The 288358-nt window shown below is 37.3% G+C and overlaps 2 protein-coding genes and 2 long non-coding RNA genes across 14 annotated transcripts; 3 read left to right on the top strand and 1 right to left on the bottom strand.

The window, feature by feature from the left end:
- The first annotated feature begins 70237 nt into the window (after window positions 1-70237).
- Window positions 70238-72100, top strand: LOC135295511 (uncharacterized). Its single transcript, XR_010357632.1, has 3 exons — window positions 70238-70341; window positions 70740-70848; window positions 71931-72100. It is a non-coding gene; the product is annotated as an uncharacterized LOC135295511 (long non-coding RNA).
- A 2120-nt stretch (window positions 72101-74220) lies between these two features.
- On the top strand, window positions 74221-76626 carry LOC135295510 (uncharacterized). The gene is made up of 3 exons (XR_010357631.1): window positions 74221-74313; window positions 74511-74641; window positions 76081-76626. It is a non-coding gene; the product is annotated as an uncharacterized LOC135295510 (long non-coding RNA).
- A 34700-nt stretch (window positions 76627-111326) lies between these two features.
- Window positions 111327-217459, top strand: SGCG (sarcoglycan gamma). Of its 9 annotated transcripts, XM_064409215.1 has the most exons (12): window positions 111327-111519; window positions 141907-141998; window positions 143798-143926; window positions 153863-153944; window positions 162918-163115; window positions 175413-175514; window positions 179148-179235; window positions 189456-189575; window positions 195367-195439; window positions 212352-212475; window positions 213938-213983; window positions 214887-217459. In XM_064409215.1, exons 5-12 carry the CDS (start codon window positions 162921-162923, stop codon window positions 215024-215026), a joined length of 888 nt encoding a protein of 295 aa, XP_064265285.1. In that variant the 5' UTR covers window positions 111327-111519; window positions 141907-141998; window positions 143798-143926; window positions 153863-153944; window positions 162918-162920; the 3' UTR covers window positions 215027-217459. The 9 variants fall into 9 exon arrangements, with proteins under 9 accessions (XP_064265285.1, XP_064265288.1, XP_064265286.1 ...); XM_064409218.1 differs by lacking the exon at window positions 143798-143926; XM_064409216.1 differs by lacking the exon at window positions 153863-153944 and having other exon boundaries at window positions 111328-111519; window positions 162921-163115.
- An 81-nt stretch (window positions 217460-217540) lies between these two features.
- On the bottom strand, window positions 217541-274306 carry SACS (sacsin molecular chaperone). 3 transcript variants are annotated; one of them, XM_064409209.1, is made up of 10 exons: window positions 274092-274306; window positions 257952-258492; window positions 251269-251419; window positions 248483-248570; window positions 245436-245521; window positions 243014-243125; window positions 241708-241854; window positions 239017-240499; window positions 236855-236946; window positions 217541-232894 (listed from the first exon to the last, which is right to left on the bottom strand). In XM_064409209.1, the coding sequence occupies exons 2-10, from the start codon at window positions 257972-257974 to the stop codon at window positions 221334-221336; spliced, it is 13743 nt and encodes a 4580-aa protein (XP_064265279.1). In that variant the 5' UTR covers window positions 257975-258492; window positions 274092-274306; the 3' UTR covers window positions 217541-221333. The 3 variants fall into 3 exon arrangements, with proteins under 3 accessions (XP_064265279.1, XP_064265282.1, XP_064265281.1); XM_064409212.1 differs by lacking the exon at window positions 257952-258492; XM_064409211.1 differs by lacking the exons at window positions 257952-258492; window positions 274092-274306 and adding an exon at window positions 251655-252103.
- Window positions 274307-288358: the final 14052 nt, after the last annotated feature.

Genomic DNA, 288358 nt, shown 5'->3' with positions numbered 1-288358 from the left:
TACAGAAACTTGTTTTATATGTCACACTGTTCTTTTATTTTCATACAAGATGGAAAGTGAATACCAGTAATTACACTTTCTTTGCTTCAAAGAGTGACTAGTTTTAATACCGACTTTACAGATTATATCATATCCCTGACAGGAACTTTGGCCTCTGATGATTATTTCTGTTAGTATATAATAACTGTGTTTTAACTGCAGATGGTGCTGGAGGATGCACACTGGCTCCAGCCAGCCACGAATCAGTGAAGCTGCAGGTGAGATAAACCAGCGAAGAAACACCCTCTATTTAATTGGTATTAAAATTTGGGCAGGGAAAAAAGTTCAAGAATGTTGTGTCCCACACTCTTTGCTCCTCACTGTGAGGTAAGTACTGTAGAAAATAATTGTTTCAATTGTATTTTAAATTTAATTTTCAAAGCCAAAGCTCAACATATAAATGTATTTTGATAGTTTCCTTTATTACAAAGCAAATCACTTTAACATACTGATAAAATGAAGCTGTCACTTTTGGCATTATTATAATGGCGAATCAAGTCACAAAGCCAAAGTACACCCTTAAACAGTTTTTCTTACAATCATACAACTATTTGAAACTTTATGTGATATGCGAGTGAGGCAGAAAAAAACCATTTATAGGAACACAATGTTGTGATGATGTGAGAGCAGATGGGAAAAACACATTACAGGGTTCCAACACTTATAACCCCATACTGTATTTGGAACTACATTATGGAGAAAACACAAAGCAACAAGGTTAAAATCTTGAACAAAATATGTCCACACTGAGAACCATAGCTAAAAGAAAGTATGGAGCAAGTCATTCTCAGGAATTATTAGTATACTTGGAATTTAATTCCTATACTCAGGGTTTTAATTCATCTGTACTCTTGTGAAATATCTAGGGTTCCTTGTGCAGTAAAAATTTGTGAGAAAATTGCCATTCATCTCCAGGTTTAGGAATGCAATTCCAAAATTATAAAAGGAATAGACTATTTCCCCAACAAAACAAAACAAAACAAAACAAAACAAAACAAAAACAAAAAAAAAAAAAAAAAAAAGAAAATCCAACTGGGTTTTCTTTTGAAGGATCTCACATTGTGTAGAAGGTTATCAATGTTGTTGTGTAATATTTTGTGGTTTATTAACAACACACCATAAAAGTGGCAGATTGCAAGTAAAGAGAGCCATTACAGCTTGATACAGCCTTGGAAAACTTCCTACCTGAACCACAGCCAGAGGGAAATGGTACCATTCATTGTGGCTGGAGTTTTGAAAACAATATCCCGTTGTATTGGAAATGATTTCCAATTATTTCGGAAACTCTGGTAATTACTAACCTGAGGAGGGAAATTTTGCAGACGACAAATGCTAATCATCTTGCAGTCCTGTAACGAGCAGTCCTAAGTGAGGCCCTTTGAGCTCTCCAGGACTGCAGTGGACTGCAGCAGCATCTCCTGCTGTAGGGATGACTCTCAGAGCTCCCAAACTCTTTGGGTTTGCAAAATTCAGAGATATCGGGACAGAGATAGCAAGACCTGGGCTGATGCCTTGAGACTCAGCTCTCACCCACTAAGAAACCCCAAGTCATTTGACATGAGTATTTCACTGACAATCAAGGGGAATTTTTAACAAGTACCCTGGTAAATACTTTGTGTCTGTATGTGTGAGCAATTGAATGGATTCAAATACTCTCTAGCAAGTGTAATAAGAGTGTTACTATCTCAAATCTATAATTAAGTCCTCTCATAATTGTAGTAAATCCTATTGAACCACTTTGTACATTAGACAAAGATTAAGTGCTGCTAAACCCTCTGCACCGCTTACGTCTGAAAATAATTCTTAATTGATTCTAATCTGGTTTTTTTGTATGTTTCATCCATGTACTAAGTATTGAACCTTGACATTGAACATGGTGGTGCTTTTACCGATTTGCATTAAAACTGCTTTTACTGATACACTTGATGGTGATTTGTTTAAGTGACCTAAGCCAGTCATTCATGCAAATTGGCATAGTCAACTTAAATCAGGATTCACAGCACACCTCCTTAACTTTGTTATCCCAGAGATGCTGCCACTATGGCTGATGGGCTCGTGGTGGATCTGTCTTGGAACCAGCCAGCAGTGACTGACACACACAGGAGAAGCTTCTGGCTTCTGGTAGAAATCTGCCTGTCTTGAATAGTTTTTAAACTTTTTCAATCACATCTTGCATTATAAAATAAAGCCATTTAAAGCATTGGTCACTTCCTAATGCTCTGGCCTGTCTGGATACTCAATACGGAAATAAAAAAGAAAGCAAAATACTAGTGGGTGAGTTACATTTTGTTACTATAGAGACTGATTTTGCTTCTAACACAAATAGAAAATAACACCTGAGGTAAAGCTGCCACTCGAACCATAATTCCCTATGCTTGGCATTGGGCAGCAGATAGAAGTTCCACTTCTGTGTTTTTTGTTGGACACCTGTGGATTTGCAGGGCCATCACACGCATCCATCCATGTGCACAACTCAGCCTTCCCTCTGGACAAACACCCTGCCATTAGACAGGCATAACTAGTTGGTTCCTGTTGTGCTTCAGCTTGAACTCTGAATTTAATTTCATGGCTTTCTCAGTCATTTGATGTTATTTGACCATCATTTTTTCTGTTTCTTAATTGACTTCACCTTTAATGACAAAATCTAAAAGAAAATGGACAAGATGGGTCTGTACTACTATCATACCACTCTATCAGAGGCCCTTTCAGGCACATTATCACATCAGCAGAGGTGCTGAGGTCTGGTGCTATCATTAAACACAAAATGTATGAAGCTCTACTATGAAATTATGAACCTGCATCTTATTTGATTAAACACATAAAACTGTAGCAATACCATTTTCCAGGCATGACAACACAACCACAGTAGAAATTAATTTACTTTTAAAACTTTTGTAGGTCTAGATCCTCAGCAAAATGGAGAAAGTAGAAAAACAGAAAGGTGTTTACATCCATTTACAGCCTAGTTATTTCTAGAAAGAGGTCTGGCTTTATCTGGACTTTTTGGCTTGTGAAAAGCCATTTGACATTTTCAGTTATCTCTTATTTTCTGTTTGACATTTTCAGGCATCTCTTATTTTTTTGTGATGGGCAACCAGAGATGAGAGTGAATACTTACTGCTGACCTGAAAGGGTAAGGTTGCACTCGTTTCTTGAGTAAGTCTCCTTGGCTGTGAATTAATAAACTTGTGTTCTTTCTTATGCACTTATTTCCAAACTCCAGAAGTTATTGCATCTTTACACAAAATATTTTTGCATTTAACAGTTTCCAGCACAAATACCAAAAGTCTTTGAAAACATGATGGATGCAGGCACTTCAATAAACTTCGTAAGAGTGTTTTGGGCAGCAAAACAGGTGAAGAATCTAGAGAAGAAGCATTATGAAGAGCAGGTGAGGGAACTGGGGTTGTTTAGCCCAGGAAAAGGGATGCTGAGGGAACACATTATCATTCTTTACAGATGAAGGGAGGCGGTAGTGAGGTGAGGTTTGAACTCTTCTCCCAGGTCAAAAGCAATGAGACAAGAGGAAAAGGCCTCAAGTTGTCACCAGAAAGGTTTAGATTGGATGTAGGAAAAGATTTCTTCACTGAAATGGTTCCAAGCACTGGAAGAGGCTGCCTGAGGAAGTGATGGAGGTCACTGTTTCTGGAGGAAGTCATGTAGATGTGGCACTTGTGGACATGGTTTAGTGGTGGACGTGGCAGTGCTGGGTTAATGGTTGGAGTCAATTATCTTAAAAGTCTTTTCCGTTGTAAATCATACTATAATACAGTTTTAGGTTAAACATTAGGAAAAGCTTCTAATAATAGGGAAAGGGAAGCAACAGATGAGATTGCCTGAGAAGTAGCCAGTATTAGTGGAGGTGTTTTGAGTGGCCTGATCAAATATATGCCAGGGATAGTTGATGTTTAACTGTCCTCCTTGGGTGAGATGCCTTTTCATGTCCTTTCTCTGAACTTTCTGTGATTATAAAGAGAAGACAGTAAGGTTTCTTTAGCAGGTGTGTACCATCAAGCTCAGTTTAACATCAGCAAGGTGAAACAGCCATGCAGTTGAACAAACTTTTTTATGTTCTTGATTCAGGCTACCTGTGTACTTATAATCAAGCTATTAATGATCCACAGTGTCTGTTCTTCTTGTTTTGATGCATTTTGGTTGGAACTGCATTAAGCTTTACACTTAACACTTGCTTCCCAGCACAAATGTGAAATATTCTTGCAGTCTTTTATTTTTCTGATATCCTGGTTCATTAATCGCCTTTTTATTCATTCATTTCCTGGCCCAAGTGCAATTTTAAAAGAGCATATATTTTTCATAGTACATCATTATTAGTGTCTCTTAGCAACACAACATCCTCTCAAACAGCTGCTGATCATCTCTACAAAATATATAATCTCTGGAGTTATAGTGCACACCTCAGAAAAAAAGCCCAAGGTTCTTCTCATTTTCTCCACTAACTCCACTCTTCTAGAAACACAAAGTATAAATGAAATCTTATATAAAAATGTAGACTATTGTTGTTTGACAAAAAGAATATTAAAGATGCTCTCATGAACAAATTTAAATTTTTACTTTATTAGTCTGTGTCTCAACCTAATACTGCATAATAATTATTTAATAATAATAAAATACTAAACAGGAATGTTCATAAACCATAGGAATCTGTGAAAAATGGAACTGAAATTAAGAAGAAGGACTGGAGTATGAGGATAAAAATCTCATAGTAAATCACACAGCATGATATATAGAACTTAGGAATATCAGGCTGATGTGAGGATGTACCAGACATCAGCCAAGATCCAGGACTGGCTCTTCAGCCAGAAGGACACAGGAACATTCATTATTATTCAGGGGTCTTTGTAGTCCAGAGATCCTCTCTAAGCTGTATTTTGGAGGTGCTCTCTCTTGAGGAATGAGTACAGATACAAAGTTGGGCCTGGTGATGCAGAGGTCTAAAGCAGAGTAAAGAGCTGGCCACCTAAAAGCTGGCAATATTTACTTCTGCATGTGTTAGTTTTTTTATAGCTTGTTACTAAAACAAACAAATGGTACTTACAATGTTACTAAATGATACAACAACAAAAAATACTGTTCTCTCCAAGGGATTTTTTCCTGTTTTTTTGGCAATTACAGCTTTTTGTACTCTTTATTTACTCCTGATGGGCTTTGACCCAGCACTATGGCAGTGGGAGACAGTGCCTGTTACTCAGTGATAGGAAAAGCAGCAGAGTAGCAAACCCCAGGCGTCAGAGGGCAGCTGTTACATGGCCAGGAAAGGGCAGCCTGCCTCTCCTCCTAACTTCCACTTCATGGAATCCTCAGGCTTTGCTCTGTAGTGAGTTACTGCTCATGGGGAGCTTCATTGGGAAGCTTGCCATGCTTCCCAAACAGTCATGATAACTTTCTGTAAGTGATGTAAGGCATGAACATGTATTTTTAATTCTTCACTTCTTCCCAAAGGATTGAAATAGAATGAGAAACTTCCTTCTAACACACCTGAGTGACAGTCCAGGCTCCTTGCCAGTTATAAGCCCTCGGTTCCAGGGATTAAAGATATTATTTAACCATTAATGTTGGCACTAGCCTGACACTTACCTTGCATCAGCCTTCCTAAATGCTGACACACTAATGACTTCCTTTTCCTTGCCCTGCTCCTGCCCAACACAAACACAAATGTTGTATCCGCAGATCTGTAATTCCAGACATCTCTTCAAGCAAACCTTCATTTTAATGCTTCTCAGTTCTGCATCTGCATCTGAATTTTCTGGTGGAGAGGCCTCCTAACACCACTTTTTTACGTCTTTTAACCTCATCCCAATCCTATGGAGGTGATGAAAGAGAACTCATGTGACCTTTTCTGCAACAATGGAGGCATGGAAAAAGGAAGAACTAGGATTTACATAAAGCAATCACATCCTTTAAATGCAGGTATAAGAACTATATTTGATTATATCTCCCACTGCTGTTATTTTTTATATCAATGGGTTAATGTCTGGCAAGGAAAGTGTGTGGTCATTAAAAAATTGCAGGTTCATGCTTGTGCGTCTAAAAGTTAGTGATCTCCTGCTCAAAGGTGACAAATTTACCCTTAGGTGAGGCAGGGCTGCTTTTGTCAAGCTTTCAAATACCTGTCTTGCCGTGTGCAGCCAGCTCACTTAGTATATGGATATTACTGTTCATTTTGCTCCAAGTTTCTTCCTTCAGCTTCCTTCCCTTCCTCTGCTTTTAACCTGAGCCAGCAGGCAGGATTTGGACCCACTGTCCTGGGGGAGGCACCGGACAGGGGCCATCATCCCAACACAAAATATATGTAGCAGGTGTGTGAATAACCAGAAGGTGCTGCAGGAGGGAAGTGCCACAGAATCTGTAGCACTATTTTTGGTCGTGTCACTGGATTAGCTTCCACTGCCTGGAACAGCTCTCATGCCCTTTGGCCAGGTTCTGCCTCTCTCACTCATTTTAAATAGTCTCTGGACCTGCAGTCCTGATAATTGAACAGGACTGCGGGAAACTGAGGTGCTACCATAGGAAGGAAAGACGCAAGACAACATAGACCAAAGCGTTGTCCTTGTTTTCTGACATTCTTGTAGGTAGCTTTCCCTCTTTATAGCTGTCTGATATCACTGGGGAAAAAAATCAAAGCCATACCAAAAAACTTCCAAAACAACAACCAAAAGCAAAACCAGAACAAAATAAACAGATAAACCATATCAAAATAAACCAGAACAAAAAAAAAAAGTCTACACCAAAAACCTCAATGCAAATTTAAAGTGAAAATCAGTATGGGCTTTCTCCTTCTAACCACAGAGCTCAACTATAAAGGGTTATTTTGGGCCAAGTAAAGCTTAGGAGCTTTATTTGTCTCTGCCCAGCAAAGTCAATAGGATCTGTGCTTTGCTGTGATCAAGCCTATTTACTTGACAGTTTAGAATAAACCTAAAATCAATATCTTTATTGTGTCATGTGGAAATGTATATATTTGCTAGATAAAGCCTTGCAGTTACAGCAATGTGAGAGACATAAATATAGGGCTTTGAACTTTTAGGGAATTGGTTTTAAGAATAGTATTTTTATACAGCAGAGGCGCTGCTGGTAACGGAGAAACTCAACTAATGGCCCATGCCCTAAGAAGGCAAAAGTGAACCTTCCTTAAATCATGAAAAAGTGGATATTGTGATTCTTCCAGATGAAGTTTTAATGAGACAGGCGCAATATTTGAGTATCATAGGTTATCTGACCTCTTGAAGTAATTATCTGACTCTCCACAATTATCACCTAATATTCCTGAAACTTCACTGTGATTGTGTCTGAACTTGCATTAATTCAGACTGTGATAAGACTACTCCATGATTATGGCATACTTTAGCCTCCTTTTGAACAGCTTCTAATTCTAGCACAACTTCGGGGAACAAAGTAACATTTTGACAGTGGTACATTTTCCCAAGGCTGAGAGCTATTCAAGGGTAACGAAACTTAAAGGTCAACTTTCTGTCTCGCTGTGAATTCAAATTTCAGCTGTAACCAATTAACATTTAGATTTTCTGGCTGATTCCAAGTCTTACAAGCCACTGCTACCTCAGCCAGGACTGTTTAGCCAAACAACAAAAGTGGAATCATTTTCAAAAAGCATGCAAGCTGTGGGAGGTTTTTTTTTTAGCAATTGTCTGTTAGATTCATCAGGAGAGAAAAGTGTAGCATCAAGTTCTCTGTATGTGCTGCACTCTGCAGTTTGATGCCCTCTCTAAAGCAGAAAGAAATCAATGCCTGGCTCACAGAGTGGTGGCTTGTGTGCACCTGCTCAAGCTGGGTTTGCTCTACAGTGAGGCGCTGATTATAAACCAATTTTCAAACCCTAATTTGTGGGTTTCATCTCATAGACCTTTATGTAAGATTGACATAGAAGGTGGAAAACCCCTATATGTCCTTTCTCCAAGAGCACCAGAGAAGAGAGGAGCCTCTAACAGGGGAGTGCCCAGGTCCCTTCTGGCAGAGAGAAAGGAAAATATATGGACATGCCTGCATCACAGATATTTAGCCTATCTTCAGGTCTGAACACAGTTGTTTAGCTTGTGGTATGCTTCCATATTTTCATGGTATCTCTGCCAAAAGGAAGCTATATCGTAAAGTAAGAGAAAGTTTGTAAAGAAAACGCTGTATGTTAACTATCTCCGTGTAACTTTGGCGTGCAAAGATTAGAGAAAGAGGAGCAGAAGGCTTTATGTATTTCAAGTTTCAAGCAAAGGTGTGGGAAGGAAAAAAGCTGCTTAAGAGTTTCCTACTAGCCAAATCAATGTCCCATGTTGCACACACTTGGTGCTGAAGGGACAAAAGCTGCTGGAAGAGCTGTGGTGCAGGCAGGGGTCAGGGGTCCTTGAGGACTCCTGCAAGGCACAGTCAGAAAGGTGAGGAGTAGCTAAGGCAGAAAGAGCAGACTTGCTGACCAGCTTGAATTAGGCCTTTCTATGTGATGAGATGTGAACCATCACTCAATAGCAGCTATTCTTTTGCCCATAAATAAATTATGGGACTCATTTTGCTGGCAAAGTGTATTAGCTGACTGTGAAAACAATAAGGAGCTTGGAAGCTTAGAGGTGATGAAAATTAACCAGTGGCAACTTCCATTATCACATTCTGTCAGTTATATGAGGGAAATAGCTAATTACTTAGCAAGTATCTTCAAAATAAAAGTGCGTGACCTGAAAATGGAAATTATAACCTTGCAAACTGTGATGGTACAATTAAAGGTAAGACTTGCTCAGCCAGACTATTGATCATTAGTAGCTGAAAATGGAAACACATTGTTTTTGACTACAGATGGATTTTCAGCAATGAAAAAAGTGAAATCAAATTTAAGGTCAAAATCTAGAGACAAAGATCAGGATTGCAGGGACATGTTGATGCTCTGGACCTGTCAAAAGCCTTTTAATGGGCTTTAAGAGACCCTGTGTAATATTTTCAATTTTCCACCTTTCTCAAATAGATTTGTTTTTCTTTCAGGAGTAGGGGGATGAGTAGTTGATGGAGGGGTTATAATGATGGCTATATCATGCAAAACTATTCATTACATGCCTTGGACTCCTGGTAAAAATAACTATAGCAAGCATGAATGATTCCATAGTGCATCAAGCATGTGTTTACTGCATTGAGCAAAACTCAATTCTCTCAAATTAACAAGCAAAACATCCCACCAAACAGCCAAAAACCCAAAACAAAGAGCAAGAAAAACATACAAACGCTAAACCTCAAGAATAAAGAAAATAGAGGTAAAAAATATGTTTTGCTTAGGACACATATCAATTTTAGGAACTCATAAGACCAAATATAAATAAGTATAATAAATATACAAATGATAAATAACACTTTTTAAAACTACAGAGCTAAAGCAGAATTCCCCTAAACTTAGAAATCTTTTCTGGAAGTTTGATGTATAGATAGTCCTTGAGGTCACACTTTTGCCTGGACAATACTCCTTTTCTATCTCTAGACCAGTCTCTTCTGCCAAAAATAGGAATGCCTAATCTGAGATCCCAGACTGGACAGGATTTTTGGAGGCCAAGATATCTTTGAAAGGTCCAAACCATATATTACGCACTGAGCCTCAGTTAGTCAGCAATTGCTCAAAGATCAAGGAAGACAGAATGAGGAAACAATCAATGAAATTTTAAGTCAATTGCTGGAAAGTATTTCTCTGCAAATGTTCTCTACTTAATAGAGATTAAGGACGTTTTGCAAACATGTAGAAGACAAAAAGAAGCTTCTTTATTAAAGATACAGATACCTATATTCTAGCATCATACTGGAAGTTGAAACTGACATTTTTTTAAACTGATTAGACTCAGATCTTTGTTTTGTGATATCCCCTGGGAAAGGCACTAGACTAAACATGCTTTTTATTTTCCTTTGACACCATTTTCATTCCATATAATTTCTTCCAGCTCCCAGTTAAGACTCAAGAGATCCCCTTGGTACTAGCAAGGATTTAAAACATGTAATGTCCCTAGAGACAATTTTTATTCATGTGGTTGCAAAACTACTGCCTCTCCATGGATTTCACATAGAATGCTTTCAATACAACTAATCTCCAGTATCTGACCTGAACAGCCTAAGCAATAGCAGGGTAAACTTCATTCTTTTCTTATCAACCTTCAAGAGCTTTTAGAGCTGACAGCAAATATGAAACTATGGCTCCTCTATCACTCTCAGAGATTTCAGGAAACAAACCAATTCAGTTTGTACTCATACATAAATACAAATCAGATCCCAAACCAACCATGATGTGAATTATCAGAGTGACCTGAGTACAGTTACTAAGACGCACTTGGAAAATAGGATGTGTTCTGGAAAGTGCCTGCTCTTTTACATCTGCTTTCTGAAACTCATCTTTGAAACTTTTTCAAAATATCATTAAATGTCACAGTCCTAGAAGCAAGATATATGATAGGGAAAGTTAGGTATAGACATTTTAAAAATCAAAGCAAATATTTTTCTCTGGAAGACAATATATATAGCTCATATTTGGTTATAGAAAGTTATATCTGTAATTTCTTCTTCTTCTTTCCAACAGATATTGGTCCCTTGTTCAGCCTGTGAGAATGGACAACAGGAAAATTGAAGTGGTTAAGAGAACAAAAAACTTCTATAAAGAGTAAAAAAACTGCAGTCATATGTTTCATTAAGCTGTGTGTTCATTTGCAGTCAATTTGCCTAAGAAAAGATGGTTTGGTGGGTCAAGGAAAAAAGTTTTTTATTAGAAATGGCTAAGTTAGTATAATTGTCATTTCAAAACAGTGAAGCATCTTTATCTGCACTATTCTATTAAATCTGTTCCATTGCAGTTTTATCACTTTAAAGCTTGCTGATTCAAGAAGATGCCACTGAAAGTGAAAAATTGCAAAGAAATTATTCAGAAAAAGGCAATTAATAAAGAGTATTTAGGCTTTCTAAAGGAGGCTGGAATGTTTTAAGAGATATTTTAGTAACAATTAACTTTATAATGATGTAAAACATTGTCTACATTTTTTCATCCGTAAATATTCTATAAAAGAAAAGTGAGCACTCAATATCATGTTTTGACTGAAGAGTTTCTGGTCTCCTTCTTTCCACATTTTTGCAGTGCCTAGCACCCCCATCAAGTATTAATCAGAGTTACCTCTACAAAGGGAGAAAAATTCTGCCATTTTGTATTCTGTAATATTTTGGTCCTTGGCAGGCTACTTAGGCCTTCTTTTCTCCCTTCAAATGTATTTATTTCTTTGGTGTGTTTCTTTTATTACATCATTGGTTCACATGGAGAGCTGTGAAGGTCCCCATATTTATCATTGTTTTCCAAACCAACTTGCTGTAACAGTGGAATAGTATCCTGGCTCAGTCAACCAGCATCTTTAATAACAAGGAAAAAAAGTCTAAAGTACCTAGCCTGAGATAAGAGACTAGTGGTGGGTGGACAGTATGTTAAGTTTTAGCACATATTATTAAAGAAATGTTAACCTCTATAGTTTAGCTTCATTACCGAAACTCCATTGCTATTAATGAGCTTTCAGTTCAAGTATAGAAAGCAAGCCTTTCTTAAAAATTATGGTTTTTATAAAATGTCCCTGTTTACTCTTTCCCCTTTGGGTTTTTTTTTTTTTGGGTGGTTTTTTTTTTTTTTTTTTTTTTTTTTTTTTTTTTTTTTTTTTTGTTGGAGTCAGAATAAAACTGAAATCTGAAACATTTTGTTGTGTCTGTCTCACAACTGTATATGCCAGTCAGGTAGCTCATGCAGGTAATCTCTTGTCTAAATCTTCCCAAAAACGTAGGAATGAATCATCTGAATACTTGTACATACAGCATCTGCCTCCTGTATCCTCTATTCCATTACCTAACCCTAAGGTCCCTGCAGTCCACAAGGCAGTTCACTGGCCTGCCTCAAAGCCACAGCAACAATTTCAGTGTCTGGGATAGAAAGCAGAAATGATGAAAGTCAAAGATTACTTTATTTGCATGAGGGAAAAAAAAGAGAATAATTCAGAGCTGCTAGAGAGGGTGTGTCTGTGCATTACACATCCAATACTGCTCTGAAAATGGAACTGAGAAACCTTGTAAAACTGGGAAGGTATCAGAAAAGAGTGAATGGGGATACAATTTCCAGGCTGTCAAACGCCTTGAACATGCAAAAAGACAGAACTGATTCATACTGATTCATATGTGAAGAAATTCAATGTAATCTTCCTGAGGTAAGGAAAATAATCTCAAACACTGACACTAGGAAAGAAGCATGCGAAGCTTCTCAAAAGACTAAAAAATGGAGAAAAAAAAAACTTCCATCATTACTAGACATTAGAAAAGGTTAAAATCAATGCTGAGTTATTTATAGACATCATGTCTCAGGTACAACTGTGAAAAGGAGACTTTTACCATGAAGCAACTGGGACAAAGCCCAGTGCTGCTTTAGACATTCAAAGCAGTGACAGACCTTTTCTGATGCAGAGTCAGCTATTGCACCTGTGAGGCACAGACACGGTGTCGTGTGGCCCTAAGAACACATTTTGTGTTTCCAGCTTCCACACCTGAGGCAGAAATAAGGAGGGCAGTGTTATGGTGGCATATGTCTGCCTACATGGATCTCCCATGAGGTCACAAGTTCTTACAGAGAACCTGCTCTAGCATGGGCTCCTCTTTCCACAAGTTTGCATGTCCTGCCAGAAGCCTGCTCCAGCATGGATTTGACATGGAATCATAACTTTATTTTACCATCCACCTGTTCTGGCACAGGAACCTCCAGGGACTGCAGGTATCTACTCCCCCCTGAACCTCTGTGGGCTGCAGTGGCACAGCTGCCTTACCATGGGTTGCAGGGGAATCTCAGCTCTGGTGTCTGGAGAACCTCCTGCTTTTCTTCCTTCTGTGGTATTGGTGTCTGAAGAACTGTTCCTCTCACATATACTCACTCCTCTCTCTGGCTGGAGTTGTGCAGTTTTTTCTCCCCTTTCTCCAAAATGATATCCCAGAGTCACTACCACCACCACTGGTGGGCTCAGCCTTGGGCAGCGGTGTGTCCATCTTGGAGCCTCTTCTCACTGGCTCTGTTGGACACAGGAAGAAGCTTCTAGCAGCTTCTCACAGAAGTCACCTCTGTAAAAACCTCCTCTCTGCCCCTACCAAGATGTTGCCATGAAAACCCAAAACACACTGAAGCAATATTTCCATGGATGTGTGTACCAGTCAGCATGGGCTGGCTTTCATCACCCTTGACAAGGACCCCAAGAGGATAGAGGCCTTGGGAGAGGCCTGTAATTAGCAGAAATGCATTGGAAATGAACTGTGCTTAACCACTGCTTCATCTAAATAAGTAGGTCCTTGTGGAGGGAGGATACAAGTCTCTTCTCAAAGGAGTTTTGCATTTTCAGTACAGTACCCACATTTTTTTGTCCACTTATTCCAAGAAAACTACAGCAAAGAAACAGAAGTTGCTTACACATGTCATGTACACACTAGATCAGCATCTGGTCCAGCTCTTTGGATGACTTACTTGCTCTTCTCCTTGTGCAGGGGGGCACAAGGTCAGCTTGGGACATGGCTGTTCTCCTGCATTCTGTGGGAGTCTCATGAACACAGGAGGTTTTTTGTCTGCAGTTCTTTCATTGGACTATTGAGAATGAGCCCAGTCCAGATTATTTTAAGCTCAATTGTACATTTTTGCATAAGGATGCAGGTGTGCCTTGAAGGGGACTACAGAGCAGTGTGTCCCCCAGAAATTCTAGGCACTGACATGGATGTGGGTTTTGGGTTTTTTCCACACAGATACTGATGCTACATCACTGCCAGCCCAAGGCAGGAGCTCACACTGAGGGGCAGGAGTATATGAGGTGGAAATGGACCTGAAAGTCATGCTATAGAGACGTGGAAATAAGTGGGTGCAACATGCAGTGGGATAGGAGCTGAGACAGAATTTGCTTCAAGCGTTGAGCACTGCAGTAGAGCCCCAGGCAGCACCCATGGGCCTGCACCACACAGAGAGCAGCCAGGGATGCCTCCCTGGGTCAAATACACACATTTCAGGAGAGCAGGCACAGCCATGGCTGTGGTAGAACCTGTTTACTTCTCCTCTCATCAGTGAATAAGTGACAACAAAAGTGCCTTATATAACTAAGATAATAATCCTACATTCACTTTTCCTAACAGGTTTATACTGCTTAAACCTCTCTTGCTCTTTTGTATTTCCTCCAGACCCTTCAATTTGTTATCATCCATTATGTAAGGCGCCTGCACCAGGCTGACTACCATCACCTGCATCCTCACCACAACCAAATAGAGCAGAATAATTACCTCCAATGTCTCGCATATGACACTGCTATTAATACTTCCCAGAATCTGATTTTCTTCCCTGGCAAGCATGTCTTATCATTGACTCCTATCGGGTCTGACTCATCATTTAGTCATGTTCAATTAGCTATTCTAATCAGAGTGATTTCAAGCAACCTAATCAAGAGACCAGAGTAGGTCCTTCCAGAAAAAGCCCATTCTAAAAAAAAAAAAAAAAAAGGAATTACCTAGTCAATTATTTCACAGTATTTCATTACTTTGCCATTCTATTATTAAAGAAAATAGAGTTATATTTATCCACTGAGTCTGAAGACATTGATTTTACGAAGGATTTTCAATCTGTAAACCATCCAGTCTTGGGAGCATGGATTACTTCTGAAAGGTCTGCAAATTGTAGCTAAAAGAAGAAGGCTTGTTTTCAGTAAGACTAACTTCACTGCATGGGTGTGCATCTTCTCAGGCAGCATATATTGACTGCCAATTAAAAATGGCTGAAACTGTTGCCTTGAGTGAATTTCTGGGTATGTTCACTAGATGATTCACATGTTCTAGCTAATCACTTTCACTTAAATCATCATGTTTTCTTCTTAAGACTATGAAATATAGATGGAAAAGAATTTCAAACGCAATTATCAGGTCTGATGAGCTGTAGTGAAAAGTGTGTCTACATATGCAATATATTTAAAGAAGAGCAGCATATCCACCAAGTTGCATGCACAGAGTTGCAGAGCTTTATGGGTACAGGAGGTACTGGTATACATTCAGAAGGACAACCCAAATTGTTTAAAGGCTGCTCTAGGTGAGTTGCTAACTATGGTAAATATGATAAACTTTATCATCTCCTTTACCACAGACTCACTTCTCATTTGCAGTAGTATTTATTATGAAAATAGACGAAGAAAATCATAGAATCATAGAATTTGGGTTGGAAGGGATCTTGTAATCATATTGTTCTAACACCCCTGCCATGGGTAGGGACGCCTTCCACTAGAACAGGTTGCTAAAAGTCCCATCCAGCCTGGCACTGAACACCTCCAGGGATGAGGCATTCACAACTTCTCTGAGCAGCCCATTCCAATACTTCACTACTGTCCAAATAAAGAATTTCTTCCTATCATCCAGTATGTTCCCCCTTGTCCTATCATTATCTGCCTGTGTAAAAATTTGCTCTCCCAAGTACTGGAAAGCTGAAATAAAGTCATCCAGGAGCCATCTCTTTTCTAGAGTGAACAACTCCATCTTTCTCAGGCTATTTTTGTAGGAGAGGGACCCCATCATTCTGCTTATCTTGGTGTAGATGATGAAGGAGAAGATTGTCTACAAATGAATAAACAACCCTGAAAGTGTAAAGGCTAAAATGAAGAATAGTGTCAGGACAATCAATATCTAATTAACACCTCTACAATACATATAGTGTTAGAGAAGCTTCTGACATGTATTCACTACCCATGCAATGTTAGCAGATGAGTTAGCAAAAACACTTCACCTAAGGAAGCTAGGCTAAATGCAAAGTGAATTGTGTGAAAATGAGGATAAAAAGAAGACTAAAGTGGGCTTAAATCTTGTGTTTCCAGCTCTAAAAATTCAGCCAGATTATTTACTTTTGAGAGAGACTGAGAAGAGAATAAAGCAAGAAAACTTGCAGGCAAAATCCGGGTTTTCTCCCATGTAAATTATACCTTCAAATTCTAGGTTTTCTCCTGAACATATTAATTTACAAAGTGGAACTTAAAAGGCAGCAAAAAATAGATATTTAATGAAGAAATGCTGTTTTGTCTATAAAGACTCTATGTCGTTGTCTCATGCTGTTTTCTGGGATGGTTGTGTTAGGATTATTCTTTTGAGTATCAGAAATCACTAGGTGTGAGTTTTTTAATTGTAAGTTTTACTATTATTCATTATATATCATTACTGGAAAGCTCTAGTTATGTAACCCCAGTGGGATGTGGCAAATTGAAAGGAAATCATGCAGTTTTGCACAATATACCACTACAGCAAATTGATGTACACAAAACACTCCTGCATTAATTGAAGTTAGCGGAAACATTCCTTCTTATTTTCTTGGCCAGTAGAGAAGTCACAAAATATGTGTGAGAAAAACAAGAAAATATAAATAATTATTCTCTTGCACCTACTTATGAGGGTTTGGGATGCTGTCACATGCAATGATTTGGTGACCAAAGTGCTTGAAAGCCTGCATGCACTTCCCAAAACCTAAAGTAAACTAGGGTTGTTTGCTTAGTGAAAGATCAGATTTGTACTCAGTATTGTCACACTAGTTTCTGTTTCAAGAACAGAAAATATAATTTTGCTTTAACTTTAGCTCTGAGTTAAGGCTTAATATAGACACACTCTTGGATGTTATTGGGGTTACTACTCTTACAATACTTAACTTGCACTTGTCTTCACTTTGCTTGCTCAGTTTTCCACCCAGCTCTCAAAGATGCAAGTGCTTTTTTATTCACACCAAGGAGGATCATTGCTCCATATCTTTTGCAATCTGTTCTCACAGGAAAAGGGTAAGAGGAGGCTACACAAACCAGACATATACAAAGAAAGGTAGTTTGAAAACACAAACAGAGGTGGAAAAAGTGCTTTTGGAAATTAGAGCCTCATTTTGAAATTTTTTTCTACAAGTTTTACATAATGCAGATGGTCTGGAAACCATGTGGTTTCTGTAAAACTTGTGGTAGCAAAAATTTCAAAATGAGGCTCTAATTATGTTGGGGAGATTATGTTGGTGAGAAGTTCTGTGCTATTGCAGGTTTAAGTTCAGTGCTAGGGTAATGTGACAACCCTCCAGAGTGTCAATGTCTTTAAACCAATAAACATTTTATATTGTCTTGCTTTCCTCTTCTCACATTGTGGATTTTTAATCAACTACTTTTGGGATGTTCCCGTGGCCAGATATTTTTTGTGGAATCTCTTATTTTTTGCTAACTGCAGTGAGTTTTATGTATCCTAACTGACCTCTGGCTGGTTTATTTTTTTGACCTTTATTATTCTATTGTTTGATACTTGCTTTCCTTGTAATCCAAAATCCTTATACTACTTTTTCCTCTGCAACAAGAAATTACCATATTGCATTCACATAGTTCCTGCTCTTGTTTAAATATCTTTCTTCCTCAATGAGAAAAAAATTTGGAGTGTTTGCTCCTTTAATTGGAATTTACTTTCTGATTATGCCATCACCTTCCTACTATGAGTCCATGTCTAAAGAAAATTACATAGAAAAATGTCAAGTCTATCAACATGAGAAACTTCAGCACTGAATCATTTAGCAATCAGTTCAGATATTCAGAAAATTCAGCCCCAAACATCCTCAGTTGATTTTTGCCACACTTTCAAAAGATGGTAAGAACTGGCATTTAAGAACATCCAGAAGAACAAGAAAAATATATCTGCATCCTCATCTGTACTTAGGGCAATATGTAAAGCAAAACGAACATGAAATTTCAAGAAGAATTTGTGACCAAGCAGATAACACAGAATAATTAATTGTATTAATTCAGCTCTTGCAGCACATTCAAAAGCACAAGCTGACTGTCACATTCTTCAGTTGTTCACATTTTGCAGACATAATATACATATAATTACACAGGTACACTTCAACAGCACTGCTTATTTCAAGATTGATCACACTGGTCACATAAAAGCACTTTTGTTCTACAAATGCATGAATGCTACAGGAATTCCAGCATGAATCCTTGCAGTTAAAAAAAATATTAGTAATTTCAGGTTAATTTATGTCTTTCATAAGAATTTTGTGCCTCATATAGTCTGTCACATCACACTTTCTGAACTTGAGAGTGTGGTGTTCCAGTGAAGTTGATGTTAAGTTTTGAACAAGTTGCTTTTTACAGCAGTTGTCTCCAGTCCTTACTATGCACCACTGATGATCACGATGTTTAGGACATTTTTTCATGCATGCAGATGAACTCACTGATGCAACACAAAAAGAACCCATTTAATACATGTGCTTTTCTGCCTTGAATGTATTGCAAACCTACTGGTAATGCACTAAAGAAGGTTCTGCAAACAAACCTGGGAGGCCTAAAACTATCAATTAGTAGCATCCCATTATCCCAAACTTTTGAAAGAAAATAGGCTTTTTAGTGACTTGCCTTAAACTGTGCTCCTTGCAAATTATTAGTATTATTTTAATTACATGAATGGCCTTTTTTTTAAAAATTTCCTCCACTTTTTAATAGCAAAGCTACAGGAAGATGCCGGTGTTGATTGATCAGAAATGTTTATAGTAGAGTCCAGCAGGAGCTGTTATTGCAGTAGTCACAGAACACAGCAGGCAATGCATTCGAGCAGTAAATACAACCCCAAAACCCTGCTGGGGAAATGAGCCTTTACCTGGAATGGCTCAGATTGTCCATTCTCAGTAGTGCACTATTAGTTTTTATCATCTCTTTACCTGTCTTACCAGCAAAGTTTTTAGTCTGTTGAAAAAACATGCATATATATATATGTACGTATGTATAACATTTCATTTTAAATCTTTTATGCTAAAACTTATCTAGAAGTTTTAGCTCCGATGTAAAGAATTCTGAATATAGTGAAAGAATTCTATAAACTGACTTACTCACTTAAGCTATTGACAGAAATTACGTCCTTTGGTATTACATTATGTGTCCTCAGATTACCTGTTTATAAACATAGTAACTCCCAGAGACCAAAAAGAAAGCCCCAGTGGTTGGAACATGGGAAATGCCACACCAATTTTTAGAAAGGGTAAAAAGGGGGCTTCTGGGAGCTAGCAACCAGTCAGCCTCACTGCCATGCCCAGTAAGATCATGGAAGAAATCCTCTTGGAAGATAGATGGAAAGACATTGAAGACAGCGAGGTAATTAGACTGCCAACAGGACTTTGCCAAGAGCAAATTGTTCCCCAGCAATATTATGGCCTCCTACGACAGAGTGGCTGCATCAGTGGACAGAGAAGAGCTGTAGATGTTATTTAATTGGGCTTGTGTAAGGCCTGTGATACTGTCCCTCCCAGCATTCTTGCCAATACATTGGACATATAAGGGTTTGATAGATGAACTGTTGATGGATAAAAAAATTGGCTGGATGGCCGAATCCAAAGTTTTACAGTTGATAGTTCAGAATCCAAATGGAAACCACTAACAAGCGATGCCCTTCAAAAGTCCCCACTGTGACAAATATTATTTAAAATATTATTATTTAATTAGTGACATAGAAGGATTGAGTGCTCCTTCAGCAAGGCTGCACATGACACCAAGCAAAGAGGTGCACTTGATCCACATGAAGAAAGGGAACCTACTCCAACACGTGTTTCCCACTGAGTTACAGCCTTCTTTGGGCACTCACCAGGCGTGGGATCCTTCAGAGACTGCAGCTGGATATCTGGTCCACCATGGATCTCCATGGGCTGTAAGGGGGCATCCTGCCTCACTATGGTCTTCACCATGTGCTGCAGAGGAATCTTTGCTCTGGCACCCAAAGCACATCCTCCAACTTCTTCACTGGCCTTGGTGTCTGCAAGTCTCATACATTCTCACTCTCCTCTCCATGTACATTCTCCCTCATCCCAGTCCTGTTCTTGAACCTGTGATTCCAGTGGTGCTACCAGCATCACTGATTGACTTGGCCTTGGCCAGGGGCTTGGTCTGTCCTGAAGCCATCTGGTGTTGGCTCTCTCTGACACAGAGGAAGCTCCTGGGAGCTTCTTTGGTCCCCTGCAACCAAAACCATGCCATGCAAACTGAATACACAACTGTCCAAACATCTTCAAATATGAAAGTGTTCTGTGCTGAGTCACTGGAATATGACACATTTTAACAAGCTTAAAATAAATATGCAGCATCCACAGAAAGAAATGCTTATTTTTTTAGAAAAAAACATATTTTTAAGCATTAGAAGATATTTTCAGTGTAAAAGTCTCATATCCTGGCTGAAAGCAAGACCTTGGACTGATGCATAAGTTAGGGAGAAATAATTTCTCAACAACGTTGCTATTGAACCTCTTCCTTAGGTTTCCCTGGGAACAAAACTTCAGACAAAACTTCACTATATGTATTCCAGGGAGACGTGCCCACCCAAGTCCCTGTAATTTTGCATGGGATAAATGGCATAGGACGTGATTTACTGGACTAGTGCACAAGGACTAGTGCTGCCAATAAACTTGATCGTATGAAGGTTACCTCATTTCATAGCTTTATCTTGGAAACAATTTAAGAAAGAAGTGAAACTGGTGGACTAGAGCAAGGGCCAGTGGAGAAAAGAGAGCTCTATTTGTCCTCTCAGTGGTGAGTTCAGGCTGCAGGCTGTAGTTGCTGGGGTCTCTAGACTAGAAAGCAATCTGATTATTTCACTGCTGAAGGCAAAAGAGGGAGTCAGTTCACTTCATGCCTGACGAACTCCTCAGATCCAACCTCTAGTCCAAAAAATTGTCTCTGTCAGTGCCAAAAAGTGAGGAAGCATGCTAACAGCAAAAGGTTTAAGAGATTTCTAAAGGTGATCTTTCTCTGCAAACACTTACGTGAATATCCATAGGTCCCTTGAATGACCACAGGTCCTGCAAAACCATATCCAAATGTATATTACCTTCAATAGGCCCTGAAACTAATATCACAAGCCCCTTTACAGAGTCTTCTGGCCTCTTGATATGGGTCCATAGTGTTTGGGGGACCTGCTGGCCCTAAAGCCAGTCAGTCTCGCTGGGGGAGAGGCTTTGACAGGTGGGAGCAGGAGAACAGGTTCAGCTGGAATTCCCTCTTAGTTGAGTGAATTCTCAAAAGGGGGCCATGGGGCACTGTCCAACCTGTTTGCCACCCCTGGCAGCCCAAGAGCAGAGTTCAGCCACACTTGGTGACCTCCTGCCTTCTCATGGTCTCACGTGGGCCAGGTTGTCCTTCAGGTGGGTTGCTTCCACACCTGCCTGACAAGACAAATGCGCACAGCTCGAGGAAGTGGCATTCAGTGCCTCTCAGTGCACTCCATAAGTGCACGATAAGGGTCATTCCACCAGGGAGAATGCTCTCAGCCTTGGTGAGCTGAGTTCTCCTCTATGCCCACAGTGTCACCCACTGTTTGTTTTCGAGTCAGGAGACTCTTCCCCCTGCTGGGTAGCGAGGTGTCTGTTGCATTCCCTCCAGGCCCTGGACCTGGAGCAGGTGTTTGATGGGATGGCTCATTGCTAACTCTGGTATAATGTTTCTGGTTTCAGCCCTCCTCTAAGAAATGCCTTTAGGCTCTTGTCCCTGATGCAGAAAGCCCAGTCAGGCTCAGTCAGGCCATGTCCAAACTTTTGTAGGGCATTAGACTTCTTAAGTCCTTCTACTGCTATCAGGTTCCTCTAGGCTTCACCCAAGCTTCTAACTACATCTTTCTTCTACCTTGCTTCTCTCTGCTCTCCATGTGGGGTTCAGAAATACTGATTCCTGTGTCTTTGGACCTCCTCAAGGTCATTCCAATAGTCTTTTATCTGTAAGTAGCTTCAGTGTGAAATAATCCTTTACAATTTCCTCATTTTCAATCTGTTCTTCCAATCTATTTCATTTTTTTATTGATTCATTTTAAGAATCATTTTGATTCATTATTTTATGCTATGTTCTAGGTCTGCTCCTCGGCTCCCAAAATCAAGGACAGCCTTTTTGTTCAACCTGTCATCTCTATGAGGAAATCAGGAATGGCAATGTCTAGCTTAGAGAGAAGAAATCTCTGACAGGTCTGTAGAGGACAAAGCTTGCATTAGAAACCCTTGTAGTTTTTGTCAATCAGAGCTCTAGAGTACTGCAGACAATTATTTCCTCTACCTGGTTGTGTTTCACACCCACTTACAAAACCATTCTCCAAAAATTTGTCTGCTCTCTTTGTGAATCTATTTAATTTTGGACTGGCCACTGTTCTTTGACAACAATCTCTGTAAGTTAGCAAAATGTTCTATGAAAACACTTTCAGTTTTAGCCTCATATTTCTGCTGTTCACGGAGTTCCTTTGCTGTGACATTACCTATTCACCTTTTCCATAACATTAAAGATTTTATAGACTTCCAAGCTGCAGTGGACTCACTGCTTTGCTATAGAAACCATTTAATATGTTTTTATTGAACTGGGCTGAATCCAACACTTCCTCTCTTATCACTTATGGACATTAGGATGCATGAAATGTGTATAAATTTAACACATAGGATGCAGGACCAGAAAGAATCTACCCCCTGGAACCAGATATTTCATGAATCTTCACTTACCCAGAAAGGGTGTCATTCTTCACTTCTTGTTACATTTGAGCAGTGCTTGTCTGCTGTCATTCATTTGGGTTCTATTTTTCCCTCTTGGTTTTTTCCAGTTAGGGATTTTCTTTAATTTTCTAATTGCCTTTGTACATCTTCTGAGTAACACATGCAAGATAAAATTTAAAAAATGTTTTTTCTGGTCAGTGGCTTAGGGAAGGGGTTATGCATAAATGGCCTGGCAACTCTAGTAATTATTACGAGACCATCTGCTGGTAAACAAATATATGGAATCATCCTAGACAGCTGGCCAGTAGTAAAGAGAAATGGATAGTCTTTCCAAGTAGTAGACAGGCTGACACCAAAATGATAACCAAGGGGAGTGGGGAGTGGACATTTAGCTACTTGTCAAGAGATGTGATTCCTCACCATCTTGTGTTTCATTACAATAATTCACAATCTGATTACCTGTTGGAAGCTCACAGTAAAGCTTATTATATTTATTACAGACTTTACTTTTCCAGGTTAGGATTGCTTTAGCCTACAATGATTATTTATGATAGCAATAATGATATTGCTCAGGTCTGGGGGAACTGTTTGGTTTCTTTAGACAAGAGGCCCAGAGTTTAAAATTTCCACTCTAAGGTTAGTATCATGTTCTAAAAATCATACAAAGGAGAACACTTCATAAATCAATTCTTACATATACGATAAAATAAGTTGTGCGGCAATTTTTTAAAGGCATCCTTTAGTCTCTGAACTCTTCTAAAATAGAAAGCTATTTTTTCAGAAATTAAAACTACAAATATGTTAGTGAAAGAGCAAAATGCTTGAATTCTCATACCAACTTTCCATTAGCATTCGATGTCCTATAGAAGTGCTTAATGGCCTCTTGAACACTGTACTAATTTGAGTCCATTAGCCTAATAGGCAGGGATTAAGAGCAGAAACAAAGAGATCATTAACCATGAAAGTTAAACACATCTGTTCGTATTCCATCATTAAAATGACAAATATTTAATCAGAAAGGAACATAGATCTTAGTATAGGAAGATTCAGTATAAAATCAACTCAACATAGTGTTCTGCCAAACTTGCATGTTGCTCCAAGGAGGACTTTTACAGATCTTAGATGCCAAGCAAAAGTCCTAGTACAGTTTCACCTAGTGGATACCACAAAGGAGCCACAGAAGTCTGCAGTGCTTTGGAAATGAAACCACGAGTTCAGAAGGGTCTGTTCAGCCAATGCATCTTCTTGCCGTGTTGACAAAGTAAGAAAAAATCTTTACAGTCCCTCAAGCTGCTGGTCTGCAATATAAGACATTGATGTGCTCCTGATGTGGAGAAGCCTATTGCACTGACCTAACCCCCGGGATCAGCAGCTCCTAAACTGATTCTTTCAGCTTGAGAGAAACAGCCCATCCCGGCCACTATGAAACACCAAAAAATACTCTTAATTTTGCTATTCCTCGAGGATGGTGTACTCCATGCTCATTCTTTCACCTTGGAACCATATGTAAATAGATGAGGTTATAGAAAACAATAAATGTAGGCTTCTGTAGAAAAACTGAAGGTTTGTGCAATCAATGCTACCAAATGGAAAAAATAATACAATACCTTATCAGGTCCTCTCTAAAGTTAGTGCAGGTTTGGTTTTTTTTTCGGCATATGCCACAACAAATTTACTGAGAGACCAAACAGCATCTTAGCATCACTTTCCAGAACCACTCCTTTTATGGTTTAGTTTCTCAGTCATTAGTCAGTTCTGTTTTAAGTGCTCCCTTTTTCCTTCAATCTTCTCCTTACAGCTATTTATAAAACTTTGTTAACACTCTTCCTCCATCCATATTTCCTGTTATCTAACAGGAATCTGTATTTATTAGAATAAATCACTTATTAATTAATTATGGATAGACTAATATATAGACAAATATTAATTATTATTTACTTATTATTTATTAATTAATTAGTATTTATTTTCCCTGTAAACTTTGGAGCTGAAATCCATAAATCTCCAACTCCTTGGTAGCTTTAGTGAATTTAATATTTTATTGTAAATAGAGAAGACCAGCAGGTTGGAAGGGTTGCATTAATCAAAAATACATTGTCAAGGCTGTAAAAATCATAGGTTAAGCAAACACTTAATGTAAATTTTAATCCATGACCATGTTAGCAGGACACCAGTCTTTGGACACAGACTTAAAAAAAGGTTCTTAAAGTCTGTAACTCTCTCATATTTCATTTCTTTACCTTTACATGCCAGCAATATTAGGGGACTCTATTACAGAATGGGAGAGTCATATTCATTAAAATTAGTCTGAACACTAAATTTTTTCATTCTAATTTAAATTCTGAAGGACTTTTCCCATTGCATCAAGTGCTTTGCAAATGTTAAAGAGTGCAATAGAATAAAAGCTGTTTATTGTACATGGCTTAATACAATCACTCCTTAATTCCTAACATGTGACTAGCTGTACCTTTCAAGCCTGAGTGCATGAAACACAGCTGGGCAACAAAGTTCAAAGCTGGAAACCTTCTGCCATTGTCCTCCTGGGTGAAGTGTCATCCACTGTATGGGAATTCATCTGTCCATAGTGGAGAGTAATCTTCACTTTTAAAGTGATGTCCCTCCCTTCATGAGGTAGGTATCTGAATAAGAGTCCTTTTGTCTTCACTGAATGCATAAGGAGCTTATAGTCTCTGACTGAGGTGTGGAAATCTTTTCATTAGATGTCTGAAGCTTCATTTCCAGCTGAGTGCTAAAGTTGTCCTGACCTCCCTTCCTTGGGCAGTATCCCTTTGGAAAGAAGTAATTGCCTGACATTAGTTTGCCTGTTGATTAAAGACGCTGGAAGAGAAGTACCATCCGTGTTAAACAGCGTCGTCATCCTGTTAGCTGATGGAATGAGTGATGAGGATTAACAAAATTCTGTTAAAAAGTTTGATGTACCTCCATTTTAAAACACATCGTGACTAAGAATTGTGTTAGATAAACAATGAGAATTTCAACTTTTACAAAGCTCACAAGGAATAGCAGTCCCCTGTTTACTTTTGTCACCACTCTTCTGGCTATCTCTGGTCACCCTTTCTCCCAGATAAATTTTCTACAAGGAATATCTTGTTTCTGGAAACAAAAAGCAGCTGAAATTGTATTAGATTATGTTTACATGAATTTTCCAGTCCAGTAATGCATATCCAAGTACCTTGGATAATTCAGATAAGTGTCCATACTAAAATCTAAATTAAAACAAAGGTGAAATTGCTTTGAAGGGTTATCTATCATTAGACAGATATGTAGCCAAAGGAAATAACATAGAAAGCCATAATAAATACAAATATCCACTGTTCTTTTTATTATATTTCTGTTCTTTTCAGCCAGAAAACTCTGGAGTAGTCTGATGTGCAACAACTGTATTATTTTCTATCATCTTTCCTTAAAGAATATCAATAACACAAAAAGGCTAACAGCTGAAACTGCAGAAGACAAACACCTTTTGGGAACAGGTTTATGAGTTTTTTTCCTTCTCTTTAAAATACAAATCCACCAGGCCCTCACCCAACATTGAGGAAGTCTTGATTTATGAAATTAAAAGACCTGTCCCTTTAGAAACAAAACTATACACTGATATGGAGGATAGGACCCAAAATAAACTTGTACAATCCCAGTTATCATAAAATCATAGAGTCATAGAAAGTGTTAATTTGGAAAGGACTTTTAAGTTCATCTAGATCCAGCTCCTTGGCCATGGGCAGGGACACCTTCCACTAGACCAGGCTACTCAGAGTCCCATCCAGCCTGGTCTTGAACAATTCCAGGGATGGGGCATCACAGCTTCTCTGGGAAACCTGTCCCAGTGTCTCATCACCCTCAATGAAGGATTTCTTCCTCATAGCTAAACCTGCCTTCCTTCAGTTTAAAGACATTCCCCTTGTCCTATCTCTCCATGCCCTTAGAAAGCCCTTCAGCTGTTTTGTAGGCCCCCTTCTGGGGGGAAAGCTGGAAAGCTGCTCTAAGGTCACTTTGAAGCCTTCTCTCCAGACTTAATAGCTCCAGCTCTCTCAGACTGTCTTCATAAGAAAGGCGTTCCAGCCCTCTGATCCTCTGGATTCAATCCAACAGGTCCATGTCCATTCTTTGCTGAGAGCTCCAGAACAGAACACCACCCAGACATCTCTCTAAAGAGCCTCTCCCAAGCTCCTCAAATGGTAACTTGAAAGTAACTCCACTTCTGACTAGAGATCTCCAATCTTTTCCACCCTGACCGTATTAATTTTTACACCAGTCCTGTTCTTTAACTTTAGGGGACACTTCTTTTCTACATGTATTTCCCAATGTATTTAAAGACCACATTCCAGTTTGCCTTGCTGCTTAATCCATGCTCTTTCTGTCTCCTGGCTTCCTAAAGTTATCCACTCCACCTTTTGTCACAGAATATCTTTTCTGTACTTATTCAGATGTGAATTCACCTTTTGGGAAGGAGCTGAGAATTTACTTAGGAGTCCAGGTGCAGTCTCATCAACAGCATCAAGCCTTCCACAGATTAACTTTACTCTCCAGATGGTGATTTGCAAATAGTATACCTTTTAGCCTTTGGCTTCCTCAGTCACTTCTAAATAAGGACCTAATTGTTAATTTTCTTGTTATTAATTCTCTGATACTTGTCCTTGAAACCATTTTTTTGGATCCCTCTTCTGGCATTCCTGCAAATACAGCAGTAGTCTATTCATATGACATCTCCATCTTCCTTTTGTGTTTATGATACTGCAGTTGTATGGATAAACTACTTGGTTTTAAGTCAAGGTCAATAAAAAATTCATTCAAAAATTAATCCTTGAGAAAGTCCCATAGCAGCTTCCCTTCAATCTGGGGTCTAATTTTCTGACACTGTCTACTGTGTCTCTTTAGTCATGGTGGTACATTTATATTTTTATTAGAAATAGAAGTGTACAGGGTACTTCATTGTAATCTAGATATTGAAATACAAAAAATATGGAACTTCCCAGTGCTTCTTCTCAAGACAAGTGGTTGCTTTTTCAAAGAAAGTTTATTGGTCTGGTCTCATCTATATTTGGTGGGTAATGCTCCCTTCAAGGGAGCTCAGATCTGGTAGTATGATTATGGTGGAAGCTTTGTCTCAAGAAAGTCAGAAAAACTTGTGCATGTGGGTAGATGTGCACCCACCATGATGATTAAGGGAATGGTACTTCTCTAGGTGTTTTTCTCACTCAATTCCAGCTGAATACATTCAGTGTTGACTCTGTTTATCTGCAGGGTCTGTTGAGCACTATCACATCTGAAGATTTTTAGAAGTGTTTCCATTCTTACTTCAATTGACACAAGAAAATCAAGGCAAGTTATGGAAAATTAAGATGTTAGTGATATGTATGAAGACTTCAGCAATCAAATTGAAACATTGTGGCATCTGTAATAATTCTGCTGCAGAAAAACCCCATTATTTGGGTTAACATTTAAGTCCTTTTAGTCATGTTGTTCTTCATCCCTTCTCAGACGGTGATTTGTTACTAAGGAGACATCCTTCAGAAAACAGTGTCTTCTTTTGCTGTAGAAATGGCATCTTCCCAGACCATTTGTTCCATCTTTGGCCCTCATTTGTCTAACTCAAGGATAGAGAAAATGTCTCCTTGGAAATCATTATTCTTTATACATTTATCATCATGCAAATACTTTTCAGAATAAAACAAAATGAACAATTTAAATGCAGTCTGCTTAAGTAGGACATTGTGTTTCTCTCCAAATGAACATTACATTGCAATAACATGAGCAATAAAACTGTAATTTCTAACTAATTCCTAAATGTCAACTATCCTTTGGAAAACTAATGAGAAATTTAATTTTCAAGGCCAACTTAGACAAAACTTGAGGGAAAAACTGTCTCTATGGGCTGTAAGTTGTGAATTTTATTGAAATCAATTATTTTATATACTGAAATATATTAAAATTCTTAGGCAGATGGCAAAACACCTGAGTTTTACTTAGAGTTTCAAATGGAGTAGTTTGCCTGCTTCTGAATCTTCTTAAAGGATCCAAAATTCAAGAAAGGAACTTAACCTTTTACAACGTTCATTTTAGATATCTTGCTCATTTACCTTTAGACTCAGTTTTCTGTCTTCCTCACATCCCTAGATTTCTCCCCAGCACTCCCACACTAAAGAATGGAGGGCTCTGTGGTTTTGCAATGCCAGCATGAATGAAATAATTCATGATATCACATGGTAATGTCTGCCTGGAGCTGGAACTCATTAGTGTCACTGGGACTCCTGCAATATAATTTTTCTTATAATCAATTAATTCTCTAAAAGACTAGCAAATACTATAAAGTAGGATATGCAGACCTGAACTAAAACTCAGACATGCTTGGCATGTGAGTTTTGCCCTTTATATCAGTTTGACTATAACCAATTCTTATTATAGTAAGAATATGCAGGTTTTTTTCTAATATCTCATATCTTTGCTAAAGTCCTCCAGCTTCTAATGAATATGCTCAGGTACTTGAAATTCTGTGGTGATAATAGAGAGTGCACCTTTTCCACTCAAGTACCCTTTTCCCTGTGACAAGATGCAAAAAAATCCTCTTGACCTATACAAAGAAAATTGAGCCACTAAATGTTAAATGGAAGTATATTGAAAGTTCATGAGGAAATAAGCATTCTTCAGCTGTTAGAAATTACTACTTTGAAATTTCTATGAAGTTTATAATGTATGAGATGGTTAAAAATAAGATAAATGATTGGCATATGCATTTATTACTTTTTCCTATTTCAGCCTTCTCCCTAAGCCCATGCAAATTCAGTATGGCACTGTTTTTTTGTACAAGCCATAAAAGAACACAGACATTATGTAAATAGTTTCAGTGGAGAAATGAAGTGGAAAAACTCATTTTGCCATAAAAAGAATAAGTGGTATTACTTATCATTCCATGGGGCTTAAAACTACTGAGCTTTAGAAATGTCTGATCATTTCCCTAGGCTTTTAGGTAAAATAAGGAGCAATGAATTTTAGCCAGTCCCTTTCTGGACACAGTATCTCACCCCAAAGGAAGAGAAAGCAAATGATGAGAGTTTGCTCCAGCTCCTGGTATACAGGAGTTGGCTCCAACATGTAAGACACCTGTAATACATAATGAAGAAAAAGAAAACAATCCTCTTCAACAAATCTTGTCTAGGTTTTCACCAGAGTGAATAGAATAGAATAGAATAGAATAGAATAGAATAGAATAGAATAGAATAGAATAGAATAGAATAGAATAGAATAGAATAGAATAGAATAGACCTACAACAATAATCAGTTCAATTGTCTGACCACTCAAGGGCTGAACAAAAATTAAAGCATGTTGCTAAGTGCATTGTCCGAATACTTCTTAAACATTGTCAGAGTTGGGACATCCACCACCTCTTTAGGAAGTCTGTTCCAGTATTTGACCCCCTTTCTTGGTAAAGAAATACTTGCTAATGTTCAATCTGAACCTATCCTGGTGCAGCTTTGAGCTATTCCCACGCATCCTGTCACTGGACACCAGGGAGAGAGCTCAGAACTTTTCTCTCCCTACCTCCTCCTCAGGAAGCTGTAATTGAGAACAAAGACCTGATTCTAGTACTATTTTAAGATTTTGTGTGCTAAATGTTGAATTTTTAAGGAAGTTTTTGTACAAATTTTACTAATTTGAAATAAGGTCTCTATTTCAATTTAGGAATTTAAGACCTCTTTTCTTTTTTGTCATTGGAATGTCAACATTCATAACATTATTATCCATAAACAATGAAGAATTTGCAAACATTTTGATTTTTTCAAGGTCTGGTAGTGTCCTCATAAGTAGTCTGGGGTGATTTTCTTTGACAATATTGGATGTTGGACTAAATTTGAGTGGAAATACTGGTGGAATTTATTACTGACAGTACAGTTATTGAAAAACTGTGTGAATGAGCAGCTGGTACCATGTGATAGAACTGTTCTGTTTCCATCAAAACTACAGGAAAGTTACAGAATCTTATCTAGGATGCAAAGCTGGTTTGAGGCGCTGACAGAGGTACCAGAACCAGTTATAACATCAGAGCCTCTTGGCCACTTCTGACTTCAGCTCAAAGAGGTTTCTGTCCACTGAGGATTTCTATTCTGTGAATATTTCCCTTTGATAAAAATTTGTTGTTATACCAGTGACATTTAATTGGATTTGTATGCAACATTAGAAAGGAAATACCTACATAAAAAAACATAATCTGAAAGATGTCTTCATGCAGAAGTTGTTACATCAATTTAACAAAATCTAGGATTGCAGTTACTATGATTCAATAATTTAGTCTCTATTCATTTTACTCATTGTACTGATATTTTTTTGACGTTTCTCAATTAGTGTTAAAAACACTCAGTAGGAAAATTCATTCCATACAAGTAAAAAAAAAATCATACAGCAGAGTGATTATTTTTATTATGTTTCCACTTCTAAGGTACGATGATGTTTCGTATTATTTTCCATGTACAGCTAATTTTAAAACCAAGTACTTAAAAATATTCCATAAACCAGTGTTAAAGTCACATCGATCAAAAAATCTGACATTAATAAAGCTAAGGAATACCAATGGAAGAGAGTATGAGAGGTAAAAAAAGATGGAAGGAAACAAAATTAGAGCACAAGCCATTTCTGCCATTTTAACTTGCAGTGAATAATTGCTAAAATAATTAAAAGCTCTGCCTGAAATAATTTCTACATTGAATTATACAAATAAAATCACTCTTCAGTTGAAAACTGAGGAAAATAAAGAATAACATAAGAAAAGTCACCTGACTTTTCACTGATAAGTTCCCAAAAAGCACTTAAATTTTATTTCATTTCAATGTCTCTTATTTTTCACACAAATATAATCATTTGCTCTCTGAGGACTGATTTTTTAGTGACAGAACTAAGGACCAACATGGTCAGTTGCTATTAGAAAGAAAAAGTGCCTATTTTTAATTTAAAATCAAAGGAACTTGCAAAATAGTTAACATATCATAAAAATTAATGTCAGAAAGACCTGCTCCACTAACCTTTCAGAGTCTCTTTAATTACACTGAAAATTTCCATATGTTCCATGCAAAGGACAGAGAATTTGGGTATAATTTCTCCTGACCTGTATTTGCACTTGCTTTGCTTATCAGAAAGGAGTAAAGGAGGTGGGACTCATAATAAGGAGCATTGCCAGGGTATGAATTGCTAAATAAAACACAAGATGTTCAGCTTCTCAAAAGACATTGAAAATTTTCTAGTTATCCAAGAAATTAGGAAATAATAATAGAAATGTTACCATCACTTGTAAGACACCCTAGACAATTTAAACAGTCCAGTGGTTGAAAATAGGATTTAGCAACAAAAAAATCTATGAAGGGGAAAGTACATGTCTGTAGTAGTTTCTCTTGTTTATCTACCACCCTAAGATTCTTTGCCTCTTAGAAGGAATAAAAATAGAGCTGATAAAACACAGCATAGCTTGAATCATTATGCCTCACAGTTGTGACCTACCAGGAAAAAAAAAGAATGTTCTAGGGATTTTTGAGTCTCCTGGGAGTATTCATGGTGTCAAATCAACAAATCACTTTTAGTAATCCAGCACTATTTTATACTTACATGGAAATGATACTTACCCAAACTAAATTTGAATGTGAAGATTCCAGATTCCCCCACACCACCTTGGCAGTGTAAAAGGGTTTAAAGCTGGTTTAATATGCTGCACATCCATGTCAAAACCCCTAAGTAATGCTAGCGACAGGTGGAATACCTCCAGTGCAAATGTCAGCCCCTGTGCTGGGAAGCTGCACTCTCTGTCCCATTCCCTGAGGAGTTAAGCATTTCCTCAGAGCAGTAGGAGTCAAACATACCCAATATTTTACAAGATCACACTTCACCTTGGGTGAATTCTAGAGGGTTTACATCAATTTTGCAGACAATTCAATAATGCAGGATTCAGTGATGCCCAAAGATAATCAGGTATGCGAAAATTAAAATACTCGGAGCTAACTTCCAATTCTGTTCCTTGGGGATGCTGTCTAATATATGTTCAATCCAATCAGTGCCTTTTAGCTTTCTTCCCTGTCACAGGGTTTCAGTTTACTAATTATAAATGTTCAGCTGCAATTCCTATACATCACTTTCTCACAGGGTAGAATTCAGCACCCTCTGAGAATCGAAAAAGGTTACACCACCATTTGTCAAGGTCACAGCAAGAAAGGTTTTTCATTAATTTTAGATTGGCAAAGAATAAGAAATACTGTAATTGCTGCATTTAAACCATTCATTGCACCGACTCTCTACTTCACAGCCAGCCAATTAGGACTTTATTTAAAATGTATGAATTGCACAACTGTCATTAAAGCTATGATTCTGAAGAGCTTATTTGCTTTCTTTGATGAAAGTATTACAGAAGTGCAATCATTTTTCAGGACAGTGACTCAATCATTCAACATTTGGTAAATAAAAATGTCTCTCAATAGATTTGACCACAGGTGGAGCCTCCATTAAAATGAGTGCTTTGAAGGTCCATTTCTGTAAGGCTCTGGCTGGCCACAGTGCCAACACTGACCATCTGCCTCCTCAGCTTGACCTGGAAAACTCCCCAGAATGTTATACTTTTCTGGAAGCAAAAAAAAACCAAAACCACAATCAAATGCCCTTTGTTTATGAAAACTGCATCTCCAAGGAATGTTGCTGGTTAGTGCAGCAAAACTGTGACTCACTTTCAACCAAGCCAGAGCCAGAGCATTGAGAAGACCACTGGGTTTCCCCAAACATGGTTTCAGCTGTCTCTAGTATCATGTATGATTTCTCAAATTGATGTCCTTCTCACAACAGCTACACTTCACATATTCTATCTTTCAGACATTTATTGAAAATTAGAGGCACTGTTTTATTTGCTGCATTCCTTTCCTTTTTGTGAACCTTTTCTCAAAAGCTGTGAAGTGTTAGAGTCTGGGTGGCATGATGCTGCCTTCTGTAGCATCTTTTTCATAGTTGCTCTTCATCAGTAAATGCGTCTCTCAGGTGGGAATACTGCTGTAGACTGTAAGAGAACAAGTTTATCTTGCTGAGGACTGTGGGACTTTGAAATGGAGACATAATTTTCTGTCCTGATTTTGTCAAAAAATATTTGCTTTCTTGTGTGATAATATGCTGATCCTCAAGCTTTCCTTAGAATGCACAAATTCATCCATTTTATTTCTTCATTGAAAATATTTTTGTTTATGTCTTTGGGGATTTTTTTGAGAACAAAAAAACCCCCTTGTTTTTCTTGTACTGATAGCCATATATTAATCACACCACATGGACACCTGCTCTCATAACATAGTAAATGTGTTTTTCCTGATTCCCAAAACCAGGTGTGTAAATGAGAAGCTTTTTTACCACCTCATCTCTCTCCTCTTCTCTGATCATTAGGACTACAGGATGAGATATTCAAAACAAAAAACACAACATGGGAAAGATAAGATATTTCTTTCTCCCTCCAGCTGTTTCAGAGGAGTTTTGTTTTCCAATGTAAGCATGTAGAAAATACAGATACTCAAAAACCTTGTGTGAACAAAAGAAGTTGTCGCAAATGCATGAATTGAAAATTTTTTATTGTAATTCACTATTATGCCCCTTCAGTTATAGGATATAGAAACAAGATTCGTTTCCAGGACGTTGTGGCATCTTTGGATTGGCATCAGATACGGCATACAAAGGAGCCATGTTAATCAGATTTCTAATTTTCCAGGTCCATGTTCATCAGTCCGTCTCCAAACTCCACACTGCTAGAAGTTCAGATGTAACAGAAGGTATCACTGTCTGCATTACCTCAGGTGTCACTTCTGAGGGATTTAAACTGGATAGACAGAGGACAAAGGGACCTGTGCAATCCAGTAACAGCCAGCAATAGCCATGAACAGAAGGGAACTTGTGCCCAAACAACCTGATAACCTTCTGTTGTGAATTGGCTGGCTTGGTGAATGGGGGCAGAGCAGTGGACATTGACTATCAGGACTTCAGAGTTTACTGAAAACAAGCCAGTAAAGACTATAGACCAGATAATGAACATTGCCTGCTGTAAGATCCTCATAGAGAGGCTGATAAAGAGGTTGGTGATCTGTGGCACAAAGTTTGGTTGGAGGTCAATAACTAGCAGTGCACCCAAAGGCTCATTACTGGGTCCAGTCCTGATTAATGTCTTCAAGATGCCAGGACAAGATAACCTCCAAAGGTCCTTTCCAATTTTTATCATTTTGTGAATAACATAGGATCCCAGTGAAACCCAGAATCCAGAAGGAAAGGGAATCCTACTGTGCTTTAAGGACGTGGGACAAAAATACCAATATAGAACTTTAATGTGAGTAGCAATTCATTAAACTCTTCATTCACTACTGTGTGGCCTGTCAAGAATTGCATATGCTCCTCAGAAGGCATGGTGAAGGAAAATTTAAACTCTCTTAGACTAAAAACCAAACTTCAGAACCATGAAATATAAAAATATTGCCTGAATTTGTTTGTTTGTTTGTTTGTTTGTTTGTTTTCATCTCATGGCTTTAGGCTGTGATGGAAGGACAGACTCAAGGTTTTGAACATTTGAGCTAACAAGACTGATACAGGAAGTCTTTTTCTGACAAGCTTCAGTGCACCTAACAAAATCACCCCTCAGTGTCCCCTGTCTGCACTATTATACAATTAAACTGATGATCGGTATTATAATTGTCAGATATCGTGAAACAAATGATCCATAAGTCAGTTAATGGAATGCATAGCATGAAAATTAAGACAATTTTAATAACTTTTGCCTTTCAGAGCCCTGGTGACTAAAACTTTGCTAAAAGAAGGTGAAAGTACAGGATGGTTGTCGTAGGTGTGACCTTGGGGAAGGCTGTCCTACTGCTTCCCACCAAGATCCTGCCAAGCCTGTCGTAACCAAGAGAAGACTGAATCATAGAGGCAGCAGTACTGAGAAAAGAAGCTGTGATACCTCCCGGGAGAGAGGCTCTGAGGAGGCAAGAGAAGGCAAAGGTGGTCATGGATGGAAAGCTCACACAGCTGTCCTGGGGCAGAGTGGTTTCATGCCCCCAGTTCTGAAGACAGCAGAAGGTAAAATAAGTACTTACAAGGAAGGAAGGATAGTTTACCCATTGCCCAAGATTAGGCTATGCTGATGATTATGAATGCTGATGACCATAGCACTGACTGCCAGGGACATCTATTTCTGAAGTAGGAGCAAAGAAATGTGTCTCAGAGATAGACTATGCTCCTTCTCAACACAGGAATTCCTATTTTTGATGATTGCTTTTGACGATGAAATCACACCCATACTACTCAGATTGCAACCCATTTAGAGTAGCTTTTAGAAACACCACTTGTCTCATTTTGGTTTTCCTAAACATAGTTACTCACTTGATTAGGCTATTCTTGCAAGACCAGTAGTGGCAAAGTAAATCATACATACATGCAAGATTTCTTCCAGGATGTGACTGACATCAGCAAAGTCAGGGTCAGATTGAAGGGGATTGCCAGAGGCTACTGGGTGTAGCCTCTCTGTGGAACATTGTACAAATTCAACTAGCTAAAATAATTTTCCCTTTTCTTAAACTGGAATCAACTGGATTTACAAATAGTCTTTTAGGCAGGAACAATAAGGTAGAAAAATAGAGAAAAATAGAGCAATCTCAATAGGTAATTTTAAAGAGAATAGAATAGAATAGAATAGAATAGAATAGAATAGAATAGAATAGAATAGAATAGAATAGAATAATTTCACCTGGAAGGGACCTACAGGGCTTTTGTAGACTACTTCAAGGCTGACCAAAAGTCAAAGCATGTTGTTAAGTGCATTGTCCAAATGCTTTTTAAACACTGATAGCCTTGGAGCATCGACCCCCTTTCTAGGACTCTCACAGTGTTTGGCCATCCTCTCAGTAAATAAGTACTTCCTAATGTCCAGGTACCTACTCTGATGCAGATTTAAACCAATCCCACATGTTCTGTCATGGAGTCCCAGGAGGAAAGCTCAGCACTTCCCTCTCCACTTCCCCTCAAGAAGCTGAACAACTAAGTTGCCCCTCAACCTCCTTTACTCCAAATAGGACAAGCTCAAAGTCACAGGACATTCCTTCTTCAGCTGCAGGGCCACTGGTGCTGCCCTCCAGGACAGGATTCAGGCTTGCTTCTTACTCACACTGAGTGACTCCCCATCTCCAGATTTCTCTGTGCAGGGCTGCTCTCTAGCCATTCCTCTCAAAGTGTATGTTTGTGCCTGGTGTTATTCCGCCCTAGGAGCAGAATCCAACACTTGGACTTGCTAAATTCCATTCCAGTAATCATCACCCAAGGCACAGCTGTAAGAACTACACGGTAGTGTTCTGTGCCCACAGACAAATGTCACTGCCAGCCATGTAGGAGGACTCATTTCTCCTTGCTTTGGTCCTGTGAGCCTTATTTTGGTACATCCTGCTCTGCTAGCTCCTGGGTTGACTGTTCCTGTGATTTCAGTGCTTGGCAAGCATGCTTATGTCACTGAGGGCTTGTGTGGGTCTTGCATAAAGAAGATTCTGAAACAACTTCATCTTTTTTGAAGATGATAGGTGACCCTTGGTTTTAGTTTCAGACTATAGTTCTTGGACCTAAGTGCTGGTGGCTGTGATCACCTATGGCAGATTCATTTAAGCAAAGGTAGCTGATGTGAATTTCCTTGTGCTGGTGCAATAAGTAACCTTTCTACACTTCTTTTATGTTTCCTTTAACAGAAATGTCTCTGAACACGCTTTGTGTCTAGCAGGATTCCCTTTCATTTGTTCCCCATTCTCTGACAATTTTTTGTGGGCTGCCCAGCCATCCATAAACAGAGTGGAAATGTTTCACTCTTGCTTTAGGCCAAGGCAACTACACTTAACACAAAGATCTGAAAAGCAGTAAAAAAATTTAGCAGCCCTGTAAGGAATCAAGGCTTCAGCTATTTCTGAGTAACAGCATTTTCTTAAGATGCCTGAATGACACAGGTTCCTTTGGTTTTTCAGCTAGCAAAGACACTGTGGGCTTTGAGCCAAATGCTGTGCTTTAGCTGGCCAAAGGTATCTATTCATTGCACCTGCAAAAGAAATAGGCAGAAAGAAGCAACTGTTTTGCCCTTTGGTCAAATTAAAGTACCAAATAGAAGCTTTTGGTTTCTATCTTCTATATTTTAAAAATAAATTTGACAAAGAAAAGAGACTAAAATATGGAATCTCAGTGAGGTGTATTTCTGCTCTAAGCTACTTTCTTGTGAATGATGAGTAACCATTTACACTACTTGAGTAAATGTCATTGTTTACATCAGAATCAGGTCTCAGTTATTTCTATACACTCCCAGTAATATATCTTTGAAGTTCAAATAAGTCCAGTGAACTGAATAATATTCTGTTCAACTTCTATAATAATGCATACTCTGCTTCTGCTTGCTATCAAATCTGAAGGATACAAGTATTTGACTTTAGAGGTTGTTGTTGTGAAAAATTGTGTAATGAATTTCTGAGTCTTCCAGGTGGAACACCTTATCTCCTCTACTGCTTATTTTAAAGGTTTGCTAAATACGGCAGATGGCTCTGGGTGTAACTAACAAATTCTTATGCTACCAACAATATTAGGGATTATTGCCTTGCATTATAAAATATTTCTATGGAACTTTTCTAACCGTCACTCCAAGGAAGTATTAAGAAATAATATATCTAATTAGTTAAGAGGATTTTAGTTTTGACAGATGCCTCCACTGACTTAGCCTTTGACATTGGTTACATTTTTTTAGAATTAAAAATATCTATGTAAACATTATATCTAGTACATATTATATATATATACACCAAAAAAACCCTTCAATTTTTCAATATATATTCACTTCTCATGCTCAATACACCAAAAATATACCTCTCAGTTTGCTTTCACACACTGTTTGTTGCTCAAGTAGAAAAGGGAGAGACAACAGTATGGATGACATAAATCCATATACATTACTCTTATTTTCAGGTAGGTTATTACTATGACTGCAGATTTTGAAATTTTGTTTTTCCTTATGAACATATGGCATTTCATTCATCCTATGAAGCACTGAGATACTCAGCTGAGTATTCTTAAATACTCCTAAGAAATGTTCTTTCACATGATGTTGCAAATTTTTAGGACATGAACATTTGGCTACCACTTCCCCATAGGCTCATTTTGAAAGATTTTTCATGTGGGAGGCTTAAAAGATGTTTTATTTTTGCTGGAATTCTGTGCAACCTTAAAACCCAAGATTTATAAATGTATGTGATACAAAAAGGTGTTTATGATGTCAAAACACTCATAAAAATGATTTCTGCTTTTATTTTTTCTGTGAGAAAAAAAGTACTTAAAATATCTCTTTCCTGTCTTTATAAAGGAAAAAATTAAAAAATACTCAAATACTTCAGTCTGAGCAGGATGAGCATACACTTCTAAAAATGCAGATCATACTTATCTCACCCATGACAGTACCATTTCTTCTAACCTGTATGTAATTTATGATCGTTGCTGCTTGTGCCCAGGAGCAATATGCTATTTAAAATAATAGTGTGTGATTCCATGACAACTGGCCTTACAAAGCCTTTCTTTGTTCAAAATGTGCAGGTGAGTTATTATACTTTAAAATAGGAGAAACAGAGCTCTGGTGGATTTTCCTCAGTGCATGCACAACCTGAAAATAAAGTCAAATATTATTTTTATACCTGCCTATAGGCTTCAAATTGCAACAGCTGCAATGGAAAGTCAAATAAAATACACTGCCCCACATGCTGCTGTATAAATATAACAAGCTCAAATTTTTAGCCAAACTGCTTTCTTCTTTTAGATGTTGCTGACTGCAGCAGAATCTTGAGTCTGTGTGCTGTCCTTTTCTCTTTGCTAACAAGTCAGGGAAACATTTTTTGAAAAACAAAAGAAAACTAACTTGCAGGCACTTTTCTCTCCTTTTCCATTTAGCTAGTTCGTTTGTTTTAAATTGTCTCATTTGATAAATAGTGAAGAATCACTTGGGGTTATTAGAGATTTGAATGCATATGGTATCTAATTTTCCAACTAGAAGGAAGAACTCAGAGACTGTCTTGTGTTTGTCCGACTCCTGGGATCACTGGTACAAACTGATGTCCCTGTTGCCTTTGCCCTCTCAGGAGCACAAAAACCAGTGGCAGTATCTTCAATTAGCATCTATTTCAGCTTCTGAAGCACAGCATCTGTTTCCACCCAAAGAGCTGAAAATGTAGCCCCCATCAAGACTGGATGCTACATATGAAGAAAGCCTAATTTCTGTAGATCTCAAAAATAAGTTGCAATCTTTTGCAACTGAAGTATCAGATCTGAGTATAGCACCATCATCCTTGGCTGTAAGAATTTAAAGCATGATTTAGTGTTCCCTGGAGCCAGTGGGAAGACTGTTACTGTCTTTGGCTTCCTTTGGATCACACCAGAAACTCACAGTCTGATTCTGCAAGCCACAAAATGTAAAGCACTCCAGTAGCACCTTTTGCTACCTGTGAAAGTCGGTCAAGCTTGCAAAGTAAGAGAGAAATGACAAATTGGCCAGATGATTACGGAAAAAAAAAAAAAGAAACAGCTCCTTTTAATCTCTCCATTTAAATTTTGCAGCACAAAATAAAGTTTATTTTTGTCATTGAAATGTTGATGTATTTTTACAAAGGCTTCACCTGTCTGGAGTTGAACAGACACCATGATTTTAAGTGAGCAGTTCAAAGTTTCTTGGCAAAAATCAGAACAATGGAAGAGCTTGATCTCTTCAGTATATTGATAAGGGCTGTCATAAATGGGAGCAGTTTCTTAGCTCCTGCTCATGCCTGATAAGGATAGTCTCATCACCTGCTAGCAATAACCTGAGTTTTCATAAGCTGTATTAGCACTGATTCTGTGTTTGTTCACTGTGTGACTCCACAAGGATGCCACTACCTTTGAAAATATGTGTTGACATTGGGAACATTTCTGTAATTGTGTTTTCAGATCTTTCTGTTAGTGTCTAACCTACATCCCGCTGAGAAGGGTTCAGCCATCTGGTATGAAGTAGCTTAAGTCATTACTGGATAGCAGTGTCTCTGTGCAGGAAAGCACACAGGTTAATCATGGGCAGAGACCCCTCTGCTTGGAATGAAAAATCCATAGCAGCTCCTCTTATATGAGCAGAGGTCATGGACTTCAGCTTGTCTATCATGAGACATGCAGGGATGTTTTGCCTCCTTGTAACAGCAAGAAGACATAGATTTAACTCAGATTGAGAAGGGAGGGCCTCAGCTTCAGTATCACTTTATAAGCACTGTGGTTCTTTCCGTGTTCTTCAGGGAAAACTTGCATGATCCTATTCTAGCTCTGCTTGTCTGCCTGTCCTCCCAAATAACTTATCTCCCCCAAAGCCAGTGGCCAGTGGCACCCAAACAAGTGCAAGTTTTCTGGTTTTTAATGCCATCTGCTTGTTACTAGTGCCAAGTGAAAAAAAGGCACCTGAGGCAGCCTGTTAAGGACCTGCACTGATGAATTTGGAGGTTTAACCTTGATTAGACATCAGAGGATCCACGTAGCGTGAGCCATTATTAACATTGTCAAGAAGTGAAAAGCTTCATTCATAGATCTTGCCTGCTTAGACATCAAAGTGAACCAACCTCAAAAGAAATCTGTGGGGAACCAGGCATCCTTAGTTCTTGTATTGATCATAATACTTGTTCTGAAAGTTTCACCCAGGCTCTGGCAGTGCTTGACCTTGCAGAGGGAACATCATGTACAAACAATGCAAAAGCCTGTGCCTGCTTTCTTGTTCTCAAAGTTAGCACCAGGTGAATAATTGATATCAAATCATATATTCTGTAAATCATTTAGTTTTCTGCAAATAACATCCCTAAACAATTACACTGGAGAAAATGTTATTAAGTTTTCTAATATAAATCACAAAATCTTGGCTTAATAATTTCTGTGTCTTGCAAAATATTTAGTGGTTGCTGTTCATATACCAGAATAAAAGCTTTTTAGCTGGGCACAAGGTATATATTTGTTCATTATAGAAAACAAAGACATGGATCCAACCAAGATATTTTTTTTTAATTCAAATTAATCTTCCAGGTAGTTTCTAGGCAATACATTCCCAGAATTTATCACAGCTTAAAAAAAGAGAGTGCCTTGTCTATACCACCTTTCTCTCCAAGGTACACTCTGTCTCAGAAGGCATCTATCAGACAAGGCATTTATTTTGTTTGTTTTAGGAATTCCTATGGCTATTACTAGGAATTCTTGCAAAGAGACGGAGAGCAAATCATACAATGAAATTTTCCACTGTCCTTAATTCCATTGTCCTTTAATTATATCAGATAATTAAAAAATTATATTATGCTTTCATAAAAGTTGAGATAGGGTCTTCCATCAACTTTTAGGGAGTTTTTAGGGAGATTAAGTATTTTCAAAGAACAAACTCTAGCTGGATGAAGGACAAAAAGCAGTCCAGGGAAATATTGTCTGAAATGTGCATTTCTATTTTTTAAAATTCTACCCAAAGTTTTGATCCTAAATGCAAAGCTGAGAACTACTGACAGCATGGGAAAAATAAATAGAAAATATATTGAAAATATTGTTGTGTATCCAGAAGTCTTTTATACAGGTAAAATTTTAGAAATTATCTAGAGAGAATCTTTACATTGTTTTAAAATACTGACACAAAAAAAATAAAGAAATAAAATAAATAAAGAAAATTACCTGCAATAACAATTATTTTCTTTTAAATTAGTCAGAAGAAAGTAAGTAGGGGAAATGACAAAGAAGCCTGCAGATGAGGAAAAATGGCTATGTAAAGAAGTAATCCAGAGGGTGGGAGGAGACACAGCTGGGACCCCAGCTGACCAAGGGGATATTCCATACCATACACAGTCATGCTCAGCATATAAAGCTGGGGGAAGAAAGAGGAAGGAGGGGGGACTTTTGGAATAATGGGTGTTTTTCTCTTCAAGTCCCCATTATGCATGGTGGAGCCCTGCTCTCCTGGGCATGGCTGAACACCTGCCTGGCCACGGGAGGGAGTGAACAAATTCCTTGTTTTGCTCATGTGTGTGGCTTTTGTTTTCCGTATCTTTATCTCAGCCTCTGAGTTTTCTCCCTTTTACCCTTCTTATTCTCTCCCCCTCCCACCATGGCTGGGTAAGTGAATGGCTGTGTGGGCCTTGATTGCCACTGGGCTTAAACCACAGCACCATTTCATTCAGTCTAAACCGGGAACACTTGAAGAAGAGATCAGGATTTGTATGATAAAATACAGAACAGTAATGGGATTTTATTCAGCAAATACACGTAATTTTCTAGAGCTTACAAAAGTGGGAAGTGAAGAACCAAGGTGAGTCCACCCAGCTCCCTCAGGCAGGGTGAAAAGAGCCGTTGCAGCTTTCCAGCCCCACGGGGCACCCACACCCAAAGGAAGCCACTGGAGACTCCAGCACCAGGGGTCTGGAGCTACAGTAGAGCATGGTGACACACCAAACTACAGAAGGCTTCTCCACCTGAGAAGGCAAGACAGCTGCTCCAGCCAGGAATCTTTTGACCATCAGATTTGTGTTTAGATGCTGGTCAGGCAGTGGCTCATTTCTTTCAGAGGACACTGACCTTTCTCAAACAGAGCACTGGGCAAGTCCTCCTGCTCCAGAACAGGAACAGTGCATTGTGCTTTTGGCTTTAAGTCACAAAAGATAGAGGTGGAAAATTTATAGAAGTGTAGGGCTGTGACCTTATCCATTTGTGCTTTTATGAGGCACCTAACTTGGTATTTACAAGATGGTAATTATATTATTTTAATGTTGATGGCTAACGTTTACAAGAATGCAGCTATTTGATTAATATAAAGTGAGAGATTAAATAGCCCGTTTACTGTAACCCAAATGCCTAATTAAATAGCAAGAGAATATTCTTTGGATATTATGACAACAAATATGTGAGCATTATATATTAATACTTTACACTATTGATGTTGTACCTCATTAGTTAAACAGTCCCTCTGTTAATATGGTTTAACAAATATGTGAGCATTATATATTAATACTTTAAAGTACACTATTGGTGTTGTACCTCATTAGTTAAACCATCCCTCTGTTAATAGCACTTTAGAAGTACTTACACTGTCAACAGTCCTGATTCCTAATTTATGTTACCTCACTGCTGGTTTATTTTACCCTGTTTACAGATCCCCAGACATTTACTCAAAAACCCAACAAAATACAGCATTCAGTTCCTTGGCTGTCTAGCTTTGTGGAAATAAAATGCAAAATCATTCATTTGGTCGGCTTTTGAAGTTACAGTCCAAGATAAAAAAGCCGATTTTGAAGTTATCTGAACATTTCCAATGAGAATAAATATGAAATTCCAGAATCTAATTGAAATCTAATAAAAACACTTCCTTGGAATAGACATTTTTCTAAAACAAGTTCTGCCTTACTAGTCGAGGTGCTGTAGTTAATTATATTTCCTCATTAAAACCCTTTTAAAATATATTTTGTTCTTTGTTTTCTAATATTACTGGAAAGAAAAGGGAGAAATTATTGATGCTTTCATTTTTATATAGGATGCCTTGACATGAGTTAGGCAATTACTTCATTCATATACTCAATACATTGGACTTACAACTTTGGAATAAATGACAGCCACAGATATGATCTGTCCTTACCTCCCTACATTATCACACTTTTAAGCAATACTTGAGGTCTTAAAAAAAAAACCCCTTTCTTAATACCTTGACTAATATATGTTAATAAACCTTTAGCATTTTTTGCTAAAGATGTTGTGAAAAAAGAAGGTAGTAGTTATAAATGTGAAATATGAGGTATTTAAGTATTTCAATAGTATTTTTTTCTTTCCCACTAACTGTAAGGTGTTTTTATGAGTTAAGATTTCCTCTTCTGCCCTGTTACAGAGTTCCGAGATGATGATTCCTGCACAGATTATTTTCATATGAGGACACCATTTTGCAGATTATCTTTTTCAGCAGAAGAAGAAAAGCAAAGAAGCTTTGTTGGTGACTTCATACAAGTCCACTTTGTCTGAGGCTTCTTGACCTTCTCTGATTCATGTTTTTTTTAAGAACTATGGTACTACGCCTTTACATCTTCTCATGTCCACCATACTTTTGCTCCTGACGAGTTTATGATCAGAATATTTACTCCTGAGGATCAGTTACTGATAATATAACAATGATAAGTATGTATATCTGGCAAAGTGTTCAGCCCATGTGCTGAAAATGGTACCATAGTTCTTTTGCTTTAATAAATATTCAATATTAAAATCCCTAAAGATATTATTGAAAGCATTGTCACTGTAAGGCATTTCTACCTTGTTTGCATTTGAACAAATCCTACCTCTCCAGATCTTTTCATGTTTAGTAAGTTCTAATACCACCAGGGAAAATTTCACTTCTGACTTCTTTTTCACATTCCCCTTTTTTCTTAATGCTACATCAAAGCATTTCCATCTTGTTGCTTGTGGTCTAAATTTCTTAGTATCAAGATTTCCCTCTGTTTTATCTTGTCTGCCTCAACAGCCAAGCTATGTAAATATTGCTGACATTCCTGCTTATTTCAATGCTGTTCAATTATCAGTATTGCACTGCCACAAGCCAGAGGTTGCAGAACTTTCCACCTGCCACTAATGCTGTGCTTACCAAACACTGTATTTCATACAGCATAATGTTGTTACCTCAACACCAGGTAATTGGCCTGATATTCCTCTTTTATCTTCGTTCTTTGTGGGAACCAATCATCCAGTTAATTGCAATTTCAGTCTTGTCATGAATTTTCACTCTGCTTTCCCTGGAGGATGTACCTGCTGTAGAGAGAAGTGCAAGTTCTGTCATCTCTTCCATCAGAAAAAACTCAAAACAACAAACCCGCAAAAAACCAACCCTGATCATTTAATCTATTCATAAGAAAATATATCCTGTCTGGTGAGTGACTAAGTTAATCATATACTAATATTTGCATTGTTAAAAGTTTCCCAGGGTCGTAAGTCACAATAACTTATGACATGAACAACTCATCAAATCCTTCTAGGAAAGCCATGAGAAAAGAGTGGGGTTGATAGAGCTTGAGATTTTTCATCACAATCATAAAGACCAATAAATCATGCAATAAACCAGAAATCCTTGGGTGGGGTGGGAGATTCCCACACTAATTTCACAAGATAATTTTCTTGACAGCTGATAGCACCTGGATCCCACACTTATCAGATGCCAGAAGAAACTATGGGGTGGCCATGTGTCACCTCCACTTCACAGAGGCAAGGTTTTCTCTTTCTCTACCCTCTGCTATAATCTTGAGTTTATACTTGAGATTTGGCCTTAATATCCGTGTTTACCCAATGCTATACTAAAAATAAAGCTTAATTGGGGTAATTAATTTACTCAGTGCTTGCTCATTTTTCTTGTCTAAGAAATAAACCAGCCACTTACCAAGTCCAAATCTACCCATCTGCTCAAAGTTACTCCCTATCAGAGGAGAACCTTCACAATAAGCAGTACAGCCATATGTTCCACGAGCATTCGTCCTTATTTGCCTGGTTAAGTCCAACAGGATAAGCTCCAGAGGAGTCTGCTGCCCTAGGCAAACTGCCCAGCCAACCTTGCCAGCTCATGGAAACAGTACCCGTGCAATTGTGCTGCCCCTGGAAACACTGCCCCAAGCAGCCCCCACTCCCTCCCTGAGGAGAATGCTTGCTCCCAGATCAAATGTAATTTGGCAGTATTGTGAAAGCCTCTGGGTGAAAAAATAATGCATCTTCTCAGGGCTTATTAACTATTTTGCAAATGGGAAATACAACAAGAAAAGACCAGCAAGCAATCACTGTATAACTTGTTTGTCCCAATGAATGTTTCCAGATAAAATTATTTCCTATCAGATTCTCAAAATGTCAATGCAGATGTGCACCAACACTAATTATATGACAGGCTGTGGAAAGGATTAGTCCTACAAAACATTATTTCATGCTGGGAAACCAAAGGACCACAAAGAACAGCAATTTTTATCTAACCACTGAAATTTATGTGGGCTAATGAGCCTCGTATCAAAAAACCAAAACAAATCAACAGACACAACAACTTTGAAAATTAACTTTTATATGAAGTTATAGAAGAACTTTCTGCACAGTCCACAATATTTTTAATTAGTTTTTGTTTTTCTTCTGTTACATAAACTGGTTTCATCATCCTGATGTTGCCATTTAAATTACATTTCTTATTCATTTAAAGTACTTTCATTGCTACAATTGTCAGTACTTAGTGCTACTTACCAGACTTCTGTGTCCAACATAATTAGATGCTGTTGTCCTACAAATTATTTCTAGATATGTTTCAAGCGCTCCAATTATGCTCTTGCACTGCACTGCAAGGAAAACCATTGCTTTAGTGTCTAGGATACTGTCCATGGATAAAATCACCTGCACTGAGGATGTTTAACTGCAGATTCAAGAAAGTGACTGCACAATAAACTCTCCTAAACTAAAACAGAGAAAACGGACTTTAAAAAAAAAAAAAAAATCAGTGTTATTTTTTAGCAAGATAAAGAATTCAAACAAATGTGTAGTGACTATCTAACTGACTGGCTAAATAAATCTGGCCATCTTCTTATGTGTGTTTTGTTCCATATATTTTCAGGAGTAATGCCAAATTAGACCATTGCTCCATAAAAGTTTATAAAGGTGATGTCACATCTCGGTGCCTCTCCTCTATTTGCACTGGAAAGGAGAAATATCACTTTAATATCAAACTGCTGAAAAATTGGTTGTGCATTTCCTGTCATTGGAAGTGTTCAAGGCTGGGTTGTGCAGACATTTGAGCAACCTGTTCTAGCTGAAGATGCCCCTGCCTGTGGCAGGAGGATGAAGTAGATGATCATAGAATTGCAGAGTGGCTTGGGTTGGAAGGGACCTTAAGGGAAGGGACCTATCTTGTTCCAATACCCCTGCCATGAGCAGGGGCACCTCACACTAGATCAGGTTGCTCAGAGCTTCATCTAACCTGGCCTTGAACATTTTAGGGATAGAATAACCACAGCTCTTCAGGGCAGCTTGTTCCTGTGCCTTGCTGCCATCATAGTAAAGAATTTCTTCCAAATATATAATCTAAACCTGCATTTTTTCAGTTTGAAGCCATTCCTATTTGTTCTATCACTACAATCTCTCTCTGTAAATAGTGTCCCTTCAACTTTTTTGTGGGCTCCTTCCAGGTACCTGAGGGATCAAACCCTAAACCCATTCTATGTTTGTATCAAATTCAAGCCTCACCAGTTTTTCTCCATTTATAAAAATGTTGCCCATAAATCAGTCAGGATCTCTGGTCCCATCTCCCCATATATCTCCCAAACTTCTCTGACTATTCTACAAGTGAACAGCTACATTTTTATCCCATCTCTGATGCTGGTTGTCATGAGTGGACAATAACAAAATTTCAGACACTTCAGATGTCCTCACTTAGTGACAAAGTAGTTGATACCAGCTATTTTAATTATTTTTACTCTTTCTGGGTGGGATTCTCATTTCTGTGTCCAAGGAGTAGCTGTCTGGATTCAAACTAATCATCCTTTTAGCCAGTCAAAAGAAGAGGTGCTTTCAGGGTAGCCTTTGTCTGACCTATTTTAAAGGCCTTTTTAAGGAAGAAGTGTTCCATGTCTTAGAACTGTCTATTTCTTGTTCAGGTAAACCGTACCTTGTGCATCTAATCAAGTTCTTACTGTCACCAGTGACCTTGTTTTTCTAATGCTTCTAACATTTATCTCCAAAGTAACAAGACTAGAAGTCCTGGAACAGATTGTTCAAATTTGTTCAAAGTAAATCTATGTAAAAGATCTTCAAAACTAGACCTGGGACTATCAGGTTGAGCTTTCCATCCTGCAAGGTTTTGAAAATTTTATCTCTAATGAAATAGAACAAAAAGTTGAAATGTTGACATTTTACCTGATTCAACTATATTAAAAGAACAGTAAAGCTCAGCTACAGTAAAGCTCAGCTACAAAAAAGTTGTTCTTAATATATCTGCAAAATTCTTTTTCATTTTCCCTCTACTTAAAAAGCCTTCAAATCTTCAGGAAATTATTATATAAAATTTGGAAATGTATTGAAATTTTTATTTTAAAAGTTGAAAGGCTTTTCAACCATGTCAGTGTGACATCAGAAGTCTTCAAAGCCCACTCCGCTCTCCTACTGAGTTTTGCTTTTGACAGATAATTATTTTCTGACCTCAGAGTCTCGCCTGAAAATTCCTGATGGATTGCAGGTAAAGCAAATTTAATTAAAAAAAAAGTCTTAACATAGATCAAGGTAGGTAAGGCCCACATTTCATATTAGTCCTAGCATGTCTATATTTATTTCATGTTCATTTTTACTTAATGTAGTAAAACTGAGCAACTCATCTTGGTTAGCAATTATCACAGATGTTTCCAGATTGAGGTGTTATGAGCTTGGTTCAAAGCCAAAACTCACTTCAAAGGCATGCTGGAGTAAAGCCATCTGTCTTTCTAAGGCCAGCACCTGTTCCAGGCAGCTTTCTAAACTTCACAAGATTGCCTAAATAAGTGTGCCTCTCAGAGGCCCCTAATGGCACAGGAACACTGGGCATTGCCTTTGTAGTGTCCTGGTGGCTGGACACTCACAGACATCACACAACTTGGAAGTGCCATGGCACATCTAGGAAAAACCTACGTAGTAGGTAATGTGATCTTGTTGCTGCAGCATTCAGCAATGCTGGGACCTAATCTGATTTTATTCTGCACTGTCTAAAATGAGTTTAGAAATATAAAAGTAATTACTTCCCATTTCAGTTAGGCAAGAGTTGAATTTTTGATAATTTCAACAGGACTCAGCTGGCCATCTCTATCTTCCTCAGCTTTCATTCTGGAGAAATGGCTGGCTCTGAGCACAGACCCTGCTAAATCTAATTCATACTAGACTGCAAAAGATATAACTGAGGCACTAGCGGGCCAACCTCTTCAGTTATTCTACAAATTACAGCTCTTAAATTGCTATGGAAAGACTTCACTACCAGAAAATTAGGTCATCTGCTTCCCACCATACCAGCATTTTTTTCACTGCTTTTAAATGCAAGAGTATATCTTAAGTGGTTCAAAAAAACCAATGTGGTCAATTTGGGTAAATGTCTTTGTTCAATCTGTGCTATAACTTTTCATTGTTGAATTAATTTCCTGATCCCATCAGCTACAGGGTGGCCTCGAGCTTCTGGAAATGCCTTTCTTGCAGTGCCACTATTTCACACTAAAAATTCCTTCCTGAATCAAAGTATCTTTAGGCTGAAGCTTCTCATGTTTTCACTTGGCTCAAATAATGGGTTTGGAAATATTAGTCAATTCCATTTGACTGCTTGAGATGGAGAAGTAAAAAAAAAAAAATAAATCCTTTTCGTGTTTTAAGAACTTTCAGATTCTATACTTATATGTGGATAATTGAAAGCTGGCATCTGCACAAGCACATACACAATTCTCTGTAACTGCTGGCTTAAACTTGTTACATTTGATTACAGTTCATTATTAAAAAGAAGAATAAAAGTATAACTGCCAAAATTGTAAAAGCTTTGGTGTACATATGCAACTACATATGTACATATGAAAAATATGAAAAATATTTGTTAATTGGATCCAAGAGTTCTGTGCTCTTTATGCTGCAGTAGAAGCAGCTATTGCCTTCTTGTACTGGTATTGTCATCCAAGAGTAAACAACTCTATCATTTCTAGAGTCAGAAGAGGTTCACCTGAGAACTCCTTATTGACATTTAGATCAAAACAAAGCCATAGTTGCTGGTAAAAGCTGGGATCTGCCTGCAGGATGCTCTGTCAGATAAACTGTAGGAGTTCCTTCTCCAGCCCAGGGATTTGGCAGCCCAGCACAGGGAGGAAAGCTGTGGGTGTGCTCGGGGTAACTGCCTTGTGCTCCTCAAATGCGTGGTAGTCTTCTGGTCAGGGTCACTACAACGGGGCAGGACAAAGCCTTGTTTTGTCACTTACCTGCAGATTCCGCAGATGTTTCTCTGTTTCAAAGGGCAGAGAAATGACAGAATAAATTCACGGTCCTTTAAGATAATATGTAAGAGAGTTGGGATGAATCACACTAAGGAGATATCTCCTGCAAACAGGATGGAGACAACCAGCTTATATTAAACACCCTGTGTCTAGACAGAGAGAGATAGGCATGATGAATGTCATGTCACATGTCAAACACTTGAACTAAAATTAGAGTAAAGCTGTGGAAAAACCTGTAGAAATTTTGATTTAATGACAGCATGGTAGCGCTGCAATAAGGCTGTTTGCTTCTCCCAAAACCTTACAGGTTTTGAGTGACTGTCAGGCACTTCCAATTGCATACTAACTGTGACTTCATACATTCCTACAGCTGTTTAAACAGGTCTCTGTGTGTTGCACCAGAGAAAAGGTAGGCTAAAAAGACCTCCAGTATGAGAGTAGAGAAAAAAAAAAAGAGGACAAAGCGCCCAGCAAAACTTGGAGGTACATTGTCCCTAACACAAGTGACACCATAGGTAGGAAATATACCTCTTCTATATTGCAAAAGAAATAGTTCACACATCCAGGCATAATGGCTAGGAAGTTATAGTTCTTAATCCATTTAGAGTTAATTTAGATATTTTCTTATTTTCTTTTTCCCTTTTTATTTTTTATTTTTTTTTACTAAAAGAGGCTGCAGAAGAGGCCAGGATTAGAACAAAGTGAGAAAAGAGTATTCTAATTTTACAGTCAAGACATATTAATGAGTACTCTTTATGTATGTACACAAAAAAATCCTCAATCCCTCTGCCAATAAGGGCTAATTGTATTAAAGATCCAAAGGCTTTCCAGGATTTTTGATAAACTGAGTGTATCTCCTTCTTTTAATGGAATTGCTTCTAATTAGCAATATTAAAGGGAAGAAAACACTGGAAACACTTAAATATCCTTACTTAAATTATTTAACTGTTTTTCAAGGGATGTGAAAGAGACTTTCCAGTGGATATTTATTGCTTTAGGAAAAAAAAAAAAAGAAATGCTTGTCAAATTTATATTTTTAAAAGCAATATGTTTGAGAAAAAGATATAATTGGTCTTATTAATAGGGACATTTTTCAGTTATTAGCAACAATAAATTCCACATTAAAAAGAAAGTCCTATATTAGGTGTTTCATTGAATTACTGCAATACTCTTGAAAAATCATGTCTATAGAAGGACTTCTGTTGTGAATTGTTTTATTTTTAAAAGACAGAAAATAAAAATATATAGATAATGAAGCATTTAGCATTTTTATTTTCATAGTTTGATCAATCATCCCTACTAGAGAAATAAGAATGTTTAATTTATTCACACTATACACTTATTCCATACTAGCTTCTGATTGTTTTATGAAGTGGTAAAGATTCCCCTATCTTAGCCTGCTTGGATCACATTGGAAGCGAGATCTCATATTTAAGAAGTTCCATCTTCTCCAGGATTGAGATTCACTTGCAAAAAACTAGAGGACATTGCTTCCAAATAAATCATAAGAATAGAAAGAAAAGAAGATCTTCTAAAGAATGTCATAAAACAAGCTTTGACAGTCAGCTGATAAACAGAGCTGAAGACAAGTGAAAACTAGGACAGAAGATAAAATGTCTAAGGGGTTCACAGGAATACTGATGCAAGAAAATATATTGAGAAGTCACTAAAACTGGAAGGAAACAGAATATGATGACAGAAACCATTAGAAAACCCCTTAGGCATACAAAACACTCTGAAAAAGGAAATTAAATTTGCAAGTTATTGATGTTAAAGTCTAAAACTACTCAGGAGCGATCTCTGATTTTATATACAAAACCAACTGCTAAGGGTTATTTACAATCTCTAACAGGGTATATGCTACTTTTGTAACTTTTTATGAAGAAAATTCTATATATCATTACTCTAAGAAAATGAGAAGAAAATTCTAGAAATAACAAACTTGCTAAAGTAATGTGAAACTTGGAAAGGACTAACACAAAAGAAGCTCTCCTGAGTAAGACTAAGTATTCCTCTAGCCCAGTTTCTTGTCCCTGGCAATGACTAATGGTGAATGCCTAGGAAAGAGCAAAAAAGAGGACAAGCAAATAGTGATATCTCCTGTATATATTCTTCTCACATCCAAAAATAATGGATTAGAGGTTTCCTGAGCCAAAGGTTTGATGTATTTTATTGCTGCTTTTATTTAATAGTCCTGTGTAACTTCTCCTTCTGTGCATTTGTCTCACTTTTTTTTCTTTACTCTGTGTAAGCCTCTGCAAGTTGTGTTCCACTCTTTCTTGCACCAGAGGAATTTCTCTACCACTGCTGTGTAAACAAACACTTCTCTTTTGCATTAATCACCCTCTGATTTCACTTAACTGTTCTTCAAAAATGCAGCAAATATTTTTTCTCTGTTTTTCTCATCTTTACCACTCATTATTTGAAAGAACCTAATGGTATTTTAACTTGGCCAAACCTTTTACAAGGGACAGAGTCTTTGTTGGTGTTGTTCCCTATGTAGAATCTTCCCTACAACTTTGATCATCTTTGTTTCATCCTCTATGCTTTCACTAACAGTGATTATTAACTTGAATCAAAGATGTCTTCACTATTGCTGAGCAATGAACTAACCAAGGAAACCTTGAAGGGAGGATTCAGTACTAAGCCTGGCAAAACTCCAGAAACCTGTTTGTTTTCCAAGTACATTTTAAAGTATTCTAAATAAAACTTAGTCCATAAATGGCTTTAATGGTATTATTATACAACTGAAAAAAAATTCTTATGAAAATCTACTGGTTTGGACCCCTCATGCTGCTGGGAAAAACCTGGGACACTCCTTGAAAAGATCCTTTAATTAATCTCTCTGTTCAAAGACAAGGTGACATATTTTGGGATAAGAGATTTTAGCATAATCAATCATACCAGGTGTACCAATTATACCAAGCCATCTCATCTGGTCCTACTGTGCTTTGACTGCAAAAGAAAAGTTCCTGTAAACCAATTGGTTAGTCTGGAATTTCTCTAACCTGATTTAAATCATATTCTCAGGCTGCAGAAACCATGACTGAATCAAAATCATGAGGAACAGAAAAGGTAAGATCATATTGAATGATTATTAGAAACTTGCAGAATGATAGACCAAACAGAAATAATATTTTGTTTAATAAATGAAGAAGCTATTTTGAAAAGAGAGTTTTCTCAAGGACATTTTTTGCATTTACAGTCTCTTCAAAATTATTCCAGATAAAGCAAAGGATGCCATTGGGCTACTTAAAGGAAGACTGACACTGACTGAATAGAGAAGAGGATTTAAATACTATCTGACATTATCAAATCCACCACTTTAAAGCAATAGTGAATTGAAAGTACTTTAATCCATCTCTTAAATTTACAAGAAGAGAAAGGTTATGTAAAACTTGTAACATGAATTTTATTTTTTAAAATGGATTCTTTGAATTTATCAACACATATTTAGACAAAAGTTATCTTTCCAATGTCAGCAAGAAATAGATAGAAGAGGTATTATTCCAAGTGATTTACCTCAAGCTATAATCCCAGTATTTAAAAATGAGAGCAGGCCATAGAATAGCATGGGTTTGTGAGCAGTTCCAGGAGGAATATTTGGAGCAAAACAATTAATTCTGTTGTAGTAGAGAGGAATAATTTTGCTATCATTAGACATTTTTTGCTATTCCCTATCCTCGTCTGAGTTTTTGAGGTCAGTCTCTGTAGTCTAAATTTTCTTGACATTGCCAAAGTAAGGAAAAGAGAACCATTTTCTTGCCCTCAATTGATGCAGGACACCCTTCAGTCTCACTCTGTATGATCAGGCAATTTTGCAATTAATGCAGCTGTACCTGAGTCTGTGCCTGGTCACAACATGTTCTCCTGGGGTGACAGAGGCCCAACAGTGTTTGCCAGGGCCATGGGGAACCTCTGCATTTCAGTTTACATCTGCTTCTTTTCAATGTGTCACTGTCACCCAGCTTGGGGCACGGGGTTTGACTGCACCAAGTCCGTACCTGGCTGCTCTTGGTGGCCTCCCCACACCAAGGTCATCATTTCCCTGCCTGCTTGGGCCTTCAGAAGCCTGTTTTGTGTAACACCAAAGAAACTAGTTCAGCAGGAAGAGAAACACGTCATAGAAATAATACAGTTGTTTCTCACCTGTTATGGGGCAAAATAATACAGCCCATTCATATAACTGAATCACTGTTCTTGAGGTTGAGGTCAACAATTTTCTGGGGCAGATAAGAACTTCATCAATGAAAGGAGACATACCCATCTGTGTCAGCAAAGTATTTTCCTCTCAGTCTAGGAAGACAAAAGTGGATCCAGCAAATAACTGATAAGAAATGAAGAAAAAAGCTATCTCTTACCAGAACAACCAAGAAATTAGTACAGAGGAGTTACATTACACTGCACCCTCTATTCAGCCTGATCCTTTATTATGCTGGGGTTCTCAATTACTATTCACTTCAATAAGAATCTTGTAGCACATTCACAGCTCACAAAATCAGGATTGTGATACTGTGACTGGTATGCAAATTGGTAATATGTGAGAATATTAAATATAAATTAAACTGTAAGGGGTTTAATCTCTGATTTGGAAGTGCAATGAGTGGGAGCACTTATTAATAGAGGTATAATTCTTATCAGATACATATGTGAATGCAAATAACTTCTTTATTTCTTGCCTTGAGCCAATATAAGATTAAAAAATTCTATTAACCATTTTGTTTCCCAGAAATGAGCTGGAGGAGCACAATCTTCTCATCATCAAGTTTCCAAAGTGCTTCAGTCAGATTACATATAGGACAATGGGTAATGCTTGTCTTGTAACAGAATGGTGTTGCTATTCCCCACATGCATTGTGAGGCTGTAATGCCCAGCCTTTTCAGTCAACGTTATTGCAACCTTTCCAAACAAGAAGAAAACCTATGAATAATACTTTGGAATTAAGACAGATTTCAGAAAGATTTTTTATGGTTAATGTGATTCAGAACATGAAGTGTTCACAAAATTAAAGTCTGCTGCTCTTGTGAGCTTCAGTGGACCTGGCATTTCAAGGTCTGAGATGAAGAACTTTCTTGCTAGTTTTCAGTTTATTGAGCGTAATGTGCTTTATTCCCTGTTATAGTCATGTGGGTAGACACCCAAGTGGGCTTCTTGTAACAAATTCTGATAGAATGGAAGTAACATTGATTCAGATTCCAGTGAGATCAGACTGAAAGTGTTACAGCTAATTCAGTCCTGATCTAGCTGAACATCTAAGAGTGTTCTTGTCCTTAAGGCTTACAACTGTGGACATAGGTGACTTTCTGGTCATGTGAGTGTCCTGGATTTGGAATTCTCTAAGAAAATCCTGGAGAACGACTTGTCTCAAGGCCAGACCACCTTTCTATTCTTTCTTAGCCACCTGGACTACTGATGTAAGTATCAGTGCTGTACTAAGATCACCTCACTTAATGGGTCTTCCATATTTAACTGCAATCACCCTCAGTTTTACATCTTTCTGCTGCACAAAACCCGACAACTTTGGCTGTTCATTTGTCTTGGTGTAAATGTGAAGTTTATAGCATTACGGTTGTGAATATGGAAATAAATACACACGTCACCCAGACCCTTAAATTTTCTAGACCTTCAGCCACCAGCCAGCAAGGCTGCTCCTTAGGTTTACAGTGAAATTATAGAGTAATACCAGCCTGTTCTACTGAGAAAGGGAAATACTGGGAAATATTTAAAACTAGCCATTTCTTTGAGTCATCTTAGCTGTGTTACTGGTTTGCCATAAATATATTCAGTATTTAATTTCTACTGTATATTGCATCAGTGTTTATACTATAACGCAAGTATTTGAGGAATTATGTTTATATTGCCTGTTTCCATATGTGCAAGAAGAATTATCTTGACTTAAAGTTCCTCCAGCATTCTGACAGGCAAAAAGCAGAGCTACAAGCACTACAAGTATATTTACAAGGTAATACCCATTTTTCTTCTGTTGTCTTTTGAAAGTCACTAACAACCAAATACCCTCATTTAATATTGAGAGAAAAATAACAAGGAAGTAGCAGCAGCATCAGGTGCACTTCTCTCTCTCCATACTCCCTCTCCTTTGGCTTTTAAAGCCAACATGCCTGAATCACCCCCACTGCCTTTGCAGAGAGGACTCCAAGCCAGGTCTGCCTACAGCCTCTGGCATCAGAGCCTGGGGTGGCATTTGGCCCTGTTTTGTACTCAAGCCTCTACACTGTGCACTCCCAGATTTTACAACACCTCCCACCACTGGGCACACAAAACTGCACAGAAACACGGCACAGGCCTGGCACTAGACAAAAATGCACCAAACCACTCTTCTTATAAAGAAAAAACATGTAGCTACTGTCCTGGTAATATGGCTGTGCTGAGATAAGAGATAAAAGGGAAATGCAAGACAAAACAAGTTTAATATGATGCCCTAAAAATAACACCTGTATCCTCCAAAGTGACACAAAAAAACCTGCCAGAGATGTTGTCAGAGGAAGCGGTTCCACCCACCTGGGAATGATTTTTCAATATTAAGAAGAGATGGAGACATAGAAATCAAAAGAGAAAATACAGAGATACGCAGAGGGACTTTGCTGAAAATCATTTAAAAGGGAAAAAAAAAAGCATCAGGAATTGGCTTAGCTTTATCTGAAGGCAATGTGGAGGCTGTAAATACATTGACTGGAAAAATACTCTGAATAAATCTACTTTTCCTGCTATTCTGGCTTGCTGAGAGTGACAAATCACTTGATATAACCCTTATTCAATTTAATACACCTTGAAGAACCTAATAAAGTCTTTTAAGCAGAGGAGAAGCTCTGAAACTTTTTCTGCAGTTAGAGGAGAGGATGTCCCTATTATGCTAAGAGATGAGCTGGACAAGTTTAATTTCCCTTTATTATTAGGGAAAATACATGGATATGTTGCTGCAATGAGAGACTTAAAGTCTATTGTATATCACAATGGCATATTTATGAGTAACACAATGTGATGCTCTCATTTGCTCACAAAGAGAATGACATAAGCAAGCCAACAGCAACCCCAAACCTCAGAGGAATCACACACTATTTCAGCTTCCAGTTTGGTGAAAATAAATTCTTTAATCTGTAACAAGTACTGCAAACATTTAAATAAGTGAACAATAAATTCATAATAGTAGGACTAATTATTCTTTTTCTCTGCCAAGATTCACAGTTATGATAAAACGCAATAAGGCTTTTAAAATAAAATTATACTACATACTTACTACCATAAATTTCCTGGAAAAATCTAAAAAATAAAGAGGAGTAAATTCCATAGTGAAAATAAACAGAACAGATACTATCTTCAATTCCAACCCTTTATACAATCCTGTCAGTGTGTAAGGTTTGCCACCTGTGGAGTCCTAGTTCCCACATGATTGACTCAATCTGCTCTAGAGGATTTCCTCAAACATCCCTTTCCTTAAACACCTCCACCCCCCGAGCTGTACATCCTGTTCTCTCACTCTCATGAGAAGCAGCAGAGAATTTCATTCAATGTTTCTTTGCTCCGTAGCTCCTGATGAGAATAGAATTGATGACCCAATCAGGATTTTCCCTGCTGTCCCCTACTACCAACAATTCAATAAGTTACACTCAGAATAAAGGCTGGAATCGGTGAAGTTCCCATCCTAGAGCTCAGCCCAGCTGAGACTTGACTGTCTGGCCTGCTGGGGCTTGTTGATGCGCAGCTCTTTAGGATTCTGTCACTGATGTTCTCTTGTCCTCAGACAAGTACAGCCCGTACGTTGGGTCATTTTACTGTGCTTTCAGCTCACATATCACAATTTAAATTTTTTCATATAACATACACCCTCAAAGTAGTAGATTTTACAATGGAAATGGCACTTCTTAACAGAATGCTCTATTTTTTGCTATGATTGCTTTGGAGGACACCAGTGGATATGGGAAATGGGATGTAACACAGCTCTTTAAAAAGCGGTGAACTTCTGAAATCTTTTACCTTCTCTTTGGGAATAAATTTCTTTGGAAAACTTGTCAAGGCCACAGCTTTTTAAAACTCATTTTCCACTTCTGTATCCTTGAAACACTTTAAAAATGTTTACTTGATTAAAAACTGACCACTCAAGCTTGTCAAATGCCTTTCCTGCATGTAAAGACAAAGGAATGCATTGAGCTAGTAAATTATAATAATCCCATAATCCTAAGAGCATGTTTACAGAGTTTTGATATTGCTAATTGCCAAGGGAGTTGGCATTTAATTACTTTCTACAATCTTCATGCAATATTTCTCTTTTGTGCTAGCTTTTTAGAATATGCAGTTACTCTTTTTCTCAAATTAACTGAATGACCCTAAATAACAAAAGAAATTTTTTTGTCCAGTGTGATGAAAGATTTTATCTGTCATATCTGAAATTTAAATACAGTTTTAATTTATTTTACATGTTGAGATTTCATGCGAGTTTGCTCTTTGACAATCTTGTTATTTATTTTGTATTTATTTTGTTTTCTTTCAAATTTATGCAAGATTAATAAATATATCTCTCACAGTATTGGCAGCTTTCCAGATAATTTTATTAATTTTCATTCTTAGACTCCATAATAGCAGAAAGTTCACCTTTTCTTTCCTCCTCCTTGGACCCTTGCCCAAATTTATATTCAAACAAAACTCACATTAAAGCTAAGAAAGAATTGCTGGAATATGATTTTAAAGATAAAGTCAAAATACTTCAAGGAATAAATAAGCTGCCTGCACCAATATTGCTTCTCTGTTTACACATTTATTTCAAAATTAATGCTATGAAATATCTTTTCACATACAATATGGGAAATATGAGAAACTGTTTAAATGACTGAAAGGGAAAATGAAGCCACAACACTACATGAAAAGGTATTCCCTGCACCATTTTGGAACATTTTATTCTGAAAAGCTGGAATTTAAAATAAACAAAGTAACTTTGCTGATGAAAAAGTATAGCATTTTATTTTTCAAATTAATGCTTGTGATATTTAATGAAAACAAACAAACAAACAAACAAAACCACCAAACCACCTTTCAGTGTAGGGTCATACCAAAGAAAAAAATCTGCTTTGGAACTAATTCCTTACAATCCTGTGCTCTGTGTAAAGATTTTTATGATTTTACAAAGTTCTCAACAGATCTCAGCACAATATTTGTTTGAAGTACACAACTAATAATTGTGTACAATTATATAAAGAGTAACCAAACCTGCTAATGCTACAAACAGTATTTGTTTAATATTTTCAGATTTAAAAAAAAAAAAAAGAAACATAGATACTTTAAAAATCTTAGCTATTTTGTTCTGTATAATGTTTCTAATTTTGACATCAACCTGTATAAGAAATTCTTTAAGGACAAGAATTTCAGGCTAAAGAATTTTTACTTCAACTCCTAACAAAAATTTTTTTTTATCTTATTTTTGTTGTCTGTTTCTTTGTTTGTTTCTTTGGAGGGGGTTGTTTTTTGTTGGTTTCTGTTTGGTCACAGAGCTGTAAATTCTGTGGTCTGCACAGCTCAACTGGCCACATGTTGCCTAAAGTAGTAGGGAAGCTGCAAGGAAAGCCAGCTTTGTCTCCAATCCAGAATACTTTTGGTTTGATCTGTAATGGATAGGGCATATCTTTGATTAAAAACCTTCATGGCAGCAGTTAGTAAGATTCAATCAGCAGTGAATATACATTATTCTCTTGAGAGTCTCCAAAAACTGTAGAAGGTAAATGAAAATGAAATATTACATGTTCCATAATTTAACCCTCAGTTTATTTCAATAACCTTTAATGGATTCATGGTTTGGGGGTGGATGTTAACAATTAGCTATTAATCCAGTTGTGGGGTGTACATATATAAACAGTTAACCCAAAATTTTTAATAGATTTTCTTTACAGTATTTTTTCCAAATGACACTGGACAAAAATTGGTAATGAAAATAGTATCCCCTTTTGCTATAATGTCATTTGAAAAAAAGAATTTTGCAAATGCCACTAAACCATCACTAAACACTACAATGAACAATTTTCAGACAAATTTGAATTAAAATTCCTTTTAAACTTTTCTCCCCTTCTTTAGTAACAGCCTTCTTAGCATGTGGAGCTTCAGCTGGCCAGTTCCTCACTCTGGTGCAGTTCCTGTCATCTTTACCTTGGAGCAAAGCAGAGCCATCGTGTACAGTGGCAGTACCTGTGCCACTGGTGTGACTTTGTCTCCAGACATCAGGGATGAGGGCCACCTTCATGAGCTAGTGATTTTTGAGTGAGACATACCATTTTCATAAAGAGGAGGTGAGGGCTCAAGGGCTTCTCCTCTTGTGTATCCCAGCAGGGATGAGGTGCTGCTGAGGCAGCCCTGGGTTCACAGCATCTCTCATCCTGTAAGGATGGAAGAGAGATGAAGCCATCATCTTCCAGTATTTCCTTAGAAGTATGATTTATTGATCTGTAATGATTTTCTGCTTCACAGGAACATGGAGCTGACAGCAATAACAGCTGTTGTTGTAGCAGATTACCAGAGATTTACAGAGTTCCTTATTTCCAAGGAGCATTGCTGCAGTGTGGAGGTCACGGGCCTGACAGAGAGCCAGCGCACAATGTTATATGACTTTCACTGCTGTAAAACTTCGAATCTAAACAAATAAATGTGTCCAATGCCATATAGCTCTCTTTTATGTCCTGGGCAAGTCTGCAGTTTCCATGGTTACCAAGGGGCAGCCTAGTAGAGAAGCAATCCACATTTTCTTTCAACAGATATTTTTGGGACTATCCTTTTGAAAAGTTGTACAGAATAAATCAGTTGTAGCCCTTATTCACATCTCTTGAATTTGCTGTTTATTTAGAAATTTATGCAAAAATCAATTGCACAATTTAAAACATATTATACAGGGCAACTTTGAGTATTCTTTATTCAAAACCAGCATGTCTTATAACGTGCATAGTCTTTATATTGTTTACTGTGTCGTTTCTTCTAGAACTTTTAAAAAATTACTGTTGGTTATTTCGTATGATTTTTAAATTATTTAAATAAATCAAAACTATACTTTTAGAAATATTTCTGTCCACCAGGATCCGCCTTCCTCTGGAAAACAAAAGTAATTAAAAAAAGTAATTAAAAGAGTCCCCAACTCCTTTCTTTTCTTAGCTTTTATTGCTGGGCAAATGCCATAAGTGGTGTAATGTACCTGAGTACTTTGAGTCCTAAGATTGGACTTTGGGCTTACTATCCCATGTCTGTTTAACAATCATGTTGAATGAGAATCTTACTAGACCAATACCAACAAGAATGGTAATAGTGATGATGCAGGGTGTTCATTTTACAAACACCAGGTATTGACATTGAATGTTGGTATCAAAGATTATCAACAGCATTCAAACATATGACTTCAAAGTAGCAACATTTTTACTGTTGCATTTGATCTCTCCAGATTGGAAATTTCAGACTGGGTTTTAGTCACATGTAGGTCCCAGTTTTGACTTCCCACCATGTATTTTCCTTTTCATATGTATTACTTTTCTTTTTTCTCAGATGCCCATTTGAAAAAGCCTTCTCCATCCTTAGAGAGTTCAGAGTGCTTCCCAGTGCTCAGAGGGTTGTTGAGAGGCTGCCAGAACCTCAGTCCCATCCTAGCTCTTGCAAATCAGTGCAGGAGAAGTGCCCCCCATCAGATGAGAGCTGGTCTCACTAAGCAGTTTGTAGCAAGGCATCCCAGACCTCTGGGCCAACCAATTAAATCTCACACAGTCTTTGACACCTTCTTTAACTCTCCCTAGTGCAAGAGATTGCCCTCTGCAACACCATGTGGCACATTCACCTTTCCAGCCTGGGGAAGCTACTAGCTATGTTAGGTACAGGGAACTGGAAAAGGAATTAATATTGTGCAGGAACCCAAAGGTATATTTTCCATACGCAGCTGTCTGGAGTCCCTAAAAAGCCGCATGCACAGATTCACGTGTCTCACAGTGACCGTGTGTGACTTTACTCTGCTGAGCCGTGACCCAACACAGCACTGCAGACCCTGCTTCAGTAAGCACCTGGCCAGGTGAGCAGGTAAGCTGCTCTTCCAGCAGCTCCTGTTGTAACAGTCCTTCCTCACAGCTGTTTCTGAATTCACTTTAATTTTTTTACTTTATTCGTTTAAAGAAAGCCTCTAAAATAAAGGTAGAACTTGAGGAACTGCTCTGATAGAGCTGTGTAGCATGAGGCCATCACCAGCTTACTGCAGGCTTAATGCACCTGCACAGTCGTCATCTATTTTCATGCTGTATTGTGTTACAAATTAACATATTATTTGAAGCCCTCTGCTTCCTCTGCTTTTCATGTTTCTCTCATATTAACTATCACAGACAATTTTCAAGCAGATCTGTTAGCTCTCATTTCTCTAATAAGCATTCTAGATTTTCATTTACAGAATATATTAATACTTCTGTATTCTCATGTCATTTTTGCTTTCTTCTCTAAAAGTAAGAAAAGCTCTGAGATTGGTATCATCTTCACACTTAATTAATGAGATTTCTATTCCCTGAATAAGCTTCCCTGGCATATCTGCAGTTGATGCAAATTATATTCACATTGAGTGGACATTATTGTTAATGTACTAAGTGATCATATAGTATTTTGATAATAATATATACTAATAATTATTACACTGTTTGCTGCCTAAACAAACATGGGTACACAGAAGAATATATTCAATGTTCCCAATTCTTTAATACTGCTCAAAATATGTCTTCTTTGCTTCTGAGAATTATTAGCTTTGTCTGTTTTATCTTCATTACAGTTGTCACTTTTAGCTCAGCCAAGAACGCCTTTACTCAAAATCTCTGATAGCTACTTTTGAACTGTGAATCCAATTAGGTGGAGAATATGAAGTTTGATTTTAAATAAATCAAACTACTATTAAGTATTTATTTGGAAGGACCTTACCGCCACTGTTTACTTCATGGAAGTAAAACATTGATTTTAAAATTATAATGAACACCTAATAACACAGTAACAAATAAAACCAACCAATATGCTCACAGATTTAAATGCCAACATTTCTATTATCTCATTATAAGTGCTCAGGTATGAGAAACTGCTCTGAATCTTTTTTTCAGCCACTTTGAAATATCACCATTCCTTTTTTCCTGCCAGGAAAGCAGCTGAATAAACTGCCAGGTAAACTCTCTAACCAAAGGGTAATTCCAGCCTGTCTGGCAACCTAACACATATGGCTTCATAGTTTCCTCAGGATGTTCACTTCTTTTTCTTTGTTGTGAAAACACAGAATGCACACAGCACTGAGATCTGCAGAATATCAGTTTCTTTCTGCTCACGGAAGAAGGCTACTCTACTTCCTTTTTTCCTGGAGTTTGTCAATTTTCAAATGAAGACTATTTTCAAGAGATAATGGACTTATTAAAACTTATTAAAAGGGCCCCAACTGGGTGTCATTTGTTGCTGTCCAAGGCACCCCCAAAATTATATAAGGGTTCAGGGATTTTGGGTCATCTTTTTGGACATGATCCCCACACAACATGTTGAAGTAGAGGACATTTGACTATACCTTTTTTATGAGTGGGGTCAGCTGCAGAGGGCATCCTAGGGGAGAGCTGCTGTTTGCCTGTGGACAGCCTCACCTCCTTCAGTTCTCCCATAAACTAGGAGCTGGCTTAGCTCAGGCATCCACTAGGGAAATGGCCACAGGATCCAAGACATCTGCAAGGCTTGAAATTAGCTGCACGTGTCACTTTCCAAGCAGTTATTTGAGGACATAAATGTTAGAGTTTAGATGTGGTACAACTCTCAGTCTGTGATCATAGAACAAAAGGTAAATTGAGGCTAAGTTGTACAGGACAGCATCTATTTTCTCCTGCCAACAATTAATATTTAATATTATTGGTGGGAATATAATTAAAGGCCAAACTAAGGCCCTTCTGGTATATTAGCTTATAAATTCATTTATGTATTTAGATCTGTGTAAGGATTTCAGGGTAAAATGTTTCTCTGCTGATAGACACAGCACTAAAAAGAGACACTATTTGGGATGCTCCCTTCAGCAAAAGAAACCAACCCTTTTGAAGCTAACTATGCTCGCAGATTTTCATTAGCAATTTATTACAATTAAAGAGCCAACAGCAGAGAGTCTCTCAAAGATTTCTCAAAATGCCCTGTAAAATCTGAGATGGGACAAACTTTGGCAATTCCACCTGGATTAAATATCTAGAGCAGATTAAATATCTTGGAGCGCACTTTCCAAGTATCTTAACTGTGGAAATTTTTGTGAGATTTACCCAATATCCTCCTGAAATTAAAAAAAAAATATATATATATTATTCTGCTGAGTTTAAAGGAAGCCTGGAGAAAGGAAGCCTAGAGATGATCTTATCAATGTTTACTGATACCTGTTGGAAGGGAATTAAGATACGGGAGCTGGAATCTGCTCAGTAGTGCCCAGTGCCATTTCCCTCTGTATTCAAAACCCAACAAGACACAGTCCTGGCAACCTAATTTAGCTGACTCTGCTTGAGCAGGTGGGAATGAGCTAGACAATCTCAGGAGGTCCCTTCCAACCTCTCACACTTTGTGATTTTTTGAAAACAATCTTTGGAATAAGCAACTTCTCTGAAGCAGCTTCTCCTTATTCTATTCTAAACATTGTGCAGGTTTTGAAGTAAACCCTAAAACCATAAAAGAAAAGCATGGGGGATTTAAATAATTTAAGGAATTTCTTTATCAGATTTTAAAACTTCATTTTTGGCAGCTTATGATAACATCTTTATATCCAAAATATTCTGTATCAGAGAGAACACTTTATTAGCCCAATACTAATTTCAGTATCTGCATCTGACTATCAAATATATCTTTGCTTTAATGTTTCTTTGATTTATGTCTTTTAATGATGAGTTTATTTGATCTGCAAGCTCACATTTCATTATACTTATAATGAAACTGTGAATTATAATTTTTTAAGATGATTCTACTGTTTTACAGGAAGACGGATTCCACAACTCTTTCTCATTTTATGACTAAGAGCTACTTATTCAATGAGAATATTTATTTGTAGCTCTTAGTCATTAACATACAGTGTATTTACATTTTCTCTGAACTAAGGTTTCATTTTTAAACCCCTAGCCCTACAAAAAGAGAAAAGTTCTTTAACCTTCAGCCTTACAAGCTTTGTGTAACTGTCCATTTCCCAGCTGTCCTGTTTACTTGTCCAGCTGATGCTGATGGATGTGCTGTCCTGGGTCAGGCTGTTGTTTCTGTTGCAATGATCTCTCTCTGTCTTTTCTACTGACAGTTGTAAAGTGCTTCCGTATTATAACTTACTATACTGCTAAAACAATTACTAATGTAACTTTAATGTTCCAAGATTTTGATTTATGGCTCCACATTGCCTTATCCTTGCCTTTTCTCATGACTGATATTTTTTGATCTTAAGATAACAGATGTTCATAGAGAAATATATTTCTTTATTTGATTGCTTTAGTAAGTATCATTTTTGCCAGCATATTTGATGATAATAGGATAAGCATGTACCAGAACTGGCCTTAGCCTGGCTGAAGTGTTATTAATCAGGTCCACATAAAACAACTGTTTTTAGAGACCAGTGATCTGAAGCTGCTCATAGTCTTGAATCAGTCCCTCAAGGATAAGTTCTTGAATTGTTGCTCCTTGGGGTCATATATTAGTGATGCCGATTTGATCTTTTTTAACTTAGGTCCCAAGTGTCATCTATCTGTACAAGAAACTGTTATTTATGGGTTCATGAATACCTTTAAATGACTTTGATCTTTTCCTCTCAGTATTGTTTTCAGAACCTTTAAGATTAGTTTAAAATTAATCTGGTAGCTATAATGTCACAAAAATACTGAGACTCAGTTTACCTCTGAAGAGCAATGTTTGGGTGCAGTAGCAGATAGCACTTGTTTTGAAGGGCCTTGCCTGAGGCTCCTTTGTATCCTGAGTGCTAAGAGCATGTGTCTAAATGAAATCAATCTTTGACACTTGAACTTCGGTCTTGTGCTCCATTATGGCAGTAGTGATCACACTTTGCCTGCAAAGAGCACTCTGTCCTCATTAGTACAAAGGCTTTCAAGTGTTTCCAAATGCCTCTGTGATTTGAGATAGAGATATCCTGACACTTGATATTTTCCAGATTTGAATGCCACTTGCTGATACCACATAAGAAAAAAATTGGTCAGTACTTTTTTTAATTAACCACGCAGATCAAATTCTCAATGTACTCATTTAATGGGAGATGTCCAGAGTTTGTTTAAAGCTGGTTACTGCAGTGGATAAAAATAAACAGAGAAAAAAAAAAAAACCTCTGCTGGTGAACTTGATACAATTTGCATTAAATTTTGAATTAATTATTTTCCAGGAATGCCTACAAGCAAACTGGCAGTTTGTCTGTAGTTGATTGATTGTTGATGGATTAATTGATAACAACAGCATGAATGATAATAGTCCAATGGCAGTTGCAGATTCTATTTTTTTATCATTTAGAAACATTATGTACATATTCACATTTCACATTTTTAAATGAGAAGCAGATCTAGCAGAAATTTATTGTGGTAGAGGAAAGAGGAGTTGAACTGTTTACACTGGAGTTTCAAATGTGCACAGAAACACATCCTCCCCCTTCAAACAGGCTTTGTCTGTGATTAGAAGTAAAATTCACATGCAGTTCTGTGATACTTGTTCCATGCAGGTACAGAGCCTGAAATAACCACCTAGAGATATGTCCAGGTAGACAGAGACAGACTCAGCTGAACTCAACTCAATTTTCAAGGTAGTGTGAACACTTGGAGGTAAATGAGTTGTGTTGACTTCAATGGACAGGCCCACAGCTAAAGCACCGTGCCGTACTTTGTAACCATGAAGTTTCAAATTGCTTTATCTTTCACTGCACAATTGTATCATTTTTCATTATATTTCTGTGCATTCCTTTCATGAGAATTATTACATTATCAAGCAGAGCAGAAAAATGAGACATAGGAGTTACAGTTTCCTGCAAAAGTGCCAGATATAATAGTTTTCTCTTTATCACATTCCCTTTCTTAGGCAGCCTGCCAGCTATTGTCTTTGAATGAAAAAAGCTCTGGAAAGGTTTCAGAACCTGAATGCATCTTTTCCAAGCAACTTTGTTCATTTAAACTCTTTCTGAACATTATCTATTGCATTAAAAATAATGCACTTTCAGATATTCTTCTGAGCATCTCATTAGGCTGTACCTAATAACTAGGTGCTTGGTAAATGGTCTAATTTTCCCCATATTCATAAGACTACTAGTCCTTTAAGCATGATGTAAGACCTATATCACAGCTCCCCAGTGAAAAATAACTAATTTAAAACAGACTTTTTCTTCCCATTGGCTGTTTTAATCTGCTTGGTTAGGGGAAATTATTGCATCCACACACAACAGGCTACTTTTGCTCCACTATGATACTTTTATAATAGGAGGTGAGGTTCTCATTGTTAAGTCTCTGCATGGACTTGTTCTTATTTATTAGATGTAGTAATGAATAAATTATCTGTACTTCCTTAATAGGATCAGTTTTTCATTTATCTATTTAATGGGAGGAAACAAAGGCTCTAATAACACAGAAAAGTATCCTGTTAGAGATTTAGATACCTGGCTGCAGCAAAGTACACAATGCACTAGGCAGGATGGTTTTTGGATCGTTTAGACTGCAGATGACTAGCAAAATATTCCCAAACAGAGTCAAAATCCTTGGTCTCCCCACTTGTTGCTTTTCTCTGAGGCATCTGACTCCGTTCTTTGTCCACACAAAGCAGTTTTGAACAAAGCAACACATTTGCTATGAGTTGAAAGCACCCCAGACCTTCAGCAGATGAAGCACTGATGTGAATGACAAGGGGAATGCATGGCTCTTCACACTAGGTGCAAAGATTTCCTGGTAAAGCAGCTCTATCTATTCTTCCCTTGGTTGTGGAGCTAGAGAGATCGCTGCAGTTCCTGTGCTGATAGGCAGCCCAAGAGGGAAAGGATTGTAAGGGGAAAAAAGGTATTTTTTATGGTTTTTTTTTCAGATAATTAAGTAGCTTTAGCTGAATCTGATAAAGCTGCATACATTCACAGCTGTATAGGAACACTCCACTGTGGAGTCTGAAAGATCTCTTAGATGAGGCTGGTCTGAAACTTATATAGGTTTTCCAGCCTGCATTATCAGATTCTTCTAAATTTTGGTTGGTCTACAGAGGACAATGCTTCTTCCAAACTGTGTCATGAATTGTGAAAATTGCTCTATGCAGAAGAATTCTTAAGAATATGTAACGCAGAATTCAGGAATAATTGAAAACAAGTCTTTACATAATAGCTTACATTGAATCATCTATTTCAAAGATGTGGTGTATTTTCATTTACAGCAACTGCTAGAGATCATTTACAGCAACAAGAAAATACTTATTTATTGTTTTGGAACATAAGAGATGTTACTTAAAACACTTGTTCTGAGAAAATATTTCTTGGTGAGTTGAATTTAAAACAAGAACACTGAGAAAAGAAATGCTCAGTATTAGTAAGGACTTACTTATCAGGCAGATGTTCAGAACCAGTCAGGCACAACCTGTTCCTTTGTGAATACTTTTTATGTGTCTATTGGGTTTGCATGGCAATGTTTTGGTAGTGGGTGGTTACAGGGGTGGCTTCTGCGAGAAGCTGCCAGAAGCTTGTCCCATGTCCTACAGAGCCAATGCCAGCTGGCTCCAAGACAGAACTGTCACAGACCAAGGCCAAAGCCATTGGTGATGGTTTCAGCACCTCTGGGATAACAGACTTAAGAAACAGGGGAGAAGTAGCAGTAGAAGCTGGAGAAGGGAGTGAGAATATATGAGAGGAAACAGCCCTGCAGACATCGAGATCATGACTAAAGAGGGGCAGGAGGTGCTGCAGGCACCAGAGCTGAGATTCCCCTGCAGCCCTTGGTGCAGAACCATGGTGAGGCAGTCGTGCCCCTGCAGCCCATGGAAGGCCGTGGTGGAGAAGAGATCCACCTGCAGCCCATGAAGGATCCTGTGCTGGAGCAAGTGGAAGTCTGAAGGAAGCAGTGTCCCCACAGAAAGCCCACAATGGAGCAGGGTCCTGGTGGGAGGAGTGGCCTGTGGAAGGACCCACACTTGGGCAGCCTGTTCTGAAGAACCCACATTGGAGCAGTTAGTGAAGATCTGCAGCCCTTGAGGGTAGGACTCAGGTGGGAGAAGTTCATGGAGTTCACAGTCTCTTATGGGAGGGACCCCAGGCTGGAGAAGAGGAGTGTGAGGAGTCCTTCCCTGAGGAGGAAGGAGCAGCAGAGACATGTGTTGAACTGACTGCAGCCACCACTCCCTGCACCCCCACTCCCCCTGCACCACTGCTGCAAGGAGGTGGAGAAGTCAGGAGTGAAGTCTGTGAATAAGGAAGGGGTGATGGAAAGATATTGCAAGATTTGGTTTTGTTTCTCATTATCCTACTCTGACTTGATTAATAATAATAAATCAAATTAATTTTCCCGAGTTCTGTCCATCATGGTAATTGGTGAGTGATCTCTTCCTGCCCTTATCTCAACCCATGAGATTTTTGTTTTATTTGCTCTTTCCTGTCCATTGAGGAGGGCAGTGACAGAGTGGATTTGGTTGGCACCAGGCAACCAGTCAGGGTCAATCCATCACACTGTGACTTCACAGTGCAGTCATTTGAACAAAACAGATGTTTTATAACCAGCATTGTGGAAGATCTTTAATTGAATTTGGGGCCCTAACACCCTATTTTGGTAATTTCAGAGATATATTAGTTTCTTGCATATTTGCATTTGAAAACATTGTTTTTAATAATGGGAAATAAAAATTAGATCATGTAGGTAAAAGTAATATTAATATTTAAACCCTTTAAGTAGAAACTTTATTCTATTCTTGAATCAAGTTTTTTTAACAAGGAGAAAGCTTTTTCTGTCAACATTTATTTTAATCTAAGCTATTTTGTTGTTATAAACCATATTAAGTTCTTTTTATTTTTGTGTTGTTCTTCTACTTTTGAGAGATCCTTTTATTTTCTCTACATCACCCCTGATTTTGGAACCTTAGGCTGATACTTACCTTCAAAGTATGCTGATGCTGCCACGAGCGACATAATAAAGCATTTCATAATTATTTTCTCTTAACTTGTTTACAGGCCTCACTACCCCATTTTTATCCTTTTAGCTGATGATTCTTAGCACAAAGAAGACTCAAGTGGCATGAAGTATTTCCAGAAATCGAGGCTAAAAAGAACTATACTTCAGGTATTCTGGTCTGAACAGTAAAAAGTGTAATTTTCCTCATATATCGACTTCATATGGAGCAAAACAACATGCCTGGGCAGCAGGAGATGAGGCATCATTAGGAAATAATTTCACTACAAGAAGCCCAGATAAAAGACAGTTGCTTTTCTAAACATTGTAATGTACACAGGGCAACTTTGACATTCATCTTTACCAAAGTAGATCAGGACTAAGAAGAACACAGGACTATGTTTTTAATCCTATACACTTACTAGTATTTTTAGAGTATTTTAGAGCGCATGCTAAAAGTGCATTGGACATGTTCAACTGGCCAGCAGAACAACGTGCCTGTGATCAGCACAGAATAAAACACCATCCAGTAATCCACCTGAAAGAACTGTGTTTGCTTTTGTGTAGTATTCACCTGAAAATTAGATCCATTAATGTGGAGGTCATTCAATGTTGTTACATTTCTCTTCAGTGGTTGGTATTTATATGGTCATTTCTAGTAATTTCTTATAGGTAGAGGCTGCCTCTATTTAGCAGGACTGCTAGTCAGCAAGATGCTGGACTGCAGTTTCAGGAAAAGCAATGTCTCAATGTGTGACCTTGGCAGGTTACTCAATTGCCACCCACTCAGCATCAATCAGTCCCCCTGGAAAATTGATTGAATAACAGTCTCATGGAAAATCACACTTTGTAAGCACTGAATTTTCATGGATGAAATTACAGTACTTTTAGGAAGTAGAAAAGGATGTAATTTCAATTTTGTTGATTGTTCCTGTGTATAATCAGTATTTTATTTTTGTACATATATAAATATATACAAGTGATGGCTCCTTCAAGAAGAGAGGAATTTAGCACTAAGACCCGGGGTATGTCTATGCAAGTACCTAATTTTGCACTAAAGGAGTGGATTAATAGACTAAAAGAGGTAGTGCTGAGCCCCCTAATCCCACATAACCCATGGCTCATGAATATTATCTGCTTAGATATAGTCTGGAATCCTGGATTGAACATAGCTATGAAACATGCAGCTTGAAGCTGTTTGAAGAGTTTGAAGCTTATTGGTTTCATATGCCTGTCTACGTTTGTGATTGCAGTGCATGTGGTGCACCCTGGATGGGAGATTCCCATTGAGTTTCCTCCAAAAGACATCCAGTTCCCACCCCCAGAACTTCTTTGTAAATTCTGAGCTGTGGGAAATGAGGATATTCAGGACTTCCCTCCAAGCTCACACTATTGTTCCAGCCTGAAGCCCTAATGGAGATGGAGCCACATCATCTGAGTGGGATGAACTATTCCTCACCCATGGCTTAAATCATATTCTTTTTGAACTAAGACTGAAAGGTTTGTTAAAAAGAATCAATTATTTTCTGCTTTTTAAACCAATTTTAACAGTTATATTAATGTTTATCACTGTTATGGTTCCCACATAAAACTGCCAGGACAGTCATTGTAACAAACAGTATGATATAATCTTAATGAAAATAGAGGTGCCAAAGGAAAAGGAGATTGGAGTTGAAGCTTCAGGGGCAGTTTTGTTCATGTGTTTACAGAGCAGGATTGACTGCATACCTTATTTTTTTCCCCCCAAGTCTACTATGCTTAAGGAAAATTACATATATTTGCATTGTAAATTACTATTCAGTGAGGTGAGACAGTATAGCATTTTCCAGTGCTTCCTATTAATTTTTCAGAGCAAAATACCAGAAGGAATTGAACACTTTATTGCTGGTTTTCTGTATTTTCATAGTTATTTCACTAAAAAAAAGAAGTGATAGACACATTCTTAAAGAGTAAAAAAATTAGTCTACAATTTTAGATCAAAAAATAAAGAATAAGACCAAGTTATATTAGTACTAAATTCTTGTTCCTGTGCAGACATAGGAAAAAGAGGGACACTACTTGAATTTAATGGTGTTCATGAGGCTACTTCTAGATGTCAGAATTTAAATTTTCAACCAGGATAAATCATCAGATCTTGCTTATTTCACAGACATTAGAGGTAATCTCAAATTTGTCACTCTTGAGTGTTTGAGTATCTTCTTTAAAGAGCTTTCTCTTGCTCTTAAAAATAGTTATTAATTACCATTAAGTACTGTTTTGTTGCAAAAGAAGATAAGTTACCTCTGAGGAGATTTTGTCCTCAATCCTGAAGTTCCTCCCTGGACTTGGACCATCTTTCTGTACTGTCAGTAGCCAAATGTGATTCAGTGACTGGACAGTAATATTGCCCAGGTTTATTGAGCATCCCAGCTACAAAGCCACTGAGACACAAGACATTGCACCCCATGTGCCTAAGGCAAATGATCAGGCCACCAGAAATAACTTTCCATTTAAAGCTGCTTTGCTATCAAGTTTCCCTGTCAAGGTATGTCGTGTCATTTGAAACTGCTGAGTCTAGAATTGTGCTTATTTGTGCAGATGACAAGTTACCAAACTTACCCTGTCTGTCAGACATTGGTGGCTTGGCATGTCTGGGCATTTGAAGGTCAGATGAACCACCCAGAGCTGACCTCTCTAGTACAGAAGATACATATGTCAGTGCTGTATTTTTATTGCCATCCCCCCCTTCCCTGTAATTGTTGCTACAGACAACTACACTCAGCATAACACAACAATTAATCTTAAGAGAGAGTTTTGGGGTTGTATTTTTGTTATATTCAAGCAAATGAGAGCTTTCCTCATCTTAATCTGAGGAAGTGAATCAATGAGAGTGGCTGTCCTGGGCAGGACCATAGTGACCTTCTTGACAAAGGAAGTGGGGCCTCAGAAGCTGTTCTGGTGCTGCTGGGCAGTTGCTGAATATTTGCATGGATCTGGGGATGTGGCTTCCGTACAGTGAAGAGGGTAGATTTTAATAAGAGGGTATATCCAGTTGCCCGATACCTGTGGAACTGTCCCTTGCAGTCCTCTGCCAAAGCTTCATCTATGTGTGGGTAAAATGGAGTAGGAACTCAGCCATGGCCTTGACTGATACCTGGGACTTTGGGGAGGATGAAGAGGAGCACACAGGTGGGACCCCCACACCTTGCTTCTGGGAGCAGGTTGAGATCCCTGACTCCAGGCTTGGGGCAGAAGCACAGTGCCTAGTTCTCCCACTTGCTGTGAGATGCAAAAGCTCCAAACAGCCCTGGTCCAAGCAAAGCCAGGCCCAGGTCTGCACCTTCAGGTGCAGCTGGAGGTAGAAGGACATCAGTGAGGGATGAGGGACTGATTGTGTGAGGCTCACTCAGCCATGCGTAGAGCATGTCAGTGCCCCAGCAGGGTGTGATACAGATCACTCAGGGAGGGTCTGTTAAAAGGAATCAGAGTTGTCATGGCACGAGCACTACAGGACACAAAGCAGAGACACCCACTCCTGTCATGTGTCACAGAAGCAGGCTGTGCCTTCACCAAGCAGACTGAGGGTGTCAGGAGTGCACACGGAGAACACATCCAATGGCTTGTGAATGACAGGACATCTCCCAAAGGCAGCACAGGGCAGTTTTCCCATATGTTGTATTTACACAATGTCAAAAAACCCCAGAACTACACATGAAACTTATATCTCTGCTTGTGCATAAATTATTAGCTTTTAATAAAATAACCATTTCAGTTCTGAGTTTGAGTCCCAGACAAGATGGAAGTTGCTGAACTAATGTCTTCTTTTCTGTGTCACTCTTATTCTATGCCAACAGATGCGGAATCTGTAACACAAACTGTAGAGATTTGCTCCTGCCGTAAGAGCTCTACTTTAGCATCTCCTACATGTGAGCTGGTACGGGCAGAATAGTAATCTGTGCTCTTCATCCCAATGTATGCAGAGACAGTAAGTTTTCCCTTTATATATACAGTCTTGGTAGTTAATCACTTTGTCTTTATATAACCTTGAGAGTATGTCAGATTCTCACTTTCCAATTTCTATACAGTTATTGCATTTTAGGAAAAGTCTATTTCATGCTTATCCAGCTGTCAGAACCATCAAGGTATATATATTCGATGAGAAATAATAAGAAACTTCTTAAAAAACATTTTAAATATTCAGTTTACTGCCATTGTTTGTATATGAAACAGAAGTAAAAAATATTACCAGTATTAAAAGAGACAGGACATTTGCAGCTGGTTCCCCAGGAATAATCCAGAACGTAGAATCATGAAGCCCTATCTCATTTTACAAGATGCCTCAAACTAGTTGGATGGAATAGTCCTATAATTTTTAGTACAAACCTCCAAAAGATTAAGTAGACAGCTTTGATCTTTTCATTTCTTGATCCTAAAATATGATAATTTTTACTGATTGTAATAAAAAAATTAACAAATTTTAGATAAACCAGCATGTGAAAAGGTTACAAGCTGATACACTGTAATTTTTGTATTAACAAAAAACAAAAGTGTGAAATAGTAAATAAGGAATATGTGCAGTGAACTTACACTGATCATAAGTACATATGGAAAGCTGCTTCTGAAAAAATTGACTTTTTTACACTTGAAAATGCAGAAGGTATAAATTAGTAGTTCTTCATTGTATACAAAATGAGCCAGCTACAAAAGATTTGTATTACGTGACTGACACTTTTTATACCCTTGAAAAGAATTACAAAAATATATAAATTACTTACATGAAGTCACTAGTAATTAACCTTTGTCATTTCTTGCATGCTTTTGAAAATACTTAAGGATTCAGACTAGAATTTTTATGAGCTTAGACCTCATTCCTTGAACTAGATTTTCTGAGGAGGTCACCATTCAACTCCCACTGAAATGCTAGAATAAACAACCATATATCAAGAGTTCAAGAGGACAGCAAGCCAAGCTCTGCTAGAGTTTTCAAAGGTTGTTTGAAACAGTGGCAAATATTTCTCAAACATTTTAATTAAAATAAAGCAAAGAAAAAGAAATTTGTTGAGAAGGTCAAGATGAAAGATAATCTTGAAAGGTCCTCAAAACTAAATGAACACTTGCTTCATTGTCAACACAATTAATGATGTTGAATTTGGGGGCAAAGTAGGACCATAATGGGAATGGAAATAATCTCAATCTAAGTGGAAATAAAACTCCAAGATACTAGTGAATTTTGTCCAAAGCTTTGTTAGAGCTGCCATAACAAATCGCAGATTCTGAAGTCAGGTTTTTCTAACATTGTATTGCTCACCTTGTTTAACAAACATTTACTATGTTTTAAAAAAACTGAAAACCCAGAACATTGATAGTTTCCTCTGATTTGTTTTGTTGCACTTGAAAAACACTAACTTTTTGCCTTTACTGTAGATCTTAACATCGTTATAGAGAATCACTCTAAGGAAGGGTGGTACAGATGGCATGGTCACATGTGGGACAACTGTTCTTCACCTCCTTCTGAAACAAACATCTCCCATGCTACTAACCAAAATCAGAAGTACTGATAGTGTTGATCATGTAGCCGAGTGTTTCATATCCATTGTCTGGAGAGTGATGTCCCAGATGTGTGGAGGGAAGTAAAGGTGCTACCCATACTTAAGAGAGAATTGCTCTCTGAACATGACCCTCTTTGTCTCCTTTTATTGGCTCTTGACAACAGACTTCCTCAGCAACTGAAGTGAGGTGCCTGAGCTAAAAATGTACAAATCTGTGTACATGGCACTCAGTTCATTCCCTGTAATCCTTATCACAGTATCACAGAATCAGTTAGGTTGGAAAAGATCTCTGAGGTCATTGAATCCAACCTGTGGGTGAACGCTGCCCTGTCAACCAGACCATGGCACTGAGTGCTACATTCAGCCTTCCCCAAAACACCTCCATGGATGATGACCACCACCACCCTGGGAAGTCATTCCAATGTCTAATGACCCTTTCTGTGAATAAATTCTTCCTGATGTCAAACCTAAACCTCCCCTGGTGCAGCGTGAGACTGTGTCCTTTCATCCTGTCACTTGCTACCTGGCAGAAGAGGCCAACCCTCACCTGGCTACACCCTCCTTTCAGGCAGCTGGAGAGAGCAGTGAGGTCCTCCCTGAGCCTCCTTTTTTCCAGGATAAACAGTTTGGAGAAGCTCTCTCAAGAGGAACTTATGCTCTTAGTTAGAAGGTAATAGATGAAAATGATCGTGAGGGGAGATAAAAATGGTTATTTTTTATTTGTGAAACAACAAAATACAGCACTAGGAAGCATTAGCTGCACAGGTAGCGAAGCATCACTCCTGTTGTACAAAGTGCTCATGACACTTCGTTTTTAATCTGACACAAAACTTATTACCAATGCTCAAGAAGAGTGACTTTGACTTGAAAAAACTAAATAGCATCATCCAGAGCATGAAAGGCTTTGTTTGGTTTGACAAAACACAGGCTAATAAAATATATGGCTGCTAATAAATATGTGTTGGGTTAAATGCTAAGAGGAAATAAAACTGTTTATGTTAAAGAATAACACTTGAACAAGAATGACTGGGGGTAATAAACTGAACACAAGTATCTTTTGAGTCTGACCCTACAGAAATAAACCTACCCACTGACCTGCCTGGAACAACTTTCCAGAAAGTGTAACAGGAACAAAACATTTTTTTCATGTTTAGAACTGAATTAAAGAACTTTATGAAGAGAATTTGTGTATCCTTTTTGCCTGCAAGGGCACAGAACTGTCTACAATGGCTACAATGACTAAGGAGATCATACTTTCGGTGCTAAGCTCTTCTGAATGTCAGTGAACACGGGAATGAGGGTTGCTTGTTACTGAAATATCTAGAAAATCTATTCCAGCTGAGTTGCTGAGCTGATTTTAAAAATCAGCCTGCAATTTAAAAATGAAAGTCTGTATGTCCTTTGACACTGAACTAAGATCAGACAAAAATGACAGTAAAAAGCATAAAACCTCCTGTGTACGAAGCTCAGGATTTCTGTCTGGATTTGCCATTTTAAGGACTGCCTCTCATTCAAACTTGGGAACAGAAACAGTTTATCATGCCACTGCTGTAATGTCACTATCAGATGGCTAACCCTGTGATCTGCTTTTGCAGAAGTGAGTATCAGGAGAAAACTTCAGATGCTTAGGTCTCTGGGAAATTAATCATATAATCTAGGGATAACAAAAAATCTTCATCATTATGGGCAGCCCCTCTCTGCTTCCATACCTATTGCCCTCCAAAAAATCCGTGGGTCCTTCATGGCATATGGCTACCACATGAAGAAGTGAGATTAATTTGAATTATTAGATAATAAAATATTTTCCATGTTCAGAACAAAAATTGGTGTTGTGGTCTCTCTCTTACAGCATTTTCTGGTTTTGCTTTTTTCATTCAGAAGCCAGGACAATGTAGGAAAGATGGGAGTTAAGAGTTGGAAAGCTGGGCATACATCTTGGAGAATAAGTCTGTGCTGGAAGTAGATGAGAGGTGCAGTCAAAATATTTAGGATACATAAAATAACCAGGAAGAACTGGGAATCTGCAGAAGACACCATCATTAAAGACATGAGTCATAGTGTTAATCACACAGAAACCTACATGCTTGAATCCTCTTTGTAGTGTTCTGCCTTTTAGACCACAAGCTCTTCAGGGCAGGACTTTGTCTTTCTAGTGCTGCAGTCAAATTTTTTCAATCAGAGTAATTGAATGTATACAAAATGGGGAAAAATAACGGGAAACTTCATACTTGCCAAATAAATAACACAGACAACAGTTCTTTTATTATGACTTCATGATGCATGAGATCTCTCAACACTATTAAGGGATATACACTAATAACCTGTTTCTTCTAACATAATTTTGTGTTCTATGAGTTCGACAACAAATTTTATTCTGACATTGATTTCATCTAGTAACTAGAGCATCAGACAATTGAGAGCCTTTGTTGCATGAGTGAACATTTTAAAAAGAGTAAACAAAATATTGTCCTGAGATTTATTTGAAATAAAATAAATATCTGTAATTTGTAAATTTGATAACTTTATAGCTAAAGTTTTGGCACTGAAGACTTTGTATTTATATTGTGTTGCTATTTCATATTAGCATCAAAACAAAAGCTCCTGTACTTATCTGGCCTTGTGAAAAACTTTGTGCTCTGCATGCTGATGTTTTTCTGTATGAAATCCTGCCTAGGTCTGGTAGCTGAAGTGCTAAGCTAATCTCCCTTTTTCTGCAGAGATAATAACACGCTAATAGAAACTCCTGACAAGTGACTTGTATTATTTAGCAATTAGCAACTGCCACTGTAATAGAATTGAAACATCAGCAAGGACAAAATGTGAAAAACAGTACTTTTTTTCTCCCTGGAACCGTTGTTATGTTGGAGCTTTGTGCTCCTGTGAAGTAAAACCTTTGCAGTGTTGATTTATTGAAGACATTTTGAAATATACAAATGCATTCATTTTATCTTTTCTCATCAGTAGCTTCAGATAGTCCAAGAACAAGACCAAATTTCTCCAAATTCTGTGTTGTTTAGGAAATACAACAAAGACCACAAATAAAACTTTGAGGCATACAAAGCACTGTTTAGTTGCAAAATGTCTTTGTTTTGCTCAGCATGGAAATTCAGCAGTTTTTTCCCTTTTTCAGGTATGTTATTTTAAATTATCTAGTACAAATGAATGGAGGCACAAGCACAGCACAAGAACCTAATCCAAATAATGAATTTCCCTCAAGTTCATCTCATTTCCCAAAGCATTTTGTTTGTGCTAAAAGAAACATGACACACCAGCAGGGACTTGACAAGAAGAACAGAGACATCATGGAGAAAGCTTCTACTTCAGCCAGTCACACAGAGAGGAGAAGATGCTGCCTCTCAGTAGATTTGTGCTGCTTTGGGACCGGGTGTGAAGCACCAGATGCAAATGGCACAGAGCAGCACCACTGCACCACAGTGCACCAAGCCCAGCAGGAACACTAGGTCAGCTCAACATAATGTGATAGAAGCCTTTCATCTCTTCTTTTTAAATTGTCCAGTTGAATACATACACCTTTTCTCAAGAAAATGCAGAATTTGGTCTCTTGCTTATGTCAGCCGGAGGATCAGAACAAATGGGATCTTTGTCCCTATGGCTACTTAAATAATGACAGGTCAGTTCAACACTTCCCTCAAAAAGATTTAGCCTTCTGATCAAGAAAAGAAAACATCCTGTTACACTCTTAATGTGCTTTTATCCTGACCCATCTGATCTACAAGTTTTTTGCAAACTCTGCCACTATTTATGTATCTCTATATCTCAGACCTTATTTTAAATATTTCGTAGTACCAGCAGATTAGCCCTTTGCGACCAATGTGTTTTAAACTGGCTGTAGACTTTTGCAAGTTGAACATCTTGCTTTCTCCTACCTGGAAGCAGCTCCATGTAAAAAGCCACAAAATCCACTCCTTTTTCTCCAACAAATCCTCACTTCGGTGCAATGTTTACCCATTGAAAACGCCTGACATGGGTTAGACTGCCAATGCACTTTGCTTCCTGCTAAGGCCTATGATGAAGCAAGAGAGCCTCAATGTTTCTGTACTATCCTTTTAATTGCACTCATCTGCTGCCTTTCCTCCTATTCTCATAGAAATATGGGGGTGGAGAAGAGATTTTTGTTTTAATTTGCATTTGTGTAGAGCCTAATATGTGCAGGTGTCTGCTTATGGATACAGATACTAAGTGATCTAGAAACAGAAGTAATTTATGGGATTAAAAAGAATACTTGATATCAAACCATTTATTTTATCATTAGTGAATAATTTCAATCTGTAATTGCCAGTTTCACAGGCTAAAAAGGGAGCTCTGCTGTGAGGAAGGTAGATCCTCTGTTCTCTCACTACATAATCTAAAAGTATTATCTTCAGAGGCACAGGTTTTCTGGTGCTTTCTGCACTGCCCTGGTTGGGAGCAAACACAGAGGTAACTGCTGAAATGAGGCAGGGCTTGAGTCACAGTCTCTCAAAGGATAGGGTTCATGTATGTACACACAAACGTATAAATAACTCCAAGAAGAGGCATTCTATCAGGTTTCACTAGCACCAGCTGGAACAAGCCTCTCCAAATAAAGCTTGTAAAAAGGAAAGATGATGACAAGACCTACGTGCACTGAGACATCACCACTGCTTATGGGAGTACTTATAAAGAAAACTTCCAAACAAATGGACACCAGGGAAAATAAATTAAGGCTCTTCTCCTTTTCTTATCCAAGCAGAGACATTAAAAAAGGAATCACTGTGTTCTAGTTTGTGAGAAAGATTTTTCTAGTTACCAATAATTTAGTGCTGCCAGAGTAATGGCAAAAATGGAGATAAATTATGTGATATAAACTGACATGATATTAAAAACAGTTGATTACAAGTAGGCAAAAAAGGACTAAGAGATCTTAAAACAATTACATGTAATAGTTTGCAAACAGATATTAAAGAAAAACAAATTTAACAGGTTTATTATGTTGGCTCTTTGATTTTAAAAACAGTAAAAATACTTCAATAATTATAACACATTTTGCTGTCACTCCCTAATAAGTTTAATATCAATAACTTTTCCCAGCGGTTGAAATTATATGACGGTAGGGACACTAAAAATTTTCTTTACTAATAAGATATAAAAAGATAATTGGAAAGACAACAAGAAAGGAAAATATGTTTAGTACAATGGTATATTTGGAATTTAAATTGCTCAGAATTAACTATGCCATAGACTACTCACTCGTAAATAGAAAATAAATTTTCTAAGGAGTACAAAACTTCTTCTGGCTTGTGGATAACCAAGGGGGAAATCTCAATAGTTTCTTGAAATATTATGTATCTATATTATTTCTCTGTTTGAAAACTATCAAATTAACAGTGGAGCTGCATCTAGAGGATTTGTAGAAGTGACCAAGAAGGAGACAAAACTGTATTGTATATAGAAGTTATTGGAGAAAAATATGGACAATCTGTTAATTAGAAAATGCCTCATCTATTCTGATGAACGTAGATTATTTTGATGACTAAGTTGTTTCAAAGAAAAGGCTGTTAATTCCCATATGACAACTATAAAAGGGAAGGATTTTGAGGGACTGTGCTGTCGCAGCAATGGCCATCAGCCCAGAAAGTCTCAGATGCCCAAGTTCGTGGTAAGCAGGCTTGAATTTAATGTAGGTGAGACCGAAGGAGTGACATTCACCTTGCCCAACTTTAAATTACTAAAACATACACGCTTATTTCTGAACTACTTGCTTTCAGAACATTTAAAGTCATGAGGAAGAACTAAGGTCATTTAAATCACCCCAGATCAGCCAGGTCCATGTTTCTTCTTTGACAGTGAAGAAGGACCTCTGTGGCCAGCTCAGCTAGAGCCATCTGCATTTTATCACAGGAATCTGTCCTGCTCCATGTCACTTTTACTTTGTTTTAAATCCATTTAAAACTCTGAGTCACATCTAAAAGTTCAAGTCACATCCTGTGGCAAGTAAACTTTCTTCAGCTTTGAGAATTCAGTGTAGTGCTCCATAGTTCCTTCCTAGGAAACCCATGCAGATGTTGATGTTAAGATTGCTAGGTCTACAACCAAAAGAGGAGCCCAAAGTTTTTGTCAGGTCAGACGGAATTCTGGATTTCTGTATCAACTGAAAAGGGCCCACTCAAGGGCTAGAAAGGATCTGGAGAAGGCAACTCCCCATTAGGAGAAAAGCTCTGTTCACCTATACAGCAGGGAAAGATGGCACAGATATCTCCTGGTGTATGAGTTTCCTTACTAACAAAATTCCTGCCTTTCTCCTACATCTCCAGTGAGTCAAGCAGAGCCACTGGGATGAATTAACAGTTTAGCTGCTGGTACAAACAGTAACTGCATAACTTTCAGGCAGAGATGTGAAAACAAGCACCAAACTGTGACATGAAGTCAGAATTCCTTATTTAGAGCTCTGACTCTGTCTCCCATGCAATGAGGTTAAAACCAGGCATTTGTCTCTATATCCCATTTTAGTATTTCATTATTATATCTGTATTTGCTGTTTTATTGTATACATTAGTGTCTAATGAGTAACATGACACATTGTTATCTTCTGAAAAGTTGTTTCTAGATTTCTGTCGCTTTTTTGTTATTTTTGAACAGAAATACTGAAGTAGCGCATGACATTTAACAGTCCAGTGAAATAAAGGAGTTGATTTGTCACTGATCCAATTTCCAGGAGCAGGCAGCAGCCTGCCCACGGCTCTTGAGTAACTAGACTAATCATAAAAGCAAATGAATGCAGAGATAACTCCACAGACCATTCCCCCACCCTATGCTGTCCATGAAAAACTGACTATCAGGGGAAAAAAACACAAAGAGGCATCCTTTAGCAGAAGCATCTTGTCTAGCAAGTAGATCACAATACATAAAACTATTCTCTGCCACAGAGGAAACAGCAAGCCTGGAAGAGTCCCTCTGCTCCTGACTGTAATGTAATGTCATTTGCAGCTGCAGAGGCATTTTCAGAGAATAGATGGGGAAATTAAAATATTGCCCAGGGCTACTCACGTTTAACACCTCACTATCTTATTTCCCTACTATAAATAAAGGATGGCAAACACACACTGCAGCAGGTTATCATGCGAACACACTCTCATATGTTTATAAAAATTTTAAGTTGTAGACAGATCCTAATTATCTGTTTCAAATTTCATTCAGTGTCACAGAAAGAGCACTGAGTCACAGGGCAGAGGACTCTGACACTCAGGTCACTTTCTTCCATTCAAGAAAATTTACACCGGCTGGCACAGGTTCTTCATCTCAGTAAAGCCAGAAAGAAACCAAGCAGTACAGGAGCAGCAGGGGAAAATGTCCCCTTGTAGAGGTAGAAATAATGCTATGTTTGCTAGGCATTTTTTAAAATTCCACATCAGTGTGAGAATATTATTTAGCAGAGATGAGCAATCCATGTTGAATATAATCAGTCCAACTTTCTCAGATGATTCTTCTCTTTTGGTCGACTTCTCTGATTCATTTTAGCCCCTCTTTACTTATCTTTGACAATTGCATTGATACTTTCTCTTTGATTTTCCATTAAAAAAAGAAATCTGCTTCACTTTGGACCCCATTGTAAGAATACAGAAGACATGAAAAACTTTGTGACATAGTAATAAAATAAGATGTTATTCATTCACTTAAACATCAGAGTCTTTGAAAATAGCAATGATATCAAAGCAGCATAGTGTGGAATTATAATTGAGAACAATTGATGACAATTTCAAACTTTCTTTTTTCTTTTAGAGGAAGATTTATATAGAGGCATTGATACCTTAAAATAATTCATTGTAAGAAATTTCATTCATAAAAGAATGATTGTGATAAGATAGATAAAGTATCTAATTTTTTGCCATTAAAACATATATGAAGCTTTTAATTTTATTTCTGATACCTGTAAATTTTTCTTGGCTTGCCAATTTGTCTACTTGTAATGCAAAATAATTTTCAGGTCTTCAGCTTTTCTCAATCTCTACGAGAAAGAAGGGGTTTTATAACTGAGGTTTTGTGGTGGTTGCTGTTGCCAGTTAAACTGCCTGATAAACTAATTTAGAGACCCATCCTGCAATTAATAATGTGTGAACAGACTGGTGCACCCTTACAGAGCTCCACAGATGTCTGCAGGACTTCTTGATGCTTTATCATTCTACAGCATGCTGTTAGATCAAGACCTTGAAAGGTCAAGCTGGAGTCCAACCCATGCTACTTTGATAATGTGGGCTACTTTAAAAACTGTGTTGAAAACCTGAAAGTTCTGAGTTTGGGTCAGTTGCTGTATTTAATTGTCATTTGGAAGGGATAGCGTATCAGTTTTGATTTCTTGGGGATTTGGTTTGCTTTGCTTTGCTTTGGTGGAGTGGTTGTTCTTGTTGTTTTTTATATTTTACTTTAAATATCAGAAGGAAAAAAGAAAGTGTAGTATGAATAACATCTTGAATATGAAAAAGACTAAAATAAGAATATGGAATGCTAAATGTTTATACCTTCGCAGAAATCTTCCAAAAATGGCAAGGCTGCTACTGGAGCATTACTGTATTGCAAGAGGTAAGATCAACAAATCCTTGAAGGTTACCAAGATTCTCTGGGTTTTGAAGTGGTGGGAAAAGCTACAGTGTATGAAAAAAGGAACAGCTTTTATTATTTCACTGAAGTTATTAGTCATTACTGAATTTGAAATCAACAGAAAACTTTTTTTTTTTTGGCTGGCAAAATTGACATATCTTTGATTTGTCTATGCTACAGATCTAGAAAGTTTATTGGTTCTTGTAGAGCTGTTAAAATTTTCCGTTTTCTTCAGTTTAATTAAGACAGTAAGTTTGGACTCATGTCTGTTGCAAAAGTTAGAACAGAAGATGACAGATTTTCTTTAGCAAAGGAAGAAAATTTAAAATCTATGATTAAAGAAATGTGTATAAAAGGGAGATGAGGTTAGCACTTTCTATTAGTATATTTTTTATAATTAATTAGTCCTATTTTTTTACAAATATTTGATATTTCTGGCAGTATTTTCCTTGTCCACCTGGCATTCTTCTCTTTATTACTGAGCAACCCACCAGCTCTTTAAAAAAAAACACTTTCTCACTTCATGAAACTCTCATCTGCTAACTGTAAATATAAATTCACATTATACATAGCTATGATATTACAAGCTGGCATTATTCTCTGGAGACGGTTTTCCCATATATTGAACTTTAGAACACGTTTCCAATTTCTGTAATCCTACAGAAAGCAGAAATTACCTGAAGTGCAGAAAAAATATCATTTTGACTTGCTTTGGGTTTCATTCATCATACATGACCAAAGCCTCAAATACTGACTGCAGACTTGCTTCCTATGTTATCAAACCTGAAGACATTTAACAAGTCTGAAAAGGTGTTTTCAGGGGTGGATCTCTATTACTTGAATTTTGGAGATTGAGGCTGGTGATCTCATTGGAAGGGATCTCTTTCCAATGAGAAATTATCAGTTTGAAGCAGGCCTTGAGGTACAGCATCAGAACTGCATGCTGTAGGTTGGGCAGTCAGATCAGTGGAAAACATTGTTTCATTTGCCATTGGAATTTGTGGGGGAAACCCCAAACTTTATTAAAAAATATTCTGAGTTGTATACTATCTACTTAGTTTACTAAACCAGACAATTTAAAATATTTGAAAATTCTCTATTAAACTATTATTAAATTTCTTACTATTTATACATCTCTTAATAATATATAAGTTGCTCTGCTTTCAGTGTGTGGTATTATCAATATCAGAATGTTTCGTCTGAATGACAAACTTAGACACACTGCTTTGTTTTGCAGTGGTACAGAATTAGCATTATTTTCACAACTGGCTCTGTGGAAGTCAGTTCTGACTCAGGTTATTTCATATGACATCAAGAAATTTAAGTCACAACTTCCTGCAAAAAGAATTATCACCTTCTCCTTGAGAACAAGGACATACAGTGTTTGATTTCTCCTCTCTTTATTCACGCTCTATTTCTTAAGGAGTAGCAAAAGCTATTTATTCTTGTAACCCCTATGTAAGCAGCGTGATGATTCAAATGGGGCTTCAACTCAAGAAAACCAGGGAGAAAGAGAGGTGACAGGTCAGGTCCAGGGAAATATGCTGTTCTCTTGTATTTGTATTCTACTGATCCATCAGCAGACAACAATACCACATCTCTTTGTGTGGACTTGAGACAGTACAGCTGGCATCAATAAATGCTGTACTTCTAACAACAAACAGAGCAGAAGATAAGTACAGGTGAGAAAACACATTTAATCTGCAGAAGCAGAGCCAGAGACCCTTGGGAGATGCTACATGGAACACAGTTTAAATTGTGAGGGATTCAAATAACTTCATATAACTTTGTCATGCTAAACCTGCAGTTTCTGTTCTGTCTTATTCTGAGCAAAATTCCTGGGCTCGCTCTTGGTCCATGGGAAGATACAGGGAGTAGAAGGGCCAATCCTTATATTCTAGCCATGACAGCTTCCTAAAATATGTAGAAGGGATTCCCACTGCAGCCTTTCTACTCTACAGAAAGAGGCAGGACAACGATTTTAGGGTAGAATTGAAGGGCTAAAGAACTGGTCTCAGAACTCCCTGCTCCTAAGCACAGCTACATCTCAGAACATAACTCTCTAGCTATGATTAATATAAACCTCACAGATGAAATGATAAAGAATCAGTAAAAACTGCAGTGAGAATAATTTAGCTATTTGAAAGCTTTGAAACAGTTTCACTTCATCTTTGAAGTCTAAAGAAGCAAGACTGTGTGAAGTCCTACTTTTTAATTTAATTTTCCTTTTGTTCAATGAGTCATCTTTTCATAAGCCTTTACCATCATTCTGTGGCAAAAATAATGTATCAGACATCAATGTATGAGGTCAAAGATGAGCTTTGATGACATTTGAAATTTGAAAGCAGTCTTTAGTAATTACAGTTTCCATTTGGATTAGCAGTTTATTATATAACCCTTCATATTTCAGAAAAAATTGCACTTGATAATTATTTATTATATTTAGCGACAGAAAATTTCAGAGAACTTTTAGCAAAATTTTCAAGCACATTTGTAACTTTCAAGTTTAAAGCCCACAGAACATTTATAGCTCCTATGCTACTAAATTAGAGATACTTAGTTTGAATTCCTTGTGTTTATTCCAATAGAAATTGAAAAACCCTACTGGTTTTAGGTGACCACAGATTTATTCATGTATAGGGTATTTTGGTAATTTATCATTGGGTAAGATACCCTTTCTAAATGCAAAGGTGTTTTCTGTTGAAGGCCGGCTAAGACCTATGCACCATGTTAAAAAACTCAAATTAGGATTGCTTTGGTAAAAGTATGACTTTCACCCAGAAATATTTTAACTTTTATTAGTTAGGATTTAGAATTAATACAAGCAGCATACAAAAATGCAGTAGATCTAATCAAAAAGGAAAAAAAATCCCAATTATAATCTATTGTTTCTCTACAGTTACATACATTAGGCAGTGTACAGACATACAGCATGAAAGAAAAAGGCCAGTTCTCTCAGAAATTTGTGTTGGTAATTTGATAAATCAGACCATAAAAGGGAGTAAAAGCAACTTCACTGAGATTATGCTAGAGGTAGCTTTGTTGGTGGGGGGCAAACCTTTCATTAGCTAAAACAAAAATCAACACTTAAGCTTCTAAATAGACTCCTCTAAATAAGTTTTCTAAGCAGATCTGTCAAGAATGAATGTCTGGAACGAGACTGGACGGGCCTCAGTTCAGTGGGTGTCTCCCAACTCCTAACTCAGCAATGTACTAACAATGATTTTTCCAGGTTTTTCTGTCAGGCCCTCAGAGTATCCCTACCAGCAACACAGCCCCTCACTGTAGTTTTTTTATAATGATGCTGTGGAATACTGCTCCTTTGCTGCTTGAGACTACAGCTCAGGCACTCAAACCACCTTTTCTGACATGCTAGAGAGGAAAATGCACAATTTTTACAATTGTTTAGGTAGACAATAATATCACAATTACCTTTTCTCCCCCTTCAACCTAATGCCTCCAAGCAACAGACCTATTAGAATGAATAAGTTCCTTTTTCATGTGTAACTAGCACACACATGTAGACACAACTTAGAATTTGCTCCTGAAGTTGGACTCAAAATGGAACCGAAGCTGCTTAATTGAGTTGATTTTCTCTTCAGAGAGTATTTTCAGAAAAAGGGGGTTTTTTTCATTTTAAATTATACAGACTACAGTGAAGTCATTATGTGCAATTTCAGTGCACTGTGCTAAGAAAAATAGTTCTTTTCAGGAAAGAAGAAAAGCCATGACATTGTTTTGATGATTTTGAATATTGCAGACAAAGTCTTAGTATAAATCTATCTACAGTCAGATAGTCGGAAAATTATTGAATAAAATAATAATAAACCACAAAACTAATTAAGTACTTTAACAAAGTTAATGATTAACATGTTTACAGGATTATCATGGTATTTGGAAATATTTGGGGCCTGAAGAACCTGACCAGCGCATGTAGACAAGGTCAACAAGAAAGAAGCAGTATTTTTTCTTGTTCAGTTCTTTGTACAGATTTGGGAACTGCTCCTCTGCATGAAAGAGAATTGCTTACCAATAGTGCTAAAGAGATCTGGATGACCACCTTATCTGACCTTCTGGCAGTAGAACCATGACTCTGGTGGGTATCATCAATAAAGTCAGAAATCATGCCCTGATTTCCCACCACACCTCTGCTCCCATGACACTCAGGGGCTGCAACAGTCTCTATTTATATGTGTTTCTTTTCCATTGCCAAATAAGCTGTTTGTACTCAAATATTTACATAATGTTACAATTAAATAATCATTTCTGAAGGAAAAAAGCATTTATTTGTAGTTTCCAAATTTCTGGTTTGAACTCTATCCACATAAAATCTTATTATAAATGAAAAAGCTGTGACTGCTTTCCTGGTGGAATGTTGGCCATTTAATAGCAGTGAACTAATTTTTAAACAAGATCTACCTTACCCTTTTTATCTGTTTGATAAAAGAGTCATATCTAAAGTATTAGAGTCAGAGTCAATGCTTTTTTACAACTAATGATAAACTACGCAGTTGTATTGGGTTTCCATGGCCAAGCTTTTATAGCAGGGGTGGGCCACAGGGGTGGCTTCTGTGAGAAGGTGCCAGAAGCTTCCCCCATGTCCAGAAGAGCCAATCCCTGTTAGTTCCAAAGACAGATCTATTGCTGGTCCAGGCTGGGCTGATTGGAAATGGTGGTAATGCCTCTGAGATAACATATTTAAGAAGAATTTTGTAAAAGTTACTGCACAGATGTAACTGCAGCCAGAGAAGAGCTGGGTGAGAACACCTGAGAGGAACAGCCCTGCAGACACAAGGTCAGGGCACAAGGAGGGGCAGGAGGGGCTCCAGGCATTGAGCTGAGATTCCCCTGCAGCCCCTGGTGCAGACTGTGGTGAGGCAGCTGTGCCCCTGCAGCCCATGGAGAACCATGGGATGCAGAGATCCACCTGGAGCCCATGGAGGAGCCCATGGAGGAACAGGTGATGCCTGAGAGGAGGCTGTGAGCCCGTGGGAGGCTCCCGGGGAGAGGAGCCCATGCTGGAGCAGCCTGTCCTGGAAGGGCTGCACTCCAGGGAAGAGTGACCCACGCTGCAGCAGTTTGAGGGGGACTGTTGCTCATGAGATGGACTCACATTGGACAAGTTCATGGAGAACTGTCTCCCATGGGAGGGACCCCACGGTCCAGCAGAGGAACAACTCCTCTCCCTGAGCAGTGGCAGAAAGAAGTGATGAACTGACAATAGCCCCATTCACTAAGCCACTGGGGGAGGAGGTAGAGCTCAGGAAGGAGGGAGGGGTGGAGGGAAGGTGTTTTGAAGGTTTTGTTTTACATCTTGTTATACTGCTCTGATTGTTTTAGCAATAAATTAAATTAATCACTCTAATTCAAGCCTGTTTTGCCCATGACAGAATTTGGTGAGTGATCTCTCCTGATCCTTAATTCATGAACCCTTTGTTATATTTTCTGCCCACTGTCCAGCTGTGGACAGGAGCTTTAGAAAGACTTTGGAGGGGTGCCTGGCATCCAGCCAGGGTCAAGTCACTACAGCAGTTTATAATTTCCTGTTACATATCCCTAGGACAATTAATAAATTGCTTGTGTTTGGACTTCTTCCAAAGTTCGGATATCCCTGCCTCCAAAATGGACATTGTCTTGTCCCAGAATCTTTTGTTCCCTTTTGTTCCCTTTCAAAACCAAGACAAAGTACAACCTAAGTTTCATAGAAATCTTGCAGATTTTCCAAGGATACCAATAAGAGAATTCTTAGCAATGATTAAATTTGAAGTATCGAAGAGACTTCTGTATTATAATACTTAAATAGCCTATTTAATCCTACTTAGAAGCATATTAAAAAAAAAAACTTATTTGCAAGTAGTTTTCCTGAAAAATATAAAGTAAGTATTTTATATATGTGTCTATATAAATACATATGTTATCTAAAAAGGCCATGAATTTTTGAAGGGTTTTTTCTGAACTCTCTGAGTTGGAAAACTGTACACTCTATAAGCACATATTTTGAAGTGTGAGGCACTTTCTTTTCCTTCCTGCTAAAAAACCATTCAAATTTGAAGCGTTGGTTGAAAAAAAAAAAGAAAATAACAATATTCTAAATAGTCAAGATATGATTGCAAAGTTTAGGAAGATATTATAAGCTAGTTTATATTTTTCTACCCTGTTTAGATCTGATCTCTTGCAAGAATAATATGAAACTTCATTTTTCACCCAGGGTTCGTCTTCCTTGTCTGAACTAATCAGAAGGTTTAAAACCTGGTCATCACACTGATTTTGAACACTTTGGTTTCAGACAAAAGGACACTGTCTACTGGGCCATTAATATCGTCCTATTTGGAAACAGAAGTTTTCTATGACAGATACATACATTCCTACGTCATGTACCAATCAAGTGTGAGTCCACCTGTCAAAATGATAGGCCAAGGCCAAACAGCCAAACAAACACACTCACAAACTACATGGAAAACATCATTATAATAAAAGAAAAGGTTTGCCAAGTTCATATATTCTTACTGGTGATTGGCTTTAATTATTTTTCTCCTTTAACTAGATAAAAACTGATGAAGAAAAAAGTGTTTCTTTGATTGGAGACTAAACAAAATTCATCAGAGACCTTTATTTTGAATTTCAGATTTGAACAGATTATATTTTACCTTCTCTTATACTAAGACAAGAGATTACTATAATTTATGGTTAAATAAAAAAAAAAAGAAAAATATTAAAATAATTTATTTTCTCTTCCTTAGCCTGCACCACTGATCTCATCTAGAATTGTGTTTCTTAGCCCTCCTGTGAGGTACCTGTGTGGTGGACAGGAGGAAAATTGGAGAATTCACTCCAGCTCTGGTGTGGGCAAATTTGACCATGTAGGCATACAAGTATTACATATATTCAGATAACTGCTGCTTTTTGTATTTGCTTTGCATTTATGACTCTTCAGCAGTAGTCAAGCTCCATCACCAGGTTGTAAATTACTTTATTACAATATTAGCAAAGGCTCTAGCATGTGGCAAACCCAGAGGTTTGTTTTCATTGTATGCTGTAATCAAATGAGAACTGCTTGCATACAGTTGAACAAAGCAGACAAGAAAATTCTGAGACCTTGAAGAACTATGTTAGGTGATTTTTATAATGCAGGTAGCAAACAATTTAAAACTCTTTGATTACAGTAAGGACTTAGGGATGGTTATTATTTCATTGTTTCAAATTGTAAAGATTTAACATCTTATTCAAAAGCAAGATAATGGGAGTGAAAACACTGAAAGGCAAAAAGCTATTTTTATCAATTACTTCTTCTCCTCTGAGTATGTAATCCTCATTTGAAAGAAACTCGTAAGTGGAAAATAAATCCTTCAAAACAATTTTCATAGCTACTCTCACTAGAATAATTTAGACTAAATACCTCATTATATTAATGCAAATTAATTTTTATTATACAATGGATACCTTTAAATAAATCCTTGTCATTTAAATAAATTCAGGAACTATCAGAACACTTCAGGAATGTATGAGTACCCTACAAACAGGAAAGAAAAAATGAGCTTCATAAATCATTGGAACTGAGCAAAAATACAAGTGTAGTTTGCAGTTTGAATGTAGGTTGCATGTAGGTATCAATGCAGATAAGAAGGAAATGGCTGTGGAGCTTCTGAGATTTTCCTCAGCTCATGCTTCAACGTGGATGTTTAATATTAATTACCAGTATAATTTTTTATTTCTATTTGACCATTTAAATATTCAAGGTCTGGTGCCACCTTAAATATACGTACAGTCCTGTTCTGAAGAGTTTGCTATAGAAGAGGTCTTGTTTGTCACACACGCATTTTACCCCTAAATGAAATGAATTTAAAATGTTGATTTTTGTTCCAAGGGATTCTCATTTGTCTTCTGTTAAGGACTGATATCCATAAGAAACAAAATAACCTTCTATGTCTTCCTTGAATCTCTCAGGAATTTTCTTCTTGTATTGCACATGGGGATAATATGAATAGCTTAAAGCCACTGCAATTAAAATGTTTAATTCCAACACCATATCTATTCCCCTAGTTTACTACTTTTTTCAGTATTCCTGCTATATATATAACTCAAGTCTTTCATTAATTAACCAAACTACAATATAAGTACTAAGTATACTGTATTTTCTGTCTTCAAGAATAGACATCTTCTAATGCAGTTAACATTCTTCAATACTTTACAAATAATAACAAGCATAATTGAACTTGAGGAGCCATATAATACAGTTCTTTAAAAACATACAAACAGGCAAAGGAACTTTTTTATTATTGCTTTAAGAGAGAGGATTCCTCCTGAGAAGAGGAAAATAGACAATTAAAAGACCACAGTCCTGGACTTCAGAAGATCAGATTTTAATCTGTTCAGAAATTTGCTTGGAAGGATTCCCATGTGAGGCCATTCTGGAGACATGAGGGGTCCTGACTGAATTTCAAGGATCACCTCTTTCATGGTCAGAAGTGTCCATCCTCATGCACAAGAACTCACACAACTGTGGCAGGAGCAACCTGATCTCTTTGAAGATGTCCCTGCTCACAGCAAGGGCATTGGGCTAAATGACCTTGAATGATTCCTTCCAACCCAAAGTGGTTCTAGAATTCTATGGTTCTTTGACTGCAAAGCCACTCATGATCTTTGAATTGTGTTTAGAGGAGACTCATGTGAGAAAGGAAAAGTCATTCCTGTCTTTGAGAGTGGCCTCAGGTCCCTAGAAAAGTGATAGAATCAAACTCCTGTAAGCCACTTCTTGACATGTGAAAGGCAAGATCACAACTGGGAGTAATCAGCATGAATTTGTGAAGGAAAAAGCTGGCTAACCAATGTGAGAGCATTCTATCATAAAATTTTATCATAAAACATAGCTAATATATTTTATATTGGCTTTAGCAAGCATTTTGTTGCTGTATGCTATAACATCCTCATGGATAATGAAGTACAGGATAGGGAAGTAGACCATGAGGTGAACTGAAATCAGGCTCAGCTGCCACTCTAAAAGCATTGTGATCAGTGACAAAAAATCCATCTGGGTGCCAGCCACTTACAGAGTACCCCAGGGGTCAGTGCTGAGCCAGTGTTGCTTAACAATTTCATTAATGAGCTGGAGAACAGGACAGACTGCACCCTCATTTTTTCATGGAGAAAATGTCGACACACCAGATGGCTGTGCTGCTTTTCAAAGGGACTTCAACAGGCAGGAGAAATGGGCCATTGATGCTTCCTTCCGTCAAAGAAGATGAGAAGTGTCCAGGCTGCCATGAGGGAGACTGCTGCCAGCAAGATGACCACTGGTGAGGCCACCTCTGGAGTGCTGTGTCCACCTCTGGGTTCTCCAGCACAAGGAAGGCATGGCCATAGCGGAGTGAGTCCCTTGATTCACCATGAAGACAGTTGAAGGGATTTTTAGAGGTTGAAGCATCTAACACACATGAGACTGAGAAAGGATGCTTAGCTTCTAGAAGAGGGTGTTCATAGAGAATCCTGTCCATGTTTATAAGGACTTGATAGAGAGTAGTAAAAAAGGCAAGAAGCAATAGGCATAAATTAAATTCAACAAAGTCCACTTGCACTTGTGAAGAAGCTTTTTAATTATGAAAGCGGTCAAGTACTGGCACAGGTTGTCCAGAAAGGTTTTGGAGTCTACATCCTTGGAGATACTAAAAACCTGACTGGAGATGGCCCTGTTCTTGCTGACCCCTGTTCGACTAGATGTTCTCCAGAGGTCCCTTGCAACCTCAGCTGTTTTGTGACTTGGTAACATTTACAAACACCGAGCCTCCTTTCAAAAGCAATCACAAGTGTGAAAGAAAGCCAACATACATGGTCTATCTGAATATTTCACAGACTAAAACAAAGGGGAGTATTCTCATTTGTGAAAAGGAATGAAATTCATCTGAAGTAAACTTGCAGACAAAAGTTCACATTTTCTCTATTCTTCTCAGCCTTGTTCTACCGTTAAAAGGCAACAAAGCTGCCTGTTCAGATTTAAAACATGATGTTCCTTTTGAAGGCTATTCAAGAGCAGCAGCTGGTAAGGGCAGTTTAGGGCTCAGTGAACATCAGGCAATATATATCACAGCTGTGAACCCTGGAAGACTATTGATCCAGTAGCCTCTTCTAATTGTTAATGGAGGTATGGATATCCTAACTGACATGACACTCAAAACTAATAGCTCCAGGCACCTGTAGAAACCTCAGAGATTTCCACTTTAACTGTAGACTGAAAAATTTTATCACAAGCATGGGAGCAAATCAAATCTGTCATAAAAGTACTTAAAAAACAGAAAGTGGCACTTGATTAACATACATATTATTATTTGTGGGACTTGCAGGTGCTTTGAGAATCTAAAGAGTGCTCTTCTTCAATAATAGTTTACATTTTCCCATAATACTTTACAATCATAGACAATGGGGATATTTATGGATTAAAGAAAAAACAATTAGAAACTCAGTGCTTGGTTCTCCAGCTTTTCTCCCAAGGTCTTCATGCTACAATGGTTACTATGAGGATTAAAGATCAAGATTTCAAACTAATTTGGTTTGGGTTTCTTTTTGATAGATGATTGATGGAAAACACTAAAATCTGGAGAGTTAATATATTGAGTCAACAGTGTAAAGTACCCATGTTTATTGGAATACTAAGCCATGATTTTCTCAAAAGTGATTTAAGGCCAGATTTGCAAAGACTTTTAGATAAAGACAGAGGCAGCCATAAGTGATTCATACATCAAATAATAAAATAATATTAAATCCTCATTTACCACCCATAAATATTTTAAGTAATTATACAACTATTAAAATACGTTTCTCGGTCATTTTGAAACAGAGATTTAGATATGATATCCAGACACAGGCAAGGGATTCAAGAGCCTTAACTGCAGCAACAGTCTCCAGGACTATGATTTTAAATCACTAAGTCACCTTGTAAAAATGGGACAGGCTTCAAAGTTACTTACATGCTTTTGAAAAGGCCACCCTTTTAGAAAATGAGTTAACATTTACCCAGCCTGGTCACAATAGCCTGAAGAACATTAGATTTCAGAACCACAAGGATAATAGGATCTTATCTTAAAAATCTATTTAGATATAAAAATTAATGGTTATATGTGGCACTCAATCTGAACTTGATCATGCAATTTAAAAACAATGCTAAAAAATTTAAAACATTAAGTCTACAAAATTAACTATGCAGATATTAGAAATTGTTGGATTTAAGATTTTGCTGTGTAACTTTACATTTGCTTTCAGGTGCTTGGATGCCTTATTTAACTGTATGGTCATAAAATACATTTCTCTGAGTATCTACTTCATTCAGGGAATGCCAGTGCCCACAAAACTAATCAAAGTTCTGTATTTAATGAGTCTATAACATAATTACATGCAAATTTATATGCAAATGGCCAGTTGTGCATCTAAGTGGCTACTTGTACATGTCATTATCTGATTTGCATGCATAATCACTGTAATTAGACACAGATTTAAAATGTGAAACCATAGTGTGTGCTGCTGAAAAATATGACTTAATTCATGTATTAGTCATGCCTATTAATCAATCATTTACTTACAACATGTTTACATTAATCAGCTGCTCTTTGCATAACTTACATTGCCTCCTTGCCTACAAGATTTATCCTGTTCCTTTTACCTAATCACTGTGTCTGTCATTCAGGAGGCAGACACTACAGGCACCTCTGCCAAATAGCAACCTGCCTCTCTTATGGCTGCAGTCTGTGATCTATGGACTCCATACTCAGTTACCCCACATGAACCGAGAACAATCTTAAACTAGGACAGATCTATGCATCAGAATTGGGTAATATCCCCCTTTCCAAGTAGTCTGAGGTTCTATTCCTCCCACTGATATCTAAGGAAATTTTCAAAAACTCAGTATCAGCTCTGTATTTGTATTCCTAACTGGCCCTTCACCAGTGCAATCCAAGATGGAAACCACAAATTCTATAGGCCAGAAGCAGAAGAGTGCAAGGAAAGCATGAAGACATGTTACACTTTATCAAGCAAACATGTTGCATTCAATTTGGATGACCTGCTAACCTCATCTTATATTTTCCATTCCCTACATACTAAATTCTCAATATAGGCTAATCTATCTTCACTTTTATGTGAAGTATTAATGGGAGGACCTCATGACCTCTATATTCTGCAGGAAACAGGCTGCTACTCTTTTGTGATCCATATGGCAGTCTGTTCTGCTATACTATGCACCATTACCTGTATAAACACCCACGGATGAAGGAGAATATATCAGCAAAACATACCATGCACATGATGTTCCTCAAGCCTAGGAAGCAGATAAAGTCTGTTACATGGAGATCTTTGCCATAAGATAGTTATTACACATGCATTAATCAGAGAAAAACTGAAATGGAATAAAGATGTCAGCAGCAATCGACACTATTTCAAGATCTCTGAAGGCACTGTGAAGCAGAAGAGTGTTGAGTGTTCCATTAGGAGTCTTAAAAAAGAAGAGCAGTGCATTAAAAGGGTTCCCTGAGGCCATGAAGCTCAGTAATCAGTCAGGTACTAGTTTTCATAATAAATTAAAGTTAATTTTTAAGTTAATCTAGTCTCGTATCAACAGTCAGGTGTCAGGACGCTTTTTTGATGACCTTTGGTGAGACACATCAGTGATACCACTGGACTGAAACTAACACTAGGAGAAAGACAAGGTGGTCTGGGAAAACAGGAGGCAACTGCACTGAGCACCACTGCTCCACAGTCCTCATAATTAACCTGAGCCAAGTCCAAAAAGAAACTATGGAGATGAGAGAGTTACTATGTGACCATTTGTCTGTGACTATGCTTTTAGTGCATGTGTTTAATTAGATTGTTACAATTAATGGCATGCAGCATCTGTCAGCACAATCCTCATGATAAGCCTCCTTCAGGATAACTGTATGAAGCTGAAACAGAGTACTCTCCCTGGTTTTCTTAACCATTACTCAGAATGCCCAAATTACCTGACAATGCATATGCGGAAAAAATTCATCTGACTGAGAATTTCCTGTTCAGTCATGGGAAAATAAAACTTGTGGGGTTGCAATAGGTCCCTTGAGTTAATACTGTCAGTACCACTAACATGATAATGCCAGCAATCCTAATCCCCACAAACTTTGTTTTGGGGAGAATGGGCGTGACAGAACAGCACAAAATACTGTAATTTGGCTTACATTTTTATGACATCTATTAGGCCTTACAACATCAATGTCTCACTGGCAGAAGCGCTGCAAGTAAACATATTGAGGATTTGTCAGGGATATCTTATGGAGCCATATGTTAACATACATGCAAGCTTCAGCCAGCATAAAAAGGTCTTGCTTGTTCAAATATTACCGGTCTAAACATTTTCCAAGAAAACTTGACACGTTGCTTAGAATTCACATTTCCTTGTTTTATCCCCATTTATTAATCTATCCCCACTAAAAACCTTTATATAATCCAGGCCCACTCTCTAATCAATGAAGAGAAATATTAATTTACAAAGCAGTAACTTATTCTGCCAGTTTAAGAAAAATAAACTATTTTGTATAATTCCACTTGTGCTGAGGTATAGTAAAATTTCAAACTGAAACCACAGTAAAAACCTGTTATTTCTGAATGATGGCTGTTTGCTGCTCACCCTGAAATGACTGACTACATTACACACATCTACAGATTCTCTTGTATGCTGCTTTCACCCCTTTTATTGTTATTTCCTTTCATCTGACTCATAAAGGAAACACAAACATTATCTTTCTTCTCCATTCAAATTAATTTCCATTCCCATTATTCTATCAGCAACCTGATAAAAACACTCTTTTAACTTGTGAAAAGATCTATGCAAAGCAGGAAGAAATAATAAATCTATTCTAAATTTAAAGATAAACTGAAATATGCACATCGAAACCTCCAGGACTGATTCATAAGGAACTGATGGACTGCCTAGCTCTTAACAGCTATTATTTGATTTTTTTTTCTTTACAAAGATAAATCCTGTAATGCAGAGAAACATCATGAACATACAGGTAAGCTGGGAGGCAGATAGACAGATCAATAATAGCTCTGTGTGTGTGTGTGTGTGATACAGGGCTGCTGCCACCATTGAAAGGAGATGGGAAGCAAGGTGCAAGCATTGAAAGCAAAGTGTCTTTGCCTGTCTGAACACTAACAAGAAGTGTGTTCCTCTAACCACTTTTTCTGTAATCCTCTATATTTGGATAAAGGCTTTAAAAAAATGTTTGCTAAACATTTCTTGAAAATGAGCATTTCTTTCTTCTCCCAAAGATTAGAAATTTCCCGAGGAATTTTGAAAACAAAGTTCTAAAATGCTACTGAATCCTGTTAACAAGTTTTCTTATATATCTTCCAAAAACAGCTTCCTCAAAAATTATTAATAAATCTAGCTGCTTTATTTTGCATAGATGTTTTATTAAGTTTACTATGTTTTTTAAGGATGTTTTTTATATTGTGAACACCTTGAGGTACCACTTGTATGTTTTACTTCTCCACCAAACCAGGTACCCTGGACAGACCCTTCTTACAGAAAGTTTGCATCTTCCATTTGAATATGCTCCTAAAATATTGATCATAAAGCAAAATTAAAGCACCTTTTTCACTCTTTTAGAACATCTTTATGGTTTGATTTTTGAATACCCCAGTGTTATTGAAGACATCACCAGCTGAATGTTTTGCACTGAATGTTTTATAATTGTAAGAATGTTTCCTCATGACAGTAAGAACTGTATTCATAATTAAGCAGACTGAGGTGTGGCAGATTCCATTCCTTGCTGAAATGAAGAAATAAACCTGTAAATGTTATCCACAGGCAATCAAGTTACAGTCAATCAACTAATGAACACTTTTCCTGTGAGCCTATTAAGTGCATCCCTGCATGAATGAGTATGAATAATACTGCATCTGAAGCAGATGACAGTTGAAGCAAGGGGGAAAAGTGAAGACAATTTCCAAAAAAAGGTATTTTCAGCTTCACAGTGCGTGCTTTTACAATAAACCAGGTGTGGTAGACCAGCCTTGGTGAATTAAAATACAAGGTTCTCTACTTTTCCACAAATCATGCAACAATGATAAGAATTTCACTTGGAGACCTTAAGGTGTGTTATGCGAGCTGAAGATTTTTTATTTTAAATGAAGAATAATTGAAGTGCTTGACAGGCATACACAAAAGGAAAGGTTTTCCTTTCTGGTTTAAGGTTCTATGTCTAAAGTCTGTGGCTCACATTCTGAGCAGTGTCACCTTCAATAAGGGGAAAAAATCCATTCTAGTTTACACCATGTGATTATCTACTTTCTGCTCCTCCTCCCAAAATGGTATTGGATATTCAGAAACATTCACTCCATTTGCTTCTCCAAATAAATGCATTGCACAACAATTTCTATGCAATTGTAATGGTTTTAAATATCTCAATGTATATATAAAAAAAATTAGTGAAGGTCAGACAAGGAATGTATAAGGTTACATCCCTTTACCTCATTGAAATACTATAAATTTATCTATAACTGTTGTGCCTAAAGATTCAGCTTACCTTCCTTTAATAGTTAATGTAAGTGACTATATCCTAGAACTCTATGTTTGGTTTGCTAAAATTAATTTATTCTGCCAGGCTTTGATAAGATTGTCAAAATGTAATTTTTGACTATACTTGCCATTACTCACATCACTCTCAGAGGTTTGCACTCTTACCCCACATACAGACCCCGATGAGAGGAGCATAAAACCTTAATGCTCAGTTAATAGGTTATTGCTAGTTGTAAACCACATTCTCAGATCAGGGAAAGGTCAAGAAGAGAGGCCTGCTTGCAGGACAAGCAAGAGAAAAACTAAGTTAGGCAGCACAAAGTACAAGTAGGTAAGATAATCTAAGCTCAGCCTTTCAGAAAGAATTAGGTGCCTCTAAGTCATCTGAAGGAAACTGGATGGGAAACAGCTTCGGATCAGCTCCTCTCTGATTTAAGTCACATATTTTATCCTCGTTCTACCACTAAAGAAAATACCTTATCCATAGTTAAATTACAAGTTAGTATCAAGAGCCATTAGTTCTTCAACTAAAAATATCAGAATTTTTATGTTCTCCTGGCATATGAGATGCAGGACTTTTCAATAACACTGTGTTGATAACAGCCACAGAAACTACAAAAATTTTAGCTACCCTTGAGAAATGGAAAACAGGAAGGTTCAATGAAAAATAAAATCCCAGTAATGAGCGTAATACAAGATCCCAACCTGGCAGTGAACCCCATGCAGACAGTACTGGTTTTACTTGTATTCCTCTTCTGCAATTATTCCCTTGCAAATTACTACATTTTGTGTGAAACCTCACATGCTCATTAGCACAGAAGCTGATAGGGAACACCACCAAACTCCAGGCAGTTGTGCATGCTGGAAGCACACTGTGTATAGATTTCAGCTGGAGCTTTCGCTGCAAACTCAGACAGCAGTAGAGGAAAAAGGATTATGTTAACACCAGTTTTCCCCAAGTGTTTAAAGACAGCACTAAGGGCCTCCTTATACATGTAGCTTTTGCCTTTTTGGTTTTTACACTGGAAATGCAGATTCAGTAATGGCTGCATTCTCTTGTTCAGCATGGTAGCTGTTTTCTCACATCACTGGAGATTGCGTGTGGAGTGCTTGAAGTGAGCAAGCTTAATATCCCTTCTGCCAACCTTTTTTTAAGTTCTCTATATTGTGGTTATTATACACTACATGCAAGTATGTATTGCTGCAAGCAAGTGGTTTGTTTTCATTGTCTGTTACTATGTTTTTATTGTTCATAATTGTCTTGCTAATTCATGATGCTATCTAATTGTTTTTATATAACTGGAATGATTATGTAAAATGTTCCAACATGCATGAAATTTCAGTGTTACAAAAATCTCAAATAAAAAGCAAAACCCAGATGTTAATTCACAACTCAGTATAGATTTCAGATATTTGGGTTGTTTTTACTCCCTGAGCATATGGCCAAAACTTATTTTAATATACTCTGTTTCTCATACAAATTTTAGCAACTGAAAAGCAGCTATGATTAATAAAAACAATTTTGAGTGAAATTATGATGCCTGCTGAATCTCTTCTTGGGAATGTAGGCAATGACAAATCAATTTTGAGTATGCTTTGTGACAGCTGAAAGTAACTGTGCAACCCTTAAGCTGAAGCAGTTTAATTAAACCTTGGCATTTTAACAGAATAAAAGAAAATTAGCTATCCTATTTCATTTCCCTATAGTGTAAACAGAGTGTATGACAGGCATCTGTGTGATATATAATTAATCCCACCAGTCAAAAAAATCTTTCAAGGATAGTTATGAAGACTTCAGCTCATGTTTACAATAAAGTTTATATCCCAAAGTTGTTCATTATGTATTCCTCAAATTACTTAATGAGATGATTTATTGTTATACACACTGTGAAAGAGAAAATTATGGTTATATATAAAAGTAGATGCATTATACATTCATATTTGTAACTCCAAAAAAAGATAACTAGAAGCAACTGCACCTAACAAAACTAGAGAGAAAGGTCTGCAAAGTACATTTCATGTGCTACAAAAACTGTGTGTAAGGAAGAAGTATTTTTCATTACATTTTAATAAAATATATAATAAAATATTTATTCATTGGTTTGAAATAAGCATCAATGAAGTATGAAAAAAGCATAGCATCTTTACTAATAACATTGAATGACATCAAAGTATATTATTGAACAGCAATTTATGTTTAAATTGATTTTAATAAGCATGTAATTCATAATCAAGCCAATTTTCAATTAAGTGATAATTGAACAGTGACAGCAGGGTGACATGTTGCTGCACAGTGGAGTAGAAGCAGCAGAAAGGGTAACAAAGTTTCCACCTATATCCTGAAGGGAAGAAGGAAATAAGCATATAACAAATTCTCAGCTGGCCAGTAAAGGTTTACTGCAATTTCAGATTCAGTAGGATGTTTTCACTGGCTTCCAGCTGCTGGCCCAGAAGGACAGTAGTCTCCTACAATCCCATCTCACACCGTTTTGATCCCATGGCTGCCTTGGATATGCCATATGCCAGAGCACAGCATGCCCACTTGGTCATGTAAGCAGGTGAGTCAAGGCCCAGGTCTCCCCTGACAATAATGGGAGTGTAAACTTTAGTTTACAGTTTGATATAGAGGGGCACTTGTGTGAAGGTTTCTAAATATCAAACTGAATTCTATCCTTAGAGCAGGAGCCAAAAAACACGCAATGGGAATAAGCATATATCCACATACAAGTGTCTAAGGCCGTTTGAGTTGTCTTACGTTGTCCAAGAAACCCGCATGGGACAAAGGTCAAGGAGGAAAGGTGCACACTGCGGGGTGCCAAGTAGGATTCCCCTAGGGCATATCAAAGAGCACTAGACCTCACAAATGACCAATTGACAAGTTTTATAACATTTTTATTGCTGTAAGACAAAACTGTGGCTCAGTGGTGCACCTAATCTTACAGGGTTCCTGACTGATGTAAAGCCCTCTACTTTTACAGGGTTCCTGACTGATGTAAAGCCCTCTACTCACAAGCAGTCCTGCACCTACACATAATCAGAACAACTTGGCTTCCACAGCTCAGTGCCACAATCCCATCTGACCTGGAGTGAGACAGATCAAACAGCCCAAAGGACCCAACATCCAAGCTCTGCACAGAGAACTACAAGCGCTGCTATTAGAGACACACAGCAAAATTGGTGGCTCTGTTTCTCCCAACAGACTGTAGAATAAATGGACTTCTGCCTCCCTCATCACTTAGGAATATATCCACTAATGTGTTTATGTAAGTCAAGTTGAATTCACCAGTAGATACCATAAAGAGGGAGACATGCTTTTCTTGGAGGTGAACTGGGGTGATAAGAGAGGAAACAGACACAGATTGGAACACAGAAAATTCTGAGCAAATATTAAAGGGATAAAATTACCTTGAGGGTTATCCAAATTTTGAACAGAGAGGTTGTCTACAGACTCCAAGATGTTTAAGGCTCAGCTTGACATGGCCCATACCAACCTGACCTAATTAGACCTGCTTTGAGCAAGAAATTAATGAAGATGACCTTCAGAACTCCTGTTAGAACAGAACTACTCTATGAAGAATCAATTAATTTAATTACTTCATTTAAAAATAATATATTAAGTAATTACTCTGTGAAGGTAATTTTAAGAATATGGCTTCAGATATACACATACTTCATTGGCACTAGAATGCATCAGATTTCAGTTAATCTTCATAGCTAAAGGAGACTACATCTTGGTCTGAAATACAGGAACTTGCTTTAGGTTCCACAAGGCATACACAATGTGCAATCAAAGATAGGATTCTCATAATGAAATCCAAAATTACACAGAGGTTAAGCAGAGAGCTAAGAAACACCACCTACACAAGGATATCTAGCCTTTCATTCCTTCACTCTTCAGAACTTCTAAAGAATTAAAACACCATGCTCAAAAACTCAGTAGTGGAAATACTGATCCTAGAAATAAGAAGTTATTCAGGAACTACATTTATGCCTATAATAACACTGAGGATTGAAAAATTGAACCAGAATTGGGAGTAGTGGGAATTTTTAGGAGATTTTAAAACAATTTTCCAACATTGTCTGTGTAAGCAACTCTCAGCTCTACTATATTTATCCTAAATGAATTTATATTTTGCAATGAAAATTTATATCCTACACTAGTTACACAGACTCAGGATCTATTAAGTAATCTTTTTCAAAGGCATAACTGTATTTTGTTTGAGAAAAAAAATATGTTTAATACTAAAATAAAGCCTGAGGTAATTTGGTATTTTTTTTTCTTTTTTTAACTAAGAAAATACACTAAAGAATTCTATGATGTCATAGTGCCTCTCTTCATGGCTATTTCCTCTCAATTACTGTTCCTGAAAAGTCTTGTATTTTCGTGGAACTGGACTTCTATTTTGCAAAGGTAGCCACAAATCTAAAGTAGCTATTTTATTCTGGTTGCCATTTACTATAACTCCCTCCTTTTCAGTGGGAAATTATCGGTGCCTCTTCACCATGTTTCAGAATGACAGAAACACAGGACTGAGGACTCTCAGAAAATCCTGTATTCCTTTACAAGTCCTACATAATCTGCCACTGGAATCTAACTTCAGAATCTTTCTGTACTTCTCTAAGAACGTAGATTAGAAATTCTTCTATAAGCAGCTAGGGGACAATTTAGGGTGCACTCTTTCACCAATATCTCATAGAAGAATAGAGTTTCAAATATCATTATAGCCTCAAGACTGAAGGGTGAAAGTTGCTTTAAATAGGAACAAGCAATTCTGAAAGACTCTAAATTGTTTGGGGATTTCATAACAGTCCAAAATTTTCTTTTTTGAGTTGGGACAGAAGCTATAGCACAGCAAACAGGGAACATTACTATTCCACCTGTGAGACTGTGGAATAAGACCTGAGCACTGATTCTCATGGATTATTCTAAATGGTTTTATCTATAGGTACTATTAAAGGATATCCCTATGCATTACTGTACACAAAGTAATGGTGCATGCTGTAAATACTTAGCCACATATATAACTGAATATACCCAGTACAACAGCTGAAGTGAGTAGTATACATTCCTAACAGCCTACAAATAGGATAGAATACACATAATAGTACTATTATGTATTAATTTGTCTCTATACAGATGGTTGTAATTAGCAATATTTTATTTCTTTATTGTTATTTAGTTTCCTTGTGCTCCTTATTGGGACGTGTGTTATCTATATTCTTAAAAGCAAAAAGTGAAACAAAGATACACATACTAATATGAACTACACTTAAAATTTTATGATAGATATAAGATGTGACAGCTGAGGTAATTCCAGTACAACTACTGCACAGTAAAAGAATGATGTAAAATAACTTTTCAGTGTAGTAACACAGCTGAAGCACCAGATTTATTACTACCATTACTTGGTATGCTTAAAAGGAGTACAGTGAGCATGCATTCATCTAGATGAGACAAGAACTAGTGGCTCAACAAAATTATTCCTCTTCAGGGCTGTATGACATTCCTGCTAAAATCTGAATAACTGCACAAAAGAAATTTCAAAAGTACTGATTACTATTACAAAGCCTCCAAGGAATTCACATTTCCATAGATAGTGTCATGAAAGGACATTATTCAGCTGACAGTAAAGATTTGAAAATCAAATTGTTATGCCGCATGCATGTGGATAGCAATTTGGCAAGAGATATATAGTATAATTTAGACAGAAGAAGTGAAACCAGAACCAAAGCAAAGCAGAAAACTCCTGTTAACAATACTCTAAACCCTTCTTTTCAGGAGGATATTGAAAGGCTTGTTCTCATTTACAATAAAGATCCATCTTTTCTGTATGACTACAGAAAGAGATACGAATAATTTCAAGAAATAATCCTATTTTTTTTAAAGAAAAAGACAAGTCTTAGTTGTCATATTTGACCAGTTTAAATATAATTCAATTCACTATTTTACCATACATTGCAAGACAATTATGCTTATGAATTATGCTTATGAAACAAACCTTCATGCTTATGAACCACCTTTACCACGACACTACCAAAACATTTATCCAATTACATTGTGTAAGTAGTGACTGATTTGGTTTAAGCTGGTAGAATTAAAAACAAATTTAAAAAAAAAAGTTAAAAATTTAACTTAGGGACAATGCATGGCCTACAAGACATTTGGTGACAAAATGGGTCCTAATAAAAGGTTATTTTTAATGAGTAATACCTTATTTAGTACTGCAATATGGCATTTAAAATCTAATTAGTTTATCCCTTTCTCCACAGACAGAGGGAAAAAAAGAGATAAACTAGCAACTGAGAAGAAAATAAAGCAATATAAATTGGTGCAGAACTGGTAGAAATGAGAACAGTGTTCATTCTGCTAAGAGTGCATTCATATTGGTCATATCTAAAGAGTACAAAAAGACAAGCAAAATGTGTAGTCTGAATTAATTACAGCAAAATTGCTTTGAAGCAAGAAATCTTTGGAAGTGTTCATCCAAATATAAGAGGAAAAAATATTAACAGGGGTGAAGGGGAAAAAAGGAGGCACAAAAAGAACACATGCAAAAAACTGCCTGCCAGGAATGACCAAGGAAACTATCCTGTCTGTGTTTCCTCTTGGTTGGATCTAGCAGGTTCACTTTGAAAGGAGCCTTGGACTGAACCAATACTAACACTCTGGGGCCCCTCAATGGAGAAGGTCCCAGAAAAGGCTTCAGATCCCAGTTTACAAATGAATCCTGATATTATTGCCTAAGTGGCTGTAGAGTTACTAGGAGTAGCCAGAAGTCTTCAGAAAGCTCAGGATTCTTTTTGTTGGCTATATAAAGAGCATAAACAACTTTGAGACACAATCATGGATTCCAGATGCAGTATGAGAAATAAAATGGGCAACAGAAAAGCTGAAGAGGAACATATATGAATTTCTCAGGAGCTCAGGGTTATAAGAGACACAGCTGAAGGTTGCCCATGGGCTCCAGTCCTCTGGAGCTTATAGTTAGGCTGGGGTCTTTTCATGAACACTGAGTTTGAATGTGAAGAAATGTCTTGTCATTCTGTCCTTGGATTTCAATAGGGAAGCTATTACTGATACCTGGCCATGGAACTCAGATAAAGCCCTGGATTTCTTGAAGGAACTAAAATGATGTCAAGTGCTTGCTATATATTATGTATAGGTGCTCACAAGAAAAAGCAGGTCATATGACACATAGCCACAGAAAAGCTGTTGGATCCTTTCGTCCTGAGACATACCACCTTCCATTTTTCAGACTTGAACTTACACAGTTGGATGGTGTCCAGGGAGATAGCCTCATAAAACAACTAAAGATTATTCTTTTTCTCAGAAAGAAGCTGATCACTCAGGCATAATCCCTGAAAATATTAAGAACTTGGGGGGGGGGGGGGGGGGGGGCAGGTGTTTGTTTTGTTATTAAGGTTTTTGGGTTTTGTTTTTTTTGGTTTGTGGTCGTTTTTTTTTGGGGGGGGGGTGTAATTTTTATTTTTTTAAGTGCTTAAACAACAGAATCAGACTTGCAGCATGAGCCACCGAGACTTCCCAGAGACAACTGGGCTATTTCACAATCCAGTATACAATTTTTGAAAGACAGAGCTATGCTGGCAGATTAACACTTACATGGCACATGACAGCACAGTGAGAAGTCACAGCGTAACCCAAAGGCTGCATCTTTGGAGAACAATGACTAAGCTGCTATGAGCCACCTGAGTGCAGATGGATCCATGACATCAGTATGAGCTATTCCCAACTCCAAGCTTGAGTTTCTTTGTTGGGAAAGCTATTTAGCTTGTCACAGCTGAGTAGGAATCCAAAAAAAGACATAAGCAACATGGCCAGTGAGGGGTGGGTGGGGGGTGGGGACAGGTGGGGGAGGAGAAGGTGAACTCAGCTGTTTACATGATGGTAGAGATGCCACAAACCTGAACTTATCAACATGTTATCCAGTTCATTACAAACCCAAATATCTTTACATTTATATATCACTCACTGCTTATTCCACTGTACAAGCAATCTGTCTTCAAAAAAGAAAATAGTCACTGAAAATAAATGTGTTTTCTTCAGGGAGTTTATTGCTGGCATCCATAATACAATATTTCATTTTCTATGGAACAGATTCTTATGCACAAGTTATTAATACCATTGAACCTAGGTGATCAACATATCCAATTCTAATGCTGTCCCAGTGATTAAAGCATACTCTTAGAATTTTACCCATACCAATATGGGTATATCATTTTAAATGATACTTTGGATTTACAAATCCATGTACATTATAGATTACGTTAACAAGTATAGAATTTGTTAACAAGTACATACTTTAAAGAAAATGACTGAGTTTTCCACTGATTTTGATTAAATTTGCTAATGTATCCAGAACAATAATTTGCAGTACATTGTCTCAACTTCAGACACATAACAGTTCAAGGAACTAGAAGAGATTTGTTACACAAAATACAAACTGGTTGCAAACAGTACCTCTGAGTGTGGCCTTTCACAAAAGATTTCCTGATTAGCTATAGATTTTCATAATGAACACCCCCCCCCAAAAAAAAACCAAACCAAAACAAAAAAAAAAACACCACCAAACCAAACAAACAAACAAAAAAAAACAAAAGCAAAACAACCCCCCCCCCAAAAAAAAAAACCAAAAAACAAACGAGGGAGGGAGGCATGAAAAAGCTCTGAAATAACTTTAAAATGCTGATCTCACCATGTTTCATATATTCAAGATTTTTACCAGTCCTGAGCAGCAGCTCCACAGGTAACTTCCAGAGAGCTTTCAACTCCTATGAACAACTGAACAACCAGCTAAACATTTATTTTTAACCATCATCATTCTCTCCAATGCTACAACAGCACCTGGAAGTCCAGACTGGCACACCATTTTTATGCAAGAGATGGCTACCAAAGTATCATTTTGCTAGATCTCTGGTAACAACTCCCATAAAAATTTCTACATACATAAAATATGTAAAATTAGTTTTAAACATTAGTACCGTGGTTGGATTGATGAACCACAAGAAGAAGGGCAGGAAGAAAATGAAGGGAGAAAACCAAAGGGAAAGATATAGATTACATAGTCCTATCCCAAAGCAGGCTAGGATATCTTTTTTTTTTTTTTTTTTTTTTTTTTTTTTTTTTTTTTTTTAAATCTATACCCTGACTAGCCTGATCTTACAATATTCTGCTTATCACTCATACAACATAAGCCTTGTCCTGGACACAAATTCACTACAGTTCACTACAGCTGTCTCACAATAGCTGAGATTCAAGGTGTTAAAATAGACCAGAGTAAAACTCTGATTTAAAAAAAAAAAAAAAAAAAAAAAATCCAAAACAAAACAACAACAACAACAACAAAAAAAAACCCAACCCACCAAAAAGCTGCTTCAGAGTGTGTAAAGGAATGCATTATTCCAACAACAAATTACCCTCTGAATGAAGAGATTAATTTGATATTCAACATTTTTTTCCTCTCATTTCTTCATTAAATACTTTTATTGCACATTTCAGTGTACACCCAGTAATTTCTACTCCAGTTTCATGTATCCCAGTTTGTATCCCATTGTATCTCAAGTCATTTTCCACATGAGAGGCAGTAGACATGCCAGACACTAAAAGCAATGAATCTGCATGCCCATACATTCTTCAGACTGGGTTGGCTAAAAGTTAAAGCTCAATTCAGTTCTCCAAGGACTAAGATGATATCAAGTCTGTGGGGAATACTGCTTTTACTGCTAGTCCTGGCTGGTCAGGGTCCACTTTGCTACACTGGTCGTAAAGGTGAGTTCAGTTTGGAGAGCTTGAAACCTACACTCCACTACCCATGTGGGATGGCATGATTTGCCAGAAAATGGTAACATATACTGCACAACTCTTACAGAAGAAGTTTCTGGACAGGGTGATTTCTATCCCATATAGAAGGAACACTCCCACTCCTTTCAACCAAGAACTTTGTGCATTCTGCTCCGATGCACTCGCTGTTTCAGGCTGGGAATTATTCTTTTGATCTCAGTTTCTTCTTACCCAGCAATTCCTGCAGGGCTTATCTATCTCCTACTTTTCCAATGCTTCCACTTGAGAATATTTCCTCCTCAGTGACTCATTTTCCTAACCTCTAGGATAAGGTCTAAACTTAGGCTAAGGCTAAACTTCTTCTCTGTACCCTTCATCTAAGTTTCCTGCCAAGCCCAGTAAAGGATTCCTCTGAATCCTTATCTCCCCAGTCTCTTCGTCTTCCCAAAACCTGCCTTTGATGACTTACAGGACACATTTTCTCCTTTGTTGCCCAACAATCCTTTCCTACTCCTTTCTCCTCTTCAGTTGGGATCATTGCCATTCACTCCTCCCTGCCTTTCTGAACACCCTTCCTGCAAAATTTATCAGGAAAAAGTGCATTTATCATTCATCTTCCCAATCCGCACGTCACCCTGCTTCTCTGTCTCGGTCAGTTTCCCTCTTTTCCTCGCCGATCCCTTTTTCTTCTCCTGAACTGCGCAAACCTGATTCTCACAATCTGCTCCGGCATCTGCCCCCCAGCTCCTTTTGTGCTCTCCACCGCATTTATCCTGCCCGGTTCCCACCACACATCCCGAAGCCTCCCATGCCCGCCATCCCACCCTGAGGCCGGCCCCAGACTCCATCCGCAGCAGTGAGCGAGGCGCGGCGGTGCCGTGCCAGCCCAGCCCAATCCTGCCCTGCCTTGCCCAGCCCAGCTGCCGAGCCTGGAGCCGTGTCTCCCCGATAAAGCGCAGAGCTTTGGGGTCGGGGCGCCCTCCAGAGGCACCGCCGAGCCCTGCCCTGCTCGCCAGAGCCGGGCACCCGGCAGGGACGCGGTGCAGTGAGGGCCGGGGAGCCCTGGCGCTTCCCACGGCCGGGGAGCGCGGCCCGTCCGCGGTCGCTCGGTGTCCGCTCGGCGGCCGGGGCGGAGAGAGGGAGGGCACAGCTCGTCTCCCGCCTCCTGCTCGCCTTCTCCTTCTTCTCCTCCTCCTCCTTCTGGCGCCCGCCCTCTGTTCCTCCTTCCCTCCCTGCAGCGCCGGCGAGACCGCGAGAGCGGCGCCCGCCCCGCCAGGGCGAGGGAAGCAGGCGCAGCCCGCGGGCGGGAAGCTGGATGAGGACGTGTGTGCGGGCAAGGCAGCCCCTCGGGCATGAAGGGGACCGCGGGGACGCTGCCCTGCCCTGCAGCCGAGCGGGGACATCAGGTAAGCGCCCCACACGCCTGCCCGGCCCGACCGGAGCTGACACACTTCCAGTGCCGGGAGAGGGCAAGCGTCCCCTGGAAAGTTGTCCTGCCGCCGCCGGCCGAGGGGCGAAGGGCAGGGGAGGCGGGCAGAGGCAGCCCGCGGTGCAGGGTGGCACATCGGGCTGTTCGGCGGGACCCGCCGGGTGCTGCGGTGCCCGGGGCTGTGCCGCCCCGCCGGGCGCGGCGCGCAGCGCGGGGAGCGCTGGTGTCAGCGGCCGTGCCGCGCCCCGCGGAAAGTTTCCAGCGGGGTGAGGGCAGGGAGAAGCGGGAGAGGATCACCGCGGGACGGGAGCGTGGCGAAGGAGAAGCAGCCTGTCTGTGTTGCCGTGGGCAGTGGGCGCCGCAGCTTTCCCGGGTGGCCGGAGCGGTGCCGCCAGCAGTTCGCGCAACTTGTTTCGTTGTTTTCGCTCTGGTTTGTTGCAGAGGAGTAGGATCAAGTACCCCTGCAAGTGTAATGTTGATATCTTTGATGGCTACATTTTACTCTTCTGTGAAATTTACCTACTTGTTTGTGTCAGTTTAGGTATGTTTAGGGAAAGCAAACTGCAAAGCCTTACCAGAAAGGGACGCACAGCAGTACGCCTGAGACTTCAGTAGGTTTGTTATGTTGTGTGACGTAACAGTAAATGCAACTGCTGCTCTTTTTGATTCACATTTCGTTGGGGCTTTTTAACTGAACATTTGTGGATTAAGCAGAAACTTTGAGTAAAATGTGTGAATCATCATAACGCTGTTGGAGATCAAATCCCAGTTTAAATGGTTTGCAATTATTTTCTTCCCCCTTTGCTCATAATTCATAAAAAGGACCGACTCAAGTAGTTTGCTTAGTTCTTCTGAAGTAATTTAAGGAATCAAAAGTGAGCAGAGTTCCACACAGAGATTGTAGGTACCTTTGCAGCAAAGCAGAAAAACAACATTGAACCACTTTAAAGAAAAGTAACTAATCAAAAAAAACTGTACCTTGGGAAGCCTGCTTTCCTCCCATCCTGAACAAAGATGTGTACATTGCAAACTGCACTGAGAGTGGAAGGATTCAGGCCATTTCAAATGAGGCAGTTTCCCCTTACAGACCATGTTCTGTACTAACTTGCTTGGTTAATCAGAGACAGTCTACTTTAACTATCAGCTGCAGTTCTGTTTTACTTACATGTTTTCAAACACCATCGTAATTCCACAATATTTATTGTAAAATCTAAAAGAAAAACTTAAGAGCAATGAACCTAATTTCATTAGATCAAAGAAGTATGAGTAGTTTTTTGGTTTGGTGGTTTATTTTCTTGGTTTTGAGGGGTTTTTTTTGGTTGGTTGATTTTTAATAGAACAAATTTGAAACCAGATTTAGGGGAGCATTCAAAAGTAGCCTAGATTTCACAACGTGCATCTGTTGCTGCAGGTAATGCCTGGTTGTTGAACATTGTTAAGGCACCATACTTCAGGTGATTTTCAGGTTGGGACTTTTCTTATTAGACACATGGATATGTCTCTTAAGAAGGTCTATCACAGTTAATGACCCAATGCAGCTCTAAGACTTTACATGTGCTCAGGCTTTTATTAATGGACTTCTATATTGCATTAAGCTGAGAGAGGGCTGAGGAAGTAGAAGCATAGACATGTATAAAACTTGAAATGCTTCCCACTTTTCTGCATTTTGTTCACTAGTTGTGGTTTTTTTGATTTTTTTTATTGTCAGCTTCAAATACAACAACTGTAGGCTTTCATGCAAGCAGCAGGTTTTATTAAACATATGATACAATTTTCTATTGTAAAATGTTCTGTAGTTCTTACTTCCTTGGAAAGATAAGATATGACTAGGGAATTATCATTTTTCTTGACAGCATGACAGTTAAAACTTGGTTTGCATAGGAGTGAGCATGTGTAATGTATTAAAAGAAGATGTCATTCTGAACTGTCTGACAAACTTTTCAACAGGTTTCTTTTTTTTATATGGAGGTGAATATATTGCTTGTAAAAATCACTGCTAGGATGTAACTAAGATGTAAGGATGAATTGATGTAGTGATGTTGGGTCAAACTTAGGATTTTTTGTATAGTTTTAATATTTAGAAGTCTATGAATTTAATGCTCAGCTCTGTAACCAGATATTTGAATTAATTTTATTCATATCAGCATCTTAGTTAAATTCAGTACAGAAGTCCTGCTACTTAAGCTCTGCAGAGGTAGAATATGGATAGAATATACTGAAGCAAAATGCTTTGTTTGCTGATAAGATACCTGTTCTAATGACAGGTCCAAGTTGTATATAGGGGTTGCTATCAAAAGCTGAGCTCATGTTAGAAGTCAGAAGCTTAAATGTGTTTGTGTGTCCAACAAACATTCTTTTACAGAGTGCAAAATCTTAAGCAATGAAAATGGCCAGGGAGCGTATGAAATGCCATTAAGGTATAGAAGCATGGGAAGTTAGGAAAAAAAGGGAGAAATTTAGGGTTTGGGGTTTTGTTTGATGTGATTTTTTGGTTTAGTTAGTTGGTTTTTTAATATGAACATTTGCTCTATAAAATAAAGTTACCTCTTTTGAAGGTAATACACACCTTGAGGATTTTGGGTAAAGGTGTACACAAAGAAACAGGTGAGGTACCTGAAAACTGTGGTTGCATATGCAGGTTTTTTTCTTATAGTTCTGCTTGCAGACCTTGTACTGCTGTATTTAAAGACAACTCTTGAGCTGTAATAGGAAACTTTTTACTTGGTTGTTAAACCCATCTGGTGTGGTTGGAGTAGATAATACCATTGTAAAACTAGTTAACTGTGTTTAGTGTTTTTACAGAAGCCAGAAACTGATAAAAAGTGGAATATACTGGCTAAAAAAAATTGAAGTTAGAAGTTGAATTCCCAGGCACTGAGAAGTACATATGATAAACCTGTAAAAAGAAAGGGCTAGATTTGGGGAAAGGATTCCTTCTGGTCACTACAAACAAGTAATATTCCTGCAGAATGAGCTTTCACTTTGCATGCACATTCTGAGTGTTGGTTTCCTCTCAACTGAAAGACTCCTGATTATTTAATTTCTGCTTTCTTTGTCACCTTTTTTAGACCTCTGGTAGTTAGTATTTTCTGCTGAATTCCTCTAATTTCTTCCTGTATTCCATAGGTAGAGAATGTTCTGTATGGAAATTACAGCTGTAGCCTTACCAACAAGTAAACTGTAAAGATTAGCTTCAGTTCAAGGCAGCATGTTGTCTTTTATGCAAGAATATGGTATTGCTCATCATTTTTACTCATGGTAACTCTAACCAGCAAAATACCAGAGCAGCTACACACTGTGCATCCTCATCCAGTATTTTCTCACTTGATTATTTTCAGTTAAGCCATTTACAATTCTTTAGTAGCATGTTAATTTTCTCCTGGATCATGTGTTCATTTTAATATCATTATTCTGAGTTTTAGTCCTGTATACCAAGATTTCTAGTCCTGGCTTCTAGATCTCCTTGGCCTATTGTCATGTTTAGATGTAAACACTATACTCTGTCACTTCTTATTAATAAAGTGATTCATAAGAATCAGGAAATCAGGAAAGACTAGGGGAGCCTTCTCTTAATATGGTAATGTAACCTGTTTCTTAATTAATCAATATAATGGGTTTCAGTCCATAGGTATTATAAGAGCGTATAAATATGGGTGTTATTGTCTTTTAGAAACTATTATGAAGTCCAATGCAGGAGTAGTATGTATTTGTTTAAGAAAGATTTTGTTGCAAAACATCACAGCTTTAAAGGAAAGAAAGTGTCTTTTTATTTAGAAAGTCTTTTAAATACAGTAGTTTTACTGAGCAACCAAATACCTTTTCTTGAATGTCAGGTCAAAACACTCCTGGGCAGTGTCCGTTGCAATCGTGTCATGTATCTTATTTGTCATTAAAATGCTGTACACAAACCTCATGAAAATTAACAAGGTAGCATAAGTGCTAGTTTTACTTTTTAGTTTTTCACTATTATATGTAGTGAGTAACTTTAGTTACCAAAAAATGGGGAATAATGTGTCAAATTATTGAGCTGCTTGATTAACTACTATGTTTTAGATAATTTCTAAGGGTCATTCAATTTTCATATTTATACATATTTATGAAAACATTAGAGGAAAACTAAAATAGTGTTATGAAAACTGATTTTCTTTTAGAGGCATATGGCATTGAAAACCTTAGTAGTCTTTCATGAAATTGCTATAATATGAAATTTGTTGCTATATTTTTGTGTTTTCTACAAATATGTAGAGTCTTAGGTTTAACAGAGTGATTCTGAACATCTAATTATTTTTTTTCCACTTCACTGAATTGACTCACTGTGATGTTCCAAATTAATATATTTGTCAATATTGCTGTCAAGTCACATTACATGTATCAACCTCTGAAACTGAAGAATTACTTTTGGAAACTTCAATATATGTGAGTCATACAAAAGTACCTAAATAAATTCCTTGCTTGTGGTTGTGCATTAAGCATTCTATACTTCTGAGAATGTGTTTATTATAAATAATTCTGAAAGCTTCATAATATCATGTCTGTATAAACCTGGAGAGATAACTTCTATTTGTTTTCTAAGAGTAGCTCTCTGGAACTTGGATTTTGTGTATTGAACACCCTTGCTGTTATCAAAGATACTGTAAAAACATGTTTTTCTATGTTGCAGAAAAGTAAATTGCTTTTTGAGTTTTAAGAAAAAAGTTCCAAGATTCAAGAAATTGCAAAATGAACAGCAAAAACCCTGTTCATTAATCTAAAAATGACATAATAACATATATATATTGATTCTAAACCAGAAATTTATTTTATTTCAGAAACAAGGAATTTTTGTCCATATCTGTCACTTTCCTCAAATTATTTATTTGCTAATGAGGAATTGTAAATTAATGTGCAACACTATTTGAGAAAAATAATAAAATTATACTGGTTCCCTGACTTGATTTTCTTGGACACAGCACTTTCTCAGGCTGTGAAGATTTTCGCTCAGAAATTTGAAGACAGGGATATTTTTTACATGTAGAGGTGCATATGCACATAAATAAAAAGGACTCAGACTTTTTCTGGTGCTGACGTCAAAATTTGGAAGCACTTGAACAACCAAGGAAGGAGAAACAAAATGGAACGATCTGGCTGATTAAATAAATTTCACTGGAATCTCTCCATCCCTTCTCAAAAACAAACTTCCCCGGATAATTTGAGAACAAAAAATTGTAACCTGTCTTAAAAGGACTGCAATAGCAGCCATTGTGGAAGTTCAGAGACATCCTGCCTCCTCCTTTTTATGGAAACCAACACTGGGTTCTGAAGCCTTCTATTATTTAGAAAGAAGGTTCAGTTCTCAGTAAACCATTTACTGTGTCTTGGCAATGGTCAAAGTTACTTTTATGTCTGAAGTGCAAGGTCAAATTACTTCTCTCAGGACATTTAGTTGTTGGATGAGCTGTGTTCTTCATGGATCTAGAAGGAAGTCAAGAGGTCTTCTCAGGATCTTTTAAGGAATGTGATGAGCTACCAAGCCTTTAGGCAATGGGATCTTTTTCTTCCCTTAGTTCACTCGCTGGCTAATACAAGATCATCCAGAAGTCATAGCATTGTAGAATAGCTTGGGTTGGAAGGGACCTTAAAGATCATCCAGTTCCAAACCCCCTGTCATGTGGAGGAACACCTCTTACTACACCAGATTGTAAAAAGCCCCATCCAAGTGGGCGCTAGAATGTCCCAGAAAGAGTTAGGGATCATACAGGAATCTCTATTATTGGAGGTAATTATACGCATAGTTAGGGATTGGGATCTGTGAAGAGGAATGTGTAGATATATGCAGGAATCTGAGTTCCAGCAATTAATGTGGAAATGACTGTGTCTGTGCTGCCAATATAATTATTAGATGCAGCAAGCATAGTGCTGTGGCAAGATGTGTGCACTCTACTTACTGTTAGTGAAATAGTTTTAGTGAGTGACACCAGGACAGAGCCTTCTATTGTAGTCTAATTAAATAATCTTGTCAATTATGGTGTTTTAATTCCAGAATGTTTAATAATTTCTTCTTGTTCAGTCTGTATAGAGAAAGCTGCAGTATGGCCTGAATCACTTATTACACCTTTGAACTTAAGCCATGTTAAGTTGTGATACTACTTGGTCTAAATACCACTTTAAAAGGAAAAAAAAATAGTTGTGCTTTGGGGGAAAAGTACACTCACTTATCATGGTTTTTCAAGGGCAGAATTATCATGAAATTTCAGTCAAGATTTGCAACAATTGACCCAAGGTATCACTAAGGACTTTCGCTGTTCCAAAAGATTATTTCAGGTTAAGCATTGCAGACGTGCTGCAGTTCTTGATGCACCTGAACATAGCTTTGAAAGCTGCAGCAATATTACAGTGTTGCACAGGTCTTTATTGATTCTATTGCAAGGGAATACATTAAGAAATTGCAAATGCAACTAAAAATAATGCATTTTAAGGAGTACAGTTGGTTTCATGTTACATTTGAGCATTGCATATTTAGGATACACTAGACTTTGAGGAGACTTAAAACTGAATTCTAACTTCTCAGTGGAGAGGCAGAGTCAACTTTACTTAGATCAGCAAAGAAAATTTGTGCCTGTCCTCCAATCAAATTAACAGAGCTTCAGGAAAACTGTATGCATTTATGGGAAAAGGTATTTTTTATCTTCTTTAATAATATCCTTTTGTTAGCATATGCTGTCTTCTTAACAGTACATTTGACTGATGGCTTAGAGCAATATAGCAGTCTCATCAGGCCTGGCTTTTTAGGGGAAATCATTATGCTACTTCTGAAGTGTCTGCAGTAACCCATCAACATGGGTTATTGGGTTCTTAATACTGTATAATTAGGATGTATGCATGATTCTTCTCTTTGTCCAGCTTGTATCTTGCCTTTCTAATCCCTATTTAGAGATTTGCCAAGAATAGTAATTGCTTGTATTCTTTTAAACACTAGTGCTTGAGCAATAAGGGAAGTAGGGAAGTTTGTAAGAAATTTTTCACTGTCATTGCTTTTTTATTCCCATAAGTGAAGGTTAATCTTAAATCTGAGACAAATGAAATATCTGTGCTAAAAGAAGCATCCCTCCCTTTTTAAGTATGGTGCTGTGTGTCTCTTTATCTACTAGTTAAACCTAATGATTGCCAAACCGTTCTCAGTTTTGGGAGTGTTTTGTGGTAATCTAAGACACATCTTAAGATTTTTTCTTGGGACTTGTACTGTCATACAATGTTTCATACACGACACATATTGAATTTCTGGGAATATTTTGAAATTTTTTGTTAATTATGGTAGGTTTTTTTTAGGAGCTGTATTCAGATATTTTTGTGGTTTTTTTGGTTGGGTTTTTGTTTTTGGTTTTTTTTGGTGTTTAAATAATAGGTTAACTTGCAGCCAGTTGCAGTAACCCAAACTAAGCATCCATTGTTATTGTTTGCTCAGCTGAGTCCAAAAATGTGCTAATAATAAAAACATTTAGTCCTCTGTTCCAACAAAAAAATGCAAGTGTGCCTAAGCATGCCAGTGAATTCTTGTCTCATGTTGCTTGTACAGTTGGCACCTATGTCTACATATATGTCTTTGAGCATGCCAAATGATGAATGCAACACTGATTGAAGACATTACACTGGCTGATAATAAATTTTGGACATTCATGATGATTCATGTATTTTTTTTAGTCCTATCATCAAGCTGGTGAGCAAGTGCAGAAAATTTTGCCATTTTCCCAGCAGACATTTGCTGCATCCACTCTTGGCTGACAGGCTTCCCTCAAGGTCCCTGTCTATGCAGAAATCAGCCCCTCATGCAAATATCCAAGAGTTGAGGCCTGTAAAATCTGCTTCTCATCTATGTATCATTAGGGTTTATTGATTGTGCTGTCATTTTCAAGTATAATCTCTGATCTGGGTCAGTCTCTTTCCCATGACTACTGCCGCTGTCAGCCCACGGTGTAAATGATGAGCATGGACTCAAGGAGTCTTTTTGCATAGTGTGCAGAAAATCATAATTAACAGCAGAAGTGACTAGACTAAAATAATTGTTATGGCTGGATGTAAAATCCTGTTTTTATTTTAATTGCAGCTCCATAAGGTTTTGGAAAACTTAGTTGAGCTATGGGAATACACTTTTGGTTGAGTTCACTACATGCTTACCTTACAGCTATGTCTACAATTAATTTTTTTTTCTAGGCAATTTTTTTCTTATTCATGTGGCAAAATATTCTTAAGAAGTTAGTATAGATTTGCTAGTTAGCACAAGATTACTTCTTGGCACTTGAATTTGTCTTGGCAGGTTGAACTACTATGTGATTTTTCCATCTCTTACTAATGAGTTGTGGCAGTATTCTGCAAATAAAATGCCTTCATGAAAATAGTAAGTTAACTAAAGCCATCAGCAATCATACTTTGTCTGCTTTATTGGGAATTGTGGAAAGAGAAGAAAATGCATATCTGACAATAGGTAGCTTGACTAAAGTTGGTTGTAGTAAGAAACTGTCTCTGCAATCAGCTGCAACAGACATCACCTGGAAGTAGCCCAATGCTGATACAAATCTCCTGATAGTTGACTTTGGAAAAGTCTGGAAAATGAATTACTTCTTTCTGTTCATCCTTTTGAATAGCTTATTATTGCAGACATTACTCTAAAGGAGATGCTGGCATGTCTTTTCTTCTTGTTAGTTTTAGATGTAAACGCATTTGGTATCAAGTACATGAATTACACTTTTTTACAATCTAGGTCTTTGATGGGAACAAAAAAATAAAATCATGAGATAAAATTGTCATGCTCCAGGCCTTTGTCACAAGAAACCAGTAGCTCCTGCAACTGGTGATATCTTCAATTGCCACAACAGACTGTGGAAACAGTGTGATCTGAATGGAAAGAAAATATTTTCTCTTTTTTTTTTTTTTTTTTTCCCTGTAAAACAGCCTTACACTAGATCATTATTCTTTAGGATCAGTTGGCAGGAACAAATGAGAATCTTTAACTGAAATTATATGTCAATGATAACATTAAAACAAACATAAAGATTTCTGAAAGGTACTCAAAGCAGTTTCATTTATCTACTTATAATGGGTATTAAAATCATAAAAATTTTGTGGTAACAGTTCTGGGAAATGGTACGCTCTTACACTATGTGAAGTGAGTCTCCTGCAACATGGAAGGAGGTCTTTATATCACAGAAGAGAATCACAAAATTGTTTGAGTTGGAAGGGATGTTAAAGATCATCCAGTTCCAACCCCCTGCCACAGGCAGGGACACCTTCCACTACACAGTGTTTCTCAAAGCCCATCCAGCCTGGCTTTGGACACCAGTACATCCCAAAAAGAGTTAGATCATACAGTAGCCAATTGTGGATGATCATGTTGATAGTTAGGGATTGCTTCTGCATAGGGGAATGTGCAGATATATGCTGGAGTCTGAGTTCCAGTAACTAATGTGGCAGTGGCTGTGACTGTGCTGCCAATATGATTGTTAGATGCAGCAAGCACTGTGCTGTGGGAAGATGTGTGCACTCTCTTTACTTACTGTTACCGAAAGTTTTAGTGAGTGACACCAGGGCACTAATACACATGACTTTGTTTGAAGAGAAATTTTCAAAGGGTTTATGAAATCACAAGAACTATTTAAACAACTGATACAAAAGTCTCTATTTCTAAGCATATGTATTTGCCAATATACTTCAAACTTTCATCTATATGTTTGCTATTCTGATAATTTCTATTCAAGAACTTCCTTGGGCTGAGAAATGCATGCATTGTTGTGAAAAGTTTGGTAAAGTAGAGGTTCTAAATTCTTGAATTTGAATTGTTAGTACAGCAGCTAAAAATGGAAAAGTTTAACTTCCTTTTTTCCTGCATTGTTTAGTATTTCATTGTAAGTAATGTTTAAAAATAATCTATGAGGATCAAATGTTTGAGTTATTATGGTTCTGTATGAAAATTGTATTTACAATACTTATGAACATTACAAAGTTCTCAGATGCTAATCCAACAGAAAATGTTGAAATACTTTTGTGTCCAGGGAATAGCAGGATTCCATTTCCTGTAGGTAGACACAAGTGAGTTTACAGCTACAAACTTAACAAAATATAAACTTTTGTTTCACAGTAGTTGAGTCTTACAATATGCACTATTCGGTTGAAAAATTAAATCATTTTAGTGATATTTCAGGTTAATACTTAAGTGCTGACTCTGACTTGTTATAAGCAAGACAGTTTTAATTACTTACCAGTTCTGAGGTAGCCCTATTGTGTTTTGATAAGCAGTATTGAAATTTCAGCAGTTGTTTCTATTCCTTATAAAATCACATAAATGAACTAGCTTCTATTCCCAACTCCTTCAGTTCCTAAGGAAAATGGGGAAGTTCTCTAACCTTACAACAATTGGTAGTAGCAAGTACTTTCCCTCTGTCCTATGAAATAGTGGACATCAGGCTATTTTTGGATGGGACACTCCTGTTACTCTCTGTTCTGTGCTTTACTGCTGCAGATTTTTTGTTGTTGTTGTCTCTACCCTTTCTCAGTCCCTTTTATTTTGTTTGCTTCTCTCGTCATATTTCTTGGTTTATTTTTTGTATGTCATTCCTAAGTCTTCATGTCTCTTACCTCCTATAAAGTCATCTTATCACTTCTCTTTAGTATAGATGACTCTTCCTTTCTTCCTAAGCATAAGTCAACTGAATTTTGGAAGTCCAGTGAAAAACTGTCTGATCTCATTGCATAGCAAAAGTCCATAGTGAGCTCTGGGAACTGGAAGGAAAAAGAAAAGAGGAAGTTTTGATTAACCTAGTGAAAGATTTATCTATAAGCAGGTCCAGGAGATCATGACAGATTAGTTTTAAGTGAAATACAGGGGAAAAAATATTGATATGAGTTTTCTTGAGCTTCAGCTTCGTGAGGAGTCATTAGTATTGTTAGTGTACATTGTCTTTCTCATCGCATTTGTCAGAAGAAGCCATGAGCTTTGTTTTAATGAGTTTGATAGTTCTAATTTTTATGTAAGTGTTCTCCATCATCATTATTGAATGATTGTCTGTCCCACTAAGAGATCTTTGGACTTTTACCATTAAAGAAGTGTCTAAACAGACAAAGAGAGCATTTTACTCACTTGTGCTTCTTCACAGAGATAAAGAAATATGATTAAAGCTATGGTAGTGGTGACTTACTGTTCTTGAATAGCTCAGTTTTGTCTCTGGAAGTAACAACACCATTTTGTGCCATTAGGACTGCCTCAGGGTATTTGCCTTACATTTTAATAACAAATATAATACATATTTTATGTAACTGGAGTAATGTGTTAGTGAGAAGTAGTACTCCGTTTATTTGTCTAATTTTATAATTAAATCATAATGTTCTAACTTATGTAAATAACAGACTTAATAGGGCTCAGCTTTCCAAGTGAATAAGGCGCATAGCTTATTTAGTGACAGGCAACACATCCCATGCCAGGTAACCTTTTGTTCAGTGGCAGAAGGTATAGCCTTACTTAGAGGTGTCAGACTATACTGCAATCATGTAAGAATCCAATTACCTTTTTTTAACTACTCCTACTTTCTTATTTTTTTTTATGACCAGCCATGCTGAAATTTTAATGAGAATTCTCAGGCTTACCTCAGCAGATAGATGGCAGAATGAACATTTTTATAACTGAAATAAAAGCTGTTATGTTTTATCACAAGGCCTTCCTATTGTCTTGTTTCCCTTTTGTAAGATAAGTAAACATTACCTCAGAAGAAACTTCAAGGAACACCCCTGATTTTGTTATGTATATACATAAAAAATCCATACACATACACTTTTTCAGTATTACATCTGCAGGTTTACTTCTCAGCTAGACTTACTGTTACGTTCTTATTATGTAATGTTTCCTAGCCACACAAATCCGTTTTTCACAATTTCATTAAGCCTGAGTTCATAGTAACATTGAGGTCATCATGTTTTTGTAACACAACCATGGGAGCACCTTATCAAAATTCCTTGTTGCTAAAGCAGCTTGACCTTGCATTTTATTTACTAATCAAAAGCAATTCTAGCAGGCAGTTCAAACAAAAAACCCCGTATCTTTGTTTTCCTTTGTAAGTAACAAACAAGGTCACAGTAACTGGACAAGAGGAGAGCATTTACCAAACTGCTTGGGCCTAAATTTCCCTCTTACACTGCTGAAAATAAAATTTTAAAAGTAATTTTTTAAAATTCTGTTTTCCCCAAGCTGGAAATATTAGGCTTACTGCATATTCACTGTAGACTTTCTGTGTGCTACTCCAAGTAGTTTGGAGTGAGTTGCTGCTGTCAAAAACAAGTGATTAGCCCTACTCCTCAACTCTTCCTAAAGTTCTTTGTGTGCCAGTAGGGAAAGGCTGTGGATCATTCTGTTATGGCTGTCCAGTGCCAGTCAATATTTTTTTCTGAAGATTTATGGATTCTGCTTTGGCATGAGATTGCATTTGCCACTGTGACAGGAAGTAGGCTGTTTGGTCCTTTGGAAATCAGCTCACTGGAAATGTGCCACCATCTGAAGGGCTTTTCCAGTATAGTCCTTGTTCTTTGGTTTTTGTCCCAAGGATCCTGAAAAATAAGGTACCAGTAGGGGATTGGCCTGCTATTGCTGTTACAGTTAGTTAGTCCAATAGCCTGGCACTGAAAATTCTCTGTAAAAGGGGGTAGTTGAGAGAAGGCTAAATCTGAAGTGAATTGTTGTCACGTGCTGCTAATGCACTCGACAAGAAATTGTAAAAGCAGATATGTAACACATGTTGCGTAGGCAGAAAGACAAATTTTGTTTTGGAGTTCATTGAAAGTCAATTTTACTACAGATCCTTGGATTTGTAAGTATTGGATGTTTGGAATATTGCTATTCTTAAAATGCATCCCACCTGTTTAAAGTACAATGAGTACAGGATACGTACATAGGTAATAATGGAGATCGTAAATATTAGCAGATGTCAAGGACAGGTTAAATGCTAAATCCGAAGAGGGGAATTTGTGATCTTTGCAAATACCTCACGCACCCAAGCTGTCATCCTGAAAAATTATAGGTCACAACCAAATGAATGTAAGTTTCTTCATACTGATATATTTTGACAGATTATGTTCAGGATTTTATGTTAAGAATTTACATTGTGTATGTGGGCTGTGTTTCTTAAAGTTCTTGAAAGATTTAAAAAGAATTGCAATTTACCTGCTCCACGCTGAGTAAAAACAAGCTAAATATAATCTAATTATTTTAGATTATATAAAAGGATATACTGTTTGTAACATTGAGCTTTTTGTATACAAACTTATAAAATGCACAAGACCAACTATAGCCTCGTAAAGAGAGCTTACCTTTTCCTAGCAAGGGTAGTTCTTATTGGGAATATTTTGGGAGGCATTTGCATATACTAATGCAATATGACCTACTATGCAGTAGGTCTTTAAAATAATTTATGATTTGGTGTATAGTACACATACAGTTAATGTAAAATAGTGCAGTGGCTATAAATTTTACAAGTCCAAAAGTCTGTTTCTGGAGCAGAAACAAAGGAGTTGTTTTACACAGGAGAGTCCTGAATTTTATTTCATGTAACTTGGAAAAAGCTATAGATGACCTAGCCACATTTTTTATTATAGACTAAAAAAAGGGACAGGGAAGTGGGAAACTAAATTCAGAAAGTTACTAGCTATGGAAGCATACTACTTCACCTTACAAGAGAATGCCTTAACAGCCAGACTGTAGATTAATATTAGATAGATTCAGTCTCAAGCCAGTCTATGCTGGATCATTGTGAAGCAAAGAATAATAGATTTGGATGTAAAGGGGAATAATAACAGGAGACATTGTAGTATAATCAGAAAAAGACTTCAGAGAGAAATCTGTCCACTGACTACATCTGTTCCCTGAGATCATTAGTGGCTCGTGTCTGTTCTTCCCAAGCCTGAGACTCTTCAGAAAGATAAGTTGCATCCCTGCTGCATATAAGCAGGAGTGTAGACAGTGTAAGCAGCTACTTCAGAAGACTTGGGATTTTCACAGTATAGGCTTCCTTGTTCTTGAGCTGCTTTATCTCTTGAATGTGTTGTGCTATTTATACAAGCCATTGGTTTATGATAATTGCCTAGATGTGATGTTGCTGTAACTTCACCATTGGTGAAGCTATGATCCCAGATTGCTTATATAGGGTTATTCTGGTTTATGGAATACAACTTCATGAGCTAACGTGAAATGTTGTAATTTGGCATCTGTGATCCTATTATACTATGAAGTTTGGAAGAAACTGCTGTCTTGTGAAGGATGATTCTTTGTCTGTTTGCTTTCATCAAGTGTCAATCCTCACTATACAGAATGTTGGTGGAGAAAATTGAACTCAGTTGTCCTATTGAGCCGAGACCAGGATTGGGTCTCGAATTTTGCTGTCTAGAGCCTGGGATATCTGACATCTTGTCTTTGTTTCCTGGGCACTTGTTCTTATTGAGTAGGAAAATTATACTTTTCTTTAAAGTGAACCAATCCCCAGCTCATACCTAAGGAATGACTTCAGCCTAAGAGAGTAAAATCTGAGTCTTTTCATAGTCAGTTGTAGAAAATATAGCTATAAATCATGCATATTGAGAACAGCCAGGTTTATAAGGGATATGTTCAAGGGGAGTTCCCATTTGTCTTGGGGTAGTCGATGGCGACTGTTTATGTGGCTGTGTCTACATAATGTTTATAACTGGCAGTTGCTTCACATGGGTGTCTACAGAGATTTGTGGATAACCAGGGAAGATTTGTGGATTCCTTGACTTGTTCTAACAGCTAAATGTACATTGTGTAGGTCAGACTTGTTCTAACAATGTGTATAGCATTCTTAACCTCTCCCAAGATGCCATCTGTATCAATCTCAGAGTATTAGTCTGCATTGTGATGGTGCCACTCAAGCCCTGCTCCCCTCTGCAAGTGACAACTGTTCTTTGATAATGGAAGCCAGTACAGAGACAACAGCTCAGTCTTGAGCTCTAGCAAGTACAAATGAATTACGCCTTTGCTCCCCTTAACATAAAAAAGACGACTTGAGAGGTGTTTGAGGTGCTGGTATCTCCAGTGCTGTATTTATGATAAATTTTGGAAATACCTCAGCTCCATCTTGCCCAAAAGTCTGTCTTTGGCAGTAGCTCACAATAAATGCCTAGGAAAGAATATAAGGACAGGAAACATCATCTTTTGGTGATATTTCCCAAAATATTCTCCTACTTTCTTTGATTATTTCAAGATTTATCAGTGCCTGTTGTCATGCCTTTGTATATGAGTTTTAGAAAGATTTCCAGGAATGTGTCTACCTTACCTTTTCAATCTGGTGAAGTTCTTAGCATGTGGGCTGTCTAGAGGCATCATTGCATTTGAACTGTTTACTCTTTGCCCTGAATTAATTCTGTATTGTGACATGTTTTCAGTAGTTTTGTATTCTAAGAAGTCCGTATGAAAACAGGAAAGAAAGTCCTTTTCTTCCTCCTTGCTCTGGACCTGAAGTTCAGCTAAATAATCCTTCTTAGGCCCAGTAGATTTCCTACCATCCCCTGGAAGTCAAACTGTAATTGAGTCTGAAGTCATTGGCCAAAATGTCTTCCCATTAGATGGACTAGCATATGGACATGGGATACTGGCCAGCCATTGTCTGAAATGTGATCGGAGTCGGTGGAGACAATAATAGCAAATATTTTGGTAGCTAGACTCTCTTTTCCAGGCTTGACATCTTGAAGCACACATAGTGAAAGAAAAATGCTGCAGTTTTCCTTGCGGATATTTAGGCTGGAGTCATTCCATCTCAGATCACACATGTAAATAAGATAACCTGCATACCAGCTGGTGGTAAATGACAATCTATATTCCTGATAGTGATGGCAGGAGCCATATTTCAGTGGTTATGAGGAGAGGGTTTGGGATTGGGTTTTTGTTTTCATTAGGGTTTTTTGTTGTTTTGGGGTTTTTTTCCTGAAACTCTGGGTGTGAAGGAGGAAAAGAGACAGAAAGAACTGATTTCTGTCTTCTGCCTAAGAGGTACTGGTCTAACAGCTGTCTGTGCTTTTGTAGTTTACCTTGAGTAAATCAAAAAGTTGTGTTGCTGTAGATGGTGGAACTAGAAGGTAACTAAAAGAAAGAAATGGAAAGAGCTCCTCTATATGCATGTATTCCCTAGTCTTTTCTTTACCTCTCCTAAAGAATTTCTTATAGAAGATGAGGGTTTAGAAGGAATTGAGAATACAATGAAAATCACTGCCCCCTTTTTCCCCCCCTTTTTTTATTGTGCCTAGATCACTGTGCATAGGTTGCCAAAACAGATTCACAATTCCTTGCACTGGTTCATTAAATAGGTGAATTAACCTTACCTCATTTAAGTAGAATGTTTCTTTACATTATAATTCCAATTACATTTTTTTTAATTTATGGAACTTCGTTTGTTATGACAGCCTTTTCTGCCTTTCTGTAAGATGCAAGCTGCTTTTTCTTAAAAACTTTCTCTTTGTAATTTAGTGTGCATCTATCCCATGTAAACCTGAACATTTAAGCTGTTAATGTGCTCTTATTTGGCTTAAAAATATCTGACTAGTTTCTAACACCTTAAAAGTAATCTTTCTATCAAAAATTGACAGTTTTCAACTTTCATTTTAATACTGCTACCCCTTTGATAGTTGTACTTTAATTTTCAGGAAATTGAATCCTAACTAAAAGCTTCTTTCCATTCTGTCAGTCTTCAGCATTGTCGCTTGTAATTTTGGTTCTTTGATGCATCTGAAAGCTTTAGATGCAGCTTTTTGACATTGATTTTGTTGTTCTTGTACCCTGAGAAGTTAAAAAAATTAGATTAATTTTTAAGCTTCTGAAGTATGTGTCATGAAGGCAAAGCAGCTATGAAAAGAATGAGGTAAAGCAAATTACTTTGACTTGGGATGTGGCTAGATATTTTTGCTTTCAAATTTTAGGTCAGCCTTTTGAGCAATTCCAGTTTTACATTCCATTCTACTGTATGACATCATGTGTCCCTGCACATGGAGAATAACATCTGTCAAAATTCTCTTGTTGATTCCTCATATTTCCTCAGGAAACTTTCAAGATATTCCCTAACCAGAAATTTAAGAACCTAAGCAGCTGTGGCACAAGTACTAGCGTTATGAAAGGATAAACAGATGACTAAAACTTGGAAAACAGGGAGGAAAAATGCATGCTAAATTTTTGCAGTGGAAAAACATTGTCTTTGTAGAGAGGCAACAGTTTATGCTGAGACCTGACCACGTAACCCAGATCTTGCACAATACACATCACATGTCTTTTCCATGATAGCACATATTAAAAAGGGCTGTGTTGGGGTTTAGAGCTGTGATGTTTGAAAATAAGTTAGAAATAGGATCAACTGAAAAAGTTCATAAGTACCTTCTGATTCTGAGTGGTGAGACAGTAGAATGGCAAATCCAGGTGATGGGAATGTAAGGTATGTAATGTAGTCTAGAGTAGACTAGAACAGAATACTTCATTGAGCAGGGGCCTTCCATCGGTCATCTATTCCAGCTGTCACGTTGTCCTTTTGAAAGACAGAAAATCCCTCAGTATGTTTCCTTCATGCTTTCCTTGCTGTATCAAAATACCATTAAAATTAATCTAGGGCGGGTCACCCCTTCAGTTATTCGTTGGCCTTAAGCTTCTGAAGCTAGCCCTGTATTGTTACGTGCTCAACGTAAAAAAGGATGTTCTTTCTTCACTTTCACACGTGTAAGCCTTACAGAAAGTGTTCTCGATTCTGGGAAGTGGGTTCTGTTGTTTCAGTGTAGCAATTTGTCCTCACATATGTGGTGTTGTGTTTGGAAAGAGTTCTGATACCAGCATACAGTACCAACCCATGGTGGGATCTAGATGATCTTTTTGGTCTTTTCCAACTCAAACCAACCCATTTAGGATTTTACTGGCACTTAGTGACCTTTGTAACTGTGTTCTTTAACATCTCACCAGACATCTTACTGTAAAGCCACTTATCTAGCACAGCATCATTTTCAAATCTACAGTTGAATTTTCAATTCACCATTGTTTAATTGGTGGAGGTTGGGTAGTACCAACTGTTGTTACAATACTTTTGTGAGCCCATCAAAGAAGTGGGGTACAAAAGGCAAGTTTTTTTGTGTATTCTCTGCATCTTAAGGAGCTGATCAAAGGTATCAGTGGTACAGAAATGGCAGTGGGTATGTTCTGTTTTGTGCAATGTTAGCGGGGCAGGGATTAGAGCATTCCATGGACACTGCAAGGGGAAACGTCATTCTTTTGTGATTAGGATAAATTTGCCTTTTGTTAAAATGCACTTGGGAATTATCCAAGGAAGGAACACCTCTACTGGTCAGGATAATTTCCCCCCTTGCTTTTGAAAGCTACATTCATGAGAAGAGGCTTCAAAATGCAGCTAAGCAGAACATCGGGATAAAAGGGGGATTGGAGATATAACAGCCCTTTCAGTTGAGAAGCTGTGGGAGGTATTGGATGGCGTTAACAAAACCATCAGAGGTTTTGTTTCTCTTCCTAGCTATGTCTGGTGTTTACGAATGCTGATAGGAAAATTCCCATATGTAATGCTGAATTAGAGTTTCACAGACAGGAGCTTGATGAAAAGAGAGTTTATTTTTGTGGCTTGAATTAAGTCCTGTGGCAAAAAGCTGTACAGTCATCCACTTTAGTGACAGGTGCAGGGTAGATAGTGAATATTTTGCTTTTATGCTACACTTTTTCAATTTTTTTTGTAAATTAGTTGAAGCAGCTGGAAAGTAAATATGATATGAGGAAATTTTATCTCAAATGGAGTTCAATAGCTATTCATAAAATCAAATTCTAACATGGAAAGTAAAGTATTTATAGACAGTGGAAGACAATTTCTTATTTACAATTTGGGAAATTTCAATGAAGTCACTCTTGGAAAAAAAGCTTTTCTAGGAAGTAAAATACCTTTCCAAAAGAACTGTTTGTTTTCTGGTTGCTAAAAAATTAATGTCATATTCTAATTATGTATGGTCCTGCTGTTTCTTTAATTATTCTTAAACTGGGACTTAGATTCTAGCCCCATGCTGAGTGGCTATTAAGATGGTAAGAGAACTCTGGCAGGGGGATTGATGTGGTACACCAGAACGTCATTTTTTTTCCCCTAAGCTTTTCTGTAGATACCTTCTTTTACATTATAGGCTGACTGCAGTTTCTTTGTCCAGGCACATTCAGAGTTTTTTCTCTTTGGCCCGTCTTTAAATCTGTTGGTGTGAGATTCTATGATTGTCTCACAGCCATAGAGTCCTTTTCTGCTTTCACCTTGATTGCATATTGCTGTAGAGAAAATAGGAAATGCAGTAAATGTTCTATAGCTGCTGAATTCTCTGCAATGTTATAGTTTGAGTCATTTATGAAAAATTTTAGTTTCTGAAAATGTTTCAAAGCATCTAATTTGTAAAACTTTCTTTTGGAGATTATTCTAGTGTACATTTTCCATGCCTCCATAAACACCCCTCTTTATAAAATCAATAGCCTCCTTTTAAATATTATTTACTTTATTAGGTGAGATTTTCTTGTAGTTAATTCAGAAAAGGCTATTGCTCCTGATCATTAGCCTGGATTAATGCATCAGGCAGACATTTGTTAATTTCATTCTCAAAATTATACTTTTCATTTTCATTATTAGAGTTATTCTTGATAAGAATACTCAAACTCAGCAGTTCTGTAGAAGTCAGGATTTTCTAATGACTGCAAGCATTGTTCCTTAAATTCTGTCTTTCCTCTTAAGATTGAATCTTTGTTTCACAGCCTAAAAAGAGTAAAGATGACAAAAGCATCCATCTTTAAGAAAAGTTACATATACCTCCAAAGGCACATCATTGAGTCTAGCTGAGATGGACTCAACTCCCCAAAAAAGTTACACTGTTCATACTCAGGAAGGTGTTAATTTGTGGAATATTTACATATATTTATGGTTCCTTCCTAAAGAAGGTGAAACCAAGAACTGCAATGAATTGCATGGGATTGGCTTAGGAAGCTTTTAGTGCTTTACATTCTTACAGATGCTGCATTACAATGTACAAAAAACTGGGAAGCATCCTTCAGAGATAGACAGTTATCAGTATTTTGGCTTCTGCACCAAGCACATTAAATATGTATCTCAAAGTTTGAAATTGTTGGTGATTCTGAGAAAGTGACACAGAACCTTCTCTGCATTGCTAATTATAATTACTCTTTCAACAGGGGAAAAAAAATTAAAACCCCAAAGCTCATTTATGCTTAGTTACCTTTTGGGAATGCAAAATAAGTATAAGGTCGCTTTAGTTCAGAAGAACTTGACACACAGTTAGTTACCATGTGTCCATCTGTTTGTCTTCCTATTTTTTACCTCGTCTTGCTAAACAGGGCCTTTGCCCTCTGCTGGATCTGTTCCGTGGGCCTACACAGAACAAGGAGTTGATTTTATGCGGCACTTCCAGTAAAAAAAAATTTTTAAGTATTTTAAGGTGGTTATAGTTTTCACAGAGGAATATAAGTAAGCATGTAAATTTTACTGTTTACTAAGCGTGGAAGCTAGACTATGAATCTCTTTTCTTGTCATATTTAATTTCGTAGTTTCTGCATATGCCATTTAAAAATTTATATAGCCCAAAATATTTTCTGTTATTTATGTTGTTGGTTTTTTTTAATTATAAATGAGTGTATAATACTCATATAAATATGAATTAGGTTGATATATTTTCTCCATTTTTTAACCATACAACCATTAACAAATGCAAATTACCTGATTATCTGTACTGCTATAAGAAGATTTTAAGTGGAGCTATTTCACAGTATACAGACCATGTTCAAATCATTGTTTCAAATGTTGATTGCTTGAAAAGAAAGCAAGCTACCTAAGGTATAGACTTCATATAAGAATATGCTGTATGTAGAAAGAATTATATAAAACAAAGCCCAATCTATTCTTTTGCAGTGAAAGACAAGTGAAGACTTCACCTGCAATGAAGACAAGATCCTTGCAATGTATGAAGATATAAAATGCTACTTGAGCAAAGAGATACAATTTAATGTAGAAGAATCTCTTTTTCATTTGACCCCCTTCTGTAGAGGTTACGTTGTACGGTTCAAAGGGTGTTCTAATTTCCTGTGTCATCTTAAGGAAGGTGCTGTTGGAAAATGTTCAGTGTGTACAGTTTTGTTGCTCACAAAGGTAGTCTTTTACATCTTAACGGCTGTTCTCCTTAACCTGTAACTTGCACATTAAGCATCAAGAGCAGAAGTAGTATCTTTCTCTTGCAGATTTGGTACTAAACCAGCAGCCTCAAAATGCTCCTTCTTCGTTCAGGGTCTGTCTTCTGTGGGATTTCCTCCATCAGTTTCTCTCAGAGTAAGGTCAAACTTCCTACAGTACTTTACCAGCTGCTCATTCTGGTCTCTCAATGCATGGCCTTTACATGAAGCATTGTCACAATCTGCTCCAAGGATTAAACAACTTCCCTAGCAACAGTGCAAACACATTTTCATTCAACTCCTTCCAGTTCCTGAATGTGTAACCTGAATGTGAGTCATTGTTTTCACTTTTTCTCAGTCACTTGGGTATCCATATCACTGCAGGAAGAGTATTCCTATGTGCTGTTGGATGCTAAATATCACAAATGCAACACTCAGTGTCTGTCTTCCCTGACTTTCCAGTCTTTAGCTAACAACATACCCAGGAAAGCTGTCATGAAAATCACTATGGCTGGAGGCAACTTCTCTTCTAGCCTCAGGTGTCAAAGTGCCAATCCCTCCTTGATTCAGTCTTAAAAATGTAAGGAGAACACAAATATCCAAAAATATTGCTTCTCTTCCTATGCCATTCTCAAAATCTGAATATAGTCTTGACCAGACCTTTTCTTCCCAAGCTATTTCAGCAGCAAACAAAACTGCTATCCTTTCCATTTGCTCAGTCCTGTGGCAAGCAGTAGAGAATTGTGGGGCAATTTGAGAGATACCTGTAAGTATTTTTACATGCACCCCTGAACGTATTAGCCTATATATCTGTTTTTAAAATGCATCTTCATTGATTTTTTTTATTCTTCTGGGGATATTATATAGAAGACCAACAAGGAGCACTAAATTGTATGAGCAATAAGAACTGCTAGGTATTGATAGTAAAGCAAGATGCCCTTGACTTAGAACAAGCTTAAAATCTAAGCACGTCAAGCGAAGTTAATGAGGAAAGAGAAGTACATCAAGTGTCTACTAGAACTTGCTTGAGAATATAAAAATAAAGTGCTCTGGTATTGATGGTTTTGCCAAACCCAGAATCAGATCCTAAGGTTCCTCTGAGGCAACTAAAATCAGTTAATTAAAAAGTCTAACCATGGCAATTAAAGAGAAAGAGCCCCAAAGATAATGTGCACATTCTGAAAATCTGAAAGGCTTGGCACTGACTTCTTGTATGTTGCTGGTTACCCTCTAAGACCTCTTCCTATGATAATCCTAGGAAATATCAAGGATACTTCTTTACAAAGTGCTTGAAAACGTAGAAATTACTCTTAAGTCATGATTAAACTGGATATGCAGCTAATTATACTGTGCATAATGGGGTCCATTCAGTTTTGTACAAGAGCTGACTTGAACAATGCAGTTTTAGACTGGTCTCGGTGCTTATCTGCTGGATTAATACACCATAACAGAGTAGGTGTGACAGCCTGCCCTTAAGGGGGTTTGTGGGTCATCACAGTAGGTTGGAGATGGTCAGACACCTTTATCTTAGGAAATGGACAGTGAATTTCTGGAAGCTGTTTTCTGCTGGAGGGGCTGATCTATGCCTTGGCTTTATGTCTAGCTGTGCAGCCATTTTCTAATAGTTGATGAACTGGGTATTTGACTGCACAGCTGAAAATGAAGCATCCTGTTTGTGTAGTTATCCAGACAGTAAATGAGATGATCATACCAACTAGGATGCAGCTGTTGTCACTTCAGCTGATGCAAAGCCAGTGAAGTGTGAGAAGTAAAGATGTGACATTAAATGTTTTGAGTAAATAACCGGGGAAAAGACTTCTAAGCATACATTCTGATTATGGCTGAAATGAATGTATTCCCTACTAGTCAATTACTTCCACTAGTAATTGTGAAAATGTTATGAATCACAGATTCACTAGAGGAGAAACTTGGGCGTTTGGTGATAATGTTTCTTACTAAAATCAAACAAATTGTCTCCTATTTTGCACAACTAGAGCAGCCGCATAGAGCTGCATTTTGTTGTCCATTTCTGTACTAGTTTTTTCTTTATTATTTATTATTTTTCAAAATAGCCTTTTAGAATGGAATGCCATATTGTAATAAACATTGCTCGAGATAGCACTACTATATTTCTTGTTTAAACTGATACAACACTTTATTTTGCAAGTATATTCAAACTCTGCTCAATAAGTTGGGATGTCATATTCTCAAAGACTGCCAAAATTTATCAGTTTACATCTGTGAGTTTTAAGTCAACACTTCCACTATGGTTACTCTGCATGCTGTGGTTGCCTACAGCTCAGCCTCAAGGATAACCCTTCAATATACTAGATAATTGCACTATTCCCATAGTTAATTTAAGCATTTCAGTCAAACAGGAAATAGCTTATAGTCTGTTCCCTGGTTGATTATAGTTTCTTCATATTAAAAGGGCGCCACTTAACATTTGCTTGCTTATGCCAGATGGCAAGTTCCTAATTAAATTCTCTTCTCATGTGCCTAATTTTTCTGCTTGTATTTTGGCAAAGCTAAAATCTCAGTAGGGCAAACAGATACTTGGGGTATACTAACAACATTATTATTGTTATTTTTACAGTCTTTCTTATGAATGGAACCTCAGAAAAGATCTTATGGATCAAGAGCTGCGACTTAACCTTTGGTACCAAGGCTCTGCTTCAATACAAGTTCAGAATGTCAAACCAGATTCTTAAAAATTATTTTCTCTACCCTTCTACTGTTGCTCTTTAAGGGCTGTTCAATTTTTTTTTGCCACAGAAAGCAGGAGCAGAAATTGCTATTTTGTTACGGTGGTTGGTAAGAAGAATTGCTTGTCCATTTTCTGCTTCCTTTGCGTTGGCTTTCTTTTTGTCTTCTTAGAAACATTAGAGGAGGTAAAAACTCCTGAGCTAAGTGCTGAGCTTCCTTTGTCCACCTGATGAGGACAATCATCTTGATCCAGAAAAGTGACTCTGAATTAAGTACTTCGGTCTTGCATTCTTAAATATGGTTCAGTAGCGATTCTTCATGGAGTGATCTTGGGAAATCATGAATTAAGTTTTATTTTATAATGTGTAGTGGGTTCACCCTGGCTGCATACTCTGAATCCAATAAAGCTCCTCTATCTCTTCTCTTCCCAGCTGGGTGGGGCGGAGAAAATATAATGAAGGTTTCATGGGTTGAGGTAAGGAACAGGAAAGATCACTCACCAAATACCATCATGGAGAAAACAGACTTGATTTGGGGATATTACTGAATTTATTACTAATAAAGTCAGAGCAGGATAATGAGAAGTAAAAACAAATTTTAAAAACACCTTCCCCTACCTCTCCCTGCTTCTCATCTCTACTTCCTCCTTCCTAGCAGTACAGGGAGATTGGGAATGGAGATTATAGTTAGTTCATCACATGTTGTTCCTGCCACTGCTCAGGGAGAAGTCTCCCTCGCTCCAGTGTGAGTCCCTCCCACCACAGGTGGCAGTTCTCCATGAACTTCTCCAGCATGAGTCCATTCCATGAGCAACAGTTCTTCACAAAAGTTTGCAGTGTGGGTCACTCTTCCACAAGGTGCATTCCTTCTGGCCCAGCCTGCTCCAACATGGGTCTCCCACAGGGTCACAAGTCCTACCAGGAAACCTGCTCCAGCATGGACACCTCTCTCCACGGGTCTGCAGGTCCCTGCCAGGAGCCTGCTCCAATATGGGCTTCCCATGGGATCACACAGCCTCCTCTAGGCATCCACCTCTTCCAGTGTGGGCTCCACCACAGGCTCCAGGTGGATCTCTGCATCCCATGGTTCTCCATGAGCTGCAGGGGCACAGCTGCCTCACCACAGTCTGCACCAAGGGCTGCAGGGGAATCTCAGCTCAATGCCTGGAGCCCCTCCTGCCCCTCCTTGTGCCCTGACCTTGTGTCTGCAGGGCTGTCCCTCTCACATGTTCTCACTACACTACTTTTTGGCCACAGTTACATCTGCCCAATAACTGTTTTTTCCTTCTTAAATCTGTTACGCCAGAGGTATTACTGTTGTTCCTGATCGACCCAGCCTTGGCCAGCAGCACGTCCATTTTGGAGCCAGCTGGCATTGGCTCTGTCGGACATGGGAGGAGCTTCTGGCAGCTTCTCACAGAAGCCACCCCTGTAGCCCCCGTGCTATCAAAACCTGTCCATGAAAACCCAATGTATAACTGTGTTTTGTTAACCAAAGATTGCCCAGGCCTTCAAGGTGTGAACTGTTTTTCTGGGTTGACTCTATACCTGTATGGTACATGTGTTAATTATTTCTTGGGAATTTAAAAGTGAGAGACTCAGTTTCACAGTGAAAAATGGAAATGCCGTAAAATACTGTATACTTCTGGTTTCCAGAATAATAGCTAATATATCTGGGGTTTAGGCTGTTTTACTCTGTAGCACAAAAAATGCTTTTTATTGTGCCTTTTCTTACCTTCCACCCCATTTTTGGCATTTTAAAATGCTAGGGCTTTTTTTTCTCTGGCATTCTTTTAGTGAGTCATAGGGTGTAGTATGATTTTGATTGCAAAATTAATAGTAATCTACTTCAGAACAGTTACAATGGGAACTTGTAAAAGGAAAAATCATTAATCATTCAGCATTTTATAGCATAGTTTTAAAGGGAAAGTAAAATACTTTGGGAACATTGCTTTTTCTTGGCTACCAAAAAAAACCCGCAGGAGATAATCAGTATTGGACAAAAGCTTTTGACTGCAAGACATTAATTCTTGGGGTTTTTTGGTTTTGGGTTTGTTGTTGTTTTTTGGGGTTTTTTTGGTTGGTTTTTTTTTGTTTGTTTGTTGTTTTTTTTTGCAAGTATTTTTGATATTTTGTAAGCTGAACTTGTGCAACAAAAGAATTTAAAGAAGCTCTCTTTAGGTCTTATAACAAATTGTTAAGAATGTGTTCATTTATTTATACTAAACAGCCAGTCTTACTTATTCTCTTTCTTTGGGCATACATGCTGGTCTGTAGTATGACCATCCTAAAATAACTTTTCCCTCTTTTTTAACAAGGTAGAACTATTTTAATACTGTATTTTTGCAGTATTAAATAGATTTCAATCGTTTTATCACTTTTATTGAAGACTGAAGTTTTAAGAAAATTAAACTAATGCTGATTCCTTCCATAATTTAATGGTCAGTTGCTCCAAATATAAAATTAGAATCCACTAAATTCTGAGCATTGGATCTGTCACGGCACAAGTTCTGGGACAATGGTTCATATTATAGAGTTCTGGCCAGAGCACTGTTATTTCCATGGTTTCACTTCTCTTCTTCTAAATCTTTTGAAACTGGAGACATTTTACTTGTGTGCCTTAACTTTCTTTTTTTTCTTTCTGGGAAGATGCATGGTGGTACTAAATGAGCATACTATTCTAACTAATGAAGTAGACACTGAATAACTGGATTTAAACAGTTTTATGTCCTTTATATGCTTTTGTTTCAAATGCAAATTAGATAAAAGCTTTCTTTCTCAGAGTTAAATATAGACTATGTTACTGAAATATAACATTTAATAATAAAATGGCAGACTTTTATATCTCTTGATCACCAGTACTTCTGCTCTGTCAGTGAGTAGGGAAGGAAGCGCTAAAAATTAAAGAAGGTTAAAGGAATAGGAAGAAAGTAAAAGAGAGTGCTAAAGTCATTGTATTCTTCAGGATTTGTATCTGTACAAGCCATTATGTGATATGAGAATATGGGTACAGAAGCAGGGCTTCAAAGATCTAACAAACTTGTTCTACCATGGAGGGACAGTCATTCCATTTTCTGTTTCATACAGCCACCTGTTCTGGGTGACAGCCATGTGTTTCGCTTGAATACCTCAGAATTCAATATCCCAAGGCAGACTAGACCATCCTGCTCTGGACATTTAGCACATCTGGGGTTTTGGTTTTGTTTTTAGTAAAGACCAGATGATGTAAGAGGAAATGTTATGACCAGAGAAAATGAAATGTGGTTCTCTGTAGCTTGTCGATGCTGTTGACATCTGTCGTAGAAGTGATTTGACATACTGTACAGAATAGAATTGTAAATACACTATTCTGCCTGTCACAGAGTGATCACTGATGGAGCTGTGAGTAGGTGCACAATGAATCATATCCTAAAATAAAAGTCCCAATGCACAAAATAGTACACCTATTAAAAAGTGCTTTGCTCCACCCTCCTGTCCAGAATATTAGAGAGTTTTATATTAACATAAGTATACGTTTCCATATGCTTTGGTAAGTATGCCAAAGGAAAAAACAGTTCTGGTTTCATTCCTGACAAAAAGCTAACAATTAACTTCCTCAAGCTAACAGTATTTGCACTTCATGCTTAGGAGAATGCTTGTATTATACCAACAATGCAGTGGGACAAAACCATTACAAATCTGCTTGGACATTTAGTGTTTGGTGGGGTTTTTCTTCCTTGATATTTAGGCAACTTTCTGCTTTTAAGGTAGTGCTACTGCAAGGTTACTCCTTTGTGTCTTCCAGTGTGCATAAGCTGCAGACTCCAAATTAATCTTTTCAGCTGGACTCTTTTGAAGGTTCTACAAACATGAGCTTTCTTGTTTGCTCTTAAAAGATAAATTTATCCCAACTCACCTATATTCTCCAGGGCAGCTGTCAGGCTCATCTTTGCACAGAATACAGTGGTGAGCACAGAGTAAAGTACAGCTTTTCACTTGTTGCTTCATTACTTAATCTATTTAAAAGTTTGTGCAAAATTATACTCACAGAAATTGTCTTTTCTAATCAGAGTGTGTGAAGATGCAATCCAAGAAGAAAATACCATTTAGCACATCCTTCCCCCCTAGAAAACATTAACTAGCCCTCTGTGACAATTTGAAACAGTTCTGTATAAATTAATTTTGTGTCTATGTGAATTTGAAAAGAGATTGAGTAGAGCTGGTGAACAACAAGCTAAAAAGATTCTTCGTCTGGACCCACTGAGTGTACTGGGGAGGAAAGGTGACAGAATGCATCCAAAAGTGGGATAGAGGAAAGCAGTGCGGCAGCAAGGAACAGAAACCTAACAGCTGAAGCATTAATTGAAACACTGTTAAGGTGACCAGGCAATAGACCCACAGCCGGCTGTTTGTGCTCACAGATGAAAAAAGTTCCTAGAAACCAGACCTGCCATGCACTGACACACAGGGTGGTTGGATACTTACAAGTTCTTTAATTTTTGTATTGTCTTGCATACTACTGTTCACATTTTTCTCTTTTATTTATTGTTGTTCATTCTCTAATGAAACATAGATATTACAAGTTTCAAAGCTGTTTTGAACCTCCTTATAGATGTCATGGAATGGAATGGTCTAAGCAGATCTCCCTTAAAGCCTTATATTTTTGGGTCATATGTTTATATTTTAAAGGGTTCCTATTGGAGTATTTTCCACTTTGTTAATCTTTAAAACAATTGCATTTTTGTAGCTGTAATTGGTGTAAGAAGTGTTTCTGTATATAAGAGAAAGATATAAATCTCTTTTGGCTCATTCTTTTGCTTGGGTTTAGAAGATTACATCCCATTTTAAATATTCACCATAGCCCTGTCCTTAGGAGGAGGCGAGGTCTCAATCTATCACTAAATGAACAGCTGTCTTATCCCTTAAAAATTCAAAAAACACATTAAACGTAGCCAATTCAAAATGCTTTGAAGGGAAACACTGGAAAAATTCTTTCCAACACTTCTTGCCTAGTATCTCAGGGGAGTCTCTAATTTAGTAAGAAGTCAGGAGAACAGGAAAACATCGTTTGTGAAAAGGTGCTTTTTCTGTGGTATCAATATTCAAGCTCATGAGTAAATAAAATGCCCAATAACAAGAATAGAGGATGCTTGGACATTTCCCCTCTGTTATTGGTAGTCCAGAGATTTCTGGTAAATAATTACTTTTTTATATTTCCTGGCCATTATTACAGTTACCCCCACTTAGCTGTTTTAGAATTTGGTTAATTTTTGGTTTTGCATTTGTACTTTTTTCCCCAAGGTTTCTGCCATTTTATCTTTAAATTTGCTTTTGCTATACTACTTGACCTTTCTGAACCTTCACCAAAGAATCTTTTAATATTTCATATGTCAAAACTCCTGTTTCATAAAATCTTTTAGGTTGAAAAAGATCTCTGCTATCATGGGGAGTTACACACCTGTACAATCTAATTTTAGTTATTTTTAGTGTTTTCGACATAATCATGGTATTCCACTTAAATTCCATTTCCTATACAGGTAGAATGTTCTTGTTTCCTGAATACCCTTTGCTTACCAAATCCTTATCACCACTTAAATACCCTTTGCTTTCCACTGCTTATCACAGTCTTTAAACATCTCACAGACTTGAAAAGTATGTGACAGGAACAAATGTCTTCTATGTCCTTTCTAGCTGGATGAATTAGTTAAACTGATGCCTGATAGTGTCTTCTCCACCACTGTGTTGTTTTGTACTTTGGGAAATAAAGAGGTGTTCTTGAAATCTTATAGGCATACATCAAACGTTTGTTAAAAAAAGAAAAAGAGAGGGGTAAAATATTTAGAATCTGTTAAAGTAGCAGAATATTGAAACCGTAGTTTCTGTTGGGTTTTTTTCCTGAGATGAGTTTGCAAGTGCTTCTATTTAGTCAGGTGCTGGTATGGGTGGACTCTGACAACGTGGAAGACAAATATGTCTGCTTAGTTACCTTCCCAGGACTAAGTCAATAGCCATAGACTTTCAAAATTGAAAAGAAGGTTTTCAGTTTTGGGGTGAGGAATGGGATATCAGCATTCTTGAACTTTGCAGAAAATTAGGGGGAAGGGGGAGAAAGATTTAGATTTTGTACAAGTGCAGTGTAACCCCATAACTGAATTTGTTGTTCATTATACTAATGGATTCCAATCTTCTAGTTGCAACAAAAATATTTTTTATTATTTTGCACATCGATTTTTGACTAATATTTATTTTGCATTACTGTAAACTCTGCTGTTATGAACATTTGCAGTCCAAACAGCTATTGGGTGTGCAGTGTTTCATTTATTTGTGCCACACTTTTAAGCTGAGTGAATTTTGGCCTATCACTTGTAAGATGTTGTCAGTTGAAGTAGTGAGGAGGGCAGCTCATGAATATATCTTATTTTTTCTCCACGCTCAAGCAAAATTTTTCTTTCTCTTTCCCTTCTGTGCATTTAAATAGGAGGACAGCTGCCTTCAGATGGTGCAGAACTCACTGACAGTTGCGCTTGCTTCAGTCCTACTTCATAAGAACTTCAGAAGTTACTAACTGAGGTATTTATTTGTTCTTTTCATTTTTTCAAGTTTTACCTTTGTAGAAATTAGTTATGTGGAAGATCAGGACAAGGGAGACATCTACACTAGAGAAGAGAAATCGTATGTGGAAAATAGCACAAATTTCTGTCATAAAGAGAGCTACTGGACAATAGGATCTAATCTTTCAATAGCTAGGCACTATGTTAGTCAATCTTTTTTATATGTTTAGAAACCAAATAATCACAAATATGTCAAAAGAAAAAATGTTATAAATGCAGTTAAAAACATTGAGGTTTTGAGGGTCATGTATCCAGTTTTATCTGATCCTCTGATTTTCTCCAAGAACAGGCAAAAGATTTTGCAGAAAATCCCTAGACATGAATACCCAATTACCTAAATAATGACTAAATAATGAACCTTTCAAAACACTCCCATCATTTACAGGTTTCTTCCTCTAATACTTAAAAGGAATTTCAATTAAAGAAAAGCTTTGGTATTAACACAACATATAAATGCTTTCCTCACACTTTCTTTCATACAACCTTGAGATTAAATACAAAATATGTTTTTAAAATATTGATAAATATTTTTGTTGGAAATATTTGTCATTTTTGGCAGATATCAGTGAATTAATTTCTTTGCAGAGAAATAACACCATTTGTGTATGTAAACAGAGTCTGATAGAGGATTTATGGCCTCAGAGCTCATGAAGGGAAAAAAGTTTCTTGTAGGCCTGCGATCAGGTGGATTTGTGTCAGTCCTAAATTTATGATCTGCAGCTGTTAAATGTGTGATAGGAGCTTTGTCTTCTAAAGTGTGATGACAGAGTGAGCACAAAGCTGAGAAGAAGGAAACATAGTGCTTTGAGAAATGAAACTGTCCAAACGTGGGTGATGATTGCAGTGCTTCACGTAGCACAAACCTTTTATCTGTAAATCTTACATATGTATATTTTAATGCTCTTTAAACTGTGGAAAGCTACCAGCACAGATTCTAACATATCTGAGGCTGAACAAGAAGTCTGCTGGTCAATGTTTGTGTAGGCAGAGTAATGTAAGCAGTGCCAGACAGGAATTCTTTTTCTGCATTTGAGAGCTCAAAGCTTTAATGATACTGAAAAAAAAGTCTTATAACTTCTATAATGTCTGAAATCTGAAAATATGTAATGTATCCGTAATATATGCAACCTTTTTTAATATAGCTCCTAGTATTTACATGTGTCTATGCATATATATGCGTCTGTGTTTTAAATACCAAGATAGGCTTAACTTCTTGGAAAGATTGGCAATTCTTAGTATGATTCTTGTATAAAATTTATATGTGCTATTATAGGTATATTACAGTATCTGTATTTCCTTTTTGAAAGAGACTTTTTATATGCCAGCCAGTATATATTATAGCTAGAATAATGTTAGCATTAAAATGAAAAGTTTTCAGAAAACAAACTCTTAAAATTCAGTCAGGATGTTACATACCGTTTCAGAAAAGAAAGCAGAAGTCTTTTTTGTTTCTAATTTTGCATTGAGTGCTGTAAGCAGCCAGCTCTGATAATGGTTTTTTTGTGCAAGTTCTATGGAGTGCTCACATTCTCAGTTTTTAATAAAGAAGTTGGCATTATGTGACAGGTTGAGCGATTTCAGTGCACATTATGGATTGGTTATGTCTTACCATAAGTTCATTTCTGGAGTCAGTACACAACTGTTTCAGCAGTAGAATTAACCGCTTATGTCACAGATTATAATTAGCTGTGTCTGTGTGCCAGAGCAACAGGATGGAATGCAAAACATAGCCAAACATGTGAACGAATTTTCTTCCAGTGATATTTGGCCAGACCTAAAATATCTTCCACTCCAGATCTGAAAGTAGTGGAAAAGTTAGACAATTCTCTCTTGGAAAGAGACCGGTTGTAGTTTTTTCACAAGTCCACATTGTTTCGAATCTCCAAGGTAAGTAAAAATTTTTAAAACTTGTTTTTATATCTGTATTAAAACATTAGCATGTTAACAAATTAGTTCTTTTTGTTTGTTCTTTACTTGTTACATGGTTGTGTTGAGATTCTCTCCGGTGTAAGTTTCTGTGTAACATTTCAGACTGATTTTGTCCTTATTTAAGGATCATTTTGATGCTTATGTGATTTATTTTAGTGCCTAAATTATGTGTTCATTTTTAACTACAATTATAATTTTCGACTCAGATGTTTATTTATGCAGTTAAATGTAGTATTAAGTTACATAGTTTAAACCTGCATTTCTGTAATATTAAGAAGCTAAATTAGAAATTTTAACTTTAGTAACTTTTAAATCTTTTACAGTATCATGTTACTGTACTTACATAAATATCTGATTTGCAGTAGTAAACCTCTGATCCTTGTAGCTGTAGATTTCTCTCAGTTTATTTATCACATACCAAAAGTTTAAATTTAGTCAAGAATGGATCCATGGTTCTGCTGAACACTTCTTTTTGGCTTGATTGTGTGATAAAAACCTCCACCTGAGGAATTGTTACCAAAATTGTTTCTACCTTGTATGAAGCACACTTGAATTAGTATAGGACATACAATTATGTGTGTACCAGACTCGTTTTGCAAGTTTGTAGTGTCTTTGAATTCAAGTACATTTTCTTGTGGATAATTTTTCTGCCTGAAAGAAAATTACCAGCTAGTTATCAGTAGATTACTGACTCATTATTAAATGATTTATTGGATGATACTTGGTGTCTTGCCACCAACAGGTGCTTGCACTGCATACTTAATCATGAATCTGAGTTCCTAAAACAGGACATTGCCAAAGTGTAGGAATGTGATTTTAGTGCATCAACACCAGTCAGCTAGGCTCCTTTTACCGAGATATGGGTGTTTTTACTGTATCTGTCTAAAATCTCCTCCTACTTGAGAAGGATGTGAATCATGTCCTAGAAGTGTCTATCTCCATTTTCTGTGGAGGTAATTGTGGCTGATCTTGTCTGTGTTTGGAGAGATGAATTTTGGTCTGCACAACCACTTCCATGAGTAGTTCATTTGAGTGAACTATAGGAATTCTGTACCATAAAGTTCTGGAAGTTTGCCATGAGTTAAGATTTTAAAAGTATGGTTTGTGATAGTCACAAATTATGCCACTTTGGCTGAAATGGATTTCTGTTTATCTTCTATACAAATGTTCTATTATGTACACCCCTCCTTTCTACTATGTAATGAAGAAAAAATGCTCCTAGAATACCACCAAAGGATAAGAACAACTGCATGGGGTTAAATTAAAAGTAAAAGAGTCTAAATTAAACCCAGCATTAGAAGGAACCAGTTAAAATCTCTTTTCCAAACCTTCATGCTTTTGCTAACAGCCTGCAGCTCTTTCCTGGTTGAAAACTCAGTGGTTTAAAGCATTTTATATTTCGAGTTTTATTCATAATCATAAGACAGATAAAGTTATGTGTACAAAGATCTTCTTGCTTGAATAGCCTCATGAGATTTTTTTCCTTCCTGTGGAAAGTAATGCCTTGCACATGAAATACAAATCCAAGGTCCTAACCTCTTACTGTTTTTAATTATTTTCATGACTTGGAATTAAGTAAGCTGGATTTCCAGTAGACTTATTTCTCAGAGTTGATTGTCTTACATGTTTAACAAGGAGTGATTGAAGGTTTTTTATAACAGAGACATTTACAAGGTCTTTTTCTCACATCAGTTTTCTGATATTTTCTAAGGTCTTCATGCCCATTGGAGTCCCTCAGTAAAGACATAAATGGGGGTTCTTATTTTCTCTGTTATCTCATTTTCAGAAAGTTTGCAGGAATGTAGTATTTGAGACATCTGCTTGTCTGTTGAATTTCGTTGAAATTGACCAAGAAACTCAAAGGCTATTGAAGGAGGTAGGGAAAATGAATGGGAGACAGATGGTTTAGACATTGACATAGGGTTTGGTTGCTTTTTTATTTATTAAACCAAGCTAAAAGCATCATGGCAGTTTGGATAACAGGTTAATTCAATATCCTGGTCAAATTTTCAGCTTGGGGAATAGTATTCTCACTATTTAATTCATCTTAGCTTTGGCTACCTGGGCCAGTCTTCTCATTAAACCTTTCTGTATATCTGCCAAAAGCTGTTAAACAGCTGCTGCATTTCATGCCATGGTTGGTTATGTTTCTGTGGTGGATGAAGTCTGTATAAGACTTTGAAGAGAAATATAAACTAAAATACATAAATACTTGTTTTAATGGAATGTGGTATGTACTGAAGTGTTGGATAATGCTGGTGGCAGCCCTAAAACACATGCTTTTCAATGAGATGTATGTTTGTGGATATATATATTCTGAAGGTTACCTGTAAGAATCAGGTATATATGCATTTACAATAAAAGGCTGTACGGTTGGAATCATCTTGTAGTATGACTGTTAAAACTCTTCAGTTCTTCCCCTTTTTTTTTTGCTGTGCTGTCAGTGCTCTGAGGAACAGAAATTTTAGTACCTCTGCTTCACCTTACCTTTTCCCAGTATTCCAAGTGCCAGATACTAAATTTTACACAGACATTTTGCATCCTTGCCTTATTAGTTGTGGATACTAGTGGCTTTCAGAAAAGTCTGACTGCATACAGTACAGCAGCCGGTTTCATGTTAAAGTTTCACATAGGTCCTACCTTGAATTTCCAAGCTATTAGACCTTCCTGAGAGAAGCATGCAGGCTGCTGATGGAAGTAGACATGTCTGCAAAGTTCCACTGCACCCAATTTCCTCAGTTTTGAGGAAAAAGATTTTAAGTGAGAGGCAGTAATAATTAAATAAAAAACATGTTCTGGTGACTCTAGATTTCTGAAAACAGAATAAAATGGAGGACTTTCTTAAAAAATAAATGCTCTAAAATGAAGCTGAGTCAGTAGAGCAAAGCTGTGGTAATGAACCCTGACCACAGATCAGGCTACATTAGCAATGCTACAGATATCAAGCTCCTTCCAAAGGCCTCTCCAGTCCATCTTTAAACTGGAATAGATAATCTCCAGAAGTCCATTGCAGCCCTGTTTTTTTCTAAGATTCTCAGAATTTGTTCAGATTTTCATGACTTTTCACTTCATTGTTATTATGAATTACCTACTGGTTTTGTTTAGTCACCTGGCTGTATTATTAGCTGGTCTAATTGGCAATGCTTCAGAGTTCATGGAAGAGGGCATCACAATTTAATAAATACGTGAGATTGGTAGCTAGCAGTATTCTCAAGCCATGTAAAGTTGCTGTCAATCAATGAGAATTAACTGTAATATTTGACTTTTACTTGGAAATACAAGGAAGGAAATAGGTGGATTCAGAACTTAAAGCCAAAAAACTGACAGTGAGTATTACTTTAATATAAGCGTTCCCTATGAGCTGAAAAGCCACAGGAGGATATTTGTACACCTGGCAGAAAAGGTTGCTGTTACTGATTGCCTGAGTGAAAGTTTTCACAGTAGGGATAATAAAATGATAAGAGATTTCAGTATGTGAAGGAAGAAGATTTGGGTTTGACCTGAGTGCCAAACAAGAAAGTGAGCATGGTGAACAATCCCAAAAGCCAGCATGGCTGGGGCCTAGAAGGCAGTGTCAGGTTTGTTCCCTGTGCATTCACGTGGCAATGTCTTGATACACGTTGTGCCTTTTCAGTACACCCCAAGACTTCCAGCATATATTCTGGTGCTGCAAAAAGTCATATTTGAAGGCTGAAGTGGTCCATGTTTACCCAGAGGGTACCCAGAGCCAAGTTTTATGTATTATGGATGTGTGTGGTATAGAATTTTATGAAGGACACTTGTAGGGTGGGCAGCAAGACCAAGAAAAGACCTGTTAGTCCTGTGCTGCCCATGCGACTTCTCAGGCTATTTTTCTAGTCTCAAATGTTCAAACAGACCTGATGTAGCCTGTACACCAAAAAATTTGCCTTATTTTCAGGCCTACTGTTTAGTATAAGAAAAGATTTTTTTTTTCTAGCCCCAAAACTTTTCTTCTTTGTGATATTCTACTTCTAGTTTTGTTCTGTTATGGCAGGTATTTCCTACTTAATGATAATACTGATGACATCTGCTGAAAACTGTTATCTTGCTTAAACATGGAACTGCATTACAAAATAGTTTATTTCATTTTGAGTGATTTCATGAGTCATTTGATAATTACGTTCAATACATGTGTGAAGATAGTGCTTCCAAAAATAGAAATGCAGTTCTTATATTGACAAAGTTGTATAAGACTATTAATATATAGTCATAACAGAGAAAAAAGCATTTCTAAGCTATATTTGATAAGACCACTGTATTTGAGTACCCTCCATTCTTTTTGAATTGAATATTTTGTTGAAATTCTGTTAGTAACAACTTTCACAATATATGAGAGTACTTACTTTTTAAATATATATTCTAATTTTATTGATTTTGCATTTAGTTAAACATATGTTGAACTGATAGTATTGTGATTCACACTTGGTGATTTATTTTAATTTATTTTAGTCACATTTATGGAAGAAAAAGCTGTGTCCCTTTAGTCATATTGAAAACATCTAAAACATTATTTAAATTGAGAACATTAATATGACTTTCTTCCTGTATCAGAAATCCTAAGGCACCTAATAACAAATGGCTTTAATTCAAGAAAAAATTCAAAGCTAGCATTCAAAAAATTACATAGAAATAAGCTTCGATTTAGGATTGTTTGGTAAGCAAAGTATATAAATGGCTAGAATGCAAAATAAGGTAAAGGCAGCAGAAAGCAAAATTAATCTATATTCCTTTACATTATCAAAAGATTCCATCTTTTGGTACCTTTTTCTTCTTTTCTTTTTTTGTTTTCTTCAGCATCCCTAGGAATTTCCTCATTCTTCCCATATTTTACAGCCTCCACTTATACATCTCATATTCATTTCCTGAGTGTGCTCACTACTTAACCTTTTTATTTTATCCTCAAGTGTCTACTCACAGTGTTTATTTTACTGTAATTAAAATGTGAGGACTTTTTTCCATATCTGATCTCATATTTTGTTAATTCACAGCTAAAAAGAAATAAAAACATTTTTAAGATAATTTTGCCCTGCCAAAAGAGATCTCTACCTTGTGGTAGGTGAGTTTAAATTTCAGCTGAATTTATCCAGCGTTTTCTTTAAATTGAAATGATAGATTCTAAAGCTTTGAGGTCACTCTGCTTATGTATACCAGGGGCTGACTAAAATCCCTCAGTTGTTCTTATGTTGAACTAAAGCTTTTCTGAAAAGTAATTACCTTTCAGAAATGTGTGCAACATTGTTCTCACACTGCCAAGTAGGAAATCAAGATCTATCCTAGGCAGAGCTTAGTTACCCAGTTGGTAGAGAACAGTCCAAATCACTGCAAACCTGGACTAGGCAAACCTTCAGGCACTAAGATATAGCATAGTTTATCTTTAACTTGCAATCAGAAACTTGCATATTTTTCCAGAATTTGAGTTTAGGGAAGCCTGATTTGCAGCTCTTGGTTCCCTGATAATATCTCAGACTACAAAAACTGATTGATGGGTCAAGCACTACTGTCCAAATCTGAGGAACAAACATTGTCTAACTGAAGTTTAAAAAGACAAGTTATACTTGTGCTCTATGAATGTCTTTTCCTATGTATGCCTAAAGAATAGTTTAGAAGTTTAGAAACTTCAAACATACTTTCTGGAGAAGGTAATGTGCTTGTTATTTGATCCAAATAGGAGTTGTTTTCCAATTACTCAAATTAGAATCTTTAAAATTAAAAAATCTTTAAAATGAAGAAAAATAAATCCTGCGTTTCAGATTATACCACTTGATTTACATCAGTAAATCATCTCTCAGGTAAAGGTAAGGATTTGAGTAATGCTTGCTGATTTCCGTTTTGGATTAAATACTTTGTATGGAAAATTCTGCTTCAAAATACAAGGAGCATATATTGTGTCAAATAAGAGATCTTCTAGTTTATCTTGGGATGCCTACATACTTAACAGGTAATTTGGGTTTTGCTGATGCTTCATTTATTTTTACAGTTAACTGAAATATCAGCTATGTCATTCTTATAGATTTTAATCCAAGAACTGGTATAATGATCAAAACCAGTATTCATACACTTCTGCCTGTTCTTCATTTTCTGTTTCTTGCATTGCATTATTGCTTTGTCACAGTTGCTTGGAAAGAAACTTAGAGATGGTTGCTGCCTAAACAGTTGGAGTCAACATCACCAAAAAAGGCTTCTGCAGTGCAAGTCTTTTGATGATATCCTTATGTGTCTAATACATGTTTAAAACAATTGGGTTTTCCCCTGTGTAAGTAAAAATGAGTAATAAAGTTGTTATGACCAGGACTTCAAAGCAACAGGAACACATCATTTTGTAGTCACTGACATTTAAAATTCCTCAGAAAAGAGCACAGGTTTAAAGTATTTAATGAGACACAGTATACATAGGAAAGCATTTTGCTTCTCTTGCTAATGAGAAATGAATTTTGAATTTTTAGTTTAGCTACATGTGACTTGTCAAAAAACATACAGTTGTTATTTTCCAGATCAAGGAAGGTCAAATTATTCTGTTGTATTTTTAAAGTATGTATGTGAAGAATCACTTGAACTAGGGAAGGAAGACTTGAAGATTAATTTTCATCTGTAGCCTCTACATCTAGTTTACATCTAGTTCTGTTCCTCCTTTTGTCTATTTCTATTTAAATTAAAAAAAAATTACCAAGCATCACAAAAGGGAGTGATTTTGTAATTATGCTGAAGTCTACTAAATGAACCAGAAGTATCCTTCTCAAGAGGTAACAGCATTCTACCTGGAAGTAATGCTTTCATAAAAGCAGCAGCAAGAGAAGGAAAAAGAGGGAAAAGTTATGCCAATGTGTATGTCTTTATGTACTTAAATAGACCTATTTGTTTTCACTCACCTCTTCCCAGCTCTGACAACATGAAATACTTTTCCTGCAAACAACATTGAGGATAGTGTTAAAGAGCTTTTTCTAAAAGCTCTCTAAAACAGGACTTGCTTTAGGAACACTGTTTCTATAAGATACATTTTGGTCTTGCTGCTGGTAATCATTGTGGTATGATAGGAAAGCTCTTCTATAACACACATTGAAAACAAATTTTTTAAAGTATTTTTAAGCAGAAAAATACACAACTGCTTTTTTAAAAAGTACCTAAATGTATTCTTTGTCTGGTAAATATGCACACAAGAATATGACACCAGAGATTCTTTCATGATTTGCCTCCATCAGAGGGATTACTTTAATTTTCTTCACATTTATTTGGAATTTCAGGTCTTTTGATGTGTTTTCAATGACCCCAATGAAGATTATTTTCCCATTCCTTCCCGAGTTAGCTTCGCAATTCTGGTCACTGTGTCACGCTTCTAAGTGCTACAAATAACCAGAAAAAGCGTGACAAATAACAATTTTTTTAAAAAAAATTATGCCTAGAAGTGCTTTGAGATTTCTGGTGTTGTCTCCAGTGAAAGAAAATTAAAAGCCACAAAACAATTATTTGCATTTAATGGTGCTTCAGAAATTAAATCTTGTATGCAGATTTTCCTATGTTTTGCTGTAACTCAAACTGACTAGCTACCAGATCCTGTCTGCAAAGTTTAACTTCAGTGTGTGAAAGTAAAACTTTGTGGTTCTCTCTTACGACACTGTACACTGATGATAAAGGAGGAATTAAAGGTAATTAGGAGCATTCAAGTCTAACAGTTACAATACAGAGAAAAGGAACCTGATTTAGAACAATTTAAATAGCAATACAAAGAGTATGGGATGTATCCATTTTGTCAGATACTCAAATAAACTTCTTCTCTTAATGTCCATGACACCCAGAGACATGAAAATCACTCTGAAGTAGCTAGAATGCTGATTAATCACCTAGGTTAATAGTAGTAGTGCTGACCTGATAGAATAAAAGTTTGAATTTGATGACTTAAGGGGAGTTCTTAGATGTAGTTTCCAAATAAGTAGTATGCTAAATAAGTACTCCTATTTATCACATGTTTCGCACTTGCAAGAAAATAAGTTTTATTTTTAAATGTAATCTGTTTGTGAAAGCTGTGTAAAGTATTACTCTACAAATTGTTGTTGTCTATTGATATTTGATTCTGGTTGAATTTTCTTCTTTGTTTTTTGTTTGGTTTTATTTTCATTAAACTGACAGAATTCAACTTACTGTTGACTGTTGTTTACCTCAAAGTTGCTGCCCATCCCACTGCCCCTGCTATCTTTTTTGACTTTGCAATCAAATTTGAGTATGATAAAATAAAGGCATAGAGGTTTTCCAGGTAATTTAATGTTTTTTCAAGTTTATTGAAAGTGTCTTGTGAGATAATGCTCTCATTAGAGGAAAACTCTGTCATGGTACATTCTGTTGGCATGTGAATAATATCAGAATACACAATTGAAGCTACCTAATACTAATGTGTTATATTTCACTCAGGAAATTTTTATAAAGCACATGGATAGAGTAAAAGTAACGAGATCACTGTGTTGATGTGGGTGCTTGACCAAACAAAAAAATCTGTACAGAATTAGGCCTGATCACTACTTCTGGTTATAGTACAAAGTGTTAATTAAGCTTTCACCGTTTCTTTGCTACTTTTAAAGGATTCTTTGACACAATTGAAAGCAACAGCAACACAAAAAGGTCTTGTACCCTAATCTCTTTTGATTCCTTCTGTACTTTGCTACTAACTTTAGTTTCATCTTTACTGCTAATTTAAGTGATGGGAACAAACTGGGCTTTGAGTTTTCCCTTTCTCAGCACTCTTCCCAGATGAAGCAGTTATCTCCCAACACAAATCCTGAATTTGTTTCAGAATATTATTGCTGTGTTCATAACAGATGTCCTGTATGTTCAAGTACCATGTGTGACCTGCTTCATGATCAGAGGTAGTGAGGACCAATTCCTCATGTCTTGTGGCTTTTTGTAATATATAACAATTGCTGTGTTGGGACACTGAGATATCACCAGTCAACTTTTGTAGGTGTTAAATTAGTATTTAGACCACCGAGACAGAAACCATGCTTTGTGGTACTTCCTGAAGGACTTTGTATATACCTAGACATATGTGAATCACTGTCTTGATAGTGGTTGGTTTTTTTCCTCCATGGATTTTAACAAAATGGCCAGAGAAGGTAGACTTGAATGCCTTCCTACAAAGAAGATGTGCAGAGTTGGATAACTTCTAACAATCATTTACCATTGGTGTTAAAAATTGTTAAATACAGTGAATAATATTTTTGGTGATTGATGCTGGAACTGTCTAACCTGACACTTTACAAAGAGTATTTGGAGGTGTGTTCATGCTGTCAGAAGTATTCATTCAGTTCCTTTGTGCGCTAGGGTTTTTTTTTAATTGACTTGTATTTGTTTTTGAATATCCATACTATACATTTGAGTACTGGATAGACACTGAAGATTTGTATTTTGAGTGCCTGAACAAAGTTATCAAAAAGAAAATCCTAAAGGAGTTAACATCAATGTTCCCCACTGAGGAGATCTGGGAAACTTCTCTATATAACTTTTCATTCTGGAGGATGGCTTTGAAGAAATGTCCCAATTGATAAAAAAATCATTAGAAGATATTTTGGGACAAATCAATACAATTGATAATAATTAGTTTTCTGTCATCAGGACCAGATGTTGCTCAGTCATGTTCAGAAGACAAAAAGTTTTACTTTTCTGGTAAAAGAAGCAAGATAGCACCAGACATGTCTTCATCTTAATTTTCAGCCCCATGAACTTCTAATATATTTAGGTATTGCTAACTGCATGGTTTTAGCTTTACTACTACAATACATCCCCACTGTCCATTCTTCCAAGAGCTTGAGTACAGAGTAGAATAGTGATGAGAAACAGACATAAATCTTCAAATATTATGCAATTCCTATTAATTTTCTGTTCAAACAGGAGGAATTTTGTCACTGTCAGAGAATACTCCCAGGCAGATTATCCCTATCTTCATCTTTTGAATAAACAAAAGAGCAATAATGTAAGTTCAAGCCAAAATGTAACCTTTGTTGTGTTTGGAAATGGTTATAAAGGGATTGTGAAGGAAAAGTCACTTATGAATAAGTAAAATGTAGAGTAAGCCAACAGAGACTATCAGATGTTTGCAAGCAATTGGGGAAGAATGTTTTAAGTCACAGCCATTGAACAGAATAATTTCCGATAAGCTTACAACTTCCAAAGGTGTTGTGGCCATCTCCATAGTCCATTGTAATGCAATGTAAAAAACAGTTTTTCTTAAAGAGCAAAGGCAATGTCTTAAAAACACATATTTTCTGTAGCTGTCTCTTAAATGCTGTGATTTTCTGCACTTGCCGATGATATTGTAAATCTAAGTGAAAGAGTTTTTCTCTGGAGGACAGTAGAGAGTTTAATATACAATTCAGAATACAAGAATGCTCCTGTAGAGCAGTCCTGGAAATGAACAACAGACTCACATGTCATTTTCTGTCCAGCACTTTCTAGCACGTCTGGATGTATTGCTTTTGCAGGCACAACAGCTTGTGGTATAAAAATATTGTATCAAGAGTAAAAATTTTAATTTCCTTAAGTGTCTTCATTTGCCAGTCTTCAAATTTCTAATACAAAACAGAAATTTATCTCTAAAGAGCACAATATGTTTTATCTTTGCTAAAAATTTAAAATAATTTACCATTTGGAGTTGTTATTGAAAAGGCTATAGCAGGGAATTAAGAAAAATTAATCTGTAAATATCAGTGCACATTCCAGATTTTTTTCAGCTATAATGACATCTTTTGTGCCCCACATGCAAATCTAAGTAAAAACATACATTTTAGTTATAAAGCCCTGTAGCACTGGTGCAAAACAGTTCACTTCTTCTGTATAATCTGATAAAACATTTTATATTTCAAATGAGGAATTATCCCCTTTTATAAAAGCAATAAGTTTTCTCTAAGAAGATTATTTGAAATTGTATAACACATGGCATTCTTGTTCTGCACAGAAGGATTTTATAATCTTTCTAATTTCCTCAAGTATGATTGACTTCCTTGGGTAGGTAGATACACAGGAAGATGTAGCTAAGTCTTGGTCTGAGTAAATATGTGGGTTTAATTGTGATGTTTAACTTCTGATGTCAACTGACTTTTGTCTTGCCTGACTTAATTAAATTTTTTTATTAATAATAAAATATTGGATGTCTGGGATAGATCACATAAGATAACACATTTTTTGTGCTGTATTCTGTAGCCGTCACGTCTTTGTTTGGTATTAGATTTTGTGTATATGAAGTTTTACAAAATTCTATAATTTGATGTTTTATTCAGAATTTAGTCACCAAGTTACTTGCTAATGACCTTCAGAATTCAATGGCAGACTTTTACAGTAATTAAATATAACAAGGACTAAATGGAAAGGCTTTATCTGCATACAGTGCACATCCCTTCTGAATAAGGAAATCATTTAGCTGTCACTGAACGAAAGAACTAAAATGGTAGTGAACAAAAACTACCTGTGGTAGATTATAGCAAAAGTTCTGTAAATTTGACAGCCACCTTCTCTTCATTTTCTTCTTGAAGTGTCAGATTATATGTGCATTGCTTTGTAAACCTTTATTACTTGCAAGGGATGACAACCCCAAGGGAAACATTCCACTTTCACCTGAAGAAAAGCCCTTTGACACCTGGAAGGATCAAATGATCAGAATAAGAGAGGATGCAGTGTTAAGTGATTTTATAATTCTTTCAAACTATCATTTTATAAATTAGAATTGGAAAATGTATTAAATGTTCAAGATGTGTTGAATTTTATTTTGTCCTTCTTAGTGACACAGCCCTTTATATACAGGAGACTAAATGCGCATCGTTCTTATTTTTCATAAAGACATGGTTTTTATTAAACTATAAGAAGACAAAGAAGGGTGATTCTCCTAGCCTTTCCATAAGAACAAGGTGGCTCTCAGCATTCCTTGCACATAAACATTTTCCTTTCTTCCACTAGTCTCAAGAGAAGTGCCACAGATTTAAAGACTTGCATACAAACACAGGCAGTTAAAGTTCATACCTAGCCTAGTTATAAACACCTTCTTACATGCACAATTAAAGAAAAAGAGGGGTCTAGGGGAAATGAATCTACTCTGGCTTGTGCTTCAGAGAAAGAAACCTCACAGCAAGAAGACTACAGTGACTTTGTTCTGACATTCATGGCAGTACGTTATGTATCTGGTGTACTTGTGGTCCTTCAAGGAAAAAATTAATCATGTTGAAGAGCACCTAATATGGGGGAAAAGTGTATTGGACTTTAGAGGGTAAAATTTATTTCACAATTACGTTCAGTAAAGCAAATTGTTCATTATTGCATTTTTATCCTCTAGTCAAGGCCCATGAGATACCTTCTTCTGAAAGGGGTTGGAGAATAAAAACTGTACTAGTAAGAGGAGATGAGTTACCTGTTGCAGATTTGTTGTTTTAAAATGTCTTTGTGATAATAAACTCTATTGAAAAACACTGAATGACATTCAACAGGACAAGACAAGGTTTTACACACTGAAACTATGAAAGTTCATTACGCAAAGAACAGTAAGTAAGGAAACACTTAAATGATCTTAACACCATTAATTGTTCTCAGTCTCTAATTGTTAAGTGAAAACAGTGTCTGTACATACTGTTCTTTTCTCTCTTCTTAAAGGATTATTTCTAAAATCTGTAATAGTAATGAGAGCTCCACAGTGTTTAAACAGTAGCCTCACCCGTGTCATCATTCAGTCATTTCTACGTCAGTTATTCCAAGTTCTTTGTGGTTTTATTTGGCTACGAAGACAGAGTAACAAATACGTTGAAAAACCTGAAAAGTAATAATTGTGAGATTTTTATTTTCCTTTCATATGATGATACTCAAGGTCACTTAGCTGTAATAGTGGCTGAATTTCAGAGAGAGAAGGTTCTTTATTTTTTTTAATTAAAACAATTTCAGGCATTTTACATAAGAGACAGGAGAGATATCACAAATTAGCTACTTCTTCAAATGTTCATAAAATATGTAAAAATTTAAAACTATTTACAAAAAAGTCTGTGTAATATTTTTGTGTGGTCTTCTAATTCTGGTGGGAGTAACATGATTTTTTTTTTCTTATCTGATTTATTTTTTTGGCATCTTCAAAGGAGGAAAACAAATATAATTGAAAGACAGAAAACAAGCCTTAAAAATAATTGCTGTAAATGAGATTCAAGAGTAGACATATTAGACAAAGAATATTTTATATAGAATATTATATTAGTAATTATAATATGTTCTAATAGCATTGTGCATATATTTATATAATATTAGTAATTATGTCATTAATATAATCTTGTGCTGTCAGAGACTGCCTTTCAGCTCTACTTAAAAATGTGCAAAGCTGTTAATTGTGACCATGTCATAGTTATTATGCAAATGTGCATTTGCAGTATGCAAACAGTTAACTAGGCCATATAAATTTCTTCACTGGTTTCCACAAATTACACTGCAGGCATCCAACTCTTTTCAGCTGATGACACTAGTTTACAATTCAATCTGTAATATGCTAGATAACACAAAAATTTCAACAAAACAAGGTTGGGCAAGATTAAATACAATATGATGGAAGGGCTGAAAGTAATTATAAAATTTTCATCTAATCACGAGAGATTGATTTTTCCCTGTCTTTCTGGGGTTTTTTTTCTGAAAGCTTTTCCACGTGGATTCTAAAGGTTTCTTCTCTTTTTCTCTGAACAACAGGATTGCCTAAACTGTCTTTCATCTTTCAGGAAGATGATACTCCAACAGCACCTCTTTGCTGTTGGTTAATCATTGACCTGCTTCTGTGTTCACAAAGACAAAAGTGTGCATGCCTGAATGCACTAAAGTGTGAAGCCTCGGTGTACTTCTGATGTTCATACTATAATAATACCCACTTAGGCCAATACAACATACACAAAAAAAGAATATAATATTCCATGAAGCTACTGTATGCAGATCGTAAAAGTAGTTCTCACTTTCTTCAGCTGACAGGTTGTTTCATTTCAGTTTTCAGTTTGTATACAATGGCACAAGAATTTAAAGATATTGAAATGGTCTTTTCACTGTAGTGTGTTTGTTTAGCACTGTCACCTCTTTCATGCCCACACCTACTGTGAATTTTCTGGTATGTAAATGAATATACTTCATGTAAAGTAGTGTCATGGTTTAGGGATGGTGGGTGTTCTCCAATTCAGTATTCCTATCAAAACCATGCTGCCACTTGCTCCCCTTCCCCTCCAAGTGGAAGCACAAAAGACAAGGATCATGGGTTGAGATAAGAACAGTTTGCTGGAAACAGCAATAAGATAAGAAAAAGAACAGTAAAAGCAACAACATTAACAAAAGAACGTATAGCACAAAGAAATTACTTGCATGGAAAGCCTGCGACAATAAAAAATACCAATCAGTTCTTCCTGAACGCGTGTTTTTCCACTGAAGGGAATGCCCTTTTCCTCAGAAGCCTGAGTCCCTTCTCCCCCACCCCTGGCAATGACCTACTGGGGTATATAAAAACATCAGGGTCCTGGACACACCACTTCAACAATGTCTCCTTCTAGATGCTGCAAAAAAGCTTTTTGCTGAAAATATAAAATGTGAATAATTAGATAATTATTAATGGAATTACCACTGGTTATGAGTGTTAATCAACTAAGTTGTTCTGTATTTAAATTGTTTTCTAATTGTATATTATCAGTTGCTTTATGACAACATGACAAAGTACATGAGTAACACAGTTCAGAGCTATGTGTAAAGGGGAATTTTATTTACATGACAATAACAGCCGTTTATGAACAAAAACAATGAAAATATATTTTTACAATTGAAATATACTGAGATTAGTTATTTTATTGTATTTTTTCAATACTGTCTTCAGTATTCCCTACAGATAAGTCATTCCTGAAAATAGTACAAATATCATGCTTTTACTCAGGCTTGCTTTTCTAAGCAGGCTAAAGGATAAGTTTTCAAATTACTTTTTAAAAACATAGCTGTCTTAAGTGAATATTTCAGAGCTGTCAGAATAGGTTTTTGAACTTGATGCCCAAACTAACCTCAGTCCAACAGTAACATTTGTAATAGTTTTTCAAAGTCTTTCATTAATCAATATTAATATAAAAATCTCCTAGACTTTAGAATCTCTCAAATGACAGAGACCAGTTTCTAAGTCTTGCATCAAAAAAGGTGCATTAGAGCCAGGGAAATGTTATGTTATGGTTATATATTTTTAGAGGACAATTTTAAGTGTGAAGAGCGTACAGGTCTTTCACGGGTAGCTCATATGTATTATTACAGGCATGAATGTCATGCCTTACATGCAACCCATAAAATGTCTAAACACATGGGAAATCTCATGAGGTCGAAAGTCTGCAGTGTTACTGGTTGTTCACAAGTTTGATCTATCATTTAAAATCTGTGAGAAGTCTTCTGGCAGCTAATTAGCATTCAGTATCTGGTTTAAAGCAGCAAATAGGCAAGAAGTAATTGGATTTAAATGGATCCCAGTAAAATAGATGTCAACAACTAGAAAATACTTCTAAATAACAAACTGTTGTGATAGAGCTTGATCCCATGAATTATGGCCAAATTACAAAAATCCATAGGGATTTTTGTGTTGGTTGTTGAATAGAAACACCAAAAAATTCCACTTCTGATTAAGTAGTTTATTTGTAGTAGCTTTTTTATTGTGGTACAGCTGACCTGATGAAAATAAGGTGTTTTCACATTCCATTTGAAAGATGTAAGAATTTTCATTCTGAAGCTCAATTGCCATTTTACCTGCCCTGTGGGTTGCCAGTATTTCTTACTCTTAGTCACTGTGTGCTGCTTCCTTGTAAAACAGTTAACAGAAAAAAGATAACGTTTACCCAAGTCATTGTGCATTCTTCAGGTTTCTTGCTTCTCCTAACACAACTAACTTGTGTACATCCGGATGTCTTAAGTCACCACTTCCTTTTTGGTGCCTGTTTAGAATGCTCCTGCACAACCAGTTTCATGGTTATCCCACTTAGAAATCACGTTTCTCATCATAGTACTAAATACCTGCTTTTGTTCTTCTATGAGTCTATCTTGAACCTTGGCTGACTTCACAACACAACTATGAGGTCTGCCTATCTAAGGCTTTCCTTTCAGCTCACCTTTATAAAACATCCCAGACCTACAAAAAGATTTCTTTCTGACTTCTCCAGTCAGGTTGGAGATTATTTTCCTGTGTGATTTCAGCTCATGAACATACAAGTCGGTAATATGGAAAGTTGATTTTCCCAAAAGAAACAGCCTAACAGTATCAGTTCTGAAAGGATTTCCGCTATACTTATATAATAGTAGGATACTAAATCTCTTAAAAATCATGAAATATTATGTTGAGGAGAAACACTTAATCCTTCTCAAAGCATTCAGTTGTTTAGGCAAGCACTGCCTATTTACTATGACCAAAGCAATTTTTGGCAGTATTAATAATGCTCGGAAACAATAGAACTGTTTTCTGTCGGGAAAAAATAATCCATGCAGGGAACAATGCTGTGCTAGGAGATGTCCCTTGTGGAATTTCTGAAGGGCTGAAAACAATCACAAAACTCCTAGGCTTTTTGCTGAAATGCATAATGGATTTTGACCTCACCTCATTAAACAGCAGTACATAATACATTATATATAAAACACTCAACTCACCAAATAAACATTTTACAACTGGCTAAAAATAGAACAGAAGAACAGGAATGAGAAAAGTCCTATCTTCTAGTTAAATTACATGCTTTTGGAAATCATTCTGGTAGAAATGTCTACAACATACAGGCACACACATATAAGAAAGTCATCACAGGCTCTCTCTCTTTTAATGGAGAGAAGTTAAGCAGTCCATTGGATGTCTGAAATTCACATCTAACATGAGTCAGCTAAATAATTCCCAGCAAGGAGACCTATCTCCATTAACCATAAAGGGAGTCCAGGTTGACTGGCTTAGATATTCAGGGCTAAATTGTTCGTATCTAACTTTGTGAGATGAATTTCAGCCTCAGAGACCACTGTAATGAGGCTGCATAAGACCATGAAGATGTTACAATTAATTAACTCTTTAACTGCCCAGCTTATTTGTCAAAGTTTGTCCCTGGTTGTTACCAGATACAAGTTCTGCATCCTGTTCTGTAAGTTATGTGTTGAGAAGAAATCTGTATGGAAGTAAGGGTGAAGGTTTTTCTAAGCATCTTATGGAATCCATTGTATGTATAAATGTCCCATTATCTTATGGCAGCACACAGTAACAGATATTTCAGATAAGGGGCAAACTCTGTATGGTTTACTATACAATAATTGAGTGGAAAATAGAAAAAAATAGTATCAACTTAAATAGCATTCTGTAATGAGTATATGTGCTTGAGTAATACACAAAACTAAAATACAACAATCTGATATCTTTAAACAAACATAGTTCATCTGGTGAATATTATGTAACATCTTGTAAATCTTGTAAATGTTTTGCACTAAGATCAAGCCAAGTTATTTCAGAATCTATAATTCCTCAGTAATAAATTGTTATACTATTTGCAGCAATGAAAATATTTATATACATAGTCTATGAGCAACTGAGACTGATAGCAGAAAAAAAATTTGTAATATTATACCATAATGTCTCTATGTAAAATTGCATTATGAACTGCCAATTATTTGGTGTCATTTTTTGAATATTAAAAAACAAGAAATTCTTTTGGTAGAAGTGCAGAAATAAGATGACTACTGCATATATACAAGGGACTAATGCATAGGCTTCTGTTCAGTTGTAAACTTATATGGCATTCTCTGTCCTGCTACGAAGAAAGGAAAGGAAGGATGACATAAAGAAAAAAAACAACATATTTCTAACAATGAGGGTTAGAACTGAGAGACACAAGCATGTTACAGACACAGGATGACTCTGCAGGAAACTTGAATAGAGGCAAGGATGTCTTTTGATCATGTTTTGACAGCTGTGTGAGCAGCATGGTGAGCATGGTGATCTCATTGATAGGAGGAAATTCAGAATTGAGAGTAGACCCTGTGTGAAACCTTTCTGAAGGCACTCTCATTTGGGAGCATTATATTATAAGAAAGTGGACCACTTTTTTGGATGTAAGATGCCTGTGGACATTACTGGTTCATGGGAAGGCCTTCAATTTACAACACCTATTTTGTTTCTGCCATCCTTGATTGTGTTGGGGATTTTTGCTTTATCTCAGTGTGAATGAGGCACATATTGCCCACTATTGTTCTTGATAAGCAGCTTCAGCTGCTGTGTTTTTTATTCTTTTGGCCAAAATTGTAATCTTTAATGAGTGGTTTGAATTGTTGGTGGTTTCTGTGCAGTAGAAGTGGAAGTTAGTGAATATTCTCATGTTTTAAGTGCAGCCTTGTACGATTCCTTTAAATTCAAACAATATTTCTTTAAGAATTATAGTATAAAATTGAAGTTGTTTAAACCCACTAGGCAATGTTTTTAATGTTGATATATCTTTAAATATGCATATCCGATTAATTGAGAAATCATTCTTTCCTGAACATCATAAAGAATAATTTAATTTCTTTACGTACATACTCTGAAGCCTAATATATATTGGCATTCCAACTGATACATACTTGTGAGCTGTAGATTATGATATGATCCCATGAAAGATTTTATGATGGGAGAATTAAAATATTATGACAAATGGGTGGAAAATTTTGCCACTCTTTATAGGATGAAGTAAATTTAAGCCTCTTGGAAGCAGCAGTTAATGCAGTTCATATATTAAAACATCACATTGAGTGTATCAAAAACTAAGATGTAAGATGAAAAGGACGGGATAAAAATGCTTTCCAGGTAAAACTTCATAAGAGTTTCTAGTTCCTAGCTATTACAATTATATATTTGTATTTTCCTTAGAGTTTTATATAAATATTGTTGCTTAAATTAAGCAACTAAGCAGTTCCCTTTCTTTTTTTTCTTTAATAGCAGATGGTACGTGAACAATATATGACAACGACACCAGGCACGAGCCTAGAGAGGCCGAAGAATGAATATATCTACAAAATTGGAATTTATGGCTGGAGAAAGCGTTGTCTCTACCTGTTTGTTCTCCTCCTGCTTATCATCCTAGTTGTGAATTTTTCTTTGACAATTTGGATTCTTAAAGTGATGTGGTTTTCCCCAGTAAGTGTCCTCTTTAATTTTCCATTCTTGACTTCTCTTCCCTGCCTCACCCCTTCACTTACTTTGTATGTAAACCAACTCCTCTGTAGGTAATGATGGTTCTTTTTTTCTTTCTTCTCAGCTGCAGTTTGTACTTTGGCTGAATGTGTGTTAGAAAAATCTATCTTTGAATGTACTTCCTCATATGTAATTTCTGCATTAGTAATAATTTTTGAAATACTGAGGTTGTTGATGCTTTAGACTGCAGTGAATTCTAATAATTCTATGAGAATTTATTTTACTGTTGTCTCATCATCTCTGTTTAGTTGATATTTTATAAATGTATTTGCTGTAATTTTATCTCATACAGAATTCCTTGGTTAAAATATTGCTAACAGTTGCTGTGGTTTTTTAGCTTCTTTCTCCTATTTATCAGCACCTAAAATTTAACAATTTGTTTGCCCAATTAATTACAGCTCAGAGGTAATTATCACTACTTCATGCTTGAGGCTAAGCAGCTATATAATTCAGAAATAAATTTAATAACTTTCTACTGTGATATATATTTTAATATTTATAATGGAATTTTGGATGTAATAGATTAAAAGGTAAGTTGCAGAAGTCTGCAAGATACAGCTTTAGTCAGAATGTAATAAAATGCATCAGTGAATATTGAAGCTAAGCTAATTTGCTCCTAACATGCAGTTGTGATACACAAATTATTTGACTAGACTTGTTACAAGAAAAACCATAATAATAAATTTCTACAGCTCTGCCCTGGCTACTGAAGAAAGTTATCTTTCTGTTATCTATTGTTATTACTCCTCTGTCACTAAGTGAAGACCACTTTATCTTAATATAAATATTTCTATGCTCACTAAAAAGGAAGTATGCTAATTTTCAGTCCTACTTACTAATACAGTTTTTTGTGCTTGAATTCCTGTGAAGGGTCTTCCCCTACATGAACTCTTTACAGCACTGTTACTGTCATACAGATTACAGTGCGAAACATCTTAGATCACATATAATTTTTCTCTTACGCAGCTCACATGGAAGATAAGCTTTTAGTGCCTGCATGTCATAAATCACAGAGAACATGAAAAACTTATAATTGTTTTCTGTGTGGCTCAGGGTTCTATTTTTACGGAATTTTAGAAAATATTTTATGTTGATTTGATTTCTACATATGAACCTGGGTATTTCTTCTCTGATACCAGGAGGACTAAACAAAAATAACATTAGAAAGTCTTCTTAGAGGAATGCCCATCTCCTTGTAGTTCCTGTGTGGAAGGTACCAAATGTCTTGATCTGCTGAGGGACAGTGTCCTGCTTTTGCAACAAGAGCAGTGGAGTAACAGCTCTAGCAGTGCAGGTTTACATCCTTTCACAGAGTGAAAGGGCTGTGAATGCTGCAATTACAAGGAATTTCCTAATTCTGTGTTAAAGAATCTGTATGCTTGGTGTGCCCAATTGGATATGACTTAACTGTAACGCCTTCATTAATTTGGATAATTTAATAATAGGGAAATACTGAAATTCAGATAAATATCAACTGTAAATACATTTGTGCAAAGTGCACACGTATGTCACAATCCTCAGCAAAAGTACATGTGATGTTGTTAAGAGGAGAGAACTTCTTTTACTGGGTGTTGTTTTAGTAGACTTTTAATAGACAACATCTCTCAAGACAAGAAGTAACTCTGAGGATAGCAGAAATACCACTTAGAGAATCACAGAGAAGCACTGCTAGCCACTGAGTCTGAGAAGGATGTTTAGTGCATGTTCAAAGTCTGGAAGTATATAATTGAAGCATCACAGTTCTTTCTTGTGTCAAAGGAAACAAGAAGAAGAATTAGTGTAACAGTTATAAGAAATAACTAATGCTATCATAAAACCCTTTTCATGATGAAATTAAACATTTATTCCTCCAAGTATTTTGTTGTTGTTTGAAAAGAGAAATATCAGTATAGTGTCAGAATTAGATTTCCAAGCTTGAAAAGTATTTGTTGTTTAGGAAGTGAGTTGATTGATGTATATCACACTTACCCAATTAAGAATTCCCATGATTGGGAAGAGTTTAACAGTAATTGTGAAATATTATCCTATGCAATCATTAGTTATTTAGCAAATATTAATCTGTAAAATGTGATAACAGTTATATTTATTAAATGTATTATAGGTCTACTATGCAGCCATTATAGGACTATGTTTAATATTCATAATAGATATTGTATTTTTAGCTAATACTTTAAGAGCATTTGGTCCTAGTTTTAAAAAAAATCTTTAAGATCACTCTTAAAAATATCACTTTTAACAATATTTAAATATTGATAGCTAATAAGATATTAACAGCTTTTTTCTCTATAAAATAATACAAGAAACAAATTGTATTCTCACTAAGGCTGATAAACATATTTAGAAAAAAATGTTGCAAACATTTTAAAATATATTTTTATAGAAGAGTCCTGAAGAGAGTTTAGGCTGAAGCAAAACTTTAAGCATAAGATGACTGCAGTATATAATTTTATAAGGAAAACAGTTTTTCAATAATAGGGGCTTTGGTGCTTTAGTGATTGACTGACATGGTTCTATAGCACAACCCTTTCATAAGCCCACTCAGAGGTGACAAACTGGTTATTTAGACATCAAAGTTTCTTTAGTTGTACAAAAAGTGTTCTCTTTTTCTATAAAGCATCCTTGACTTTTTCATTAAATAATAACTTGCAGTATACAAAAATCACATGCTATGTCTATTCAGAGATCCAGATTAAAATAATAATGAAATTATGAACAGAGCTTGAAGAAGCTCTGGCATGGAATTAATTCATGCATGTCCTGCCTTAACCCCCATAAAACCAGACAGTGTGATAAATACTAGCAACAGTATTTAATACTAATACTAATACAAAATACTAGGAGAACATGAACCAGACATAGATATGCTGCAAGATGAATAGAGTTTGTTCTTTTACGAGTTTGGAATGATGAAAGACAGAAATTTTTCTAAGCTCTATTGTTTGAGAGGCCTTTGGCATCAAATGTAGATGACTAAATTGAACAGAATTTCATTGTTTCATTTCATTTCACTTCATTTCATTTCATAAAAGCTAGACTGAAAGAGAACAACCTGAACAGAGAATTCTTTTCTCTTGCTGCCCAATTAAAAAAATATATGGGCATCTCCAAATAGTGCACATTAATTTAAAGGTATCAGCTGTGTCTTACTATTTTTTTTTCCTTTTCTCTCTTGGAGTTCAGTGACAGGGTCTCAAGTTTTTGTGAAAGAATAAGCAAAGGAACCCGTGAATTCATTCTATTCAGCTGTTTCAGAGAAGACATTAAAATAATTATGCCTTGAGTTTGGTGAATATGGTGAAATAGAGTAATTTTAAAAATACCATTATTTTTGCATGAAAATCAGTTTTATAAAGAGTTGGGTTTTTTCCCCTGGACAACATATCACATTTTGCATGTAATGGAAATTTCAGATTCTGTTTTAACATAATGAGGCTTTCTGAGCACTAAAGGGGACTGCTAGTTTTAAGAGTTTAGAAGACTAAGAATCTTAGTCTAAGATTAGGGGTTTAAGGCTGCAAGGATGTCAGAAGTCCTGTGGACAGTTCTGAAGGATCCATTAGATCTGAAAGAGAGGACCTTCCATGTCTCTGATATCTGCTGATAAGTGCAGCAGGATGGAAGCAGTGAAGATTCCTAGAGGGTGTCAGCAACAACTTCTGAAGAGGACAATTAAAGGTGGCACACAGCTGGATCTGCTACTCACAGGATCCCATGGGAGATGGATCTGAAAGTTGCCCAGAAAAGCTTGATCAAGTTTAAGGACTGTATCCTCCAAAGGTAGGAAGGATCAGTCCTGATACTTACTTAGATAAATATCCGGGCTTATCTGGGCGGGTTACCTGCGATGGAGCTTCAATGAAAAAGCAGTATAGAAGAGTTGGAAGCAGATAAAGGCTACAAAGAAGAAATTTCTAAACAATGTCTGGGCCAGGAAATGTGTCAGACTTTCTGTGTCAGGAACACCAAAGCCCAGCTTTAGTTAAGAATTACAAAGGGTAAATGGCAACAAGATGGTGTGCATCCATTGGTGCACACCATCTGCAGAGTCACCTCTACAGTGTTTGAAAGATTTTGGAGACTGAGGAGTTCCTTAATGGCTGGGGGAATGCAAGTGTTGCACTTGTCTTTAGAAAAAGGAGCCATGGGTTTGGGCCACTCCCGACCAATCTGATTGCCATTTTATGATAAAATGTCTGAAATTATAGATGATGGGAGGACACAGTATATAATTTACCTTGACTTCAGCAAAGCTTCTGACCCTCTCCCACGATATTCCTGTATCCTAGTTAGGATATTACAGCCATGAGGAGTGGAAAAACAGATAAGTACAAAAAGTAAACTGCCTGGGTAGTTGGGCTCAGAAGGTAGATGCTAATGTGTTGTGGTCTGCATGGACGGCAGTAATAAGGATTGCAGTTGTCTTGTCCTGACTCCTGTCTTTTGCAAAAACTTAATCAACTGTGACAGAATGTTTGCTCACTGAATTAGCAGGTTATGCCAGTTTGGGGGTACCGTTCAAAACTTCCAAGGCTCAGGCTGGAGGTCACACTAGCTCTAGGCCAGGATTGTTGTGCTAGGTCTCTAAAACTCAGGTGTGAAAAATGCACCTGCTCAGGTGATTACCATTCCTGATACTCTAGCAAATCTTTTTCAGAACCCCCTCATTAATTCAGTTATTGTATTATTTAGGTTCTGCCACATTATCATAACACCAGGAACAGTTGTGTGCCAAAGATTATTTCTAAATTGTTTTGGGCTCTGATGAAGACACCCATGTTTTCCGTGGATTTTAGTGGATGCCCCAGCTATCATGATCTCCTGGAATAAGAAAGGAAATTGCACTGTATTTCATTTTGATAAGGACAGATAATAATGCTACTACAGTGTTTACCAGGATAACTAAATGCCTTTCTTTAGTGTGGAGTTTCCTCTGACAAAAATTTTAAGCACAGTGTAGTAAGAGAAGTAGACAGGTCTTTGTAGCTTTAGATGTACTGCTAATCAAACATAATTCAAATCCGTGCTCAATCTCAAGTTCTCCTGCCACCCATATCAAAACTTACTTGGGTTTAAGTCTAACGAGAAGAAAGTCAAGTCCTAACACTGAGACTTAGAATAACCCCTGTGTCACCTTATCATGACAGAGAGTAACTTGGTCTGTGGAGGGCCAAGCTGAACAGTCCCCAATGTCCGGTCCAACAGTGCATATCCTAAGCATGGTTCTTCTTAGGAACAGGATAAATATTTGGCCTGCTCTTTGCCTGTACCTCAGCTGGACATAGAGACAAAGGCAATGAGAGCTGCACATTTAAAATAGATTGTGGGCTATTACTTTCTCCGTTATGTACATAAATTTCTGGCACTGGAATAAATAGGGCAAATGCCACAGTTGTGCAAAAACATTGAGAGTTTTTCTGTATATTATTGACAGTTGTTTTCTTCTTTTGGCCTACTTTTGATTAGGGAGTACTCTGCCCATGTAGCCATTCCCAGATACTTTCATCACAGACATAGCACACTTCCAAATTTCTAGGGTTCCTATTAAAAATGAACATAGGAAAAGTATAAAAAATAATTTTTAAATTATTTTTCAAAGTTTTCCGTAAGGCAGTAGTAATTTGTTGACAGTTCATTTAATAAGACATGTTGAAAAGCAAACTATATATAATCCTACTATATATACTGTTAGTTGCATGGTAATGGTACTGCTCTAAATCTATAGATACAATATGTATTTTGAAATAAAAACCTGATTTTTTAATAAAATACTTGTGTAAACAACTATTCAAGCACTTGATAAACTCAGGCACTGATCATGGAGGGAATTACTTAAGGAAATATAGAAATATGAAACTAGGAATGTAACGAATTAAGAAGGTAAAGTTTTAATTGAAAATCAGTTAACATTTTCTGACAGTGAGACTTAATAGATTGTGTAATAGCATACCTTATTAAATTGGAGATGCTCAACCACTTGAAGCACCTAAAAGCAGAGCAGACAGTAATGAAAATGTACTGTAAAAAACACTTAGACCAAGAGATCTTCTTCACCAAAGACATACATTAGTGAACTTGTACTGCCTTTCCATGCATTTTGTGATTAACAGTGTGTCCTCCATGGAATTACTTGCCATTTTGAGAATGTTGCATTACTTTAATACTTAAATAAAATAAATTATTGAATTTTTCATAAATTTTCATTGAAATTTTCATGTCGGAATATGAACATGCCATAGTTTCTATTTTGAATAATCTTAAACAGCTGTATTTTGCAACCTTTCTGTTAAGTTAAATACAGTTTCCCTCCAGTCAGACTCAAGTCATTCCCATTGTCACTATCAGACAAATATTTAAATATTTTATGCAAAGAGTAATAATTGAATAGAAAGATATTGAGATACTGCAAGAAGCTGTTGCCAAAGACTTTTCAGTAGTGATACATATGCTCATTTAAATATATTTTCTTAAAGCATTTGACTATTCTGAATTATATTATGAATCAAATTATGTGTATGTAAAAGGGTGTGGAGGAACACTTAAGTGTACTGTTGGAACAATTTATAATATTAATTAAGAGTTATAAAAAAATCTGAGTACAGTGAGATTAGTGTACACGCAAGTTTAAGAACGGGATTTAAGAAAACCCTTTTGACAACCTTTGCAAACCAAAGGAAAATATTTAATTCCATTTCTTAAGCTAAGTTGCATAATTACAAATGTTAATATAATAAAATTAATTACCCAACTTATAAAAACCTAATTCCTGAATAAATACATGTAGCAGTGGGAGTAGAAGTCTATTTCTTCATAGTCAGTTTTTCTAACACAGTAGATATAATGCCAGATGTAATGGCATTTTTTAATATCTGTGCAGTACAGAATCAAAGACAGAATTTGGTCTTTGTTCAGCAAGGAAATGAAGCTAAAACTGAATCTGTTTTTGAGATTATATTCTTTCCTCTTTGAGTAGCACCTGTTTTAATTAATACTTTTAGTAAGGTTGTTATTCCGTGTATCTGGACAAAGATAAAAGAAGACCTGAAAATACCTTGAAAATATGCATCTTAAGTATGAATCCTATTTTATCAGTGGTTTGATAATTTGCACCATGCATAGTGGTTTTCTTACAAATCTGTTGAATTCAAAGTGGCCATCTCCTTTTCTAAATATTATATACCCACTTTTTACTCTTGTCCACAAATGCTGTTTTGGTTTGTATCCAGTCCTAAGCCAGGTGAGACTACCAGGAGTGCTTGCTGTTGCCAAGGGCTCTGATTTGACCAATGTCTTTGACTGAAATTACTCCGCTGTCATCTAAGCAGATGAGTCAGATAACCTTTGTCTGAGCCCAGCAAATAGAGTCCTTGCAACTGAAAATGAGATGAGGCATCACTAATGTTATTATACCAAGCACGTACTTTGCTCCAAAATTGATATTGTTAAGTCAAACAGAGTTTCATCAGATTCATTACCAATCCTGTTTTGCTGATTGCTCTTTAACAATCTCTACCCACAGTCCTATTATCTCAATGAAACAGTACACTCTTGTTTGCAAAGCAAGTTCTCTAAATAGTAATTGCTGCAAGAAGTACTGCAGTGGAAGCTGGATCTATAAAGCCATTAATTTAACTGGCTTTGGGGCACAACAAGTGATGTCTTGGTCTGAACTTGCAGAGGTCTTTCCCTGATCTGGCCTGGAAGGAGAATGCAAGGATCCTATAAGAAAGAAAAGGATTTAACTGAGTGGAAATGCTGCATCCTTTCTACTCTGAAGTTAATATCATTACTGGTTTCATTCAGCCACTACAGCGTGTGTGGACTTTTAATATATGGAAAAGTGGAATATTCAGGGAGAAGATCCTGCAAACTAAACATGTTTTTAACTTCTGAGACAGAAGCTACTTGATTTGAATTGAATATGTATTCAAACTAATGTTGGAATCAACTTTGAGATTTTTTTTTGGTTTAACTATGCTAGCATATGGGTCAGCCTGTCTTTCCAGTATTAGATCTCTCCCCAAAAGGAGAAAATACATATCTTCCCCTGCAGCTATTAGCTGCACAAAAGTTCAGTTTCTTTTATGCAGAGAAGCCTGAGGACTGTATTTGAGTCTAATGCTGAGAAGGTACAGAAACAGTGATGATATGATGTGATATGGTATGACATACGATATGCAGAGTGATTGACCAAATACAGTGAGCCAGTGTCTATCACTTTCAGTGTTGGTAGGAAAATAAAAGCTGTAGTTATTGATCAGATTTAGGTGACTAGAAATACTCATTTTTAAACTGAATGAATGTTCCCCATGCCTCCATGCTCGTTTTCAAAGGGCCACATGCCTACAGCAGCAGACCTACATTGTCATACTCCTGGGAGATAAATCCCAGATAAATCACCTGATGCTCTTTTGCTTCCATATGCCATATAGGCAGCATGAGCTCAGCTACCTGAGAGCAACTCACTATGAGTGCAAGAGCCCTAGAGCTGCATCTGCTTGTTTTCCACTCCTAGTTATCTGGAGTCTGTGTTTAGAGTCTAAGAGAATGATAACACATCCAAGATGGTCCTCCCATCCAGGTGTTCCACAACACAGTGCATATTACCTGGAATTCTGCATTGGTGGCTACTCATTTCATCTGGTTTGGAGTATCTCTATGTAGATAATCCACTGAAAAGCTAGGTGTCAAATGTCTTTTAGACTAGGACTTCTCAATCAAGTAGTCTTTTGATGAGCTTTTATAAGGATTCAGAGATGGAATTTTTGTGGTAGAAGGCTTTGTCTCTTTCTCCAAGCACTTACCTGCTTGGGAGCATTTTCAAATTATGAAAAAATGTTTCTACTGTGGTTGAAGACATCCTGTTGCTGCAGTTAGAATAAGTCAGGCAATTCTGAAATGAAAACTGGTCACACCTGTGTGAACACTAATGCTAAGTTGCATCTTTGGTACACAAGAGTTTGGCAGCTGCCAGCAGTTTCCACGCTAGTCAACTCCTTGCAGCAATAAAACCTGATTGCTGTCTACAGAGATGCCATTTCATCCTTCCCTGCTGTACAGCTGCGTCCCTGCCTCGCTGAGGGCTTTGAGTAATTACAAAATGTGTCTCAGCTATATCCGTGTGTACAACAGTGTGTTACAGCTCAGGGCCAGCAAACTCAAGCAGTGACAGTCACCAGCATCAGGATAACCAGAATCCAGACTTGCCATACATTTCCTGTCTTTAATGAAGCACTTTTTTCCCCCCCACCCTAAGCAATAGCTTGTTGTTCAACTGCATCAAAGTCCACATCTAACTGATATTGGGTCCCTTTCCTCAAGTCAGTAGAAATCTTGTTATTCATTTATTTGAATAGGAACAGAATAAAATCCTTGAAACAGAAAGCATCAAGTTTGTTCATCACTGAGGAAGCCTCAATACTCAGTAAAAAACAATTGGTAATGTAAGAAGCAGAGTGGTTGTTGAGACAACATTATGTGTAACTATTATGCTCTGCCTTTTCATGGAACTTAGCATTGGATCTCAGTGCATTGGGGTGGTTGTTTATTCTAAATCCCTCTATTTTATATTCCATGTAACTTCAATTTGCCAGTTATAAAAGGGACATAATAGAATTCCCCTATCTCTCTGTACTGCATAATTCAGTACTTTTACAATCTTAAGATGCTCAAATATTGTAGTACTAAGAACATAATAATTGTTTGCAGTCACAAAGGTAATAGAATGAGGACATTATATAAAATCCACATTTTTATTGTTTGCATGCATGTTACAAAGTTTATGTTAGTCCTCACAGATAGTCATTTATGTGCATGACGCAAATCTAAATTTCCCTGGGTTTGCACTTCCCAAGTGGTCAATGAGAATGGATAATGAGGCTGTTAGGCAAATATGTGAGAATGTGAAGTTTGTATCAGTGCTTAAATTAAATATCTGGTGAAGAAAATACAGCATACTGGAGGACATACTTAAACAAAGTAATCCTCAGGGATATGACTGGATTTACTAAAGAATTAGGAACTTCTAGATAAGTTGAAAGTTCTGAGTTTGGTCATGTGGCATACTATTCTTTTTGTCAAAGACATTTCTTTGTCTATATAGCGTTTTCACAATAATCATTGCTGGGAAACCTGAATGCATTAGAAAGAGTGTGCTGAGTAAATTGCATAATTTTTTCCACTTTTTTTTTTTTTTATTCTGTCTTTACTAAAAATTTATTCCTGCCAAAGGCAGGAGAGAGATTGCCACCTAGGAGTTTGTTAATTTTCCCCAGTCTGCTTCAGAGCAAGAATTAATTGCTACTTCTTCCTCTGCCTTCTTAAATTTCAGATTTGTCAATGACATTTTCTTGTACTTACTCTGTGGTATGCTACTTATTTACATAAACTACTTTCACCTGATGGGAAAAGGTATGAGCTCAGAGTAAATAATCAGACCCTAAATTTGGTTAATAAAAGAGGAGATACTTGTTGGTGGTATTTCTTTAGAATATCCTGATATTTCACATCAGATTTTTCAAGTGTTTTCCTTAAAACCTAGGCATCTTTATAATGTTCCGCAAGTTAGGAACATCGTCTTTGCTAGAAAAACATATTTCTAAATCAGTCAGTGCTGGCTAGGAATTGTTGTTATAAAAGCCAATCATAGGTATTACTTTAGTTTTGCCTTATGGTATGTATCAGTATATACTGAGCACTTTTTAAAAGCTTTGCAGTGGTGTAGAATTTGGAAACCGTACCTGTTTTCACTGAGAAAAGTCAGTGCATTATACATTTCAAAACAGTAAAATATTTGACCCTGAAAAACAGATTCCATAAATAGCTTTTCTAAAAGCCTCTTTCCTGAAGCAAATCTTGTTGAGGAAGAATTGTGGTTGTACTCTCCAGTGGAATGAATGAAACATTTCTTCCCTTTTGGAATTTAAGCAAAACTTGTTTTTTGTCTCCTTTGTCTTTTTGTCTCCATTCAGGCCTGCTAAAAAAATAGCTATGATTTTTCATTGAAGGCTGGTTTGATAATGTTACTTAGCATTACATATGTACATATATAATCTGATTAGTCAGAACATATATTTGAAAGCAAGTACCATCTCTTCAATGATAACTTTTCTCAGTGGCAAGCATAATTCATTAGATGAACAATTTATTGATGCATAGTCAGTGGCCTGTTATGTATCTCTTCTGCTTACATCAAGAACTACCTGAAAACTGTTCAGAGTGAAAATACTTCTTTGGGTTTATTGTTTTTTTATATAGCCCTTCCATCTGTTCCTTGTAGTTTGCAGCAGTTGTCTTGAAATATTTTCACGTGGCCTAGGTGGAAGGCTGGTTATTTTGGGTTTGTTTGGGTTTTTTTTAGCAAGTTTTCTGTCACTCTTTATGTCAGGGAAACAGGTGAATCCTTTACAAATTAGTTAAATACCTGTGAAATATTTTTCAGCTGAAGCCTGCAAACCCTCAGATGTACTTACTGAAGTAATTCCTCACTCATTTTTCACATTATCACTTCTATGATAATGATGAAAGGAAGTAAAAAGAAAGAAAGAAAGGAGATATCAGCTGAAAAGAATAATTGGGCTGAAAGCAGGAGGGACTGAGGAAGAAAGCATGAGAAAACTGAGAAGCAGGTGCTGGAGAAAAAGGTATATGATAATGAGATATAGAGCCTTGACCTACAACTGAAGGAGAAAAAAAACTAAGCCAATGAATTAAAACTTAATTAAGAAGAAGTTATTGCTGAAAATGAAAGCAAATAAAACCCCCTCTTTGTCTGTTGTGTAGGCTTACATTGTGGATAGAATGAACCCTGAGATGTTAATGTAATGGTTTTTTATGTGAGTACTCATATGTAAAAGTTTATTGTTCATTACATTTTTAGAAGGCAGGTACAAAAGCTGTTTCAGCACAGCCAATACAAATGCGCCTCTTTTTCATTTAATGACTATAAAACACTATTTCCACTCCACACCCTCCACCCCTTCCCAAAAAAAAAAAAAACTAAACCAAGTTTAATAACTTCATGAAACCTGCAATTTCTCACAGAAAATTACTCCTAGGACAAAATAAGGTATTCTCAAAATTTTAAATGCATTCCTATTTGTATGTTTATCAGTAGACTTGAGGCTGAAAATGTTTAATTGAAAAATGTTTAAACATTCTGAAAATGTTTAATTCATGAAAAGAACACAAAATAAATACAGCAACAATAGTAAACTGTGCATAATTCTCACATCTTCTCCTCAGACTGGAATGGGACACCTGCGTGTTACAAAAGAAGGCCTTCGACTGGAAGGGGAATCTGAATTCTTATTCCCTCTTTATGCCAAAGAAATCCATTCGAGAGTGGTAAGTGGCTAATCTTGCAAAAATGCTAAATAAAATGAATGCACTTCTGAATAATTGAACTTTCCATGATTTCTGTCATGTAAGGAAAAATTCCCATATATGTATGTATGGTCATGTACATTTGTATACACATATATTTCTGCACGCTTTACAAAGTCAGTGTTATGATACTTTGTCAGAATGAACATTTATCTCTTAGGTATGTGATAAGCAGCTCAAAGAGGAAGTATAATTGTTATGATATGTAAGTAATGCTAAAACTTGAGGAGTGTATAAAAGGTTTACATTATTTTTACTGAGATTATTTTTTTAATATAGGCTTCCCTAGGAAGCTGCTTGTTCTGTTTATTCATCCACTGCAGAATAGTTTCAATATCTCTAAAATTAGTTTTAGAGTTATGGTTTATTTTAAAATTTTCCCAATGGAAAAGTTAACGATTTCTCTAAAATATATAGGCTTTTCACTTCAAGAACAATGCCATGTGATGTCTGGCTTTTTATTTCTTTATGTATATAAAATTTACAAGTCTAAATGAAAAGACTTAGTATTTAATATAGTTCACCTAGACAGAAAAGTTTGTTGTTGTTATTACTTGTGAGGTAAAAAAGGAATACCATACTTACTCGTATATTTATCAAAATTATTAACTTTCAAATGTCACAGAGAATGGGAAAGGTCTGGAAGTTGTGGGTTTAGAAAAAGGAAGAGAGCATCTGATTTGGATTTTAATTATCCAGGGGGACTCTGAAACTTACTCCAGTGAATTTTATGTAGGGAAATATCTGCTTCTGGCCAATAAAATAAATATTTTTCAGAATTATTGTCCATAGTCCAACATCTCACAAAATAAAGTTTCATGTTTTGTAAATATTACCATCAACCAATGGGACATTTCATTGACTAACTTACTATTCAGTGACAATAAAAGCCAAATATGGCTCTTTCATATCCTCAGACTTGTAATTGAGAAGAAATAGCCAGCCATGAGAGTTTTCTGAACCTAGGAAAAAAGTTAGTGTGTATATATATTGCTATAGCAAGAGAAAATGTAAATAAATGTAATAAATTTAGCAGAATTAGGTTGTTAACATGCTTGATTACTAAAATTTAAGCAATGCTAACATATTTTATTTATATTGAGCTTTTCTTTTTCTGCAACAAGTATTTCCAGTTTCAGGAACAGCTCTTAATTAAGACAGTGAAATTCCATTACCATATCTGTATTTCCATTTAGCTTCTTATGCTGTGTTCTTTTCTGCCTCACAGGCATTGAGAAAACTATTTATGTGCTTTGGTGAATTTCCCTTGAGGTTGTTTATCCAGTAAGACATGTAACTTTTTAAGACCACCACAGCTAATGTTTAAGAACTCCCTCTAGTCCCAAGGATCGTTGTGCAGTGTTAAGCTACCATTTGTGCTTTCTTAATATTCCTTTCAGCTCTTAATACGTTTAGTACAATATAGGAAAAAGAGGTGTGGCAGCATCTAATATAAGCTTAGCTGTCCAATGATCCGTCATGATCATTAGTAGCATGCATTAATTAGAGCCTTCAGGCTACTACTTTCTCTGCCTACTGACAATTCATCAGAGGTTTTTTGTTTGTATCTTTGCTTTTTTAAATATTTGAACTCTCTAAAGGCTTAATTGCCTGCAGCTTGGTCTCCTGAGTTGGCATTTATATGTTTAGTCTCATAACATTACTTATTTGTTAATCTTTCTTTTCTTAAGTTTGTCTTGGAGAACTGGGCGCCTCTCAGTTTTCAAAGCAGCTTTCTCCCTTGCCTTAATAGTTTTCTACTTGCAGTCTCCTAACAGATTTTCTCACCTAATGAGGTCTCCAAAGTGCTAAGAAAATATGTAGCAGAAAATCTACTTGCTTTATGTTGTCTCTGGAGCCTATTAAAAGCTTATGCCTTCATTATGAGTCCAACAAAGAGCTGTGGGCAAGACCATTGCACCTTTGCTAAAACATCTTCATGGAAAGATAAAAGATGAGCATTTTTAAATATGTTACTAGATTTTAATTATGCAAAACCACGTGTGGCAGCAGCAGGTCTAGAGTGCAGTTTATTCACACTTTCATTTGATATCACAAATTGCTAAATTAATTTTTAAATCAACCAGTGGCAATCAAATAAATGTAATAATGATGCCCAGCTTTGTGGGTCATTTAGCAGATTTACTTAAATGTGCTATATTTACCCAATCCCCAGTCTTTATTGGCCTTGCTTCTCTACTTCATACTAGCTTGCTACCATTAATGTTCATTCTAACACATGGCCTACTTTTTTCCTAAGACTTTTCATTATTTGTATTAATTCTGTGAGCTTTTATGTTTTCCCAATATAATTTACAAACTGAGATTAATTTTTTTGCTCACTTAATGACTTATTTTGAAAGAGCCTTTCGACTTACTGGTAAGATAGCTTGTTTTCTTTAAAAAATGTGTAAGTTTGAGTCCAAATTGTGTGTTACTTATATTTCACTACTTTTTAATCAGGTTTGTGGTTTTGTTACTGAGTAAGTGTTTGTAGTAAAATTCATCACATAAAAAGTCTTTAAAACTCTCAGGTTGTCTCATACTCTAAGCATTAAATTGAGATGAAAACATGCCTTGGGGTTGTTTTCAGGGGTTAGCCCTTCAAGGTACCACATGGTCTCTGGTGAGTCCAGAAAAATAACTAGAAGCCATAGCTGTGAAGGAGGCTGATCTTTTAATAATATTCCAGTAGTTAGAAATTAATTTATTTAGGAATGAGTATCTCCACTGAGGTCATGAGCAGGCTGATACTCTGTTCATATCACATACTTTGGCAACTGATACTGAATCTTTGGCAGCTGAGATCTGAGGTCTTAACACTTACTGAGTTCCTGGCCTTCAGACACAAAGTGTGCTTTAGTATGAAAGCGCCTGTACTGCAGGAAACTTCCTCCCCTTTTTTTGAGGTCTACCAGTGTATTTACAGTTTGCTGATCCAAATGAGTGATAAGACGTGTGTACCCAGATAATTTTCTGATATTTAATGTCAAGTAAAGACAGTGGCCACTATGATTACCCTGAAAGTCACCTGTACTGCCATCTGTTAAAGTCAGCATTGATCTTGTCAGCCTGCCACTCTCTCCATCACTCACTGTTACAGCTTCCTTGCCTGGAGAGTCAATTCCAGGTGCCAAAATTAGGCTACAGCCTACAGACTGCATGGACCATTGAGGAAGCAGAATGCACAGGCATGTTTCTCACCAAGTTAGTACAATGGTATGAATTCTCAAAGTGGAGTGCTCACACTTAATTAAATGGCTGTCTTCTAGGAGTTTCAGTTATGTACTGACAGGTACTAAAGCACCTTTTCCAAAAGACAAAATGTTAGCAGCCTTGTTCATTGGTCCAGTAACACAGGTTTTGTTCTCCTGACATATTCCCTTTATTTATTTTTCTTACTTTAAATCTGATGTAGTTGTAGTAATCAGAAATGTCTGCCCACATTACTTGATGAGATCTGTGGATTTTGTTTTGTAGCTGCAAAGACCTTTCAGTGACTGAGTTGATACCAGCACTAGACTAAATTTTGAAAATGGTTCACAATTCTAATTGTACTGTCCAACATGCTTTTTTTCTTTCTCCATATGTCAGGACTCATCGCTGCTTCTCCAGTCTACTCACAATGTGACTGTGAATGCTCGCAATTCAAATGGGGAAGTCACGGGCAGATTAAACGTGGGTAAGTCTGATTGATTATTCCTTGCCCACTGCTTTGGAAACATTGTAATAAATATTTGTATAGAGATTTGAGACTATAAAGCACTAAACACATTATTATTTATTACTATTGTGGTCATATTTGAATAGTCCACCTGCCACTTAGTAAAAAGCAGCAGTGTGTTTTCAATTTCTCAGTTAAGCAATAATTCTTTAAATATTTGAAGCACTTCTTTATTGCAGAGTTATGCAAGAAAGGTCTCTGCAAATGTTACCCTTTTTCCTTGTGTAAATACCTATTGATAGTTGCAAATCAGTTTCTGAGAAAATTCAACACGTCAACATGGCTGGAGTCTCTCTGTATTTCCTAGTATTCCAGAAAATAATATGTTTAAGCAGACATCTCTAGAAAATTCAAGTTCAAAACTCAGACATTTATATCTTTTACTATCTATGGTAGCAGTAAAATACATCAGTTTATTCAGTGAAATCAATACCTCTATACAGATATAAGTGAGAGATCTTGGCAGCAAAAATAAGCTGACCTTACTCTTTAAGTCATATTTTTAAGGCAATAATGGCAACAGTATGGGTGAGCTATGACAAAATTTTTCTTAGCTTTGTTACTATTTGTCAACCTTTATTTGACATTGGAGAAAAATGTAGCAAGTTATTAAAGCATTTCTTACAAGGTCCTCAGGCAGTAAAGCATAAATTCCTGTTCATTTAACTGTACCCTAACCTGATATGTTTAAGTAGTTTACTAAATTGGGATCCAGCAGAGCATTGATGAGCAACTTTTCAATGCTATTGAGACTGTGTATCTTCTGTGACAACTCCTGTTTGAAGAATTACCATTTCAATTCACATAATGTTTTGCAAGCTTCACTGTTTTCAAACAAAAGGAAAAAAACTTAAAATATATAAAGGAGCCTGTTATTCCCCTTAAAAATGTATAATTATACAATTAATTGCACTTCAGCCTTTAAATGTTTTCAGATTTCCTTCTCTTAATTCAGTCATAAAGATCTGAATGACTTGTCTTAAGAAAATACTTTTTAGTATTTATCAAAAGGAGTGTAATAAATAAGTGTGTGGCATATTCATTTAATATGCACAAGCCTTTGTTAAAGAGTTAATATCTTCCACATTTAGCAATCTGCTGGAATTATGTCTTAAAACTCTAGTCGTTTTATAAATAAGACTAGTTGCAATTGTGAAGGAGTCCTATAGATAAGCTTGGAATTGTTCCAGACATGACAATATAATATAGCATCTCTCACAAGATTATAACAAAAATACCTTTTACCCATGAAAATTGTGATTCAAATGATCTGTTAAAAGAATTTAACAAGTTACTAAGAATGATTTAAATACCAGTCTTCAACAGAAGTAATTCACACAAGAGATGTGAAACAAATCTTTACTTGAGTTTCTGTGAAATTCCCCTTATGAAGATAATAGGCACATATTATGCATTCCCTCAGGAATCACAGGTATACAAAAAAGACATAAAATGTGAGCAAATTCCAACACGATCATTCTGGCTTTAAAGCTTCTGCATGTCCCTCAGTTCATCTGCATGAAATAACTCTTGGAGGAGTTGTCTGGACATCGTTTTTTAAATCAAAATGCTATAGATGTTGAATTTTGTACAGTGACCCATTATTACACTGCTTTCAGAAGCCTCACTAAATGCAAATACTTCAAAAACCGGTTGCCAGAAAAATAATACTTTCAAAATAAGAGGGATCGTAATTTAAAAAAAAAACCAACCAATTACCTTCTTTACTCTTTTTTGACTTCGGTGGCCCCCTGGATGACAAAAATACCCATTTTGTTTTGATTACTTTTTACAAATAAACAAGAAAAAAACAACAAGGCATAAAAGGAAATAAGAGCTTTATTTAAGGGAAGATATTAACAAAGTAATAGGAGAATAATTTCTAGGAGAAATGCGACTTAGAAAGATGTTAGCCAACAGACAGCAAGGAAGGAAACTAAGCAAAGCATAGTCTGGAAATGTACAGGCTTGATAGTCATAGGGAATTAAGAAAGTTGTGGAGAGAGTTGCTTTATAGGCAAGGCAGCAATGTGTACAGAACAGATGGTAAATATTCTCACTAGAATTGCTCCTCTCCTTAAAATCATGAATAAGATTCAAGTGTCATTGTTACACTTTGCTTATCAACTTACAAAATTGAAATATCTAGAATGTTTTTGGTAGTCCAAGAAAGCTGCTAATTATGATCTCCAAGATTTCTGTTCTTAACCACTTCAAAGCCTTATTCAATCCTAGAATAAAAGAGTAATGCAGCACTTGTGATTTATATCCTGAGCAATAATAAATCAACTTAGTGCAAAAAACTTGTCCAACTTTTTATGTATAAAAGAAACATATAGACTATATATTCCATTATCAAATCATTAAGAGCAACATTGGTATCAAACAGTAAATGATGTTTTACCTAAGTAAACATAGGCTTCTATGTACAGCTTATCAGCAGATGAAAATAATACAGTCAGCTTTTGCAGTTGTGTTCCAGTCATGGATAATAACTCAGTGAAGAGCTGCATGTTTACAACTGTCTCTGCTGAAAAATAGGACCAGATTTTTAAGATATCTGTCTTTCAAGGATTATGTAAGGAGGTTGCAACCTACAGAAGACCCTAAATTCTCCCTGTAATATGTCTTTTTCAGGAGAAAATTTAAGAAAAAATTAAAACTTTAAAAAAAAAAAAAAAAAAAGAAGAAAGGATGTTTCCAAATTCATGAAAGGTTTGTGGGAACAGATTCCAGTAGACTGGATTGCTAATCCTCATCCTAGTTCAGTTTTTTACACCAATGAATAGTAACATCAGTAGCTTAGTTCAGGGGTTCAGTTTAAAGTGTCTGAAGCTTGTAGGAATTTATTTAGATAGTTGGATTATGAAGCTGTTCTGCATTGTTAAGCATGAAATCAGCTTCACTCAGAAAGCATGGGAATATGGTGGAAGCCAAAATGGCTTATGCAGTGTAAAAACAGAATTACAGTCAAAATTCTGCTTAGAGACTATTTTCATGTCAATAGCATTAATCTGAACAGCTGTTACAATGAGAGTATCTGTGCTATCTCTTTTTGCAGACTGGAACAACATTCTGAGGAAACAGATCCGTGTCAGTACCTCATACATTGCTTTAGCACTGATAATTGCCATTTAAAAAACTACTGCTTTCCAAAGTCCAATCATGTAGGAGTTTCTTATCAGCATTTTAATATTTCTTTTCAAGTGGTGATATTTTTTCATAAGAGGCATAGAAGGAAGAAAACTGTGCTAAGGAAGCATGATGACTCTAAGAGTTTGATCTTGTTTTCACAGGGAAAACCCTGAAGCCAGTTTCATAAACTTAATGACATTGTAAAATCATTTAGCTTTTCCTTCTTTATTTTTCCCAGAAGTCTTTCATTAAAAATCCCATTTTTGTCCAAACAAATTCTTTCTTATCTTTAAGATAAAAGGCAGAATGTATTACTTGAAGATCTTTTGTCTGCAGGATGATTATTTGCACAACTTTAATTGCTGTCCAGCTGGGCCATAAGGAAGGAAGATACAACACAGGAGCAATTAATAGAAGGATAAATCTGAAAATTCATTGAAGTATTTGTGAGGTGATTAAGTATTCCTATGATCAAGAATTTAGAGTATTTATTTGAAGGGGATTAAAGTAGGAATGTTTACTTCCTTAAGCATAACAATTTTAACTATCAGTGAATCTGATCATATAAAGACATACATGCTAGTTTATTTAAAGTAAAATTTGGTTAGATAGATAAGATTGAGAGAGTGACAGGTGACTGCTAAAACATTTACAGACTTTTTAATTAATTCCCGTTTTTAAGAGAATATTCATTAAATGCACATGCTTTTTAATATGCATTAAATGCAAATGCTTTTAAGTCTTTTGTGAGACCCTTGAGTATTTGAATGTATATCATGTTGAAAATAATTAAAACAATTAGCAGAAAACAGTAAGAAATATTCAAGATACATTTAAATGAGAGCTAGCTAAGCAAATGAAAATACAATTTAATATTTAGACTCAAAATATCCTCTTCTGAAAAAAAAATAGCATTGATGGTCTAAGCAACATGTAGAGCAGGATGCTTCCCATAGCAAGATATGCACACCCTGTCCCCAAATATGATAATCTTTATGAAGAAATTAATGATGATGTTCACAATCAGACAGACTGACTTAAGTCAGAATTAAAACATCCTCTAGGAGTTAATCAGATACTTAATGTGAGGGTAGAGGGGCACTGGAACAGTGTGCCCAGAGAAACTGTAGCTGCCCCATCCCTGGAGATGTTCAAGGCCAGGCTTGGATGGAGCTTTGAGAAACCTGATCTAGTGGAAGGTGCTCCTTCCCATTTCAGGGGGTTGAAACTACAAATTCTTTAAAGTCCCTTCCAATCCAGACCATTCTGTGATTCTATGATAACATGCATTGCCAAATTGTTAAATATGACAGCATCACATTAAGGGGGAATTTAACCTGGGTCAGGGAACTTGAATCCTATGCTGTCACTTTTCTTCTCACTTATTCTAGAAGAAGACATAATACTACAGAGCTTGGCTCTGAAAAAAAGTCCACTAATATTTGGGAAGCCATTTTTTATTTGGAAAATAACCATTTGGGGGACACTTGTCCCTCATCAGAGAGCAATTACTAATCTGAGTAACTTCATTGTCTCTTTATTCCAATGGGAGGAAATAATTCAAAATAAATGAAAAAAGGGGAATTATTAAAGGTTTTATAACCTTCTCAATTTTAACAGTTTCATTAAATTTCCAATCCCAGATATATTTTGGGTTCAGTGGTACAGTAATTATTAACATAAGTAATTGGGTGGTAATTGGAAGGTAATAGTTACTGCTAAAGGTGAGGATAGTTTCTGCACCAAAAATAATGGAATTTTTGGCATTGGTTAATGCTAGATGAATTTGTAAAGGCTAGCTTAAAGCAGCTGAAATTTACTGAGACTGTAAGATAGAATTTGGATAATTAATACATCTAAAATCCTAGTCACTTCAAATGCAACAGCAGTTTCAAACCATGATGGCAGATACGGCTCAAAAAAGGAGCCATGCCCCTATCTTTGTGCAGCGCGTCTACAGAAGACACTCCCAGTCCTGATGGACAGCTTGAACATGTACCTGCAGTGTAGCCTTGTGGCAATGAGCACTGGGCTGCACCATCCCTCACCTGGGAGGCTGCAGCTGGAATTCTGTGCAGCCCTCTCTGGTGTGATGGAGCTGTGAGCCAGCAGAGGAGACACCCAAAGGGAGCTGTTCAGATGGCCAGGGAGTGGAAGCACAAGAAGTGTAAGAGTCTGAAGAGGCTGTGTTTGTTTAACCTGCAAGAAGAGAAAGCTTAAGGAGAGCTTCTAACTTGTGCCAATACTAGGAGGGCTAGAGACAAAATAAATCGTAGAATCATTAAGGTTGAAGAAGACCTCCAAGGTCAAGTCCAACCTTGGACCAAATACCACTGTACCAACTAAAGCATATCACAAAGTGCCACATCTACTCATTTTTTGAACACTTCTGAACCCACTTCCCAGGGTAGCCTGTTCCAAGGTTTAACCACTCTTTTAGTGGAGAAACTTTTTTCCTAATATCAAACCTGAACCTCTCTTGGTTGAGGCTATTTCCTGCTGTCCAATCACTAGCATGAATCCCAATTTGAGGTGCACAGCAGGAGGGCAAATGGCAATGGTCACAGGTTGCAGAGAAGCAAAATGCAACTGGATAGAAGGGGTGGAGGAGAATCACCACTGTTCCATGATTAACCGTGGGAACAGATTACTCAGAGAGGCTGATAAATTACCTTCCTCAGAGGTATTAAAATTTCATCTGGACAAGACCCTAAGCACCTTTATCTATCTAACTTCCAATTGAACTGACCCTGCTGTGGTTAGGAGGTAGGACACAGAGAGGTGACCTCTGGCTTGCATTCTCCTGTGATTCCATCTTGCCCAGTCTTCAGCTGACAAGCTGGAAGGGCTCATTTTGCTTACAGACCCCATGTCAGACTTTCTGGTCTGATATAGGAGTCCTAGACACTCTAGGACATCTGAAATAAGCTGAAGGCCGGGCAGAGAACACGAAAGAAGGTATAAGGGTACTAGACAGCGATATTGTCAAGTGAATCATGCCCCATCTGTCCAGCTGATCCTCTCACACTGTCCTCTGCCCAGATCCAGTAGGTAGACTTTGGATAGTGCTGAAACAGAGTGCAGGAGTTGACCTTATGAAAGTACACTCATGACTTTATTTTTTAAAAAAAGAGGAAAAGGGGAAGAAGAATATCCATTATACAGATGATAAAGTAGTTAAAGTACTCACTTAGGAATGAGAGAGACAGATCAGCTATCCTGTCTGCATACAGGGTTTCATATTATCATGCCTCATCTCCTTTAGTATTTTGATTTTCACCTTATCTGTCTGAGGACTGTGTTTCAGCTTTCCCTGTTGAAGTTCTTCATCATGTAACAAAATTTGGATTCATTAAGCCTATGAGAAAAGGTGACCAATTTTTTAAGATCTCTAGACTTGAGTTCAATCACAGATCACAACAAAGTATAAACAGTGGTGACAGTAAGGCACTTTTACTTTGATCTGAGAGGTCATAATTGTTTCATCTGTTGCATAAAAGGAAAACTGAGAGAAAAAGGGGAAACAGGAGCAGCAAGTGTTCTATTAATGTATTAGAGTTGTTGTTCAAACCTATGAGAGATGTATGTTATGGAAATAAAATGTGTATGTGAAATGTGTTGCATATTCTCCATAATAATGCCTTTGTTGTAATGAAATACCATACTGTTCCATATGAAAATTTAATCAGTTTTATGTCTCTGAAAGTAAGAACTTTACATTTCTTGGTATTGTATTCTATCATTCATGGAATGAGAACTGAATCTGTAGGAGTATTACATTTTTAATACACTTTTAATGACATCTTATTTTAAGTAAGGTGCTTCAGTTTAATAAAAATTAACTAAAAAAGGAAATGACATAGGAATACCAAAGAGTACTCAGGATTTTGGTTTGTACCCACTATTTCAATGATTCTAGGTGGTAGGAGAAGAGTAAAGCATACAGAGCAGCTGACAGCCACAGGTTAATTAGAAATGGCAGATAAGAAAAGAGAGTAAGAAAATAAAAGATATTAAATTACTTAATGATAGAAGTAAATCCAGTGTTGGAAAGCCTTTTCTTCTGAAAGATCTGAAGACACACTAAAAATGTTTAGTATTTGGCAGAACTAACTGTTTGAAGAGTCTGCCTGCTGCTAACATGTAGGCAGACTCTTCAAATTTCAGACTCCTCAGATTTCATTGGCATTAAGTAGATATTTATTTTATGGCTGGCCCTGCTTTTGACAGAAGATCCTTTGCTGTCTGGTACATCTATATTTGTATTGGCCTGGAATTCAAAGGTTGTGTAGCAGTATAAGACAGTTTATTAAAATGCTTTTCAACTGAAATGGAGTACTAAACAAAAGAGCTTCCTTCCCTGGAAAATCTCTGGGGAAGTAAAGAGTGAGGACAAATAAAAATGAAGTCTTTTTAGCAGCATGTCAGTTGCTTTTTGATAAAAAAAAAAGTTCACCATTTAAAGCAGCATCCTCAGTGTCAAGAGGTATGTGACGTGAAGATCACTTACAAGGTCTGCTTCATGACTGCGCATTAAAGGAGGAAACACACAGAAACAGCAGGCAATAATCAGCCTGATTAGCAAGAATAACCCATTGACCTGGAAATTCGTGTGACACATGTGACAGCAAGCAGAAAACAAATACTTTCTATAACCTGCATTCAGTCAGGTTACATTTTTAATCGTAGGATTTTATCAGCAAATATGATTATATAGTATTAGTTGACTTATATGTAGTTAATACACTAGGGTGGTAAACAAAACACATTTAGGCATTAGGAGATTACACTTTCAGATACTGAGTTTAGCTGCTTTTTGTGAGTTGAAAATTAATCTCACTGGGATTATGATACAATTAGTGTTATTGCAATATAGCTAGTTTATGTGTATTGTGGAATACCATTAAGAGAAATTAATGGCTACTTTTCATTACATAAACGTATTCCCATTTATGTGAAAGCCTATTACTTCTTTTTGAAACCCTGAGATGTCTCATCTCTAGCATGAATAAAACATGCTTGAATTTTGTTTACCCTAGCATCTCCTCTTAAGATTCAAAATACATCAGTTATTATTCATACCATTCTCTGATATTGAAGATTATCTATAGGACAGTCCTTGTCTCACATTAGTTGTGCACTTATGTTAAGAAAACTGTGGACCTAAAGATTCTTGTTAAAGATTTATTCAAGTGTGCAAGGTCCAGAATCAAACAGTCTGAATGCAAATCCAGCATGGGCAAGGCCATGAGTCGGAGTTTCAAAGAGGGACAAGTTAAAGTACCTTTGGAACATATGAAATGTTCAGTGAGTGCTCTCACAGTGCCTGCAGAGGTTTTCCTTAATTAAGCTAGCTTTTAAAATCATGGGGTTGAATGAATGGGAAGCATGAGGGACCAGCCTCTGCAGCACTGGTAAAATTGATAATATCCATTTTACTCAAGCCTTTGATTTGTTTGAAAACACAAGGATCTAGCTACACTACATAAAAGGCCATTTTCATTATTGTTGCTGGGCACAAACAGGAACAATCAGTCACTAAACCATAAAATGACTCGGGTTGGAAGGAAGCTTAAATAAAACCTTAACCAAGATTCTCTAGGAAACCACTGACAGGGATCCATCCCTGCCTCACTTACTGTTTCTTTTGGTGTAAAGAATTTTTTTTTAAATGCTGTTTAAGGCCTTTTCACTTAACGAAGATATTTTCTGATATCACTTTTTGCAACATACTTCTCAGAAATAAAGTCATGAGCTTCAGAATAACTTTAGAGAAGAGTCAAATTGGGGTCCATAAGGCTGTGCTTGGGTGCACATGTGCTGCAGAACATAACATAATGCAGACCTCAGCCCTCTATGCTGACCATTTTCAAGTAGAATCAATATTGGGTTTTATGCCTTAAAATCATTGCCCTAGTTTAGGACATTATGGCTTCTCTAACTCTGTGTTTGGTTTTGGTCTCTTGAGTGAAGCAATAAGCAATTTGTATGGAGCCTCATGGTGTGCTTCTCTCATACCAGCTACCAGCCAGATTTGTGAAATACCTGCGTGTATTTCATTTAACATAAGAACTTAAAAAAAAAAAAAAAAATCCTCTTTCTTTTAAGAATTACTGCCTGGAATATATTTAATATTTATGGGAGCAGACATGGGAAAACAGGTTCTTAATGGGAAGGAAGCAGTTCAGTGCTCTCGGTCCTGTGGATAGTTTTTGAAATACATTTATTAAAAATTGCTGAAAAGGAGTCTTAACTGCTTTGACCATTCTCTGTAATTTTAATTCTGAATATAGATTTATGATGACAACTCTACGTAATAGATATTCAGGCTTGATGTGGTGTGAATTTTAATTGATCAAGTTGTTAGTAGAGGGAATATTAAGAGTTTGATTTTTATCTGCTTACCAAGCCAATACTTGTACAACAGGATGTTTTAGTGAATTTAGGATCTGGAACTACGCACAAACTCTCTTGCTCATATTATTTTCATTTTTAGAGTACCAGAATCAATTGTAAATATTCTCTTAGCTTCTTGAAACCCTTAAGAACATGATCAGTAGCATTTGTTAGATATGTGGAGGCAAACTGACATCTGTTAGGAAGAGCTGAGGTCCTGCTCTTACATGGGATGTTTGTAATTTTAAAGCATTTGAGTCTCCCTAGTGAAAAGGGATGATGCTGCAAAGACTTTGATAAAAACAAAAAAAAACCCAAAGATTAATTTGATCAAAGCAGTTTTAACACCAAGGACATTAATGTTAGTCTGGATCAATTTGTGTGGGTATTTCTAGATTCCCTGGAAACCCAACTACAAAGGAAGACTCCAAGGCATGCTTTTGAACAACAAATTGTAGCATGTAAATAGACTTAATCTATTTCAGAACTTACAAGTTCACTATCCTTAGAATATCTGAGTGCTTCATGCCCTTCAGTGTACTTAAATGAGTCACTACATTGTTAACATAACAATTACAATTATTAATTTATATATAAAATTGAAGAAAGATGATGAAATTATTCCATTATTCTACTGTGTTTTGCAGGTCCTAAAATGGTAGAATTCCACAGTCAGCAATTTCAGATCAACTCAAAGGATGGAAAGCCACTTTTTACAGTGGATGAAAATGAAGTTGTAATTGGTACAGATAAGCTTCGAGTCACAGGTTTGTAATGGTTTAAGAAGTGCTCAGTTAACACCCATATGAAAGGCAAAATAAGAATGGAATTTTTAAATATGTTATTATGTGTGAATGCAAGTTCTTGTTTTACCTCATTAGGAAACAGAAATATGAAGATAATCTGACCTTTTTCAATAAATAATCAGTAAGAATATATATATATATATATATATATATATATATATATATATATATATATATATATATATATATATATAAAATGTGTGAATATTTTATAAAATGTGTAAATGTGCATGTATTTTATTTTAAAGCCATTAATAACTGGAACTGTAGTGGACCACTGTTGCTACATTCTCTTAATAGAGAAAAGCAAGGAACAATTCTTTCTAAGAATATTTCTGAGATTCACATTCTCTGAACCTCAGAGTAAGGGAAAAGACAATTTTTATTACTTGCTGTGTTTGTGTTGTGTTGAAGTGGAATGTAATATAGAGATTGTTTATTCAAAATGAAGTTGTTTTGTTTCCTTGGCCTATCAGGGCCAGAAGTGTGTGTGTCGAGACTGTCTGCTGGCAGTCACAAGGGAGTTAAGTGATGAATGCAGTTCTGTGCAGAGTGTGTGCATAACAGATTCAGTTTAGATGCAATGTATATAGTATAGTATAATAAAGTAATTAATTAACCTTCTAATAAAATAAAATCAAATACATCATTCTCTCTCCTTCTCACAGTGTCGGAGTTCTCTTTGATTTTCAATAGTCCACCTTTTTTGAATTACTTAATGTTTCCAGTGCATGATGTCTGAAGCTGAAAAAATTCTAGATTTTCCATTCTGAGTAGTAATGAGTCTGAACCGTGAAAACTTTAGGGAGAGAAATATCTCTCTGATATTTTTATATAGTTCTCTTTCAAAGTGAAAGCTACTGTATTTCTGTTCTGTGAGTAGCACATATGTCACAGGAAGATATTTGTAGTATATCTTAAATGTCACCTGTCAAGAGCAAAGTTTGTCTTAGGCTGTTTCTTCAAATCACTGAAGTACTCATTTACAAAGTAATATGTCAAAGTTATCACATGAAAAGCTACTTCCTTTCATACAACCTGATAAAGTCAACCTTCATTTTCTAGGTAGCATTAAAATAGATACATCAAGGTGTGATTTCTCTTTGAGCAGAAGAATCCATCAAAGGAAATACTGAAATTATTCTGTAATTTCTTTTCAATTAATTTTTTAATATTCTTTTCCTGATTGCAACTGTCATGTTTGGCCTTCACTAATTACTGGTCCTCTGAAATCTTGAGGTTTTCATTTCAATGAATAGATTCATATTATTTCACTATCAAAACTATAAATATGGTAGTAACTATACAATTAGTGTTTCAAAGCCAAAGTTAAGTTATAATAATTATGTTAATAAATTTTGTTTACGCCTGAGGGTCTTATCTTAAGGTTTTTTACTTTTTAACCTAATTGAAATTACAACTTTGTTTAACCAGGAAACCATATCAAATAATTATTGTTTGCCCAAGGGATGCTAAACTTTAATAGAAAAGCGTGTTTAACAAAGATATGAGAAACTGCATAATTGTTAACTGATTTGGAAAAGGTCTGTCTCTGCTCAAAGTAAGTAAAAATCATTCATACACGAGTTGAAGTTGTTATGCTAATATTAATGACTCACTCATCCAATATTAATCTTTACAGTGCATTGATAATTATTTACTTCAGTAGATATTGTACTAAGACACATTGCCTGTTTCTTTTTTACACTGTAGTAAAATTCAAAAGCAAATACATTAAAGTCAATGAGGTTATTTCAGTGTAAAATTAATGTGAGAGGAGATTCATGCCTACTTTGCTTCAAATTAATTTATTAAAATTGTGATTTAAATGATACTATTAGCATGAAGGATAAATTATTGTGATTTAAATGATACTATTAGCATGAAGGATAAATTAGTAACACTAATATATACTGAGACTATTTTTAAACATTTTAGATAGAGAACAAGATCAATGTGAAATAAATTTTGAAAAGTTCATACCATAAAAAACAGATAATCCTTGGCTTAAAATACAAAAAGAACATTTTGCAGTTTTTTATGTACAGTGTAGTGAACTATTTGATTTTACGTCTCCTTATTTATGTGAATGATGAAAAGCTCAGTAATGATTTTTAGAAAACCTGACAGTTTTCAACTAAAATATAATATAGCAGAGAGCAAATGTGTATGATTTATGATATTTCAAGACAAAGGAAAATGTCTAAGAGTAATATAATCCAATCCCACACCTCAAGAATTGTCATTTTCCTACAATTAGTATGTTTCAATTCATACTATTTCAGTCAGACGTTCTCTGGCCCCTGTGTAGAATAGAACAGTGCAAATCAGAGAAGAGCAAATGCCTGGGGAAGGCCTCAGCTAGGAACGTGCCTCCGATACCCCGTGGGGTCAGTGCAGGTCTGGGTGGTCACGTTTCCCTGGGGCACGGAGAGACACAGGCACCTTCCCTGGGCAGAGCTCTTGTGCCCATCAAAGCTCTCCTCTGCTTTGGGGAGGGCTCCAGGGCTTGACATCTGCCTTGGGTGTAGGAGATAGGGGCTGAGCTCACCTGCTCAAACATTAACATCCAGCTGCGTGTGAAACACCCTGGGCTGTGTGAGACACCACATGGTATCGCTTTGTCTCCCAGAGATGCTTCCTGTGGTCGTGGCAGCTGGAGGCCAGGCAGGACACACAAGGGTGTCCCAGATGACAGTAAGGACATACAAGGAGGCAAAGAAACACTGCCTCTGGCCCATCTGTGACATCTACATCACAGACACATCTCAGTGTTTATGAAACTGAAGCTGGGTTTAACCCTTTGTGACCATTACTGCTCCTGAAGGAGCATGGACAAAATCTGCATCCTCTTCAATATTGTTTCAGTAAGGACCTGTGTTTTGCAGGCATATTATGCCTGTTGCTGTGGCAGTACTGAACATCCATGTTTTGTTCTAGGAAGGTATTGTACATTTAGCTGGCACTAGTGACAGTGAAACCACCTTGTAACTGTATTGATTGGCTTTATAAAACATCGACATGGCAGGTTCATAGAAACATAGAATTGTAAAGGTTAGAGAAGATCTCTTAAGATACCATCCAACCATAAACCTAACACTGCTATGTTCACCTCTAAATCACATCCCCAAATGCCACACCTACACTTTTTTTTTTCCTAAAGGAAAGCTGGCAGGGCAGAGAGGATCAGGTTTTTATGGAGAAGCATAATTACATCACCCTTTCTCTAGTTTACTACTTGCCCTTCTGCTTGTTTGTCTTTTATAAAAATCCTCTGGAGTATTTGCTCTGTTCTGTGCAAAGGCTTTCAGATTGCGTAGCTAATGCTGAAGTGTAATGTGAATGTGACAGTGTGTGTTTAATTTAAACACTTCTGCTCAGAAGGTAAGTTAAGTAGGAGGCAATTTGAGGGTATGAGTAAACATTCTGTTAGACTTTGAGGAGGCAAATGGTCCTTGCCTCACACAGGGTGCGTGGGGTGTTAATGAATCTTGCTGACTTCAATCCTGTCATTGAGAAAATTAGTATCTTGTTTTTGTGTATTTTAGGAATAAATTACAATATCTTAATAAACAGTAGCCTATAAAATAGTAAATATAGTAATAGTCATATCACAGTTAAACTAGGAAATGAAGACAGGAAATTAATTTAGGGCCATTTTCCAAAAAAGGTTGCCCTGAGATTTTTTTTGTTTTAGTGGTATACTGGTAAAACTTAATGCTGTTTGATGAAGGAGTTTTACTGACATTAAAGGCAAGGTTTTATTCTTGCTTAGTGGTGACAGCTCTAGAATATGGAAGTAAGCCTTTTCATTCCATTTTACACCATCTGCCCACACCGAGAACATCAACACTGGTGTTTCCTGTTCTCTTTCTTCCATTAGCTCCTATTTCCATGAAACTGATATTATCTCTGTAACCACTTACTTGTCTTTATAGAATCGTGGGATTGTAGGATCACTAAGGTTGGAAAAGAACTCTAAGATCACTGAGCTAAACCATTATTAACCCAGCACTGCTAAGTCTACCACTGAATTGTGTCCCCAGGTGCCACATCTGCACTTTTAACATATCAGGATATCACTGCAAAATATCTTAGTTGTACCAAATCAGCATTTTCTGATAAACATTTTTAATTCCTTAAGCTGCAGAATAATCTTAATGAAAATGAAATTAAATGTTAATAAAGCAGGGTTAAAGTTCTGTCTGAACTAATAAATTTTGTATTTTCCTCTATTATATTTATGCCAGTTTGTAATTTACAGAAAGATTAATCTATTTAAATTTATGAGAAGAGTATCAAAGGCTAAATAAAATTTAAATTCAAGCTTGGTAAATCAATGATTGGTCAAAGTGCCGAAGTGATTTAATATGATAATTCTTGTATCTTGTGTTCTTCTCTTCCATACAAGGAGATTTCATTCCAAGGAATCAGGATTTCAGCTAAAACTCTTCTCAAAATGCAGCACATTTCATGCTTTCTCAGGACATTCTGAGAATTTTCCTGCAGTCCTGAAGACACAGTCTTCCTATCAGTTGTCTCAGCAATGTATTAATTTTTAATGTTTTCTCTTTATTTCACTTCTTTTCCTTTTACCATGCTCTCTGAGGTTGCCCCAACCAATTTTTAATTCTCTTTTTCCCTTTATACCACATTTAATACAATCTAATGCCACATTTATACAATCTACACCATACTTATTAATCATCCATTGCCATTCTCTGTCTAGACAGAGCCCAGATCCCTAATGTAGGGATTTTTACAGCCCAGAATTCTTTCCAGAGGGTAATGGCATGAAGAGCAGCCAGACAACCCACCTTGACTAATATCCTAACTATTAAAATATATTGCCTTGCTACATACTCACCTGGAAAGTGCTCAGGTATGTGAATCCTCAAAGCCGGAGAAGATCTCTCAACCTAAGACCTCTCCAGTTTTTGATGAGTGTGTTCACAAAGCCAAGGAACAAAAGTTGAGAAGCTCCACCTTCGCTGTAGGTGGTGGTGTTCAGCTGCTTTTTTTGAGCTGTCTCTGTTGCTTAGGGGCTTTTGTCCTATGTCAGCTGATTTCCTGATCCTAGAGGAGCTTAGGTGGAAGGTGGTCACTGGGCTGGTGATACTGAAATAATGCTAATACTCAGGAGAGCAGACACGGAGATCCTTGGAAGATTTTCAGGTCCAACAGGGAGGATCCTGGTGAGGCTGGGTGTCCACCGTTTCTTCCTCTTTGGAATGAAACTACTCATACGTCAAGATGTAAACTATCTGATCCCATAGTCATTAACATTTGCATGCAGAAACACCATTTCATATTCCGCAAGTCTGCCTATAAATAGGGGAAAATCTTTGATAAAGCTATATGACAGAAATTGTGATATGCATGGAGCAGTCTGAAATAAATATGATTACTTAGGACTGTAGCATTTGCGAAGATTTTGTATGGGTTTAATTATCTCTATTAACTGTATTAAAAGTTACATTGTAGAAATCTTATTTACTTATTTTATTGTCGCAAGTAGTTTTAAATTTATCTGTCTTCAAACCCTTTTAAGAATTTACAGCTGTAAATTTACATTACTTCTGTATTGTACTTGTCCAGCCAATACTGCAATGGTAACATAGCTATATTTAAATTGTCTTTTAATTCTTAACATGTGTTCTCTTGATGTCCAACATCAAAGTGGCCATATTAAAAAAATAACACTCTTGTGTTACATTACAGTGTTTTTCTTCTTTTGGTTTTTTTTTTGCAGGGCCTGAAGGGGCACTTTTTGAACATTCTGTAGAAACACCACTTGTGAAAGCAGAAGCTTTTAAACAGCTTAGGTAAGAATTTATACATAAATCTAATAAGTAAATGTGATTTTTTATAAATATTCACATTTTTCAACACAGAATTGCTAATAACTTTTTTTCTGGTTTACGTGACAAGTTATTATTTTGAAGGAAAATCATATATATTGTTCTGCAATTTTGAAATATACTATGAATTGTTCGTTGCTGTTGGTGAACATGTTTAAAACCCCCATGGAAAGATTTTGTGTAAACTTATATTTTGCAGTTTTGAAAGACTTTGAAATACAGCTTTTCTACTTTGTTACTAGCTCTAATGTATGAAGAGAATTAAAAATTGGTTTGGGCAACCTCAGAGAAGATGGTAGAAAGAAAAGTGAGATCAAGAAAAAAACATTAAAAATTACTAAAAAGCAGTCTGGGCTGAGAAAATCATTATTAAGTACTTTGTATGTTTCAGAGCTCCTTAATTCAAGGATAGCCTTTTTTTGTGCATTTTTCTATTTAATTTTGAGTATCCCAAATTAGTTTATAATATGCTGGTTATGATGAGGTAATAAAGTCAAATTATATTCTCTTCATGAACATGTTATTTTTCATTTTACATGCCAGTTCAAAGAAAGATTTGAAATGAAAGAGGATGTCTTTAACAATTGTATTTCTGTTCTTTCATACCTTGGCAGTTTGCTAATTTTTTGTCATAATTTCTCTTTTTAGTTTTCCTCTCCAATAGGGATAACTACTAGAGAGTAGTGGAGGCTGATGAAAGCTTTCAAAAACACTGTCTGTATCTTGCTGATTGAATTTTCAAATTGATAATGACAAATGAGAGAGAGACCGTTAAGATAATTATTTTGATTATCTCATTTATATTTAAAATTTACATTGTGCTTGCATTTGAAGACAGTATGAGCTCAAGTCATAATTTTTAACATATTGATGCCCACTTTCAAAAATATGTTTCTTCTGTTATGGTAGAATTTGGATGTGGGAAACTTTGACTAATATTCTGCATTTTAAATGCACATTGTCTGGTTTTGTGGGAAGTGGACTCATTATGTTGTAAATTTGACATTTTCTGTGATTATCTCAACCTCAGTGAAGTAGGAAATCAGATTTCTTAATTGCAAAATCAAGAAGCTCTGTGCAAATTTTGATTGGATATGTATCTATTATTTTCCATGGTTTTTACATTGCTTCAAATTCATAATCAATTAATATTTGAATAGGGTTAATGTAGTTTTATTCTACGTCTGTTATGCACTGTTACATTTTAAGTTCTTACTTGCACTTTTGTTTAACAACAGTTACAATGTTCTTGACTATACAAATATTGTTAGTATAATTTTCTGCCTCTTTTTCAAATAGGATAACAGTAGGAAGGAAAACACTGAATTTAATTCAAAGTGTTGCTAAAGTTCTCCTCTATGAATTAATTTGCCTCACAGCTTACCTCTTCAGTGATTTTTACCGTGTCAACTATAAATACACATTTTGATCTGGAATGTTGCTATTTGTTAGCGGAGCTCAAATGTAACACATAAAATCACACTCAGTTCTGTCTTCAATTAACTTAAAAGTAGTGGGAAGTACAGACTTCTCCAGAATTAACAGAAGTTTGATAGTAATTACTGTGATACCAGGGAATTAGCAACATGGCCACTGACACACTTGTGACTGTATTTGACAGGAACCCAGAGCTGCTAAACACCTGTGCTAGAAACTTAGCTTAGCCCTAAGAAAACTGATTTTCTGGGCATTAGGGCATTAGTGCAATGTGTACACCACTCGCTCATGCCAGCATAGAATAGATTGGGCTGGAAGGAACCTTAAAGATCATCAAGGTCCAACTCTTCCTGCCATGGGCATCTCCCACCAAACCAGGTTGCTCAGAGTCCCACCCAGCCTGGCCTTGGACACCTCCACCATCCACAGCTTCTCTGGGCATCCTGTTCCAGTGCCCTACTATCCTCGCAGCAAAGAATTTTTTCCCAATATCTAATCTAAATCTTTCCTCCATGCTGTATCACTATATGCCCTTGTAAAACATCCCTCTTTTCTCTCCTGTCCTGGTAGGCCTTTACCCAGAGCAGTTCAGGATGCCTCAGTCCTTTAATTTGTTTTCTTTTTCTGTCATAATCAGTGTCAAATTTAAAAGCAGAGATGGCAATGATTTCATTTTCTCATTAAGGGCTTCTGGGGAGGTTTAAGAAGGAAATGTACTGGTCTGCAGTGGTCTGCAGTGCAGATGGTAAATGAAGATGTAGCCAGTGAAAACCATTTTGTCAAGCTGGAAAAAGGTTACTTTCAAGGGTAATCTTAAATGTCAGCATAAGCAAAATTCATGCATTCTGTTGTGAAGGAGTTCAGACAAATTTGCAAAAAAATTTGTATTTTGTAATGCTTCATAAATATTCTGTTTCATTCCACACATTTAAATACAGGTACCTACCCACTGAAAAGCACTTCAATATAAAAATTTAAAGTATGACTTTCCTAGTTTAGATTTGAAAATGCTTCATTTCCAAATTAGGGTAGTGAGCACAGAGTTATGGTTACCATTACATATTTGCTTACCTTGAGCCTTATCTCCACACTTTCACCATCTATTAATCTTGTCCTATTTTTCCTTTATTTTTCCTCCAGTGATTGCGCTGTGCCATGTGGTTGTGATATGCTGGGTGAATGTGTTATAAAGTGCCATGGTCTGCAGCATTAAATGTGGGGAATAGTGTTTTGAGAAACCCCATCCACTACAAATGGAGTTGCAGGTTTCAAGGAGCTGACTGGAAAGCTGTTACTGCTTGTAATTTTTCAGTTTCTGTCATATGAACGGGGGCCACATTCTTTCTCTATCATTTACAGTTAGAGCAGGATTTCAAACAAAGCTGACACAAATGGCCTCTGAATTACAAATTCTGCTGGCTTTCTTGTCTAAATGCTGAATTTCAAGATAGACTTTTTTTTGGAAACAAAGACGTGTGTGTTAGAACGTGTCTTTTTATAGCTAACTTAGAGCAATGCAATTATACTGTGGTCAGTGACTGTCCTTTCATTTGCAATTTGAAGGAAAATTATAGAGTCCTTTTCAGTCTAAAAAATAAAATTTTTGACTCACTCATCAAGAAAAGGAGATGTGCTCACACTTACTTCCAACTGGTAGGAAGGATTAAAACAACAAAACCTACATTTCAAGATTGTAGCTTTCCTAAGTTTAAAATAGCATTGCCTACTTTTTAATTCCTTTAATGGACTTCCTATATCTAAGTAAGATCCATTTACAAAATTTGTGAAGACTTTAGTACCAGTTGCACACCTAAAAATGGCGCCTTGCATGTAAGAAGTATCCAACAGACATCTCAAAGAAATGTTGAGCGTCACCAGGGAGGTTTGGATATATCCAGGAAATATCCTTCCCAGACAAATACCACTGAGGAGGCACCTGGTTGAAAACAGCCAATTGCCATAGTGAGGACGGAAATATGTCAGTGATTGATACGATCCAGCTCTTTATTCCTGCCAAGCTATTTTGTAGACTTTTCCATGGCTCTTCATGAGGCCTTGGACTTTGGTATGTATTTGGCACCTTGAGAACTTACCTCAGTCAAGTCTCCTGGTGTTTCCCAAGAATTTATTTAGCTGACACCTCTAACTGGATCACAGCAAAGATTTAATGGAAAACAGGTGTCTTCCTTCCCAGAAAAACTTGAATTTAAACAGAATTAGGAAAGCTCATGTTCAGACACATACCTTGTGACCCAAAATGTAGGTCAAAAATCTGTAACAGCTACTACTGGAACTAGATGATGTAGACAGAGACGTTTATAACAGTTCCCTAAAAGCCATCTTTTCCTCAGGTTCCATGTTAAGCACTGGAAATAGCCTCTTCTGATACTATCCCAAGTTTCATGCCAGCACACATACCTTTTTATATCCCCTGTTATCAAATAACATTCTCTATGAAAACTGGTGTCTAAGTTTAGACATTTTTCCAGTCTAACATATTTTATATGCTAACATATTTTTATGATAACTTACAACAGCTTAGAATATTATTTAGCCTATTCCTGTGTTGCTCCTAAATTTTGTATCCTTCAATAACATGGAGTTTATACATAGTTTTGTCATTTTGATACCATTTGCTTCTTGTGGTCTACATTGCTTGTGGTTTTCTAAGGGAAAACAGTGGATCAGCAAAACTCTTTAAATCTCAGAACAATGTTTCTGAGATGAACATTTGCATTTCCCGAGCTTACAAAAATCTCCTTACAAATGTGGCATTTTTCCATTTATCAACTAACTGTATACTATGAATAATGAATATAACGCTTACAACTTAGTACTATCTTTGTTCTCATATTTGCTGTGTATGGCTGTCTGACTGCCAACAACTGTGCCTTCTGAGCACAAATCCTGTGGGAAATCACTTTTAGTACACTCAGCTTGTGGTATTCAGACTTTTAACTGAGGGTTTGCATCCAAGTTCAGAATGATCCACATCATTCCACTATTCTTGATTTTGGAAAGCTCTATAGCAGGAATGATATCACTGTTCCAGAGAGTCAGCTTTTGTCAGAGTACGATTATAAATTTATAGAGAGATATATGTTACCAGAATATGGGTATATTTAATGGTTTATGGGTATATACTGAAAATATTTCAGTACTCCTCAGGGAAATGGATTCTAAACAAATGTTTAATATTGGTATTAAATAAAACTTCAAATGTGTAATTAAGGAAGCATTGTTTTATATTTAACTGAAATATCTGTCCAGCACTTAAAAGCATAAAAATATGTATGTACAGGTATGTGATTGACATATTACAGAATATTGATAATTTGAAGGCCAACTGTATGGTTTCTAGGTATCTGGTTAGGGTAGATTACTTTTCTAATGGTAGACTTTTCCCTATCTATATATTCATAATTGACATACACCCTTTAATTTTACATCTGTTCTGTGGCATCCAGTAACTCTACTGATGGAGTTACGGTTTCTACTTCTCTCAGATTCTTTCTGAAGTCTTATTTTTATCCTTTCCAGTCCCCGTTGATATTATTTTTTCCTTTTGCGCTTGAAGTATTTGCTGTGGTTAAACTGTGTAATAAGAGAAAGCTGGAAACTGAATTTGTTGAGTTTTATGGCTGTATGAGTAAGAATTATGAAGGAAATGTAGAGAAATGTATAGAAGCCAACCAGGGGAAAAGCATTTGCCAAATAATTGTTTAATTATATTTGTAACACTAATGCTTGCATGCTAATTGCCTAAAAATACCATCTAACCAATTGAAGTAGAGTCATTTTGATTTGCATTCATTATGTAAATCAAAAGCCCAGTCAGTCAGAAGAGAATGAATTACATAATGGAAAGTAGGAATAAGGTTATGATTCAATGTTTGCAAGGCACCTCTGCTCCCTGACTATTGAGATATTTCTACTGCAGTGTGATTTATGAGCCTTGGCCTTAATTTGATAGATACACATTTGCATTCATATAATTTTCATAATCAAGTTAACTAAGAACACCATAAAATATGTGTTTTGGAAGCTTTAAAGAATTTATTTCCATTCATCTGATGGACTCAAATGTGTAAAAAGATGTCGTTTAGGAGGGTTGGACAGTACATGTTGATCATCTTTTCAGAAGCATTTCTGACTTGGATATTTTGAAAAAACTCTTTTAGCAAAGTCTTGTGTATTACATCACATCTGGTTGTCTTGTAAGCACTGATTTTACCTGTAAATGTTAGTCCTAAAGTGAAAGTCAAAATAAATGACTTTCACTTGCTCCAGTCACGTGGCTGGTGTTTTTCTTAAAGCCTCAATTTTTCAGAGGTGTCACTTAACACATTAAAACCAATAAAAGTTGATTCTGCTGCAGAAACAGAAACATGGGGCTGTCATTTAAGTATTTTCCATGGATGCTTGTGTCAGCAGCACAAAGAGCAAAGCTGTAATGATTAATGTACCTGTTGAACTGGGTCCCTGACAATGTCAGACTGCTCAGTGAGTTTGCTAAAGTGAACTTGTCATCAGTGATTACAGCATATTCCACCAGAGCAGAAGCCACTGTGAAAACTTCGTTAGTGATTGTCACAGTTTTAGACACCACCTTGCAGGTGACCACCTGGAGCCCTGTTTGTAAGCCTGATGGTGCTGTCACTGATCCAAGCTGTAATACTGAGTTGAGCAGATCATGCCTTACATTATCTTTCACCTACACACATATCTGCACATATATCTATGCATATATGCAGAGAACTGAGGAGGAGGCAGGAAATAGGAGACACCCACCATAAGGATGTGGGTGTGGGAAACACTGGGAAAAGAAAAGGGAATGTTTCCTGCTAAGAGTAGCTTTTCCAAGATGCGTTGCACATATACACCATCACTATTCACTCTTTCCCCTCTCCCTTGGACTGTGTGCACAGTTGTGATACTTCAGTTTTGGGGAATCTGATGACAGTGTGGCACATTCAGTCACTGTCCTAACAATCACAATAAGGAAAGGATATTAACTGCTTTTCAGCAAAGCCTCTTCACTTGAGTGTTTGTTTTCATGGAGAGCATGTGGGCACTATGAACAGCATTTACTGAAGAACTCCAGTTACTTGAAATCTTGCTATGTTTCAGCATATTAAATAAAAAATGGCTTGAGATACGTATAAAAGAAAGGCATGGCAAATTTCAGCTTGGAAGGTAATTTTATGAAACTACTTATAAGGAAAATGCTAACCCCATTTTTTACAACAATGATGCAAGTGCTGTTATTATATGAGATTAAAATTTTATAATACACAGCATTATTTTATAATATTATTAAAGTAATTTGAAAAAGATAGCTATGCTGGAAACATCTGTGATGTGCCAGATTTAATCACATTCACTGGGGCCTTGGTCATTTTTAATTACCTGGAGAGTCAGCATATCATAAAATTGAGGTCATCAGAGAGACCTCTTTTGAATTAGCTCTTACCACTCTTCATCACAACTGTCAGTCTTGAAAGAGGTTTCTATTTTAATCATGTCTTAGTCTTATCTTTAGTCTTCATTCTTTCAGTGACTCTGCATTGAATGACAGTGGGCAAACAGGAAAAAACACCTCAATATTTAAAATGGATGGAGAAGTAGTAAACAGATTAGTGCACTGCGATAATCATATCTGCTGTGTTTTGCAATACATTATAAATGTTGTTTAAATTGCTTCTAGAGCCTTTTCAAAGTGCCATTAAATCTGGAAACTGTTCTATTCTTTTATGTGGCTTACATTAAAAAAAAAAAAATTCTGTTAACCAAAACCTTGGGAGCTGGAAACATCTGTTATTCAAATCTGGCTTTGTAATTGTGCTTGTGCACAGAGATCCCCCCCTAAGCCATAAACAGTGTTAGTGCCTGCTGTGCTTATGCTGAACAATTCCCTTGAATCCAGAATCTCATAACTGAGCTTTACTGGAATCATCTGCTGCCACGCATTTCAGATTTACAGCATAAATACAGAACTAACTTGGAACACAGGCTATTTGAAGAAATAAAACTATACTAAGAATTTTTTATCTAAATTAAAGAAAAACTTGCTGAAGAAAACACCAGCTGACACCTTCAAGAGCAGCAGATACTCCCGGTATTTAAGAATGGCGCCCCAAAACAATGCAGTTCCTTGGGGTTCTGCCCTTGATCATTATCCTTGATCATTTTTAGCATAAGGCAAAATGAGCTTAAAAAAGCCCAGTAGATTTATTTATTCTAAAATCAGCTGTGCTTTCTATGCATATAGAGTAGGGCTAAAAAGTGAAAACATACAAAAAACCCTTTATCTGCATGGAACTAACGTTTTTGTTGATTCTAAATAATTTCTTCATTGTTCATGTATGTGATTTAGCACTCCTGGCTGCCATTCATCTCTTACATATTTAGGCTGCATTCATGCAATTGAGTCCAAAGCTAGGGGACCTCTGTGTGCCCAGAATAAGCAGATGCATCTCAATGTCCATCCAGGTTTAGAATACTCCTCTGTCTATAAGCAAAATCAATCATTCATTCATTCATTCATTCATTCATTCATTCACTTAAGTGGAAAGGGATCCTCCCACAAGCCACCTACACAGAAACTAATATTCCTGAAGCACGGCCCCAGGGGTTTGCAGCTGTTTGGACAGATGTTCAGGTGGAGTTAATTCAATTTATTTGGACATCTAGGTGCAGATACCTGTGCTTCATCTCATCACTTTTGGTGGAATGCAACAGGTATTGTGAGGGCATTTTACAGAGATATCTAAAACAGAGCCAATTATTTATGCCCTAGTACTAGTTCTTTCTTTCTATTAATTTTGAATGATGAATGGGAGATCAATGGTATTTCTTTAGGAATTATGCACTTGCCAACTACACCATGTTTGGTTAAGGTCTGAGGAAATGAAAATTCATCATAAGAAACAAGGCACTGTGCTGGGAAATGTTCAAATTGCAGAATAGAGGTTTTCCACTTGGAACCTAGTATTTAATAATTTCTAAATTACTAATCATAGTTTACATAACCATGTGACTAGGATTAGAAATGGCTTCCAGTTACTGGTTCTTGTTTGATATCAGGCATGAGGTAATAAGTCCTTCCTAGCTAATCATTAGCTTGGAATGCTATGACTTTTTCTTTTCAGGAAAGTCATGACACCATCATATTTACCTAAAAGAAGTATCCTTTCTTAGTTGGTAAAAATCCATGGTTGTGTAATACTTACTAAAGACTTGGAGAATTTCAAATACAGTCTAAGTGTTTTCCTTGCTATCAAATTTCTAAATATCTTCCTCCTTCAAAACCTTCTCTATATCTTCTGCATCAAATTCAGATTTCTTTTTTATACCAGTCTTGAAAATTATGCATCCCATGTATTTACATTTATATTTATAATCTACTACAGTTCTTCCCTTGGCTCCTGTAATTCTTGTTTTTAACATTTTTCTGGTTTTCTATCCTACACTGCACACTCATCTCCAATGTTCTCCTTTAACTGACTTATTTCTTAAAGCTTATGATTATTCAAATATGTGTCAGAAAAATAGTACAATCTCTCTTTTCTTCTAATCTGAGGTCATCAGATTGCCCTCAGCCTGAAGCACAATAAGAGTACGAAAGCCTTGTATTGTTAGTGCTTTTCTGTCAGGGAGTCCTTAGCACAGACATCACTAGAGGAACGCAATCCAGGTTGGTTTCCTGGGTCCTGCATCTCTAATGTTGGAATATGTAAAAGTTAGACGACCTGATGCAGCACTGGGGCACGTAACAGACTACACTCCAAATCCAAGATCTTGGAGCTAAGTCCATGGATAAAATTATTTAAATATAGGCATAAATGAGGATAAATGGATTAATTTATCTACAGAAAATTAAACTTAAAACAGAATCTGATTAATTATGATTTTATTTTCTTACAATGATTGTCTTAACGTAAAAAGCATAAAGAGTCTAAGATCCATTACTGCCATGGCTCAATATTCCAATAGGTCATTACAAGACTGTTTTAGCTTTAGAAAATGCATTCCCTATAGGTTGCTTATTTGAGCTTATTGAGTATTTGTGATTTGATTTCTTTGTTTCTCTATTACATGATTTTGTAATTTCACTGTGACTCCCCTTCATCCCAGCCAAGCTCAGTAAGCCCAGCTGTGCTGTGTATGATGAAAACTGCTTCCCAAGAGTTAGAATAAAGGGAACTATGAAAGTGGTTCAGTGAGGTTTTTTTACCCTCCGGATATGAGAGCTCAGCCCTGAAATGATTGAGTAATGAAGTGCTCCTAGGCCTTACCAACAGAGACCTCTGGGAGGGGAGTCTCATAAACATGAAATACAGGATCTGCAGCAGTATTATACATGCCATACTGAAGTCCCATACTGCTGTTAGTAATGACTTGCTTGTGTTTCATGACTGTCTTTGTGCATTAATGTGATTGTCTGGAGAAAGAAGACTAGCAAGAAAGGCAGGGCCTACTACAGCATTGTGTAGTTATTTCAGAGTAGTTCTGCTGTTATGAAAGTATTCAGGATGTTTCAGAAAATAAACATTTCTGTTTATTTTCAGAGGTCAGTGGCATTACAACCTGTCAGCAAAGCACAGCACATTGTGAGGCTTCCCCAGGTGATTGGAGGCAAAATGATGGACCTTCTAAAATTACGTTTTCATTAATGCATTTAAGCAATAAGCAGAAGAATCAAAGAAAGAAAAGGTTACTTTAAAAATCAAATTAGAACAGATTGCTCTATCATTTTATTGTCTTTAAGCTACAACATAGGGTCACTGAAGATTTTGTTTAAAAAGCTTCAGAATTCCTGTAAAATTGAAGTGCTTTATGAACAGCTGCTTATATTCCAGCCAAGTAATTTTTATCTAATGGATTTCTTGTGCATGTACACTTGCCTCTAAACAGATATTTTCATAGCATGTTTCTCTGAATTCAGTTGTACCCTATGTGTTTTCTTACAGTGTTACCAGACGACTTTTCTGTATTTTCAGAAGAGACTGGACATCTTTTTCATTACAGGCACAAAACCTCTATTTGAGTTAATAATTTCGGCATGCTTAAGTTGAAAGCACGGTTTTAATATTAAGCTGTATCTAATGCTGTTCTTAAGTTTTCCTGTAGATTTTTCTGCAATAGAAGAGCCAGATTTACTTGATGGAAAATTATTAAATGTTCTTTATTTTAAATTTTGAGATAATTGCTGTTAAATTTGATTCATTAAAAATATACTGGTTTGAATATTACATTTTTTTGTGGCATAAATAATAGGTTAATTTAGTGTTCAGTGTATAAGAGCTGTACATACTGACATTGGTCTTATTGAAACAGAATATGCGTCCTAGTTCAGGCAACTCCCAGAGGCAATAGTCCTTGGAAAATTATTTTTTTTGGAACTAAGCTACAAAAATTGGGAGATAGATTATAACCATTGACCAACTAATGGGCTTGACAAGGAAAAATGGATGCAGTTTTTCAGTCAATTTTTCTCATTATATTTCATTTACTTTAAGTCAGTGAAGTTCAGACTTAGAATATCGAAGTGAACAAAGGCAATGTGGAAGACAATATCATCCAGGTGGGAAGCGATTATTCCACCTCTAAGTGAAGGAATTCAATAGGTGTGATGCAAAATGGGACATTTTAGAAAGAAAAATCAGTCAGCATTTGAAAGATTTATAGAAGTTATGTCAAATCACAATTTTGTGCTAAGGCTTGACTGAGTAACTGCTATATTTTCATTACGCAGAAGCTTATTGGGGAAGAAGATTTAATGAGTCATTAGTATTTTCTATTCTTTGACATTCAGTAAGAGCTATCACAGCTTACTGTTGAATACTGATACTTCCGTGTCCTCAAGATAGACACAGTTGATGGAATATGCTGTGAAACTCATTTTTCCTCTTTGCAAGGAGATGTAATTTTAGGAGCCGTTCCAAAGAAAATGCTTTTACAAAATACAGAAATGAGGCTTATATTGAGACTGAGATCTCAGTCCTGTTGTTTTGTCCTTCTTTGCCTTTGGACCTTCTGGCAAGCAACCAAAAGCCATAAGGCAGAACACCACGATGTTCAAGTTTGGGTAATCATGTTCTTGCAACATCCTGATTTCTGTCCCACTCGCCTGTCCTCAAAACAGCAAGCTGCTGGGACATAAGTAAATATGGGTAGGGATTGGCTGTAGGCATTACTCTGTGCCTGCTGCTCACTCTCCACATCTAGAACTCCAGCCCAGCTTTGCTCAGCTCATGTTAACAGAAATCCAGCTTCCTCATAAAGAAAGGATATGGTTTGAAATTGTGTGTACTGCACCATAAGTAAATGCTGACAATCTCTTTTTGCTGTGTGACTAGTGCATGCCCTGCCTATAGTTTACTCTCTTACAAAGTCTAGCTGTATGGCTGGGGAATTAGACTGCTTTCAGACTAATCAAAAAGTCAATATACTCCTATTGCCTTTTAAAGGTTAACGTGCATTCAAAAAGCAGGGATCAAAGCAGACATCTACAGAGAACCAAGGCCAATTAAGCCCACAGAATCCTTTAGGTTGCTTTTTTGCCTTTCAAAACAGTAGTTCCTTGACAGGTTAAAGATTTTCCTTTTTCCCTCATGGTTTTTTTTCCTCTTCATTTCTTACCTTTTCTATTCATCCTTTGCTCCATGACCTCTAGTCATTTTTTAATAAAAAATTACTATAATCATTTATTGTTTAATCATCATAATTTAATTTCTGTTCCACTTTAACCTTTACAAAGTCAGATGAATTCTGGGGCAGGTGTTCATGGCAGGATTTCTTTTTGCATGCCGGAGGTATATGAGGGTCTCTTCGTTACCTGATTATTTGAGAAAGATGTTTTGACTGTAGGATCATAGAGTGGTTTGGGTTGCAAGGGTCCTTAAAGATCATCTAGTTCCAACCCCCTGTCATGAGCAGGTACACCTTCCACTAGACCAGGTTGCTCAAAGCCCTGTCTAACCAGACCTTGGACACTTCCAGGGATGCACAGTTGCTGGGTGCACTACAGTATTAGAGGTAGTGTTGATCCTGGATCTGTTCAGTCCAGTTACAGTAATCCTGATCTTCCTTAGATAGGTGCTGGGAAGAATGCATACAGATGGGCAACTTCTAAGGTCATACCAGGGAATTCTCTTCCCACTGAAGTCAGGAGAGATGATGACTCCTGAGCTGGAAAGGTCAAAAGGGGTCAGAAGGAAAGGATAAACAATTATCCAAGAGCAAGCTGGTTCCTTTGTCTTGCTCTAAAGGTCAAGCAACCCAAAGCGCAGTAGGAAACTTGTGATACTCTTTCTTCAGTGCTAGAAACAGCTTCCTAGTGTCTTGGGGTACTTACAAGATCTGTAAGGTATCACCTTCTGACTCCTGCCAGACCAGGATGAAAAAAAGACATCTGTATTCTTGCAGCATGCACAGGCAGTGTCATCTGCTTCTTTACCAGAACTGCTGCAAGCTGTCCCTGCCCTCACATCCTCCCTAAAACAGCCAACTGCGCAATTTCTGGTGATCTGGCATTCCACGAGTTAGCAGCGTGCTTATAGGAAAAGGGAAATCCTCAAGCCTTTCATTTGTTGGGATGGTTTCAGATATAGAGCCTGGATTCTGTTGAGGTTCCCTCAGAATATTTTTTGACACAGTCCATTAATTATTTAGCACAGCTCAGCACCAAATTTCTTTGGCTGCCAGACAAGACAGTATAGTTGACTCCTGGAACTCTTACCAACAAGAAAATACCATCTTTGCTGCAATCAATTGCTTTAGTTGTGATGGACTATGGAGAACCAATATCCAGCAAATGACAGCTGTAAATTATTACCAGGGACCACCTGTTCCCTCACCCTTCCCTGGCTATAATAAGCTGACATAGTGCAGTTTCTCAGGCTGCAGGGATCAGGATGAAGGGGAGCCAGGCAAAGTAACTATCCTGCAAGTGGGCCCAGGTGTGGCTTGCATTGCTTTACAATCTGTGAGTATGTCTACTTGAGTGTCTTCATTCAAATTAGAAACAATGCTTGGGAGAGAAATCTCCCAATGGCCTGAGCTCTCCACATCTTGATTTTCCTTGTGGAACTGTTTGGGGTACATGGACAGGGTGACATTTGTGTTAAACTAATCTGAAAGCTGTGATCTCTTGGAGAACACCTAGTGTGCTCCAAACTTTCTGGGCATCCAGTTGGCAACACCTAGTCCAGAGTTCTCCTCAGGACACACATAATGGGCTGTCAGGTCCTTGGCATCAAATGTTGTGCTGCCCAGATCAATTTCTCTTGCACCACCCCCCTTGCTAATTGACCCTGGCAGCTACCGCAGTACCTAGAAGCTACTCAGAAGTACAGAATCCATCTTCCCAAGTGAGATAGAGGCTGTGACAGATGTCACATTTAGGACAGCACATTACATAGATTAATTTCCCTAGATGGTAAAGATCATTCACTTCATCCTCTTAAATGAAATTTATGTGTCTGTAAGTTTAAAAAAAATATAAAGTGACTGGTAACAATATATTCCCTCATCATTCTAATGCACAAATTCAAACATTATAAAGTGACCAGAAACTCTAAGACAATTAATTTCTTCCCTCTTACTCTCCAAGCACCCTCCATTATTTGCAAACAAACTGAATTCTTGTTTTGCCATTTGAGAGATGCACATCTATGTGGGAACATTCAAAGGGACATTCAGAGCCAAGGTTCAGCTCAGACTGAACTTGGTGTCAGCTCAGACCTACACTAGGTGTCCATTTCCCTTTGAGTGCATCTGGACTTCAGACACTGAACCTTTGAATACTGTACAAAGAAATGCATCATTAGTGTTATTGACTCTTGCCTTTGCTAGAATCTCACATATTACAGTTCACATCACTGATTCACAACAGTTTGCATTGCCAGGAAGCTTCAATGACGTGCTTAATTAGGCAAATCCAGGCTGAGTTAATCTAGAAATAGGACCTGTATAAACAGCAGAAATTTAAGTTTGTGATTAATATAGCAAATGTAATTCTGCAATGTAATTTAAATTATGTGTATGTCATATCATAAATCTAAGTGCTTCCGAAGTCTGTAGGCTTCATGCCAGCATTAATTTTTGTAGAAAGTAAGAAATACTTCTCTCATGTTTGATTGCTTTTTAAACTCTAGGTCTGATATACTCTCAGAAGTTTGTCCCAGTCTGCCGTCCTGTGATTTTAATGGAGTTTAAAAATACAAATTTATGCCTACATATAGTTTGCTTATGTAGGTGAAATGCTTTACAAAATAACATGAGGTATTTCAGACTTTAAAGCTTTTTGTTAAGACAAACTATGGCAAAGTTATATTTGACTACTTTGACACTAATTTAGGAAAATAGATGAAATTTTAAAGATTGAAAATAGAAACATTTTTTAATTTTTCAGTATATTGCATACAAATGTGCAGAAAAATATTCCCATGAAGTAGACCTCCCACATTAATCAGTCAGGGAAAAACTGATTTTCTATTCCACAGAGATATAAATTTAGAGATCTAAAGCAAAAATCCATAAAAACAATTTAACAAAAGTAGTTAAATTCCAAACACTGCTTAATAATTATTAATACTATATTGATTGTCTCATTCAGAACTCATGACCTGGTACACAGCATGGTCATGACAGAAGTTTGTGCTATCTCAGATTCATGGAATGAGGCATCAGATTATTTTGTGGATATGGTCTCAATATGGGGCCATGATGCATTCACCCATTATCAGTATTTTATTTATTTATCAGTCTGGAGTTTAAACTTGTTGAAGGTGATGAACCCAGGAGGTGTCAGGGAGAGGCTTTGGGTTGGAAGGGACCTTTCAAGATCAGAGAAGATAGAATCTTCTGCTAACTCTGGCCAGCTGTGATAAGCCAATATTGCTTGAGCTATTTTCAGATTTGAGGATAAAACATAAAGTTTCAGTGACTGTGCTGAGATATCATGGATTTAGGTTTTAAGTTATCAGCTGGATTTAGTTTCTTCAGAACTCAGATACAACTGAACTTCCTCACAAGCACAAACTGTCTTCTTTTACATTCTGGTTTTAATGAAATAACAGGAAAACAAAAATAAAATTAAGACTTGGGTCTCAGTACATTAGACAGCTAATTCCTGCCAGTGATTGGCAGTCAGTCTGAACTCACTACAGAATGCATTCCCAGTAAAAGACCTGCTTGGGCACAGCTTCCTCTCACCCAGACTGGAACCTGTGGAGCACCCGTGGAGCCAGCACAACATCTGCTGGGAGTGCATGCACACACACACACTCAGCCCTCTGCACAACCTCCCTAGAAAACACAGTGGATGAGAACATGCAGGCTTGGGAACAACTGTGTCTGTGTTCTGCACTGTGGATGCAACCCACATTCTTTGGTATGTGTCCAGAGAATAGGAAAGCCAGCACATGTAAACAGAGATCACAGTTGTCTCACTTTCTCTAGCCTTCATATTCACCTGTTTAGTGTTGCCTGGTGTCATCAGGAAGTGAGTGAATATTCGTGATCAAAACCTAATAGGTATCAATTCTGATCCTGCAGTGCCTCCAGGTGAAGCAGTTCTAGGTAATGGTCAAAGGAAGCAACATAATCACTAGTCTGTTGCTAGGATTGGGCTTTTTCTTTCCTTCTCATAATTTTTAATTAGTACTTCTATCCCTTCTACTTCGCATGGAAATTATACCAGAATTCTGAAGAAACAAAGCCTTATCTCTTGGAAAAATAAAAATCATTATTCCTGCGCAGCTGATCTGACGAGGTGATTACTCAGATAATACAGTGCCTTCCTGCCATCTTGTGGCACTGTAAGGTTTGCAACTCTCTTTGTTATACTCTATAATTTTTATTTCAAATTAACAGTTTTTAAGTTTCAGATATCATTTAGTTAAACAACATACACACACAAAGAGTGAAATCTTAGCCCAGCTAAGACTTGTTGTACTGTCTGTACCATCATATTCATTTAAATCCTTTTTTATTTTAGGACATGCTAATTCAACAAGGCAATCTGTTGCATTGTCAAAAATCTCATTGATTAAAAAAAGTTCCAGACTATATTTATTGTATTTATTTCAATGTCTTATTATGTCAAAAGTGAAAACAAATTGAAAACTAACTAATGTAAAACTGGGTTTCAAGTTGATAGATTAGGTTACTGTCATACTGAAATAAGCTGTGGTTGTGTATGAAATAATACCTTGCATTTGTATCATGAATTAATCTATATTTTTTCATTTGGGATGCTTGTTGGTTTTCAAAATAGCTGCCTCCTTTTTCAAGTCTGCCTGAAGGAAAGGGAAAATGCATCTTTTATATCACTTCAGAGCCTGCAAGGGCTTACTCAATGTTTACTTATTTTTCTAAAATAAAGGAACATATGACATTGTGCTACTGTCCAATTTCCTGCTCCTGCTTTTAGGCTGGAATCACCAACTCGATCTTTGAGTATGGATGCACCACGGGGAATTAATATTAAAGCACAAGCTGGGAATATTGAAGCTCTTTCCCAGATGGATATCAAACTACACAGCAGTGATGGCGTGGTGAGTATGAGTCCTTCTTTTCCATAACTGTGGTTGATCTTCTATGTGACTATAACTTCAAGGCTTTTTTTCAAGTTCTGTTAATTTAATTCCTCAGGTTTTAGGTGGCAGGATATTAAAATTAATAGTGCCAATAATAAAACTTTCATTTATGTAAATAATACTACCAACAGATATGTTGTATTAGCTTAGAGAGATGATTTCTAATAAAACTTGGATATTGCTTAGCTCCCCACTAGCACAGTGATTCCCAGGCACCCCCTGGCTCAGAAGCAGACACAGCCGCAGAGTGGCAGAATTAAGGAGTGAAGCTCTGCACACATCATTAACAGCAGGCAACATGCAGCAGCCTGTTTATCCCCTCTGCAAGGCTGTACTGTGCCAGTTCTTCCACAGAGGAACTGCAGACCGACCCACGTCCATCCTTAACCAGCTGGCTCCATGGTGAGGCCTCAGCACTCAGGCCAGGACAGACCTGGGTCCAGCAGCAGTGTTTGTGTCCTGCTGCTCTGTGCATGGGCAGGGACCCTGTCACTTATCTTAGAATCACAGAGTGAATTGTGCTGGAAGGGACTTCAAACATCATACAGGTCCAACTTCCCCTGCCATGGACGGGGACACCTTCAGCTAGACCAGGCTGCACAGAACTCAGTCCAGTCTGGCCTTGAACACTTCCAGGGATGGATCATCCACAAGTTCTCTGGGCAACCTGTTCCTGTGCCTCACTGCTGAAAGAAATCCCTTTTTATATCTAATCTATCTTCTTTCAGTTTAAAACCAGTATCCCTGATAAAGGGTCCCTCCCCAGCTTTCTTGTAGGCCCCCTTTAAGTACTGGAAGGCTCCAATGAGTGCTTCTCTTCTCTGTGCTGAACAACCCAAATTCTCTCAGCCTTAGGTGAGGTGCTCCATCCCTCTGAGCATCTTCGTGTCCCTCCTCTGAACTCACATCAACAGACCCATGTCTTTCTTATTTTGTGGACCCCAGAGCTGCAGCACTGCAGGTGAGCTCTCACCAGAGCAGAGCAGAGGGGTAGAATCCCCTCCTTGCCCCTGCCCATGCTGCTCCTGTTGCAGCCTAGGATATGATTGATTTTCTGGGCTGTGAGCGTGCATTGCTGGCTCATACATAGGTTTGCATCCATCATTACCCACGCATCTTTCTCCTCAATCCATTTATCACCCTGCTCTGTTTTGGGGATTGCCCCAACACAGGTGCAGGACATTGCACTTGGCCTTGTTGAACTTCAGGAGTTTTCTGATAAGAGGCTGGGCACCAGCTTATTCCTGTCCTGTGTTTATGTCTGCCAAGAGCCTAGGGCTCAGGGAAACTTTGTATATAACAAGTCCTGTGTAAAAGGCTGTTCTTAAGTCTCTGCCTAGCCAAATTCAGCTTGTCTCATGGCACGTTATTGCTTTACCATCTCTAATAACCCCGTTTGTCCTGCTTTTTCCCCACACAGCTTTTGCTCGATGCTGAAACTGTGCGACTGCCCAAGCTGCCTGAGGGTACGAGGGGTGGATCCGGGATTTCTCAGGGGCTCTATGAAATCTGTGTGTGTCCAGATGGAAAGCTCTACTTGTCAGTTGCCGGCGTGGGCTCCACTTGCCAGGAATACAGCCGAGTCTGCCAGTGAGGCACCCCAAAAGGCCACACACCCCCTTGGGCATCTGAGTTTTGTATTACTCCTAAAGAGCATCACTGAAAGCATATTTTTCAGCATTTTAAAAACAAAAAGTACTTACAATTTAGGAAACAAATCTGCATCTACAGTTCTGGAATACAGGGTGTAAGGGAAAGAAGAGCACAAATGACATTTCCACTTCAGAAGAATGACTTGAATCAAATTACATGTTTTGTCAGTAACACTTGGAAAACAGCCTTACAGAGAGCATAGAAAAATAAAACAAATGTGTTTCCTTGCTGAACTATTATTCAGTCAGATGATTATGTCATTGTTCATATTTTTGAGATCAGTGGGTTTTTCCTCTCACTACATGTAAACACTTACTGTATTAGTGGGTGAAATGAAATTGAGAGAACTACTTGAATTATTTGTAAGACAAAGCATTATTTGGAAAATTCAGAAAGTGCCAGCAAATGGTCTATGCAATTTTGTTCTTGCAATAACACAAGATAGAAAAATGTGGTATTTGTATGAGTTCTGTGTAAAATATGTTAATTTGCTAATAGCTTTCTATTTTAATTTGGCAACACATATGCTGATTTGCTTCTTACTGAGATTCATATAAAAATAACTAATGCAAAAAGCTCCAGAAGTCATGAAGGCCTCTCTGTGTCTCAAATCCATTCACTATACAACAGAGAAGTATATTAGTATATTTTATAATAGCAATTGTTTGTTCTACTGCCTGTACCATCATATTCATTTAAATCCTTTTTTATTTTAGGACATGCTAATTCAACAAGGCAATCTGTTATGCCAGCTGGACTAGTAAAAAAAAAAAAAGCGTCTTCAGATTGTCTGACACAAGGAACTATTTGGACACTGGGAAAAAATCCCTTTATGCAGCCCACAGATTTCAATTAAGAGGAATATTTCATTCCCATCTGCACCTGTTTACTGGTATTTCTGATCCTGTCAGACTGGGACTCCATCACAAACAGAGAGAGTAAAACTGTTACTATTTTTTACATTAGGATTTTGGATACAAAATAAATGTTCACCAGAGCTGACAAACCATTTATTGGCCTTGTAAACAAACGCAACTGCAGATCCATTCTCCTGTACAGTGTTGCACTGAACACAAATAAATTGTTTGCACACCTTTGGGTAGCAAGATTTGTACTTAAGATTTAGTCTGTTGTTTAAACCTCATGGATTTTTAATTCCTTTGATGCTGTTTTGTATATACATTATGATCTCCAGGAAGGAGCTATCACATATTGCATTGGTGTCTATTTACAGAAGGACTTTATCCCATAGTGTTAGTAAACCACAAATGTCCACCTTTTGGAAAAAAAATTAATCACCATCATGAAAACAAAAGAATCAGGACAAAATAACTACTAACAAACTTGATACTTAAGCTCTGGTGAACAAGGGAAGAAAATCAAACCTTGGATGAGATCCCCAGGTACACACAAAAGCCTGAGCTGAGAAACAGTCCCCTGTTATTGTGGTAAAGCCCAGGGCAGTCCCCACTTTAAGGGCTGCCTTTGCAATTTCTCCAAGAATCTGATGTACAGAACTGAAACTGCCCTTCAGCAGCAGGGTGGAGCCCTCAGCAATTAATGCAGACACCAAGAACTTCAGTAGAGCAAGTAGGAAACACTTAAGGTGAGCTTAGGTGAGGGAAGCAAGGGTTCACATGTTAGCTGGAGAGTGCTCCAGCTGTTGTTCTCCTAAGGCAGAAGTAGGAAGCCACACATCTTTCATGTCTGAAATTGCCTTTTATTGGGCTTAGACTCATTCCCCTACTCCTGTCTTCAGGAGTCCAAGACTATTGGCAACAAGGGGAGAAATATTTATCTCCACAACTGTATCTTGACAATATCTGTCTCTAAGGCTAAGCCCTCAGCTGAGGCACACTTTAACAGAAACTTGTCTTCAGTATTCCTTTAAAATCAGTTTAGGTGGTTCCAGCTCCATGCACAAGCTTTTAGAAACCAAAATACATGCACACTTCATTGGATAGGAATTTCGAGTACTAAAATAAAGGTCAGCAAATACCCTTGCATGTGCCAGATACCTAAAAACCACTGCTACAATTAACTTGGAGAATTGTAATGTCACCAGTCTCTTACAGGTGTAGTATTAACAGCAAAAATGGCACTTGAGTCCTTAGAAATTTCAGCCATTGTTCTGACATTGAGGAACATATGCCCATTTCCGTGGAGTATCAAACAAATAATTCCCTAATCTAACCCCTAAATGTTAGCCAGGTACTGCAAAAGAGTTAAAAATCTGTTTGTTCTGCTGGCAACAGAAGCACAGCCCTTTAAGTTATACATTTTAAGCTTTTGTTTTGGAGGCACATTTTCAAATGTGATTTGCCAGTTGATTCACAGCAGGGGATTGAACTGAGGGTTTCCAGGCAAGAATAACCTGACCCCTAAAGATCTAGGAAAATCAGGGTGCAGTCCCCTGGCTGGTAACACTATTAAACAGGATAGCACTTCACACTGCAATAACTACTACCTTTCTTGTGGAAATCTTCTGGACTTGCTTAAGTTCACAGTGGATTTTGAGTATACCAAAACCTAAAGAGGTCTGCTGTACCCTCAGCACTGCCACCCGAATCACCAACATGATCCCTTTCATTGCTTAATTTTCTTTCTTCTTTTCATTATGCTACAACACTGACATCAGAGGTATTGTTCCAGTATAGAAGTTGTGCATGTTTTAAAGCATGGCTGGCAACATCTTGTCACTGACTATTTTTTCTCTTTTATGTATGGTTAGTAGAGAAACAAAATTTATGCTAACATTACCAGAATGTAATCAGCTGATGCCACAATCTGAATTGCTGTTAATCTTATCATAGTTCATACATCGCTAAATTATCGTTTCTGGTATCTCCATGTGGATGTCTATCCATCCCTCTTTAATACTTCAAAATTACTGTTTCTACAAAGTTCTATCAAACTTCAGTAGTTACAGAGTAACAGAAAATTATGGCACAGGGAATTGAGAGTATGCAGTTCTCTAGTTTATTTCCAAAAGCATTATCCAAATGGAGAAGAGAAAAAAATCACTACCAGCATAGTGAACTGATTTGTTTGCATATTTACTCCCTCAAAAAGAATTATTTACAGCTGTTCTTGCAACTGGTTCCAATTGTTACACAGTGGAAAAATGGTAGAAAAAGTTCACTGGTAATTGCGCAAACACAAGCTTTTTTTTTTCCATTTCACAGTCCTTTAGTATTAGCAGTTGTCTGTCTTTATATAGCTTTATGCAAAAGGAAATTGCAAGAATTGGAAACCGAGTTCTTGAATAAACTTTATACATTTTGAACAATCTGCTTCTGCTTTTGTATTCAAATGAAACACAGCTGAAATGAATGTTTTTATTTTTAAAACAAAATTGTTTTTCCAAGACTAAGAATGTGAAATGTACTTTATTTAAAAATATGAATGCAATTCTTGGTCCCAGCTAAAAATGTACTTAGCAGAATTCAGAAAATGCTTTACAATTAGGTTTCATTTGACATCTAGAATTCCTTTGTCTTAATCAGTAGTAGGTCAAAGTTAACAAAGAAATTACGGCAGATACTGAATTAATCATCCAGAAAACAAACCAATGAAAAGATAAACAGTTTTGATTAAAAATTCATTGACAAAACCCTTCATGTGACAAAAAAAAGTGTCTTCTTCAAATGAAAACATTTACTTTGGCTGCCAGGTTTAGTTATTTTTGAACTATTAGTTCTGCCTTTGTTCCCTGGGACCAATCCAGCCTTTCTCAAAGAGTTTAGATCCAGCAACAGAAAATCTCAAAGGTGGTACTACATTCCTCTACTTTAATTGGAGAAATTACAATAGATTTAATTACAGCCTTGTTTAAAGCAACCCAGGTATACCAGTACCAAGTGCATGCAATCCTTGTAGTAAATTTTAAATCCTATTTCACAAATCATTACAGTAACTCTACTGATAATGATTCGAGTACAAATATTGTAAAACTGCATTTTTTACACAATAAACCATTTATTCTGGTGGTAGTCAGCTACACAAAAATCTATGTCCTTAACAAAAAACAACAAAAACAAAATGGAATAAAACCACAAACAAACAAAAGGTATTTTTTATTGTCACAAATTGCTGAGTAAAGTGTCCTGTGCTTTTTAGAATAGCTGTGTAACACCTCATTGTTTGAGAGGAAAGTTTTTAAAGCACAAGATAGTAACAAGCCTATCAAGGCTTATTCCAACTGCAGTTCCTTAGATTTAAGCTGTTCTATGTATAGTTGAATCAGCTTCCTATACCACTGACTTTTTGTTAAACTCCTCAACTGTAATTTTGGGATACAAGAACTGAAGCTGCTTTTCCTAGATAAACTGCTGGTACCTGTGGAAGACAGGAGATAGACCTGAATGAAAATATATTTTCTCCAATGAGGACTCATTTAATGTGCAGAATTACTTACTAAATGTATTTTTGTGGAACCTACATGCTACCATTTACTTCTATGGACCCTTACTACAGAATCATCACATCCTAACTGTTCTAAGCCTCCACACCTGACTTGGGACACATTGCCAAGTCTCCCAGCTGAGCCAAAAGGAAGAATCAATTAAGCATTTTATTTTTTTTGTTTTTATTTTTAATCAATAATTAAATGGCACTTATCAAATCATGTTCTGTCAGAATATGGTCTTCTGGTCTCACACAGCCTCTGTATTTATGTTAGCTGTTACAGTGAGTTAAGCAAATAAGAAACTAAGAGACTTCCAACTGAGACAACTCTCTTGCCTGTCCCTCTGCAGCCATCTGTAAATTTTATTGCTAGTTTCAATTCAGGAATAACAGAATTAATTTGTTTTTTCTGTGTCATTCCAGTTTTCTTTCTCAACTTGGCTCAGAGTTTAAAATTGTTTCAGACCATTAGCATAAGAACTGGAACCATTTTCTTTCTCAGTGTCAGTGCTCAACAGAATATACAAACTAAACAAAATTAAAGTTATAACAGAATAGTTTAGTGGTTCTGCACAGCTATTTTAACAGTTCATAATAATAATAATACTGGTAAGGCAACATTAGTTGCATATAAAACACAGTTAAACACTTAGAAGGTTTTTCTTCCTCAAGAGCTCGCGTAAAAACAGGAAAGTGTTCATGGTGCTCCTGTTATACTTTTTTATGCTTCCATGAGACCTTATGTTTTAGCTCCATTTAAAATGAAAAGCATGAGAACTGTTTCCTTTTCAAGTATTTTGCTTACCCTGAATACTATTCATCTGACTTAATGCACAAATCAAGAACCACAAAGGAATCTATTTTAAAAACATAGGGAATTAACTAAACTGATTTATTTCATGACACACCAGGATTTGTGTTTTACTTACATGCTATTTATTGCAAAAAAATCAGCAAAATGTACAATTTGTTTGAGAAAACTGCAAACATTTGTCATTGCAAAAAAAAAAAAAAGGCAAATTTTCTTTTCAATAGTATTTTAATATTTGTACAATTATTTAGAATTAATCAAAAAAAGGTTGTGTATTTACCTATATAAAAGCTTCAGCTTCAAATAATAGGTAAGAGTTAGCTTACGTGATAAAACCGAAACACATCGGACTGAAATATATGTTTGCATTTTTCTTTATTAAATGTATGGCACTTATTTTAATAGCAGAAATAATAATAATAGGGCTCCACAATCAGAAGCAGTATCATTTTCCAACTGTCACATTTCTTCGAGAACAAGGCCTTTATAATTTACTCAAAACTGAGGCAGACTTCATTGTGATTTTTTTGTTTTTGTATTACAACCCTATCACAGCTCTATCAGCTGTATCAGCAAGCTTGATGTTTATTTTCCTTTGTATTCTGTAAGTTAAATTGCAGTTTCACTGTGCTGTCAATTAGACAAGTGTAACAGCATGCCTCTGGAAAATGTTTGACATTTATGTTCAGTGTGGCTGATCCAGAAGGAAAAAAAAAATCCTTTCATTTAGCATGATCCTTCCATTTTTTATTTCTTTAATTTTTTTTTACAAAAAGCTAATGTTGAACATACCACATGACATTACCAAAAGTATTACAAACTATAAAAGAAAAGAGTGTGAACTAATAATCAGATTTCTCAAGGGCTGTAGTGAATAACAAAATAAAACCAGCATTACATTGCAGCACCTTTAAACACATAACAAAAAACAGTGCTCTGTGTACACAAAAAATGATTTACTGAATTGTACTATTACCAATGTTTGTGGAAAAATATATATATATGTACATACACAAAGGCACACACGCAGGGGGAAAAAAGGAACTCAAGCATTTAGGCATCTGAAAACTCAGTTTTGGTGTTCCAAAAAAAAATCATAAAACACCATATAATAATGTTCACAGATTTTATATCATCCACATGCTTTCTCATTAAACAAAATATGACAGGCTCTAAAAAAAAAGTAAATTAAATACTTAATGATTTTATAATAAAGTAAATGCAATCAATGCATGACATGATGTGGCATGTTAAATCAAGTATCATTATTCAGCATTAAAATAACTGTACCAGTTCACATGTACTAAACTAGCCTTTAAATGTTTACAGTGTGATACTGCAGCAAATTTATAATCAGATCCAGCTGATAAAGAGTATTACTGTGAGTGACATGAATGTCCACAGAACGCAAAAGAATACAGATATGCTTTGGAGCAATATCTCCAAAGTTATTTTAACTTCCACCCCGTTTCCCCATTTCATTGCATGTCCAGTCTTAAGATTAGTACATTGAAAACTGACATTGCTCTTTCAGAAACATTACATTAAATGAAATAAATCTAATAAGGAGTTATAATTACAGGTTTTATCTAACAGAAAGCTAAGCTTTGGTTATATAAAGTGCAGTTCAATAATATGCCAATTAATCACAATGTTGTGCATACATCTAATTTTTGCAGCTCAATTTCCTTGCAAATTCTAAAAAATATTCAGGTTTTGTTTTACAGTTTGCTTAACAGCAGGCTCAGTTAAGGAAAAAAATCCCATTTAAGCAAATTTCAGTTCTAAGTACCTCAATACAATCCACCTTTGTGTACGACACTTCTAAACTGCTTGGGACCATGCAACCTCTTGGACGTTCCATAATCTGCAGAGCTGCATTTGTATGCCACCACTTAAAACACCTAATTCTTGACAAAACAGTCCCCTAACCTCTTCAAAGAATTTATACTTTTTGTTGTATGAAGTTTTCAAGTTTTATTATGATACAAGCAGTGCATTCCATCACTCTCATAGCAACTTCTGAAGTAAACCTATCATTGGGAATCTGTGGAAAAGGAAGTAAGTCAGGATACCTAGTTTTTAAGCTATCTACTCCATAAGCCTCCAATGTCTGAACGTCATTTGAAAGTCCTTCAAGTTGCTGACTGTACTCCTCTATTTTTTGTGCAAGGGCTGCTGGTTTTATGTCTTTGTCTGACTTGCCCTTCACAGCGTAGTCAGCTGCAATCAAGGCTAGTTTAGTAGAAAGGTAGCACTTAAAGCACACCCATTCATTGGCATTTTTATGAAGGTCATTTCGTGCAGCTGAAAAGTTGGCTCGGGCCTGCCTAAGCCATCGACGTGCCTCCACAGGATTGCCAACAGACCTGAACGTAGGTGGGACAAAAAAGCGCTGGGAGTAAGAGGGCCCTGTGGAGGAGGGACACTTTTCTTTATACTGTTGCCTTTCAGATTTGTGGCTTGTTGCTTCCTGATTCCACGAAGTGTAAAATCTCTGAAATGAAAATTTATCTGACTGAAATCGAGAAGCAGAAGATGAAAATGGTCTCCTTGAGGCTCTGTCCATATTCTGATCCATAAAGGCCTGTTTTTCCATCCTGTTAATCTCATTCTGCAAATGTTTGAAAACCTCATTAGCTATATCAAGATTCTCTGCATTTTTATCTGGGTGCCATTTAAGATACAGCCTCCTAATAATCTTTTTTCTTTCAGATTCTGGAAGCTTCCAAGCCTGTTCAATCACAGATGTCACTTCTTTTAATATCTCTGGCAACGAGTTTGACTTTATCTTTTTTGGAGAGTGGTGTTTTGAGGACATTGTTTTGTGGCTCTCTCTACCAGTGAAGATAGGTGGAATTGCCCTTGGTCCATGTGCTGGAAATTCTGTAGGACTGGTTGGGGTAGAAGGTGTGCTATCCCTGCCTTGAGAGCTTTCCTCTGGTCTGGAAAATTTGTACAAGTCAAGGGAGCTGACTATTTTATATTCACTATATCCAATATCAATCTGGTAAATCTTCCCTAGAAAACTTGGGCTTTCATCATCTTCTCTTTCTACTTCTTGCACAATGATTGCATAGGTATAAGTAGGCTGATATGATCCATATATATCACCACCTTCAGAATCAACAAGGTAACCAACATATTCACCAGGATAAAATACATTCATTGGATCCATTAGAAGTGTATAGTGAATTTCAGCTGGTATAGGAGTGCCAGGTGTTGGTAGTTCAAGTTTTGATGGCTCAGAAGAGTCATACTTCACTCCTAAGCTGTCAAGCTTCTCACTGATCCGATAAATATCATTACAACCCAGCATGGCAATTAAATATGAGGTATCAGAAATCAGGTTGTCAGTTGCAGATTTTAAGGTCATGGCTAATGCTAAGAGGAAATTTATGTCCTTGCTGTCAGAATGCTGTATGTAAAGCAAGATTACTGCATTTCCATATCTCTTCAAGAAAGCAAATGTTTCACTTTTGCTGTGGGGAATAGGAGCAAACCCTTTAACTCTTAATGTTGTCTGCAACTTCTCAAAACAGGAAACTTTCAAACCTTCTCGCAAAGCTTTGCAAAGTCTTATTGCTTTTTCTTCATTAGCCAGGAAAGCATTGTCATTTTCATGCTTCATAATCCTAATGAGTCCTGTGATGAACTGCTCTGAAGACAACAGTAACTGTAACCTTCCCTGCAAAGAACATAACGCTCCAAACTGACAAATTTTGGGAGACTCCTCATCTAACTGTTCTTCAAGTATACTGCTAAGTAAGCGAGGCCTCAGCTTTTGAGGGAACAACATTATCAATTTAGTGTGAAAGCCATGGTCTTTGCCCAAGTAACACTGGCTAAGATCAACAAGCATCTGCACACCAATGTTACCTTGGATTCTGCTTTTGTAGTGGGGTGCATCATCAAAAACTAAGATACTAGACTTTACCAACCTACCATCCTGACTAGGAAGGTAAAGGGCAAAATCTCTCATATTCTCAAGGTCATTCCTAACCTTTACAGAATCATTCTGAAGACTTTTGAACAGGCCTGAAACTACTCTTTTAACTGTGCGCATTTCATTAGGATCCAATTGCTTTCCTTCCGAGCTCTTATATATGCGACCTAGAACTTCAACATACTGCTTTGTTGAAATAATGTCTTCAGTGCCCAAATGTTTAAATAACTGATGGAAAGTGCCAAGTTCTAATGGAAGTTTGTAAAGATAAGGTTTGAAGTCAGATTCATACTCAAGGTTTATTACCACCTCCTCAGGCTTAAGGAGCTTCCAACCTTCTTCCACCATTACAAAAGAAACTCCTCGAAGCTGAAAGCGGAATTCCCTCTTCTCTGTACTAAGAAACTCATAAATGCTTCTCAGGACCTTGGCCCTAGTTTTCACCATGTCCTCATCCAAAGTTGTTATATTGCATATGTTCCTGCAGTTATTGATAACTTTGTCCAGAGGAGGGTCCAAATTAACATTCAGCATGGCTAAAACTTGCTCAAGCTGTTCTTGTGCACCAAGACTACTCCCCTCTTGCTCTTTGATGCTTAAAGGTGTTGCTTTCTCAGGAAGAATAGGACATGACGTCCATAGCAACTGCAACACATCGGTCTGCTTGAATTTAGGGTTCACCTGTGCCCCATTGAATCGTATAAGAGGAAGAGTTCCATTAACTTCTTGATACTGAGGATGAAACCTCACAAATTCTGCTGGAGCTCGCTCAGGGCACAGAAAAGGAATTAAAGACAATTCTTTCAGAAAATTTCCTGAAAAAAGGTCAGCTCTTTCTTGAAATATATGATGGAGGAGAACATCGACAGTATTCTGTAGTGTTTCTTTAGACCAGTTTTCTGTATTTGCTCGCATGCTGATTTCTTTAGCAAACTGCAGTAACTGCTGCTGTGAAATGATGAATTTCAATCCGATATGTCGCAGAAAAGTTACCCATGATGGAAGGAACGCTGCTTGATTTTTTGGTTTTGTAAATTGCTCTAGCTTCTTAAAAAAATCTTGAGGTATAAAGAATTTTTCAGGCAGCATAACTTCAAAGACTTTTACAGTCCTGTCATAAAAGTACTTTGCAGGTTTTAACCTATTGCTTGCATCATGAATGATCAAAATGCTTTCAAGCTTTTCAAACAGCTGTTCTTTCATTTCTGAAGTTTCTTCAATGCTAGTTAGCCTATTCTTTAAGTAGATCAAATGTTCTAATTTTGCATCATAAGACAGACTTTCAATTTTTGGCAAAAGATGTTTCAAGTACACTTCAAGATCATCCACAGAGACACAGCCAAGCAGAGTATACAAATCTTTCAAATGAACCTTCTCCTCAAGAAAAGCCGATGAAGTTGACTGCGTCCATCTGTCTACTTCCACTGATGGGATGCTTTTCGTGAGGACATAACATGTCCCATATTTTGCAATGCTGATGTATCGGCCACTGATTGATTTGTAACATGGAAGAGACTTTAAAATTTTAATGTCATCCTGAGACGTCAAATGACATAAGTTGCAATTGAAGTACATTAGGAGAGCCTCAAAGTCACTTTCTGCTAACTTTTCAGTCTTAAAAGTTGATGTCTGTACCATATATTGTATGGCTTTCAGAATGCTGGAGGGATTATCTATGTTTGCTGTACGTCCTGACAACAAAGGCACTAAAGCACTGTCTTTGGAGCAGATTTTGTTCAATGCCAGCTGAATGCAGCCCGTTTTCATTAAAGCATGGAAGACTTTATCACTCTGAGCATTTGGAAAGACAGCTATATGCATGATGCTGAGCGGCAGCAAGACATCACACTCTGGCACAACCAGGTGATTGGCTGAGACAGTAAACTTTACACCTGGAAGCAAAGTCCAGTCCTTCAAAGTTTCAATAACACCATCGAATTTTGCTTGTGTATCTTCTTGCTCTTCCTTAATATTTAGAGACTCACTGATAAAATGCCAAGCACTCTTCAGCCAAGATTCACTTGCAAAGTTTTCCTTCCATTTCATACAATTTCTAGTTTTATACTCTCTAGGCAGCACAGATGACAACAATTCCGCAAAACTTCTGATGTCAAAGACTTTTGCTACTTCACTGCTGAGCAGAATATTGTTGTATCTCAAATACAATGTGTTCATAAAGAGATCCTTCCGTGACGGAATCAGTTCATGGTATGTTGTCAAGAACTTTGGTCGCTTTGAATCAAAAACTTGCAAAACATTGTCAAGAGTAATGAGGAGTGGCAAACCTTCAATTTCGATTTCATTTTCTTCTGCATCTTTGAAACAGTAGTCAACCAGGAGTTTGAGGCTATGGAACAGTTTCAAATTTGTCTGCTGAAGACGACAGGGTAACTTTCCAATGTGGCAGTTAGAGTCTGGAAAAGAAAATGTCATCAAAAACAATCGGACATCAGCAGGTGTCACATAGGTGACAGGAATATCTGCATCTACCAAACAGTGGTAGAGATTTGCTGTCTCATCACAGTTATATACCAAATTAAATCCAATTTCTAAGAGTAAATGCTTTAGTCTGTAAACATTTTCAGCCACTGTCTTCCGTGTTGTGATGTTGTATTCTGTGGTTTTGAGGTGCTGCAATTCATCTTGTAGCAAATTGTCAAAGAATGGTCTGCCTTTGTTTACAATAGACATGTTAACCCATGTGATGATAACAGCAGAATGCAAATCAGACCCATCAACATTTGGAGCTCTCATAACAGGTAACAGACGCTTCAAATCTTCATAAATGCAAGTGTAAACTGCTTTCACTAAGCAATACCAGTCAGGTTGAATATCAAGCCTATTAACTGGGAAAAAGGATAGAAACTTTTTTAAAGTGTCTTTCACAGCATGAATAGGTGTGTTTTGCAGCACTGATACTGCAGGGTCAGTGCCTGGAAAATACCTCTTCTTCAGCTGAATCAGCAGCTCAACATAGGCTGGTGCTATCAGCGCTGTCATCAGACTACTATTCCAGTCACTTCTTACTCCAACACCATTATCATCACGCCACAGATTTCTTCTTGCAGAGTCCAGAGCAAAGTGTCCATTCACATGGAAAGGTAATCCAGTTTCTAACGATAAGGGTAAGAAACAGAATGCTCTGTGGGGTTTTTTGTAATTGTGAGTAATGCAAGCTGCTACTCCACCACGAGGGAAAAGAGTAATGTCCTCATTCTTGTGGGCTGAGACCACACTTTTGGATACCTTTTCCATGGCAGAAAAGCCTGACCTGTTACAAATTAACCAGGTGGTGAGATTTCCTTCAGAGTCTTCAGTATCCATTGTGTAAGTAATCTGCTGTACAGGAATTTCACTTAACTGCTTCTTTTTAGTTACACTGTCGATCACAGATGCATGGAATTGCTTTCGTTTCAGTCTGTCTCCATCAGTGATTTTGCCTTGTACAGAATACAGGACATTCAGTGCTCCTGTTGTTTTTTCTATCTCACAAATAGAAATTTTTTCCATATGGTTCAAAAACATTAGGAGTTCTGCTCCATCTGTACGCAGCTTATCCAAAAGATTTTGGACCATTCTATCTGAGCATGGAACTGATGAAATTTCTGATACTTTTGCCATTTCTCCATTTCGAAGAGGAAACCTAAACATTGTACAATTGTCCAGTTTAAAGTGATTTCCTAAGTAGAGATCTAGTACATCTGAGAACTGTGTTCTGAAATCTGCATCCAAATCTCTAAACATGCGGCCAGGACTTGTTGATGTTGAACCTGGTGCATATCTTGCATGAGGGTCAAAAATGCAAAGTATATCATTACCAGACAGGAAAGAAGGGCAATCTGTAATGTGGTAAACAGAATTGAAACCTATACCATATTGTCCAGTTTTACAGGGATTTCCTACTTTTGTGCCTTTTCCAAGGTTCTGGATTCCCCGAATATCATCTTCTGTAAAAGGCTGATTGTTGTAAACACACAGTGCTGGTCCTTGAAGTGGTGCCCATTTCTCATCAAATATTCTATCGGCTGGATGCTGCCTAGGATCAAAAACAAAACAGATCTCTGTAGCTTTTGCATCATCTGCATTCTGAAGGAGCTCTTTCAGCATTTCTTTTTCTGAAGGGTAAGCGTTCAGAATGCTTTTAATTCTACTAGTCAATTTTTCTTTCTGGCCAAATTCTGTTCCAAGGGTAGTAAAACAGATATTTGATGCATATCTTTCTAAAGCTTTATGGCGTTTTGGTATTGCTCCAAGCTTCACTGCAACTTCTCTTGGAATATCGCCATGACAATATTTAACAGTTGTGTCTTTAACTTTTATCCATGGACAGTCATTGTAACACAAAGATTTTGCAGGCAGAAGTGCAAGACGAGTATCTGGCAACAATATCTCACCATACTTTTTCTCACAAAATTCCTGCTTCTTCTCTCTAATGAGGCCCCATATTCCTTCACTAATTATTCTCCTGCAGAGCTGAAAATTGTCTTCTGTTAGTTGTTTGGTCCCTCTCTCCTGATTTATTAATTCCAGAACTACAGCAAAGTCTTCAACTGTGAAAGCCTGTCTTACACCCACACTTTCAAACAGCTCACGGAAACTATTTTTGTATTTGTTAGGCAATTGATAGAGATAGGGTGCTGCTTCAAAATTCAAATGAAAAGACACTTTTGATGGATCAGCATACACATTCTCAACCAAAATAAAACTACAGTTTGTTAGCTGTTCAATTATCATGGCTTTCATTGATTCACTCTCTAACATTGCTTCATGCAGATATTTGTAACAAGCATTAGTGATGTTTTCTTGATACAACGTGATTCCATCAAACGACTTTGCAACTTCTTCTAACTGATTTATGACTAAATTAACAGCTGGTTTCTTAAGTAAACCCAAAAATTCTTTGACGGCTAATGACAAAGTACCACAACCTTTAAAAGAGTGGGAATTTTCATTAAGAATTGGTTGTATGAGGCAAACTATATCTTGATGATCAGCAGTGAAGAGATCATTTGCTGAAAACATCGCTTCAGGCGGAAAATCACTGCCTTTCCAGTGCAGTGAGAAGCCTGCTGGTTTGCTAAGGAAAGGAAGGAAAGGAATGTTTTGACATTTTGCAGCAAATTCTTTAGCTCTAGGATCTCTAGATTTTAATTTTTCATCAATAAGACTCAATATAATGCTGCTCCTGAGACAAGCTGCAGCATGATCAGTCTTGTTAATTTCAGCTACTGACTCTGCACGTTCTATCAGATCTTCCCACAAAATATCATCTTTAGCCATTCCCAATTGCACAAGTTTAACCAAAATAACAGGGTTAAGATAATCCTGAGTGGTACCATAAGGAAATCTTCCGTCCTCAGCATCATACAACTTTGCAACTCTTCCTTCAGGATGGATCAGTCTTGATGGTGTAACTAATGAATGTCCATCCAATGAACAGGGAATGCATGGAGTAGCACGAAGAATTCCTGAGAACTCCTCAACTTTTTCATTGAGAACATAACGCATCAAAGGATCGCGTAGCTCTGGATCAATCTCCTGAATGTTAGGGAAAAATACCTCAGAAAAGAACTGTTTCTCAGAGAAAGTGTTCTCCAATAATATGTATTTGCATCCCGCTTCTTCAAATCCTGTCTTTACCCAAGATGGAAGATCTACAGCACACAGATTTTTGGAACCAGTTTTTTTCAGGTACTTCAGAAAGATCTTGAAGGCTGATGGCCCAACATCTGGCCGCTTCAGTATGGAGTCATCTAAAAACCTTACATTCTTCATGGAAACCCATGATGAACCATCAGAGAACACTTTGATCCCTTCTTTGCTTTTCATATGAGCTATGTCCTCATAAAACCCTTGACAAATAACAGAAAAATCATCGTGAACTGAATCAGGATCTGGCCACACTGCACAGTAACTGTAGTCAACTAGCTCACCATTGATTGCCATGTCACGTAAAACACAAAGGGCTTCTATGTAGGCTTTTACAATAACATGCCTCATGAATACTGTATTCCATCTTCCTTTTGTGTCTGTTTTCCAAATCTCTTTCCGATTTGAAGTAACTGCAAAGCAGCCATTTATGTGGAGAGGTAAGCCTGTTTTTATTCGCAGAGGTAAATAGCAGAATACTTCACCTATGTTGTTGCAATTAGGTTTCACAATCCATTTTTGATCCTGGGTTTCAGACAGCAACACTCCTACACCACCACAGGGAACGAGGCCTAGTCTTCGTCCACTTTCATGCAAAGAAAATTTCAAAGCATCTCCAACATCCATGCAAGAACATATAAGCCACGTTGTTGAATCTACTGTTTTCTGTGGCAATTCATCACCTGATCTTTTCGTCTGTCCTGATTTAGCCATTTCAAAGAAAGCAGCTGGATCATCTTCTGTACCTCTGAAAAGTGGAGACTGTAAATCAGCAATCCGCCTAAACACATGGTGAAACTCTTCTACTACTATCTGCAGGATACATGACGACTTTGGTGTTTCAGTGGGAAGCTTTTTAGTACTGCTGCTGCACACCTTCATGAGTTTAGCTGCTTCCTTTAAAACACTTGCATTTGGTGCAGTCAAGGCTTTGGAAGAACACAGATTTTTTCTGATAGTGACAACATCTTGTGCCATGCCAGGATCATCTGCTTCAATTTTCAAGTATTTCAAAACCATTGAATTTACACTCTGAGCAAATATAATTAGTCTATGACCGCAAATGCTAAATTCATCCACAAGAGAGTAAATGTCTGCTGTATTGTAGGATGCACTGCTGACTTCACTCACTTTAGCTTCCTGCTGAGTCCTAAAGGACAGCCTGAAAAGTGTTCCTTTGTAGCTATAGGGAGATTCTACTGTCAGTGGTAGCTGGCAACCAAAAACTCCTATAAATGGCCTAAACTGATTTGGAAATTTTCGCAGTCTCTTCTGTTGCTTACTCCAGTTGATTTTGATGCCAGGGTTAGATTTATCTCTGATATGCTTACTTATATGGTTGACATTTGGATCAAACATAATCATGAACTCCCGGCTCAAAATAATAGGAACATCGGTGATATGATAAACAGAATTGAATCCCAGTCCAAATTTTCCTACTTTGTCAACTTCACTCCTTTTTAGAGACTCTCCTAATCGAGTTATATTTAGGAAATCAGAGTCAGAAAACTCAGAATTATTGAATGACCACAAAGCTGGACCATGACATGCTGCCATTCCTGGATCCAGAAGGTTCTCCCTTATATCATTATTTCTTCTCATGTCAATCAGGAAATTACATTCCGTTGCATTAGCATCGTCAGCATTTTGAAGAAGCTCCTTAAAGATATCTGAAATGGAAGGGTATTCTTCCAATATGTTTTTAATTCTCACAGTCAGAGGCTCTCTTTGCCCAGATTGCTCAAACCCCATATTTTCTGGATTAATGAGTCTTGTGCTAAGGCACGGGACATTTAACCACTCAGCAGTTTTCATTGGTATGTCTTCATGCACCAAAATTATGGGCTCAACAGAATCCTCAAGCAGATCGTTTAAGTCATCAACTTTGATGTCACAGTAACAGCACTCATGAATTGGCTTCATTGCAAGTTTGTAAGGAAGTTTGCCACTGTACAGCGGCATGGGTGTATGCAGACTTGCAGGGATCTGATTGCTGTACAGCCATCTTATGATGCTCAACATAATGTGAAGGCTTTGCTTACTCTCTTGTTCCGAGAGAGACTGCTCACTCTTCAGATATATTTTCTGAATGACCATAGAAACATGGTCTGGTGTTAACTCCTCAATTGAACCACAACATTTAAATAACTGGTGAAACTTCGCCATAGTTTTTGGAACATAATGTAGATAAGGCTGGAGATCAAGATCAGGAACCGATTTTATAACTGCTTGTGTGAGGGAACAAAATGTTTTACCTGTCCAAACCCAGGGAAATTTCAGGGCTTTAAAAGCTTCTTTGCCTTCTTCTAGATGATCATGCATAAATCCATAAATCTCAAGCAAGATATGCTGAAATTGATAGTAGTCCTCATCACTGAAGGTTTTAGAACTATGCCAATCAACTACCACCTTGAAATGTTTCAAGACTGCTTTTATGCTGGGCTTGGTGGGGATACCAAGTGCTTTCTCTATATCCAACAGTACATTTTCCACAAGAGGAACTGAGGAACCAACTAAAATTGCATGCGCTATATCACACATTTCTGGTGGTGAACAGAGATTACAGTGATCTCCTTTCCAAACCAAGGACCCTGGATAATTTGGAGGCCTTTCCTTACTTGCAGGAATCCATTTTATCTTTTTCATTGCAGCTTTTGTTTCAGATGATTGAAGCAGCATATGGTTTTTGTTCAACATCGTCAAGAGAGTTCTAGCTTTTCTTAACAGCAAATCATGACTGGTGCTAGGGTCAGCATGCAAACTTTCAATTTTTTTTGCCACTCTCAAGATATCATTTTCCTCAAGGTTGGCTTCATTTTTTAAGCCTATTTGTCTCAGTGAATGAAGAACATCTGAGGATGTAAAAATAACAGGGGGGAAGCAACTTTCCTCCTCAGCATAAAACAAATGTTGCAGAAGTTCTACCTCAGGATCAAAGAGTTCATTTGCTGACATCATCTTTTCTGGTGAGATCTGAATAAACTTTAGTGGTGTCAGCCAATCTATCACATCTGTATTCTCATTTTTCAGAAAAGTCAGATTTTCAAGTACCCATTGCATTATCTGTGCTGTTTCATCACATGAATAAAAATCACTTCTTATGTCTTCTATAACAAACTTCAAGCAGTCTGTGCTCTTTAGTTGTTCTATTTTCAGCAAATTAGCTAAGCGAATAGTTGCTTCATCACTGCTGTCAATTATTGGAACAGAAAACCTTAGACCAGGAGGAATTTTGGCAGTGTGGTGTAATACCTTACTACCTTTTAGCCCAGTAAAAACAGGAACACTTTCATCAGATGATTTTTCAATTTTTTTAAATATTAGCAATTCCTGAATAATTCTCTTCTCTTTTTCATTTGCATCTGTTAAACTAGCTAAGAATGCCCTAAGAGCATCTTTATGTGTTGGTGGGAATGAGGCAACCTGATTGCATAGTTTCTGTAAGGACATTTTTTCCATTATTTGCAAAACAGCACTTGGCAATGGTGGATGCACGTATTTTTTTATAAGTGGATGTTGGATTGAAATATCCAGTTTCTTAAGTACAACTCCACCAATTTTCTGAATAATATCAGATAAATATTCTGGGAGCTGAGTCTCAGATTCATCTTCCAGAATGATGGGTGATGGATTCCTAAATCTAACCAGTTCCACCGATGTTTGATTTTCCTCTAGCAGCGTCTTGGGGATAAGCGGCATTTCATCAAACACGCTCAAGTCATCAGAAAAATGTATATATAGATTCTTCCAGACCATCTTCAGCCAGGAAATTGGTGGGTGCTTTTTTTCTTCCAAGGCTGGATACCACTGTACAACCACATCTCTCCCAGGCCACACGCTGTTCATAACTTCTTTGATGAGCCGGGCAAACCTTTCGGGGTTCAGGAGCTGCAGCTGAGTGCATGGCCTCCCTAAAATTACAGCAAAAGGGAAAAGCTGTGAAAATCACAGAGCAGAATAACTTAGCAAGGGGCAAAGAAAAAGGAAAACAAGGAAAAAAAAGTCTGATCTGTGCCCTCTCTTTTTCTGGGAAAAAAAAAAAAAGAGTTTGTTAACCAGGACTGCAGATACCAGTTTCCTTTGCTTTCAGGAGTTAATTAAAAGCAAATACATTCCATATTAGTATGAAAGTATAAACAAATTGAAAATTATCAGTATGTTATTACATGTGTTAGTTTAACACAAAAGTTCTCAGGCATACATAGCAACTAGAGATTTAGAATTGAACTATAAACCTTTTTTTTAGTTGATTCTTTACCCAACTTATTTGCTTAGTGTTAAATAAAAATCTAGTCCTTTATTTCTCTATTACTGCAAATGTTCAAACAGATTTGAAAGATCATTTATTAGATATAGCAAAGTGGTTCAGGTGCAGCTGCTCTTACAACTAAAACTGACAATTAACAGACTCAGGCAGGAAGTGCTGAAACTAAGTCTATCTGTTTTTACTATTATTGAAGTTCTCACTAAAAGAAGCATGTCTTTACACTCATGTCTTAATAATCATTAGGCAAGTTTATACTCAAAAACTACAGAACTTCTGGACTAAAACAGCACAGAATGAAAATAAAAATACCACTACCTCCTAACACATCAGAAATAATGACAGAAGTGAAAGCAAAGCATCCATTTGAATTTCAAATCTTTCATCACAAATCTAGATAACATTGGCATTTTCTTGAAGGCAACAGTCTAAATAAGATTAAGAGCATTTATAAACAACCTTCAGAAAAAATCTTTTTTCTTTCACTTCATGGTTACAGAGCTACAGACTCTGATAGCTCTGTTGAACAGAAAAGCAGGTAAACACATCAGCCTTGTAAAAGTGAGGAAAACTTGCAGAAGGGGCCCATGGAAGACAAAAATCTACTTAAAAGCTAAACTTAAATCCCATTTTTGTAATTTGAGAACAGAAGATAAAATACTGGTTTAAAAGTTATACAGGTAATCTTAAAGTACTGGCAATCTTCCTGCATGTAAAATTATTAAATATATATAAATAAACCAATGAAAATATTGATCATTTCCATGAAACATAATTACAAGATTTTCTTCACCAAAGCATTTTCCCCTCAGATGTATTTAGAAATCTTTTCATAATTATGTTAGATTGCTATCTCTTGGCAGCACTATTTGGCAAGCTTTTTTACAAGAAAGCTGGGGCAATGAGAAAAGCTAATCACCAAATTCACACAAATATCAAGCTTCAGTCCAAACCACTACATCTTCAATTAATAACCATACCTGAAAATCCCCAGAGAAGCTGTTGGGCTAGAATATAATCAAATCCATTTTTAGAAAACATCATGTGAACTACATATTAATACACTAAGTAAAGAAACAGTTACTAACTCGACAAATACAGTTCACACTTTAGGAGATTAAAAGTCAGATCTGTTTGCCTTTGAACACAATAAAAACAATTGTATCCCATCTCAAAGAAATAATATAAGAAGTTTCTATTTCTGCAACTGTATTAGAAATCTCTCTGATGTAATTTCTACAGCTATATAAATAAAATTCTTGACAGATTAAGATTTCTAAACCTGTCAAAACCCCCTCTAATACTTACTATTTATACTAACATACAATTTTTATGGTAGTGCAGTTGTACAATTATTCAGAATCATTGAGTGAAGAATAATTTAGGAGGAGGTAGAATGAAAAGTAGGACACCTGAATCTTGTAAAGGATTATCTAATAGTATTTAATAATTTTTAGAATATTTAGAAGAATACTCGCCATATTTATTTACAAAAATATGTTCTTCTAAATGAATGAGAGGCATACTACCCAGAACAAGTCCCTAGAAAAATATCATCCAAAGAATCTGCCAGAATAAAAGAGAGACAAAAGCAAGACTTAAATGTGACCTAAAATCTCCCCAGTAACTAAAAGGAGTAGAAATACTTCATTGCAGTTCTGAGACCAAGCCTGCAAGGGAAGCATTGTCCTAGAACTCAGCAAGGGACTGGTTTAATAACATACAGGGGTTTTCTGTTTCTGTCACCTCTGTGTTTTCTGTTTGAGATGTATTCAGGCATATACTGTATTTTGTTTTGGTTGTTTTGCTCTGTTTTTTAATTTAAGCTTGGTTTTAGATTGCTTTGTGACATTCACTCAGAGGAAATTGTCTATGGAAAGTACATCTCGAAAATCAGCTCAAGGTTTCGCACAGAACAGACATTTTTCAATACTAACTTTGCTGTCTTACATAAAATCTTCACCCATCTAATCTCACTGTGGTTGTCTTGATACCTATATATATCTATTCCTTAAAAGGTACTATTAAACAGTAGCTGCTTTTGGTTCTATACTAGATCACGAATATTCGCTTTCTGGATACACAATTTAAAGTAGTCATTACTTTCAACACTTTACATCTTGTTTAAATATACTACAGAGGGAAATTAACAGTAGAGGAAAAAAAATTAAGCATATTCTACTGCATTAACAGACACAGCATCCATCATCTAATATGCTAATAGGAATTTGAAAATTCTGCTTTTTAAAATAAAGGTTTTCTTTGTAATAATTTCAAACTTGATGTCTTTCATATTCAATTAGAGGCACAGATTTTATATATTAAATACATTTTATATTAAATATTTACATGTTTTACTGTATGCAAAAATTATTTTAATTTTTTCATAGATGCTTTGCTATAGTTTAAAAATTTATCATCTTGCCTCAGGATTACCTTATTTTTCTTTTGGTTTTGATAATGAAGGAATGATCAAAACATGGAGAAAGGAGGAGCTTTAGAACTTAACAAAAAGAATAATAAAGAGGAAAGATTTAAAGGATTGAAGGGGAAAAAAGGTCAAAACATAGAAGAAACATAGAGTAAATGACTTAAGACCATAATAAAGGATATAAAGAAAATCAAGACTGTGAATAACAATATTCTACATCTAGTTCTAACATCTTCAGTCTAACAAAGAATTCTGATGAATCAAGTAATAAAAAAAAGGCAAGAATCTTTTTCTGAAAAGTACATTTCTAGACATTGAAGAACCACTTACTTTTAAATAGTATAAGTATATGGTGAACTAACAAGTGGCTTGATTTGTGAACTAACAAGTGGCTTGATTTGTGAATTGTGTTTACATGAAACTACTTCTGAGATTTAGGCTTCAAATTTATCAATCAAACCGTAAACACAAGAGTGGAAAGGTAAGTGCAGACAAACTCTGAGAAGAATAAATACCAGAAAAAAAAATTAATTGTGAAGACAGTTAAACACAGAGGTATCTTAACTACAGATAAAATAAACTCCTTCACCATGCCTTTTGATCATGATTGGGAGTATTTCAGTAGGTCCACACTGACATAACGATAAACCATAAGTTAAGGAATATGTGTTTCATCATGTGTTAAGGAAACACATGATGAAATTATTTGATCTACAGTATGCTTGAGACTAGATACTTAATCTGATTTAACCTGGTTTAAAATAAATGTACTGAAGGGATCACCTGCAATTGTGAGTTAAAAGATGATCCACAGTACTAAAACCATGACACAGCCATTGCAAATATATGCAAATACTATAAATAAAAAACAGAATTAAGACAGTCTTAGGTGGAAGAATACTATTTGACTAAAAAACTATTCTTCACCCTTGAATACATTTTACTAAATTGTATCACAAATTTTCATCCTTCTTCCTTTGCCTTTTTGTTAATTTATAATTTTCATTTGTGTCATTACAATTCAAAGAAGTCTATCATATCTTAATTGGGTTTTTTTTAGATGACTGTCTTATTTATGGGAACTCATCTTCAAGAGACATTACTTTAAAGTTGGGGTTAGAGCTAGTCTGTTTGAACCATCAGAAGTTCCATAAGAAAATACAAAAGACGCATTACCTCGGCTTTTGGCAGCTTCTTTCAAAGCAGCAAGGACCTCAGGCTTCAGGTCATCAGAGAGTAACCTTCCCTCCAGGCCAGGAAAGAGTGATCTAGCACACCATAAAAAAAGAAAAAAATAATAAAAAAAGGCCCCCACACTTATGCAAAGCCTCATTTATTTGTGTTGCTGTATAGACATCACCAGCATGGTAATCATCATGGCAGAACAGAGAAGCATGCGAAGCAATCATGTGCATATGCAGGCTAGGGCTTTCAGTGAGTATTTTCTGACAAATAAAAAAGTTATACATTTAGAAGCAGAGAGCAGTAAGAAAGTAATTTTTCCAACTACTTTTCTTTACAAAGCAGGTCTAAGCAAGTTTTCTTTGATAGAAAAACTGGGATTAAAAACTATTTTCACCTATTTGTATGCTAATAAGAAAAAAAAAAAAGTAAAAATAACACTTACCATTCTATGTCTCTTAGAATTCTGTTTGAAAAGTTTACACAAAATACAACACATAATCCTAGAATGTCACACAGACCTGTGAATTTGAAAAGATCTAAAAATTTCAGAAGATCTGCAGTCAATACTTAAAATTATTGTGCCAAGAGTCAGTCTCATCCTCCCCTTCTCTTACTTTGGCAGTTAAAACTAAATCAGGTTTCAGGGCTTTGGTTTTTGTGAAATAAAAAATAAATATCCAGTTTAATTCTGATCACGGGTATCTTCATTAGACATAAGCCAACACAGAATCATGTTCTTCCACAGTCAGCAGAAAGAAAATTTCTAAGCAGGCTCCAAATCTGAATAAGAGCCAATGTCCTAAATTTAAAGGGTTCTGAAACAGCTAACATACATAATTTATCATACTTAAAACATTAGAATTAAAGATACTTGATGTAGACAAGAATAGAGGCAAAGAAAGCATTACTATTTCAAATTCCCATTTCATCACAGCTAGCAAGGAGATTTATGCCTGTTATAACATGCTTTTGTATCAGTTTTACAAGACTAATCAAACAGGTCCATTACCAATGGATATGCAAATTGTTTTCAAGAAACATGGGAAGAAAAGTTACTTGACTCCAACTGCTTTTCTTTTAGATTGGCTGTCTATATGTTAGTCAAAACACAATTTACGTAAGGACCTCACTTGAAGCACTTTTTACCTTAAAATAATACCGATATGGGCACACTCCAACCCACCTCTACTTCCCTTTTAAAAAGTCCACAGAGCAGTAAAAGCAACAAAACCTATGCCAAGTGTCACATTCACTCAAGCTGAGGGTCTGGAAATTAGTGAAACTCTGAGGCAAAGGAGAAGGAGGGCTCATTGTACCCATGCATAGGGGTAGCACTTTGTAAGAGGAAACATCTGGTGTGTCTGAGTGACTTCAAGCCTTATGTCTTTAGACACTGTGTGCAGAATGGTCCAGACTTAACAAGTATTTAATACATCCATAATCCAGTACAGACATAAAAAGCAGTAGTCATGCTTTCTCCCCAGTGACCCCAGGCTCATTCATTCCAGCTAGCCTGCCCTCTGCTATCCCCTCCCCAGTGTCAGTGCAAGCTCTGTTGGCTGATGAGATGAGAACCAAAGTGGAGCACTGATGCAGCTGGGAAATAAGCAAGGGAAAAAAACTAATTGGAGAGGGACTGGAGAGAACAAAGGGAGAGCAGATGCAAAAGACAGCTCATCGAATTATCTGCTTATTTCCTGAAACCAGTTTTTAGTACTACCTCACTGAAATTGTGTTGTGATAAAAAAAAAAGCCAGACATAATCTCAAGGCTTCAGTTTAATAAAAGCCCTTAGCATTACCTAATTTAATAACTTCCTAGTGTGCATGTTGCTAATCTCCTCGTATTTGTAATTCCAAGAAGAAAATGAACTGGAAATGTATCCTGAGGTATTCTCTTAATTGCAATCACACAATTCTTTTATAACGGGTTAATGGCAAATGGGTGTCAAACTTTTCAAATGAGGCATATGAACACAGACATATACATATATACAGAAAATTGAGTTCTATCTATGCCTTATTTCATCACAATAACATTGCTTGTTTGCTGACAAGCAAAGGAGTCTGAAGCTCTGTTTTAACACAGAAATTTTTAAAAAAGAAAAAACCTAACAAAAACCTTCCCCACAGTATTACAAATATTAAGCATACCTGGGATAGTCTTCTGAGGTTATGTAAACTACATCCTGTTCTGACACAGATGAGGAAAAAGGAATAAAATTCCCATTCTGTAAAGGCAAAAGCTCCAATCCAATCAGTTCACTGTAGACTCCATCAGAAAGCACAAATTCTAAAAGATGAAGCTTTTCTTCAGCAGGTCCACTGTGCCCAGATTTCCTTAGGACTTGCCGCACTACAGCAGGAGTCACTTTTTTCACAGCTTTATCAGTAGAAATAGTAAGATGCACTGCACTTGCAATATTTGCTGGTACCTTAGCAATCTGCTTCCCTGAATTCTGGAGGTAGTTGAGAACAGACTGCGTGTACTCCAAACTCTCATCCATTTCAGAAAAGTACACCTGTTCCACCTTTATCCACTGATTACTCACTGAGTAAATAACTGTATGCTGGAGCAGGTCTTTAAAGAGAGGTACAACTATGGGTTTCCAGGGTACCCTGATTTTATTCTCATCAGGCCATAACCTATAAATTCTTTCAGGTGACAATGGAAAATCTGAATTCTTCTCAGTCTCCATTCGTTTGATAGCTTCCAAGATAAGGGTGGTATATGCCTTAGGCACTATATTTACCACAAGGAGGTCATTCCACAAAGCTGCTGGATCTCTCCACTGATCCAACTCTCGCCATTTAATACTCCTCCTGTTGTCTGTGAGACCAAAGAAGCCACTAACATGAACTGGAAGTCCAGTTTTGCTTTCTTCGCCAGGAGGCAAAGGCAGAAAACAAAATGCTCTTCCTGAAAAGTCTGCTACAGCTCCATTTTCCTCCTCGTTAGTTGCTAAAGACATGGCTATTCCAATAGTAGGAACAAATTTCAAGTCATCAGCTAAACCATCCAGTTCAGTGCACATTCCTCGACCACCCACACAATTACACACTAACCAAGATGTTTTCTGTGCGTCCTTAACACTCTCATCTTCTACAACTATATTTACATGGTATGTCACACATGTTATGCTATTGCTTGGAACTCCCTTACAATACTGATTTATTGCAGTTCCCAGGATTTTTATAGAATTGGGTCTTTCATGTTTCAAGGCCTTGTTCTCACTGGCAGTTACTCTAAAAACCAGCCTCTCTGTTCCATCAGCTTCCCGTATGTGCAATGAAACATCCTGAACACTCTTCAGGAAAAGCAATACTGTGTCTGCATCTGCTCTGAAGGATTCAAACAGCTCCAAGACCTTCTGTTTGTCATAAACATTGCTGCTCAGTTGGGAAGGCTGCAGACGAAGTGGGAAACGAAAAAATGTACCAGGAAAGTTTCCATTCTTAAAGGTTTCCTTAGTGCTGCCAAATACACCAATGAAAGGTGCAAATTGGTCCGTAAGTTCATTTATTTCCTTGCTATCTTCTTTTAGATTCCAACACTGGCCCGACTCATGAGGTCCAAAGAGGGTTTGATGGGGATCAAGCATTCCAATCTGGTCACCACTGAAGATGCTAGGGACATCTGTATCCATAAAAAAAAAAAAAACAATTACTAATAATTCTAAAACAAGATACTTAAAAAATACGGTGTTAAGGAACAAATCTTAAAAGGCAAGAATAAAATATTCTAAAACTGTGATGAATTGAGTACAATCCCTAGGGAAATGGCTGAGTCACCATCCCTGGAGGTATTGAAAAGACATGCAGACGTGACCCTTAAGGGACAGTGGAACTGGCACCATTAGGCTTATGGCTGGACTCAATGTTCTTAAAGGTCTTTCCCAACCTACATGATTCTATGATTCTGATAACATAACTCAGTGCTTACTAACAGGGAAGAAACAAGCACACACCTATTCTGCAAGTGAATATATAAATACACATTCAACCAATTGAATTCTAGCTGACAGTGGCAAACAGGAAGCACAATTTCTTACAACTACATACTTTTATGTTTCCAGTATTTTCAAGGAAAAGACCAACAAATTAATTTACTACGTGTGTTCTACTACATTCATACTTTGTAGATCTTGAAGGCTGGCAGACTGTAATTTTATACATTTAAAAGCACAAATTCACAGAATTATCAAACCACAGAATATATTCATTTTATTCACGCTCAGCCAGGTAAAATATTGTTTAAAAATTCACGTGTCTTACAAATTCAATTCATAAGGTAAAAAATTTTATTTCAGCAAAAATTTGCCTCTTATCCTGCACTATTTAACTGTGGAGACTGTAAGCATTATTTATGCTTCTTCTGAACCACAATAAAACATTCTGGGAGAATAATAGATTTCAAGGGTGAATATTAAGAGCTTGCAAGACAGTATGTACTATGAATACACCTCTATTACATAATATCTTTTCTAGCAATAAATAAAAACACTACTATACAAAGAACCTGCAGAAGACTTTCAGTCTAGTGAGTAGAACTTTCACACTTCTGCTTGGAGACTTACTGTATATTATGAGCCTCTATAAAATGAGCATCAGTGTATAATTGAAATACCAGTGTAAAGGAATGTTCATTTCAATATAAAGGACTAAGTACATAATGATGTTAATAGAAAAATCTTCAAAAACCTTCAAAATGAAACGGACACCTTATAGGATTAGAGAAAAACAGGAATGCTTCATAAGAAAATCTAGCCATGAATTTATGAATATATAAAGTAATTTAACTACTTAAAACTTCACCTTTTTTTTTTAAATAACTACTAAGATTACCTGTTATATGATAAACTGAATTAAAGCCAATTCCAAATCTTCCAACTTTCAGGGGATCATCCTTCTTCCTGCTTCTTGCAATTTCCTGTATACCATGCCAGTCCTCAGGGGTGAAAATCGCATCATTGTATGCATAAAATGCTGGCCCTATAATACACAGGCAAGAGTTTAAAAGATGACAGATGAAAAAAACTATGTAATGTTTAAAATTTCTAGGAAATTAACTCACAGACCTGAGAATGCATTTCTTTGAATATACTTTATGAATATACATCATATACTTTATGCATGTGCAAATTTAATGGGGAAGCTATGACTCTAAGCTGACATCAAATTATGCCTTGTAGTGAAAAAAGTAAAAGCAAAAGCAAAAGCAAGGAGATGAATTTACCTCTGTAAATGGTACTTAGATTTATATTCTGATGTGTTGTTATTTAATTCTTGCAACCTCATTTTAAAAGAATGATTCTGAAAAACTGAACAAAAAGCAGAAAACAACAGAACTTCTGAAAGAAGTGTCATGTGACACAAGGCTTAAATTCAGTCTCTTCAGACTATCAAAAAGATGTTTGAAAAATGTACTAGTCACTGTCTGAAGATACCACCACAGCAAGGGAATATAAGGCAAGATAAAACAATTGCCTGTGTCTAGAAAGTAAGACAGACAAATTCATATTAGAAGACATAATAAGGCTCATTAACAATTGAAAAAAAGCCGGAAGAAAGGAGTAGTGGATCATCCATCATTGAAACTTCAAATCACAACTGAATGCCTTTTGGGATGACTATGCAAACTAATTTTCAAAGTAATATTAATAATAATTATTATTATTAAATACATAATTGATCTTTATCTCACAAAGCCATAGTAAATGATGTAAAAAACTTTAAAGTTTCAAGAAGCTGGATTTGCAGTATACAGACAACATGGGAGCAAAGCTGGGTGTACAGTGAAGGGAAAAATGGCATGGGGAAGAAAACTGAACTGCCTGGAGAATGCTGAAATGCAAAGGGCACAGGTCATTTTTCCTTTAAAAGCTGGTGTGCTGGCTTGGCCTTCATGGTAGCTGGGGGCTGTGTTTTGGATTTGTGCTGGAGACAGTGACGATAACACAGGGCTGTTTTACTTATCACTGGGCAGAGCTCATGCAGAGCCAAGGCCTTTTCTGCTTCTCAAGTGGCCCACACAGTGAGTGGGCGGGGGCTGCTAAGGAGCTCAGAGGGAACATAGCCAGGACAGCTAATCCCAAACAACATGCATGTTGAAAAATAATGGCCAAATTTAATAAAATTAAATAAAACTTACCCTGATATTGCGCCATGTCCTTTGACCATAACGTTTCTGTTCCATACTGAGTTTCATCATATAGAAACCTAACCTCCGTGGCACCAGCATCTTCTGCATTCTGTATGAGTTCCTGAGGCAGACAAAACAAATCAAAACAAAGTATAATGCAGTAATACATATTCTAGCAATGGCTTTTGAACTTTTGAAACAGTAGAAAATAACAAGCTAATTTCTCAAGTATAACTGTTTTAGTACATTTCAACTAAAATGGTTTTATCCAGTTTACCTGCATGAGAATAGATATCCTTATAAACAAATATTCAGACAAATACTATAAATATTATTTGAATTTGGAGCTCAAATACCATACAAAACCAGTCACAAAGTTGAGAAATAAGCTACTAAACTGTTACTACTATATTATCCTAAGAATCAGAGCTGTAAAAGTCTCAAAACAAGGCAAATGTGAGAAGAGAAAAAAAGAATTTTAAATTTATCAAAGTGTATTAGGTAAGTCTTTACAAACAGTTGTTCAACAACAGTAAGGCAACCATTCACAAAAGAGTAATGCACAGCAATCTTCTTTACATCAACTGAATTAGGTTCAAGTTAACATTTCACAGTATGAACCAACCATTCCTGGGCCATGGTGCTCACGCTTCTAACACCCCTGCAGCAAAGGGCTGCAAAACATTTCTGACCAGTAGCTCCCTAAGTCATGAACCAACAGAGCAGCAATCCTCTTGAATGAAACCCACAGACTGGAAAGAGGCTTATATTAAGGTTGTTATTTGTTAAATAGCAGTATCAATGGTGAAAGGTACAAAAAACTCAAATATCAATAAACTAGTTCTGAAAACATGACCATTAATACAACACCCCTACCCAGTCCTGTTTTCATCAACAGTAGCGTGATTATAAATACCTACAGGATTACAGCCTCACACAATGGTCTATTTACACTGAATCATCACAGTGTACCAGGGCTCCAGACACATAAACACATGTGTATGATTATGTGGGAGTGTGCAAGCTTGGCATAAGCAACTATTTCAGCTGAATTGGAAAGCAATGTAGATATATCACATGCAATGTATTCACATACTTCAATTTCATTCAGTTATACGTAAAAGACTTGATAGCAAGATGAACTTGTACTTTAAAAATGCATCAACTAGCAGCAAGTATTTCAGATGAGGTTGCATTCAAGTATATTGTGGAGACTAAAATAAGCTCACTCTTATTTAATATCTGGATCCAAAATTATAACCCTTTTATTTTGCAGTTTTTGACAGTATGTTAAGTCTATAATGCACATTATATTGTCACTTCTACATAGTTGTGAAGTGTTATGAGATAGCAAGAAATATACTACAGTTAAGCAAAAAAATACCCAATGTTTAAAGAATATTTACAAAACATTATATGTAGTTCTTCTTCTAAATGAACAATCATGACAGTCCTTCATGAAGACACAGTAAGATAACCCAAAGTTTCCAGAAATATTAAATACTAAGTATGGCAATACCATGAAGTCAGACTTGCATTCATGCTGTGGCACATGGGGTAACTGCTACATTCAGCTGTAACAGCATTGTATCTGAAGAATCAAAACACTGAAAAAAATTTTAAGGTATCAGCAAAATTCCTGGTAGTAATCTCTCTTGAACAATCTGTTAACCCTAAATTGTAAACTATGAAAACAGCATCATTTCTACTTTTAAATTTACTTATCTGATTTCTAAGGACCTTCCCTTATTTCTTCATGTTGGAATGAAATTTTGGGTTAAAAATATTAAGATTTGAACCCTTCTTAATTCAAATGCATTTTACAGATGCAACTAGTACTGAGAAATAATAAAAATGTAAGCACCACTCCTACATACAGACACTGCTTAGAACATACCCAGGAGGAAATTTGCCAAAACAGTTGAAAATATGCTTATCTCAGGCATTCCCACTAAGCATAATCAGCTTCTAGTTCCACGATGCAAACAAAACAACAGACATAAGGAACTGTCATCATCTGCCAACATTTTATTTGGGTGTTTTGGACGTATGCATGTATAGATAGATAAGATATATCTGTATCAAATCCCATTCATTAGAACCTAGTATTCCCATACACTAAGAAATTAAGTTCCTACCACCCATGTGATGAAGCATGCTGGATGAGAAGTTTAACATCAAACTGATCACCCCAGATACTCTTAAAGAAAAAAAAAACAAACAAACTGCCACCTTCAAAGGAAAAGAACAAAACTAAAAACCACACAAATCACACAACTCCTTTTGCCTTGTCCACAGAAATGGACTCATATATCTTCTGTAGTACAGTGAATGTAAGATAAAACAACCACAAGATTTGCTGGGAAGTGTTAAACTTTGGCATTATGTTATGCACATTAAATAACTATTAAAAATACTATTTATTGTCTACCTTAAGAATCTGTCCTCCCTCTGGATATCTTCTCAATATATCCTTTAGAAAATCAACAAGTGGCGGAGTTGTTTGTCCAAAACGACCTAAAAAACAAACAATTTTTTTTTTTAAAGCTGTGTATTATGCTACACTGTTTAATACACTGCATTAATCTGCACTTAATTTCAGATTTTAAAAAACACTAAACAATTACTGGAAGCAATAATTTCTTAAAACTAACTCAGGGCCTATTATTGTAAAATCTTGTCTTTCCAGAATCAGCTGTGAAAATCCTACATTATAAATCTTTTAATCAAAGAAGGTGAAATAGCAGTCTTGATATTGAAGTCAATGAGCTGCTTCATAACTAGATGACAAATTTGGGGGATAAGACTTTGCAACAGTTATGACACACTTCCAACCACTTGATGCTCAAAAGTAGCAATTTCTAAAGGACCACTGCTTTTTAAGTAGCAGGACAGTATTCCAGGGCAGCAGTGGCTCTAACTCTTTTACATCCAGTGATGATCCCTACTGACAGTTACACACACAGGCACACACGTTTTTGGCTCCAGTGTACACTTCCTGTTCTGACATACTCTGGGCATGGACCTGGTGCCAGCCTTGGTGTTGCCAGGGCCTAATGCTGGAGGGAGAAGAGTCCCAGCATTATGAACATCTGCTTCAAGAGAAAAAGTCTATCACAAAATGAAAGGTTCAATACTCTCCATTTCAAATTCCAGTCTGAGACTAAAGAGCAGATCCCTAAACATGTGCTTCAAACAAATAGCAAATGATGCAATCCTCGCAAGGAACACAGATCCTAATGATGCCCCATCTAAAGCTTCCTTTTAAAATTGTTAACAAGTAATTATTCTCTCCCTCTCTTCTGCATATATATGTTTATACAGATTCAAACACACATATTATATATATTCTGGAATAAAACACTAAGATAAAAAAGCAAAGTGGAAAACAAGGGGACAAATAAGAGAATTAGCTGAGAAAGCATCAAGTAAAAACATCAAATATTTTGTCTTTAAAATTTTCTTGAGTCATTTTATTTAAGGTAACTTAGTAGCATCAATGATAAAATAAGCAAGAAATTGCAATGGACAGCTGAATTTGTGAAGTATTTCATACGTTCTGTTATTTTTGCAGCACACAGAAGTATATGAAAGTCAATATGCAATATGCATACCTCCAAAATAAGGTGAACTGATCAACAGTCATTACCTAAAATGAAGAAACTGATCTTCTCTAAGCTGGACAGGCAGGTGGAAATGTTTAAACAACACATTTCATTCACCATGGGAACCACCACAAAAACAGACAAATTACTTTTAAGTGATAGGAATGAAAATAGACTTTGTTCTTTTTAAGAGCAGAGCTCTGTGTATGTCACAACAATTACTCTGGCTATAGGGCATTATTTACTGCATCCTATGAAAGGCTTAATTGGTTTTTCTTCAGTATTAGAGCTGGTCATATTTAACACAAAACTGGTACCACAAAGTTGAAGGAGAAACTTGTTCTACTGTGAGAGCAGTCAAGCACTTAGGAGCCCAGAAAGTCTGTGCAATCTCCCTCCTCGTTCCAAGCTCAACCAGATCAACCCTCAAGTGACCCAGACTGACCTCAGAGCTGCCCACACTCTGAGCAGCAGGCTGGAGTAAAAACCTCCTCATGTCCCTTCCAACATGAATTATTTTGTGATCAAATGAAAAGATCATGCATTATTTGATAGACACCAGCAATGAATGAACACAAAGGGAACATGGATAATCCTCAGAGTACTTCAGCAACCCATGCGCTTGGTCCTACTGGTCCAATTTCCAAGTTAGAAATTCAGGGCATTTCTTGATTCATCTGCTGTAAGGAAATATCTCTGAACTGGAAGACTCCAGAATGAACATAAAAGGCTAATACTGAAGCCTTCAGATGTTTTACACCAGAACTATGGGCCAGGAAATGTTAAACACTTTATCTAGACATAGATTGCTTACAGTGACATCTCTAAGAAACCTAGGCACAAAAATACAGCAACAGTTTCCCATTAAAGATTTCTTAGGACCACCACACTTTATTCTCCATATATTTGCATGGCAGAAAATAAGACTCTTTTTATGTAGTCTACCACAGCCTACACACAGCAAAACATCAGAGCAAGCAGTCAAGCATGACAGAAAGAAAAATGTTTGATGTCATAGAACCATGAGGTCATAGAAATGAGGTCAAATTTTCATAGGTGTTTTCTAATTACTCAGGTTCTAGAGAATGTGAACATGAACTTCTGGCTAATATACAAACTTCCCTCTGTCACTATAAATCCGTAATCCAGTATATACATGCCTTGAACAGGCTAAGAAATTCAATATTTTGTGAGACTAAATAAAATATCTGCATGAAAAGAAGGGTTTTCTTCTTCATCATGCCATCTGATTAGCAATTATTTCACTGCCTTACAATAAAGTTATTGTGAGAAGAATATTAAGGCCAGCAGACAAAGAAAATAATCATGACATTTTAATTAGAGCATTTCTGAAGATATTCAGTTATCAAGATATGACATGAAAAGAAACACCTTTGGGTTTTTTTTAATAAAAATATTAATAACAGACAGAATCAAAAGAAAACCAAACTATCAAAACCTAAAAACAACAGAAGAAATCCAGAAATTTTCACCAGTGTTATAATTTTTTACATGCTGGTTACTGAAAAGCTATCCTTCCAGGATCTGAATTGTTTTCAAGTATCCAGCTTATTTTATATGAGACAAGGCAGCTACAAAATTACTGAAAGGCAAGTCTTATTGATTCCAAAGGATAACAATAACCTTAATTCTATACATATCACAGAGGGAAAAAAAAAAAAAAACACACCACCACCAAGGCACTTCAAAAGAGCAGTTCAATTTATCTAGAGCAGAATGAAAAGAACAAGTGACAAACCTAGGACTTACATGAAAAATAATTGCTTCCCATTTAAAGAAGATTAAAATTTCAAATAACTCCATATTGCATCAGAAAATGCTTTGAGTTCTAAACAGCAAATATTTTCCATACCTCCTCCTTTCAGTCCTTTTGACTGAAGCTCTAGAAAAACTTGATTTTGAGACTTCTGAAGTTCCACAATCTTGATACCATCAGACAACTGAAGGAAAAAATAAGACAGGTCTTGGTCAGAAGTTTCAGTTTGATAATAACAGGACCAAAACAAATCAGGTGGAAAAAATGCCTATAGAAGCATACTAAGAGCAAGCCATGGCCTCTTGTTTCTACAATTGAAAAAGTTTTGTATTCAGGGAAGTTCTGGAAGCATAAAACTAAAGCAGTTATTGTTCTAAGGTGCATGTCCACAAAAAAAATAACACATACAGGAAGTACATAGTCTGTATACTCCACAAGTACATCTGGGTATGCAGTTTTATAGGGGGTTTAAACTAAGCAATAGCAGCTCAAAGCAGCTGGCAAGACACTGTGTAGAGACAAAAGTGTGTCAGAGAAACAACCCTGAAGAATTTGACAGCCTCACCCCCTATTACCGCTACATGCAGACCCATCACAGCATGATCAAGGTTGAAAGGACCACTGAAAGTCACCTAATCCAGCCTCCAGTGCCACACCAGGAATATCATAGAGAAACTGAGGCAAACTAAGCAACACAATCCTTAGAAGCCATTGGGAAAACTATTACGTATTCAGAGCACATAAAGGTTTTGTTACAATTCTAGTTTCATATGATGTGTGTCTCATTCATATACCAAGTGCTACTAGAAGACTCATATATGACCCATGTTATCCTGCACACAACAACAAATGCAGATTTAGAAGGCCACTGTACTAATTAGAAACTAGATTAAAATACTATTATATGAAATTATATTATATTAGTCTCAGCTTATAGTAGATTTTGGGACTACTTCCTCACTTTCATGGGTAAAAACAAATCACTAGAAAGCAGTTGGTGTTTACACAGACATAGATGCTTACAATCTAACTACCTTAATAAAAGGCAGCCCTAGTCCAGAGTACATAATAATTATTTAACATTATTAGTAAGAAAAAAACTTACATTCTTTTTTACTTTTATCAGCTTTAAATAGTGATAAAAACAACAGTGGGTTTATCATAAAACTGCAGAAATATTGTACTGGAGTTGAACTTTCTCAAGATGTAAAATTGGGTTATAACTATTCTGAAACCATTAAATATAAAGAATGCCACAGAATGCTGAAAGCCATCACCAAGCATTAAGGGGATAGAGTAACCGAATATTCTAAGTTAGGATTTTTGTATCAAGACACTACTAGAAACTTGGACATTGAATAGATCCAAATCAATAGTTTAATACAGCAAGGAACTATGAGAGAAAAAGATACTGGACTTTACTTAACATTTATCAATTGCACGTAACAGTTCTAATGGAAAAAAATTATTCACAGATTAATATTCTACTACTCAAAAAAAAATTAAAATAATTTGATCCCAAATAAACAGGAGTTCAAAAGTTTATAAAGGATTTTCAAATTTGCTGCAGTACAGAATAAATATTCCCATATATATTCTAGTGTATTATATTAAAAAACCCCAAACAAACAGAGTAGCAATTAGAGTCTGCTTACTGACTGTACCCTGCAAAAGATAAGTTTTCTGTGGCAGTGAGATCTTTGCTTCCAGGCAAATTTTAGAAAGTGATACAGAGTTTGTCCTCCAAAAAAAGAAGGCCTGGCAAGAACAAAATCAAGGACACACATACAAAAAAAAAAAGATAAACTACACAGGCAGTTTGCTTCAAACCTGAGCCCTCAAAGCCAACTTGTGCTGCCCAGGTTCTTAAAAGCTTCCTAAGCAATACAACCAACACGTGTATGTTTCCTTGTGTCATAGAACGGTTTGGGCTGGAATGGGACATTTGAAGACCATGTAGTTCAACTCCCCCTGGTACCATCGTCATGAACAGGAACTAGATCAGGTCTCTCAAAGCTCCATCCTACCTGATTATCAACATTTCCAGTCATGGGGAACCCACAACTTCTCTGGGCAACATGTTTCAGTATCTTATCACCCTTATCCTAAAAAATTTCTTCCTTGTGCCCAATCTAAACTTAACTTTGTTTCGGTTTAAAACATTGTCCCTTGTCTTATCACTTCAGGCCTTGGCAGAAAGTATCCTTCTATCTTTCTTATAAGCCCCCATTATATTTAGAAAGGCCACAATAAGGTTCTCCTAGAGCCCTCTCTTCTCTAGACCTTTGCAAATCCCCTTGCCCTATTTAACACTAACTTGCAACCTCCTCTCTCTCCCCTTCCTGCCTCTATTCATCCCATCTCACCAGCTCTCATTTCCCAAGGGCTCCCATTTCCCAAGAGCACAGCTAGAAGCACAGGAAGCAGCACTGAAAGACTGACACCAGGCTGATCCCTTCAACAGAACAAGGTCATTCATTCATTCATTCCACTCTCTCCTGTGCCCAGACCTCAATTTTCAGCTTGTCACTTTCATCTCACTGTGATGTCAACTCTGCTCCTGAAACTGGCCAGAATGGCAGGAGGGCAGAATAAACACACCAGCACTCTCCGGTGAATTTCTGCTGTCCCCAACAACCCCCCAGAGAAATTAGGATAAAACACATGGAGAAATTCAGGGAAAGAAAGTGAAAAAAAATACAAAAACTCGGATGGTAAAAGCCGGCACCATCAAGAGTGGTATGAGGGTCGTCCAAGCGACCTCAGGGGAGGAACACCTAAGGACACACACACCCACACCGCGCTGCCCACGCACGACACAGGAGCATCCGGGTGGGGACTTCCCGCAGCCCGGCGGTTCCGCGGCCCCGCCCGGCCCTCACCTCTCTGCCGCGGTGCCACAGGCGCTGCTGGGCGGCAGGCAGCCCGGCCTCCGCCTCGATCCGCCTCTTCACGTCCCGCACGGCCGCGGACGGCGGCAGCTCGAAGGTCCTGCAGCCCAGGCAGTCATGGAGGACGGTCACCCGGGCCAGCCTGCGGCAACACGACAGACACCAGATGAGAAAAGGCTCGCCGCGCCGCCGCCCGCTTGCTTCCCCCTCGGGCACCGCGGAGGCCCGAGGCGGGCGCCGGAGCCCGCGGGGAGCAGCGATGGGCGGGCGGGCGCCCGTCCCGCTCTCCGAGGGGAAGCGGCGAAGCCGACCCCGCAGCCTCCCCGCCCAGTCCAGCCCAGCCCAGCCCAGCCCAGCCCGGCCCGGCCCGCACTCACATCCCGCCGCCGCACACAAAGGACCGCTACTCGGCCCGCCGGCGGCGCTCCCCGCACGGGGAAGGGGTGGGGCGGCGCCGCCCGGAGGCCCGCGCCGCGGAGGAGGCGGAGGAGGAGGCGGGAGCGGGGGAAGTGCCGCCCCAAGAGCGGCGGCCGGGGCTGCCGAGGGGCGGCGGGGCCCGGGCGGCTCCTCAGCCTCGGCGCACGGAGGCGTGTCCCGGCTCCCCGCGGCCCGGTGTCCCCAGGGCCCTCGGGAGAGAGAGCCCGGTCGCCTGGGGCGAGGCAGAGGGTTCAGCTTCGCAGGTACGGCGTGAGCCGTGACTGAGGGTGAGACCTTGAGATGGTACCGCAGGCGCATCCCTCCTTCGGCAGGGAAGCACGCTGGTGTTTCACGTAATTCACAGCGTTCGGGCACCACCGTATGGAGCACACATAGGTACAGCTGATAAACTTCATTCTTTCTCAAGGATGCAAAACACATACCTTTTCTACTCTCTGTCGGAGAGCCTGTCAATGGTCATACATCCTTCCCTATGTCAAAAGGGTGTGTGTTAAGTCCTCATACCATTCAAGACTTAAGGAAAGTGCTCGCTCCTGAAAGGTGAGCCTTAGCCTGCCTGTGATCCCAATGATTTGAGGGGACACTTTGAGAAACTTGTGGAGGGGGCCAGCAGAAAGGCCACTGTTGATCGTGTACAAAGTTCTGCACCCGGGACCATGGGCTGTGCAGCAGTGAGGGGCTGGACAGCAGCCCTGCTCCAAAGGAGCTGGAGGATACCAGGGATACCAGGCTTTCCAGATGAAGGAAAATGAGTCTGCTCAGTGCTGATGAAGCTACTGTGACCAGAACACAATGGTGTTTTGGACTTGCTTTGTTCCCAGGCAGGGGATTACTGACATGGTCAGGGGCCCAAAGCAGATGACCTACAAGGAGTATATGAGGGGAGTTGGGCTGTTTAGTCTGAGGATGAGGAGACTACAGAGTGCAGTACAGTAACATCCTACATACGCCTGAAGGGCAGGTTCAAAGGCCAGGGAGCTGAGCTCTTCTTAGTAGTGCAAGACTAACAAGGGGCAATGGCAACAAACTGGCTTGGGAGGTTCACATGAAACAGCAGGAAATATCCTGTCACTAGGAGAGGAGCTGTCTAGGGATACGTGACAGACCTGAACCAATACTGATCCTCCTGCTTTGAGCAAAAATATGGACTACAGACCTCCAGCCAAAGTTTCACTTCATTCCAACAGGTCATCAATTCCAATCCATGACCAAACTAAAAGCATTTAAGATCTTACTCAATGACAGGGAGCTAAAACTGATGCTTGACAACCAAAGGCAACAGAGTTTCTGTGGAAGGGCAAAAAGACACAATTAACCTTTGCAGAAAATGTATCAAGCTAAGAAAAAAAATAAGCACACTGAAATGGATAGAAAGCTAAAAAAACCCACAAAGATAGGTGGAGCAGAATCCAACACGGTATCTAAGTAGGTAGGGTCCAGTGCTACAACCAGATTACCAGTGCTACAACAACTGATTTTATTCATCAGCAATATTTGTATCTTGAATTCTACAGGATTGTAAGAATATGGTGAAAATTTTGTGGATCTGTGGATGCTTTCACCAGAAATATACAAAAATTATTTTAACATGAACAAAATATCTCTCTGCTTTGGTTTAGGACTTTGTTCATTTTTCTATTGTTTTGCTCTTTTAAGTTTCCATTTTATTACATCCCCTTTAGAGTTCATCATCACAGAATTTTTCCTACTATGTCAAAAAGAATGAAAATGCTGCAATCTGATCGCTCAATGTTTATCTTTTTATGTCTTAATACCTGCAGAAGGGACACAAAAGAGGGTGGCTGGGCAAAATGGAAGGAGTTGAAACCCAATGCAGTTCTATCCATATTAGCTACTAAATTCCTCTCCAGACCAGTTGCAAACCACCAAACCTGCACTGCCAAAATTGAATTCGTCTTTTATAGGGAACACGGGTGTGATTTAACATCTTATGAAGCATGCACAAGTGTTTGAATGGGACCCTGGAGAAGAACAAATCTCAAGTAGCCATCTCTCCTTGTGAAACTTCTCAAGTGGTGGGACACATTCAGGGCCAGAGACCACCCTGCTATTGGTGCCAGGCTGAAGTTCCCCAACCTATGCCACATCACATGACAGGACAATACTCACAATATTCACATACTTATGTCCTGTGATGATTTGACATTAATATTAGAGGAAAAACACTTGGAGTACCACAGATTCTGTCTACTAGACATACTATAGAGGTTACATACTATGTAACCTCTTAGTAGGAAGGAAGAGTTGGGAAGAACTGGTATTGCAGATTTCATTGTTCTGAACAACTGGTATTGTCCAGATTTCAAGGTTCTGGACAAAGGAGTTGGACTCTTGAGCTATTGGAATTAGCCATGCCTGTTCTCAAAAATCTGATCCCCTTACTTTTACTTCATGTCTAAATAAAAATATCGTAGAAATTGATGAGACATAAATCACAGTGACTGACTAAAAAGTACTAAAAGAGTACATGTTCCAACTTGCAGATTTTTGCAACAACAACAAAAATAAATTTTAAAATCTCATCCATTTGAAAAGAGAACTTGGAAGCTGGGTAATCCTAGAAAATTTCAAGGTATGTACAAATTTGTATCATGTACAAATTTGTTATGCAGAACTACTAAACATTATTTTACATTACAATGTTAAAAAAAAAATATATGACCTTAACAGCAAGGAATTTTTTGACTACCCATGGTAATTAAAAAAAAAAAAAAAAACAAACAGCTTTTAGATATAAAATGGTTGAGTCTGATTTGAGATTTTTTAAATATTATATGTAGAATTTCCTATGCTAACAATTTTATAACCACTTTTCCAAGCAGAACAGCACTTAGATTTAAAAATACATACGGAAAATTCTCCTGTGGCTATAAATAAATTCTGTTTGGTTCAGAATGAAGTCATATAAGTCATACAAGAAGGGACATGCAGTAAAAAAATTTTTAAAAAATTTAATGGTCTCTGCAACATTAAATTATCTTTATAAAATGAAAGCCATTTTCACAGTAACATTTCCTCGAAGACAGAAAATTCTGCATTGCAGAATCACCTTATATTTCCAATTATTTAAAATAAGAGTGCAGTAGCAGAAAAAAAGACGGATGCAAGTCCCTTCCATGCTGTCAGTGTGACTAGAAAGGTGGAATGGAGTCTACAGAGGGGTGTATGGTGTGATAAGAAACAGACACGACTAGGTCACTCCTGCCAGAGGAAAACCGCTGCAGCACAGCAGCTTCCAGCAGAGCAAGTAACATTCTGCAGTGCTGGCAGACAAGGAGCAGTGACTCAACAACTTCATCTGGGTTTGAGACAGTGCACACCAAACTTACAGCAAAGCTTCCTATGACACAGCAAGCACTGACCTTCATTCTTAAATCAATGCCTTAAGTGTTACCAACAGATGTTTTAAACATTGCACTGTATGTATTTCCCAGCAGTCAGAGATTACAGATTGCATTGGTCCATAGTCACTGCCAGGAGCTTGCTATACCCTTGCTTACTAATGCCTTTTCAAGAAGCTTGAAAATAAGCCATAATAATCCCATTTGTTGATGACACATGTGCTAGTCATTGGCAAGCCACCCCTTACTGTACAGTTTCTGTTTCATTTGAATAGCTGCACTAATAGAAAACATCTAATTTTTCTCCAGCTAGAGTTCTATCTAGTACAAATGGCCAAACCCACCCCCCCGCAAACTATGGCATGTGAAGTGTTTGATTCAAAAAAATGTCTCATTTTTCCTCAGATCTATTACACAAATTGGATATTTTGATGAAACTATTTATTTTAGATTGGTGCAGTGAATTTAAAGAAATACTCCTACTTTGCACCCCTTATGTGAAACCATTATTAGCAGTTTCTAAGCAAAATATCTACATGATCATAGCTTAGTCAAACATTGAAGAACTGAAGTATTGTCTTATTCCTTTTTCAAGCTGATTTGGTTCTATAAGTCAAATATCAACAGAACAGGATACTTTTGAATAGTACTAACAATGAGCAAACCCTTTAAGGGCATAGAGACCAGAAAGAGACATTTATTTTCATCTAATGATTTTGATCTCTCTGTGATTTGCTTTAGTGTTCAAGTGAGTTCCTTGATGGCACTAAGCAAATTCTGATGGAAAATAGTTTAAAAAACTATAAAAGTTGTTTCAGTTTATTCTTTGCAAATAAGAAGCAAAGCAAGAAGGCAAAAAATTTACAAGATTTCAAAATCTCAAATGCTGAAGTAAAATTTCCTCTTTGATTCACCTTTAAGGAAATACTACTTGAAGCTAAGTCCTTGAGGAGACAACTCAACTATAGAGCAGTAACCGTTATTCCACAAATTCGAATTGCTGAGAATCACAGAGTTTTTTGTTCCAGATGGTACAAATAAAAAAATACCAGTACAAAATGTTTGACATTTCAAATTATGCAAAAGATTAAACCAAATGATAAAAATAAACTCCTCAATTGCTCTTTAGGGATCGCAATAGGAGGGACTGCAGTGTTGCAAGAGGTGCTGTTGGCATACATTTTTTAATAAGCAATATGTTAAATTATTGGTGGTATTTTCTTTTGGCCTTTGGTGCCAATAAAAGGGCCAGATTTAGAAGATTCACTTTAACCTTGAAACATCAGGAGAGCAGAGCCTAAATTTGCAAATTGATTTCAGGACCTGATGCAGTCTCCTAAACACCTTCATTAATGCAGGCCTAGGGTTTTTCCTCCATTTAGGACACAGATTCATCAGGTTATCAAAGCTGGGGTTTTTCCATACTACCTTAAAACATTTTTCCTATTTTAATTTCAAAGTTAATGAAGCTACTATATTTCCACTGAGGAAAATTAACTGATTAACTAAAATGGTCCAGATTACACATGCATTAAACAATTTAAGTAGTATTTACTGATCTCTATTTTTGCTGAATACTACATCTAATAATGCTTCAAAGTTTCATAACATTTTCTAGGCATCAGTGTACAGAGTCCTTTGTATTTAGAGAAAACTATAATACAAAATAGAAGGAAATACATGACAAACGGTTTGAGTAATTGTAAAAAGCCACAACTTAAAGCATTTCTGCAATTGCCTCTTCATCAGATAGTGGATGATATCCAGCAATATCGTTCCAGATAATCTTATCTCTTTTCCATCTCTGTATAAGTTCTGTCTCACTCAACACAATTCCATAGAGAAATACAAGCTACAGTTTATGCTTCAGAAAACAGAAGGACAGGTGGCATGGAAGAAGAAACATGAGTCACGTGTAAGACTAGTAAGAGGAAGGGAGGAAAAGGGGAAGAAACACACAGGTCATCCTCTTCTGGGTAAAGACAAAGAAGTGAAAAAATCCTCAGAGATGCCCACATGTAGAAGATTTGCATTAGAAGGGTCTAGTTAACTAACCTACAAAAAAAGAGAAAAAGAGGGATTCAAAGCCCCACATTTTCTACCCCACAGTCACCTGGCAATGGAAATATATAACTTCCATGAGTTTTCACAGAATTACCCAGGGAGCCAGTGGAACTGACCCTGAAAGAGTAGTCAGCTATTGCTTACAGCCACGCTCTAACACAATGCAAAGCCCACCTTCTTAACACACAGGAAAAAGCAGAGGCTGTACATTAAAGAACTGCACATCAAGAGGGATTCTGCAGATTGCAAGGCTGAGGGTGGAAGTTGTCTTCTTCCTGCAGGCCCACTGAGAGCAAATAAGAACAATTCCAATTCCAACTTATTGTTTTGTTACTTACAACAAGTAAACACTTATCTCATTAACTTTGTTAAGACACCACTGACACAAAGAACTTGCTTTGCATTTTAGCTGTTGACAAGATTGTACATTCATCCCAGTGAAACAATATGTTGAATTCAGAGTTAGGCAAGCACAGGAAGGAAACTTTCACTTGTTTACAAAAAGTGCTATAGTGAATGGAGACTCTAAATTGAAAGTTAAACTATGAACCCTTTAATCACAGGATTTTTTTCAAGCAGTTCTCATAAATTTCATGGAGACAATTCATAAGTAAATGCAGCAGAACCTGGCATCTATATAATATTTTGTAATTTAAGAAATTAATTTCACCTTTAAAAATAGCAATTTTGTACAAACACTTGCCAAGTTTCAGACTTCTTTAAATTACTGACCATGGATGTTTGAGCAAAAACATGCCAGCCTAACAGTAAATTTTTTCAGGAGATTTTTTTTGCTTGGTGTTTTTTTACCTGTTCTTATCCTTGATCTCCATTGTCTCTTTTTCTTTGATATCTTCTTGATAAGAACATGAAGCAGATATTGGATTTCTAAATTAGAAAGTTATTTTTTAATCCTTTTTGCTTATCATCTCTTCAGTGGACACCAGAAAGCCCAAGCATATGAGAGTCAATTTGGTATTCACTTCATCCCTTTTCTGACCAAGATGTCTCCGTGCATCACCATTTGCTACTTCTCCAGTTTTCTTTTAAAGCCACTTGCTTAATTGTTCACAGAAGTTCATTCTCTTATAATCAAGAGCAGATCTCAGAAAGCAAGGAGGTCGTGTTCAGTTTCTTTAATATAGCCTGAATTCAGGCTATATTCTTGTGCAGTTGATTTCTATTTATCTTCTAGAAAAGGCATGGAATTCTGGAAGCTGCTGTTTCTGCTTTCTGTTCCTTTTTTTCTGGAAGCAGTCACAGTTGGAAGAGTATTAGTGAAGCCCAAAGTCTGTCGTGTCTTCTCTGTCACACCTGCTGGAAGATACTTCTTAACATCAGCTCAGGAGTTCTGGAAGAAGGGACACAAGGGAAAAGGGGAGGATCATTAATGCAGAGTTGAGCTGAAGGGTATGAAAAAGCCATTTCCTTTGAGGGCATAGTTGCAGTTACCAGTATGGAGTGAGTCATGATACTAATTATAAACTGCCTTGTGCGTTGCTTGTAGGCACACGGAGGGAGGGCTGACACAGAGCAGTGAGGTTTCCTGCTTCTCCTCCAGTTTAATACCATACAGTCAGCTCGGTGACAAACACGCAGAGCTGCAAGTATGCTGACTGAATGGGTGTCATGGTTTAATGCCAGCTGGCAACTAAGCACCCAGCAGCTGCTCACTCTCTCCCCAGTGGGATGGGGAGCAGAACCAGGGAAAAAGGTAAAATCTGTGGGTTGAGATAAGAACAGCTTAATAATGGAAAATATTATCATTAATATTAATAAGAATGAACTAATCATAATGCAAAGAAATACAACAAAAAGAGAGGCAGAAATAATACCCAAGTAAGAAAAGTAATGCATAAAACAGTTGCTTATCACCCACTAACCAATGCCCAGCCCATGCCTGAGCAGAGATCCATCCCTCATGGCCAATACATCCCAATTTCTATAGTGTTATGGTCTGGAACATTCCTTCAGCCCCTTTGGGCTTAGCTGTCCTGGCTCTGTTTCCTCCCAGTTTCTCTCACCTCCTTGCTATCAGAGCACAGAAAACTGAAAAACCTTGATTTAGTGTAAGCACTACTGAGCAACAATGGCAACATCCGCAAGTTATCAACATTATTCTCATACTAAATTCAAAACCACAGTGCTGTACCAGATACTTGGAAAAAAATTAACTCTATCTCGTCCAAAACCAGTACAACTGGCAGCTGTTCTAGGATATATATTCCTCTATGCTTGATATTACAGTCTGGATATAAAACTATGCCATTAAGGAAAGTAACAGGCTGGGCAGAGCATTCATGGAGAAGGATTTTGCCCTTCTAGTCAAATGGCTTGCAGCTAGGGAAAGACTGACTTTCCACTGGGAGGATTCATACTCTTCCCAGCTAATCACCAGTCCCAAGCTATATAGATCAACATCTACCCTATGCTACCCTTGGGAACTATTTCCACTGAATTTCTGTAGCACCAGAACAGTGTAAAAGTGAGGCAAGATGTGTGCTGTCAAGCTGCAGAAAACAACATACTTCAATATTAAGTTATTACCCAAGGAAGATATGCTTTAGAGAGCTGGGAGTACTGACAGTGGTGTTCCATTATTGTTCTGCATCTGTGCAAACGTAAATCCTTCTCTGAGCCTCTGACAGTGTTGGCAAGTCTTTCCATAATGTGCAGTTGTGTATGTCCCTCTCCAAACAGCAATGCACAGACATTCCTTCCTGACCCAGAAAGAAAAACAACTGTGGCTAAATTGCAAAAGATTAAGTAGATGTAAGAATGATACTGAAATACAAATGGTGTGAAAGAAAGGGAAGTAGAATTTGTGGCTTGAATACTTGGGTTTTTTAAATACTTAAGGATTTTACCTACTCAGTATAAAAAATGTTGAAATGTATGACTCCTGAATGCATGTGACAAGCATTAAGAAGAATTTAAGTTAGCATAATATGTTACTAAGTGGCTTCAATATAAATTTTTCTTTCTGTGGATGCTGAGATGTATATCTACCTTATAAACAAAAGTCCAACCTTAAGTCGTACTTAAATCATAAAGACTGAAGCAAATCCAGCCCCATTTTCCCAGATGTAAATGATTTCAAAGAGTGCAAAACTATTGCAGCCCAGCTGCATAATGGGTTGCAGTTGAAGGGGAGTGCTAAGGGAAGGCTTTTTGGCTGCAGTGGAAAGCCAGGTTCAAGAGGCCCGGGCACTGTGTGTGCACCCATTGCTGGAAGATAAGGGTAGCTTATACCATTTCCTCTAAACTGTTGTTAGAAAAATCACACATGAAAAGTATTTCAAGTTATTTGAGCAGCTTCAATTGCCTTGAGGAACGATAAAGGGAAAATACATTATAATGCAAAGTAATAGAAAGCTAATTATGACTTTAGGAGACAGCCTCTCCATAATTAGTAAGTGACACATTTTCTCAGACTCCATTCTATTTCTAGACTTGGTCTCTCTAAGATTGTCCTTTATTATGTTGCCCCTTTGATATGTTACTTTTCTTTGTACTGACACACGCTAGGAAAACAAAAATATCTTCTAGGATTTTTTACAATGAGAACTTGTTCAGAAAATTGAGAGGTCCAAATTACCTAAAAACAGCCTAAAATTATTGATACAATAAATGCTTTGCTTAGCAGAAAAGCATGTTCTAGCACAGTGTGAACTGACATCTCTACACCAGAAAATAATTCCAATAGTCCTCGAAGGTGCTTGGTCTTGCCAGCATAGATGTGACCAAAAGTTTGGTACCAGATCACATTACAACCCTAGAAAGATTTCAACACAGTCAAGTCTATGTTGTTTCCCATGGAAAGAAAGAGAGCCAACTTGGCTGTCAGATACCAGATACAGATTTATCCTGGCACACTTAACTTACTGACCTTACACTTCCCCGGTGCCTGAGCTGCTTATACAGGCTACCTTATGCTTTTCTATGATACTGAGGTGCAGCATCTGAGAACATTCTCTAATTGAATTTATTGCTATAACCAACCATAAATCTCTCCTGGAGGAAAAAAAAAAGCCAGTAACAACCAATGCCTATGCCAATTTTCTGCTGTGAAATTTATTACCTTTTAGGAAAAAACACCCTAGCTGGAGGATTTTATATGTGTCTAATTGAATTTTGGGGGAGGAGGTTTAGCAGTCAAAGAGCAAAAACAATCTTCAGCTTTGTGTATTATTTTAAGGTAGAAACCGCAGGTATATCTTCACAAATACCTAATTTTGCCTGCAAACCAGGTAGGTGTAGATAGATAGATAGATAGATAGATAGATAGATAGATAGATAGATAGATAGATAGATAGATGTACTTCTCCAGAAATTTTTGTTTTAAAAACCATTAGTGGTTGTCTGGTTATCTATCTGTTCACTCCTCCATCCTGCCTAATATTAGGATCAGTCTAAATCAAATACACTGAGTTCCTTTCCACAATGATAATGCCTAAATCAAAATTGTTAAGTCCATCCAGCAGCATGGGAAAAAAATACAGAACCATCAGAATCACTGAACACCAAAGTTTTGAGTAGGAAATCTGTGGACAAAGTATTGCAGTAGCTAATGCTTAATTTATGTTTTAGACAGTCTAAAAGAACAAATTGTTCCTTTCAACACACAGCTTATACTAGCTGAGTTCAAAACACATTTCTATCAAATTAAATTCGAGGCCATCACACAACTGCAGCTACCACATAAATGTAAAGACTTGCTTCCCAGAGATACCTGTTCTGCAGAAATTTAAGACAGACCTGATGCAGTGAAATACAATACTGTGACTGCAAGCTATTAAAGATGGAAATAAAGTAGATATGTCCTTAGTATGTTAATTGTCTAGACAATTTTGGTGTAGCAACTTCAACTGAAATAAGTAGTCCACACCATCAGCAGATAGGAACCAGTGCCATCAGCAAAATATATGGCTCTGCATTTATATTGTTATGAATTACAGGAGCTTTCCTTCTTTATCACACAGAATTTTAAGATTAAAAATATACTGAAAACATTCCAAAATGCCAATACTTTAATCATAATAATTATAGAGTTGATAATATTAATGCTAAAAATTCTATATAGTTAATGCTATTCATTTAAAATCAATAAAAATGCTGTACCCTTGTTGATTTTTAGACAGAGAAGAGAGTGCTTGCAGCTGTAACAGTGATTCTTTTTCTAGAGTGGGATGAATTCAATGCATTTGCACAGTAGGCATTGTTGCTTTTTGATGAAGCATCACAAACATACATACAAGGATAAAAATATTTAACAGATGAAAATCAGGACAAATGCTGCAGTCAGTTTTTGAAGCAAGTATTGCTCATGCCTACCCTTTCCAAGGCCACACCAGCACCAGGAAGAGCAGCAGTTATTCCTCTTAGGATGGCATGAGCTGTCAGTGTGCTCTCACATCCCAGAGAGCCAAAGATGTCCTGGGCTGCATCCAGTGGTGGGCAGCAGGGCCAGGGAGGGGATTCTGCCCCTCTGCTCTGCTCAGAGCCCACCTGCAGGGCTGCTTCAGCTCTGGGCTCCCAGCACAGGGAGGGTATGGACCTGATGGAATGAGTACAGTGGAGACCATCAACATTATTAGAGGGATGGTGCACTTCCCTACAAGGAAAGGCTGAGAGAAGTGGGATTGTTCAACCTGGAAGAGGGAAGGCTTCATGGTGTCCTAATCGTGGCCTGAAGGAAGCCTACAAGAGAGGTTCTGAGCAACCTGGTCTAGTAGAAGGTGTCCCTAACCATGGCAGGAGGTTGAAACTAGGTGATCTTAAAGGTCCCTTCCAACCAAGAACATTCTGTGATTCTATGACCTACCACAAGGTTCTGTAGTTCCCTCAAGATGAGTGAAGACCCTGTCCTGCTCTTTGCCTCACAGCATGGCAGTCATCTGACCATCACTGAAATCTATTAATTGTGAAAACTTCTTTATTATTAAAGGAAAGGCAGCCTCCAGCAGCAATCAGTGAAAGCACATACCAATATGTAGCTAAGTAGTAGCTCTAGTGTGGATGCATTTGTAGCACACACTGGAAAAGATTTCAGAGTTGCCTGAGCAAACAGAGCAGCCACTAGCTCCAAAATCCAAAGCAGCCCAGTGCTAGCAATCCAGCACTGCAGCAAGCAGAGCTGACAGCCCTGTTGTTCTCAAGATTAATCCAGTATCTCTTCACAGCTCAATGCTGCATGGATACATCAGCTGACCATTATTTTAAGCCGTGGAGTTGAGGAAATTTGTCTTAGACATAAAAGAACAAGTTAGCTGAAACAAAAAATAGGTCTCATACCCACTTTATCTGTTTCTTTCTTAGAGGAGCAAAAGTAACAGAGTTCTTAAAATGTAAATGTGCTTAACACAAAACATGCCATACTTCACTTATGGAAAAGGTGACTCAAGAGGTGTGATTAGTGCAACATCAGGAAAATTCTAAAAATTACTTGGAATAGTATGAATAAGTTTGGTTCTATGGTATTCAAATGACCTCACAGTAACCATCTGGGACTGTGTGGCTGAATTATACATAAAGAATGCTTTCATCAAATCCTGATGAAGTAAACTCAGATACCAAATGACAATATCTCAAAGTGATTTCTCAGCAATGCATAGCAGCTGAAGGAAAAGTGTCACTATAGGACACGAAAAAAAACCAACATGAACACACTGCTGCTCTCAAGGTAGAAAAGGGAAAGCTTATTTTCTGACTTCAACATTTATAAATTTCTAAAGGTGACAGTGGATTGGAGGGTGAAAGTGCCACCTCTCCAATGACACTGCACAAACCAACAGTCCATCAACTTTCTCCTCCTCCATAAAATAATGCAAAACAATAAGTTATTTACAGAAGTGTGTGAGAAAGTTTGCTACAAGAATGTAAACATCAGAAGGCTTAGAAAATCTTAAAAAATCAGGGCGACAGAAAAGTCTTTAACAAACCTACAAAACTAGGAGAAAGAACCATGTGGTTAAGACCTCACTGCTGTTCTCCAGAAATGTGGGTATTTTAAGACCTTTTCTCTGAAATGATTGCTATAAAAAAGGACAAGCAGAAGGAGAATTACTTCTGCTTCTGTTGGTTCTGAATCTTTTAATGTGCTTTCCAATGAAATGGGAAACTGACACTGCCTATGAACCACAATACAGAAGCCTAAAGAGCACTGCAGTCACAGATATAAACAATGGGCTATTAAGCTGAGGAAAAAATAGTGTATGAATTATGACTTGACTGCAGAATATGATGCCTTTAGAAATACAGAGCTTAATAGATAAGCTTTTCTTGCTCTAAAGCAGGGTAAGCTAAGTCTGAACTGAACACTAATTTCTAGTGTCTGAACCAACCACCACAGCAAAACACTATATTGTGCAGACTGGCCAATGCAAGAGTTTATGAATTTTCTAACAACAGGGTGCCAGTTTCACAAATCCCTGACGAGAAATCAGATGAAAGACAGGATAGGAACTTAGTCTTTATACAGAAAACACTAAAATTTCAGAATAATTACATAGTTTTTGTTGAACTCAGTCTCTGTAAGTGATACAGGGCTGGAAGGAAAAGTAGTTGGCCAAGTGCTCTGAAAATACAATTCCACAGGAAGGAAGGGAACTGAGTACTTTTGCAGATTTCCTTCTCTCTATTTTTTTTATTTAGATTTTATTTGGATTTAGCTAAAATAAATCTCCTTCAGGCACTTTTCTTCAAGATTAACCTGGAAAATTCACACCTTAATTACTGTTTTGCAACATTATTAGTGGCTGAAATATCAGGAAAACCAAATACCCTTCTTGGTTGCTTAAGGGCACTGTACTGTGCTGTACACCGAAAACCATTATAACAGATCCATGAAGTCTCACAGTGCATCTGAAGTACACTTTGCAGATAAGCACTTAAATTGGAAAAATAACTGAACTTATTCCAAAGATGAATTTAGAATTTTAATTATATACTATAAGGTCAGTTATGCCCTAAATGCTGAATACCTAATCTTGGTATCCAAATTCTTTATGCATTGCCTCCTTCACAGTTAGTTAAGCTAACAGGCAGTTCAGGCTTAGGTATACTGAACAATACAAAATAAAAATACTTGATTTACTTGGTTTAGATGTACACAAATTGCTCTTTGTTTACATAAAAATGTTTAAAACAAGAAAAAATACACTTAGTAAATTTTCTTACTTACTAAATCAAACTCCAAGTAATTATAACAAGTAATACACATGTATGGAAATTATCCTTTCACACATTGTGTCTAAAATTATTTTTGCTTTAACCCTTAAGTGAAGAGTTTAGCTATGTCCAAACATTGTTACTGATGTAACTTCAACATTTCAATGAAAGGTAGATGGTTTCAGATCTTGAAAAAAAATATTTTTAATGAAGAAAATGAATTGAATTGAAGTTTGACTTAGACATTATTTTTCCCTGAATGCTGTCAATATGAGAGGTCACCTTATTGCTTTCTCTGGCCTAGCATCTACCCCTTTGGTCACTTTGCAGCACAGATGTCCAGGAAAAAAGTATGCCTGATGATAAGAGTGTTGTGGTTTGCTTTTGCTTACAGTTATTTGAATTCAGGAAAGATTGATAGCCACAAAGCACTAGCCTGTATCAGCTATACATAAATGTGATTGATTGATTGATTGACTGATTGTATGAATGTGTTTTGCAGTATCTCATTTGTAAAGTTTGTGTTAGATGGAAATTCTTAGACTACAGCTCAGAAATCTTCATTTGACAGACAAAAGCCTGACGAGAGAATTTCAAGTCTACAGTTACAATACTTTCATGGAGGGGAAAATACTAACAATTCTCAAAGGAACATTTATGAAGGCAAACCTTTTCCTAATACTTCTTGTGGCCTCAGTTATTCTTGTGAAGAACCTTTCTTTACACTGGGTTACTGTAAACCTTATGATGAGGTAATCTTGATGACATCATGAGCCTGCCAAGTCAGTCTGTCCTTTGGGAGGGATGAGATATGCATACAGCCCCAGTTTGAGGGATCTCCAGGTGAGACAACATGTATTGCTGACAGAAATACCTCTGACAAAACTGAGCTCTGATTCATCTTGTGACGATGGCAGTTTTGGACTGCAGACTGTGTGCAGTACACTTGTTCACTGAACAATGTATCTCCTACCCTGCAATAGCTTCCAAATGATTCCTGGGTACAATTTGAGAAATGATATTTTTACTTAGAAAACCTCATTTGCAAATTGTTATAGAGCAAGGCAGCAAAGGCAAGTAGCATTGCCTGATATTTTTAGCATTCAACATGGGAACCAAGATGATATGGCTAGTAGGAAAAAAAAGTTCAGAAATTGAGATTCCCTAATTGAGGTAGGAATTAAAGTTAATTCACTCTAATTGGAAGTAATTGTATAATTTCTGAAACTTCCATTTTTGTAGGAAATATTTTTAATGAATCAGAGATTAGTATATATACTGGGAAAAATTGTTCTGGGCAGTTGCAGATCCTTTGTGCATCGTGAGTAGTGCACTCATGCATGTCAGATCTGCTAAATGTAGGCTATAAACCAAAAATTAATGGATACATTAAGGACAAAATGCCTTAGTGTGCTCTCCTGAAACAGAAACTCACTGTTGTTCAGTCAGCTGGCAGAGAATTTCAGTGTTGTTATTGGTGATTTTGTTCTGTTTGCTTTCACCCAAGCATACCACAAGATTGTTCAGCTACAGGTAGAAGAGCAAGTCACATCAGTTTTTTCTTGCACCCAGATTTACCGCAGGACTCTTTGACTTAGGCCAGGGAGCAAAATATTTTGTAACAACTGTTTGCTTGTTACAGTAGCACTGTAGTATCAAATCTAGAATAAAGGCCCCCAATCTGCAACTATTCGAAGGAATCCCATAATTCAGAACCTACAGATACATCACAGCCACCTGAACAAATAGACCAGACCTGTGCAGAGAGGAGAGAAAACAAAACATTACTTTGGGTCAGTCTGATCCAGACCTATGGAAAAGTGTACCCATACTCCCTTTTTTGCCCAGCTGCTGATGCTGTTTGATGCACCATCCCCCTGGGATGGGCTTTGCCCTCCTGGCTGCCAGGGCTCGCTGCTGACTCCCACTGCGCTGCTTCCCACCATGAACCCCAGATCCCTCTCTGCTGGGCTGCTCTCCAGCCCAGGTTTGTACATGTACATCTCCCGTGGTTTGTACATGTGCCTGTCATTACCCAGTCCTGGGTGCACAAACTGGCATATCAGATACACAGCATGCCCAAAGTCAGAACCAGACTAGATCTGGGCCGTGCATGTGGTGCATAGCCCTGCTCCCAGGTCTCTGTGCCCCCTCTGACATACCAGTGATCTTGAGAGATTTGCAGGAACTTTAAAGAAAGAGGGTTTGTTTTAGGTCAAAAGACCTGAAATAATGACTTTACATTGTGTAAAAATCGTACTGCTTTAGCACAAAGTTCCTAGCACAGACTTAGCATGTGTCCATGACTGGTGTTAAGGAGAAATGCAGGTCCATGAGTAAGAAGTGGGAAATATTTTGCAGACTATAGTCTTTCTCCAAAACAATTCCACATGGCCAAATTTCCCTGCAAAGGACAAGGAGCTGTGTCAGAAACAGACACGAGTGAGAACAGCTCTGATGAGTTGTGTTCATATACCTGGCAAAGGATATTCAGACCAACAGATAAATTCTTCTGAAGTGTTTGTTGCATGGGTAATTTTTTATTTTTTGTTCAGCTACTGATGTTAATTTTTTTTAAGATTCTTTTTCTCTTCATTTCCTCCAATTTTTTAAATAAAAAAATCAGGAAGATATTTTAATGATCATTTTGTACTTATACAAGTATGGATAAGGTTTGACAGACATGACCAGAAGTGGTTTTTTCTTTATGTCATTTGTCAGCCACAACTGATGACAAATGGCATGGCATTTTCTGTCTATGACTAGTATGCTTTTAAGAAGGCAATCCATCTGTATTAAGTTCTACTTCATAAGTGGGGGGGCTTATCTCTAAACTGGGACATATTATGCTGAAAACTTTCAGCTAGGAATGCCAAATGTTGCAGCAGCAAGGAGATGAACACAGATCTGCTTTGATACAGCATACCAAGACAGTGAAGAGGAAATATTTTAAAAGCTGAGACTACCCAAGTCATTTACAGATGCTGCAAAGTGTGAAAAGCACTGAAATGTCACCTGTTTATGTAGCAGGTGCCATCATGACAGCAACTGTTGTTGGAAAACATCTTTAAAACTCTGCCAAGATTTGCTGTGCCCATGATTTGACACCACATCCTTCTCTTCCATTGCTTCACAACATACCCAGTTCTACATAGTACTTTCTAGAGGGACATTTTAATGCCCTTTTTTCTTCCCCCCAATCAAAAATGCTAAAAAGGTGTCCTAACACTGAAAGAAAACGACTGAGGGTCTGAACAAGGACTTTTCAATACATCAAACAGCCATAATATTATTCATAGAGAGCTATATTAAGCATCAGGTGCTGCATAAATAAATAAAGCTGCATTCATGAGTGTATGCAGAGTGTTTTGAACTACTTGATTAAACTGCATCTTATTAGTGAAAATTATGATTAATGATAAGCTTATAACAACAAAGCTCTTTCTGCAAGCACTACAATAAAGAGAAAGAAATGAGAAGCACACTTTAGATTGCAGTTGCTATGCTAATAATTAATAAATAAAGCCATGCTGAAAGGGTATGTGGAAGATTTTTGTATTATAGAGTTGAGGTTGACCAAAAAAACAGTGCAATTTGTTCTATTATTTTTGGCATTTTTTTAGAAAACTGTAAGACTTCATTGTTACTTGGATTTTACAACATGATGAGAGAGATAATGAAGATCAAGATAAAGGGTCAAGCAGGAGGCCCTGGGATAAATTCACTTAAGGGAGTCTAAGCAATTTTGTTGCTCCATTATGTTCCACAAATTAAGCTGGTGGCTTTTCCATCCAGCTATGACATTAATCCATTAGCTGAAGAGGAGACAGGGTCCTTCTCATTTATTATTTATAAGACAGGGCATGCACAACTTATCTGACATCATCCTTGTCACAGCTAATGAGAAACTGCAATAAATCCATCTTTATGGATCTCTCACAGAAGATATGAAAAAATCTCATATCTAATCCATTTTTCTGTGGTAGAGAAGGGCTTGCTAACCTACACAACTAAACAGATTATTGTATATGATTGTGTGTATGTCCCAAAGGGATGAGCTTTCCACACCACTACTGCTGTTTGAGGGATGTCCCTGTGTCCATATACGTACATTGCATAAACATCAAACAAGCACGAGTCAAAGAGATGTTTTTACAGGAGTACCAAAACAGGAGTAACCAAAACAATCCAGAAATCAATTTAAACAATTTAAGTTCTTCAGCTCTTAAATCTACTTTACTGTGGTGTGTCAACAGCATTAGGCTGAGATCCTGATTGGCTCAGGGTGGGGAAACACAAGCCAATGCCAAGATCCAGGGAAGCATTTCCAACACCAGTCCAATATAAGCATGAAGGTAGTGAGCTGAAAATTTCTGGCACCTGGAATGAGGCTCTACATCACTCTATAGTGCAAAAATCATCCTCAGTGCACATCTTGCTCTCTCTCTTACCCATGGACTACCCCAGACAGAGAGCCTGGCTCAGAACACGCAGGCAGGAGCTTGGCTGCACCTCTGAGCACAGAGAGCTAAGAATTTGAGCAGTATTTAGTTCCCTACCTCTTATTTAGCAGTACATCTGTGGCCTGGAGAGTAGGAGAAATGCAAAGTGTTGCCGTAGGATTGGGGCAGGCTGGGGACACTTCTGTTACAAAAAACTTCATGGGAGTTGGTCAGAGCGGTAGTTTGTGTAGGAATTGTCCTGGTATGTGGACAAGCAATAATATGGAGGGAGAAATTTGAGATGGAAGGCAGAGGTTTACAGGAGTCATTTCATGGGGAAAGTACAGGTAGCACAAACAAGGGTTGAGGGCACAATCCTGCAATTCCCCTTCTCTCCCAGCAGGTCTCCAGACACCTGACATTAGCAATTTCTTTCATAGATTGAATGATTTTACGGGACAGGATTTGGCAACAGTTGGTGTTTTCTTGTAAAGTGCATCAGACCACTCTGAAGCAACTATCACATTCCCCAGGATCTCAGTTTACATAATTTAAAATCTGACAATAACTTTGCTGTTACCTCTGCAGAACTCCACATTGCACCATATATAACTAACAAGGAGATAAGTAAATTAGCCTCTCCTTAAATGAAAAAATGTACAGGCTGATCCTTTTGCTTCACTGAAGCTAAAACTCTGTTGTGGTTTAATTCCAGCAAGCATCTAAGCACCACACAGACGCTTTGCTTGCCCATCTTCCCCCAGTGGGATGAGGAGGAGAATCAGAAAGAAGGTGAAACCCACTGGTTGAGATGAAAATAGGTTAAAAAAGGTAATTATCCAACAATAACAATAGCAATAGCAGTAACAACAACAACAACTACAACAACAACAATAATAATAATAATAATAATTTTCATACAAAGGAATACAACAAAAAGAGAGACAGAAACAAAACCCAAGTGAAACAAGTGATGCACAACACAGTTGCTGACCAATGCCCAGCCCATCCCTGGGCATCAGCAACCAGCTCCTCCCACCAGTTTATATACTGCACATGACATTTTATGGTATGGAATATCCTCTTGGCTAGTTTGGCTCAGCTGTCCTTGCTGTGCTGCCTCCCAGCTTCCAGGGTACCTCCTTGTTGGCAGAGCAAGGGAAACTGAAATGTCCTTGATTTAGAGCAGCACTACTTAGCAACAGCTACATCAGTGTGTTATCAACATCATTCTCATAATAAATCCAAAACACAGCACTGTTCCAGCTACCAGGAAGAAAATTAACTCTATCCCAGACAAAACAGCAATTTAAATACTAACATTGTTGTTTCCTTCCTCATGGGAGACCAGAGTGCTAAAGCTCTGACCTTTGCTATTTTCCACCAGCTGTCATATCTGAAATAGGTGGTGATTGGTATATGCAGCCAGCTGTAACATTCTCCTGTAAGAAAAGGGAAACCAAACCTCACCACTGAGAGGGGCCTGAGGCACATTCATGCCCTCCTGTGAGGTCACCAGAAGAGATCAAAGCACCTGTCCCATCCTCTCATGCGTGTAATCATCACCCATCAGAAATAATGCCTTATTTTGGGTTCACCTGGGTGCAAAAATTTTCTACAGGGAATTTTAGTGAAGACAACTAAGGCTAATTTATTTCTAGTCTGACCTTTGTGGCTGCACATTTTTTTTTGCACATAAACACATGTAGATCTTCACAGACAATGTAAAACCTTCCTTTCTCACAGCTCTGGTGTACCTCCATCACAACCAACAACTTGCTAAAAGTTTCAAACAATGACCATCTTCTGCTAAGCTGATCAAAAAGAAGACAAAAAATGCTAATGAACTAGATCATCCCATTTAAAGACTCAGCTCAAGACTGCTAAAGTGAAAACATATCCATTAAATACACATTTAGAAGAAAAATGTGTAGAAAAAACCTACTGTACCAAATAATTGTATGAGTTGTTATATTTCTTAGCTGAGGCAGAAATAATTGCTGAATAATTGTGTGTATAACAAAAAATGCTGCTGAGTGAATTAATACGTTTTTCAAAAAAGACTAAGTCTTTCAAAATATCAAATATTTCAAAATCTGACATGCATATTTTCAATTCTGTGTGTTGTTCCAAGGGTTGATACATACTGAGCAACTAGATACTTTTTAAACTCTTCAATAAAATGCTCTTTTGCCTTACAAAGCTTACACTTTTGTATATTTTAACATAAAAACTAATACAGTATTTTAGAAACTCTACTTTTGAGAGTAGGATCCAAGGGCCCCCAAAAATTTGAAGTCAGTGACCATGGGCTAGTTTTAGATATGTGATATATCAGTTTTTTCTGGAAGCGCTGCTGTGCTTCCAGTAATAGAAAGAAAATAGTGTCCAAACCTGAGCATTTTAGGTCCTCTGCAGTATACTTTATAAATCTGTGCCTGTTGCCTTGGGGCAAAAAACTCCCATTAAAGAAATTCCCATTATAAAACCCTCCCATTTAAGAAACAGGAAAACAATCAAGAACCAGGGACAGAGAAACAAAAGGTTTTTGAGTGGGCCCCAGAAACACCAAATTCTGCTGAAAACACTGGAAGTACACAGGAGCTGATTTTTTCCCACTGTCTTTACACAACAGTAAGCAGCCTGTAAAACTATTTTATCCAATAGTCCTGCACATTTTCAGTAGGTGAACAGAACTTTTCTATGTAGGACTGACGGGTTTTTTAATATTGTTTTATTCTTGCAAATGATTACTTTCTTAATCTTTGGAAATCCTGTTTTCAACCAGCAATTCTGCTTGGTGTTGAGAGGGTGACAATTCTGACACAGGGGAGGAAGGGACAAGGATGAACACTGACAATACCAAGCCTCAACATTCACATATACTGCCAGAGCACCCCCTAGGTAACAGTAATTTGCTATAAGCTCATTAAGGGATAAATTTAACTTCTTATAATTCAGTTTCTGATAGCAAGCAATAAGAAGTTGTTTTGCCAATAGACAGCTGATAGAGCTCTTACACCTCTGGGAATACAGGTGAGGGCAACTTCCAAAACAATGATGGTAAAACTTCCCTGTGGGTTCCCTGGTGTGAGGGAAGCTCTGCCTTACATCCCCACCAAGGTGATCGGTGTGGTGGGGCAGAAATGCATTACCCTGCAGCCCTCAGCATCAGGAGCTGCAGCTCTGCCAGGTCCCAAAAGAGATGCACAAAAGAAGGCTCCTCCTTGCAGCAACTGCCCACCCTCCTTCACAGGCCCACACAGGCTGCTGTCACCATCACCCCGCTGTCACCTCCCCGGCAGCGGAGGGAGATCTCCCGGCGGTGTCTGCAGCAGCTGCATTGAGCAGCAAGGTGCAGCCACAGAGGACATCAAATAGATAGATTATATTCTCTGGTTTACAGCAAATCACAACAGCTTTATGCAGTACTAGACAGATGAAAGCAAAATTAATGTTCTCATGAAATAACAAGGAAATGCTCATTACTTGTGTTTTTGTCACTCTGCTGGTATGTGTCGCTTTAGCTACAAGAAAAAATATTGTCTGATTACCAAAAAAAATTGCTGAGAAATGCAGTGTGGTAAACTTGCCCCAGTTCTGCTTTTTCCTCTTGTTTTTAAAGCTAGATCATTAGGGCATATACAGAATAAAAAGCAGCAAATCATTTGCCAAAGAGAAAGACACTGGATTTATGTAAGAAAAATGTTTACATTTAAAAATATATACATCTACTTCAGCTAGCAAGAGCCCAAAGATAGGAAAGTGTACATTCTTTGAGTAATAAATCATACTTGGCAGTCTCTTTGGGAGAGCTATGTTAAGAGCTAGTCTCCTGAAAGTAACACACAGAGCCACTGAAATTTCATAAGCTTTCTACAACTGCATACATGAGGAAAAAATTAAAATAAAGCACTTGGAATGAAGTAAGTTTGTATAACAAATAATTCTAAGGAGTGTGAAAAAATGTATTGTGCATCCCTGTGCTTGAAGGCAGAGCTGAAATTCAGCAAGAGGCCTCTGCACAGGGAGGGTGGTGCTGCAGCAATCTGCCAGCACATCTATAGAGCAGAGCCCAGATAAGCCATCAGGAAAGGAGAATAAGCTCATGTGCACAGTCCTACTCTTCACCCACCCTACCAGCACACTGCAGCCTGTGAATCACTCAAAAATCCTGTCGAGACAGAGACAATACAGTTATTTGCTTAAATACACTATGGAACGAGTCACAGTTAATGCTTTCTCCCGCTGTAAGTGCTAAAAGCATCAGGATACCCATAAAACATCTCCCACAAACAACTGCAGTGACCACGGGATCTGCTGTCGAGCTCGTACTTACATCACGGCATCAGCCGGGACAAAGCTCGGCGTTTAACTATTTCTCCGTAAGCTGCTTCCACATGCTTGTCTGCTCATTGTGCCATTCCTTCCATTGACTGCTTGTGTTTGGCACAAGCAGTCAGCAAAATGATCCTTTGCCCTCTCTTTTGCAAAGTCAGCAGGCTGCGGAGGGATGCGTGACCACTGCTGCAGCCGATGTATCCAAACAGCCCAATGCAGCAGAGGCTTTAGCTCCCCCTTCCCAGCCTGGGTTTTTTCTTTCTTTGTCTGTGTGGGGTTTTTTTTAAAGAGATATGGTCCTGAGTAACCTCAGCTTTTAGGAGCACAATCTAAGCTCCAGGCATGGGCCAGTCAAATAGATGTGGAAGGATACCAAGACAGAAGGCCAAAATAATACAATTTTAAGAGATGTTACTCATGGTGTAACACGTATTTGAACTGTTTCAAATTTTGTGATTGGTTCTGTTTAATTCAAATTTTTCTTGACATTTTGATATTTTATTTCTTCACTTTCTGCATTTTTTTCAGCTTATACAATAGAAAGAATAGGTTTTCTGCTTATATATTTCACTCTTAAACTCCTGTGTCAAAGAATGTTTACATTTAAATGTTCACAATTTGAAGAAGTCCTCTCTTAAAACTTCTGTCTGTATAGCAGTTTTAGCAAATATCTTTGCTGTTCTGCCTCTGTTTTGCTAACATGGTATGCTCACACTCTTTAGGACTTCCTTAAATCAATTTTGTTGGTGCTGATTACATCAAAAGTCAGAAGTCTGTGGGCTACCAGTTGCATCTCAAGCTTGGTTTCATTTTTTAAGCTGGCACAGGTAGCTGTTTGCACTTCCACATTTTTAAACTCATCTCCTTATTAATTTTACATTCACATTCCTATTCATGTGATCAACTGCATAAAGCACATGTCAGCATTTGAAGCATTTCTAAGATTTTTCATTCTCTCCCCTTGGTCACTCATGTTAACTTGTCAGGTTGTCCTCCAGGAAAACCAAGAAACTTTCCCTTTGAGAGCCCTTCTAATCTCGCCAGTTGTGCTTCTTTGAATTCCACATGCAAACGTAGAATTCTGTCCCTCCCCTTGATCTGGTAGCCTACTGCCAGAAACACATTATTCCAACCTGTCAGTCTGCTTTTAAAATGCCAAACTAACACAGAACTTTACAAGAGCTTCAGGACTGGCTGAAAAGATGAGATTAGGGATTTCTCCTGAGTCTGGAGCTCTCTTTTCCCTCTGCAGTCCTGAGCTGCACAGGTGATGGACTAGAAATAGCTGCTCTACAGGGTAATGTCAGCAGAGGCAGAAAAAATCCCCACAAATTGGAAATTCATCTTTGTACAGACAGAGAACTCCTCCTTAGACAACTCCTGGACTTTACTACACCTCTGCTGCTTTTGGTTAGAAAAACCCATTTTCCTGCCAAGGAGCTGAGGCTGGCTTCTGTCATGTTGAAGGTTAAAATAACATTGCAAATACTAAGAGGCTACTGCTGCATTGTATAAAAGAAAATATTACTCCTCCAAAGAAAAGAAGTCTGTTCCATATTAAATTACATCTGATAGTAAGTGAAATTATTTGTGTTATCAGAAGCAGTTTACCAGAAGAGGACAACATCTTATATTTGGAATTCCTGATCAAGAGGAACTGAGGAAGTAAGCAACAGCACTGTCCCTACAATATTGCTTTTTGTTGCATAGGGATCAAGGAAAACACATTTTTCTGGTCATCACATCTCAGCTTTAACCACAGAAACAGCAAGAAATCTTGTCTGAGTTCAAGTAAACAAAAGGGCATTGTAACCAGGCAGAGCAGAATGTTTAGCCAGGAAAACACATAGTGCCAGCCTCCAAAACATTGCCCCACTGGATAAGCTCCTGCAGCACAATGATCTCACACAGCTGTCGTGTTGCTCTTAAGCTTCACTGCCAGAAGGACTGGCCCCAATGCAGTGGCACTCGGAGAACGACCTTCCTGAGCAGGGCACGTGTGTCAGCTGCGACTGCCCGTGGCCACGCTGGCCACAGAGGCCAGCAGCATGGCATCAGCCCTGTTTATCAATGTCACATTCTGAATGCAGGAAAAAATCCATATAGAGGGTGGGACTGAAGCCACAGATGACACAGGGAGCATTGCAAGGATAGGAGGCAATGGGGGAGAGAACGTCAAAATAAAAGTGCTTTAAAAGCACTCTCTCCCAAAGTGCTCAAATCCTTTTTAAACAGCAGGCATAAAGAGCCCTCTTTGAAATTCCATTCCTAGAGTGAAAATAGATTATGAACGACTAGCATTATTAGCAATCTTCTTATAGAAGAATGTCAGCTGAGGGCAGCCCTGTGTCTGAAAACTGAGCCTGAAAAAGCAGCCTGGCTTCCCACGTGGGAAGCAGGTGAAGGGCAAATTTTCCCTCCAGGGACATTTTAAAACAAAGGCAAAAATAAGTATTTGGTTGATGCATTCAGCATCCCAGCTGTGAAAAGCAAGTAAAATTAGAAAGTTCATTTCTGCTGCTGCTGAGTTTGGTATGACTTTTATTGGTGCTGAAGTGCAGCCAGGCAGCTACTCAAATTGGTGGCCTGCAAAGCTAATACCTTGTAAAGTTCACCTGCCTCCTCTTTCAGTCAGAAACATTTTTCTTATTTCTCTTCCTCTTCAATTTCACTTCCCTCCTCCTCGAATGGGATACCTACCGTCACACAGCACCCTCAGCATCAGCAGCTTCTCTATGTTGTCCACGTAGGGAGAGGCACAAAGTCACATCCCCTGATGCCTCTTGGGCATTCACTGTGGCCTGGATTTCCACTGGGCAGCGCTGGGTTGGAAGCAGCCAAAAACACCTCACTCATCCTGCCACATCCAGGGCCACTGTCACATTCCAGTACAAGCAAGTGGTTTCATCATCCGGATGCAGCCCACAGCCACCCCTGTAATGAGAGGACCTGAAATCATCCTCAAGTGGCAGTGTATTGCATCTAGGATACAGACCCAGTTCTGAGTACAAGAGCGCTCTGACCGCTTTAACTGTGGAAAATCTCGTAAGAGCTGGCTGACTCAACCACTGTGAGAAATAACAAACAAAATTAAAAATCTTAATAAAAATTCTTTTTTATAGTGAGCTCTATTTCCTCTACAATTTTATTGAATTTTCCAAGGCATTGCAAGATCACGCTCCTCAACCATAGGAGGAGGACTGACAATTTTCTGTTTAATTCTTCTCCCCAGCCCCCAGCCTAGCCAGCCTCCAATTAAAGGGAATAAAAATGAAATTTAGCCATAAAACCTTCCTACAAAATCCATGTATAAGAGACCTGCACTATGTAATGGCAAAGATTAAGTGGAGTCTTTGAAGTTGGTGAATGTATAACAGATAACTAATCAGTGACACTTGAAGATATCCTGAATTGTTGAAAACCTGAAATAATTTTTTTAATTGTCAACAATAGTGACAGGGGTTTAATCATCTAAGGTCAAATATATGGAACTGTATTAGCTGGATCTTGTAGTAAGATCACTGTAATATGTGGAACAACAACTCTTCAGCACAACCTGTTTCATTAAGTGACTCAGATGTGGTTTAAAGCTGCTGCAAGGAAAAAGTTTTTTAAAAAGACGAAATATCAGGAAGAGGTGACCTAACTGAAAATTCTCCAGTACTGTAGTGCCAAGACACCTGATTTTCTTCTGTTTTAGGTCGAATTTGTGATTTCTGCATTTTGTAACCAATCATATCTGTGGTAGACCTCTTGTTAACCTAGATAAAAAGACAAAAATGTTGTAAATTAACATTTCTAGGCTGTGATCCAGGATGATTAAAATACCGTCTTGCCCAGACTATTAATGCCATAACAATTTTAATGCCAGCAAGGCCAGGCAATTAGCGTTTGTGTGATTAAAATACCAGCCTGGTCTTCTACAGCCAAAGTGATTAGTATGTTGCCAGTCCTAGCTATTAGTGTTAGCACCGATGGTGTGGAATTTTATAGGCCTTTGAGAATTAATTTAAACTCATATTAGCTTGACATGATGTTTTTTCTTTATCTATACTTTATCTCATAGAAATATACATATGCATATTTCTAATATTTTTGTAATCATAAGAAAAAAATATTTGTTTGTTTGGACCACCATGATAATGGAAGATCTAACATATTGTCTGTGGAGGAGGAGTCATGAAAAGGCTGGATTATCAAGTAGGAATTCCAAGCAGAGAAGTTAAAACAGTGATGACATTTTTTCACCCTCTGACTAAAACTTAAATGCCAGCTCAGTCAGTCCATGGCACGCAGCCAGAGCCGTGCAGCCTGACTGACCCCATTTGCCCAGGGCAGTGGGTGCATTAACCACTGCAGTGCACTGCAGCCCTCTCTGCATCCCAAGGCGGGTGCAGAACATATGGATGGGTCCATGGAGAGAGTTGGCTTTGACATCAAGTGTTCAGATTCAGGAGATGAGCTTTTTCTATGATGAATGCTAGCAACACCAATGAGGGGCAAAATTCAACATTGGGGCAAAAATGTCATGGCAGAGACCTTGGCTTAGGCTGTCCAGGAAAAGAGGGGCCATGAAGAATCACCTTTGTAGAAGCCGATACCTACAGAAGGCTGGAGCCAAGTCACAGCAGCCTGTTGGGCTGTAGCACTCGGGCCATCAGTGTTCAACTCAGAATTGCACCTACAGTGCATCCTGGGACCTGTGTAGCATTTGTATATATGTATATCTATATACACTCTCTGTACTCTCTATACAGTCATATATATATATTGACCATTTACTGCAACTCTGAATTTTCTATTATCTAATCAACTCTCCAAATAGCTATGCAGTCTTATTCTGTGACCTAAAAAACTATCAGCAGTGGACTCAAATGCCTCTGGAACCCTAGGTAGACAGGATTTCCTGTACCCCTTTATGCTGCTCCTCTCAGTTGAAGTAAGTATGTGAGGTGTGAATTACACTCACAAAATTCATGCTTTCTCACAGTGTCATAGTTATTCATGTGTTCTCTAATTTTAGTCTTTATTATAAATCTTGTGGAAGTGTCCTGTAGAGATAATGAACATACCAGTCCATAGTTCCTCAGATCCCTGTTGGAACCCTTTTTGAAAAATGGTCCCATCAGTCGCTTTCCAGCACTGTAAGAAGCAAAGGGTTTTGAAGGAGAAGTTACAAGCATGAACAGCCATTCCGGTATTTCCTTTATGAGTTGTTAAATTAAGTAATTTTTTTAAATGTCTAGGCCCTGGCAATTTGTTATTCTTCATTTTCCCTACTGTTCTACGTATATTTCACTCCAAGGCAGCAACTCTATGTAGTTTCCGTCTGGAAGGATGCCAGCATGGAGATTTTCCTGTGCTTTATCGTGGTGAACAAAGATACAAATAACTGAATCAGCTTTTTCTGTGATGGGTGTATGTGTTTTGTTTACCATGGAAGAGTTTGAAAAACTAGGTAGAATTAGTTTTGCCCTTTTGCAGGTTGCTCATCAGCGATCAGCTCAGAGCTGTGTCACTTCCAGTCTCTGTTTATTTGTTAATTAATCTCTCCTAAATGAGAACATGTTTCACATTAGCACTGGTAACTAATACCTTCTTCAACATGATATCACAGGGACTGTAAGGTAAGCATGAGCTAGCATGAGCCACTGTGTTCAAACATGCTTAACACATTATTTTCTACAATTCAAATACCAAAGACATTTAGGACAGAAGGATGAAGACCCATCCATAACCATTTGCAGACCCCCAATGGATGTAAGTAAAGCTTTGGAAAACATTTTAAGGATCTCTAGTCTTTCTTGTACACTGGACAAGACAGGACAGAAGAGCAGGCTGTGTGAAATGAGGGGCAGCATGAGTCAGACTGCAGTGTCAACACTCTGCACTCTGACTCCATCCAGCAGTCAGAGAAAATATTATTAATTATTGTAGTAATAGCAAAAATACTATACAAAATACAGACACGTAATATTTTATGTGTATATTCAGTAGGTAAATAAATATAAAGGAAATTTTATGTATTTATTTATACATATGTTTCTTTTCAAAAACTAGAAACCAATTTGATAATCTTAATAATTATTATAAAGTTGTCGTAACCATTATCTTCTGGCATAGTGAACCCATGAAGAAGAAAAGTGTGATCTACAGAAAATCATTAGTTACTAATGAGTGAGAGCTAATTACAAGATTCTGTCCAGTTCTGATTTAGTCCCAGTTAAGGAGGATGCCATGAAGACATGAAGAACAGATTGAGAGAAGCCCCAGCAATACAGTTAGAGAAACAATACTCACCTTAAAATAAAGAGATTAAACCTGCTTAATTTGTTTATCAAAAGAAGGGGAAAAAATATGACTGATCACCAGCAAAAGCCATGGCTAGCCAGGAAGCAGAATATATTTTTCAACCTACTGGACAGTACTAATTTGTTATTCAGAAACACTTCTCTCATTTTTTAATGCTTTTTGTTTCTTTTTTTTTTGTGTCTGTTCCACATTTCACAATTTTTTAAGCAAAATTTATCCTTGAGCACAAAGCTAAGAAGTATTTCCCTCCCAAACAACCTTCCTAAATCAGCTTTCACAAACTTGTTGATAAGCAGCTCTGCCTTTTACCTTCCAAGGGCATGTAGTGACAGAACAAAGGCCAGTGATTTTAAACTGAAAGAGGGCAGGTTTAGGTTAGATATTGGGAGGAATATCTGCTATGGCAGTGGTGAGACACTGGAACAGGTTGCCCAGAGAAGCTGTGGATGCCCTGTCCTCAGAAGTGTTCTTCAAGACCGGTTGGTCTAGCGGAAGGTGTCCCTGCCCACAGCAGAGGTGTCAGAACTGAATGATCTTTAAAGTCCCTTCCAACACAAACAATTCTGTGATTCTGTGAGAATTGTTCCAGTGAGTCACTGGAACTGGAACATGGGCATGGAACTGAAACCCATGGGGCACAAGGTCAGCACTGTCAGTACAGGGACATTTGGTCAGAGCTCTGGGTTACACACCTGGCTCTCCCAGGTGCCGTCCCTGAGGGACTTGGCACCTCTATGGTAAGCCTAGAGAAAATAGAGCCTCTGCACCGTTCAGGGCTAGTGGCACCAAGAGTCTGCTGGCAAGAGAAACTGAACTGCTTTAACAGTGCTGATACTCGCAAGGCTTTTAGTCACCTGCAAGAGGAATGGGGCAGCTTGCCCCTGTCTGAGCCACCCTGAATCTGTGAACTCTGTAAACCTGCTACAACGGTGGCACAAGAGTGTAGATTTTTTCCCTGGTATCTTTGTCAAAACAAATTTTGTTTGCTTTTTTGTGCATTCTGCAGGAATGGTTTGGCAATGACAGCTGGCTAGCAAGACCTTAAATGGTGCATAGGATCTTAGGGGGCAAAACTGGAGACTATGGCAAATGAACCGCATCCCTGCATCCATCAATTCAGAGCCTTCACAGTGGAGTTATGGCTTCTGAGAATCCAGGACACTAAAACAGAGCAAATACTGACTGTTTAGCTGTGATTAGCATAAGCTTGATCCCAAGCTATTAAACTCTCCTGAAAGGCAATGTATATTAATTTAGGCGGGATGCCACATAAAAACTTGGATCAGGAAAGGAGTGAGCAGATGGTGGTCTACAAAAAAATCATGTAGCCATATCATTTGCCTATATGCATGGATCTACATGGAATAAAATTTTGCAGATGACACCAATTTGGCGGGAAATTAGTGAATACACTTGAGTACAAGCCATTCAGAAACATGTAGACAGGATGGAAGACTGGTCCATTGTGAAATTCAAGGAAAAGTGCAAAGCCTTGCTCCTGGAAAGGAAGAGGCTCTGGCACCTCTGCAGGCTGATCCTTCCTGACTAGTGGCGAGTCTGTGGAGAAGCAAGATGAGCATGAGCCAGCAGTGCCCTGGCACCAAAGAAGACCAACAGATATTGTGCTGGGGCAGAGCCAGAGACCAAAGAATGAGATTATTCCCCTCTACTCTGCAGTTACTATATTACTGCCAGGCCCCAAATACAGGAGAAGCATTGACTAGAACTGGATCAAGTTTAGCAGAGGCACCCCTTTGGTGGCAGATGGAGCACTGGCCCTATAAGGAAGTGTTGGTGGAGTGGGATTGCTCAGCCTGAGCCAAGATGGCTTGAGGAGTCCTAACTGCTCCTGGTGCCAACAGGGAGGTCACTGAGGGGGAGCCGGATTCTTCACAGCAATGAAGGACAGGAAGATGGGAGCCAGCAGATACACTTTGAAAGAATAAAAGTTTAAAATGGTGTGCTGGTTTGGGCTGGAACAGAGTCCATTTTCTTCACAGTAGATGTGAAGAAGTAGGGGCTGTGTTTTGGACTTGTGATGGAAACAGTGTTGAAACCACAGAGATGCTCTCCTTACTGCTGAGCAGGTCTTGCACAGGGTAAAGGTCTTTTATTCCTCTCACCCCACACCACCATCAAGGAGGTTGAGGGTGCACGTGGAGTTGGGAAGGGACACAGCCAGGATATCTGACTTCAACTGGCCAAAGGAATATTCCAGATCATATGGCATCATGCTCAGCAATAAAATGATGAATGGAGGCTGGCAGGGAGGCTCAGGGACTTGACTGTGCATTGATCAGTGGGTGATGAGCAACTCTTTTCACTTTCATACATAGATTTTTGGTGTATGGGTTTTATTTTGCTTTCTCTTTGATGTTTTGGTGTCCAAAGGGGTGATGTACTCTCCATCTTTGAGATTTTTCAAGCCCTGACTGAATAAAGCCCTTATCAACATGGTCTGACCTCAGAGCTGACTCTGCTGGGAGGAAAAGAGACCTCCTGTGGTCCCCCTTGCTTATATTAAAGTCCTGTCATCCCATGATTCTTTGAATCCATCCTCTTGAAAATGTCTCCCTCCAGCCCATTAAAATCCTGGGCGGACATCAGAGCAACAGCTCCAGCTCCACTTCTATCCTGGAAGCATGTGCAGAGCCACCTCTTGCTGTACCTTATCTTGTAGCTGCCTGATGTCCAATCTCAGCACTGCAGCTGCCCTTCAGCAAATTGGCTGAAGCTGATTTCTTGGGTCACTGAGTGGGAGAAGCTTATTCATCCCTCCTTACAGTAGTTCTTGGTTAAAAAATCCTGAACAAATAAACAAATAAACAAAACATTGCACCTTTATCTTACTTTCATATGTGTAAACAGGTAAAAAATAATTGATGAGAGCCCCTTTATCTCTCCATTAAGAAGCTTAAATGGGAATCTGGACTTTGCCTTGAAGTCACACATGTAGGTAAATTTCCATTAGACACTTCAGAATGTAATAAAAATCCCACTTGTGAGCAGTATGTGAGTTTACATTTGTGTCTGATTCTCTTCTCAGTTTGTCTCATGCGTAGTTTGGGTCATGGCTAAAGAGTTTTATTCCCAGACCAAATTCACTGTTCATAATTTTTTTATTAAACTAGAACTTTCAATTTTCTTCAAACTCATTGTTTAGGTATTTTTGATTTTAAAAAATCCAGAATGCATTCAAAAAATAAATATTGAATTATATAAGCATACATCGACATTTATTTTATTCCACAAAACTACAAGAGTAGATAAAAATTTGCAGCATTACTGCTGGAGGAAGGATGAAAACATGTCCAACTGGGATGATAAAACTCTTGTGTTGGGACTGTGTGTCACTGAAAGGACTGAAAATTACATCTGCACAATGAACATAGGCACTAATTATTCATAAAACTGTGAACTTTCATGGTATATGTTTTTAAAATATAGGCAGGTGCTCATGTTTGCATCAGCACTGGCATTGAGTAATAATCCTAGAATGATAGACGTAGAATCATAGTCATAGAAAGCCAATGATTCCCTCGGCTGCATCAGAAGAAGTGTTCAAGGGAGATGATTCTGCCCTTCTACTCCTTTCTCATAAAACCCTACATTAACTGCTGTGTCCATGTCTGTGTCTCCCAGGATGAGAAGAGCATGGACCTGTTGGTGCAAGTCCAGAGGAGGTCTGTGAAGATGATTAAAGGGCTGGAGCACCTCTCCTGCGAAGACAGGTGGAGAGAGTTGGGGTTGTTCAGTCTAGAGAAGAGAAGTCTTAGACCTTAGACCTTAGTCTAGACCTTAGAGGCGCCTTCAAGGAAAGGAGGAATCTACAGGAAAGACAAGGAGGGACTGTTTATCCAGGAGTGTAGTGATAGAACAAGAGCAAATGGTTATAAACTGAAACAGAGTTGTTCTACATTAGAGTTAAGGAGAAATTCTTCCATTGGTGAGACAATGGAACAGGTTTCATAGAGGAGCTGTTGCCCATCCCTGGATATGTTCAAGGCCAGGTTGGATGAGGCTTTGACCAGCCTGTCTCTCCTCATGACAGAGGGCTTGGAATGACATGAACATTAAGATACCTTCCAACCCAAACCATTCTATGATTGTATGACAATCACAGAATCATGAAATTGTTAGATTGGAAAAAATCATTGTGTCCAAGGTCTAGCCAAGCACTGCCAAGTTCACCAAAACAAGGTGTGCCTAAGTGCCACATCCACAAATTTGAACACTTCTAGAGGAGGCAATTTCACCATACCTCTGGCCAGTCTCTTCCAATGTGACCACCCTTCCAGTGAAGAAATTTTTCCTAATATCCAGAGTAAACCTTCCCTGATGCAACTTGAGGCCATTTCCTCTCATCCTGTCACTTGTTACTTCGGAGAAGAAATCAACTCCCACGTGGCTAGATCCTCCTTTCAGGGAGCTGTAGAGAGGGACAAGTCTCCCCCATGATTCTTCCTTTCTCCAGGCTAAGGAACCCAGTTCCCTCACTGCTCTTCACGGGAGCTATGTCCCAGACACTGCACCAATTTTGCTGCTTTGCTTTGGACACCCTCCAGCACCTCAACGTCTTGCGGTCACAGCGCTGTTTAATTTCTTCTCATTAATTTCCGCTTGCTTTCCCTTTTTCACTTCCAGTCGGCTTCCCTGGCGAGGGCAGCTTTGCTGCGGGTGTCCGGGAGCGGAGGGAGCGAGGGCTGCTCCCTCCTTTGCCACCACGAGAGGTCCCCGCAGCCCCGCCAGCCGGAGCTGCCGGCCGGGCTGCGCTGGACCCGGGCGCGCATCACTCTCAGCAGCCGCTGGCATCTTGTGAAAGCCATTCCGTCAAACTTGCACGCATAAAATGAAGCACCTGGCTACGAAATTTATTTATTTTTTTTCCCCCACACACAATATCTGTATTGGGAATAAGAAGAGGAATAGTAAGATCCAGCAGAGAGCAGAGTCTGCTCCTAGCTTATCCACCCAAGTGTGTAATGCTGGATTAATGGTTCTTTTACCTATGAAGGTGTTTAAAGTAATGGTATTTGCAAAATCCTGCCTCGTAGTCTCATCTTTGCACTTATATGTGCCTGTGTTTGAAAGATTGGAGTTACACGTGTTGGTCTTTTAATAGAGTAAGTTAGAAAAAAATAACAAAAGAAAATAATAGAATTAGAACTAGGAGGGGGAAAGAGACATTGACTAAATATTCAGAATTATTTAGAAAAATATTCTGTCCCTGGTGAGCCCTCAAATAAACCCTATTATTGTCTCTTCTCCCCAAAACCACTTTTAAAATTATAATGGATGTGCAAATGTTTTGCTGCCAAGCGTGGGCCCCTGGCAAGTCAATGTGCATTAAACTTTTTCACACAGCACTTGCCACTGAATCATGTTTGGAGCTGCATTTTGGTAGGCATTGAGATGACTTCAGGCAGGGGTGTGGTCCAGCTGAATTGTGAATATGAATAAAGGTCCGTGGTAGTGAAAGTGACACATCTGCAGTATTCATCAACATGAAAGGCAGGTGCAGGCAGCAGCAAATTAGGCATCCTTTTAGGTTTGGTCAATGATGCATCTCAATGGTTGTCACTCATTTTTTAAAAAATTAATTTAAAACAATGTGATAGACCAACTCGTTGCAAATTAGTTGCTGTTGCAAAAGGTATTGGGAGAGGAACAGATTGGCCTAGTTGTACAATTAGAAAGAACTAGGGGCTAAATTAGAAAGAACCAGGGGCTAAATTTGGTGAGATTGTGCCCTAGCCTTAATTCAACAAAGAATGCATTTAATTTTAAGTTTGTAAGCAATTCATTGTCATCAGTATGATTATTCTCATGTTTGAAACTATGCACCTGTAAAAATGCCATACAGGATTCGACCTCTCCCTTCAATACTCTGAGAGTGTTCACACAGTAATGCTCTTTGTAGTGTCTGAAAATCTGGTTCTTCAGCTTCGTTTGCCTGCAGTGATACAGCCTCATATGAGAAACAGGTCATTTTGGGCCCAGTCTTGCCATGAGCTCCCCTTAGGCAGATGTCAGAGCCATGAAGGGTTTCTGTAGCCCAAACCTCTCAAAGCCTGTTGCACTAACTGCAGTGATGAATCTATGTTGCTTTCTTTCCCCATCAAACTGAGTTTGGAAATATGGCAAAATTATTTCAGGTAATTCAAGATCATTGCTGCATTAGGGGAACAGCTTTACCTTGCGTAAAAATTAGGCAATGCCCTTGACAAAATGCCCTGTTCACTTACAGCCTCAAAATTCTGTATCTGACTTGTGATTGGGACACTGTAAGAATGCAGTCAGTAGACTTAAATGTTTATTTATCTAAGCTCCCTAAAACTCTTGTTTAACTCCCAGATAAAATAATGTTCAGTAAGTATACAGCACTGTTAGCAAGGAAACTGGGGAGTGAGGCTGTGCCGGAATGTGCAGAACATCTCAGGTGTCTCAGGAACAAACCTCAGAGAGGCTCTGCAACACACAAAGCACAGCGCGTGTGTTTGCATGCACTGGTCATAAATGCTTCAGCTTTAGCACTGGATGGCCCAGGAGGGAATGAAGTAACCTTGTAAGTGGCTGATTAGAAGGGGGAAATGTTATCCTGTCATCAAAGAGTAATTGAAGAGAGGAATAAATTTCCAATCTGAAGACACGAGCTGAAAGAATTGAATTCCTTTCTGATGCTAAGTATATCAGGCATTTGGACAGTGGCCATTGCTGCAAAGCTCCTGTGTGGTGAGCCAGGAGTCAAGGTCACCATGGAGCTGTCACCACGGAGGAGTGGGTGAGGAGTGTCCTTCCCAAAAGACACTGGCACACGGGTGGCACGAGCTTGTGTTGGAGGTCAGTCACGCAGTGAGTTAGAAGCTTTACCAAGTGCCAGGTTGATGCCTTACTGTGGTGCCTTCAGCCACGGCACCAGCTTTCTATTTGGATATCAAAGAGACAGGAAAAATGTTTGTGTGCACGTGTATTCCTACAGGCATTATATTCCATTCAGAGGAAATAGAATCTGACCCTTAAAAGGGGCTGCTGCAGAGATTAGAGCACAAATTTCAGAAGCAGCTGCTTTCAGTCTGCCAGCTTTGTACTTAAACATTTAAAAGTTTACTTTTTTATGTACTTAAACATAAAAAATATTAAAGTTCTTAAATTTGTGTTTAGTGAATATTCCTGACATGAATGGAAAGTGCAAGAGAGGGCTTATAATACCTTAAGTTTTAGCTTTCATATTTTTCAGATTCTGTGCTGCAGTGTGTAACTCTGAGCTTCATATTAATTGTTAGCAAATTCTCTTCACAGAGAAGGTAGACAAAACAGTCCTTTTCCAACTTGAGACCAAGAAAAAATGTTATGAGCTCCAGGCCAAAAAAGTATAAACAACGGTGAATTGAAGAGACAAAACCAAAGACAATGGAACTTCATAACCTAAATCTGTAATTAGACAATTAATTAACTCCAATATGCAAATGGACCAAAACTTATAAAAGTGCGAGACCTTGTGGCTGGTCATCCATTTTGTGACCATTCTGGGTTCATCTTGGCTGTAGCCCTGGACAGACTCTTGTGCTGCCCAAGGTGTATCCATTAAGGCCTGTTAATAAATAGCTACTTTAATCTTGAACTCTGTTTAGCCTCTGTTATAGGTCAGCCTTCTCAAAGCATTACTTATATACAAACATATATACAAACACAGATTGGGGTTTTGAAGCCAAGCATCTTCTAAAAGTCTTAGCAATTGTGTAGAAAGAACTTGAATAAACCCATATGGTTGCATCAGCTTTGAAGAAAGAAAACATATGAAAAGCTTCTTCTTAGGGCACACATTTCTGCATATTATTAAACTATTTATGATCACACATATTTGTATAAAAGGACTTTTTTTTTTTTCATTATGCAGTGTCTTACTTTACAATGGTTGGTACCAGAATTACTACAGAAATGAGGAAACTATAT

Source organism: Passer domesticus, chromosome 2, assembly GCF_036417665.1.
Source record: "Passer domesticus isolate bPasDom1 chromosome 2, bPasDom1.hap1, whole genome shotgun sequence".
Lineage (NCBI taxonomy): Eukaryota > Metazoa > Chordata > Aves > Passeriformes > Passeridae > Passer > Passer domesticus.
The sequence above is the reverse complement of the archived record's forward strand: the minus strand, read 5'-3'. Positions and strand labels throughout refer to the sequence as shown.

Excerpts from the sequence above, each read along its gene's own strand:
- SGCG (XM_064409218.1), top strand. The coding sequence starts at position 162,921 with ATGGTACGTGAACAATATATGACAACGACACCAGGCACGAGCCTAGAG. Across the intron at positions 179,236-189,455 it reads CACGGGCAGATTAAACGTGG|GTCCTAAAATGGTAGAATTC; the intron begins GTAAGTCTGATT and ends TGTGTTTTGCAG. Across the intron at positions 212,476-213,937 it reads TACACAGCAGTGATGGCGTG|CTTTTGCTCGATGCTGAAAC; the intron begins GTGAGTATGAGT and ends TTCCCCACACAG.
- SACS (XM_064409209.1), bottom strand. The coding sequence starts at position 257,974 with ATGGAGATCAAGGATAAGAACAG. Across the intron at positions 245,522-248,482 it reads AAAAGGACTGAAAGGAGGAG|GTCGTTTTGGACAAACAACT; the intron begins GTATGGAAAATA and ends TTTGTTTTTTAG. Across the intron at positions 236,947-239,016 it reads ACCTCAGAAGACTATCCCAG|ATCACTCTTTCCTGGCCTGG; the intron begins GTATGCTTAATA and ends ATGGTGTGCTAG.